Source organism: Ornithorhynchus anatinus, chromosome 4 (genome assembly GCF_004115215.2).
Source record: "Ornithorhynchus anatinus isolate Pmale09 chromosome 4, mOrnAna1.pri.v4, whole genome shotgun sequence".
In the NCBI taxonomy this organism is placed as follows: Eukaryota; Metazoa; Chordata; class Mammalia; order Monotremata; family Ornithorhynchidae; genus Ornithorhynchus; species Ornithorhynchus anatinus.
This window is the reverse complement of record NC_041731.1, coordinates 99,035,551-99,323,908: the sequence shown is the minus strand read 5'-3', so window position 1 is coordinate 99,323,908 and position 288,358 is coordinate 99,035,551. Positions and strand designations below refer to the sequence as shown.

The 288,358-nt window shown below is 45.1% G+C and overlaps 1 protein-coding gene, 1 long non-coding RNA gene and 1 other non-coding gene across 5 annotated transcripts in view; 2 read left to right on the top strand and 1 right to left on the bottom strand.

Annotated features, from left to right (window-relative positions):
* LOC114811031 overlaps positions 1–390 on the bottom strand; it is a 3,267-nt gene extending 2,877 nt beyond the window's left edge. The window contains exon 1 of the long non-coding RNA XR_003758708.2: positions 251–390. This is a non-coding gene — a long non-coding RNA (uncharacterized LOC114811031). The remainder of the gene's footprint in view (positions 1–250) is intronic.
* Positions 391–900: 510 nt separating this feature from the next.
* Positions 901–1,038, top strand: LOC114811376. The gene has a single exon (XR_003759080.1). It is a non-coding gene; the product is annotated as a small nucleolar RNA SNORA7 (small nucleolar RNA).
* Positions 1,039–142,013: 140,975 nt separating this feature from the next.
* Positions 142,014–276,167, top strand: PKN2 (protein kinase N2). 3 transcript variants are annotated; one of them, XM_029062700.1, is made up of 22 exons: positions 142,014–142,098; positions 208,384–208,684; positions 225,770–225,924; positions 232,883–233,000; positions 234,275–234,420; positions 234,507–234,720; positions 239,955–240,092; positions 241,296–241,405; positions 246,497–246,640; positions 246,780–246,855; positions 247,159–247,333; positions 247,838–247,967; positions 248,925–249,058; positions 249,159–249,234; positions 249,315–249,406; positions 260,976–261,152; positions 263,397–263,459; positions 264,418–264,494; positions 268,066–268,208; positions 271,021–271,128; positions 271,840–271,920; positions 273,510–276,167. In XM_029062700.1, exons 1-22 carry the CDS (start codon positions 142,051–142,053, stop codon positions 273,711–273,713), a joined length of 2,910 nt encoding a protein of 969 aa, XP_028918533.1. In that variant the 5' UTR covers positions 142,014–142,050; the 3' UTR covers positions 273,714–276,167. The 3 variants fall into 3 exon arrangements, with proteins under 3 accessions (XP_028918533.1, XP_028918534.1, XP_028918532.1); XM_029062701.1 differs by having other exon boundaries at positions 239,955–240,140; positions 249,015–249,058; XM_029062699.1 differs by having other exon boundaries at positions 239,955–240,140.
* Positions 276,168–288,358: the final 12,191 nt, after the last annotated feature.

Below are 288,358 nucleotides of genomic sequence, written 5' to 3'. Positions count from 1 at the left end.
CAATGTCTAAGGTCCCTAATTAAATGATATTTAGGAGGTTTTTTCCAGTCTCTTACCCCAACACCAGCAAGTCAGATGAATATAGAACCAGTTTTCAAAGTCACCTCAGGTTCTATAAAACGATGTTCTTCCCCCACCGACATTTTCCTGTGTGCGGCTTCTAAGTTATCATCTCCTGGAAACCATCACAAAGTGGTTTCCCATTACATCTATACCATCCACAGGATCAAGATAGATTCCACTTACTTACAGATTTTTCAGTGGCACTTTAGTCCCCAGTTCTCTATGTAGTTCTGTTGTCTGCAGATTTCTGTGGGACACAAGTTTGCAGATGTCACTGTGAGCTGAACTAGATGAGGAAATTACTGTGCACCAATTTGCAGCAGCTGGAGCAAATTAGGGTTGGTTACTGACAACAAAAGAAGAAGGAAGTAATGAGCTAACCTGCTCCAGGCAAATCATATGTGCCACCCCAATGTTTTTATTAACGGAAGACAGCTACAAGGTGAAACTGAATTTACTCACGTTGGCTGGTTCTGGACACTGATATACACCTTAGGCTGAATCCCCTTAAAACATGTTTCAACCCTTACTGCATGTATTACTGATTTGATAAAGAGTCCATGACACCACATCCACCTATCTAAGAAATGCTACATCCTCTACTTTTGCTTCTGAATTAAAAGGGCAAAATACTCAAAGTTTACTTTACAGCACCAAAGTTTGGGGCTGAGATTACCACCCACTGAGAAAGAGCACCAAACCATCTGGAAAGTTTCAATCAAGCTGCTTGTGGGATGAGAGCCCAATGAGGTCAAAGCTGTTGAGGATATGAGGCCAGAGAAAGCAGGCTTTTCATTTGCCAGTGGCAGGGAAAATGGTATCTGTAGGAGATGCTTCCCATTCTAAGAATCGCACCTAGAGAGTTTCCAGTACTCTACGAGTCTCGACTCTGGGAGGGGGAGTCAAGCAGAGGCCTATCCATTCCATTCCTAGCTTGGCCAGTGGCTAGCGAGTGGAAGGTGATCTGCTACAAGTCAAAATTCACCCATGCTGGGCAACTGAGGTGTGGGGGAGAGTCAAGGGCAGAGACTCAAGTTTACTGTGTGGAAGAAGGCAATGGCAAACCACTTCCACATTTTTACCAAGAAAACTCTACTGATCCACCTCCAGAACGATTGCAGATAGATACAAGATCATCAGTATGGACACCGTCCCTGTCCCACATAGGGCTCACAATCTTAATTCCCATTTTACAGGTGAGGTAAATGAGACACAGAGAAGTTAAGTGCTACACAGGTCACCCGGCAGACATATGGAGGAGTCAGGATTAGAACCCAGATCCTTTGACTCCCAGGCCCGTGCTCCTTCTGCTAGGCCTCACTGCTGGGGTTCGCGGATTACTTCATGACAGCATGGCTGGGGGGGTCAAAGCCGAGAGTCTGTCCGCTCTAATCTCCACTGCCAGTGGAGGAAAGCGGGCACATGTCAGTAACGTTGCCCCTTCCTACCTTATCTTGCTACTTTCCTACTACAACCGAGTTCTCACACTTTGTTCTTCTAATGTCAACCTACTCTCAGTACCTCATCTCATCTCTCCCACCCCTAACTTCTAGCACACATCGTCCTCTGTCCTCAAACGTGGTCCCTCTCCATATCCGACCGATGGTCACTCTCTACACCTTCTAAACCTTACTAAAAGCACACCTTCTTCATGAGGCCTTCCCTGACTAAGTCCCTCTTTCTTCTTTTTTCACTCCCTTCTGTGTCACCCTTGCATTTAGATTTGCACCCTTTATTCACCCCTCCCTCAGCCCCACCGTACTTCTGCACATATCCATTATTTATTTATATTAATGTCTGTCTCCTCCAAACTTTAAGCTTGTCGTGGGCAGGAAATGTGTCTTCCAACTGCTATATTATATTCTCCCAAGTGCTTAGTAACATCTCGGTGCCTCAGTTACCTCATCTGTAAAATGGGGATTAAGACTGTGAGCCTCCCATGGGACAACCTGATTACCTTGTATCTACCCCAGTGCTTAGAACAGTGCTCGGCGCATAGTAAAGGCTTAACAAATACCAATGTTATTATTATTTTTATTACACAGTACTTAGTACACAGTAAGCACTAAAGAAGTGCAACTGATTGCTTGATTGATTGATGGGTATTTGTCCTGATCATGTTCAATTTCTTCTTTGCAGCCATGCTGTGAGATATAACAGGAGTTACAGTCACTAGAATACACTTCTGCCCTTCTGGGCAATTTTGGAGCATCAGCATTCAAGAGACATCCTTGAGACTGTTTCAAGAACTGCTCCTTGTGGGCAGGAATGTGTCTACCAACTCCTATTACATTGTTTTATTGCACTCCCCTAAGTGCTTAGTACAGTGCTCTGCACACAGTAAGCGCTCAATAAATACCTTGAACTGCTGTATGTAAACTGATTATATGTACCACCTGGGTGATAATAATACCAATAATAATGATAATTGTATTTGTCAAGCATTTACTATGTGTGAGGTACTGTACTAAATGCTGGGGTAGTTACAATTTGATTGGGTTGGACCACACCAACAGAGGAGTTGGACACAGAGGAATGCAGAGGTGTCGGTTGAATGGTTTTTTTAGAAAAATGATCTGGGCAGCAGGGTGAAGAGGAGAGATACAAGAGGGAGGAAGATCAGCAGGGAGGCTGATGCAGAAATCAAGATGTGATATGATAAGCACTTGGATCAGCATAGTAGCAGTTTGAATGGAGGGGAAAGGAGTTAGAATTAAGCAGTGATGTGAAGGTAGAACTGGTTGGATTGGTGACAGATTGATTACTTGGGTTGAACGAGAGAGATGCTGGAATGCCCTCCCTCCTCACATCCACCAAACTAACTCTCTCTCCCCTCTTCAAAGTCCTACTGAGAGCTCACCTCCTCCAGGAGACCTTCCCAGACTGAGCTTTCCCTTTCCCTCTGCTCCTACTCCCCTCCCCATTCCCCCGCTCCCTCCCTCTGCTCTACCCCCTTCCCCTCCCCACGGCACTTGTGCATATTTGTATATATTATTACTCTATTTTATTAGTGATCTGCATTTATCTATGATTCTATTTATCTTGATGGTATTGATGCCAGACTACTTGTTTTGTTTTGTTATCTGTCTCCCCCTTTCAGACCGTGAGCCTGTTGTTGGGCAGGTATTGTCTCTGTTACCGAATTGTACCTTCCAAGCGCTTAATACAGTGCTCTGCTCATAGTAAGTGCTCAATAAATACGATTGAATAAATGAATCAGGAGAGGAGAGAGATGAATCGAGATTCCCCAAAAATATGCCTGCACAATACTACTACTAATAATAATGGTACATGTTGAGTGCATGTTGAGTGCATACTGTGTGCCAAGCACTGTTCTAAGTGCTGACAAATCAGTCAGGTTGGACACCGTCCCTGCCTCACAGGGGGCTGACACTCTGTGCCTCAGTTCCCTCATCTGTAAAATGGGGATTAAGACTGTGAGCCCCACGAGTGACAACCTGATTACCTTGTATCCCCCGCCCCCCAGTGTTTAGAACATAGTAAGCGCTTAACTAATACCATCATCATTTTCCAGAAGAGGTAACTGAGCCCCAAAGAAGTGAAGTGGCTTGTCCAAGGTCACCCAGCAGACAGGTGATGGAGCCGGGAATAGAACCCAGGTCAGAAGGACTCCCAGGCCCATGCTCTTTATCGACTAAGCCATACTGCTTCTCAACAGCCATTGTCTAGTTTTAACAAAACCGTATTCTTGATAGAAGACATAATGATCATTTAAGAGTGGCAAAATCCATTGTAAAAAGCTGTTTTCCCAACAGTGAGAAGCTAATTCTTGTCAAAGAATAAGACTCTGACATTCGGAAAGGTGGAGGTCCCTTTGAGAATCACCCCTTCGGCTCCCCACCCTGGGAGTGTCTTTTCTGGTATCTCTGATCATTACCTGGGAATTGCTTTCAAAGTTTTTTCAGGGGTGAACGTTTGATTGGTTCTCTAAAGAGGAGCCAACTGCTCTTATCTCATCCTTCTAATTCCAAGCCCGAAGCCCTTGTGGTTGCTCTTGAACACCCGAGGATACGGGCAGGAAATGCACAAATCACTAATCATCCAGATACATGTCTCTCTGGAACACTCCATTAGGAAGGCAATAAAAAATGATGGTGTTTTTGAGTACAGCATCAGTATATATATATTGAAGATAGTTTTACAGTTGAACATGTTATTATGTTTATGTCTAGCAGTTATAGTAATGTTTTTCTGTTTAGCTCTGACAAACTACAAAAGGATACAGTGGTGGCAAAGCGATTAGAAGTATTTCATACACTACTTATTTCACGAGATGGAGAGTCTACCATAGACACAACCGGGGGAGTCCACATACAAACCACACAAAATATACTCCTAGAGAAGAATTCATTCATTCAATCGTATTTATTGAGCTCTTGCTGTATGCAAAGGTTTATACTAAGCACTTGGGAGAGTACAGCATGATGTAGTGGGTAGAGCATGGGGTGGGAGTCAGAAAGTCATGGATTCTAATCCCTGCTCTGCTGCTTGTCTGCTATGTGACCTTGGGCAAGTCACATTACTTCTCTGTCTGTGCCTCAGTTACCTCAACTGTAAAATGGGGATTGAGACGAGGAGCCCTCAGTGGGCAAGGGACTGTGTCCAATCTGATTACCTTATATCTTCTCCAGTGCTGAAAACAGTGATTGGCACATAGCATTTAAATACCGTAATTATTATTATTATTGCTTTATTGCCCTGATATGGAAGTAAATTTAAGCACCCAAACTTCATCCCATTTTAAAAAACCTTTTCCATGTAATTGTGAAACTGTCTCTTTGTGCGTGTTTCCACCATGGCACCTCACCACTCTTCACTGCCGGCAAAAATCGTAGCCAAAGTTATTCTGGACCAACTACAAAGAATAGAATTAGTGATGGACTACCAGAATCCTAGTGTGGTTTTAGGCTAACATGTGATACAACATATCAAATACAGAAGGAGCAAAAGGACCCATAACATTTCTCTATGGTATCTGTGGGTCTTACAAAAGTATAGGAGGCCTGGCCCTGGCAGCTACTCACCAACGGGGTCCAGTGGGCAGCTCTAATCAGCTTTAATTAACGGATGGCACTCCCTCACCCCAAACGCACCGCCTGGGATCTGCTAAATGAAGCCACATCTGAGCCCAGTGATCAGGTGATCACCCCTTACCCAGCCTGGCTCGGTTCATCGAGCCGGATTATTCCATCAAGATGGGGGTGATGAGGGAGGAAGCAGGAAACTGTGGAGGGGCAGGAGGGGGGTAAAAGAGGGGCTCCTTATCAGCACAGTTATCCTGTCTGCCCTAATCCAGGCATGACTGTTGGGGCTTGCAATCCAGTCCCTTGGCTACACCTACCTGCAAAACATACACGCATATTCTCTCTCTCTCTCCCTCTTTCTTCCCCTTCCCCCCCGGCCATATGTTCCTTATAAAATTCTACTATGGCCAAATTATGATTCCTGTGGAAAGTCGGAACTGAAAAAATAACTGTAGAGACCATGCATTTGCTCATTCAAATTATCCAGAGAAATAATATATGTACAAATAATATACAGAGAAATAGCATGGCTTAGTGGATAGAGCATAGGCCTAGAAGTCAGAAGGATTTGGGTTCTAATTCTGCTCCACCACACGTCTGCTGTGTGATCTTGGGCAAATCACTTCACTTCTGTGGGCCTCAGTTACCTCATCAGGAAAATGAGGAAGAAAAGTGTGAGCCCCATGTTGCGACAGGAACTGAGTTCAGTCTGATTAACTCAAATCTACTCCAGTGCTTAGGCAGTGCTTGGCACATAATAAGCACCCAACAAGTATTATCTCTCTAGACTGTAAGCTCATTGTGGGCAGGGAATGTGTCTGCTTACTGTTGTATTGTACTCTTCCAGGCATTTACTACCATGCTCTGCACACAGTAAGCACTCAATAAATATGATTAAATGAATGAATGAATGAATACACTATGTAGGTTTCTTGCAGCATTCCCTCCAAAACATATTTGCCTCTCTGTGAGGAGCAGGGCTCTCTCCACACATAATAATATTCACCTAGCTGTGGCTCCCCCATTCCATTCCATGTGTGTTTTTAAAGCAAGGAGAGCACAATTTTCAATCCTTTATTATTTCCAGATTTCCTAATTAAATTCCTTCAATCGTGTCAAAGGCATTTTTTATCGCTTAGAATATTAAAGCAGTCTTTTGTGAGAACAAAGTAAATTAGAAAAATTCCCGAAGAATTTAAAGAAGTGTTTTCTATGTTCAGATGACTTAAAATTAATCAAATGGAATTTATCAAACTTTAAATAAAAATTAGTTCTATCAAAGGAAACCAGCCTAAGCAACATCATGCAGAAAGACGTACCCCTGAACAGATGTGGTTCCTTTTGTTTTCTTTGAACGTATCACCTTCAAGTTCAAGACAGCATGATCTTACTGCTTGTTCAGAAGCAGAGTCAGGCAAGCAACAACACAACCAGAAAGCCAGCTGAAGGTCGTCGCAACCTGGATGAAACATAAACTAAAGCGGTCTAACAAAGAGCCATTCACACTTAGACTGAAAATGTGAGGCCTCCATACCTTTCACTGGCCTTGACAATAATAATAATTCTTATGGTATTTGTTAAATGTTTACTATGTGCCAAACACTGTTTAAAGTTCTGGGGTAGATACAAGTTTATCAGGTCAGACACAGTCTCTGTCTCCCACCTAGGGCTCACAGTCTAGGCAGGAAGGAATCGGATTTAATTCTCATTTTACAGACGAGAAAACAGAGGCCCAGAGAAGTCAAGGGACCTGTCCAAGGTCGCACATCAGAACAAACAAACAAAAGTAGTGCACTAGCCCAACACCACTGCCAATTTGCTCCTCCTCCCCGCACCATTTTCACTTCCCCACAATCCTGACCACTCAGTGTGTAGACCTGTCCCTTACTCCTCCTTAAGGAGTTTGGGGGATTAGGGTCATGAAACACCACTATAGTCAGTGCACATTTGTGGGAGTTTGGATAAACTTACTTCCAGAGGCCCACAAAGAAAGTCACCAATCCATTTTGGGGGCAGGGGCCGGGTCGGGGTGGAAGTTAAATTTCATCAGATTTCTCCATATTTCCCAGATCAGCCCCTTCCTCTCGATCCATGTAGTCACCATCCTCATTCAGATGCTTTTCATGGCCCAGCTTGACTACTAAATCAGCCTTTTCACTGTCTCCCGATCTCTGGCCTCTCCCCTCTACAGTTCATGCTACATTCTGCTGACCTGTTCATCTTTCTACGAGGGCATACGCCCATAACTTCCCACTCTGCAAAAATCTTGAATAGTTATCGCTGTGTCTCCTCATCCAGCAGAAACCCCTGACAATTTAGCTGTTCACCCCTTAAGCACTCTGATACTCACCGCATCCCCACAATACTTTCACATAAATAATAATGTTGGTATTTGTTAAGCACTTACTACGTGCAGAGCACTGTTCTAAGTGCTGGGGTAGATACAGGGTAATCAGGGTGTCCCACGTGAGGCTCACAGTTAATCCCCATTTTACAGATGAGGTAACTGAGGCACAGAGAAGTTAAGTGACTTGCCCACAGTCACACAGCTGACGAGTGGCAGAGTCGGAATTCGAACACGTGATCTCTGACTCCCAACCCTGAGCTCTTTCCATTGAGCCACACTTCTCTATTTCTCCTATCCCTAATCTATTTTAATGTCTGCCTCCCCCTGTAAACTCCTTGTCCCACATGAGGCTCACAGTTAATCCCCATTTTACAGATGAGGTAACAGAGGCTCAGGGAAGTGAAGTGACTTGCCCATAGTCACACAGCTGACGAGTGGCAGACCTTTTTGTCCTCTTTGTGCCCTGCCAATGTACATCCCCATTTGGACACAATAACAAGAGGTAAAAATGTTCCATCCTGGCCCAAATTTTAAGCATCTGGCTAGTGGTCTCCCAGGTGTTTTAGCCTGAGGGGTTCAGGGCCCAGGGTCTCTAGGTCCTGACCCTACAGGGGGCTCCATGTGATTTTGGGGGACCTGCTCTGAGTAACGGAAGTCTCCAAGAGACTCACAGGATCCAACCTCCATTTCAGAGAAGTGGTGGAGCTAGGATTAGAGCCCAGCTCCATCTGACTCCCAGGGCCGGGCTCTTTCCCTAGACCACACTACTTTTCTAGGTTCTTGCTCCTGATTCCGTAAACATATATAATATGCCGTTTGCCTAAAAAATATAAATTCAGTATCTTTATCTTGCTGGCTTGTATGCATGTTCAAAAGTGTGTGACTGTGTCCATGTGCCTGCAAATACACATAAGGTGTATTGACAGGCTCCCCAGGAATTTTATCTCAGGTAAATGCAGTAGAAGCAGCAGTAGTGGATAGAACTTGGGCCTGGGAGTCAGAAGGTCATGGGTTCTAATCTCAGCTCTGCCACTTGTTGCTGTGTGATCTTGGGCAAGTCACTTCACTTCCCTGGGCCTCAGTGACCTCATCTGTAAAATGGGGATTGAGACTGTGAGCCCCATGTGGGACAGGAACTGTCCCACATAGCTTGTATCTACCCCAGCCTGGCACATAGTAAGCGCTTAACAAATTCCACAGTGATTATCATTATCATCTCAACCAAAATCTTCCAGGGTAGCCCTTCACTTTCCAATCATTCATTCATTCATTCAATCGTATCTACTGAGTGCTGACTGCATGCAAAGCACTGTACTAAGCGCATGGAAGAGTACAATATAACAAACAAAAAGACACATTCTTACCCACAGCAAATTTTGTTCCCACCCAGGCTATGCGAATTGATCCTCAGGTTGTTTTTTCAAATATCTTTTCTCCCTCCTCCTGCCTCTGCTTCACTTCCAGCCGGATGCTAAGATTATCACTTTGCAGATATGAAAACCCTCTTTGATTGCGAATGTGAACCCCTCCACGAAGGGAGCTGTAGTAGACCTGACTCAATCACGACTGAAAGGATGTCTTTGGAAGTGAGGTGTCCCTCCCATCTAATGGAACCACTTGCTCTGAAGAACGAGGGAAGGCTGAGTCAGTCGATCAGTCAGTCACTGCTATTCATTGAACACTTACTGTGTGCAGAGCACTGCACGAGATAGCAGGCAATAGCGCTGTGCTTACCAGTCATTGGCCATGCACTTAGCCAACTGATATGTGGGTGTTGTGTCACCACACATTTGAGCTGCTCCCCTGGGCCACTGACCCCTACATAGTATATTAATTGCATATATGAGTGCATAAATAAATGTTGGTATTCGTTAAGCGCTTACTATGTGCAGAGCACCGTTCTAAGCGCCGGGGGAGATACAGGGTAATCGGGTTGTCTCACGTGAGGCTCACAGTCTTAATCCCCATTTTACAGATGAGGTCACTGAGGCCCAGAGAAGTGAAGTGACTTGCCCACAGTCACACAGCAGACAGGTGGCAGAGCCGGGATTTGAACCCATGACCTTTGACTCCTAAGCCCGTGCTCTTTCCACTGAGCCACGCTGCTTCTCTACAGTGTGCATAGAGAGAGAAGGAGCATGATGTAGTAGAAAGCCTGGCCCTGGGTGTCAGAAGGCCATGGATTCTAATCCTAACCCCACCACTTGTCTGCTGTGTGACCTTGGGCAAGTCACTTCATTTCTCTGTGCCTCAGTTACCTCATCTGTACAATGGAGATTAAATCTGTGGACCCCATGAGGGACAGGGACTGTGTCCAACTCGATTTGCTTGTATCTACCCCAGTGCTTAGTATGGTGCCTGGCACATAGTAAGCACTTAACATTTGTGTGTGTGTGTGTGTGCGCGCGTGTGTGTATAGAGAGAGATCTATAGACACATACATGTACGTATACATGTGTGTGTGTGTGTGTATGTATGAGAAGCAGCGTGGCTCAGTGGAAAGAGCACGGGCTTGGGAGCCAGTGGTCATGGGCTCGAATCCCAGCTCTGCCACTTGTCAGCTGTGTTACTGTTGGCAAGTCACTTCAGTTCCCTGGGCCTCAGTTCCCTCATCTGTAAAATGGGGATTAAGAGTGTTGTGATTACCCTGTATCTACCCCAGCGCTTAGAACAGTGCTCAGCACACAGTAAGCGCTTAACAAATACCAACATTATTATTATTATGTATCTATGTGTGTGTGTGTGTATATATATATATATATATATATATATATAATATGGGGGGATATGTATGTATATATGTGGGGGGGTATGTATGTATATATGTGTGTGTGAGTGTATGTGTATATATTAATGATGGTATTTATTAAACACTTACTGTGTGCCAGGAACTGTACTAAACCCTAGGATAGATACAAGTAAATGGAGTTAGACACATTCCCTGTCCCTTGTGGGGCTCACAGCCTCAATCTTCATCTTACAGAGAAGGTCACTGAGACCCAGAGAAGTGAAGTGACTCGCCCAAAGTCACACAACAGACAAGTGGCAGAGCCGGGATTAGAACCCATGATCTTCTGACTCCCAGGCCTGTTCTCTCTCCACTACTCCGTGCTGCTTCTAACGCATACATATAGAGCTCATTCGCCTTCCGATTCAAAACTGGCACCGGCAGGAGCAATCTACCACGTTGGATAGGGCGATGCGTATGCCTACCGTCTATCTTTCCGACGGGCAACCGCAGCTTCAGCCGGCAGACGCTGCCATTGTTTGCCTCCCTGCCCATTAGTCTTGCGATCGACATGACATTTATGCCCAGGCTGAGCCATCCCTCTCTGATTGCTCTGCACCTTGCTTATTCCTTAGCTTTGGACTGGGGCCATCTCACACAATTTCAAGTATAATTAAAATGGGAGGATGTGAATCAAAGCATCCTCTGAAAGACAGCTGACCTCTAGTCTGCTCTGAGGAGAACCGGCACACAGACGGGACAATGTGAAAGGGAGGTTTCTCGAGGCCACCCGATGGGGCCTTCAGTCCGCCGGTGCTTAAATTTCCCTTTCGGAAAGGCATCTTTAAATTGCAAAGCTTGAGAGGGAAATCGAAAGGCTCACGGAGGGGGAAATCACTATAATGCAGGTTTACTCTGTACATATTTAATGGATTCCTATTACTCAAACAGACCCCGTGACTTGGAAAGCTTCGGCATAAAATTGCAGAGTGGTTTGAATGGAGCACAGATGCCACGGAAAGCAAAGATGGACGGTTTTTAAAATTGAAAACATGTAATGGCTGCCGCGTACAGAGATTAAAAACTTGGACGATGAACTAGCCCAAATTGACTTGTAAAACTCCAGAAAACAAATAACTCTTCATCATGCGTCTCATTTCTCGTCTCCAGGTTCTGGCAGGGTAGCTCTCGCCCCTCCGGAGAATTAGACGAACAGAGGAAGTTTCCGTGCCGGGTTCACGGACGCCGTCGCACTTGCCTCCCGAGTCCGGCCGGTAGCCGGGTCGGAAGAGGAATGGGAAGAGTTAATGCGTGAGGGGCTATGGAAGCGACTCTGGAGGTTATTAACAAATCAGATGAGAGTATGGCTTGTTCTCTGTGGAATCCTCTGCTTGTCAGTGAAGCAAAGATGGTATTGCCAGCAGATGTCAATGCCATGCAGAGAGGAGATAAATTTAGAGTGAATGATTTCCCAGTTAAATAGGGACCAACCGAGAGTTTATAATAAAACAATTTGCACACAGTTTGGAATATTACAATGGTAATTGTTCTTGTGCTGAAAACAAACCATTACGGATGTACCCCTATGGCCCCAGCAGGATGCTTTCCCAGAAAGCCCCTATCCGCTTTCTTGGAGTATCGGAGTTTCGGTCCACTATCTGCTGCATCGGCCCACTTGATTAGACTACGTGGGACATTTGTAGGCATTATTGTGGCTTACGGTTTGCACAAGCGGGTGGTGGGATGGGCGGGAAGCAAGCACCGTGGGGCCTGGTGGAGAGAACAGGGGACTGTGAGTCAGGAGGCCTGGGTTCTGGTTCTGGCTCAGTCACTTAATAACAATCATTATGCAACTTGTTAATGATAATGTTGGTATCTGTTAAGCGCTTACTATTCTAAGCGCTGGGGGAGATACAGCTTTATCAGGTTGTCCCAGATGGGGCTCACAGACTTAATCCCCATTTTACAGATGAGGTAACTGAGGCACAGAGAAGTTAAGTGACTTGCCCAAAGTCTCACATCTGATAAGTGGCAGAGCAGGGATAAGAACCCACCACCTCTGACTCCCAAGCCCGCACTCTTGTCACTAGGCCGTGGTGCTTACTATGGGCCAAGCACTGTTCTAAGCTCAGGGGTAGATGCAAGTCAATCAGGTTGGACACAGTCCCTGTCCCACATGCGGCTCATGGTCTTAATACCCATTTTTAGATGAGGTAACTGAGGCCCAGAGAAGTGAAGTGACTTGCCCAAGGTCACACGGCAGACATGTGGCAGAACCAGAATCCAGGTCCTTCTGACTCCCAGGCCCATGCTCTATCCACTAAGCCAAGCTATTTGTCTGCTGTGGGACCTTGGGCCAGTCACTTAACTCCTCTGTGCCTCATTGGCCTCATCTGTAAGATTGGGATGTTTCCTGATTCCTGATTCCTGATTCCCCCTCTTACTGTGAGCCCCGTGTGACTAGGGACGGGTCTGATCTGATCATTTTGGGCCTACCCCAGATCTTGGCACATAGTAAAGACTAAGCAGCGGGGCCTAATGGATAGAGCAAGTGTCTGGGAGCCAGAAGGACCTGGATTCTAATCCCAGTTCTGCCATTCGTCTACTGCGTGACCTTGGGCAGCTCACTCTCCGAGCCTCATTTAGCTCATTTGTAAAATGGGGATTAAGACTGTGAGCTCCATGTGGGACATGGACTGTGTCCAACCTGATTACCTTATATCTACCGAAGTGCTTAGGACAGTGCCTGGCACACAGTAAGCGCTTAACAAATACCATAAAAAAACCAACATTAGCACTTAGTACAGTGCCTGGAACATAGTGATAATAAAAATAATAATAATAATACTAGCATTTGTTAAGCATATGCCCACAAATCCCCACTCTGCAAAAATCTTGAAGCTACCGTTGCTTCTCCTCATCCCGCAAAAATCCTCAACCATTTGGCCGTTCACCCCTTAAGCACTCTGATACTCACCCATCCCCACAATACTTTACATAAATACTCTTATTCACTATTTCTCCTATCCCTAATCTATTTTATTAATAATAATTATAGTAATTATGGTATTTGTTAAGCGCTTACAGTGTGCCAAGCACTTTTCTAAGCGCTGGGGAGATACAAGGTAATAAAGTCTTAATCCCCATTTTAATAAGAATAATAATAATGGTGGCATTTGTTAAGCGCTTACTGTGTATCAAGCACTGTTCTAAGCGCTGGGGTAGATACAAGGTAATCACGGTGCCCCACAGATGAGGTAACTGAAGCCCAGAGAAGTTAAGTGACTTGCCCAAAGTCACACAGCCGTTAAGTGGCAGAGCCGGAATTAGAACCCACGACCTCTGACTCCCAAACCCGTGCTCTTTCCACTAAGTCACGCTGCTTCTCCATTGTTTATTGTTGTATTGTACTCACCTAAGTGCTTAGTACAGAGCTCTGCACTTAGTACGTGCTCAATAAATGTAATTGAATGAATAATAACAATAATAATGGTACTTGCTAAGCGCTTACAATATGCCAACACTATTCTAAGCACTGGGATAGGTACAAGTTAATCAGGTTGAACACAGTCCCTGTCCCACATGGGGCACACACTCTTAATCACCATTTTCCAGGTGAGATAACTGAGCCCCAGAGACATTAAGTGACTTGACCAAGGTCACACAGCAGACATGCGGTGGAGTCGGGATTAGAACCCAGGTCCTTCCAATTTCCGGGCCTCTGCTCTATCCACTAAGCCACGCTGCTTCATCAGAAGAAGAGGGTGACTGCTCCAGACCAAGCGACCAAAATGGAACGGCCTACTTGGCTCCGTGCCTGCAAGGCCTTCGCCGGACCGCTTTGGCCTGGGAGGGCTTTGCCCATTCTGATCCCTGACCTCTGGACCCAGACCATCCCTTGGACGGCCCGTGCCCCAGAGCCAGGCTCTAAGAAAACATCCTCCTCCGGCCTCGCGTCTGCCATCCGCTGACCCTGACTGCACTCGAGACTCTTCAGAAGTTTGCCACAGACTAGGAGAGAAATCCTGACGCAGCACAGATTTAGGCTTTACTCTCTGTGCTTCCCACATGCAATCATTTTTCAATGACTTGGAAAATCATTCAGAATTTCAAGTGAAATTCAAAACAACAAAGATGCACAAGAGAGACCCATGTTTCAGTTTGGTGATTGCAGGCTTTATGTATAAGGAGATATAGTGCTTCATACCCAATAGTTATAGGCACTTGTAAGGAAATTAGAGTGTATTCATGGCAACTTGTAAGTTATCCATAAAAAAGAAATGGCAGACTTGAAATTCCCCGCAAACACCCACAAGCGTTTATCTGATTTTGCATTGCTCAGCTTCTGCCAGAGGAAATTGACTATTGACCAAGTCGCCCATCTTTCTCCTGAGTGTAATTCCCATAGTTTCCCGGTGCGCGTCTAGCTAATTTAGATTGTGGACTCATCAGATGGCGACTGTGCTCCTTACGGTGCCTCGAACACTAAGGGGGCGAAATTAATAAAATGGCTGGCCCCGGAAACTTCGTACTCACGGAGAAAACTGACTGGGAGGAATCATTCTCTCTTGCCTCCTACCCCGGTTTTGGCTGCCAAGGGAAACTATCAGGAACTAGTTTCCCTTGGCAGCCATGGGTAAACAGCTTGATGCTGAAGGAAACGAACTAATCCTAGCTAGTAAGATCAGGGGTTATGTCTTTGCTTCGCCAGAGCCAGCTTACCCACTCTGATCTGACTGGGAAAGAAAAGACTTATTAGAACAATACCTGCTTTCTCTCTGCAGGCTTTTAACTCAAGAATGGGGAAAAGCAGGGAAAGCCTAAGAAAGAAATGTAAATGGCGCAAGACTAAGGGAAAAAATGGATAAGCGGGAGTGAAGCAGAAAAGAGGGGTGGGACTAGGGAAGAAGGGGAGTTTACAAGCCAAGAAAATTATGTGCTAAAAAGAGAGTCTGAAGAGATTGGTCTCTCCCTTTAAACTGTAAACTTCTTATGAGCAGGGACATGTCTGCTAATTTAGTTGTATTATATTCTCCCAAGCACTCGGTACAGTGCACTGCATATAGTAGTAAGGCGCTCAATAAATATGATTGAATGTTTGATTCATTCATTCAATAGTATTTATTGAGCGCTTACTATGTGCAGAGCAATGTACTAAGCGCTTGGAATGTACAAATCGGTAACAGAGACAGTCCCTGCCCTTTGACGGGCTTACAGTCTAATCGGGGGAGACAGACAGACAAGAACAATAGCAATAACAGGTAATAATGCTTCCTGCAGTCTTAAGAACCACTTTTTTTCTCCCACTTAAACCGCCTCTTGCACTCTTCAACAAAAGTTGCTATCTCTTCCCAAAGTTGTGTACAATTCATTTTATGGGGATCTTGCGGGTTAATGCATCTTTACAATATACCCTCTGCAAAGTGTAAAGAACTTCACACTTGCCTCCGAATAAATCAAATGAGGATTTTTAGGGGTTGCTAAAGGTACCCGACTGACAGTTCTTGGAACTGATGTTAATAATCATATTAATTGTGATATTTGTTAATCACTTACTGTGTGCCAGGCACTGTTGTAAGCAATGGGGTAGATACGAAGCAAATCGGTATCGTCACGGTCCCTGTCCCTCCTGGGGCTCACAGTCTCAAGCTCCATTTTACAATAGAGAACTGAGACACAGAGGAGTGAATTGACTTGCTCAAGGTCATACAGCAGACAAGTGGCGGAGTCGGGATTAGAACCTACGACCTCCTGACTCCCAGGTCTGTGATGTCTTGCATTTATCCCGAGAATAGCTTATCCTGAGGAACAAAAGCCGAAGCTTCCCTCAGATGTTTCCACTAACATGCCTTAACCCTGACCTGGTAGAACTCTGCTTGAGGTGACAAGAAAAGGGGAGTTTTCCATTTTCATTTGGTCCTGGACTGGCTCAAGAGTAGCAATTAGCACCAGTATAGGTGAGGTCCCAGTAACTGAAGGGTAGAGGCTATCTGCAATTTATTTATTTACATGTACATATTATTATTAGTATCATGGTATCTGTTGTTTGCTTACTATGTGTCAAACACTGTTCTAAGCACCGGAGTAGAAACAAGATCATCAAGTTGGACATCGTCCCTGTCCCGCATGGGGCTCACAGTCCAAGTAAAAATAATAATTGGGGTATTTGCTAAATGCTTACTATGTGCCAGGCACTGTGCTAATCACTGGGAGAGACAGAAGATAATCAGGTTGGACGTAGTCCCTGTCCCACATAGGGTTCACAGTCTTAATCTCCATTTTACAAATGAGGTAACTGAAGTACAGAGAAGTGAAGTGATTTGCCCAATGTCATGCAATAGATGGGATTAGAACCCAGGCCCTTCTGACTCCCAGGACCATGCTTTAAAGTCCAAGGTCCCCCCGTAAATGGCAGATTAGGGATCAAAGCTCAGGTCCTCTGAACAAATGCTCTTTCCACTAGGCCATGCTGCTCCTCATAACCATAATTTATTCATTCATTCATTCAATCATATTTATTGAGCGCTTACTGCGTGCAGAGCACTGTACTAAGCACTTGGAAAGTACAATTCAGCAACAGAGGGACAATCCCTGCCTACAACAGGCTCATAGTCTATTATATAAATGTCTGTCTCCCCCTCTAGACACTAAGCTTATTGTGGGTAGGGAACATGTCTACCAACTCTGTTATATAGTGTTCTTCCAAGCGCTTAGTACTGTACCCAGCACCTAGTAAGCACTCAATAAATACCACTGCTGGATTGATTGATAGAGCTCTTCATCTCCCTTGGACGAGCCAACCATCCTATCGAGTTGTTTTTGTCCATTTCCAACCCAGCTGGAGTCACAGTGCCGAATGCAAATTCAAGGTCTAATTACCATTTCCCATGGCCACCTAGTCCCTTAACAATTCCCAGCATCAAATCAGGTGAGACGGTATTGTCTACCTATTCGATCTGGTTCCCCTTAAGTTATTTCAGGTACACACTCCACCAGCCATGAAATCAAATGAATCTCAGGGACATTTCTATTTACGCAGTGTGAGGGGAATCGTTGAAGGAAAAAAAAGAAAGAAAGGAGCAAGCTAGGAAAGAATGGAATCTGCCCAAAGGAACACATAACATGTGTTTTCTTTTCCCAAAAAAGCAAGGAAATTTGAAAAATTGAGGTGCATAAGTTAAAGTGGGGCCTTAGCCCCATTTATTTATGTACTGAGCCCAAAAACCACTAAAATCATCCTCTTCCCATAACCCTAAAGGGAACAGAGACCCAATACAAAGCAGCTCTCAGATTACAGTCAGTAGATGTTAGAAAACATATGCTTTGTTTATCTTGTACTTGCCTAGAAAATCATGCACAGCTTTCTTTTGTTCCAGAAGTCACTCAAGCATATAATAAGAAGAATTCCAGCAAGTTGGAACCTCTGGTTTCTGGTTATTTTCAGTAAGTTGTAAACCTGCTGCAGCTAAGTCAGTAGTTTTCTTATGTTGTCAGCGAGGATACAAAATGCTGCCATTAGAATTCTCTTCAGTACAATACTTTCATCTCTGTCCTTGGCTCTGAATTCACCCATTGGTTTTCATTAAAACTTCACATTTTTCTACCTTCTCAGTACAAGGATTGTTACCCAAAACCTCCGAGAAGCAGCATGGCATAGTGGATAGAGCACGGGCCTGGGAGTCAAAAGGTCATAGGTTCTAATCCTGGCTCCACCATTTGTCTGCTATGTAGCCATGGGCAAGTCATTTCACTTCCCTCTACCTCAGTTACCTCATCTATGAAATGGGGATTAAGACTGGGAGCCCCATGCGGGACAGGGACTGTGTCCAACCCGATTTGCTTGTATCTACCCCAATGCTTAGTACAGTGCCTGGCACACAGTTAGCATTTAACAAATATCACAATTATTATTATTAATCATTATTACGTGTGAGGGAGAAATTCCCCATCAACTGACTCCATCTTGACTCAGGCCAGAGAAGAGAGTCATCGCAGAGCATCAATTAATCGATGGTATTTATTGAGAGTTTACTTCTGTGCAGAGCATTGTACTAAGCACTTGGAAGGATATAATTGAACAGTGTTGGAAGACACGTTCCCTATCCATGTTGAGTTTACAGTCTAGTGGAGCTGGGGGGAGGAGGGAAGCAGGGCTTCAGGGAAAGTCCATCATGCGGTGAGGAAAGGAAAGGTAGAGTTGGGCTTTCTGTCTGGAGAACTTGCCAACCTCTTCGTCCTCTCTTCCCCCCAAGCTCCTCTGGACTGGCTCTCTTTGGCCACCTCCTCTTTCACTAATGCTGCCAGTGCCAGAGCAGTTTTTCCCAACACTCCTGTCCTCCATTTCATCTGATGGAGTAAGTTTTCTACTTCTAAGATGATTGCAAAATGTTCATGATCATTGGCGCCCATTTCACAGAGGCGATGGGAACGAGTGCCCCCGGCCATTTTTCTGAGCTTTAATGTCTATGTCCTCCTCTAGACCGTAAGCTCTTCGGGGGCAGGGATACTGGGAGCCAAAAGATCATGGGTTCTAATTCCGGCTCTGCCACTTGTCAGCAGTGTGACCAAAGGCAAGTTATTTCACTTCCCTGTGTTTCAGTTACCTCATCTATAAAATAGGGGTTGAGTCGGTGAGCCCACATGGGACAGGGATTGTGTCCAAGCCGATTTGCTCGTATCCACCCCAGTGCTTAGTACGGTGCCTGGCACATAGAAAGTGCTTAATACTATAATTATTATTGTCATTATTATCATATTGCATTGTGCTCTCCCAAGCCCTTCTTACAGTGCTCTCTACATGTAGTAAGTGCTCTATAAATGCTATTGCTTGATTAAATGAGATCTTAAACAAGATCTGAAAATTTCCAATCAGGGCTGAAAAGGCCCAATATGAAACCTTTCTGACATTTGCTCTTGAACCATTCTTCTCCAATCCTCACCCCTGCCTAAAATCCATGTGCTCTTTTCACCCTCTTGCCCCAGATGAAAAGCCGTTGCCTAGGTTCATGATGTTTTCAAAGATTTTCCTGGACTCTTTCTCCAGCTACTTTTCTACCCAATGCTTTATTCTTCCCAGGCTAGTTTTCTAGGTGTCCACTCCTCCAAAGGTTGCCCAAGCTTTCACCATGCCAGATCTCGGTGGAGGGCTTTGAAGGGGATGGGTTGAAGAAAATCTGTTTTGCTGGACAAATAGACCTAATAGACTAGTGACTTTTAACAATTATTTGCAAAACTATATATAGATGCATTTGAATAAGCTTACAAGGCTCTAGTTGTCAATATTTAAGTGTATTTCTAATTGAGAATTTATTGTGGCTTTACAGATACATCAATCAGTGGCATTACTGAATGTTTACTGGGTGAAGAGCACTGTACTGAGCTCTTGGGAGAGTACAATAGAGTAGAAAAACCCAACTTTTGCCCTCAAGGAGTTTATAATCAAATTTTATGCTGCTAACCTACTATGAAGGTCACCAATTCTGTGACTCAAAAATGGGTCCATCCACCGATCACTGATCACCACAAAAGGGCCTTGGGTCTGGCCCAAATAGACTAGACTAGCTCACAAAAAAAAAAAGCCCAATGTTTATTATAATAATTGCACTTTCCTAGGATTCCAGGGACATTCAATTAGACTATTAGAACTTTAAATTAACCGTTAGAATTGCTGACCAAACTAACGGCTGTTAAAGCTGCGCTGAGAAGATTAAATTAACAAATCAACCAATTTATAATGAAGCATTTTTATCATTTCCTTTTTAAGGCCCTACCTTTTACACACAGAATAAAAGAGCAAAGCAGAGGGCCAGAAAATATATCCTCTACAGAACCAAACCAAACGTGCAAAGTCTGGTTGGTGCTCTCACTGTCTTATCTTTCCTTGGTGCCCTTGACTCTTCTCTCAGGCCCGAAGTAACTTACTATTTACGACATCCTAAATATAACCAGGGAATGATGGGAGATAGGAAAAGAGCTTTCCAATCGGTGAATCCACTGCCCATTGAAATCTGGAATGCCAAGTTTTGTCTGGATCGTTCGGTTACAATGGAAAAGTTATATGTTTAATATTTCTTGTAACTGGTTTTAATTTGTTTAAACTCTTAAGTGCCCAGAACCTTTCCGCTGGTTGCTCTATAAATGCATTTTGTTGTTATTGATAAAGTGTTCACAGAGTTCTTCAATAGACTCTAACATATTGTTCATGTTACACTTATTCAGGATGTTATGAAAACAAGTTTAAACAGCATAAAACAGTCTTTATGAGTCTTAGGGACGATACCGCTCCGCAAAGTCGAGAGGCACTGCACCTTATCATACTCAAATATCAGTTTGGGGAGTAAGTTTTACATTGCTTTCAAGCACGAATTCGTCCTACAGAGCAGATTTGCGATTCCATGCCACACCACTGAGCTGGGGTATGTTTTTAGCCCCAATTTGAGCAATTGAATTATTTCCCTCTGAACGGCTTGAGGAGCCATGCCTTGTGTCCCTGTAAATTGTCCTTTCCGAGAGCTAATGAAAAGAGAAAACTACGCTCTGTTCTTTTGGCATGTGTTTCCGGGCTTCATCGCTCAAGTCCAGAGTGGGAGGAACACATGTTGCTTTGAAGCACTACTTGTTTCCAAGGCTGAGCAGAAACTTGAGAGGAGTGTCTGGTTGAGGAGGTCAGGGCCAAAAGAAGGAAAGCAGTGGTGTTGGGCAATAGACAGTGATGGTTTTCTTTGGACAACGTCCTCTGAAAATGGAAATGTCAGAGTTTGGCCACGGTATTAGAGCCAGTGCTGGTAGGTATCAATTAACATCCAAGAGTTTGATTTCATATTGGGCCCCACCCCTAACCCCACAGCACTTAGATGCATGTCTTTAAATTCTACATTAAAAATTACTTATTCATATTAATGTTTGTCTCCCTCTCCAGACTGGAAGCTTGTTATGGGCATGGAAGGTGACTGCTAATTCTGTTGTATTCTACTCTCCCAAGTACTTAGTACAGTGTTCTGCACATAGTAAGCGCTCAATAAATATGATTTTCATTTGTTTGCTTTTATGGTATTTGTTAAGCGCTTACTATGTGCCAGGCACTGTTCTAAGTGCTGAGGTAGAATCAAGGTAATCAGGTTGAAAATAGTCCACATGGGGATCACAGTCTTAATCCCATTTTACAGAGGAGGTAACTGAGGCACAGAAAAATAACGTGACCTGACCAAGGTTACACAGGAGACAAGCGGCAGAGCTGGGACTAGAACCCAGATCCTTCTGAGTCCCAGGGCCCTGTTCTATCCACTAGGCCACACTGCTCCTCCGCCATAGCCTATAATTTCACTCTCTCCTGGGAGGGCTCCAATCTTGGCCCCCAACTGCCAATATTTTAATTTCCCGCATCAGTAATTTTCCCCTACATGCAATTTCTTTTAGCAACATTCCCCCTCTCTCCCCTACTGCCTAAACTGCAATCTCCGTAAGAGCAGGGATCTAGTTTATTGTATTGTATTCTCCCGAGCATTCAGTACGGTGCTCAGTAAATATGAATCAAGCAGTGGTATTTACTGAGCACTTACTGCGTGCAGAACACTGTACTGAGCACTTGGGAGAATACAATACAACAGAGTTGGTAGACACATTCTTTGTCCTTTAGAAGCTCTCAATCTAGAAGAGGAGAGAGACATGAAAATAAATTATGTATATGTACATAAGTGCTGCGGGATTGAGGGTGGGGTGAATATAAGGTTTGAGCTGTCGGCAGGACTTCCAAGAAGACGTGTCTTGAAGGAAAGAGGAAATATGAGATTGCAGAGCAGAGAGATCAGGGCTGGAGATGTAGAGTAGGGGATCATCCTCATAGAGATGCTAGTTGAAGCCAATGATTGTTCCCAAGTTTCGATCCCCCTTATATATTTTTGCTCCCTTGGGGCTGACAAAACAACCTCACCCCCGCCCCCCTCCCGGCCACCACCACCTCTCCTCTTTCTTGACCTTTCCCCTTTCTGCTCCTTTTCCTACACACTCCTTATCTGCCCCCTCCCCATTATCCCTTAAATATAATCAGAGACTTCCCGGCTTCCTGAAAGGACACGACCTCTTGCCTTGCTCCTCGTTCTTCTCTTTTCTAATCCAATTATCCACTCCGAAGTCGTTCACTGAAGAAGTAGCTTTGCCTAATGGATAGAACAGAGCAGGGGCTGAGAGAAGGACCTGGGTTCTAATTCTGCCTCTGCTTCTAGTCTGCCTCTGCTCTAGTCTGCAAATCACTTCAACTGGCCTCAGTTACTTCCCCTGTAAAGTAGGGATTAAGATGTGAGCCCAGTGTGGGACAGGGACTGTGTCCAAGTGTCCAACCTGATTAGCTTCATATCTACTCCAGCTCTTAGTAAAGTACGTGGCACATAGTAAGCACTTAACAAATATCTTTTTAAAAAAAAGGATTTCTGTCCTAATGCCAATCTCTTGGCTCTCATCCTGCTCATCTCATCTCAGGCTCTCATCTCATCCTGAGACCCTGTGGTGCTCAATAAATAACATGACTAAGGCCTTTTCAGATAAAATCCTGATGCAGCAGTCAGAACACACAAGGAAGAGAAAGAAATATAAATTAATATTCCCTTTTTCCATGCTTTGAAGAAAGAACCCATCAGCATCCACTACCTTCCTTAAGCACAAAACCTAGTATTCCCTGCACAGTGACGGAAAATGTCATCTTTTAATGGTATATGTTAAGTGCTTAGTATATGTCAGGCGCTCAACAGAGTGCTGGGATAGATACAAGATAATAGGGTTAGACACACTCCCTTTTCTGCACAGCGCTCAAAGTCTTCATCCTCATTTTAAAAATGAGTAACTGAGGTACACAGAAGTGTTTCAAGATCCCACAGCAGAATTAGAACGCAGGTCCTCTGACTCCCTGGCCAGTGCTCTTTTCCACTAGTTGATTTTTCATTTCTTCAACTGCATGTATTGAGCACTTATTGTGTGCAGAGCACTGTAATAAGCGCTTGGAAAGTACAATTCGGCAACAGATAGAGACAATCCCTGCCCAGCAACGGGCTCACAGTTTAAAAGGGGGAAACAGACAGCAAAACAAAACAAGTGGTCAGGCTTTTTGACTCGGATGTTTCCTTTTACCTCTAAATCCTTCAGTACAATAGAAACAGAGTGAGGAGTAACGAACGGGAACACTCTCTATTGATGCTTTATGGGTAATAATATCTTCTCCAAGTTTGTTGTCTCTGGGGAGAGAGTGGCGAAATCTCTGGGACACCGATTAACAGTTGCAGCCATTACAGTTTTTCATTTTATTTTTTGATTAACTTTTTTCACGCATAGTTGATAAACACGAACAGAGCAAAGGCATGATATCCTAATTAGACCAGATTGCCCAAGGCAAAAAAGACAGAGTCAAATATGGCAGTTCAGCTGCTAAGTGACATCTCCCCATAATGCAGAGTTCCTTGAAACATATTTTTAATTGGTCTTCTGAAAGTTTGGGTAGGATTTAAGCAGACACTACTACTACTACTACTAATACTAATAATAATAATAATAATTGTGGTAATTGTTAAGCGTTTACTCTGTGCCAGGCACTGTACTAAGCGCTGGGGTGGATACAAGCAAACGGGGTTGGTCACAGTCCCTGGCCCACATGGGGTTCACAGTCTCCATCCCCATTTTACAGATGGGGGAACTGAGGCCCAGAGAAGTGAAGTGACTTATCCAAGGTCCCACAGCAGACAAGTGGCAGAGCCAGATTTAGAACTCATGACCTCCTGCCTCCCAGGCCCATACTCTATCCACTACACCATGCTATTTCTGATGACATTAAAGCTACCAAGTGGTATCAATCTTAGTTTCAAAGCAAGGTTTCAAATGTTAAATGACAATATATCTTTATTCCCTATAACACGGTGTGATGCAGGTAAAGCCGCTGTTGCATGAAGATAATTCTTACCGCAGAAAAAATTAAAATGGGGATTAAGACTGTGAGCTCCATCTGGGACATGGACCGTGTGCAAATTGATTAGCTTGTATCTACTCCAGAGCCGAGTACAGTGCCTGGCACATATTAAGTGTTTAACAAATACCAACAAAATAAAAAAAAGCCTGAGTTTCACAGACTCTTTAGGAAAGCTACTTTGGGGCAGTGTTGGAGAAATCAAACAGTGGTATTTACTGAGCCCTTAATTCTGTGCAGAGCGCAGTACTAAGTAAATGAGGAGTAGTGTGCTTAGTGGAAAGAGCAAGGCCCTGGGAGTCAGAAGACCTGGGTTCGAACCCCAGCTCTGCCACTTACCTGTTGTGTGACCCTGGTCTAGTCACTTTTTCTGCTATGTGACCTTGAACAAGTCACTTAACTTCTCTGGGCCTCTGTTACCTCATCTGTAAAATGGGGATTGAGGCTGTGAGCCCCATGTAGAATAGGGACTGTGTCTAACACGACTTACTTGTGTCCACCCCAGAGCTTAGTACAGTGCCTGGCACATAGTAAGTGCTTAACAAATACCACAGTCATTATTATTATTATTATTATTATTATTATTCCCATGCATCAATTCCCTCATCTGCAAAATGGTGATTCAATACCTGTTCTCCCTCCTACTTAGACTGTGAGTTCCATGTGGGACTGGATTATCTTGTGTCTACCTCAGCATTTAGTACAGTGTTCAGCACATAATAAGTACTTAATGGATACCACTATTATTTGGAAAGTACATTACAGTTGGTAGACATGATAGCTTCCTTCAGTGAGTTAGCAATCTAAAGGGGAAGAGAGACATTAAAATAAAGTATAGGTAAAGGAAGCAACCCAGTATAATAATAATGATAATAACTCTGGTACTTCTTAAGCACTTTCTTTGTGCCAAGCATTGTTCTAAGCACTATGGTAGAAGCAAGTTAATCAGGTTGGATGCAGTCCCTGTCCTCCATGGAGCCCACAGGTTTAATCCCCATTTAACAGATGAGGCAACTAGGAGAGGTACATAGATGTTGAGGTCAGTGGGGATGGTGGGAAGTACAAAACCCCATTGTTGGGTAGGAATTGTCTCTATCTGTTGCTGAATTGTACTTTCCAAGCACTTAGTCCATTGTTCTGTACACAGTAAGCACTCAATAAATATGAATGAATGAATAAGTGTTTGGGAGGTGGTGAATGGATGAAGGAAAATAAGGTAAGGGGAATAAGATCTTCCTGGAGAAGATATGATTTTAGTATGGCTTCAAAGATGGAGAGAGTAGTGGAGATTTTTTATGGTATTTGTTAAACTGGGATTAGAATCCAGGTCCTCAGATATTTTCCTCAAACCTATAAAGGTGGAGGAGAATTGGTTGGTGTGTGAAAGGTATTTGGAGCTATGGTTGGGAAAAAAGGGAAAAAGGCTGAAGCTCTGAGCGTCCATTCCCTTCAGAAAAGGAATTCCACACCACCCAGTGGCTGGAAAGGACGGTCAAGGGGAGATGAGTGATCCCTGCTTCATCGTAGCTTCTACTAATAGAAGAGGTGTGTGAGGCTTGTGTGTGTGTCTCTGTCTGTGTGTGTGAGATGCAGCGAGAGAGTGAGATTGACCGAGCAAGAGAGAGACTTCAGAAACTAGGACAATTTTCCCAGAGACTGAGAACTGAAGAGCTAAGGCATGTCTCTTCGAAAGGAGAACAAGCTGAAAGGAGCTCTGAGGGTGGTCGCAGACGCGTATTGTGTCTCCTGATTCGTACTAATCCTCATGCTAATTCAGAACCTGATTCTAATCCAGAACTTGAACTGTGTTTACCCGAAATAAACTGCATCCTTTGTCTCTCCCTTTATCCTGCTGGATATAATTGTCTGTCCAGAGCCATGCCCGGGGTCTAGATTTGTTTTGTTGCTTAAGAAAGTATTTACATTTGCTGACCAGGAAAGACAGTCCTCAAAGCCAAGAATTACCCACTGGACTATAGGTGCCATGCCAAAGAGAACCTCAAAAATAAACTAGGGTCTCTTAACACCCTCTACCCTTTAAGAAGCTTCCTGGGGAGCGGGGAAAGGAGGCAATACACAGTGAAAATGTCCCAAAAATGAGAGAGGGGGAAATAAATTGTTACTGGAAGATTAAAGAAGCCAATAGAATTAGTTTTTAAATTGAGCTTGTAAAAGTGAAAAATTCAAGATGTAATAAGAGATGCATGACTTTGAAAAACCTGTCACGAGGAGTGCCTATTAAATATTTGGAATAGTTTGTTTATTTGTGAATTTGTGCAAAGTACTTCCAGATTACCTACAGATGCGACATTTAATCTATCCAATCCTGCCATTTAAATTAGTTGAATGCATGACTTCTTACACCCGGAAAGTTTAAAAAATGATATAGCGGTTTTGTGGAAGGAGGCTATAGAATGAGGTGCTGTGAGGCACTATAAGGTAAGATCATTGACCAGAAAAAAAGGAGTAACTCTTCCTCATTAGAATTGGTTGAGAGATTCTGGAGGAGACTGGAATCCCAGCCAGTAGTGGAGACCTCCCAAATCTCTCTTGCCCACTAGAAGCAGGGCTCGTTGTGGAGAGGGAATGTGTCAGTCTGTTGTTGTATCGTACTCTCCCAAACGCTTAGTACAGTGCTCCGCACAGAGTAAGCGCTCAGTAAGTATGACTGAGTGAATGGAAGTCCTCCTGAGGTCAGAGTGGAGGGAACTCAGGGAATCAGAAGTTTCTTAATGGCTTTGAGGTGTGTTGTTTTCCTCTTCCATTGACACTCAGCCAGAAGAGAACTTCATGCAGTAAATAAGCTAAACTTGAGGTAAAAAGGAAACTAGAGCAGGTTAACTTGTTTAAAGATTGTAATTTGGAAGTTATTTTTTATTCAATCCTAATTTTCAGTCTTTTCCCCCAGCAAAACTCACAGACTAGTGGTAATAATAAGCGAATTGTTATGTTAGTTCAATGCTTACGACTGTGAGCACCGGGGTAGATATGAGATAATCAAGTCAGACACATCCATTATCCAAATGGGGTTCAGACTAAACAGGAGGGAGAATAGGTATTTAATCCCTATTTTACAGATGAGGAAACTGAGGCACCAGGAAGTTAAATGGGACACACAACAGGCAAGTGGCAGAGCCGGGATTTGAATGCAAGTCATCTTGACTTCCAGCCATGGACTGCTACATACGACTTTGGGCCTGTGAGTCAGAACTAACATTACCCTACACCAGCCTCAGCCTTGCCCCCGCACAAGGATTAACCGTCCCTCCATCCCACAGACACATAATAATAATAATAATAATGATGGCACTTGTTAAGCTCTTCCTATGTGCCAAGCACTGTTCTAAGCACTGGAACCCAGGTTGGACCCAGTCCCCGGCCCACGTGGGGCTCACACTCTTAATCCCCATTTTACAGGTGAGGTAACTGAGGGCCCAGAGAAGTTCAGTGACTTGCTCAAGGTCAAATGAGAGCAGTATTGGTAAATATTTCCCAGGCTGCTGTTTGAGAAATGTCCAAAAGGAAAAAAACCATTTCTCTATGGAACCAAGGGTTTATCCAATCTGGGATTCAGTCTCCAGTGGTAGCAAGATCCATCTTAAGGTTCGAGAATGTGCCATCTTACATCTCCAACCTTTTTCCTCTACAACCCTAATTTTCCACTAATGGTTCTTCACTTAGGCCTGAAAGTCAGAGAACTGCCCAGTTTGGGCCTTCAACCTAATCTCTGATTAGCCAGGATATTTTTTTTTTTTACTCTTGCCAGATAGTGTAAAAAGTCATTTAATTTGGCTGATTGGAAGCACAAGTAGGTTAAAAACATTTCCTGCTGGGTTTGTAGTACCTATGCCTTTGCCTGAAGTGAACATTTAAAGACCACATGACACGGACCATCACTGTTGCGGGTTTTGTTTTACATGGATTTGGCCTCTTTGTCTATGATGAAATATCTGGAACCTAGCTGAAATAAGTGGATAACAGAGATAACTTAATCCTTCAGGAGGGTTGTATATTTGTCATTGTCTATAAGTTGCTTTTGCTTACTTTAAAAACAGAAATTTAGGATAAAAGGCAAATTAGCAGCCAAATAAAGGCCTGGAAACTGAGGTCCATTTCATTTCAAGCATTTTACTGTTATCCAGTGATTCGTGATTGTCTGACAGTTTGCAAGATTCTCAGGCCAGGGACGTTACTCTTTTATGTTTTGTGTGGTGCAAGGGACAGTAAGTGCCCTATAAACCGAATGCATGTATTTATAAAGTTTAACGAGTGTATTCAGTGTTCATTAAAATGCCTCTGGGCATACTTACCAGGCATCATAATAAAAAGAGCAATTGTGTTTTCTATTCAGAGTTGCATGTGGAAGTAAGACAGTAACCAATTCAAAAAGGAAACAAAATTGTGAAAATGTCCCCATTACCAAATGGAGAAGCTACAGTTATGACATGACAAAGAGCTACCATGCTGTACGTCAATGCTTCGAGCAAAATCCACTTTCCAACCTTTACTTGTGAAATCGCACCACAGTACCCCTCAACAGTACAGAATTTTAATTCTACAATTAAGCGGCAGTTTGGAATATTTCTCACATCAAACTGATACACCCCAAAATGCAAATGTCCTCATTTAAGATCGCTTTCACATGGACTCTAGTTGAACCGGTTGAACCACCCCAGTTGGAAGCATATGTTCAGAAGTGTCCTTAGTGATCCCTTGGGCAATTGATGTTAATTACTCAGTGACATTAAGGAACCTATCTGAGAAAGTTGGCCCATTCTTCTACCCTGCATTTCACTGTTCAAAAGCAAAACAAAACAAAACTGACTCAAAGCAATGCAGTTCAGTGTCTAGGAAATAGGGAGCCAGCAACAGAGAGCATTCCAAATGCTGAAGTTATTCTTCAAGGTCAGAAGCTTGAAAGGTGGTAGATCAGAACAGCAAGTGAACCAGTACCCTTTTGGGACAGAGATTTGAGCTGCCTAAAGCCACAAGGATCACCCCATCTGTGACAAGTTTAATTTTTCCAAGTATACTTTTTAAAAGATCATTGAAACTGCACAGAAGGTATTCCGGAACATAGAGACTGCTTTGTGAGGGGGTTGTATCTGTGTCGCATTTCCTTTTGCACCTGATCTAACGAATCGCTTAATAAAACCCGGTGAGAACCTTGCTTAAGCAGTAATCCATCTTTCACTTAACTTCTGAATACTAAGAGAAATTCAAGGCTCAGCAGTAAACATTATGACAGTTACCCTTTTTCAATGCATTTCTATCATGATCACTTAACTCAACTCGTACATAATCCTTTCTACATCACAGTAGATGGCATCAGTTGGTCAGCTGTGAACATATTTAGCAGAATTCTCTCATTTTCTTGTCTGCTTATTCATTTGTGAATTCATCTGCATAGACCGGAGAAACTATCTGTTGAGTTATTCATAAATCGAGGCATTAATACCAGCCAATTCCAAGGCTGGCAATATTCGCAGGGTCAATATTGGGACAAACCACACGAAAGTAATGACTGAGGTATCATTTTAATCAGTCTTTGGGTACCGAAATGTCATGAAGGTTCACGTGAAATGAAATTATCCCTTTCTCTTAGCTTGTTTTTGTTCCAACTAATCCTCTAACTCTTTATTAAACATTATCTTTACCATCTGCTCTAGTGAATGTTCAACACCTTACAGAAGAACTCTGGGCTGATTGGTTTTTATGAGTAACATGATCTCAGTTTTATGCACATACTTAGGATTATCTCAAGGACAAAGAGGATGAACCATCCATTAACGATAATAAGCAAGTACACATCTCAATGTGGCTATAGCACGTGTTTGATTTCAAAAGCGAAAACTGAATCAAAATGCGGAGGTCCTAAAATATCTGAACCGCTGGCAATCTGAAACGGGGTTTTTAGATCAACATGCTCTGGAAAAGCGTGCTACCGGAAATCACATTTCAGTCTCAGTGAATCAGCCTTTCTCGACCTTAAATCTCATTTTAGGGTCTGCCACACAGTAAGGAAATGATCCTTCTGAAACCTTTGTGTTTGCTGGTATCTGAGCACAACACATGCAGACACACAGACACACAAGAACAAACACACCCACACCCACACACACATTCTCTCTATTTGGGAGGATTTTGCCACTACTGAACGCCATCTGGAGTATCCATTTCCTCTCTGAACCTAGGCCTAAAATATTTGTGAATAAGGTATAACAGAAAACACCTTTTTGGAAAATAATAAAAAGTAATTAGGGAAATGCAGTCGAATATATGGCATCCTCAATTGAAACCAACTATTAATAATAATAATAATAATAATAATGCTGGTATTCATTAAGCATTTACTATGTGCCAAGCACTGTTCTAAGCACTGGGGTAGATACAGGGTAATGAGGTTGTCCCACGTGGGGCTCACAGTCTTAATCCCCATTTTACAGATGAGGGAACTGAGGCACAGAGAAGTTAAGTGACTTGACCAAAATCACACAGCTGACAGTGGCGGAGCTGGATTAGAACCCGTGACCTCTGACTCCCAAGCCCGTGCTTCTTCCACTAAGCCATGCTGCTTCTCTATTTCGCTAGTTTATGATAAACAATAATAGCATTAATTTAATGTCTGTAATTATCTCAATATTGAACTTAGTGAGAAGTGGCCTAGTTGGGCTTCATTTGGGCAGCCTCTAGACCGTAAACTCATTGTGGGCAGGGAACACGTCTATCAAGTCTGTTGTACTATCCCAAGCGCTTAGTACAGTGCACACAGTAAGCACTCGATAAATACGATCGATCGATCGGTTGGCTGTTCATTCAGCCATTCATTCAATTGTATTTATTGAGCGCTTACTATGTGCACAGCACCATACTAAGCGCTTGGAATGTACAAATCGGTAACAGATAGAGACAGTCCCTGCCCTTTGACAGGCTTACAGTCTAATTGGGGGAGACGGACAGACAAAAACAATAACAATAAATAGAATCTGATCTGTCTGGGGTAGAGACAAAAATCAGGGTAGAAGCCTTGGTTTTCTCATCTGTCACAAAAATACTTATCCAATCTATTGTGATCATTTGGTTTTCTTTAACCAGCACATCAAACTGAAGTCATTTCCCCTTTCTTGTTTCTATAAAGCTATATGACCCACGATGATAACAAATATGATGGCATCTGATCTTGCCGTACATGTTAATGACAAGAAATATCGGGCCACATGTTTTCACACATGGCTGAGCCCACCGATGAAAACCGCCAGACTGCTTCCTTGTACTTGGTTCCACAGGGTAATTAAAATGAAGGTTTTTTTTAGCAGTTTAACTTTGTTTTGCAGTGAATTCAAAATATCTGCAAGCCCCAGAAAGAAAGACTGTCCGGTCACCTGCTCAGTTTTCTATGACTAGAGGTGTTGAAAATGGAGGTGGGAGTTAATCCTGTCCCGGAAGTGACTACTTTCAATCGGCCGCATATGTTTTTCTCTTCATTAGTTTTCAAATGGGATGAATGCTGAAATGCAATTCTGAGCAGTGACTTCAGATTTCAGGTCGGTCCTCGGCCCAGTTTAGCTTCGTTTAATATATCAAAGTCTGTGGAGAGGAAAAGGTGGAATGTCGGCCATTAATAGAAGCATCTTCTGGCTGATGAACTGGCCTGGATTTGTTCTGAATATATTACCACTACATACTTTACCACCTGTCTACCTCTAACTAAGCCATGTAAGTTACCGCATAACTATAGGCCTACGGGCTAAAAATCTAGGTCAGGCCCAAAATAAGTCAGGCTGTGGACAAGGTGGATTTTAACAAAATGATGAGGATAAATGCGGACTGTGGGAGTGATTTTGCATTGCTTCAGGCTACTGAATTATGATGATGGTATTTGTTAAGTGCTTACTATGTGGCAAACACTGTATTAAGTGCTGGGATTGTGTGGCACTTGGGAGCCCGTGGTCGTGGGTTCTAATCCCAGCTCCGCTACTTATCAGCTGTGTGACTTTGGGCAAGTCACTTAACTTCCCGGTGCCTCAGTAACCTTATCTGCAAAATGCGGATTAAGACTGTAAACCCTACGTGGGTCAACCTGAATACCTTGTAACTACCACAGTGCTTGACACATAGTAAGCGATTAACAAATACCATCATTATTATTATAATTACAAGATAACCAGGTGGGTTGTTTTGGTTTTTTTTTGAAGAGGGAGATTTATGGTACTTGATAAGCACTTACTATGTGCCAGGCACTGTACTAAACTAATCAGTTTGGACACAGTTCCTGTCCCACACAGGGCTCACCATCTTAATCCCCATTTTACAGATGGGGTAACCAAGGCTCAGAGAATGAAGTGATTGCCTGAGGTCACACAGGAGACAAGAGGCAGAGCTGGGATTAGAACCCAGGTCCTTTTGACTTCCAGGCTGTTTTTTGAATTAAGAGACGGAGCCACTGACTGTGAGATCAGTAAAGGATCTCAAAGGAATCTTATTTTCTGACTACAGAAATCTTAGTTTCATCTCAACACTTTGGCACTGACCTTAGAACTCACCTTGGCACTCACTACTTCTTGTATCCTTGTGTACATTTCTTTTACATACTATAGTACTTGAGAACTTCCTCTTCCTAATGGGAAATTTTTTTATGTCTCTCTCTCCAGCTAAATTGTAATGGGCTTGAGGGCAGGGATCGCATCTCCTTCTTACATTATTCTCTTCCAAGTATTTAGTATAGTGCTCTTGTATACAGAAAATGCTCCATAAATATTATTGCTTAATATTTTTTGGAATAAGTCAATTATTCAAAAGTATTTATCATATGCCTATGGAGTGCAGAGCATGATACTAAGCACTTGGGACAGTACAGGAGAATCAGTAGGCATTATCCCTGTTCTCCCCTCTCAAGGTCGCATCCAGAGAGCTTCAAGTACTCTACCAGTCTCGACTACGGGAGGGAGTCAGGCAGAAGCATACTCATTCCATTCCTAGCTTCGGTGGTGGTTAGCAGGTGGAAGGCCATCTGTTACAAGTCAAAAACTCACTTGTGCCGGGCAGCAGCGATATGGGAGAGAGTCGAGGATAGAGACTCGGGATTATGGCATCGGGGAAGCAGTAGTTTCAGAATAGCCTTCCCAGTACTCCCCTGTCTAACTCATGCATGCACACACACACACACACACACATCTCTCCTCCATGGTAGAGAAGCAGCGTGGCTCAGTGGAAAGAGCCTGGGCTTGGGAGTCAGAGGTCGTGGGTTCTAATCCCGGCTCCGCCGCTTGCCAGCTGTGTGACTTTGGGCAAGTCACTTAACTTCTCTGTGCCTCAGTTACCTCATCTGTAAAATGGGGATTAAAACTGTGAGCCCCACGTGGGACAACATGATCACCTTGTATCCCCCAGTGCTTAGAACAGTGCTTTGCAAATAGTAAGCGCTTAACAAATACCACCATTTTTTTTTTAATGGTAGCATTTTCCCCTCCTTGACTGGCAATCTCATCCCCAAACCTGTTCAATCAACCAATCAATCAATGGTATTTATTGAGCGCTAGCTGTGGGAAGACCACTATATCAGTTAGTCTTATTTTTTAAGCACTGGACTAAAAAATGCAATAGAAGGATACAATAGAATAGAGTTGGCAGCCATTATCCCTGCCCTCAAGTATCTTCCCAGGAGTTACTGTTCCATTTTTGACTGAGCTCCAATCTATAAGACCTGGGGACCCACCTTGTAGAAACAGGATCAGAGAAAGGAATGGCTTTTCGTGGTCAAGGCAGGAAGACTGCCTCCTCTCTCCCTTCTGCCCATGATCATCATCATACAACCCAACTTGTTTGTATCCACCCCAGAGCTAAGTACAGCGCCTGGCACATAGTGAATGCTTAACAAATTCTTGTCTGCTCTTATGCCGCCAAGTCTTTTCCAAACCATAGCGATGCCACGGACGCATCTCTCTCAGAATGCCTTGCTCTCCATCTGCAATCCTTCTGATAATGTATCTGTAGATACTGCAATTATTATTGTGATATTATAAGCAGCGTGGTTCAGTGGATAGAGTATGGGCCTGGAAGTCAGAAGGTACTGGATTCCAATCCCTACTCTGCCACATGTCTGCTGTGTGACCTTGGGCAAGTCATTTCACTTCTCTGGGCCTCAGTTACCTCATCTGTAAAATAAGGTTTAAGAGTGTGAGCCCTATGTGGGACAGGGACTGTGTCCAACCTGATTAATTTGTATCTACCCCAGTGCTTAGAAAAGTGCTTGGCATATAATAAGCGCTTAAGAAGTACCATAATCATTATTATTAATAATAATTATTACTATTATTATTAGGGTCATGGCATCAGTGGAGCAATAGCTTCAGAATAGCCTTCCCTGCCAATTCCTCTGTCGCCACCATGTTCTTCTCTGTGGTTGACCTCAACTTCTAACTTCATTTCCAGGGCTGTACCTTGGAGTTTTCCCTCTTAGGGTCTCACCTAGAGAGTTTCCAGTCCTCTTCCAGTCTCGACTGTGGGAGGGAGAGTCAAACAGAAGCCTGTCCATTCCACTTTTAGCTTGGCCAGAGGCTAGTGAGTGGAAAGCAATCTGCTACAAGTCAAAACTCACCTGTGCTGGGCCGCAGCAGCGGCAGAGAGTAGAGGATAGAGACTCAGGTTTACTGTGCAGAAGGAGGCAGTGGTAAACCACTTCCAGATTTTTACCAAGAAAACTCTATGGATCCACTACCCAGAACGATTGCAGATGGAGGTGAGGCGTTCTGGGAGAGATGTGTCTGTGGCGTCGCTATGGGTGGAACACGACCTGACTTCATAAGACAACAACTACAAACCCTGGAGTTTGTCACAGAAATGATTTCAGAACTCGAGGTCGAGTTACAAAGCACATGGCAGCAAGACAAGCAGGGTGAAACGCCGTTCCATTTTAATTCTACTAGAAATGAGAATGGCTGAAAGACCTAGATGCCTGAGAAGCAGTGCCTAGTGGATGGAGCAAGGGTCTGCGAGTCAGAAAGACCTGCATTCTAATTCCGGCTTTGCCACTTGTCTGCCATGTGACCTTGGACAAGTCATTTCACTTCTCTGTGCTTCAGTTGCCTCATCTGTAAAAAAGGGAATTAAGACTGTGAGTCCCATGTGAAACAGGGACTGTGTCCAACCTGATTTGCTTGTTTCCATCCCAGCACTTAGTACAATGCCTGCCACATAGTAATCACTTAACAAATACCATCGTTATTATTATTACACCCCTGGCTGCTGCAAACAGTTCAAGACATAGAACAGCAGCAAGAGCAGAAAAACATGGTGATCTTCAAAAGTGTCACCTAGTAGCTGCCCTGGCCCCAAATTAACCTCTTCTCTGGAGGATATGATTTCTGATTTCTGTCCCCACTTTCCCTTCCCTAATATTTTCAGTGCTTCTTTTCAGCCAGCGAGAAGCATGACAGAGTACTCTAGAAATGGGGAGGTGGTGATAACAAATCAACCCTGTTAGGCACCTTAAGAGGAAGGTACGTCACCCTAGCATGTGGAGGATTTCTGTAGGCAGTTATCCCAAAGGGCATTTCAATATCCTAGAGCATAATAAAAACTTAAGATGGTAGCAATAGAAAATGCATTTTTAATCTCCAGATGGTTTGTGGTCCATTCTACAAACCCACACTTTGAGAAGCAGCGAGGCCTAGTGGAAAAAGCAAGGGGTGGGGAGAAAGAGGACCTGGCCTCTAAGCCCAGCCCCACCACTTTCTGGCCGTGTGACCCTAAGCAAGTCACTTAACTTTTCGGGGCTCAGTTTCCTCATCTGCAAAATGGGAATTCAATACGCGTACTCCTTCCTACTTAGACTGTGAGTCTCACGTAGGACCTATTTATCTTGTATTCATTCATTCATTCATTCAATCGTATTTGTTAGTCCTTACTGTTTGCAGAGCACTGTACTAAGCACTTGGAAAGTACAATTCGGCAACAGATAGAGACAATCCTTACCCAACGATGGGCTCCCAATCTAGAAGAGGGAGTCAGACAACAAAACAAAACAAGTAGACAGGCATCAATAGCATCAAAATAGATAAATAGAATTATAGATATACTCACATAATTAATAAAATTAATAGAATAATAAATATGTACAAGTACCCTAGCGCTCACTATGGTGCTTGGCAAATAGCAAGCACTTAATAAATACTATTATCATTATTATCATTATTATTCCCCAAACCAGGCCGGTCATTCTCAGTCTCCTTCGCTGGCGCCTCCTCCCCCTCCCATCCTCTAACTGTTGGAGTTCCTCAAGGGTCAGTTCTCAGCCTTCTTCTGTTCTCCATTTACACTCACTCCCTCGGTGAACTCATTCGCTCTCACGGCTTTGCCTACCATCTCTACGCAGATGACACGCAGATCTACATCTCCGCCCCTGTCCTCTCCCCCTCCCTTCAGGCTCTCATCTCCTCCCGCCTCCGGGACGTCTCCACCTGGATGTCGGCCCACCACCTAAAACTCAACATGAGCGAGACTGAGCTCCTCATCTTCCCTCCCAAGCCCGGTCCTCTTCCAGACTTCCCTATCACCGTGGATGGCACGACCATCCTTCCCTTCTCTCGGGCCCGCGATCTCGGTGTCATCCTTGGCTCGTCTCTCTCGTTCACCCCACACATCCTATCCGTTACCGAGACCTGCCGGTTTCACCTTTACGATATCGCCAAGATCCGCCCTTTCCTCTCCACCCAAACGGCTACCTTACTGCTACGGGGTTTCGTTATATCCCGGCTAGACTACTGTGTCGGCCTTCTCTCTGATCTCCCTTCCTCCTCTCTCGGCCCGCTCCGGTCTATTCTTCACTCCGCTGCCTGGCTCATCTTCCCGCAGAAACGATCTGGGCCTGTCACTCCCCTTCTTAAACAACTCCAGTGGTTGCCTATCGACCTCCGCTCCAAACAAAAACTCCTCACTCTAGGCTTCGAGGCTCTCCATCACCTTGCCCCTTCCTACCTCTCCTCCCTTCTCTCTTTCTACCACCCACCCCACACGCTCCGCTCCTCCGCCGCCCACCTCCTCACTGTCCCTCGGTCTCGCCTATCCCGCCGTCGACCCCCGGGTCACGTCCTCCCACGGTCCCGGAACGTCCTCCCTCCTCACCTCCGCCAAACTGATTCTCTTCCCCTCTTCAAAACCCTACTTAAAACTCACCTCCTCCAAGAGGCCTTCCCAGACTGAGCTCCCCTTCACCTCTACCACCCCCCCTTCACCTCTCCGCAGCTTAACCCTCTTTTTCCCCCATTTCCCTCTGCTCCTCCCCCTCTCCCTTCCCATCCCCTCAGCACTGTACTCGTCCACTCAACTGTATATATTTTCATTACCCTATTTATTTTGTTAATGAAATGTACATCGCCTCGATTCTATTTAGTTGCCATTGTTTTTACGAGATGTTCTACCCCTCGACTCTATTTATTGCCATTGTTCTCGTCTGTCAGTCTCCCCCGATTAAACCGTAAGCCCATCAAATGGCAGGGACTGCATCTGTTGCCGACTTGTTCATTCCAAGTGCTTAGTACAGTGCTCTGCACATAGTAAGCACTCAATAAATACTATTGAATGAATGAATCTTCTTAATGTTATGATTAAGAAGACTTGTGTTTTCAGCACCTTAATTCCATATTACTAACCAGATATATTATTCTATCAGTTTGTTGAGGCCTACTATGTGCAGGATGCCCAGAGCATCATATTTAACTAGAAAATACTATCCCTGTGCTTGAGTAATTCATTTGAACTTTGGGTCCTCCTATTGCTTACTACACAATTACCTTGATCATGATAATGGACCTCTTGTCCACATCTTGCCTCTGACTCAGAACACCCTCCCTCCTCAAATCAGACAATTGCTCTTTCCCCCTTTAAAGCCTTATTGAAGGCAAATCTCCTCCAAGCAGCCTTCCCTGACTAAGCCCTCCTTTCCTCTTCTCACACTCCCTTCTGCATCACCCTGACTTGCTCCCTTCATTCATTCCCCCCTCCCAGCCCCACGACACTTATGCATATATTTATTTATGTATGTATTTATTTATGTATATCAATGTCTGGTTCCCACTCTAGACTGTGAGCTCGCTGTTGGCAGGGAACGTGTCTGCTTATTTTTATATTGTACTCTCCCAAGCGCTTAGTACACAATGTTTTGCACACCATAAAGGCTCAATAAATACGATTGAATAACGGACAAGTCTTGGTCCTGAGACTTGAGTAGTGACATGTTCTTTCCCATCAGTTGTCTTCCCAGTGGAAAGTGAGGTGGGATGAAGAAAAAGGCAAGAAGAGTCCCAGCACATGATTTTATTTTATTTTTTTACCTGCAGGACTCATTTTATAGCCAAAGTGAGTATAGCAGAATATGATGCAGCGTGGCTCAGTAGAAAGAGCCTGGGCTTCGGAGTCAGAGGTCATGGGTTCGACTCCCGGCTCTGCCACTTGTCAGCTGTGTGACTGTGGGCAAGTGACTTAACTTCTCTGTGCCTCAGTTACCTCATCTGTAAAATGGGGATTAACTGTGAGCCTCACGTGGGACAACCTGATTACCCTGTATCTCCCCCAGCGCTTAGAACAGTGCTCTACACATAGTAAGCACTTAACAAATACCAACATCATTATGATGCACCATGCAGCAGAACTATGACCCAGTGGGCGGTTGACTTGTTTACCATTGCAGTCTTCGAATGGTCATGTTACTAGTAATAATTGCTAAGTTCTTACTTTGTACAGGGCACTGTACTAAGCGATGGGGTGGTTACACGCAATTGGGGTTGGACACAGTCCCTGTCCCCCATGGGGTTCACAGTCCCAATCTCCATTTTACAGATGTTTTACCTGAGGCCCAGAGAAGCGAAGTGACTTCTCCAGGGTCACACAGCAGGCAAGGGACAGAGCCGAGATTACAACGCTCGACCTCCTGACTGAGAGGAATGTGCTCTATCCACTTCTCCGTGCTGCTTCCCTTAGAAAATTCTGCTTTTTTTGGTTCTCCTGCTGATCCTATCCACTTCCCAGAGTGTTCTAGGTGGTTCTTCGGTCAGAAAAACTTCATCCCTGATGGTATAGCCCAAGTAGGCAGAACTGGGTCCAGAACCCAGGTCCTGATTCTGAGCTAAATGTTATGTCCACTATTCTACCAGCAAGGCTATAATTACGTAGCTACCAAAGTGACATCAGTTTCCTTTCAGTTTACACTGATTCTCAACATCTGGTTAAATAGACCCCTTCCCCCACCCAACCCCCCAGTTCGATGTCCATCCATAAAAAAAGTCACATGAAGATTAAGCTTTGTGTGACATTTCTAATGACATAGGTAGATGACAAGTTGAATTAAGAATGATTGTGACTACTGTTACTACATATAATTTGTGACAGTATATCAATCTTCAGATCTTCCCAATGATAACTCACATTAAAGATCACATTACACTCATCTGATGCCTTCAAAATTTTATAGTCTTAGAAAAATTGAAATAGAGTGAAATTCCTATTTGCTATTTAATATACAACACCACTGTCAAAAAGTTTAGATGAAGATATATCCACCATGTGCAGTTATGGATTCTTCTTGATCATTAAAATCATTGCAGGAAGGATTATCTTTAAATGACCACTTTTAGAATGATGATAGTCTATGGAAATATTGAATAGTAATATAATATTTCACTTAAGCAGCTTGGCTTAGTGAAAAGAGCATGGGCTTGGGAGTCAGAGGACATGGGTTCTAATCCCGACTCTGCCACTTGACTGCTGTGTGATCTTGGGCAAGTCAATTCACTTCTCTGTGCCTCAGTTACCTCATCTGTAAAATGGGGATTAAAAGTGTGAGCCCCACGTGGGACAACCTGATTTTCCTCTATCTACCCCAGTGCTGAGAACCGTGCTTGGCGCATGCCTAGAATTCCTTAACTCCCATTCTCTCCTAGACCCCCTCCAATCTGGCTTCCGTCCCCTCCACTCTACCGAGACTGCTCTCTCTAAGGTCACCCATGACCTCCTTCTTGCCAAATCCAATGGCTCCTACTCCATTCTGATCCTCCTTGACCTCTCTGCTGCCTTTGACACTGTCGACCATCCCCTCCTCCTCCATACCTTATCTCACCTTGGCTTCACGGACTCTGTCCTCTCCTGGTTCTCCTCTTACCTCTCTGGCCGATCATTCTCGGTCTCCTACGCTGGAGCCTCCTCCCCCTCCCATCCTTTAACTGTTGGAGTTCCTCAAGGGTCAGTTCTTGGCCCTCTTCTGTTCTCCATTTACACTCACTCCCTCGGTGAACTCATCCGCTCTCACGGCTTCGACTACCATCTCTACGCAGATGACACGCAGATCTACATCTCCGCCCCTGTCCTCTCCCCCTCCCTTCGGGCTCGCATCTCCTCCTGCCTCCGGGACGTCTCCACCTGGATGTCGGCCCGCCACCTAAAACTCAACATGAGCAAGACTGAGCTCCTCATCTTCCCTCCCAAGCCCGGTCCGCTCCCAGACTTCTCCATCACCGTGGATGGCACGACCATCCTTCCCATCTCTCAGGCCCGCGATCTCGGTGTCATCCTTGACTCGTCTCTCTCGTTCACCCCACACATCCTATCCGTTACCAAGACCTGCCGGTTTCACCTCTACAATATCGCCAAGATCCGCCCTTTCCTCTCCACCCAAACGGCTACCTTACTATTACGGGCTCTCGTTATATCCCGGCTAGACTACTGTGTCAGCCTTCTCTCTGACCTCCCTTCCTCCTCTCTCGCCCCGCTCCGGTCTATTCTTCACTCCGCTGCCCGGCTCATCTTCCTGCAGAAACGATCTGGGCATGTCACTCCCCTTCTTAAACAACTCCAGTGGTTGCCTATCGACCTCCGCTCCAAACAAAAACTCCTCACTCTAGGCTTCAAGGCTCTCCATCACCTTGCCCCTTCCTACCTCTCCTCCCTTCTCTCTTTCTACCGCCCACCCCGCACGCTCCGCTCCTCTGCCGCCCACCTCCTCGCCGTCCCTCGGTCTCGCCTATCCCGCCGTCGACCCCTGGGTCACGTCCTCCCGCGGTCCTGGAACGCCCTCCCTCCTCACCTCCGCCAAACTGATTCTCTTTCCCTCTTCAAAACCTTACTTAAAAATCACCTCCTCCAAGAGGCCTTCCCGGACTGAGCTCCTCTTCCCCCTCTACTCCCTCTGCCATCCCCCCTTTACCTCTCCGCAGCTAAAGCCTCATTTTCCCCTTTTCCCTCTGCTCCTCCACCTCTCCCTTCCCATCCCCACAGCACTGTACCCATCCGCTCAACTGTATATATTTTCGTTACCCTATTTATTTTGTTAATGAATTGTACATCGCCTTGATTCTATTTAGTTGCCTTTGTTTTTACGAGATGTTCTTCCCCTTGACGCTGTTTAGTGCCATCGTTCTTGTCTGTCCGTCTCCCCCGATTAGACTGTAAGCCCGTCAAACGGCAGGGACTGTCTCTATCTGTTGCCGACTTGTTCATCCCAAGCGCTTAGTACAGTGCTCTGCACATAGTAAGCGCTCAATAAATACTATTGAATGAATGAATGAATGAACATAGTAAGTGCTTAACAAATGCCATCATTATTATTATTATTATTGTTATCTGATATATAGAATAGCCTGGGAATGTTAACTGAGAGGCCATGTTAGCTAAACTGAAGCTGTTTGGACCAGGAGTTTGATGGCAACAAGGAAAGCCCAACGCTTAGAACAGTGCTTGGCATGTAGTAAGTGCTTAACAAATGCCATCATTATTATTATTATTATTATTATTTCTTTAATACACTCTCCACTCCCCAGCATACCCATCTAATATTCCCTTCTAAAATCGCACCTCCCTGAATAACCTCACATTTCCCCATCTACTCACCCTCCCTTCAGCATCTCCTGTGCACTGGGTCTGTACCCCTTAAGTACTTTAATTCTTCCTCTGCCCTTTATTTATCTTAAGCACTTTGATTTTCACCTCATCCCAGCCCACACCACTGATGTACATATCCTCATCCTCTGCCATTTCCCCTATCTGAAACTTATTTTAGTATCAGACCCCACATCTAGACTGAAAGCTCCTCATGGGCAGGGGTCATGTCTACCACCTCTAATAATAATATTAATCGTGGTATTTGTTAAGCGCTTACTATGGGGCAGACACTGTACTAAGCTCTGGGGTAGTTATAAGGTAATTGGGTTGGACACAGTCCTTGTCCCACATAGGGCTCACAGCCCATTTTATAGATGAGGAAACTGAGGACCAGAGAAGTGAAATGACTTTCCCAAGGTCATACAGTAGACAAATGGGAGAGCTAGGATTAGAACTCAGGTCCTTCTGACTCCCACGCCCATGTCCATTAGGCCAGGTTATTTCTCACGTTATACTGGACTCTCCCAAGCTTTTAGTACATTGTTGTGCACACAGTGAGTGTTCAATAAATACTGTTGGTTGACTGAATGGTGGATTGACTCGTTTCCTTTGTGATTTTACACATCTCAGAATAAAGTAATCCTTACCACTTAGAGGGGTATCATTACTTCTTCTGTAAAATGCGATGAAGACTGTGAGCCCCACGTGGGACAACCTGATTACCTTGTATCTACACCAGCACTTAGAACAGTGCTTGGCACATAGTAGGCGCTGAACAAATACCATTATTATTATTATTATCTGGTATGTAGAATAGCCTGGGAATGTTAACTGAGAGGCCATGTTAGCTAAACTGAAGCTGTTTGGGCCAGGAGTTTGACGGCAACAAGGAAAACCGCACGCACATCATTCATCTTGAAACCTCATAAAAGTAGGGAAATTGTATTTGCAAGTCCAATTTCAGAATATTTGAAGATGTCTCCCATGGCCAGTGCAATAGAGACTAAGAACGAGGGCACTGAGACGTGGGTAATATAGGACATGGAGCCGTCTATGGAAATGCAAGTTAATATTTCATATTTCAGTGAATTAAATGATCAGACTATGTAGGAGGAGCAATTGGAGTGAATTTCCCAGTTAGGTTGTCCCACCATCTAACACATATTCAGTAGAGCTAAGTGAAGAGTGATATGCCGACCTTAACTATAGATCGCCCGAGTTTTATGGACCTAAGTCCGAGCCTTGATGTTTTATTAATGTCATTTTGGGGGCATTGGCATTCAAAATAGCTCAAGCAGAGATATGATGGGTACAAAAACAGCTCGTATCAGATCACACTGACGGCTAGTAAAAAACATCACCTTTTACGATGAACTATCCAACCATATTCTCCATTAGAAGAATGTTTTGGTATTAGTTTGATGTAATTGATCCTGTGTTACAAAAACTGAGGGAATTACCTGGAAAAAATAGATCATTTCTGGGTGATATATAGAATGATGAACTCGGAAAAGAACTTTTTGATATCAGGGATTTTCCCCGTGCTGTAAGAGAGGAACAATAAAAGAACTGCAACCTGGAAATCAGGCAAAAACATGAAAACATGAACACCTAAATCTCCTGGAGAAGAAAATGACTGAAAAGGCATGAAGGTCACATGAAAAGAAACCAAAGGACTTCAGTCTGATGAACTATTATTAGGAAAATCATTCCCATACTGGTTGAATCTAGAAGGACTCTACCACAAAACTTGGTAGTATGCTTCTGTCAAGGCAAGCGACAATTTTAATCTCTAGAAACATCTACATTTCTGCTTCATCATCAAACCAATATGGAAAAGAGGGACATAAATAAAATTATCTCCCTGATCCATTTGGAGTGCCCTGCACCTCCCTCTCTGATTTAGAAACCTTGGTCAATGATTGTGATAGCAGATAAAACAAAGAGGGAATAGACAACATATGAAACATGATTTTTTTACTTCTTTTACAAGCAAAACTTTAAGAGATGTTTGGTCTGCAAAATAGGTGCACAATTTGACTGTTTCCATTTAGGCTTGAGCAAAACCTTTTTTCAGAGCCAAGTAAATCAAAAGATCTACCTTTGAACCTCTTGTCTTGACTCACAAAGGTTATTCTATTTTCACACAAGTGAGCCCATCAGGATAAAGTTGTTGAATCTTCAGCAGAGAAGGGAGTTTGTTCGCAGTAATGAGCATTAACACCGTTCTTAGGTGTTGTTGCTGCTTTTGCCTGTGTAACTTGTGGATTGTCTTCTTTTCTCATTGTTTGCATTTTCATAGGGATTTTTTTCCATAAATCAGACCGATTCAGAGTCATAAAATTCTCTATCTGTAAAAGGTAGTTTCTGTGAAATTAAAGTGGAAGTAGATTTTTTAAATGGTCAGAAACACTGGTGATAAAAATAACCATTCTGAATCATCGTTTCAAACTCAATCAACTGTTTGTGTAAAGACACACGGGCCAAATTTTGCCCTTGGATGTGCATACACAGTTCCCATTAGCATCGGAACAGCTACACGAGTATAGCCAAGTATGGGGTTTAGTCCAATTTGGCCTAATTTATCCAGACTTCCATGGCCATGATAGATAAAGATAGATTATCACATACTTTTCACATCGGTGCAGTAGTCTCAGAATTTTTTCCCAGACCTTGAAGTTCCCATTATCAGATCAGAAGTCAGTGATCGGATTTCAGAAATGAAGAGAGTGTCTTTTTTCGCACGAGCTCGTGACCGTGGTTGGCACCCCTTTCCCAAAGATGCCATCCATTTAGAAGTTGGAGGCCAAATTCCAACAAATTAAATTTATAATCGAGGAGCAGCCTTAGTCATATGCAAATGAAATTAAATGCTAACGCAAGAATAAAAGAGCATTGATTTTAGGCAGACTTTTTTTTCAACCAATCAAGAGATGTTGAATTAATATGTTTTAGGCAGTTCCAATAGCATAGTTGTACGAGATATACCCTAAGGAGGGCCTTTTATTATAGATTGCTAAATTAAATTCTCTCCAGAAATGCTTACACCTATATACATGGGATTAAACAGAGGTTATTTATTCCATATTTAGGCCATAAACCGAAGGCTAACTGTCCTTAATTTAACTCAACAAGCCAAAGCTAAGAAATTAGAGGAAGCCAGCGATGGACTTTGTGCCAATCTCCGGCTTCGGTTATTACAATACGCGTCCCGAGTTTGTCTTCATTATTCAACATAGTGATCATCCCCCACCTTCTCTCTTCCACTGGCATTTCGTGCAGAAAGAACAAATCACTTGACTAGTACTTTGTAAATCGATGCGCAAAAACACACTGCCAATATATGCTCTGCTTATCGCAACTAATGGGTACCTGGGGATGCTCCCATTCAGACCGGGCATTAATTTGACAGCTCTTGATTTTGGGGCACCTTTAGCCATGTGTCGTATTCACGTCTCACTTATGGGGGCCTGATCGCAGGTTCTTTAAACAGGTAAAATTCTAAACTGTGTGAAAGGCATGTTTGACACCCAGGGGGTCTGTACCTGCTGCAGTTGTATACATAAAGACACGGAAGAATGTCAAGCTCCCAAATGAAAAGAAGCCAGGGTGGTTCTTCACAAAATGGTGCAAACTTTACCAAATGTGAGTTTATTTTTATGCTAATCACTGATAAGTCTCTGGAGAGAAAACCTAATCCAAAATCTGACACGTGAATGTGTTTCTGTGTGTTTACGAGGGTGCACGGGTCCATGAGTGAGTATAGTAATTATAATTATGATTGCAGTATTTAAGTGCTTACTATGTGCCAGGCACTGTACAATTAGACTGTAAGCCCGTCCTATTAGACTGTAAGCCCATCAAAGGGCAGGGACTGTCTCTATCTCTTACCAATTTGTACATTCCAAGCGCTTAGTACAGTGTTCTGCACATAGTAAGCACTCAATAAATACTATTGAATGAATACTAAGCGATGGGATGGGTACCAGATAATAGGGTTGGACACAGTCCCTGTTCCACAGGAGGCTCACAGCCTCACTCCCCATTTTATAGATGAGGTAACGAAGGCACAGAGAAGTAAAGTGACTTGCCCAAGATCACACAGCAGACAAGTGGCAGAGCCAGGATTAGAACCCATGACCTTCTGACTCCCAAGCTTATGCTCTCTCCATTACATCATGCTGCTTCTCATGAACTCCCTCAAACCCAATCCACTTTTGCCCCCTGCTCTGGTAAAAGAAGGGGTGGGTTAGGGAAAGAAAAAAGAGTGAGGGAGGAAAGGAGTCCCCTTATCCTTATTTGAGAGTTCAGCTCAAACCTGCTGGTGGAAAGTGCACAAATCCAGTGATCCAGAGGTCCAGCACTTCAGGTTCAGTACTGATCTGGCGATTCTGACCCACCCAACGGTTCCATTAACATCGTCACCATCAGCAACACCCACCTCCGCTTCAAACAAAAACTCCTCACCATTGGCGGGAAAGCAGTCAATCACCTCGCCCCCCCCAACCTCACCTCATTACCCTCCTACTACAACCCAGCCCTCACTCTTCGCTCCTCTTCGCTAACCTCCTCACTGCATCTCCATCTCTTCATTCTCACCACCGACCTCTCGCCCACATCCTACCTCTGGTCTGAAATGCTCTCCCTCCTCTTATCAGACAGATAATTGCTCTCCCCGACTTCAAAACCTTTTTGAAGGCACATCTCCAAGAAGCCTTCCCCGACTAAGCCTTCCTCTCCTCTTCTCCCACTCTCTTCTGTTCAGCTCTTACTTGCTCCTCCATTCATCTTCCCTCCCATCCCCACAGCACATACATATCTATATGTATATATCCATAATGGATTTATCTATCTTTTTATTTATATTAATGTCTGTTTCTGTCTAGACCTTGAGCTTGCTGTGAGCAGGAATGTGTCTGTTGTTCTACTGTACCCTTACAAGTGCTTAGTACAGTGCTTTGCACATATTAAGCGTTCAATAAATATGATTGAATGAATGAATCAGCACTACTCCTCCAGTCATGGTTTACAGCAATGTAGCAGGCTAGTTTGGGAAGAGATGGCATCACTCCAGCAGGAATCGTACTAAGTTTCCCTTTTATTTGCCTTCAGGGATTCAGAACCCCAAGGACACTGCCTTGTCCCAAGCCCTGGTTTCTCTCTGCAAGACTTCATTGTTGTCTGAAATTCTATGGACACAAATTTCTCTCCTTCCCCTAAGCTTAGATAAACATACAGACAGTTGTTTCTCCACAAGGAAGGGCTGAACTGTAAATGGTAATTTCAGACATAATTTGATGGTCACACCAGCTTCATTATTATTTAATATTGCTGTAACTGATGACAGACAATTTTCTAGTTTGTATTTATTCAGTAACAAGACCGGATATAGCAGATGTCCGCTGGATGTTGGGTTTTTTTGTTGGGCTTTTTTTTTCCAACGAATGAAGAAGTCAGACATTTACTTTATTCGATTGTTGTTCTGATTTTCCAAGATTGACAATTTGTATTCATGCCTTGATGTTCTTTGGGAACTCATCAGTGGATACATCCAAGACGCAGTTCAAAGATATGATTACCAAAATATTCCTACATTTTGTCAGCAGAGATAGTTGCCTCTGTGCAGTATACAAATACACTTGTGTATGGAGAAATTTTGGAAATTCCCTTTCCATTTTGTTTCTTGGATTTGTTTTTCTGATTTCTTTTTTCTGCCATCCCACCTGACCAGCTAACTTCTCCCATGGAGAATTTAGAAGTCACGATTAGAATGATCAAGTAAAGGTTTGCATGGAAAGTATTATTTTTACCCTAAATACTTCATTCATTCATTCCATAGTATTTATTGAGCACTTACTGTGTGTAGGGCACTGTACTAAGAGCTTGTAAATCATTGCGCAACAACACAATGCCAATATATGCTCTGCTTATCGCAACTAATAGCAACTCTTCGCAACTCTTCTCAACTACCTCAACTCTTGCTATGACTATTCCTGGTAAATGGGGCCTAAATAACCAAATATGGATCTGATTTCTGATGTGCTAGCACCCTCAGCACGCCAACGTTCTCCTCAACCTAAATCCAAATTAGAACATTCTCAACAGTGCTCACAATCTACCATTCTTCATGTGAGTACCTGACTCTTTCCTCTTAGGGAATAGTTCCTCTTCCTTCCTGGACCTAACTTCCCAAATATACTTTTAATTTTCATTTATTTGATATTATAATGGCCGCTATTAGTTGTAATCTGTCAATCCATCCTAGATGATAAGCATCCTTTTCAGGCCTGACAGTCAGTCAGGCCTATCATCAGTCAATTGTATTTATTGAGTGCTTACAATGTGCAGAGCACTTGGGAGAGTTCAATATAATGATGTAACAAACACATTCTCATCCTGAAGTCCACACTCTTAGTCCCCTCAACCAATTCAGAACATCCCAATTATGCAGTGGAGGACTAGGCAATCACAAAAAGCAGCTTGAACAGAAAGTCATGCTGAAATGACCCAGAAACAGTAGTCACAAGCTTCCCACCTGTTCTCAGAAATCAGGGGAGGATGATATACACTTTCTGACCTCCCTCTCTTGGAACTCATCAGTGGATACATCCAAGATGCAGTCCAAAGATACGATTACCAAAATATTCCTACATTTTGTCAGCAGAGATAGTTGCCTCTGTGCACTATACAAATACACTTATATATGGAGAAATTTTTCCATTCCAGTCCTTGCCCTAGGCCTCCGGGATAATATCCGACATCCAGACCACAAGGGAAGGAGTATTACTTTATCTCTGGAACATCAGTTCCTAAGAGTCTCCACGAACTGAGGCAGGAAGAGAAAGAAGTATATTTTAAAATAGAATTGCAGTTAGGGTGCAACTATTTCAGACTCACTACTGGACTCTGTTCTTCATTCATTCATTCATTCATTCATTCAATGGTATGTATTAAGCGCTTCACTGTATGCAGAGCACTGTACTAAACAGCGCTTGGAAGAGTACAATACAACAGTAAATAGACACATTTCCTGCCCACAATGAGTTTGCAATCTAGAGGAAGGGAATAATAATTATAGTGGTTGTTAAGTCCTTACTGAGTACTAGGCAGTGTACTAAGCACTGGGGAGGATGCAAGAAAGTCCCTGTCCCATGTGAGGCTCACAGTTTCAATCCCCATTTTTCAGATGAGGTAACTGAGGCACAGAGAAGTGAAGCGACTTGCCCAAGTTCACCCAGCAGACAAGCGGCAGACCCGGGATTAGAACCAGTGGCCTTCTGACTCCCAGGCTTATGCTCTATCCACTACCCCGTGCTGCTTCTCCCTGACGTAGGTTTTCACAGTGCATTTGGACAATGAAAGCTTGTTTAGATACCACAAGCCACAGAATCAATTAATTAATCAATCAGTGTCCACAGTACTGTACTAAAGGCTTGAGAGAGTACAGTAGAATAGAATCAGCAGACACGGTCCCTGCCCACAACAAGCTTACAGTCTTCATGGGGAGAAGGCATTAATATAAATAAATAATGTATAATATATCATTTAAAGATATGAATTATATCTGAGTTGTCACAGTAGATCAGTGAGGTGACGAAGGAGGGGCAAGTTGATTGAGTGCTTTAAAACCAACGGTAAGGAGTTTCTGTTTGATGCAGAAGTGGATGGGTAATCATTAGAGGGTTTGGAGAAGGTGGTAGACATGGACTGAAGTTATTTTTTAGAAACCTGAGCCGGGCAGAAGACTGAAGCAAGGGCTGGATTCGGGGGAGAGATAGAAGGCACAGAGGTAAGTGAGGAGGCAGATGCAGTAGTCAAGGTGGGATGGGATAATAAGGATAGGAGTCTGAATAAACAATCTGTGCCCTTGCACACGTGCCCATATGGTAAGTACCATAGCATGAGTTGTCCTCAACATTGGGTTTTGCAAGAACCCAATTCCCCCACTATATCCGGAGAAGTAGCTTGGCCTACTGGGCATCAGTAATCCTGGGTTCTAGTCCCTGCTCCACCCCTTACCTTTTGTGGGGCCCTGAGCAAGTCACTTAACTTCCCTATGCCTCAGTTTCGATCATTAAATCAATCGTATGTATTGAGTTCTTACTGTGTGCAGAGCATTGTACTAAGTTCCTGGGGGAGTACAGAATAACAATAAAAGAGACACATTCCCTTTCCACAGTGAGCTATACCTGCGAGGCCCCCATGGAGCTCACTGTTATATCGTACTCCCAAGCACTTAGTACAGTCCTTTGTACAGAGTAAGAGCTCAATAAATACGATTGAGTGGTTTGGGTTTTTATACCTACCACAACACTTGGCCCACAGCACTTAACGCATTCCATAATTATTATTTGTTAATGGAGAAGTAGGTGTATCTGGTTTCCTGTTTCTCTTTCCTCTTCTTCCCAGCCCACCATTAGCTAGAATGTGTGCAGGAAGAGAGAAGAGAAGCAGCATAGCATCGTGGATAGAGCATGGACCCGGGAGTCAGAGCATCCTGGGTTTTAATCCCAGCTCCCCCACTTATCTACTGTATGACCTCGGGCAAGTCATTTCACTTTTCTGTGCCTCTGTTACTTCATCTCTAAAATGGGGATTGAGACAGTGAGCACTATGTGGGACAGGGACAGTGTTCAACCTGATTAGCTTGTATCTAGCCCAGCAGTTAGTAATAATAATAATGTTGGTATTTGTTAAGCGCCTACTCTGAAGTGCTGAACTCTCCCAAGTGTTTAATGCAGGGCTTTGCCCACAGTAAGCACTCAGTAAATACGATTGATTGAATGAATACCAGAAACAGAATTACATTCACAAGACCCCATCTTAACTCTACATTACCTTTACTTATTTGTATCAATTTCTCCAGGCTTAGTTTCTCCAACCAGATACTAAGGACCATTGAAAACTGTACATTCAGCTAATGTATGGAAAGAGCATTAAGATTCTAAGATGGAAAAGAAAAGTAGTGTGTTTACTGAACGGTCACACCATTTGCAAATTTTTCTTCTCCCTCCATCCATGGAGCCCTTCTAAAAGTAAAATGAATAAGCCATGAGCAACACATACTCGGGAAGAAGTGAACACTAAAACATTCTAAATGGTTCTCGATAACCAGAAAAGACTGTACTGTTGGCATATGCTTCTGCCTCTGGAAGGAAATAATCCTAGTTTGGCCCCAAATTCGTAATCAACATTAACTTGTTTTGTTTCACTGCTGCAAATTCAGCAACTCCAGAATTATCAGTGGTTGTCCTCTAAATACAATAAAGCTAAGCAGACAAAAAATACTTTTGTATTTACTATATAATGCATACCTATATGTATTTTCTTAAATGATCTCAACATTGATTTCAAAAACACATTGCCTAGATACAAGCGGAAAAAAAAATCCTTCACCAGGGCTCTGTGGATCACACAGCTCCATGCAATTAAGGCACTATTGTTAATTTTCAAATTGTCATAAATCCATCTGAGAATTTAAGACAATTCAAAAAACAATTATGAGTGAATGAAAAGTGAATTGGGCAATCAACAGAGATGAAATTCTGCCCAGAGAAACAAAACGGTGGGAAAAAAAAGCCCTAGATTAAGCTCAAAGAATAAAAGGCACATGGAATTAACTGATGCAGGGAGGTGGGGAAAGAGGCTGAGGAAATCTTTTAGGACCAAATTTACTTAACAGGAGGGTAGTGGGTTTGCTTTCCTTTGAATGATATTTAACTATTTTGCTGTGTGCAACGGATCGTACTTTTGTGGGGGCGGGGGGGGAGTTTAAGTTGTATGTGGTAAAGATATTGAAACCTATCCAGATGCATATAGATATAGCTGTACGTTGTTTACCTAGGAGCATCATAGTAGCAAATAAACAAGTCTCCATTGAAATTATGAAGCAATTTGCACAGAAACAGAATTCCGATTGCTTATTCTGCCTCGACCTAGGCAGATTAATCTGCATGATTCATCTAAATGAAATATTTTACCTGAAATCAGTAGTTTCCAGTCATTAAAACCTGCATATGTTTTCTTGCATATCTGCACTCAATTTGAAATATATCTAGAGAGCAATATCTTTATCATCATCGTCAAATATCATTTCTTAAGAACACCCGTATGAGTGTTCTTAGTCTACCCTATTCAGGACACACCTCCTGCCCTCCAAAAGCTTGCTTTGCAAGTGAGCCAGAAAACCTTACTGCAGAGGGATCATCATCCAATTTTTTGTGGAGCATTTAATTATCATCCTCCATTTTCATTAATATTCTTGATAAATATGGATAACTAAACCATATATACCTAAAAGAAACCCTGCTGTTCTAGTATCATATCCAAGAAGTGTGAGATCGTATCCACATATGCAAGTGTGGCTGAAAAATAGCACCCCAAGATTCAAGTTCACCAGGTATGATCTTCTGAGGAGTCAGTTTAGATTCACAGGATGTTTAATGCACCTACTGATATCTCCATTTTTCAAAAGAGGAAACCGAGGTGCTGAGAAGTCACTCTCTTACCCAAATCTTACAAGTGACTTAAGCAAGGTCTCACAACGGGTCAGTAGCAGAAAAGAGACTAAAACAGAGAAGTAATGTTACCTAATGGATAGAGCATGCCTCCTGTTTCTCCCCACTCCAGTCTCTGCTGCCCGGATCATGTTTCCATGAAAACGTTCAGGACATGTTTCCCCACTCTTCAAAAAAATCCAGAGGTTGCCCATCCACATTCGCATCAAACCAAAACTCCTCACCATTGGCTTCAAATCACTCAATCAACTTGCCCTCTCCTACCTCACCTCACTACTCTCCTACTACAATCCAGCCCGCATACTCTGTTCCTCTAAGGCCAACCTTCTCACTGCACCTCAGTCTCATCTAGCTCACCACAACCTCTCGTCCACAACCTGCCTCTGTCCTGGAGCGCCCTTCCACCTCAAATCCAACAAAGGATGACTCTCCCCCCCCATTCAAAGCATTATCGAAGGTGCATCTCCTCCAGGAGGCCTTCCCTGACTAAGGCCCCAGTTTCCTCTTCTCCCACTCCCTTCTGTATCACCCTGACTTGTCCCCTTTGATGATGATGTTGGTATTTGTTGGTATTTGTTAAGCGCTTACTATGTGCAGAGCACTGTCCTAAGTGCTGGGGGATACAAAGTGATCAGGTTGTCCCATGTGTGGCTCAGTTTTAATCCCCATTTTACAGATGAGGTAACTGAGGCCCAGAGAAGTGAAGTGACTAACCCAAAGTCCCACAGATGAAAAGCGGCGGAGCCGGAATTAGAACCCGTGACCTCTGACTCTGACTCTCAAGCCCAGGCTCTTTCCACTGAGCCACACTTGGCTCAGTGGAAAGAGCACGGGCTTTGGAGTCAGGGCTCATGAGTTCGAATCCCAGCTCTTCCACTTGTCAGCTGTGTGACTGTGGGCAAGTCACTTAACTTCTCTGGGCCTCAGTTCCCTCATCTGTAAAATGGGGATTAAGACTGTGAGCCCCACGTGGGACAACCTGATTCCCCTGTGTCTACCCCAGCGCTCAGAACAGTGCTCTGCACATAGTAAGCGCTTAACAAATACCAACATTATTATTATTATTATTATTAAAAGGCATTCTGGTCCCGGCTCTGCCGCTTGTCTGCTGTATGACCTTGACCAAGTCACTTCACTTCTCTGTGCCTCAGTTACCTCATCTGTAAAATGGGGATTGAGAATAAGAACCCCATGTGGGACAGGGACTGCATCCAGTCTTATTAGCTCGTGTCTACCCTAGAACTTAGTACAGTGTCTGGCACCTAATAAGAGTTTAACAGATATCACAGCAAAACACCTTTTCCTTCCTGCTGCTGAAACCTGCCTGTTGTGTCCTCCTGGTTTGGTCACGAATGCATTTCCGGGTTCCCAGGGTACTCGTATCCATTTGAACCTCTAGGGTAGAAAGCGGGGCAGCTTCGAAACAGAGTCCCCTTCCTACAATCCCAATCTTGTAGTGTGGAATGTATATGAGAAGCACCGTGGCTTAGTGGAAAGAGCACGGCCTTGGGAGTCAGAGGACATGGGTTCTAATCCCGCCTCCGCCACTTGTCTGCTGTGTGACCTTGGGCAAGTCACTTAATTTCTCTATGCCTCCGTTACCTCATCTGTAAAATGGGGATTAAAAGTGTGAGCCCCACGTGGAACAACCTGATTACCCTGTATCTACCCCAGTGCTTAGATCAGTGCTTGGCACATAGTAAGCGCTTAACAAACACCATAATTACTATTATAATAATCCGAATGTGTGAAGGAGCTTGAAGACTTGAATTGTAAGGAGACTAGGTGGGTGAATTTCTATCATTTCCATTGTGCCAAACACATCACCAGTAAACTTGCCCAGTCCATCTTTAAACTTTACACCAGAAGATGGAACAAAACACTCATCCATTTCCATCCAGTTTCTGGTTATTAGAGGTAGCACTATGCAAAAATCTATATACTGTAGGCCCCCCAAATCAGTATGTACTCAAAACTGTGTGCAAAATATGAATAAAATATTGATTTCATTAAAAATGTTAAGGACCACTTAATTCAAAAATATTTTATATGTTTGCATATTTATGTCCAAATTTGCATATTTGTTTGCATATAAGTTGTAAAGATGAATGTTAATTATACTTTGAAATCATTTATAAATTGTAACTAAGAATGTTGTATGATTCTTTTTAAATGCCAAATTCTCAAGTACCGCTAATTATAAAGTGTCATTTAAAGTACACTAGAGCAGATCTCGTATTGAAAAAATATTGAGTCCTTGACAAATAAAAAACAACAGAATTATTAACTACGCTCTCTGATTAAAAGACACCTTAGGCAAGTGAAACTTAATGTTTGCCAGTACCTTTCCACGACCCTGGAAAAGCTTCAAATTTACCCTTTGCCAAGTGGAGAAGAGAAATTCACTTTGCCAAACAGAAATGCCTTTTCTCTTTTTTTCTGATGCCTCCCTATTATTCAGATTTACATTTCTGCCGGGAAGAATGAGACCATTATTTTAGACCCACTTATACTGAAGAGGGCAAAAAGTAAGTAAGTAGGAACCATGATAAACAAGTGTGAGACTGTAAGGCTACCTCAGCAGTCCCCTGTGTCAAATGAGGTGAGCTGAAAAGATTTGACTGCACACTAATTGGATTTGTAAAATGATTCTGAGTAATTTAAAAAGCATTTACACAAGGTCAGATCTGAACTGGTTTCCAAAAAGAACCATAGAGAAGAATGAAAAGTCTAAGTAATTATACCGGACATGTAGATCTTACATGGTATCTCTTAAATTGAGCATGAAATTGGACTTTTTTTTTTTAAGTACGGTAGGTCTGACGGTATAAATCTATAGGCTTGTTCCCTATATTTCTGATAAAACGTGCAATTATCCAAAGCACAGATCTGCTGCAGAAAGGATCTTTTATAGAATATTGCACAGGTATCATTTTTCTTAAATTAGCAACTATTGTAAGCAGTTTTCTATCTTTTTTTTTAAAAAAAGTATTCTTTTGTTGAAAAGCTCGCACGATGCTGATTCAATTTCAGCCTCTTCCAGGATCTACAGTCATGCCAATAGATGGAGTCGGTTCGACTGTTTTTTTGTCTTCTATTAGTGAAAGGCTGTATTGTAAAAATAACATCGCAGAAAATAATGAATGCTAAATTATTCCATGTTGTTATATTATCAGTGTCCTCTCTGAATCCATACTAATATAATTAGAGTATAAAGTCTACATTGAAATAACAAGCAGCTCTTGCAGTTTTCATGCATGTTAAGTAGCATTTACTGTGGTGACAAAACAGAGCTCAGGTCTTGAAAATAATTTGATATTAAAAGACAAAAGTAAACAAATTACATTCTAAGTTTGTTTTTCCCATGCATCAATCAATCCCATATAGCCATGTTGCATTCGTTCCCATCTTCTGGGTTAATTGGAATTTAGGATTCTAAAGCCAAAAGAAAAAAACTTGTCTCCCTCTGCTGGGGAATGAAACCACAATGTTTTGTTGATTTTTTTTTTTTAATCCTTAGTTTCTTGTAGAGCTTAATAGGGCTGTAAAAAAGTGATTTTTGCAATCCCAAGAATCATTAGGTTTAAAACGGGTGCAAATAATGATGGAGATGTGACAGAGTCTATCTGAACCTGTCCAATGATACCAATTGTGGTATTTAAGCACTTACTATGCATTTAACCACTGTGCTAAGCTCTGGATGCTATACTAAGTTCTGCATAGTTTCATTTTCTGAAGTCAGAGAATTTGAAAACGAGAAAGAACTGTGAATGATGGAGTTTTGCATGGACTTTTTAAATTTACCCTAGAAACTTCAAGGTAACGGAGAAGGAAAGCCCGAAGAGAATGCTGATGCCCAACTTGTAAAGATAGAATTCCCAGTGGAAATTCAAAATGGAAGCAGAATGGCCTGGGAGTCAGAAGGTTATGGGTTCTAATGCTCACTCCATCACTTATCTGCTGTGTGGCCTTGGGCAAGTCACTTCACTTCTCTGTGCTTCAGTTACCTCATCTGTGAAATGGGGATTGAGACTGTGAGACAGGGACGGAGTCCAAACCATTTTGCTTGCATCCACCCTAGTGCTTAGTACAGGGCCTGGCACATAGTAAGCACTTAACAATTGCCACAGTTATTATTATTAATAAGAGAAGATGAGGCAATCGGTGAATGATAAGGGCAATGAGGCCCTGGAGTTTTTTCTCTCTCTCAGGATTACATAAATGGTTTTTAAATCAGAATCTCCTCTGCAGTTCAATAGCATACGCTCTATGGGAAGGTTCTGGATTTCTGCTGTACTTTCCTCATCCTTTAGTATAGTGCTTTGCACTTAGTAGATGCTCTGTAAATATCATTACTACTAGCTTTGAAGTCAAAAAATGAGACTTTTAAGAACATAATTAATATTTTTTCTAGAATACTATCCTTGAATTGATAAAAGTGAATTTTTCCCCACTAATTTCTCTTTCAGCTTACTAGGTAGCTGTAGATGATCCACAGATTTAAGACAGTTGGCTTCTGAAAACTGTGTGTTGGGCCAAAATATGGTGAATTAGAATAAATTTTCCCACAGGAACAAAGTTATAAATGGGAGATTGGTTACTGAACAAAGGCCAGATACCTAATTTTTACTAAAGTTATCCAGAATGTGTGCAGTCAGTGAATTCTGCTGTGGATTTTTGTATAGTGCTTTTATTCCCAAAGTGTTTTCACATTACCTATCTCATTTTTGCACGCACAGCAACTCTGAGAGGTAGGTATAAAGGCAAAGGCAGAGTAATATCTCCACTTTGCAGATGAGGAAACTGAGTTACAGAAAGGTTAAGTGAGTTGACCAAGGTCATAGAGAAATAATAATGATGGTATTTGTAAAGCACTTACTATGTGCCAAGCACTGTTCCTAAAGCTGGGTAGATACAGGGTAATCAGGTTGTCCTATGTGAGACTCACACTTTTAATCCCCAAATTTCAGATGAGGTAACTGAGGCAGAGAGCAGTAAAGTGACTTGCCCATGGTCACACAGCAGACAAGTGACGGAGGCAGGATAAGAATCCACGTTCTCTGACTCCCAAGCCCCGGCTCTTTCCACTAAGCCACGATGCTTCTCTTAAGCAATGATTAAGCAATCTTAAGAAATCATTGCTCTTAAACAAATAATAGTATTTGTTAAATGCTTACTATGTATCAAGCACTGTTCTAAGGAACAACCTAGTCCCCGTCCCACATGAGGCTCACCGTCTCAATCCACAGTAGGCAAGTGGTGGATCCGAGATTAGAACCCATGACCTTCTGACTCCCAGGCTTGTACTCTATCCACTATGCCATGTGTGTGTTTGTTTCTATGTGTTTCTCTCTCTCTCTCTCTCAAGTTTTATGGAACTTTTTTCCCTTCTAACTGAATGTGTATGTGTCCCTTGGCCTCTGTGTCTATGAACATCTCTCTCTCTGGCTCTATGTGGCTTTATCTACTTTATTATTTATTATATAGTATTTGTAACTTTGGTTTCCTCATTAGTTTGAAATTTGTTTGAAATATCTGTTACGCCTCTATTTTAAACTTGTGAGCCCGATGTGTGGCCGAGACTCTGTCTTCTCTTATGGTATTTGTTAAGTGCTTACTGTGTGTCAGGCACTGTTCTAAGTGCTGGGGTAGATAACATTGTAATCAGATTGGATCCAGTCCATGTCCCACATGGGGCTCACGGCTCACATTCATTCATTTGTTCATATTTTTTAAGTGTTTGCTGTGTGCAGAGCACTGTATTAAGCACTTGAGAGAGTACAGTATGACAGAATTAACAGAAAGTTTCTTGCCCAAAACGAACGTAAAGTCTTTATCCCCATTTTACAGATGAGGTAACTGAAGCACAGAGAAGTAGATGATTTGCTACAGCAGACAAGTGATGGAGCCAAGTTCGGAACCCAGGCCCTTCTGTCTCCTAGGCCGGTGCTCTATCCACTAGGCCATGATTATCTTACCTCTTCCCCACTGTTTCATACTGTACTTAGCATATAGCACTTAATGAATATTGCTATTATTACTATTATCATTATGGTTGTAGAATCTCCAAGCTTCAGTGGGCAATCATATATGATCATTTCTATGACTCGTGTCGGGAAGTGTATTTCTCCTGTGGATAAACAGGCAAAGTGAGAACAGCTATAGTCATTTTTCTACAGAAACGTTCAGACCTTGTTTCCCTACTCTTTAAGGACATCCAGTGGTTGCCACATCAAAAATAATTCCTCACCATCATCTATAAAGCACTCAGTCTCCTTGCCCCCTCCTACCTCACTGCACCACTCTCCTTCTACAACCCAGCCCACACACTTTGCTCCTCTAATGTTGACTTCACTGTACCTCCATCTCATCTGTCTCTCCGCCAACCTCCCGCCCACATCCTGCCTCTGGCCTGGATCCCTCTTCATATCCAACAGACCATTATTCTCCCCAGTTTCAAAGCCTTATTGAAGGCACATCTCCTCCAAGTGGCACACGTCCTCCAAGTGACCTTCCCTGACAAAGCCCTCCTTTCCTCTTCCTCCATTCCCTTCCATGTGGCCCTTGCACTAGGATTTCTACCCTTTAGTCACCCCTCCCTCAGCCCCACTGCACTTGTGTACTTATCCTTAATGTATTTATTAATATTAATGTCTGTCTCCCCCTCTAAACTGTAAGCTCGTTGTGGGCAGGGACTGTGTCTGCTTTATTGTCTATTGTATTCTCTCTTCACACAATAATTGCTCAATAAGTATGATTGCTTACCTGCTAAATATGATTGATCGATGACTGACAAACTGGTGACAAGAATAGCAGCAGCAGCAGGCTTGATGGGAAGCCCTGTCTTCCTGGGGCATATAAAGATGAGGGAGATGACTAAAAGACAGCCACAGGAGTTAGGGATAATCAATCATAATAATAATAATGATTATGGTACTTGTTAAGCGCTTACTTGGTGCCAAGCACTGTTCTAAGCACGATACAAGGTAATCAGGTTGACCCATGTAGGGCTCAAAGTCTTCATCCCCATTTTACAGATGAGGTCACTGAGGCACAGAGAAGTTAGGTGGCTTGCCCAAGGTCACACAGCAGACAAGTGGCGGAGCCGGGATTAGAACCCACATCTTCTGACTTCCAAGCCCGTGCTCTTGCCCCTAAGCCACACTGAGGGCTTATTGGGCACGGAGCTCTGTACTGAAGTGCTGGGGAGAGTACAATTTAACAATATTAACAGACATATCCCCCTCCCACAATGAGCTTACAGTCCAGAGGGGGAGACTAGTGTTAATATAAATGAATAAATTATGGATATGTACATAAGGACTGTGAGGGTTGGGGGGATGAATAAAGGGAGAAAATCAGGGGGATGCAGAAGGGAGTGGGAGAAAATGAAATGAGGAAATGAGGATATCCAGAGGGGTAGTAGTGCCATCGGGAAAAAACACCGTTTCTCCATGCCAGGATGTTAGAAATCCCTGGAAGCCAAAGAACCTACCTACACTGATTTATCGTACTCTCCCAATCGATCCACCAATCACTGGTATCTATTGGGCATGCTGCACTGAAGGGCTTAGGAGAGTTCAATATAACTGATTTGGTAGACGTGTTCCCTGCCCACAAGGAGCTTACAGTCTAGAGGGGGAGACAGACATTAATATTAATCAATGAATTACACAGATGTGCATAAGTGCTGAGGGGCTGAGGGTGGGGTTAATGAAGGGCGACACAGAATCCAAGTGCAAGGGTGACACAGAAGGGAGAGGGAGTAGGGGAAATGAGGATGTAGTTGGGAAAGGCTTCCTGGAGGAGATGTGATTTTAATAAGAATTTGAAGGTGGGAAGAGTGATCATCTGTGAGGAGCAGCATGGTGCAGTGGATAGAACATGGACCTGGGAGTCAGAAGGCCATGGGTTCTAATCCCAGTTCCGCCACTTTCATTCATTCGTTCAGTCCCATTTATTGAGCGCTTACTGTGTGCAGAGCACTGTACTAAGCACTTGGGAGAGTACGACAATAAACAGACACATTCCCAGCCCACAATGAGCTGCTAGTCTAGAAGGGGGGAGGAAGACAGTCATATAAATAAATAAATTACAGGTATGCACATAAGTGATGTGGGGCGGGACGGGGGAAGAGCAAAAGGAGCAAGTCAGGGTAACCCAGAGGGAGTGGGAGAAGAGGAAAGAGGGGGATTAGTCAGGGAAGGCCTCCTGGAGGAGATGTGCCTTCAGTGAGGCTTTGAAGAGGAGAGAGTAATTGTCTGGTGGAGGAGGGAGAGCATCCCAGGCCAGAGGCAGGATTTGGGCGAGGGGACGGCGGCGAGACAGGCGAGAGAGAGGCCCAGTTAGAAGATTAGCAATAGAGGAGCGAAGTTTGCAGGCTGGGTGTCCGCTGTTTGACCGTGGGCAAGTCACTTTACTTCTCTGTGCCTCAGTTACCTCATCTGTAAATGGGGATGGATACCATGAGTCCCACGTGGGCCAGGGAATGAGTTCAACCCGATCGGCTTGTATCCACCCCAGCATTTAGTACAGTGCCTGGCGCATAGTAAGGGCTTAACAAATAGCGTAACTATTAATATTATTATATGAAGAGGGAGGTATTCCAGACCAGAGGCAGGATGTGGGTGGGGAGTTCTGCACTTGGATTCTCTCCCTTTTTTCAACCCTCCCTCAGCTCCAAAGTCCTTAAATACATACCCATAATTTATTTATTTCTATTAATGTCTGTCTCCACCTCTAGATGTATGTTCACTGTGGGCAGGGAAAGTGTCTACCAACTCTGCTATATTGTACTATCCCAAGTGGTTAGTAAAGTGCTCTGAATACAGGAAGCACTCAATAAATACCACTGATTGATCGAATCGGCCACAAGATCGACAAGACTGAGATACAGCAATGCTCACAGTGTGAGAATAGGATAGGAATAAAATTACTGTGTGTATTGAGCACACAGTAAACACTAAATAAATACCACTGATTGATTGATAAACTGCGACCTTGACCGCCTCCAAAGATGCAGTGTTGTTAATCTCCAGTATTCCCCTTACTTTAAAGAGTGAAATAGGAATGAAAAGCAAATGACTCTCCTGCCTTTCCAGAGGTGGCAAGATTATTCCATTAATCAATCAAATAATGGTATTTACTGAGTGCTTACAGTGTGCAGAGCACTGTACTAAGCTCTCGGGAGAGTATAAGTGAGTTGGAAGACACGTCCCCTGCCCTCAGTGAGTTTACAGTCTGGGGGTGGGTGGGTTGGGCATCAATATAAATAAAAATAAATTACAGATATGTACGTAAGTGCTGTGGGGCTGAGGAAGGGGTGAATAGAAAGAGGGCTATGTGTTAATGCAAATGATTTGCAAATCTTTACACATGTTTTAACAATTTGGGTTCATTCATTCATTCCATCGTATTTACTGAGCTTTTATTGTGTGCAAAGCACTGTACTAAGCACTTGGGAGAGTACAATAAGCGCAATTACAGTGCTCTGCATACAGTAAGCACTCAATAAATATGATTGAATGAATGAATAACAATAAAAACACACATTCCCTGCCCCCAACAAGCTTACAGTCTAGAGGGACAGACATTAATATTAATAAATAAATTATAGATCTGAACATAAGTGCTGTGGGGCTGGGAGTGGGGTGATGCAGAATGGAGTGGGAGAAGTAGAAAGCAGGGCTTAGTCAGGGAAGGCCTCTTGGAAGAGATGTGCCTTCAACAATGGTTCCCCAGTTAAGTCATTGGATTTCTACCACTGAGATGCAGACGAAGCAGAAATTGTCAGAGTCAAATTTCAGATCTTTGGAAATTACTTAGAATAGGTATAAGATACCTGGAATTTCATTCAATCACAAGTCTCACAAGCCCACAACCTTGGTGTCCTCCATGCCTCTGCTCTCTCATTAACCCCACACATCCAATCCATCACCAAAACCTGCCCATCTCACCTTCACAACATCACCAAGATCCGCCCTTTTCTCTCCATCCAAAATGCTACCTTGCTGATACAATCTCTCATCATATCCTGCCTGGATTATTGCATCAGCATACTCTCTGATCATCCATCCTCCTGACTCACCCTGCTTCAGTCTATACTTCACTGTTCTGCCCAGATTATCTTTCTACAGAAACACTCTGAGCATGTCACTCCCCTCCTCAAAAATCTCCAGTGGTTGCCTATCAACCTTCACATGAAGCAAAAATTCCTTACTATTGGCTTCAAATCTGTCCATCCTCTTGCCCTTCCTACCTCACCTCCCTTCTCTCTGTCTACATCCCAACCCACATGCTCCGCTCCTCTGCCGCCACTCATGTCCTCAATGGGCCTTGTTCTCACCTGTCCCACCATCCACTCCTGGCCTACGTCCTACCTCTGACCTGGAATCCCCTCCCTCCTCACATCTGCCAAACTAACTCTCTTCCCCCATTCAAAGCCCTACTGAGAGCTCACCTCCTCCAGGAGGCCTTCCCACACTGACCCCTCTTTTCCTCTCCTCCTCCTCCCCTCCCCCTCGCCCCTACTCCCTCCCTCTGCTCTACCCCCTTCCCTACTCCACAGCACTTGTATATATTTGTACATATTTATTCTATTTATTTTATTAATGACGTATCTACATCTATGATTCTATTTATCTATTTTGATATTATTGATGCCTGTCTACTTGTTTTGTTTTGTTGTCTGTCTCCCCCTTCTAGACTGTGAGTCCGTTGTTGGGTAGGGATTGTCTCTATCTGTTGCCAAATTGTACTTTCCAGGCGCTTATAGTACAGTGCTCTGCACACAGTAAGCTCTCAATAAATACGATTGAATGAATCAATGAATTCAATCGTACTTACCGAGGATTTACTGTATGCAAAGCACTGTACTAAGCACTTCATTTATATATTTATTTTGAGTAGAGGTATTTTCCAAAGCACCTTCTCAGCAATTATCTCATCTCTTGTCTATTCCTGAGAGATAGAGAAGGGTCGGTATTACTATCTCCATTTCATTGATGAGGGAACTGTGGTTTAAGGGCGTGGACCAGGATTATACAGCAGGTCTCTAGCAGAGATAGGATTTAAACCTGTTGTGTCTTGACTGTGAACTCATTGTGGGCAGGGAATGTGTTTGTTTATTTTTCCATCTTACTCTCCCAAGTTTTTAGTACAGAGTTCTGCATACAGTAAGTGCTGAATAAATAAGATTGAATGACTGAATATGTCCTCACAAGCATCCCAACTCTTTCCACTAAATCACACTGCTTCTTAAGGCAGCTGTGCAATCACGCACAAAATTTTAGAAATCAGTTCACTCCCCCATCCCCACCCTCCCCAAAAGGTGCACAGGAAGCAGTGTGGCCTACAGGACACAGCACGGGGATGGGAGTAGAAAGAACCTGGGTTCTAAACCCAACTCCACCATTTTTCTGCTGTATGACCCTGAGCAAGTCACTTCACTTCCCTCGACCTCAGTTACCTCATCTATGTGGGATATGGACTGTGTCCAACCTAAGTGTCTTGTATCAACTCCAGCAATTAGTACAGTATCTGACACAGAGTAAGTGCTTAACAAATACCAGATTTAAAAAAGCGAAAAACAAGAACAGGAAAGCCAACAAAGGAAATTATTATTATTATTATGGTATTTGTTAAGCACTTACTATGTGCAAAACACTGTTCTAAACGCTGGAGTAGATACAGAGAAATCAGGTTGTCCCATGTGAGGCTCACAATCTTAATCCCCATTTGTATAGATGTGGTAACTGAGACACAGAGAAGTGAAGTGGCTTGCCTAAAGTCACACAGCAAAGCAGTGGCAGAACTGGGATTAGAACCCACCACCTCTGACTCCTAAGCCCATGCTCTTTCCACTACACATCTTTACTTGCCATGGGACAGTGGGTCCCTACCTATTTGGAGGACTGTATAAAACAGGTATAGATGGGGGGAAAAAAAACAAGCAATCAGTGGCATTTATTGAGTACTTGCTGTGTGCAGAGCACTGCTCTTGAAAAAGTACAATATAAGAGAGTTGATGGACAATAATTCCTGCCGAAAAGGAGCTTACAGTCTCCAGGATAAAATAAACCTACAGAGAAATGGACTGTTGTCTTTTTAGTTCTGTGACACCCTCCACCTAAAGTGAAGCCCAGACTGAGCTTCCCCTTTTCCCTCTGCTCCCTCTGCTCCCTCTCTGCTCCCCCTTCACCTCCTGTCAACTAAGCCCCCTTTCCCCGCCTTTCCGTCTACTCCTTCCCTTCCCCCTTCCCCTCCCCTCAGCACTGTGCTCATTTGTATAGATTTTATTACCCTATTTGTTTTGTTAATGAGGTGTACATCCCCTTGATTCTATTAATCATGATTATGTTATCTTGTTTCTGTCCGTCTCCCCCAATTAGACTGTGAGCCCGTTATTGGGCAGGGAATGTCTCTATCTGTTGCCGAATTGTATATTCTAAGCGCTTAGTACAGTGCTCTGCACATAGTAAGCGCTCAATAAATATGAATGAATGAATGAATGAAGTCAGGCATCAGAGGTGAAGGTATCCCAGTAAAAGGTGAGGACACAGAGAGCGGCGTGGAGAGGATGGAGTTCTCTCTCTCTGGAACTGACCTTGGGTCACCTAAGCTCCACACTCAGTCAATCAGACGGTCAATCGTATTTATCGAGCGCTTACTGTGTGCAGAGCACTATACTAAGCACCTGGGAGAGTACGATATAACAATAAACAGACACGTTCCCTGTCCTTAACGAACTTATGGTCTAGAGAGGCTCACTCTCATTCATTCAGTCGCATTTATTGAGCATTTACTGGGTCCAGAGTACCGTACTAAGCACTTGGGAGAGTACAATATAACTATAAACAGACTCTCCCTTCTAGGTTATCTATGTCCCTCAATCTGTGACTTTTGGACCCTTGATATTCTCCCACAACCCCAACCCCACAGCATTAATGTACTTATCTTTAAATAATATATACATTATAAATTATTCATTTATTCATATTAATGTCTGTCTCCCCCTCTAGATTGTAAGCTCGTTATGGGCAGGGAACTTTCTGTTAATTCTGTCATATTGTACTCTCCCAAGCGCTTAGTACAGTGCTCTGCACATAGTATGTGCTCAATAAATGTGATTAGTAGATTGATTGAGGGCTAACTGTGGTTTGGGTACCTAAGGCTGGAACAGGGTAACCCAAAGAATCTGGGCAATGCCAGACTCCCCAGATTGCCCAAGTGAGTCTGGGAGTCAGAGGACCTGGGTTTTAATCTCAGTTCTGCCAATTGCTTGCCGTGTGACCTTGGGCAAGTCACTTAACTTCTCCATGCTTCAGTTTCCTCAAATGTAAAATAGGGATTAAACCCCACTCCCTCCTACTTAGACTGGGAGCCCCATGTGGAACAGGACTGTGTCCCACCTGATTAACTTCTATCCACCCCAGCACTTAGATGAATGCTTGGCATGCAGTAAGCACTTACCAAATACCTTGAAAAAAAAACCAGGGCCCACCTGCTTTGGAGAAGCCCTAGAACCACAAGGGTCTTTTAGGAATCCTCCAAACTCCAGCCTGGGTTCAGACTCATCAACAATGGCCTCACCTGGCATCCTCAGATTTGCTGTACGTCTGAGCTGGTCTTTCCTACTTTCCCTGCGAGACTTGGTGTTAACTTTTGAAGGACAAGCAACCCGGCTTAGTGGATAGAGCCTGGGCCTGGGAGTCAGAAGGACCTAGGTTCTAATCCCAGCTCCAGCACTTGCCTGCTGTGTGACCTTGGACAAGTCACTTCCCTTCTCTGGGTCTGAATTACCTCACCTGACCAATGAGGATTAAGACTGTGAGCCCCATGTGGGACATGGACTGTGTCCAAACTAGCTTATATCTGCCCCAGCACTTAGTACAGTGCTTGGCAAATAGTATGCACTTAAACAAATACCCTCAAAAGGAAGGCACCTGATTTTTTTTTTCTTTAGGTTTTCTTTTGTTTTTTCTGTAAGCAGGAAAATGCTCTGCTACTTACCTATTCAGGGTTAGTTGTCTTTTTATTTCTCCCCACCCCAGAACTTCCTTTTCAAATGGCAGGAATCTCCTGAAGCCACAAGTCTGGCAGAACCACATTAAAGAGCGTCAGTAACTCCCTTGTTTGTGCGACGATGTTGAGCGGCAAAGGTTACAGTGTTGATACTGAAATGATCATAATTGTGCTTCGGATGATGTTAGCTACCCATCCAGATGAGGACAGGAGCGAGATCCCTCTACCTCTGAGACTCACACAGACTCCAGAAACAACAGGGCATTTATTCATTCATTCATTCAGTAGTATTTATTGAGCGCTTACTATGTGCAGAGCACTGTACTAAGCACTTGGAATGTACAATTCGGCCACAGATAGAGAAAATCCCTGCCCAACGACGGGCTCAGTCTAACTGGGGGAGACGGACAGTAAAGCAAAACAGAACAAAACAAAAACAAGACAACATTATCAAGATCAATAGAATCAAGGGGGATGTTCACCTCATTAACAAAATAGATAAATCATATTCATTCATTCATTCAATAGTATTTGAGAGCTTACTATGTGCAGAGCACTGTACTAAGCGCTTGGAATGCACAATTTGACCACAGATAGAGACCATCCCTGCCCAACGAGGGGCTCGCAGTCTAAATGGGGGAGACAGATGGCAGAGCCAAACAGAAAGAAACAAAAACAAGACAACATCATCAAGATAAATAATAATGTTGGTATTTGTTAAGCGCTTACTATGTGCAGAGCACTGTCCTAAGCGCTGGGGTAGATACAGGGTACTTACAGAGAAGCAGCGTTGCTCAGTGGAAAGAGCCTGGGCTTGGGAGTCAGAGATCATGGGTTCGAATTGCGGCTCAGCCGCTTGTCAGCTGTTGACTGTGGGCAAGTCACTTCACTTCTCTGTCCCTCAGTTACCTCATCGGTAAAATGGGGATTAAGACTGTGAGCCTCACGTGGGACAAGCTGATGACCCTGTATCTACCCCAATGCTTAGAACAGTGCTCTGCACATAGTAAGAGCTTAACAAATACCAAAATTATTACTTTATTTAGATCACGGTGATTATGTTGGTGTCACCCATCGCCCGGGGATGGGTTCGTTCCGGAATCGGCACGGAAAGAGAGAGAGAGGCTGGGGACAGAAAGGCTGAGTTTTATACAAAATTTATTCTGTGAGACAAACTGAATTAGTCGATTACTTTGGACTTGGCGAATTGAACTTCCCTTTCAGGAGGCCCCTTTCAGGAGGAATATAATTATTTAATGATACTAGAGCTTCCCTATCGGGAGGAATATACTTATGCTTTATTTGCATGAGGTGAAACACCTGATTCCCGCCCATGAAGGCTTCCTATCTGGGAGGAATTCACTTATAACAATAATAATAATAATTCTGGTATTTGCTATTAATAATAATAATGATGATGATATTCGTTAAGTGCTTACTATGTGTCAAGCACTGCTCTAATTAAGTGCTTACTATGTGCCAGGCAGTGTAGTAATAATAATAATCATTATGATATTTGATAAACGCTTAATGTGTGCCAAGCACTGTTCTAAGTGTGGGGGTAGATACAGGTTGTCCCAAGTGGGGCTCACACTTTTAATCCCCATTTTACAGATGAGGTAACTGAGGCACAGAGATGTTGTGACTTGCCCAAGGTCACACAGCAGACAAGTGGCAGAGCTGCGAATAGAATCGACCTTCTCTGACTCCCAAGCCCGTGCTCTTTCCACTGAGCCACGCTGCTTCTACTAAGTGCTGGAGTGGATACAAGCAAATCGGGTTGGACACAGTCCCTGTCCTGCATGGGGCTCACAGTCTCAATCCCCATTTTACAGATGAGATAAGTGAGGCCCAAGGAAGTGAAGTGACTTGTCCAAGGCCACACAGCAGGCAAGTGGTGGGGCCAGGATTAGAACCCATGGTCTTCTGACTCCCAGGCCCGTGCTCTATCCACTAGGCCATGATTGGCACAGGGGCGAGGGTCACAATTTGGGCTGTCAATCTAGAGGTTTTGGTTTTGGGGTGGGTATCCCACCTTGTTGGCTCGGGCAGTCACGAGATAGCATTTGACCTTGAGATGGTGGGTACCCTGGTTGAGTCATTCAGTCGCATTTACTGGGTGTTTACTGTGTGCAGAGCGCTGTACTAAGCACTTGGGAAAGTACAATGCAACAATAAACAGTGATATTCCCCACCCGCTACATGTTTATAGTCTAGAGGTTCACCTTGAGACATTTGGCAACGAGGAAGCCGCTGAACACTCAAGAAGCAGCGATGCCTAGTGGATAGAACAAGGGCCTGAGTCAGAAGGACTTGGGTTCTAATCCCAGCTCTGCCCGGTTGTCTGCTGGGTGACCTTGGGCAAGTCACTTCACGTCTCTGGGCCTCAGTTTCCTCATCTTTAAAATGGGAATTAAGACTGAGAGCCCCATGTGGGACAGGGAACATGTCCAATCTGATTAACTTGTATCTACCCCCGTGGCTCAGTGGAAAGAGCACGGGCTTTGGAGTCAGGGCTCATGAGTTCGAATCCCAGCTCTGCCACTTGTCGGCTGTGTGACTGTGGGCGAGTCACTTAACTTCTCTGTGCCTCAGTTCCCTCATCTGTAAAATGGGGATTAAGACTGTGAGCCCCACGTGGGACAACCTGATCCCCCTATGTCTACCCCAACGCTTAGAACAGTGCTCGGCACATAGTAAGCGCTTAACAAATACCAACATTATTATTATTATTACCCCAGCAACAGAGAAGCAGCGTGGCTCAGTGGAAAGAGCACAGGCTTTGGAGTCAGAGGTCATGAGTTCAAATCCCAACTCTGCCATTTGTCAGCTCTGTGACTGTGGGCAAGTCACTTAACTTCTCTGTGCCTCAGTTCCCTCATCTGTAAAATGGGGATGAAGACTGTGAGCCCCACGTGGGACAACCTGATTTCCCTGTGTCTACCCCAGCGCTTAGAACAGTGCTTTGCACATAGTAAGCGCTTAACAAATACCAACATTTAGTACAGTGACTGGCACATAGTAAGCCCTTAACAAATATGCTAAAAGTGTGTGTATCTTTTTAGTTAAATTTCAACTTCTGTGCAAGACCGTGTTATTAGATGAATTATGAAAGAGTTCACAAGCACCTCAGACCATCCTACCGTATGCAGTTCAAGCTCTGTCCAGTGACGATTCTTAGGAACATTCCAGCTCCCTGGATTTTGGTGATCCACAAAATAGACTGGAAGCCGGGCACAAGGTCATTCGATGGGAGGCCGGCACTGACCCAGCACGAACCTGGGGGCCGACCCCCTGAGACCCACCAAAGGGCTGGACTAGCATTTAGGAGGCAAATATAAGGTGGGGAGATGAGAGATTAAATAGAGAAGGCTTCCTGGAGGAGATGTGCTTTTCAGAAGACCATTGAAGATGCAGGGAAGGGAGTTTCAGGCGGAAGGGAAGGTGTGAGCAAGGAGTAGGTTTCTAGAGAGACGAGAATGAGGCATAATGAGTTGGCTGGTTCAAGAGTCCTCTAGACTGTAAGCTCATTTTAGGCAGAGAATGTGTCTACCATCTCTGATGTATCACACTCTCCCAAGCGCTTAGTAGAGTGCTCTGCACACAGTAAGCGCTCCATAAATATGATTGGTTGATTGAGAGAACAAATTGGAAGAGAGACTTCTTGAGGGGAGCTCTTACAGTAGAGGGAAGAGTTTCAGGCCATAAATGGTGCAGTTGAGCGTGCTTGGAGACAGAAACAGAGCTGAGGCCGTCAGTCCTCTAATACGATTAGAAGCAGCACGACCTAATGACCGACTGACACATAGTAATTATTCTCAACCACCATTTTACAGATGAGGTAACTGAGGCACAGAGAGGTGAAGTGACATGCCCACGATCACCCAGCAGACCGATTAGCCCGTCAAAGGGCAGGGACTGTCTCTATCTGTTACTGATTTGTACATTCCAAACGCTTAGTATAGTGCTCTGTACATAGTAAGCGCTCAATAAATACTATTGAATGAATGAATGAAAGTGACAGAGTAAAGGATTAGAACCCAAGTGCTCTGACTCCCAGGCCCACGCTCTATCTGCTATTTCATGCTGCTTCAAACTGTGAGCCCCATGTGGGACTTGAACTCTGTCCAATCTGATTAGCTCGTACCTACCCAGGGAACTTAGTGCAGTGCCTGGAATATAGTAGGTGCTTAACAAATACGATGAAAAAAACCACAGAGAATGAGTATTGGGGCCTGACAGAGGACGAAAGGCTGCCTTCAGGACTTCATCTGGGAAGAGCAATAAGGTGAGATGGGATCAACTCCTGACTAGCAGTGAAAATCAGGTTAAGTGGATGCCAGTTTTCCTTCCTCTTCTTTCCTAAACATTGCTAGAATAGGTATTGTTCAGGAGTATGAATTTTGGAGAGGTTATTGCCAGTTAAAAAAAAGTAATTGACCATATCCCTTTCACCATTTTAATGTTTAGCCATTATAATCTCACATTTCAGTGGCCTCCTAACTGCATGGTTATAGTCTCCTTACCCTTTCCCTGAAATTGTTTTCCCATTGTTATCTTACATTACAGTCACATCATAATGTCATGTTTAAAGGTTCCCCATACACTTGTAATGAAACCATTTTATGGTTCAGAATGGCAACATATTGGCACTTTAAACAGGGAATCCATCACCTGATATTGATAGTTTTCACCAAGAAAACACACTATTTTCAGGGACTGAGAAAGTAAATTGTTGCTGCGACTGATCTGTTCTTCAATTTCAAACTTAAATAGCCTCATCTGTTTTATTTTAACCCACAGTTTCACATGTACTGTACCAGGGGCCGAATCTGTACTTTCATATAAGGACAGAATTTCCTAAGGATCAGAGCAGGTGCATGACAAGTCACTTATTTATCTGTCTTTGTTCGGACTTAGCATTACGAGTAATTCCCTAAGGTGGCTAATCAATAGAGTTTGGTTGTTCCACTTGCAAGACTAATGTGGAGAAGTCTTTCCCTAATTGGAATCTTTTTTCCTGATTTCACGAGATAAATTGTTTGGTTAAGTGTTAAGTGCTGAGAAGCAGTGTGGCTTAGTGGAATGAGCACAGGCTTGGAAGTCAGAGGACAAGGGTTCTAATCCTGCCTCCACCACTTTTCTGTGTGACCTTGGGCAAGTCTCTTAACTTCTCTGTACCTCAGTTACCTCATCTGTCAAATGGGGATTGAAAGTGATTACCCTGTATCTACCCCAGCGCTTAGAACAGCGCTTGGCACAGAGTAAGTGCTTAACAAATTCCATAATTATTACTATTATTTTAAACAAAATAAACTGAGTATCCAAGAGCAATATGTCCCACTACTGACCTTTCATTTTTGCAGCTAGGCCAAAGGAATAAAGATGTTTCTCGATTCGGTCACATGGTGCTGCTTAAGTGGTGCTCCAAGGCAAGACTAGCAAAATAATAATAATGATGGCATTTGTTAAGCGCTTACTGTGTGCTAAACACTGTTCTAAGCCCTGGGGGGATACAAGGTGATCAGGTTGTCCCATGTGTGGCTCCGTTTTAATCCCCATTTTACAGATGAGGTAACTGAGGCCCAGAGAAGTGAAGTGACTTGCCCAAAGTCCCACAGCTGAAAAGCGGCGGAGCCGGAATTAGAACCCATGACCTCTGACTCTGACTCCCAAGCCCAGGCTCTTTCCACTGAGCCACACTGCTTCTCTTAACGCAAAAGGCATTCTGGTCCCGGCTCTGCCGCTTGTCTGCTGTATGACCTTGGCCAAGTCACTTCACTTCTCTGTGCCTCAGTTCCCTCATCTGTAAAAAGGGGGATTGAGACCATGATCCCCACTTGGGACAGGGACTGTTTCTAACCCGACTTGTTTATATAAACCCCAGCACTCAGTTCAGTCCTTGGAACATTGTAAGTGCTTAAAAAATACCGATTATTAATTATTTTTTTATTATTATTATTATTATTATAAAGAGGCATAGAACTCAAGAAAGAGTAATGAATTATATGAAGTTGCTTCTTTGTCTCATTCAATATTAGTTATTTTGAATTTGTATGAAAATGCAGAGCTTGCTTGTTAATATTTTTTATGTTTGCCTTCCACATTATAGTGTAAGCTCTATGGTACTAGGGAACATGTCATTTCCTAATTCTGTACTTCCTAAGCACCTAGAGTATAGTGCACTGCTCTGAGGGGGATCATCATCATCATCAATGATATTTATTGAGCACTTGCTCTGTGCAAAGCACTGTACTAAGCATTTGGGAGAGAACAATACAGTTAGGAGACACCTTCCTTGCCGGGATGCTCAGTAAATATTACTACCACTACTAAAAAGCGGCATTGCGAAGTGGTTAGAGCATGGGCCTTGGAGTCAGGAGGACCTGGATTCTAATCCCCTTTCCGCCACTTAACTGCTGTGTGACCTTGGGCAAGTCACTTAATTTCTCTGTGCTTCAGTTACCTCATCAAAAAATGGGGATTAAGATTGTGAACCCTATGTGGGACAGGGACTGTGTCCAACCCGATTACCTGTATCTCCCCCGATGCTAGTTCAGCCCCTGGCACTTAGAAAGCACTTAACAAATACCACCATTATTATAATTATTATTACAACCACAACTGAGGAGAAGCATGGCCTAGTGGAAAGAACATGGGCCTGGGAATCAGAGGACCTGGGTTCAAATCCTGACTCTGCCACACGCTTGCTCTGTGACCTTGACAAGTCACTTCACTTCTCTGGGCCTCAGTTACCTCATCTGTAAAATGGAGATTCAATAACCATTTTCCTTCCTACTTCTATTTTGAGCCCTGTGAAAGGCAGAGACTCTATCTGACCTGAGTATCTTGAATCTTCCCCAGCTCTTAGAACAGTACTTGACACATAGTAAGCGCTTAACAAACACCACGGTTATTTTTACTTTTCTTGCGGGAAGTCTCAGCAGGTTAATTTTTGCCTCAAACCACCACTCAAAAAAACTACCAGTTAGCAATCTTCTAACTAGAAGGGAGATTAGTTTCCAATGAACAAATTTTGAGTTTTTTCTACTTTCGGGTTTCAACAAAGCCAGGCCTTCTTCCATTCCAAACTGGCATACCAGACCTTCCTGGTATGGATAGGAAATGTGTCTGTTATATCGTTGTGTCGTCCTCTCCCAAGTACTTAGTACAGTGCTCTGCACACAGTTAGCATTCAATAAATAAGGCTGATTGACTGATTCTCTGGGCTGGCTCTCTACTAGCAGTAGGTAAGCCAAGAGGGGACCAAAATAAAAATAATGGAAGCAGGTAAAGCATCTGGTCGTTTTTTCTATGTCTCATCGAAATTTATGGCTCAATCTACATTTGGGGCAGCAATTCAGATCAGCTTTTGTTTTATCTAAATACATCTTTTCTATCTGTGGCAGTTGCTACTGGCATTAATGATGGCAGTAAAACAAGTTTAAAAGGACTGTCATATAGAACTTAGGTTTTATATACTTCTTGACTACCATTATCAGTCATTAAGTGGCATGGTAATGGGAGGCAGCATTGTCTACAGCAGTGTTTTTGCAGTGCCTTGTAGTGTGGAAAAAAGGCAGGGGTGGGGAGGAAGGGGTAGAGCGTGTTGTTATCATTTCTGTATTTAAGTGTTTGCTGTATCAAGGTCTGTTCTATGTGTTGAGGTTGATAGAAGTTAATCAGGTCAGACACAGGTCTATCAACCTCCACTCCAAACAAAAACTCCTCACTCTAGGCTTCAAGGCTCTCCATCACCTCGCCCCTTCCTACCTCTCCTCCCTTCTCTCTTTCTACCACCCACCCCGCACGCTCCGCTCCTCCGCCGCCCACCTCCTCACCGTCCCCCGGTCTCGCCCATCCCGCCGTCGACCCCGGGGCCACGTCCTCCCGCGGTCCCGGAACGCCCTCCCTCCTCACCTCCGCCAAACTGATTCTCTTCCCCTCTTCAAAACCCTACTTAAAACTCACCTCTTCCAAGAGGCCTTCCCAGACTGAGCTCCCTTCTCCCTCTACTCCCTCTACCACCCCCCCTTCACCTCTCCGCAGCTTAACCCTCTTTTCCCCCCATTTCCCTCTGCTCCTCCCCCTCTCCCTTCCCATGCCCTCAGCACTGTACTCGTCCGCTCAACTGTATATATTTATTACCCTATTTATTTTGTTAATGAAATGTACATCGCCTTGATTCTATTTAGTTGCCATTGTTTTTACGAGATGTTCTTCCCCTTGACTCTATTTATCGCCATCGTTCTCGTCTGTCCGTCTCCCCCGATTAGAGCGTGAGCCCGTCAAACGGCAGGGACTGTCTCTATCTGTTGCCGACTTGTTCATCCCAAGCGCTTAGTACAGTGCTCTGCACATAGTAAGCGCTCAATAAATTCTACTGAATGAATGAAAGGTCCTGTCCCACATGGGGCTCACGATCTAAGTAGAAGGGAAAAGAGGCATTGAATCCCCACTGTTAGAAAAGCAGAGTGGCCTCGTGGGAAAAGCATGGGCCTGGGAGTCAGAAGACATGGGTTGTAATCCTGCTCTGCCACCTGTCTCCTGCATGTGACAAGTCACCTGGGCAAGTCACTTCACTTCTCTATGCCTCAGTTACCTCATCTGTAAAACGGGGGTGAAGAGTGTGAACACCATACGGGACAGGGACTGTGGCCAACCTGATTGAAGTGCTTAAATACCATAATCATCATCATCATCTCCTCCTTTAGGCTGTAAACTGGTTTTGGCCAGGGAACATGTCTACCAGTTATTTTATATTGTACTCTCTCAAGCGCTTAGTACAGTGCTCTGCCCATAGTACGTGCTCAGTAAATATCACTGATTGATCGATTGACAGAACAAGATTTTAAGTATCTGTTCTTCCTCCTGTTTAGACTGTGAGCCCCATGCAGGACAGGGACTGTGTCCGACCTAATTAACTCGTACCTACCCCAGTTTTTAGAACAGAGATAGAGACGTACTAAGTGCTTAATCAATACCATTAAAAAAATATTTCTTCCCCCAAGGAGTTTACAATCTAATAGGAAGGACAAGCATACAAAGATAACAAATCTATTCTAGGAATGAGACCTTAATATGGAAAAAAATGACAGGTATAAGTTGGGAAATAAACAGATCAATGTATTAGGTGAAACGTGTGTCGCGGTGATGGAGCAGATGATATGATGGGGCTGGGAAGAGATTAATCAGGAAATGCCTCATGCAAGCAGAAGTGTTTTAGGAAATGTTGGAAGAAGGGATGGGGATAGTTGGGTGAAATTAAATGGAGATGGAAAATCCTGGAAGAAAAGGTGTATGTGTAATGGGTCAAAGGTGAGAGAGTCAAGTTCACAGGAGATTTACAGCTGGGTCTGTGGAAGTAAGCTGAGGAAGAGCCCCGAAATCAATGATCAGGATCCTTCGTTCAGAGGTTTTTGAAGAGGAAAGTGATAGGTACCAAATGGTGTCTTCTAAAGATATTTATATAATCCAAGGAGCGATTATTAATGTTTGCTATCTGGGGTTTCTCCTGGTGTCCAGGACCTATTTTCCTGTGAGTTCTGACCGACCCACATAGCCAAAACCTCAGAAAAACAGCAGAAAATTCTGCATTGTTCAGCTAAATGGCTGCACCCATGGTTCCTTTGGTCTATGGAGACCTTTAGCTTAGAGGTCTTTTGGCAGTGAAATTGGAGACAGGCCTGGTGCCAAATGAAGTTAAAGTTGTGCTAGTTATAACTTTGCTTACATGGTCACTTTTCCAACTGTGCTAAGCGGGAGTGGAAGTAAACTTGAACGGACAAGAACTGGGTTCCTATGAAAGAAAGAAATCCCAAAATGGCCACTCCAGGTTGGAACTCTTCGATCAGTCGATCGGTCTCTCTGGAAACCACCATAACAAAGTGGCTTGAGGAAGTACCTTAGAGAAAGTAGGCAGACTTGATTCCTGCCCTCAAGAAGCTTATAATATACTGGAGGAGCCAGACACTGAATGCAATTCCAGAGAGGTGAAACAGTGGAGTTTAAAGATATGTACAAAAGTGCTCTGGGGATGGGAGGTGGGGTGAGTATCTGGATTATTAATAATAATAGTCATTTGTTGGTATTTGTTAAGCGCTTACTATGTGCAGAGCACTGTTCTAAGCGCTGGGGTAGATACAGGGTAATCAGGTTGTCCCACATGAGGCTCACAGTCTTAATCCCCATTTTACAGATGAGGGAACTGAGGCACAGAGAAGTTAAGTGACTTGCTCACAGTCACACAGCTGACAAGTGGCAGAGCCGGGATTTGAACCCATAATAATAACAATAATAATAATAATAATAATAATAAATCGTGGTATTTGTTAAGTGCTTACTAAGTGCCAGATGCTGTACTAAGCACTGGGGTGGAGACAAGCAAATCGGGTTGAATACAGTCCCTGTCCCACATGGGGCTCACAGTCTTAATCCCCATTTTACAGATTAGAGAACTGAGCCATTGAGAAGTGAAGTCGCCAAGGCCACACAGCAGATGAGTGGCAGAGAGCTCTTAGGGGGTGAGGGTGAAAGGTGATGGGGAAGTGTCAAAGTGAGAGGAGGAAAGAGTGGAGAGATGAGAGATTGTTAGAGAAGCCTTCCTGGAGGAGATGTAACTTTAGAAGTTCCCTGAAAATAAGGTACATCTGCCTGAAGTGAAAGAAGAAGGAGCTCCAAGCAGGAGGGAGGGCATGTAGACTATAAGCTCCCTGTGGGCACGGAACACGTCTATTCTGCTATACTGTCATATTGCACTCTCCCAAGCGCTTAAGTAATAATAATAGTAATAATAATGATAGCATTTGTTAAGCGCTTACTATGTGCAAAGCACTGTTCTAAGTGCTGGTCAGGATATAAGGTGATCAGGTTGTCCCACTTGGGGCTTACAGTCTTAATGTCCATTTTAAAGTTGAGGTAACTGAGGCGCAGAGAAGTGAAGTGACTTTCCCAAAGTCACGCAGCTGACAAGCAGCAGACCTGGGATTTGAACCCATGATCTCTGACTCCCCAGCCTGAGATCTTTCCACTGAGCCACGCTGCAGTTCTCTGATAGAGCACGGGCCCGGGAGTCAGCAGGTAATGGGTTCTAATCCCATCTCTGCCATTTGTCTGCTGTGTGGCCTTAGGCAAATCACTTCACTGCTCTGGGCCTCAGTTACCTCATCTACAAATGGAGATTAAGACGGTGAGCCCTATGTAGGACAGGGAGTGGGCCCAACTCAATTTGTTTGTATCCACCCCAGCGCCTAGTACAGTGCCTGACACATAGTGAGCACTTAACAAACACCACAGTTTATTGTTGTTATTAATATTCATAATAAATATGATTGATTTGTTGATGGATTGATTGACTGAGCCAGGGATCAATGGTGAGATAGAAGAGATGGAGGCACAGTGAGTAGGTTTGCTGTTAGATAAACTAAGTGGTTATCTGGAGGGCTTGGTTGTAATAAGAGAGGAGCGAAAATAAGTGGGTATAGGGAGAGAGAATTTGATCGAGTGCCTTAAAGCCGATTTCACTGCTGCAGCAGTAACAGCAGGACTCATTCCCCTCTAGGCTGGCAGGGATGTTGCCCGGGTTGGGGAGAGGTTGGTGGCACCAGATTGTTGTCTCTGGGTCGGCAGCACTCATAACCTGCCCTCACCTGTTCTTACTCAGTCCCCGAGGCCCTGAACTGCGAGCCCAATGGATGGCAACTATTACTTCACATTCGGCCCATTCTCCCCCTTTAGACTGTAAGCTCGTTGTGGATGGGCGACGTGTCTCTTTATTGTTCTATTGTAATCTCCCAAGCATTTAGTACAGTGCTCCGCACACAGTAAGCGCTCAATTGACAAACTGACTGACTCCACACAGTAAGTGCTGAATAAATGTAGGGAAGCAGTATGGCACGAGCCTGGGAGTCAGAAGGTCGTGGTTCTAATCCCAGCTCTGCCACTTGCCTGCTGTGTGACCTCGGGCAAGTCACTTCACTTCTCCGAGCCTCCGTTACCTCATATGGAAAATGAGGATTGAGACTGGGAGCCCCATGTGAGGCAGGGACTGTGTCTTACCCGCTTTGCTTATATCCACCCCAGTGCTTAGTACAGATAACACAGTTATTATTATTACTATTATTATCGATCGATTGGCCACTTCAGTAGATGGGCCCCGGCTTCTCCTGGCCAGATATGGCTGTGGCCCAGCTTGGGGATCTTTGTGGTGATCTGGGACAGTCCACTAGTTGTGGACTAACTCTATTTCCACCTCTACCAAAACACACACACACAATAATAATGTTGGTATTTGTTAAGTGCTTACTAGGTGCCGAGCACTGTTCTAAGTGCTAGGGTAGACACAGGGGAATCAGGATGTCCCACGTGGGGCTCACAGTCTTAATCTCCATTTTACAGATGAAGGAACTGAGGCACAGAGAAGTTAAGTGATTTGCCCACAGTCACACAGCTGACAAGTGGCAGAGCTGGGATTCGAACTCATGACCTCTGACTCCAAAGCCTGTGCTCTTTCCACTGAGCCACGCTGCTTCTCTAATACCTTCTCACAATACCTTCTCTCACCTCCACCTCCCTTTCTGGTAAAAATCTTTATGCCTTCAGCCCTGGTGCTAACTCGAAGGCTAGCCTCAGCACTTAGATCTAGATCTTTATTTACACCGTCATTCGTATATTAAATAATTTATTCTTCTAGTTCATGCTGATGCACTTGAGCCTCTTCCTGGAATATCTTCCTACACAAATTATTTGTAGTTAGTTTTGGTCTTTCTGTCTCCCCCATTAGATTGTGATCTCTTAAAGGGTAACGATTGTGTGTTTTGTTTCTGCTGTACTCTCCCAGTGCTCTCTCTAAGGTCACCCATGACCTCCTTCTTGCCAAATCCAATGGCTCCTACTCCATTCTGATCCTCCTTCACCTCTCTGCTGCCTTTGACACTGTCGACCATCCCCTCCTCCTCCATACCTTATCTCACCTTGGCTTCACGGACTCTGTCCTCTCCTGGTTCTCCTCTTACCTCTCTGGCCGATCATTCTCGGTCTCCTTCGCTGGAGCCTCCTCCCCCTCCCATCCTTTAACTGTTGGAGTTCCTCAAGGGTCAGTTCTTGGCCCTCTTCTGTTCTCCATTTACACTCACTCCCTCGGCGAACTCATTCGCTCTCACGGCTTCGACTACCATCTCTACGCAGATGACACGCAGATCTACATCTCCGCCCCTGTCCTCTCCCCCTCCCTTCAGGCTCGCATCTCCTCCCGCCTCCGGGACGTCTCCACCTGGATGTCGGCCCGCCACCTAAAACTCAACATTAGCGAGACTGAGCTCCTCATCTTCCCTCCCAAACCCGGTCCTCTCCCAGACTTCTCTATCACCGTGGATGGCACGACCATCCTTCCCGTTTCTCAGGCCCGCAATCTCAGTGTCATCCTTGACTCGTCTCTCTCGTTCACCCCACGCATCCTATCCGTTACCAAGACCTGCCGGTTTCACCTCTACAATATCGCCAAGATCCGCCCTTTCCTCTCCACCCAAATGGCTACCTTACTGTTACAGGCTCTCGTTATATCCCGGCTAGACTACTGTGTCAGCCTTCTCTCTGACCTCCCTTCCTCCTTTCTCGCCCCGCTCCAGTCTATTCTTCACTCCGCTGCCCGGCTCATGTTCCCGCAGAAACGATCTGGGCATGTCACTCCCCTTCTTAAACAACTCCAGTGGTTGCCTATCGACCTCCGCTCCAAACAAAAACTCCTCACTCTAGGCTTCAAGGCTCTCCATCACCTTGCCCCTTCCTACCTCTCCTCCCTTCTCTCTTTCTACCGCCCACCCCGTACGCTCCGCTCCTCCGCCGCCCACCTCCTCACCGTCCCTCGGTCTCGCCTATCCCGCCGTCGACCCCTGGGTCACGTCCTCCCGCGGTCCTGGAACGCCCTCCCTCCTCACCTCCGCCAAACTGATTCTCTTTCCCTCTTCAAAACCTTACTTAAAAATCACCTCCTCCAAGAGGCCTTCCCAGACTGAGCTCCTCTTCCCCCTCTACTCCCTCTGCCATCCCCCCTTTACGTCTCCGCAGCTAAAGCCTCATCTTCCCCTTTTCCCTCTGCTCCTCCACCTCTCCCTTCCCATCCCCACAGCACTGTACTTGTCCGCTCAACTGTATATATTTTCGTTACCCTATTTATTTTGTTAATGAATTGTACATCGCCTTGATTCTATTTAGTTGCCATTGTTTTTACGAGATGTTCTTCCCCTTGACGCTGTTTAGTGCCATTGTTCTCGTCTGTCCGTCTCCCCCGATTAGACTGTAAGCCCGTCAAACGGCAGGGACTGTCTCTATCTGTTGCCGACTTGTTCATCCCAAGCGCTTAGTACAGTGCTCTGCACATAGTAAGCGCTCAATAAATACTATTGAATGAATGAAAGTGCTTAATGCAATTCTTGCACTCTGAAGATGCCACCAATTATATTTGAATAGGTCAGGTACAATCAATCAATCCGTGGTATTTATTAAGCACTTACTATGTGCAGATCACTGGGAAAGTATAGTACAGCAGACAAGGAGCTTACAGTCTACAGGAAAGTCTGTTAGAAAGGATGGAATGTGTAGCTCAATATTGTATCAATCAATGGTATTTACTGAGCACTTACTGTCTGTAGAGCACCGAACTAAACGCTTGGGAGGGTACAATGTAACAGAGTTAATAGATACATTTCCTGACCGAGGCTACTGCCCCCAAGTCACTGAGAGGGTAGCATAGCTGGGGTGGCTAACATTCATTCATTCAATTGTACTTATTGAGGGCTTACTGCGAGCAGAGGACCGTACTAAGCATTTGGGAGAGTACAATACAACAATAAACTGAAACATTCCCTACCCACAAGGAGCTTACAGTCTAGAGGGGGAGACAGACATTAATATAAATAAATAAATTACAAATGTGTACATAAGTGCTAAGGGGCTGGGAGGGGGAAGAACAAAGGGAGCAAGTCGGGGGTTGTGGAAGGGAGTGGGAGAAGAGGAAAGGGGGGCTTACTCCGGGAGGGCCTCTTGGAGGAGATGTGCCTTCAGTAAGGCTTTGAAGTGGGGGAGAGTGATTGTCCTTCAGATTTGAGGAGGGAGGGTAACATGTAAAGTTACCTGGAATTTTAGGGGCAGTACATTCTGTATTTGCCTCTATCACACACTGACTTGGTGACCTTTAGAAAACAATCACATTTATTGAGCACTTACTTTGTGCAGAATACTGCACCATGCACTTGGGAAAGTCCAATAAAACAGAGTTGGTAGACACATCCCCTGCCCATAATGAGCTTACAGTCTAGAGCAAGTCACTTACCCTTTCTATACTTTGGACATGACAATTACCATCTACTGCAGGGACATGAAGAATAAAGAATGAGAATCAATCAATCAGATGTATTGAGCGCTTACCCTGGGTAGAGTACCTTACTAAGCACTTGGGAGAGTGCAGTATAACAGAGTTGGTAGACATGCCCCCTGCCCACAGTGAGCCACAGTCTAGAGGGGAGACAGACATTAATATAAGTACAATAAATTATAGATATGTACCTAAGTGCTGTGGGGCTGAGGAAGGGGTGAAAAAGGGTGAAAATCTAAGTGCAAGGGTGAAGAAGAAGGGAGTGGGAGAAGAAGAAATGAGGGCCTACTCGGGGAAGGTCTCTTGGAGGGGATGTGCCTTCATTGAGACTTTAAAGGTGCAAAATGTGATCATCTAGCAGATATGAAAAGGGACGGTGTTCCAGGACAGAAGTGGGATGTGGGTGAGCTGTCGGTGGCTAGAGACAAAATTGAGGTACAGTGAGTAGTCTGTCATTAGAGAGAGAAGTGTTGTAGGCTGGGTTGTTGTAGAAAAGCAGCAAAGTAAGGTAGGAGAAGGCAAGGTGATTTAGTGCTTTAAAGAAACAACTACAAATAATTTTATCAATAACACCAATAATTTTCCAAACTTACCTCACTTTCCTCCTGCTCTGAAATAGGCTAGCATAGAAAATTATACAATGGTAGGCTAACTTCATTAGGATGATATGGATTGATGTCATAACAGATACAACACAAAATTTTGGAACTAAAAATGAATTAAAAGAAGAAATGGATGTGTTATTTTGACTAGTGCTAGACCTGTTAGGAAGGGCTGATATTAAGGTCTATGTTTAAGAGACTTTGCCACCCTATGGTGGAAAATGTGTTTCTACCTTTTCCTATGACATCTAGTAGGTCTTCTGCCCTATTCTATTCAAGATAGAGGAAATAATATGCCTAGTCTCTTAAATTGGCAGCAGTGTTATTCCTTTTTTAAATGGTATTTGCTAAATGTTATGTGCCACATACTGTACTAAGTGGTGGAGTGGATACAAGGTAATCTAGCTGGACATAGTACGAGTCCCACATGGGACTCACAATCTTAATTTCCCTTTTACAGATGAGGTAACTGAGGCCCGGAGAAGTGAATTGACTTGCCCAAGGTGAAGCAGCGGGTACGTGGCAAAGCCAGGATTAGAACCCAAGTCCTTCTGACACCTAGGCCTGTGATCTATCCACCAGATCACAATGCTTCTTATTTCAGAAGAAAAATAGCAGCATTCTCAACTGGAACAAATCATGGAGCAACTTCCTCTGTGGGATACTCCAATTTCACCACCCTGTTCTAAAAGACTTTGGGAAATAACAGTTTGCAAACCGTTGTATTAAAAGCATGTGAAACGATAGCCTTATGACAAAGAGTGATTATTTTTGACATTCTCTAATTTAAAAAGGGTAAATCAATTCAACTAATTTTCCTTAAATGGGCTCTCTAAGCTGGGTCCTCAAGCTGTTTGCCAGGTTTCAGCCCAAAGTGAATGTTAAGGTTCCTGCTATTAACCCTTGAAAAATGAGCTCCATCTTAGAAACAGTGACCCACCTAAACACCAGCGGATGCAGCTGGGAAAGCTGACAGTCAGTCATGAAAGAGTAATGCTTCACTTCTTCATATGCAAATCATGCAGTATGGATTTACCTTCAAAGGGCAATGGCAGATTATTGCCAAAGTGTGTTTAGCTATGCCATCAATTTCAACAAAATTCATTTTTACGGAACACTCTATGCCTGACATACCATGATAAATCATCTAATTACATAAAGAGCTACAACTGTGGCTTACTGTGGATGAGTATGGAGCTGAATGGGGCTGCTGAAATGCTACTGTGCCCACCATTGACCCCTCCTCCACGTCCTGCCTCTGGAACGCCCTTCCTCCTCAAGTCTGATGGACAATTATTCAATAGTATTTATTTTATTTATTGAGCGCTTACTATGTGCAGAGCACTGTACTAAGTGCTTGGGATGAACAAGTCGGCAACAGATAGAGACAGTCCCTGCCGTTTGACGGGCTTACAGTCTAATCGGGGGAGACGGACAGACAAGAACAATGGCAATAAACAGCGTCAAGGGGAAGAACATCTCGTAAAAACAATGGCAACTAAATAGAATCAAGGCGATGTACAATTCATTAACAAAATAAATAGGGTAACGAAAATATATACAGTTGAGCGGACGAGTACAGTGCTGTGGGGATGGGAAGGGAGAGGTGGAGGAGCAGAGGGAAAAGGGGAAAATGAGGCTTTAGCTGTGGAGAGGTAAAGGGGGGATGGCAGAGGGAGTAGAGGGGGAAGAGGAGCTCAGTCTGGGAACGCCTCTTGGAGGAGGTGATTTTTAAGTAGGGTTTTGAAGAGGGAAAGAGAATCAGTTTGGCGGAGGTGAGGAGGGAGGGCGTTCCGGGACCACGGGAGGACGTGACCCAGGGGTCGACGGCGGGATAGGCGAGACCGAGGGACGGTGAGGAGGTGGGCGGCGGAGCGGAGCGTGCGGGGTGGGCGGTAGAAAGAGAGAAGGGAGGAGAGGTAGGAAGGGGCAAGGTGGCGGAGAGCCTCGAAGCCTAGAGTGAGGAGTTTTTGTTTGGAGCGGAGGTCGATAGGCAACCACTGGAGTTGTTTAAGAAGGGGAGTGACATGCCCAGATCGTTTCTGCAGGAAGATGAGCCGGGCAGCGGAGTGAAGAATAGACCGGAGCGGGGCGAGAAAGGAGGAAGGGAGGTCAGAGAGAAGGCCGACACAGTAGTCTAGCCGGGATATAACGAGAGCCCGTAACAGTAAGGTAGCCATTTGGGTGGAGAGGAAAGGGCGGATCTCGGCGATATTGTAGAGGTGAAACCGGCAGGTCTTGGTAACGGATAGGATGTGTGGGGTGAACGAGAGGGACGAGTCAAGGATGACACCGAGATTGCAGGCCTGAGAGACGGGAAGGATGGTCGTGCCATCCACGGTGATGGAGAAGTCTGGGAGCGGACCGGGTTCGGGAGGGAAGATGAGGAGCTCAGTCTTGCTCATGTTGAGTTTTAGGTGGCGGGCCGACATCCAGGTGGAGACGTCCCGGAGGCAGGAGGAGATGCGAGCCTGAAAGGAGGGGGAGAAGACAGGGGCGGAGATGTAGATCTGCATGTCATCTGCGTAGAGATGGTAGTCAAAGCCGTGAGAGCGGATGAGTTCACCGAGGGAGTGAGTGTAAATGGAGAACAGAAGAGGGCCAAGAGTCCCTTGAGGAACTCCAACAGTTAAAGGATGGGAGGGGGAGGAGGCTCCAGCGAAGGAGACCGAGAATGATCAGCCAGAGAGGTAAGAGGAGAACCAGGAGAGGACAGAGTCCGTGAAGCCAAGGTGAGATAAGGTATGGAGGAGGAGGGGATGGTCGACAGTGTCAAAGGCAGTGTCAAATTACCTTCCCCTGCCTCCTTCAAAGCTTTCTTGAAGGCACATCTCCTCCAAGACACCTTCTCTGACTAAGCCCTCCTCTCTTCCACTCCCTTCTGCATCACCCTGACCTGCTCCCTTTATTCATCACTCCTCCCAGCCCCATGGCACTTATGTCCATAGTTGTAATTTATTTATTTATATTAATGTCTGTCTCTACCGCTAGCCTGTAAGCTCGTTGTGGGCAAGGAATATGTCTGTTTATTGTTACATCGTACTCTCCCAAGCATTTAGTATAGTGCTCTGCACACAGTAAGCACTCGGTAAATACAACTGAATGAACAAATGACTAAACGAATGACCTTCGTGAAGAAGATTCCTACATTTCAGGTCCATGATTTGAGCAGCTGTGACTTCACTAAGATCGGTGTTCTACCGATAAGTTAAAAAAAAATAAAGTTGTTAAGGTATGTTTTCTCAGCGGCATCTTTTTGTGCTCCATGTCTACAGACATTCTTCTCTGTAAGTTTGAAGAAATTGAGATGAACGCGTCGCTTGCCTGTAGGTACTCATTCGAGATCCTTCAATATTATAAGTCACATAATTTTTAAACTACCGGATATAAAAAATGAAGGAACTTGGACCCTTCGGAACACGAAGGCTTTCAATAGATATTACCGCAGGCTATAAAATGACACTTCTATTCCCATCTCCCTTCGTGTGCTGCAAAACCTAAAACAAAATGTTTCCTGTTGGGTTTCTGCTGTTGTTTTCCAATCCAGCGTGACTTAAGCCCAAGTCAGGCTTCAGAAGGGCTCCACATGGGACAGGGATTCTGTCGAACCTGATTAGCAGTGTTCTGCACACAGTAAGCGCTCAATAAATGTGATTGAATGAATGAATAAATTAGCTTGTATCCACCCCAGCACTTAGAACAGTGGCTGATATAACATAAGTGCTTAATAAATGCCATTATTAGAGAAGCGGCGGGGCCTAGTGGATAGAGTACAGTCTGGGGAGTCACAAAGACCTGGCTTCTGATCCCAGGTTCACCACCAGTCTGCTGTGTGATCTTGGGCAAGTCACTTCACTTCTCTGCACCTCATTTACTTCATCTGTAAAATGGGGACGAAGACTGTGCATTCCATGTGGGACAGGGACTGTGGTTGGGTCCAACTCAATTTGCTTGTAGCCACCCCAGTGCTTAGTACAGTGGCTGGCACAGAGAAAGCATTTAGCAAATACCACAATTATTGCTATTATTATTGGGAAGTCACCCTTCTGAGGAAGAGGGAGGCCCCTCCCTGGGTATTTAGCTCCAGGAGAAAGTTAATGTGTTCAAAAGGGGACCCCGAGTTTAGGACCAAATATCCACCCCAAATTGTTTCAGATTGAAGAGCTGTGATTTTTCAATTAATAATAATGTTAATAATGTTGGTATTTGTTAAGCGCTTACTATGTGCCGAGCACTGTTCTAAGCACTGGGGTAGACACAGGGGAATCAGGATGTCCCACGTGGGGCTCACACTCTTAATCCCCATTTTACAGATGAGGTAACTGAGGCCCAGAGAAGTTAAGTGACTTGCCCAGAGTCACACAGCTGACAAGTGGCCGATCCGGGATTCGAACCTATGACCTCTGACTCCAAAGCCCAGGCTCTTTCCACTGAGCCATGAATTACCCACTCACACATCACTTAGTGTGCTCAAGCAGTGCGTTTCCTCAGTTCACTCCCTGCTGGCTCAACCACCTTGCTGAAACAAGACTCGCAGGATGGAAAGAACCAGAATATCTGAAAAGATGAATAATGTCGTTACTGGATAAGGCCAATGTACCTTTAACTTAGTTCTCTCTGCCTGATAATAGTGCTGGGTGCTTGGAAGAACTGTGGGTTAATTGCCTTCCTTGACATCTTTCCAAATATATATCCAAAATTGAATTCATCTTCCCTCCCAAATCCTCTCATCTACCTAATTTTTCCATCACAGTTGGCATCCTCATCCTCCCTATTCCTCAATCCCACAACACTGGCATTACTCTTGATCGCTCTCTCTCTCTCTCAGTCAACCTTCACTTTCAGTAAATATTTTGCCAAATACTGTTGGGTTGTTTTTTTCATTCATTCATTCAATAGTATTTATTGAGCACTTACTATGTGCAGAGCACTGTACTAAGAGCTTGGAATGTACAATTTGGCAACAGATAGAGACAATCCCTGCCCAATGGTGGGCTCACAGTTTAATCGGGGGAGACAGAAGGCAGAGCAAAACAGAACAAAACAAAAACAAGACATTATCACCATAAATAGAATCAAGGGGATGTACACCTCATTAACAAAATAAATAGGGTAATAAATAATATATACAAATGAGCACAGTGCTGAGGGGAAGGGAAGTGGGGGGAGGAGCAAAGGTGGGGTGGAGAGGGGAGGGGAAGGGAGCAGAGGGAAAGGGGGCTCAGCTGAGGGGAGGGGAAGGGGGAAGGGAAAGGATCAGAGGGTGGAGGGGAAGCAGAGGGAAAAGGGAGAACAGTGTGGGAAGGCCTCTCAGAGGAGGTGAGCTCTCAGTCGGGCTTTGAAGAGGGGAAGAGCGTTAATTTGGCGGATGTGAGGATGGAGGGCATTCCAGGACAGTGGTAGGACGTGGGCCAGGAGTCAACGGCGGGATAGGCGTGAATGGGGGACAGTGAGGAGGTGGGCGGCAGAGGAGCGGAGTGTATGGGGTGGGCAGTAGAAAGAGAGAAGGGAGGAGAGGTAAGAGGGGCAAGGGGATGGAGAGCTTTGAAGTCAAGAGTGAGGAGCTTTTGTTTCATGCGAAGATTGACAGGCAAACACTGGAGGTTTTTGAGGAGGGGAGTGACAGGCCCAGAGCCTTTCTGTAGGAAGATGATCCGGGCAGCGGAATGAAGAATAGACTGGAGTGGGAGAGACAGGAGGAAGGGAGATGCGAGAGGAGGCTGATACAATCATCTAATTGGGATATGATGAAAGGTTGTACCAGCACAATAGCAGTTTGGATGGAGAGGAAAGGGCGGATCTTGGCGATATTGTGAAGGTGAGACCGGCAGGCGTTGGTGACGGATTGGATGTGTGGGGTGAATGAGAGAGCTGAGTCAAGGACATCAAGGTTGCGGGCTTGAAACACGGGAAGGAGAGTCGTGCCATCCACAGTGACGGGGAAATCAGGGAGAGGACAGGATTTGGGAGGGAAAATAAAGAGCTCAGTTTTAGACAGGTTGAGTTTTAGGTGGCGGGCAGACATCCACGTGGAGACGTAGGCAGGAGGAGATACGAGCCTGAAGGGAGGAGGAGAGAACAGGGGAGGAGATGTAGTATGTAGTCAGCTCTCTTTCAATTACTTATCCTTGCTGCTCTTCCGCTACACCCCAATTTTCATGTTTCATCCTACTCAAGCCAACCTACTCAATGTGCCTTGTTCTCCTCCTTGCTTAGAACTCCCTCTCTTCACAGTCCACAGTCTATCGCTCAGTCAGCAACACTACCATCTGTCTCCGATGAATCAGTCAATAAATGGTATTTATTGAGCGCTTACTATCTGCCGAGCACTGTACCGGGAACTTGGGAGAGTTCATGACAAAAGAGTTGGTAGACACGGTTTCTGAGTAGTTTACAGTCTGGAGGAGACAGACATGAAAATAAATTACAGATATATACGTAAGGGCTGTGAGGCTGGGGGTGGAGTGACTATCAAGTACTTAAAGGGGAAATAGAGAAAATAAGGGCTCAGTTGAGAAGCCTCTTGGAGGAGATGTGATTTTTATAAGGCTTTGAAGGTGGAGAGAGAGGTAGACTGTTGTATATTCACTCATTCAATCATATTTATTGAGTTCTTATTATGTGCAGAGCACTGTACTAAGCACTTGGGAAAGTACAATACAACAATAAGCAGTGACATTCTTTGCCCACAGAGAGCTCACAGTCTAGGGGTGAGGGGAGGGAGTTCCAAACCAGAAGGAGGACATGGACGAGGAAGCAGCGTGGGTCAGTGGAAAGAGCCCGGGCTTGGGAGTCAGAGGTCATGGGTTCTAATCCTGGCTCCGCCACTTGTCAGCTGTGTGACTTTGGACAAGTCACTTCACTTCTCTGTGCCTCAGTTGCCTCATCTGTAAAATGGGGATTAAGACTGTGAGCCCTATGTGGGACAACCTAATTATCTTGTAGATACCTCAGCACTTAGAACAGTGCTTTGCGCATAGTAAGCGCTTAACAAATACCATCATTACTATTATTATTATTATTATTGTTAAATAACTGAGACTGTGCAACAGGGAGTAGTTGGCACTGGAGGAGCTAACATGCGGGCTTGATTGCAGTAGAAAATCATCATGGTAATGAGAAGTGGGCTGATGATGGGCAGGGAACAGATCTGTTCATTCTGCTGTATTGTACTCTCCCAAGTGCTTAGAACAGTGCTCTCCACATAGTAAGCACTCAATAATTACCGTTCATTAATTGATTGTTGGGGAGAACTAATTGAGTGCTTTTATGAGGATAGTAAGGAATTTCTGCTTAATGTGGAGGTGGTTGTACAACCACTGGATATTCTTGAGGAGTGAGGAGACATGGACTAATCTTTCTTTACGAAAAATGATCTGGGCCGCAGAGTGAAGTAGGGAGGGGTCTGATGTTCACCCCACCCTCAAGCCCCACAGCACTTATGTACCTAGCCGTAATTTCTTTATTTACATTAATGTCTGTCTTCTCCTCTAGACTTTAAGCTCCTTATGTGCAGAGAATGTGTTTACCAATTTTGTTATACTGGACTCTCTCAAGTGCTTAGTACAGTTCTCTGCACACAGTAAGCACTCAGTATATACAAATGATTAACTGGTCGATTAGAATCGGTAGAGTCGGGAGGAGGGAAGTCAGCGAGGAGGCTGTGCAGTAATCAACGTGGGATATGATAAATGTGTGGATCAGTGTATTAGCAGTTTGACGGAGAGGAAAGGGCAGATTCTGGAGACGCTGTGAAGGTAGAACTGACAGGATTTGGTGACCTTGAATATGTGGGTTGAATTTCATTCATTCATTCAATCGTATTTATTGAGCGCTTACTGTGTGCAGAGCCCTGTACTAAGTGCTTGGGAAAGTACAGTACAACAATAAACAGTTACATTCCCTGCCCACAACTAGCTCACAGTCGAGAGTGGGGGAGACAGACATCAATACAAGTAAATAAAATTACAAATATATACAAGAGTGCTTTGGGGCTGGTCTGGAGAAAGAACAGAGGGATAAATAAAATGAGAGATATTTACATAAGTGCTTTTGGGCTGGGATGAGGGAAAAGCAAAGGGAGCAAGTCAGGGAGACACAGAAGGGAGTGGGAGATGAGGAAAAGTGAATGAGAGAGATGAGTCAAGGATAATGCCAAGGTTACAAAGAGGATAGTTGGGTCATCTACAGTGATGGGAAAGACAGGGGGAAGACAGGATTTGAATAGAAAGGTGAAGAGTTCTGTTTTGGACATATATATTGGGCTAATTACTATCATTCAAATATCACATCCTATTCACTGTCAAATCCTGCTGGCTTTTCCCGAGCAACATTTCCCACCCACACTGGCCCCTTCCTCTCCACCTAAATTGCTACCAACCTTGTTAAAAGCTCCGGTCTTAATAGTCAACCCTAAATCCCGTCGGTTCGACTTTCACAACATCGCTAAAATCCACCCTTTCCTCTCCATCCAAACTGCTACCACATTAATCCAAGCACTTATCCTATCCCGCCTGGATCACTGTACCAGCCTCCTTGCTGACCTCCCTGCCTCCTGTCTCTCCCCACTCCAGTCCATACTTCACTCTGCTGCCCGAATCATTTTCTACCAAAATGTTCAGGCCATGTTTCCCCACTCCTCAAGAACCCCCAATGGTTGCCCATCCACCTCCACATCAGAAAGAAACTCCTTAACAACATCTATAAAGCACTCAAGATGTACATGTCTCTCATTTTGTTTATCCCTCTGTTCTTTCTCCGGCCCAGCCCCAAGCACTTTTGTACATATTTGTAATTGTATTTACTTGTATTGACGTCTGTCTCCCTCACTCTCGACTGTGAGCTAGATGTGGGCAGGGAATGTAACTGTTTATTGTTGTACTGGTGTTGTGTTGTCACCTTGCCCCCTCCTACCTCACCTCATAGTCTCCTACTACAACCCAGCCCGCACATTTCACTCCTCTAATGCCAACTGTCTCACTGTACCTCGATCTCGTCTATCTTCCGGTCGACCTCTAACCCACGTCCTGCTTCTGGCCTGGAAAGCTCTCCTTCTTCGTATCCGAAAGACAATGACTCCCCACTCCCCTTCCAAACCTTATTGAAGGCACATCTCCTCCAAGAGGCCTTCCCTGATCAAACCCTCCTTTCCTCTTCTCCCATTCCCTTCTACGTCACCCTGACTTGCTCCCTTTATTCAAACCTGCTCCCAGCCCCACAAACTTTACTTATATAGCTGTAATTTGATTTATTTATATCAATGTCTTTCTCCCCTTCTTAACTCTAAGCTCACTGAGGGCAGGGAATATTACACTGTAATATTACACTGTACACTGTAGTCTCTCGAGTGCTTAGTACGGTGCTCTGCACACAGTAAGCACTCAATAAATAAGACTGACTGACTGACTGATCGACTTACTGATCTTATTTGGACTCTTGCATTAGCCTCCTTACTGGTCTCCCAGACTTCAGCCTCTCCACCCTCCGATCTATGCTACACACTATTAATAGACCTGTTCCTGAAGGAGAGTAGCCAAGTACTGGTACAGGCTCTCGTAATATCCCGGCTAGATTACTGTGTCAGCCTTCTCTCTGATCTCCCTTCCTCCTCTCTCTCCCCGCTCCAGTCTATTCTTCACTCTGCTGCCCGGCTCATCTTCCTGCAGAAACGCTCTGGGCCTGTCACTCCCCTTCTTAAACACCTCCAGTGGTTGCCTATCGACCTCCGCACGAAACAAAAACTTCTCACTCTTGGCTTCGAGGCTCTCCATCACCTCGCCCCCTCCTACCTCTCCTCCCTTCTCTCTTTCCACTGCCCACCCCACACGCTCCGCTCCTCTGCCGCCCACCTCCTCACTGTCCCACGTTCTCGCCTATCCCGCCGTCGACCCCCGGGCCACATCCTCCCGCGGTCCCGGAACGCCCTCCTTCCTCATCTCCGCCAAACTAATTCTCTTCTCCTCTTCAAAACCCTACTGAGTGCTCACCTCCTCCAAGAGGCCTTCCCACACTGAGCTCCCCTTTTCCCTCTGCTCCCTCTGCTCCCCCTCTACCTCCTCTTCACCTCTCCTCAGCTAAGCCCTCTTCACCCCCCTTTCCCTCTTTTCCTCTCCCTCTCCCTTCCCCTCCCCTCAGCACTGTACTCGTCCGCTCAACTGTATATATTTTCATTACCCTATTCATTTTGTTAATGAGATGTACATCACCTTGATTCTATTTATTTGCTATTGTTTTAATGAGATGTTCATCCCCTCGATTCCATTTATTGCTATTGTTCTTGTCTGTCCGTCTCCCCCGATTAGACTGTAAGCCCGTCAAAGGGCAGGGACTGTCTCTATCTGTTACCGATTTGTACATTCCAAGCACTTAGTACAGTGCTCTGCACATAGTAAGTGCTCAATAAATACTATTGAATGAATGAATGAATGAAGTAGAAAGAGCATGGACCTGAGAGTCAGAGAACCTGGGTTCTAATTCCAGCTCCGCCAATTAATAATAATAATGTTGGTATTTGTTAAGCACTTACTATGTGCAGAGCACTATCCTAAGCGCTGGGGTAGATACAGGGTATTCAGGTTGTCCCACGTGAGGCTCACAGTTAATCTCCATTTTACAGATGAGGTAACTGAGGCACAGAGAAGTTAAGTGACTTGCCCAAGGTCACACAGCTGACAAGTGGCAGAGCCGGCATTCGAACCCATGACCTCTGACTCCCAAGCCCGGGCTCTTTCCACTGAGCCACGCTTGTCTGCTAGGTGACCTTGGGCAAGTCATTTCACTGCTCTATGCCTCAGTTTCCTTATCTATAGAATGGGAATTAAATCCGATTCTCTGCTAACTAGACAGTGAGCCCAATGTTGGATAGGAACTGTGTCCAACCTGGTCACATGTGTCTACCCCAGTACTTAAAAGAGTGCTTGGCACAGGGTCAGTGCTTAACAAATACCATAAACAAATACCCTAAAAAGCATCACTTGGCCCACATCTCTCCTGTCATCAAAACCCTCCACTGACTCCCTGAGTCTCTTTTGCATCAAACAAAAGCTACTCAGGAAGCACTCAATAAATTGAATCATCTTCATGTCTCTCCACCATCTGACCCCTCCTTACCTATCCACTCTCTTCTCCTGCTGTTGCCCAAAACACTGTCTCTTCATTCCTGTCATTCATTCATTCAATCAATCGTGTTTAGTGAGCGTTTACTATGTGCAGAGCACTGTAATAAGAGCTTGGAATGGACAATTCAGCAAGAGATAGAGACAATCCCTGCTCAAGAATGGGCTCACAATCTAAATGGGGGAGACAGACAGCAATTAACCTCCCAAGAGGTTTGCTATCATTCAAATATCACATCCTATTCACTGTCAAATCCTGCTGGCTTTTCCGGAACAACATTTCCCACCCAGACTGGCCCCTTCCCCTCCCCCTAAATTGCTACCAACCTTGTTAAAAGCTCCGGTCTTAATAGTCAACCCTAAATCCCGTCGGTTCGACTTTCACAACATCGCTAAAATCCACCCTTTCCTCTCCATCCAAAGTGCTACCACATTAATCCAAGCATTTATCCTAGCCCACCTGGATTACTGTATCAGCCTCCTTGCTTACCTCCCTACCTCCTGTCTCTCCCCACTCCAGTCCATACTTCACTCTGTTGTCCGAATTATTTTTCTACCAAAATGTAGAAAACTTGACTTTTTCACTTCCTTCCCCTTGCTCACTCTGCTCACCCTTCATGGAACTCCCTCCCTCCCCACATCAGATAGATCATAGCTATCCCCATATTCAAAGTTCTTCTAAAATCCCAGCTCCTCCAAAAAGCTTTCTCCAGTTCATTTCCTGACACCTTGAGCTATATCATCCCTTCAGTCAAATTCTAACACTTATGAACTTATTTTCCCACTCGTTAGCATGCATATAAATGTGTTTGTTTCATTTCTTTATTTTTGGCTCCTCTGATTGTAAACATTTTCACTGTGTTTATTTTTTCCTCCATTATAGTATAAGCTCCTTGAAGGCGGAGAATGTGTGACTTCAGGATTTTGTACATCCAAGTACCTAGTATAATGTTGAGCTCCAAGTGGGAGCTCAATAAATGCCGCTATTACTGCCTCTCTCCCTATCTTCAAAATCCTTCTGAAATCACATCTCCTCCAGATGGCTTTTCCTAATTAATCTCCCTTCTCTACAACCTATACCCTCCACAGTCATCACCATCAGCATTTCCAATTTACTAATGACTATAATAATAATAATAATAATTGTGGTATTTATTAAGAGCTTACTATGTGCCAGGTACTGTTCTAAGCCCTGGGGTAGGTACGAGATCATTAGGGACACAATTCCTGTCCCATATAGGGTTCACAGTCTTAATTCCCATTTTATAGACGAGGGAACTGAGGCCCAGAGAAGTGAAGTGACTTGCCCAAGATCACACTAGTAGGCAAATGGTGGAGCTGAGATTAAAACCCCGGTCCTTCTGGTACTCAGCTGCTCACAACCCCCTGTAAACATAACATACATTGCTTTCACTCTATGAATTCCTCCTATTTGTTATTTATTTTAGATAAATTTTCTTCCTAGACTCAAGAGTCTTAATCTTTTTTAGTCTGTCCTCAAATCTTTCATATTTTTCAAAGATGTGGCATCTCAAACCTCATGCATATCAGATATATTTACAAACTATTGTTTCATTTAATGGCTAAACTATGACTTTTGTTTCTTCAGTGTTCCTCTTGATTATGCCCACTAATTTTTTGACTATTTCAGCAGTCAGTGTAAAGTGGACTAATGATTTGAAGGTACCCATTTGGGGTTGGCAGTCTAGGTAAACGGGAATAGGATTTAATCCCCATTTTACAGATAAGGAAACCGAGGTGCAGAGAAGCTAAGTGACTTGAGCAAGACCACACAGCAGACAAGTTGCAGAGTTGGAATTAGAACCCAGGTCCTCTGACTCCCAGGCCTATGCTCTTTCCACTAGGCCATACCGCTTCTCTAACTTTCTGTGGGGACTTATAAAAGAACAAGATAAGGCCCCTAAACCTTCAGATTGCTTATAATCTAATGGAAAGTGGAGTGTTCAGGTCATTTTTCCCAAACCTCTTGGTCCTTAAAAGTGAAGGTTTCCTTGAGGACAGATAACTTGAGAAGGATCAGCCTCAGTGATGCACCCATTATTTAGCACTTAAAATCCGTTCTTGCAATAGCTTTCTCCTCAAATTTAGAAAGTCATTTAGAATAAAATGGGCACAGGCACAAATTTATGCATGCGTGCATACACACACAAACATGCAACACACAAACACACACACGCAGACAAACACAGACACCTTTTCCTAGGTGCATTTGCCCTTCCTCATTTATGTAAAGGTGTTTAGTCACTTTCTCAAGCAACTTCATGCTTCGAGACTTTTGTAAACACATTTTTCCAGATCTATAATGAGCTCGATGACAATGTCATTAAATTTTCATAATATAAAATCCTCCTCTTTCATTTAATGATTAAATTCATTGAAAGATGCTTCAGTTGCTTGTACCCTCCATTGAGAACTAATTAATATTATAAACTCAGTAAACCACAGTTTTATAAATATTCCCAATCTACTGCCTTATGCATCAACTGTGTCATAAAGCTGATTAGTTAGTTCATGAGCCCTGTGAGTAATAATTGTATAATTCCCCAAAAAGAGAAAACGAGGTCCAGACAGCAGCAGCATCAACTGAGCTACCTCCATGCAGACATTTTATTACTTTTAATAAAAGCAATTTTAAAAGAAGACCAACTCTAAGCCCCATCTGTCACTGGGAGTTCTCACACTTGAAGCCAGGACTCCCTCAGGCAACTGGAAACCCAATGAATAAAACTTGAAATGTCTTTCTCTTTCTCATGTTGTCTGTCCCATGGAATGCCTGCAATTCTCCATGGTCATATCTTTAGGATAAAAATTGGAAAGCATACTAATAGAAATCACATGGCTAAACACTTGCTCAAAGTTTCTTTATTCACGTATTAAACGTATTTCTCCCGAATGAAGAAAAAAAAATAATCCACACCAAAAAATCCCCCCAAATCAGAAAACCCTCTTAGGGTCAGCTGAATGTGGACTCCGTCAGGCATTCTGTGTTCATGCATGACTGACAGATGGGATTTATTGAACGCTTACTGGATGCAGAGCAGTGTACTAAGCGCTTGGGAGAGTACAGAGAAGCAGCGTCATTCAGTGGAAAGAGCACGGGCTTGGGAGTCAGAGGTCGTGGGTTCAAATTCCAGCTCTGCCACTTGTCAGCTGTATGACTGTGGGCAAGTCACTTCACTTCTCTGTGCCTCAGTTATCTCATCTGTAAAATTGGGATTAAGACTGTGAGCCTCACAGGGGACAACCTGATTACCCTGTATCCACCCCAGCGCTTAGAATAGTGCTCTGCATTTAGTATGCACTTAACAAATACCATCATTATAATTATTATTATTATTACAGTATAACAGAAATGGCAGACATGTTCCCTGCCCACAGTGAGCTAACAGCTGTTTTAATAGATAAATGATTCCCAGGCTTTTGTCTCATCACCGTCAATTACATTTCTCTGCTACTCTCCGGGATTTAAAGTCCAGAAATCACAAGTATTTCAAAGCCTGGGGACATAGGGAAGTGGGAAGTACCACTTGCAAAGCAATGTAGCTTCATGGAAAGAGCACCATCCTGGGAGTCAGAGGACCTGGGTTCTAATCGCGGCTTTACCACTTGTCTGCTGTGTGACCTTGGGCAAGTCACTTCACTTCTCTGTGTCTCAGTTTCCTCATCTGTAAAATGGGGATTAAATCCTACTCTCTCCTACTTAGATTGTGAGCCTCATTTGGATGAGGACCATGTCCATCCTTTTATCTACCCCAGTACTTAGTATAATGCTCGACACATAGCCGGGTTTTACAAGGACTGTAAATATTACCGCTTTAGACTGCTGTTCCCACAAAACCCTTCACCTGATAAAATCATCTGATCAATCAATCGGTGGTATTTATTGAGTGCTTACTATGTACAGAGCACTGTGCCTGGGGTTCCAAAGACCAGAGAAATGCATGAGGATCTCTGTTGAGTCTCTCCTACCCGCTTATCGGCACCCTCCTCGTTGCAGGCAGGGAATGCATCTGTTTATTGGTGTAGCGTACTCTCCCAAGCACTTAGTACAGTGCTCTGCTTACAGTAAGCACTCAATAAATACCACTGATTATTCACTGACAGTACACTAAGCATAGTAAACCATAGCACTTAGGAAGTATATGACAAGCAAGTGACTCATTTCCTGTCCACAAGGAGCTTACGTTCTACTGAGGGATGGCCTAGTGGCAAGAGCCTGGGCTTGGGAGTCAGAGGTCATGGGTTCTAATTCTGGCTCCATCACTTATGTGCTGTGTGACCTTGGGCAAGTCACTTCACTTCTCTATGCCCCAGGTACTTCATCTGTAAAGTGGGGATTAAGACTGTGAGCCCCATATGAGACAACTTGATTACCTTGTATCTACCCCAGTGCTTAGAACAGTGCTTGGCACATAGTAAGTGCTTAACAAATACCATCACTATTATTATTATATAAAGGTTTTTTGAGAAGCAGAGTGGCCTAGAGGTTAAAGCACGCACCTGGGAGTCAGTCCTGCCACCTATCTGTTGGGTGACCTTGGGTGAGTCACTTCACTTCTCTGTGCCTCATTTACCTCTCTTATAAAATAGGGATTAAAAGTGGGAGCTCCATGTGGGACATGGACTGTGTCCAACCCGACCTGCTTGTATCTATCCCTGTGTTTAGTACAGTGCCTGGCACTTAACAAACCCCATCAGAAAGTACTTACAAATAATAGTCAAAATAAATAATTGAATGAAGGGTTGAATGAATGTATAAACATAAATGTGGAAAAATGAGTATAAGTAGGTAGGTGCATAAAGCACTAGAGGGAGAACTCAAATGGGTTTATACGCTACAGGAAACTGATCAGGGAAGGCACATAGGAGGATATGGGTTTCAGCAGGGCTTTGGGTTTGGGGAGGACCGTGGTCTGATGGATTTTGGGGGAGGAGGGAGTTCTGAGCCTGAGGAACAGCATGAACAAGGGGGTGAAATAAGCATAATAATAACTGTAGTATTTGTTCAGTGCTTACTGTGTGCTAGTCACTGTACTAAGTGCTGTGGTGCATACGAGCAAATCAGATTGGACACAAAGTCCCTATCTCACATGGGGCTCACGGTCTTAATCCCCATTTTACAGATGAGGTAACTGAGGCACAGAGAAATGAAGTGACTTGCCCAAGGCCACCCAGCAGACAAGTGGTGGAGTGGAGATTAGAACCCATGACCCTCTGACTCCCAAGCCCGGGCTGTATCCACTACACCATGCTGCTTCCCTTAAGGAGTGCGAGTCTAGAATGAGGTAAAGAAATACTCCTATTAAAAATGAATTGCTATGCATATTTATAGAGATCTGTCTAAAAGCTGATTTAATAACAAATATGAAAACAGAAAAATGTGACAGTCCAAGGAATAGGGTTAGGAAAATAGGCATAAAAAATTAGTGTGGCATACTTTTAAAAAGCGGTACATTATTGTCACATTGGGAACTGTTGCTGAAATGCACTCTATAACACCAGGGCATAGCAGAGAGTATCAATCCTGGAACTCAGCAATCCTTCATTTAATTGTTCCAAAGATGAAAAGAATAAACAAGAAAAAGGTGTCAACAATCTCAGATACTTCCGGCACAGTATTCAACTCAGAATTAACCGCTTTTTGCTTTAAGTGTAGTGGCTTAAACAGAATTAAATAAACAAAATGGAAGTAGTTCCTTTTCCACTTTACCTGATCAAATTTAATTGTTATAATAAATTAAAGCAAGTATCCACAAATAAAGTTATGAAAATGAAAGCAAGCATTCACGAATTAAGAACAAAAGGAAGTAGATTGCAAAATAAATCACAATTGGTATATTTCAAAAGCAAACGGTATCTGCAATTTACGACTGGTTAATTCAATGAACAAAGCAAAGATGATTTTTGAAAATCTGCCTGACTTGGAATTTGACAAAATTTGATAAACCAGTCAAGCCTATTAAAGGACTTCAAATATGAGGTTGTCTAAGGAGTGCTCAGAATGGATTCACAAGCTGAGATATGTTTTTATTTCAGGAACAATAACATTAACCTTGCTATTTGCACCACAGATGATTCCTTCTGAGTACTGAGTCTCTAAATGGTAAATCTTTATAAGATTAACAGTTCAATTCTTATTTGTCATAGTGGAGCAGGAAGCAGCAGCCAGGAAAACACTACGGAAGTGAATCGAACGTAAAAGGAAATGTATAGAAAGAAGATTTTAGGTTACACGCTGGGTAGTGCTGACATCCTGATCCCCGAAAACCAAAATCAATATCCCAGTCGTTACTAACTAAACCTACGTAAGAGGTCTGAGAGGGTAGAAGTATCAGTTAGTCAATCGATCATATTTGTTGAGCGCTTACTGTGTGCAGAGCACTGTACTAAGTGTTTGGGAGAGTACACTAGAACCAAATAGTAATATTCCCTGACCACAACAAGCTTACAGTCTAGAGGAGGAGACAGATATTAATCTAAATAAATAAAATTAGAGATACGTACATAAGTCCTGTGGTATTGGGAAGAGGGGTGAATAAATGGAGCAAGTCAGGGCGAGGCAGAAGGGAGTCGAAGAAAAGGATAGGAGAACTTAGTCAGGGGAGGCCTCATGGAGAAGATATGACTGCAGTAAGGCTTTGAAGTCGGGGGGACGGATGTAATTGCCTGTTAGAATTGAGGAGGGAGGGTGTTCCTGGCCAGAGGCAGGACGTGAGCGAGAGCTCAGCCCCGAGATAGACGAGATCGACATACAGCGACTAGGTTAGCGTTAGAGGAGCCCAGTGTGCGGGCTGGGTTGTAGTGGGAGAATAGCGAGGTAGGAGGGGGCAAGATGAATGAGGGCTTTAAAACCAAAGGTGAGCAGTTTCTGTTTGATGCGGAGGTGGACGGGCACCCACTGGAGGGTGCACTGAATGAACTGAACCAACTTTTCATCCTGGTCTTGTCAATTCAAAAGTGGGAAGCCAGTTGCAAGAGGAAGACTAAATTTTAGTGTAAATTTTATTGACCAATCAATCACTCGATTGTATTTATTGAGTACCTGCTGTGTGCAGAGCTTTGTACTAAGCGCTTGGGAGAGCACAATATAACAGAAGAAGCGGTAAACCCGGCTCCTTTGATGACCAGCAATGTTCTATAGCATTTCTCCAAGGGACCTTCTGCTCCCGCCCTCATAAAATAGCCATCAGTCTTTCCTTCTTCTCATCTGAAACCCTTTTGGTTCCCAGTTTCGTGTGAGAAACAGTGGCCTAGAATTCACCTTTATCTTTCTCCCTAGAGCTCAAGATCTGTCAAATATGTACCAGCTTTCAGCAGTCATATGATACTTTCCCATCTTCAAAGTGCTTTACAGATACTAACTAATTAATCTTTGCAACACCCCTAGGAGATGGGAAAACTAACACAGAGAGGTTAAGTGGCTTGCCCAAGATGGTGGAAGGAGCCCTGTCAAAGCCCTGATTAGAAGACATTCCATTCTAGGATTGAGATCACTCTGCCATCCACCTCTCTTAGTCAGAGACGCTGACAAACACAAGACTAAAATTATCAAGACACCTTTCTCCAGCAACAGCTTTCCACCCTGTTTCTGAAGCCTGAAACCTTAGCATTCTCCTTGGTTCCTCACTTTTATTCAGCTGCCTCATCCAATCCATCAATCAATGGTATTTAATTGAGCGCTTACTGCCTGCAGAGCACTGTACTGAGTGCTTGGGAGAGCAGGGTTGGTAGACTTGTTTCCTGTCCACATGGGGCTTTGTTCAATCCTGCCGGCTTTTCCTCCACAACATTTTCAAGATCCGTCCTTTCCTCTCCCCACAGATGTCGACCATGCTGGTTCAGATGTTTGTCATATCCCAGCTTGGCTTCATAATCAGCCTTCTCACTGGCCTCCCTGTTTTCAGCCTCTGCCCTGTCCATTCTGTACTTCACTCTGCAGCTTGGATCGTCTCTCTAAAGCATCAAGGGAACCTGACAACCAACTCTGTTGCACTGTACTCTCCCCCTAGTAGCAGGGTGGCTACAGCGTGGAAAGAGCAAGGGCTTCGGAGTCAGAGGTCATGAGTTCGAATCCCAGCTCTGCCACTTGTCAGCTGTGAGACTGTGGGCAAGTCACTTCACTTCTCTGTGCCTCAGTTACCTCATCTGGAAAATGGGGATTAAGACTGTGAGCCCCACGTGGGACATCCTGATTCCCCTGTGTCTACCCCAGCGCTTAGAACAGTGCTCGGCACATAGTAAGCGCTTAACAAATACCAACATTATTACTTATGCCACTGCTCTGAACACAATAAACACTCAACAAATATGATTGATTAAGACTATTTTTAGTCTGTACATACTACTATGCTTTGTTTCACTCTATGTAATGCATATATATAGATAGATTAATATATTAATCTATATATATAGTAGGTTATATAGATATAAATAAATTAATCCTTCTGCACATCTCCCTCCGCTCCTCAGAAACCAGCTCTTACCCATAGGTTTTTTTGGTTTTTTTCTTTTTCTCAAACTTCTTACTGGGCCTGTCCACTCATAAAATGCCCATGGTGATTCTTCAGTTGAAAAACGTGGGTGGCATAGCCCCCGTCTACATTTCCCTACTTAAGAGTGTTAGCCCGACATAGGACAGGGACTGTGTCTAAATTGATTAACTTGTATCTAACCCAGTGTTTAGAACAGAGCTTGGCACATAGTAAGTACTTAACAAGTACCATAAATATTATTATTATTATTATTTTATTGAGGTAGAACTAGATCCCATCTCTCCTGATTCCCAGGGGCCTGCTGGACAAATAACACAACAACAAGGAGTCTCAAGGCCTTACTAGGAGGTAAGTTAATGGAAATGGCCTAGAACCATGGTGCAAGAATTCCCCCACAGAGCTGAGAACCAGTGTGGCTTGGTGGAAAGAGCCAGGCCTAGGAGTCAGAGGACCTGGATTCTAATCACAGCTCCGCCACTTGTCTGTTGTGTGAATTTGGGCAAGTCACTTCCTTTCTCTGGGCCTCAGTTACCTCATCTGTAAACCATTCATTCAATCATATTTATTAAGCACTTCCTGTGTGCAGAGCAATGTACTAAATGCTTGGAAAAGTATAATACAACAATAAGCAGTGACATTGCCTGCCCACACAAGCATTGAACCTGTGAGCCCCATGTGGGACATGGACTGAGTCCAACCTGATTATCTTGGATCTACCCCAGCACTTAGAACAGGACCTGACAGATAATAAAACACCTCACAAATACCAAAACAACAATAAAAAAGAAAATTGACTTTCCCCAGAAGCATCTCCCACTTGGATTTTCAGCAAGATGTTTGGTGCATAGTAAGCGTTTATCAAATATCACCGTTTTAATATTATTATTATCCCCTCCTACCTTAGCTTTCCTACTACAAACCAGCCAGTACCCTTGTCAAGTCATTCAGTGGCGAGTCCAGCATTTGGCATCAGGCAGAGAAGCAGGGATAGGACCATCACTCTCTTCTGAACAAAGACATTTGTAAAGTGCTTTATTTTGTGCCAGGAACTGTACTAGATGCTGCAGTAGATACAAGATAATCAGGTTGGACGCAGTCCCTGTCCCACATGGGTCTCACAGTTTTAATGCTTGTTGCGGGCAGGGAATGTCACCGTTTATTGCTGTGATGTACTTTCCCAAGTGCTTAGTACAGTGCTCTGCACACAGTAAATGCTTAATAAATACTACTGAATGAATGAATAATTTACAGATTAGGTAACTGAGGCCCAAAGAAAGGAAGTGGTATGCCCAAATTCACACAACAGAGAAGTTGCAGAGCCAGGATTAGAATCCAGGTCCTTCTGAACAAAGGCAGGCTCCTCATCTTCCCTCCCAGACCGTCCTATCCCGAACTTCCCCGTCACTGTAGACGGCACAACCATCCTTCCCATCTCACAAGCCCCTAACATCGGTGTCATCCTTGACTCCGCTCTCTCACTCACCCCACACATCCAATCCGTCACCAAAACCTGCCGGTCTCATCTTCACAACATCACCAAGATCTGCCCTTTCCTCTCCATCCAAACAGCTACCGTGTCAGTATAATCACTCATCCGACCCCCACTGGATTACTGCATCAACCTCTTATCTGACCTCCCAACCTCCTGTCTCTCCTCACTTCAGTCTATACTTTACTCTTTTGCCTGGATTATCTTTCTACAGAAACTTTCAGGGTATGTCACGCCCTTCCTCAAAAATCTCCAGTGGTTGCCTATCCACCTCTGTATCAAACAAAAACTCCTTATTATTGGCTTCAAAGCTCTCCATCACTTTGCCCCCTCCTACCTCACCTCCCTTCTCTCCTTCTATAGCCCAGCCCACACACTCCACTCCTCTGGTGCTAACCTTCTCACTGGGCCTCCATCTCGCCTGTCTCACCGCCGGCCCCTGGCCCACGTCCTACCTCTGGCCTGGAATGCCTTCTCTCCTCAAATCCGCCAAACATTCACACTTCCACACTTCAAAGCCCTACTGAAGGCCCACCTCCTCCAAGAGGCCTTCCCGAACTAGGACCCCCGTCCCTCAGCTCCCCCTCCGCTCCGTGTCACCTCTTCCCCCCATCCCCCGCGCCACAGCACTTACGTCTCTATGTATGTATCTTTAATTCGATTTATTTATATTGATGCCTGTTACTTGTTTTGATGTCTGTCTCCCCCCTTCTGGACTGAAAGCCCGTTGTGGACAGAGATTGTCTCTGTTTATCGCTGTATTGTACTCTCCAAGCTCTTAGTACAGTGCTCTGCACACAGTAAGCACTCAATAAATACGACCGAATGAATGAATGAGTGCAGGCTTCCTAATTGTTTAATCTCTTGTCTTCCAACCCTCACACACACACATATCAAGAGCAAGGCCATCTTTGATTCCATCCCACATTTACACACTCTCCTACACAGTGAAATTTAAGAAGGCAGCACAGCAAAACATTCACGTACACATAGAAGCTTCCAGTTGTTTACTGACAGGTTAGGGCTGCTCTAGAGAATGTGACTCTACTAGTTTTTAGGATCTGAAAATAACAATAAAAATGATTTTATGTTTACTGTCTCCCAGGAGATTACTCTCCAAACTGGCTTTTCAAGGAAGCAGTTTGAAGGAGATTCGTTCCGAATGAATTCTTTACCTTTTGACTACTTGCAGGTTATGAATTGTTTCTTAGTAGTGGGGTTGGAAGTTCGATGGAGTGATTTTCACGAACCAGGAAGATTTAGAACGCCATTAACTAACTGACTATTTTAGTACTTGTGCCCGTCACACTCATTCAGAAACTAGCTTTGTTCTATATATTGAAGAGTAACAAATAGTGTACGCGCTTTATCCAATTAGTAGAATAACCAATGAATCGAGTTCTTATGCTCCACAATGAATCCCTCCTACCTCTCGACTCATAATTGATTAAACACCAGCAGCGTGAGGTTTCAAAAGGTCAGAATATGCTATAAAGCTGCTTGCTGTTACTTTAATTTACACTTAGTACAGTGCTCTGCTCACAGTAAGCGCTCAATAAATACAATTGAATGAATTGATATAGGTCTCTTCCTCTGTAAGCTCCTCGAGGGCAGAGGTAGAGTCTACTAATCCTGCTGTATCACTCTTTCCCAAGTATTTAATACAGTGCTCTGCACATAGCAAGTGCTTGATAAATACCATTGATTGATTAATTGATTGATTAGAGATCTAGTAAAGCATCATCTCAACTCTGTAATACTGAACTGCAGGAATAATAATGATGGTATTTGTTAAGCGCTTACTATGTGCCAAGCACTGTTCTAAGCACCACTGGACAACTGATGCAGAGACAACCAGCTTGGTCAGGGAGGCAGTCATGAGGAGAAAGATTGCTCTCCCTGAGCAAATGTACATGAATATATCATGTATATGCATATGTGATAGAGTCCTGATTTCGTATATATGCATCACTTAAAATGAAACAAAACATAATATTGTGTATAAATGAAGAATAATCTTAATTGATCATATTTGATAAGTGCTTAATGTTTGCAGAGCAGTCAGTCAATCGTATCGACTGAGTGCTTACTGCGTTTAGAGCACTGGACTAAGCACTTGGAAAGTACAATTCAGCAACAGAGAGACAATCTCTGCTCACAAAGGGCTCACAGTCTAGAATGGGGGGAGACAGACATCGAAACAAGTAAACAGGCATCATTAGCATCAATATAAATAAATAGAATTCCAGATATAAATACACATCAGGACAAGCAAACAGGCATTAGTGTAAATAAATATATAGAATTATAGATATGTACATCTATACGCAAGTGCTGTGGGGTAGGGGGTAGAGCAAAGGGAGCAAGTTGGGGCCATGAGGAGGGGAGAAGGCGCTGAGGAAAAGGGGGGCTTAGTCTGGGAAGGCCTCTAGGAGGAGGTGAGCCTTCAGTAGGGTTTTGAAGGGAGGGGGAGTGTGACTGTTTGGTGGACTTGAAGCGGGATGGCGTTCCAGGCCAGAGGTAGGACGTGGGCGAGGGGTTGACGGCGGGACAGGTGAGAACGAGGCCCATTGAGAAGGTTAGTCCCAGAGGCGTGGAGTGTGTGGGCTGGGATGTAGAAGGAGAGAAGAGAGGTGAGGTAGGAGGGGGCAAGGTGATGGAGAGCTTTGAAACCGAGAGTGAGGAGTTTTAACTTGATACGGAGGTTGATAGGCAACCACTGGAGGTTTGTGAGGGGAGTGGCGTGCCCTGATGGTCACTGTAGAAAGATAATCTGGGCAGCAGAGTGAAATATGGACAAAAGTGGGGAGAGACAGGAGGTCAGAAAGGATGCTGATGCAGTAATCCAGTCGGGATAGGATTTGTGATTGTTTGTATCAAATGTCCAATTAAACATTTTTGAAGTTTTATATTTTGCTGACCTCTGAGTATTTTTTGTGAAACTGAGATTCCTAGATTTCTATTTCTAATGAAAAGAAGTATCAGTAATTGGTTTATTCTGAAATTACATTTTCTTCTTGAGTGCTAACTGCAGATTTTACAACACTGTTCATTAGTGCTATGAGTGCTTAATATGTTGAGCACTATAAACTCCTGTTTTAAGAAACTCCTCTTTTGAAAAGCAGTGTGGTCTAGTGGATTGAGCACGGGCCTGAGAGTCAGAAGGACTTGGGTCACACTGCTGCTGTGTGACCATGGGCCAGTCACTTAACCTCTCTGTGCCACAGTTACCTCATCTGTAAACTGAGGATTAAGATTGTGAGCCCCACGTGAGACACGGACTATGTCCAACCTGATTATCTTGTATCTAACCCAGCACTTAGTACAATGTTTGGCACCTAGTAAGTGCAAACCTCTGCTCCTCCTCCCCTCCCCATCACTTCTACTCCTTCCCTCTGCTCTACTCCCTTCCCCTCCCCACAGCACTTGTGTATATTTGAACTTATTGATTGCTCTATTTATTTTATTAATGATGTGTACATATCTACGATTCTATTTATCTATTTTGATGGTATTGATGCCTGTCTACTTGTTTTGTTTTGTTTTATTGTCTGTCTCCCCCTTCTAGACTGTGAGCCCGTTGTTGGGTAGGGATTGTCTCTGTTGCCGAATTGTACTTTCCAAACGCTTATTACAGTGTTCTGAACACAGTAAATGCTCAATAAATACAATTGAATGAATGAAATACCATTAAAAAAGAGGCTTTTTTCACATCTTGGCATTCAAGGTGAGGCCGTCCCTGTAAATCAGAAAAATTATTTCAATAATAATAATTATTATGGTATTTGTTAAGCGTTTACTGTGTGCCAGACTCTGTACTAAGCGCTGGAGTGGATACAAGCAAATCAAATGACCATGTGGCTAAAACATAGCTGCATACAGGGTTGACTACCCAGTTAAAACAATCTGGACCAGGCTGAGCAGTTTCTGACTCCCTAGAACAGAAAATCCTTGAAAGCAGGGATCGTATGTACTAAATCCCAAGTGTGCCTGCTGTGAGAACTTGGGCAAGAAACCTGAGAAGCTAGGGAAGCAGCATGGGTTAGTGGAAAGAGCACGGGCTTGGGAGTCAGAGGTTGTGGGTTCTAATTCCGCCTCTGCCACTTAGCTGTCTGTCTTTGGGAAAGTCACTTAACTTCCCTGTGCCTCTGTGAGCCCCACGTGGGACAATCTGATTACCTTGTGTCGACTCCAGTGCTTAAAATAGTGCTTGGCACATAGTAAGCGCCTAGCAAATATCATCATCATTATTATTATTATTATTACTGCCTTCTCTGTGCCTCAATTTTCCCACTGTGAAATTGAGATTCAATACCAACTCTCTCTTCCCCTTAAACTATGAGCCCCTTATGAGATAGAGACTGTTTCACAAGAAGCAGCGTGGCCTAGGGGGAAAAACACAGGCCTGGGAGTCAGAAGAAATGAGGTTCTAATACCAGCTCTGTCGCTTGTCTGCTGTGTGGCCTTGGGCAAGTCACTTCACTTCTCTGGGCCTCAGTCATCTGTGTAATGGGATTAAGACTGTTAGTCCCAGGTGGGACATGGATTGAGTCCAAACTGATTAGCCCAGTCCTTAGTAAATACAGTACCTGGCACAAAGCAAATATTTTAAAATGCTATTAAAAAATATGTGATTATATTGTATTTCCTTCAGTACATAATACTGTGCTAAGCACCTAGCATTTAACACATACCAAAAAAATTGTAATTTTCATTACTACAGTGCACTTTGGGGAAAGAAAGAGCTAATGTTCTAATGTTCTAATCCCGGCTCTGCCACTTGTCTGCACTTTGACCTTGGGCAAGTAATTTCACTTCTCTGTGCCTCAGTTACCTCATCTGTAAAGTGGGGATCGAGACTGTGAGCCCCACATGGGACAGGGACTGTGTTCCACCCCGTGTGCTTGTATGCACCTCGGTGCTTAGTTCAGTGCCTAGCACAAAGTAAGTGCTTAACAGATGCAAATTATTTATTGTTTTTATAATGTTGAGATGCCCCGACAGGCACTATCTCTAAGGTATAGTGGGATAATCCGCCAGATAATTACCCTCCTCCCATTCAAATCCTTACTGAATGCCCTTCTCCTCCAAGAGGCCTTTCCAGATTAAATCCCACTTTTCCTCGGCTCCTACTCCCTTCCGCGTCACCCTGACTGGCTCCCTCTGCTCGTCCTCCGCTCCACAGCCCCGCCACAGCACTTTTGTATATATCTGTAATTTTGTTTATTTGCACTGATGCCTGTTTACTTGTACTGATGTCTGTCTCCCCAGCCCAGACTGTGAGCTCGTTGTAGGCAGCAATTGTCTCTATTGCTGTATTGTACTTTCCCAAGCACTTAGTACAGTGGTCTGCACTCTGTAAGCGCTCAATAAATACGGTTGAATGAATAGTACGGGAACGGCAGAGAATAGCTGAGAGATAACTGAGACAACAGACATCCTGGCACTAAATGGTAATCGACTAAGCACCTCACAGGGATGTAGATGGAGTTAACCACCGACCAGTTGACGTTAGCCCTTGACATGGCAACCAGGCATTAGCAGCGGCAATAATGACAATTTTAATGTATCAAGAGACTGATTTGATTGGTCACGTCAAGTGAGTGTAATGTGCCAGCACATACTAAACTGGAGCAGCGGATAGAGTTGGTGGAGAAGGAAATGCCCAGCATCTCTCAATCAATTGTACATTTTGAGTTCTTACTGTGTACAATCAATCAATTGTTCATTCATTCATTCAATAGTATTTATTGAGCGCTTACTATGTGCAGAGCACTGTACTAAGCATTTGGAATGTATAAATCAGCAACAGATAGAGACAGTCCCTGCCCTGTACATACTGAACGCTTACAGTATGCAATCGATCAGATTTATTGAGCGTTTACGGTGTGCAGAGCTCTGTATTACCCACTTGAGAGAGTACGATATAATAGTATAGCAGACACATTCTCAACCCACAACGAGCTTGCTTGGGAGAGTATAATATAAGAGCTGGTAGACTGAGAAGCAGCGTGGCTTAATGGAAAGAGCCCGGGCTTGGGAGTCAGAAGTTATGGTTTCTAATCCTGCCTCCATCACTTGTCTGCTGTGTGACTTTGGGCAAGTCACTTCACTTCTCTGGGCCTCAGTTTTCTCATCTGTAAAATGGAGAATGAGACTGTGAACCCCATGTGGGACAACCTGATTACCTTGTATCTACCCCAGTGCTTAGAACAGTGCTTGCCATATAGTAAGCACTTAACATTATCATTATTATTATTATTATTAGACACATTTTCTGCCCACAGTGAGTTTACAGTCCAGAGGATGAGCTTATATTGCACCCCTGGAGCCAACCACCTGTGACAAAATGGGAGAGAGGGACAGGAAGTTTGGGGTTTTAAGAGGCTTCTAGACCTCAAGGGCATCAGGGGCCTAAGGGCTTCCGGGACTCCCCTGGCTCTTTTGGTCTTTGGGTTTTCTACCATTCAGTCAATTAATCAATGTTATTTATTGAGCGCTTACTATGTGCAGAGCATGATACTAAACGCTTGGGAGAGAACAATACACGGGGCACCCGCTTGCTCTTTCGCTTACTTTTTCTCCCACGTGGGCTCTCGCTCTTCCATGCTGGGGTCTCAGGTCTTATGATCTTTGGGTCTTCAGCTGACAGGGGTGCCCAAGTGGGGTGATCGGGGTCTTTGGGGGGACTTCAGCTCTATTCATGTAACAACGGGAGTCACTGGATATCGACGTAGCTTGCAGGCCGGGAGGAGGAGGAGAAGCCACGTGGGGCTTTGGTAAATATGTTCTGCACAGAGTAGACATTCTACAAGTACTAATAATGATAATTAATAATCATGGTATTTGTTAAGTGCTTACTATGTGCCAAGAACTGTTCTAAACGCTGGGGTGGATACAAGCAAATCGGGTTGGACCCAGTCCCTGTCCCACTTGGGGCTCACAGTCTCAATCCCCATTTTACAGATGAGGGAACTGAGGCCCAGAGAAGTGAAGTGACTTGCCCAAGGTCATACAGAAGACAAGTGGCAGAATAGGGATTAGAACTGAGGTCCTTCTGACTCTCAGGCCTGTGCTCTATCTACCACACCACACTAATGATCAATTACTAATACGGAGCTCAGAGCAAGCAGGATGTGGTTCAGAGCTAGTAAGAAACAAGGCAGATGGAAGTTTCTGCTTCTTCCCAACCTGCCCTGATGCACCCTGTTCTCAAGAGGTTTTTTGTTCTTTTGAGGGGGGGATTTGTTAAGCCTTTACTGTGTGCCGGGTACTGTACTAAGTCTTGAGGTGGATACAAGTTAATTAGGTTGGGCGCAGTCCATGCTCCACGTGGGGCTCACAGTCTCAATCCCCATTTTACAGATGAGACAACGAAGGCCCAGAGAAGTAAGGTGACTTTCCCCAGGTCACCCAGCAAACAAAAGACAGAGCCAGGATTAGAATCCAGGTTCTTCTGACTCTCAGCCTCATGCTCTATCCACTAGGCAACACTGCTACTTGACAAGACTTAAAGACATGAAGACATAAAGAGGCAGATACTCACCAGAGCCGATATGAAGAGGAAGGCTAGTAGGGCTAGTGTGCCAGCAGGAGCAGGCTTTCTAGGCCATAAACTCGTTGCCGTCTACCAGGTCTGTTGTACTCTCCTAATTTATTTGTTAGTGCTTATTATGTATCAAACACTGTTCTAAGCACTGGGGTAGATACAAGTGAATTTAGGTTGGAAGCAATCCCTGTCTCACGTGGGGTTCATAGTTTAAGCAGGAGAGAGAACAAGAGAACTGAGGCATAGAGAAGCACGCAGTAAGCGCTCAATTAGTGCCATTAATTGAGCAAGTAAGGCAACAGATGGTGGCAGGTGCAGTCACTTCCATCTTGAGCCATAGAGAAGCAGCATGGCTCAGTGGAAAGAGCCCGGGCTTGGGAGTCATAGGTCATGCGTTCGAAACCTGGATCTGCCACTTGGCAGTTGTGTGACTGTGGGCAAGTCACTTCACTTCTCTGGGCCTCAGTGACCTCATCTGTAAAATGGGGATTAACTGTGAGCCTCATGTGGGACAACCTGATTACTCTGTATCTACCCCAGCATTTAGAACAGTGCTCTGCACATAGTAAGCGCTTAACAAATACCAACATTATTATTATCATTATTATTGAGCGGGATGCCTGGTAGAGCAACGGCTAGTCTGACTTGCTCCTCCTTCAGTTGCTCTGCTCTTTCCAGGCTCCTGGCAAAGACTCCCTTTCCAGGAAGGGAGTCAGGACAACAGTGGCTCCATTTTTTTCTGGGTTTTTTTTTTAATTCTTTCTGCTCTTTTCTCCTTCTCCAGCCCAGCCCCTGCACTCCACTCCTCTGCTGCTCACCTCCTCACTGGGCCTCGTTCTCCCCTGTCCCGCCATCGACCCCTGGCCCACGTCCTACCTCTGGCCTGGAATGCCCTCCCTCCTCACCTCCGCCAAACTAGCTCTCTTCCTCCCTTCAAAGCCCAACTGAGAGCTCACCTCTTCCACGAGGTCTTCCCAGACTGAGCCCCCCTTTTTCTCTTCTCCTCCTCCCCTCCCCATCACCTCGATTCCATCCCTCTGCTCTACTCCCTTCTCCACGCCACAGCACTTGGTATATTTGTACATATTTATTACTCTATGTATTTTATTAATGATGTATATATATCTATAATTCTATTTATCTATCGTGATAATAATAGTAATAATGATGGTATTTGTTAAGCGCTTACTATTTGCAGAGCACTGTTCTAAGCACTGGGGAAGATACAGGGTCATCAAGTTGTCCCACATGAGGCTCACAGTTAATCCCCATTTTACAGATGAGGGAACTGAGGCAGAGAGAAGTGAAGTGACTTGCCCATAGTCACAAGCTGACAAGTGGCAGAGCCGGCATTCAAACCCATGACCTCTGACTCCCAAGCCCAGGCTCTTTCAACTGAGTCACAGAGAAATAGGGTGACTTGCCCAAGGTCACACAGCAGATGAGTGGCCAAGCAGGGCGTAGAACCCAGGTCCTTCTGACCCCCAAACCCTTGTTCTCTCCACCAGACCACGCTGCTTCTCTAATTTTACTATTTGACTCTAGCCCTCTCTCCTCCAGATTTCTCAGATTTCCCTACCGAGGCATGATGTAATGTATCATTTTACCTTTATCAAAAGCAATGTACCCAATGAAATCTAGCCATTTCCTTTATCTACTAAATGATCTCATTAAGGAATTAAACTGTGTTTGTCGACAGGACCGATCTGTAGGTTTACATGATGAACTGGACAAGCGAGACGGCTATTGTTTCTCACTCTGTTAGGTTCCAAGGGCCTGTGGAGTCATTTGTTGCTAGTATTTTTCTTTTATGGTATTTGAAATGACTGGTGTGTAGTTCTTGGTCCCCCTTATCATCATATATAAATGCTAGCTAATACACTCGCTCTTTCCCACTCCTTTGGGTCTCTGGATAATTCATTCATTTCATTCAATCGCATTTACTGAGCGCTTACTGTGTGCCAAGCAGTGTACTAAGCACTTGGGAGAGTACAATAGAATAATAAATAGATTATTTTACAGCTTTTTTAGGAGACATCTCGGTTTAATAGACTGCAAATTCCTTGCGGTCAGGGACCATAATTACCAACTCTGTTACACTGTACACTCTCAGATGCTTAGTAAATGCTCTGCACACAGTAAGGGCTCAATAAATATGATCGATCAGTTACTGAAAGATCATGGGGCTAGGAGGCAGGTGACCTGGGTTCTAATCCTGGCTCCACCACTTCCCTGCTGGGTCTTTCATTCATTCAGTCAGTCAGTCAGTCAGTCAGTCAGTCAATCATATTTATTGAGCGCTTACTGAGTGCAGAGCACCCTACTAAGTGCTTGGAAAGCACAATTCAGCCACAGATAGAGATAATCCCTGCCCAACAAAGGGCTCACAGTCTAGAAGGGGGAAGATCTAGAGCAATCAATCAATCAGTGGTATTTATTGAGCGCTTACTGTGTGCAGAGCACTGTACTAAGCACCTGGGAGAGTACAATGCATCAGAAATAGCAGACACGTTCCCTTCCAGTCATTTAACTTCTCTGTACATAAGTTTCCTCTTCTGTAAAATGAGGGTAAGATTCCTGTTCTTCCTTTCTGTTAGACTGTGAGTCCTATATGGTATGGATAATGCATCCAATCTCATCATCTAATTACTGCCATTGTGCTTAGCACAAGGCTTAGCACTGAGTAGTCCTCTAGACTGTAAGCTCACTGTGGGCAGGAAATATGTCTATCATTACATCATACACTCCTAATCTCTTAGTACTGTGCTCTGCTCGCAGTAAGTGCTCAGTAAGTATGATTGACTGACTCGATAAATACGATTAAGTGCTTAATAAATACCGTCATCATCATCACCTTTGTTTTTCTCCCTAAAAGGAATGCTTAGTCTATAGATCATCATCAGCACAATGGGATAAAAATTGGAGTTCACTTCCCTTGCCGTATGAAACACCAAAAGCCCTATTAAAAAGTTTTTAGCTCCTCAGTTCATCTCATACATACATATTTCCCTTGTCAGTTTTAACAACGGCCTAAATCATCTAAGGGCCAATAAATTACCTAAAAAGTAACTTTTGAGAGAAAACGTTATATTTCCATACTAATATGATATTAACACTGATTTCAAAGTCTGCTGGGATTATTGCCACTCGTTTCAACTCTTTAAAAGTACATTTGGCAGGAAACTTCTAAAGCTAATGTCTCTGACTCTCTCTAAATCGTCAAAGGTTCACTTTTCTTCAAAAGGGAAGACTATTTCTTCATTGAAATGTAATAAAATAAAGTCTTAGAGTTGGTTGAGATTGAGATTGTGAGCCCCACGTGGGACAAGCGATGCGTCCAACCCGATTTGCCTGTATCCATCCAAGCGCTTAGTCCAGTGCCTGGCACATGGGAAGAGCTTAACGAATGCTGTAATTATTATTATTTAAATCAATGATGGTTTGGGGACACTTTCAAGAGGAAAAAAAACCCTCTAACCGTTCACCACTAGATGGAGCGCCTAAATTTCCATTTTTCACACGCACTTTATCACCAACAAGATATGTAAATATTCGTATCTTAAATGAAGGCTTATCACAGCATCCCAACTTCTAGAACCTTCTTTTTAGTATATGGGGGATGGGGGGGGGGGGCGGTTGGGGCATAAGACCTGGTTTCATAACAACATGTTATGAAAGAGCCCGGGCTTGGGAGTCAGAGGTAATGGGTTCGAATTCCGCCTCCGCCACTTGGCAGCTGTGTGACTGTGGGCAAGTCACTTAACTTCTCTGGGCCTCAGTTACCTCATCTGTAAAATGGGGATTAACTGTGAGCCTCACGTGGGACAACCTGATTACCCTGTACCTACCCCAGCGCTTAGAACAGTTCTGTGTGTGAGCGCTGTACTAAGCACTTGGGAGAAGACAATAAAATGGAGGGGGTTCAGCCAAAGCCTCCAATTCCTGGGGGAGGAGATTGGGCTCGGAGAAAAACTCTAATTCCTGAGAACCGAAAAGTCACGAGAACTCAATTCAGTAGGAAGTGCATTCCTTTACGCAGATACGCAGTATCGGCTGCACTGAGAAGCAGCGTGGCTTAGTGGATAGAGCACGGGCCTGAGAGTCAGAAGGATCCGGGTTCTAATACCATTCCGCCACGTCTGCTCTGTGACCTTGGGCAAGTTGCTTCACTTCTCTGGGCCTCAGTTACCTCATCTGTAAAATGGGGATTAAGAGTGTGAGCCCCATGTGGGACAAGATCGGGTCCAACCTGATTAACTTCTGTCTGCCCCAGTGCTTGTGCTTAACAAGTACCATATTATTATTATCATTAGATAACAATTCGAACTTGGTCCTCATCCTTTACCTCGGAGATTGTTCCTTCTCAGGTTTGCTCACTGGCTCCTCTTCTGCCTCTCGTCTTACCGTGGTTTTTCACCAGCGTCTCATTCTAGGTTCCCTAATCCTCTTCTTCTACACACTCTTGGGGTGCTCATCTGCTCACATAGTTTCAGCTACCACCTCTAGGTAAATGACTCCCAAATCTCCCTCTCTAAGGCTGACTCCTCATCAGATGCAATCCTGCATCTCTTCACGCGCCCAGGACATCTCACTTTGATGTCCCACAGGCTCCTCAGACTCAACTTGCTTAAAACAGAACTCCTTATCTTTCCCTCCAAACCGCAATGCTTTCCCTCTGAACCTTTCCTTCTCAGGGGCCGACACCACCGACTTCCCTGTCCCAGAAGCCTGGAACCTCATTGTCATCCTTAAAATAATAATGATACGTGTTAAGCACTTAGAATATGTTAGGCACAGTATTAAGAGCTGGGGTAGATACAAGTTAATCTGGTTGAACACAATCCCTGTCCCTCATGGGGCTCACAGTCTAAATAGGAGGGAGTAGGATTTAGTCCCAATTTTACAGATGGATAAATGAGGCACAGAGAAGTGTCCAAGGTCCCACAGCCGAAACGTAGCTGAGCCAGAATTAGAACCCAGATAATAATAATAAAAATAATATGGTATTTGTTAGGCGCTTACTAAATGCCAAACACTATACTAAGCGCTGGGGTGGATAGAAGCAAATCAGGTTGGACACTGTCCCTGTCCTGCATGGGGCTCATAGTCCTAATCCTCACTTTACAGATGAAGTAACTGATGAAGTAACTGAGGAACAGAGAATTGAAGTAACTTGCCCAAGACCACACAGCAGACAAGTAGCAGAGCCGGGATTAGAACCGGGATTAGTGGGGAGAGGGCAGGTGAGAGAGTAAAAGTAGGGAGTTGTGGAAAATGATTCAATATTTTGATTAAAAAATGGGAGTTGAAATGCTCCATGGGAACTGTATTTATTCATCATTTAATAGTAATAATTATGGTATTTGTTAAACGCTTACTAGGTGCAGAGCACTGTTCTAAGCTCTGGGGTAGATACAGGATAATCAGATTGTCCCATGTGGGGCTCACATTTTTTAGTCCCCATTTTTGCAGATGAGGTAACTGAGGCACAAAGAAGTTAAGCGACTTGCCTAAGCTCACACAGCAGACAAGTGGTGGAGCCGGGATTAGAACCCATGACCTCTGACTTCCAAGCCCAGGCTCTTTCCACTAAACCACACTGCTTCTCATGTAAAATTACCCTTTAAAATGAATCAGACCAAGTTTTTGGGTTTTGTTTTATAAAGAAGCGGCATGGCCTAGTGGATAGACCATGGGCCTGGGAGTCAGAAGGACCCGAATTTTAATCCCGGCTCCACTACTGGTCTGCTGTGTGGCCTTGAGCAATTCAGTTCACTTCTCTGTGCCTCAGTTACCTGAGCTATAAAAAGGGGATTAAGACAGTGAGGCCCATGTGGGACAAGGACTGCATCCAATCTGATTTGCTTGTATCCACCCCAGCGCTTAGTACAGTGCCTGGCACATAGTAAGCACTTAACAAAAGCCACAATTACTATCGTTATTATTATCTTCTTGAAGTTCAACAAACGTCTCTCTACTCCTCAACACTTTTCACCGGCGAGCTACATCCCTCCAGATTGAGCAAAAACTCACAATGTATCATCTGGTCTTGTGCCATCCAGAGACTGCAGTTCCTTCTGGAAAAACCACAAGCAAGAAAACTTCCCAAAACCCAGATCTGAGCAATTCAAATCATCTAATCAATTTTCCAAACGAAGACCTCAAAGTCATAAAGTCTGCAAATACATGATGATGATCAGAGTATGCTCACTAAATATTCCACTTGTTCTCTCAGGCCCCAACAAGAGGAATAAGCCTTAGAGCTAATCACAAGGGATTTGGGTTCAAATTTTCCAACACTGAAGATCATTAAACATTGGAATGGCTTCTGTAGAGAGGCTAAGGAATAGTTATCTTGGAAACCCTTTAAAAATAGAATAGCCACACACTGGATGATTAAGAATATTCCACTTCTAAAATGTCTTTGATTCAGAGAGCTTCCTTATTCTCCTATTCCAAAGCTAGCCTGTTCTACTGAAACCGAAGATCTACAAGTGTGTCCTGTCCTAACTCTTCAAAATTCCAAAAAAATTATTAGCAAGAAAAAGAACATTTGCTTAATCCGAGCATGTTGTTAGTTTTAATCAGAGTTTACAATTTGAGAAAATGATCTGCTACATGGTACACAGAAATTCTTCCTATTCATTTATTTTATTTTGAACACTTTACATATGATTACAAAGAATAAACTAATCATAAGTCACAATGTAGAAAAACTCAGATTTCCATATGTAAAGTCTGTTTAAGGTATAGATTTCATAAATGCATCATATGCTATGCAAATATTTTTTCTTACAGGGGCTGTGACATTTCAACAGCAAGGGGACATGACATACGGCTATTTCACTAATACTATAAATCTCAAAAGACTATCGATATTAGAATGTGATGTTAATACCTTTCTTTTTCTGCATATACTATACTCTCACCTCTGTCTCTCTAGCTCTATCAATATATAGGCCTATATCAATATCCACTTCTCTGGGCCTCAGTGACCTGATCTGTAAAATGGGGATTGAGACCGTCAGCCCCATGTCGGACAGGGACTTGCGAACAACCTGATTTGCTTGTATCCACCACAGCATTTAGTACAGTGTCTGGTACATAGTAAGCACTTAACAAATACCATCGTAATTATTAGTAGCATTATTATGATAGTGTGTGAAATGATGGGATTAGGTGTGTCTATATATATCCTTATCTATTAGGCATATATATTCTATTTGAAAGGCCTGAATGTGCTTTATTTTCAAAGATGATTCTGCTGAAGGTTAGATGATATCTACATTTGCAGATGAGTCTCAATAGCCCTATTCCAACTGAAAATCCATGTGAAGAGTGTTTTTTCTTGAAAATAATGTGTTTATCCCTTCCAGCATGTGTTGGTTGTCCAAATTGTGTCTTGGTATCCCCACCTTTCCAAATCTTCAACTTAAGGAGAGTCACTCTTTTCCTGATTATTGCATATTAGGCAGGGCTGTCTGGTTTGTAGTCGTCTAGACTGTAAATTCCATTTTTTTATGGTATTTGTTAAATGTCAGGCACTGTACTAAGTGTTGGGGTAGATACAAGTTAATCAGGTTGACACAGTCCCCGTCCCACATAGGGCTCACAGTCTTATTCCCCATTTTACAGGTGAGGTAACTGAGGCCCAGAGAAGTTAGGGGACTTACCTAAGGTCACACAGCAGACAAGTGATGGAGCCGGGACTAGAACCCAGGTCTTTCTACCTCCCCAGCCCCTGATCTTTCCACACTGCTTCTCAAGTTGTTATGGTTTTCTGATTGGCAGGAGTGTTTTCAGTGTGGCTTCAGCATATGACTTGTTCCTTGTGGAAGAATGGCAAAAATGAAGGTTTCTACTAAAATGATCACCGGAGAAACACGTGAGCCTATATATACCGATACTCCAAGTCATGCCCATCATGTTTTCAAAGAGGAAGCGGTACTTTTCCTAGATGTATTTTTCAGTAGAAAATTCTAACCACAATTCCAACGGGTAGAAGCGTGACATCTTTAACCAGTGGTCACAGAATTTGGCCTTGTACCAATTTTAGCAGAGGCTCTCTACCTGAGAGTTTGGTGTCAACAGAGCCTGGTGAATGGAGAGCATTTCCAACTTTCTGCAGCTCAACCTTGTTCTCTTAACCTCCTGGGTGCTGTTCCAGGGAGCTTCAGTGCGATCCGTGAGAGGCAATTTCAGACTGTTGGAAAAAGATTGGGAGACGAGAGGAAGGTTGGTAAATTAGGCAGAGAAGCAGCATGGCCTGGTTGGATAGAGCACGGGCCTAGGAGTCGGAAGGGTGAGAACTCAAGCACTTGGCGGCTGTGCGACCTTGGGCAAGACACTTCACTTCTTTGCGCCTCAGTTACCTCCACTGCAAAATGGGATAAAGATTGTGAGTCCATGTGGGGCAGAGACTGTGTCCAACCTGATTAACTTCTGCCTACTCCAGCACCTAGTTCAGGGACTGGCACATGATCAAGCAATCTATGGTATTTATTGAACACTTACTATGGCAGAACACTGTACTAAGCGCTTGGGACAGTACAACAGAATTAGCAAAGACATTCCCTGGCCATAACACGCTTACAGTATAGAGAAGTAGGCGTTTAACAAGTAAACACTTAGAACAATGCTGGCATATAGTAAGCTCTTAGCATTCATTCGTTCAATCGTATTTATTGAGCGCTTACTCTGTTAACAAATACCATAAAAAAACCTTACAAACAAAAAAGTGGAAGCATGGTGTCCTCAGCCACACTACTTCTTTAGGCTCTCTACCTATGTCCCCACTGCTCTTCTTCCCTGCCTTTCTGCAGCTGGGCGTTAGAAAATAAGGCTAGGGATCACGTAGCAGCATGGCTTAGAGAAGCAGCGTGGCTCAGTGGAAAGAGCCTGGACTTGGGAGTCAGAGGTCATGGGTTCGAATCCCTGCTCTGCCGCTTATCAGCTGTGTGACCCTGGGCAAGTCACTTCACTTCTCTGGGCCTCAGTGACCTCATCTGTAAAATGGGGATGAAGACTGTGAGCCTCACGTGGGACAACCTGATTACCCTGTATCTACCCCAGCGCTTAGAACAGTGCTCTGCACAGAGTAAGTGCTTAACAAATACCAACATTATTATTATTAGTGCATAGAGCACAGGCCTGGGAGTCCGAAGGACCTGGATTCTAATCCCGGCTCTACCACAAGTCTGTTGCGTGATATTGGACAAGTCACTTCACTTCTCTGTGCCTCAGTTACCTCATCTGTAAAATGAGGGATTAAGACTGGGAGTCCCTTGTGGGACATGGACTGTGTCCAATCTGATTATCCTGAATCTATCCCAGAACGTAGTACTGTGCCTGGCACATAGTAAGCGTTTAACAAATACCTTTTAATTTTTTTTTCCAAGAAAGTATCTTACATTCTAGAGGATGGGTAGAGTCAGTAGTACCCAAAAGTGGTTCATGACATAATAATAATAATACTTATGGTATTTGTTAGTGCCAGACCCTGTACTAAGAGCTGGGGTGGATTCAAGCAAATTGGGTTGGGCGCAGTCCCAGTCCCACGTGGGGCTCACGATCTTAATCCCCATTTTACAGATGAGGTAACGGAGGCACAGAGAAGTAAAGTGACTTGCCCAAGGCCACACCCCAGTGACAGAGCTGGTATTAGAACCCATGACCTTCTGACACCCAGGCTCGTGCTCTATCCATTTCGCCCTGCTGCTTGGCAGACATCCAGTCGTTCATCCCTTCTCTTGAATGATTTAAGTTTTTCAGTGTATATACCTGGGCCAGGAAAAGCAACCGGGACTAACTTTTCTCTATTAGTAATATTGTAGCGGTAAAATGCTCTTTGTGCATCTGTCTCCGGAAATTGTGCACTGGCTAGTTGCCATGAGTTCGTGACAGTTCTTGGGTTGCTTTTTATGTTTTCACTTTTGAGTGTATTTCAGAATGATCTGCTATAACATATAGAGAAGCAGCGTGGCTCAGTGGAAAGAGCCGGGCTTGGGAGTCAGAGGTCATGGGTTTGAATCCCGACTCTGCCACTTGGCAGCTTTGTGACTCTGGGCAAGTCAGTTAACTTCTTTGGGCCTCAGTTACCTCATCTGTAAAATGGGGATTAACTGTGATCCTCACGTGGGACAACCTGATTACCCTGTATCTACCCCAGAGCTTAGAACAGTGCTCTGCACATAATAAGCGCTTAACAAATACCAACATCATTATTATATAGATTGGTCTAAAAATAAAATGAGTAAATTAAGTGGCAGACTCAGAAGTCGACTTTCCTGGAGAGCTATCAAAATCACAAACTATCCTTAATTTGTTTATTCTTATTAACATCTGCCTTCGGACTGTAAGGTTTTTATGGGCAGGGAACATGTCTGCTAATTCTCTCGCAGCGTACTCTTCCAAGTGCTTAGTAGAGTGCTCTGCACATAGTAAAGGCTCAATAAACACCATTGATTGATTGATTACCTGTTGTTGATACTCCATTAAAAAAATTCTGGATTCCAACATCCTCTGTAATATTTGCTCTCATTTGCTCTTGGATTTATAAAAAGTACTTGATTTGATTTGCCAGTTTTTCCCCAGCACATCGAAAAAGATTTATTCAGTAGTTTAAAGTTTCAAATCTACAGAAAGATGTAGAGTTTGCTATGTTTGTGAATATACTTTCTGCTCCAGATTAATTCAAGTTTGAATCCTTAAATTTTACACAGTAATATTTGTGAAACAGGTTGTTGCCATTTGAATGTTATGCGAATTAAAAATGTTAATCAAGGAGAAAAGTAAAGTTCACTAGCTTGTACTTTTCTTCTTTGAACCATATTGGATGTTTTGGTTTTATAAGTAATGACTTTAAAAATGGTCGTTTGTGATATGGTTATATGCTGTGTTCAACTGTTTTTTCCGTGAACAAAAGAAACATTTATTTTGGTAAGAAAGTTCATGTGATTGGTAAAAACCTAGAGATTACTTTTCTGAGACTTTCAGAAAAGTAGGTTATTCCTTTTTTTCAGTTGTTGAACTTCGATTAAAAGCACACTTCTTGAACTAAACCCAATCAAATGAAAGTCTAAAACAAAACTGTCAACTAGTAATTACTGTTTGGTTAACTTGGAGAATAATTAGTTTGGAATTAACATTTTTGTTCCTTGTCTAAATTTAGAATACTGAGCATGCTAGTGTTACATTGGCTTTTACTAGTTCCTTTTAATAGTTAAATCATTGCACACGTTAGATATGGACATGGAAAATGAATGGTATTCAGAGACACAGAAAACTTACTGCCCCTCTGTTGCTTTGCCCAAGATCGTAAATAAGCTCGATACACCTTGATTTTTCTTGGACCATTCAAAATACATCAAATATATTAAAATTGAGAGTACGATACTAAAACCAGTTGTCTCTCTCAATGTTTGGGTGTTAATCACTGTTTAAACAATCAAAATGCTTAATGATTAACTGTAGAAATAACACTATGCAAATGTTAAACTGAATCAGGAAGAGATCAGTGATATGAAGTGCAAGTTTGTTGGGTTTTTAAAAAAAAAATAATGGATTGAGTTATAAAAATAAAACCTCCGTATCCCCCTCAAATCCCTAAATATGGTAATGTATGAATTAAGTAAGCAGTGTGGCTTAGAGGAAACAGCACAGGCTTGGGAGTCAGAAGACATGGCTTCCAATCTCAGTTCCGCCACTACTGTGCTGTGTGACCTCAAACAAGTCACTTAACTTCTCTGTGCTTCTGTTTCCTCATCTGTAAAACGGGGAGTAAATCCTACACCCTCCTACTTAGACTGTGAGGCCCATGTAGGACCAGGACTGTGTCACACCTGATTATCTTGTATCGATCCTGGTACTAGGCATAAAGTAAGCACTTTAGACCATTAAATTTTAACAAAAATATCATTTTAAGGACAAAACGGTCAGGGTGGTTTTGTAGCTCTTTGTGGAAGTCGATGGAATTCCCCATCACACAGAAAGATCACGATGTCTTTAAGACTCTAGTTCGGATTGTCTTATGCCGTCGAATCAGTGGAAAGAGCCTGGGCTTGGGAGCCAGAGGTCATGGGTTCGAATGCCCGCTCTGCCACTTGTCAGCTATGTGACTGTGGGCAAGTCACTTCACTTCTCTGGGCCTCAGTGACCTCATCTGTAGAAAGGGGATTAAGACTGTGAGCCTCACGTGGGACAACCTGATTACCCTGTATCTCCCCCAGCGCTTAGAACAGTGCTCTGCACGTAGTAAGCGCTTAACAAATACCAACATTATTATTATTATTATCTCCGCCCCTTAGCGACACCATGGACACATCTCTCCCAGAATGCCTCACCTCCACCTGCAATCCTTCTGGTGGTGGATCCATAGAGTGCGAAATCAACGTTTGTGTGAAAAAAATTCACAATGCACCTGTTTCTCAGCGTTTCCAATGTTTTCTGCCTAGTTTTCGACCCAAAGAAAGGAGTATTTAGAAAATGGGAGTATTTGTTAAGTGCTTACTATGTGCAAAGCACTGTTCTAAGCGCTGGGGGAAACAAGGTGATCAGGTTGTCCCATGTGGGGCTCACAGTTTTTAGTCCCCATTTTACAGATGAGGTAACTGAGGCACAGAGAAGTTAAGTGACTTGCCCAAAGTCACACAGCTGGCAAGCGGCGGAGTTAGAATTCGAACCCATGAACTCTGACTCCCAAGCCCGGGCTCTTTCCACTGTACCACGCTGCTTCTCCAAGTGAACATCGAGTGATTTTTGTTGTCATTTATGTTGCTTTAGTGAAAAGCATCAGGGGGCAGTCACACAGGTGGGTTTTATTTTCCTTGAAACTCTTTCTATTTGTACGCTCCTGACTGGCTGGTGTTGCCTGCTGGTGTGGTGTTCCATCTTCTCTAGTCGGGATTTATAAAGAATGGTTCTTTATATTTGTTATCTGACTGCTCAGCTCACCTTTGTGAGACCACAGAAGAAAAGGCCTCTTTGCTTTCTCTAGGGAAGTAGCTACTTTCTTTGCTTAGGGCAATAGACTCCCAACTGGAGAGGGATAGTAAGTTCACTGTGGGCGGGGGACACGCCTACCCAGCTTTTAGAACAGTGCTTGGCACATAGTAAGCCCTAAACAAATGCCATCATTATTATTACAACTCTGTTATATCGAGTCTCCCATCCACTTAGTACAGTGCGCTGCATGTGCTCTTAGCATAGCGAGAAGCAGCATGGCTTAGTGGCAAGAGCCCGGGCTTGGGAGTCAGAGGTCATGGGTTCTAATCCCTGTTCTGCCCCTTGTCAGCTGTGTGACTCTGGGCAAGTCACTTAACTTCTCTGTGCCTCAGTTACCTCATCTGTAAAAATAGGGATTAAGACTGTGAGCCCTACGTGGGACACCCTGATTAATTTGAATCTATCCTGGTACTTTGAGCAGTGCTTGGCATATAGTAAGTGTTTAACAAATACCATCATCATTATTATCATTATTATTATACCATAAGTGCCCATTAAAAATGGCTGATTGACTTGGGCAGGGTGTGAAACAATATCTGTCACTGTTCTTCTTTCCTTTCCCTCTCTCTGCAAATTTAGACAGCATTGCCTTTTTTTAATGGAACTTGTTAAGTGCTTACTATGTGCCAGACACTGTACAAAGTGATGAGGTAGATACAAGATAATCAGGCATGGCCTTCCAAAAACATTGGTTTTGCCTACAAAGGGTCTTTCTCCTTAATGTTAGAGTAGAATCTATCACTCCACTTGCCCCATACGGATTCCGGTTCTTTTTCCACTGTTAAAAATAATGTTTTAAAAGTCCTTGTACAGACTCAGCCCCTGAGTCGGCAAGTAGACAAGATTTCTGGCTTTTTCCACTTCCAAAATAAGAAAAAAATATTTTGAGGAAGACAGTGATTAGCTGCCTTCAAGTTCCCTCAAGCCAGAAAAAGAGGAAATGGGCTTAAAAATGCAATAAGAAGGTTTCAATTAATCAGTAAGAATAATAATAATAGTAATAAAGACATTTGTCATGCTCTTACTTTTTGCCAGGCACTGTACTAAGTGCTGAGGTAGATACCAGCAAATTGGGTCAGTCACCATCCCGGCCCCATGTGGAGCTCACAGTCCTAATCCCATTTAAAACATGAGGGAACTGAGGCTCAGAAAAGTGAAATGACTTGCCCAAGGTCACACAGCAAACAAGTGGCAGAGCCAGGATTAGAACCCAAGGCCTTCTGACTCCCAGGCCTGTACTCTATCCACTAGATCATGCAGCTTTTCTGTGCTTAGTACAGTGCCTGGGACATAGTGTTTAACAAATACCATAATTATTATTATTATTATATAGGAACTTTTGGACTTAAAGATTGTTAGTTACTGAGATAGGTAATTCCCAGTAAGTCTCTAATATTAGGAAAGATACAGTCATATGTGTGGAATGGAATAAGTGGAATGCTATCTGATAGTAGCCGAACAGACTAAATTAATAATAATAATAATGTTGGTATTTGTTAAGCGCTTACTACGTGCAGAGCACTGTTCTAAGCGCTGGGGTAGATACAGGGGAATGAGGTTGTCCCATGTGAGGCTCACAGTCTTCATCCCCATTTTACAGATGAGGGAACTGAGGCACAGATAAGTAAAGTGACTTGCCCACAGTCACACAGCTGACAAGGGGCAGAGTAAATTACTCCCTGAAGCTCCATAATAAACGTTAATTCTATGATTCTTGCTGTGGCCACATTAAACTAATTCTATCTGCAACTTCCTCAACCAAATTCAAATTGAGTCTGTCAAATGAACTTACAGACTTGGAGCACTAAAACGAGTAGAACTGGAGAAAAAAAGAGACCTGCAATGAACTGTGACTGGAGCTGTTGGATACCACCTTTATTCTCCATGCTTTACTTCACTTGCCCGCTTCAGGTAATTTCTAACATAAGGGCCATGTAAGAGAGGAGAAAATCAACGAGTGCTGAATATCACATTTTGCCACTTACGGAATCTCAAACGATGGCTCCATAAGCCATTTCCATCAACGAGAATACATCAACACAGCACGTGTAGGGAGGAGTGAATGCATGAAAAATCCTGACCGGTATATTTCAGATCCCCTCCAGAAATATCTTAAGACCTTTTTTATCAATACTTCCTTCTGACTAGGACTCTATACATCACATATGTACAGGAAACATGGCAAATATCATTTTTCTGCTTTGTTTTTTCCTAAAACTTTGATAGTTTCACTCTCCAAAAACTGAGCTAAATGAGTGAAATTCAAATTCCTTACAGTCAGAAAATTATGCTGCTTTACGTGCAAATCACATGGGACATATGAGAAACCAAAATTCAGATCACATATATCATTACTCCAACATCTAGGGCAAAAGGTCGGTAACAGTTGACAAATGTGTCACTCAAAAATGGCTGTATCTGAAGATCCTTGGCCACATCAAAAGCTGAGAACAGAAAAAAGGTTTTGAAAGTTAATAGTTATAGAGAGGTAGCTCAAAGGAGCAATTAGCACCTGAAATATTTCTATCCAACATTCTTGTCTAGGAAAGTTCAGTGAACATATCTCGCCTTAGATGTTGTTGATTATTCACCTAAGCAATCCCTTTAATTTTTTTTTAATGTGAGAAAGTGTTAAGATTTTTCTAAGTCTCACATCTTATGCCCTCTCAGGGTCTCAACTGGAGAGTTTCCTGTACTCCACCGGTCTCGACTACGGGAGGGGGAGTCAAGCAGTCTAGCTTGGGCAGTGGCTAGCAAGTGGAAGGCAATCTGCTTCAAGTCAAAACTCACCTGCGCCAGGCAGCAGCGGCGTGGGAGAGAGTCGAGGGCAGAGACTCGTTTACTGCGCGGAAGAAGATAATGGCAAACGGCTTTCGTATTTTTAGCAAGAAAACTCCACGGATCCACGACCAGAACGATGCAGACGGAGGTGGGGCGTTCTGGGAGAGATGCGACCACGGAGTCGCTATGGGTCGGAGACGCCTCGGCAGCATGAGACAAGGCCTTAGCGGTTCTGCTCCCACCACCCAAGCCGGGTTGTGGTCACGGCAAGCAGCAGGTGGCCGTGGCAGTGGCCAGAAGCAACTAGGACCAGCAATCAGCGCCAGAACTGGTCCTTCCGTCCAGCCCCGCAGTATATCCAATTTCCACCTATCCATCCACCAAGCGGTAAAAACTATCGAGCTTTGCCTCCAGAAGCTCCCATCCGTCGTCCAAAGGGATCAGGCTAGCCACGGTTGGGGGAGTGGAGGCAGAGAAGAAGTAGGAAAAGAAGAAAGAGGACCAAGAGGAGGCCCCGAGACTTCCTCGTCCTTTCGGTCTGTGGTTCCTTATAGTAATGATAATAATTATGGTACTTGTTAAGTGTTTACTATGTACCAAGCACCGTTCTAAGCGCTGAAGATACAAGTTAATCAAGTTGGACACAGTCCCTGTCCCACATTGGGTTCACGCTCTTAATCCCCATTTTTTACAGATGAGGTACCTGAGGCACAGAGAAGTGAAGTGACTTGTCTAACAGCAGACAAGTGTTGAAGTCGGGATTAGAACCATGGATCTTCTGACTCCCAGGCCTATGCTGTCTCCACTACAAGATGTCGCTTTCTGTTGCCACCCAGGAAAAATAGCGCAGAACCCGACCAAATAGCATGACCATAAGGAAGCGTAGGGAAGCAGCTTGGCTCAGGAAAGACCACGGGCTTGGGAGTCAGAGGACATGGGTTCTAATCCGCCTCTGCCATTTGTCTGCTGTATGACCTTGGGCAAGCCACTTAACTTCTCTGTGTCTCAGTTGCCTCATCTGTAAAATAGGCATTAAAAGCTGTGAGCCCCATGTGGGACCACCTGATTACCCTGTATCTACCCCAGCGCTCAGAACAGTGCTTGGCACATAGTAAGCCCTTAGCAAATACCCAGGCTGTGCGCTCATTGCAGGCTGGGAATGTGTCTATTTATTGTTAAAATGTACTCTCAAAGTGCTTAGTACATTGCTCTGCAGACAGTAAGCTCTCAATAAATGTGATCAAATGAATGAATTTACACAGCTATTCACCTAGAGCCGTTTCTTACCTCGCCTTTGATATTAGTTTGTAGCAAATCATGGCATAAAATTCTTGGTGGGATTCTGAGCTCTTTAAGAAATCTTGGGTCATAATCCCAAGTCAATGCACTGCAATTACTTACTCTCTCTGTGGTAATTAGTAAGAGCCGATAAGTCAGTTATCAGGAGAGGGGCCTGAGGAATATTCACCGCACCTCCAGACACTTTCCAAACACTCAGAACTGAGACAGAAGTTTAATTCAATTTACGGAGGAGGAAAAAAAGATGGAAAAACTAAACCGGTTCCAAATGAGTACACAGCTCTAGAAAACCCTATTTCCATAAACATACAACCTATCGTAAATGTACAAATAAAACTATTTGTATTCACAAAGTTCTGAGTGGCTGCAGTAGTGGTAATTATTGAGAGCTCTCTGGGTGCAAAGTGATTGTACAAAGTGCCTAGGAAAGTACAGTGGATTCCTGGAACATGTTCCTGGCCCACAAGGAGTTTATAATCTAATGAGGACAACACACATCACATATCTATAAATAGAACCATAAGAATAAATAATTGGTTGTACAATTGAACATAATAATGTTGGTATTTGTTAAGCGCTTACTATGTGCAGAGCACTGTTCTAAGCGCTGGGGTAGACATAGGGGAATCAGGTTGTCCCACGTGGGGCTCACAGTCTTAATCCTCATTTTACAGATGAGGGAACTGAGGCACAGAGAAGGTAAGTGACTTGCCCACAGTCACACAGCTGACAAGTGGCAGAGCTGGGATTCGAACTCATGAGTCCTGACTCCAAAGCCCGTGCACTTTCCACTGAGCCACGCTGCTTCTCTAACATACATCTTGATATAAGGAAAGCACAATTTGTCTGCTGTGTGACCTTGGTCAAAACACTTAACTTTTCTGAGCCTCAGTTATTCATCTGTAAAATGACTCTATGCCCCAAGTGGGGCATGGATTGTATCTAACCTGATTAGCTTGTATCTAGACACCTCATCACCCCACACCCCCAGTGCTTAGAACAGTGTCTGGCACAAATTAAGAGCTAAACAAATACCCTTAGCAAAAAAAGAGGCATACATAAATACATAAATGCTGGAAGGCACTGTTAGGTCAATTTGATTTGGCCTGATGGGTGTGAATTGGAAAAAGCTTGTTGGAGAGATGGAATTCTAGGAACGCTAGGAGAGGGGCAATCAGTCAGATTTGTAGGGGAATGAGCTCCAAACAATAGTAATAATAATAACTGAAGTATTTGTTAAGCACTTACTATGTGTCAAGCACTGTACTAAGCACTGGGGTGGATACAAGCAAATCAAATTGGACACAATCCTTGTCCCACGTGGGCTCATAATCTCAATCCCCATTTTACAGACCAGGTAACCAAGTGCTTGGTAATTCACCCCATTCTCCTGGGAGGGGAAGCAGCATGGCATAATAGGTAGTGCATTGGCCTGAGAGGCAGAAGGCCATGGGTTCTAATCCTGGCTCTGCCACAAGTTTGCTGTGTGACCTTGGGCAAGTCATTTAACTTCTCTGGGCCTCAATTCCCTCATACGTAAAATGGGGATTGAGACTGTGAGCCTCATGTGGGACAGGGCCTGTGTCCAACCCAATTTGCTTGTATCCACCCCAGCACTTAGTACAGTGCCTGGCACATAATAAGTGTTTAACAAACACCATGATTATTATTATTAGTCTCTGGGCCTCAATCCCCACACCTGTGAAATGGGGATTAAGAATGTGAGCCCCTTGTGGAACAGGAACTCTGTCCAACCTGATTAGCTTGTATCTACTCCAGCACTTAGAACAGTGCTTGGCAAATAGAAAGTGCTTAACAAGTGCAATAATAATAATTATTATTTTTCATATTGTTGGCCAACCACTGAGCTAAGCGCTGGAGAGGATACAAGGATAATAGCTTCCTACTGAAAGCTCACCTCCTCCAGGAGGCTTTTCCAGACTAAGCCTCCCTTCCCCCCGCTCCTCCTCCCTGCCCCATCTCCCCGACTCCCTCCCTCTGCTCTATCCCCCTCCCTGTCCCACAGTACTTGTGTATTTATGTACATATTTATTATTCTATTCATTTTATTAATGATGTGTACATATCTATAATTCTATTTATTTATATTGATGTTATTGACGCCTGTGTAATTGTTTTGTTTTGTTTCGTTGTCTGTCTCCCCCCCTTCTAGACTTTGAGCCTGTTGTTGGGTAGGGATTGTCTCTATTTGTGGCTGAATTGTACTTTCCAAGCGCTTAGTCCGGTGCTCTGCACACAGTAAGCGCTCAATAAAGACGATTGAATGAATGAATGAATGAATGAGATTAGACACAAAAGCTTCCCCACCAGAGCCAAGGAGGCAGGGGAAGTGGTGGATCTCATCTCCATTATTATTTCGCAAATGAGGAACAGAGGTACAAAGAGGTCAAATGACTTGCCGAGATTCCAGCCAGCCGGTTGTTCAGTTTCCAATTTCTTGCTCTTTCCACTAGGACACGCTTGTTTCAGTCCAATGAAATGATATCTGACTTCAAAGTCCCCAATTTTCAATCGATCAATCAGTTGTATTGACAGAGCACATCTAAGCACTTGGAAGAGCACAATACAACAGAATCAGCAGACCCATTCCCGCCTACAACGAGCTTACGGTCTCATGTACTTATTTTAATTTAACTGGATCTCACACAAAGTTGGGCACCTGAGTGGATCGCAGCAAAACCCTGTAGATATTTTTTGTTGATACCTGTGGATTTTGTAGTTCTAAAATGTCTATTGTTAATACTAGAAGAAAGGAAACGTCTTTCTCTGCAGCGAGTGAATCTGTTTGAAAATTTTCGAACACCTTCTCCCCTCTGTCTCAATTTCAAGTCAATAGATTAAGCGTTCACATTGTTTGCAACTAAATGACAGCTGAATAAATTGCTTCGAAAATGTTTAGCGGACCTCTTTATAACGGGAGAACACAGTTTGAATCATAGTTTTTTGAATACATCTTGCTGAGAGATTCTCTCATTCAAAGGCATATGAAAGATCATATATGAAACATTGGCCTTTTTTTCTAATAAAGGATTTTCAGAAACTCTGTCTGTGATAGACCAAACGGTAAAGCAATTGAAATGGGGATTTTTTTGTTTCTTTAGACAATTCAGTCCTCTTGTCTGGTGGAAAGATGCTCAAGGTAACATTGTATTTGGTGAACATTTTATTTTTTAACCTCAAGAAAAATATATGTGAAGCACTGAAAATGCCTCTTTCCAAAAAATAAATTTTAAAAACAGTTTTAAGAGACCCTTAAAAAAGTCAGAACTTGAAATTTCTGCCAATGAGATTTTTCAAAGACAAATTTTACAAGCCATTTTAGTGGATGTTTAATTTTATATTGTCAGACAACAAGGCAAATTTGAATTTGAAATATCAGAAGGATCAGAGCAAGGTGCTTTAAAATTCTTTCAAAATAGGTCTGTCAGGAGGAATGAGGGAAATGAAGCCAAAGTCAAAGCTACAAAGCCCATTTGGACTGGGTTTTGCATATACTTCCCGGTGCAGCTGGGTGAAAAAAACCCAGTCCTAAAAGTCAGAAGATCTGAGTTCCAATCCTAGCTCTGCCACTTTCCTGCTGTGTCACCTTGAGCAAGTCACTTAACTTCTAGTGTGTCCATTTCCTCAGCTATTGAATGGGGATTAAATTCTTGTTCTCCTTTCCCCTTAGATTAATAATAATAATAATAATAATGGTATTTGTTAAGCGCTTACTATGTGCAGAACACTGCACTGTTCTAAGCGCTGGGGTAGATACAGGGTAATCAGATTGTCCCACGTGGGCCTCACATTTTTAAATCCCCATTTTTACAGATGAGGTAACTGAGGCACAGAGAAGTGAAGTGACTTGCCCAAGGAGCTGGGATTAGAACCCACAACCTCTGACTCCCTAGCCTGGGTTCTTTCCACTAAGCCACGCTGATTATGAGCTCCATATGGGACAGGGATGGTGTCTGCCCTGATTATCTTGTATCTACCCCAGGGCTTACTACAGTGTCTCATCCAGAGTAAACACTTAACAAATACGATTATTATTATTATCATACGTTCTTGGAGGAGATTGTCTTCTCTTCCAGTAGTGGTAAACTCCTCCCATCCCGGGATGGGGCTGAGTCCCTCAAAGGAGAGCACAGAGAGGCATTCAGTCCGTTTCGAATTTCCCGTGGTGTCGGAGTCTAAGATATCTAAAAAGAGGTTGAGCAAATCATTTGGGCAGAATTCAAAATCCAAGTGTGGGCAAGTCAAATAGAATCTGAATGTCCAATGTAAGGAAGTGTGTCACATTCTGTCTTGCTTCCAAGTATCCGAGGGTGATGTTTTGGAATAATTGGAGAGATAGAGCATTTGCGATTGGTATCGCTGCAACTCAGCAGCCTCAAAATGAGAACCCATTTATTTTGTATAAAATCTAAGTGGCAGACATCTTGTTAAAAGCAGAGGATGGCCCAGTTTTCTGTCAAGAAGGATGGACGAGCTTCCTAAATCCTAAGATTTTAGGGAGGAGAAGTTGCCCAGAGGAATTGATTATAGTGCTGACGGCTTGCACGGGGCTACCAGTCACGTCCCCACCGGGTCACAGAGTGCGCACAGTGAGTAGGCGGGTAAGGCGCAGCACGCTGCGAAGTGCACGTGCCGTCTTTACCTACGTTAGCCAGCTATCAGCTGAAGCGGAACTCCATCAGCCCACTCCTCCTGATTTCCAGAGCAGTGGAAGAGCACTGGACCAACAGCAGGACTCATAAAGCACACCAGAGAAGCGGCGAGGCCTAGTGGAAAGAGCCCAAGCCTGGGAATCAGAGGACTTGGGTTCTAATCCTATCACCAACCCCCTTTTTTTTAATGGTATTTGTTAAGCCGTTATGTATTGTGTGCCCGGCACTGAGCGTGGTTTGGTGGATAGATCATCGGCCCAGGAGTCAGAAGGACCTGGGTTCTAGTCCTGGCTCTAACACATGTCTGCTGTGGGACCTTGGGCAAGTCACTTTACTTCTCTGGACCTCAGTTACCTCATCTGTAAAATGGGGATTGAGACTCTTGAGCTCCACGTGGGACAGACTGTGTCCAACTCAATTTGTTCTTATCCACTCTAGCACTTAGTACAGTGCCTGGCACATAGTAAGTGCTTAACAATTACCATAATTATCATTATTAATCTGTGTCTACCCCAGCGCTTAGAACAGTGCTTCCCACATAGTAAGCGCTTAACAAGTACCATGATTATTCCTATAATGATTACTAAGCATATATTTTTCTGTAATTTATTTATTTATTTTAATGTCTGTCTCCCGCTGTTGACTGTGAGCTTGCAGTGGGTAGGGAATGTGTCTGTTTGTTGCTGTATCATATTCTTCTAAGGGCTTAGTACAGGGCTTTGCACACAGTAAGAGCTCAGTAAATACGATTGAATGAATGAATGACATGAATGACCAAGCTAATAATAATAGTAATAATAATTATGGTATTTGTTAAGTGCTTACTATGTGCTGAGCACTGTTCTAAGCACTGGGGGAGATACAGGGTAATCAGGTTGTCCCACGTGGGGCTCACATTTTTTAATCCCCATTTTTACAGATGAGGTCACTGAGGCAGAGAGAAGTGACTTGCCCAGTGTCACACAGCAGACTAGTGGGGGAGCCACGATTAGAACCCACAACCTCTGACTCCCAAGCCCGGGCTCTTTCCACTGAGCCACGCTGCTTCTTGTGTGCTTCTGCTTAATCAGGTCAGACACAGCCCATATCCCACATGGGGCTCTCGGTATTAATCCCGTTTTACAGATGGGGTAACTGAGGCACAAAGAAGTTACGTGACTTGTCCAAGGTCTCACAGCAGACAATTGGCAAGCTGTAATTAGAACCTGGATCCTTCTAACTCCCAGCCCCGTTGTCTATCCAATAGGCCACGCTTTTTTCACCTGCCTGGTGTCAAACTTGCATAAGTCACTTTACTTCTCTGTACCTCAATTTTTTTATCTGTAAAATGGGGACACTACACCCCTTCTCCCCCACCTAAACTGTGAGCTCCATGAGGGACAGGGACTGTGTCTGACCTGATTATTTTGTATCCACCACAATTACTATTATTACCGTGCTAAATGCTTAGTACAGTGCTAAGCGCTTAGTACAGTGCTCTGCACACTAAGCACTCAATAAATACAATTGAATGAATGAATTACACATCATACACTAAATTTTGTAGTAAAAATATCACAGTGTTGGAAATGTTGTTAGTGCAATAAACTCAGAGGAATATTTTTTAATGGAATTTGTTAAGCGCTAACTATGTGTTAAGCCCTCTTTTAAGCACTCTTTTGTCAAGTACTTAACAAATACCAACATTATTATTATTATTTATTGAGCACTTACTGTGTGCAGAGCACTGGACTAAACGCTTGGAAACTACAATTCGGTAACAAATAAAGACAATCCCTGCCCAGCAGCATTGTTGTATTGTGCTTTCCCAAGCACTTAGTACAGTGCTCTGCACACAGTCAATGCTTAATAAATATGATTGAATGAATGAATGAAGGGGAAGGGAAAGAGGAAGACTGTGAGCTCATTGTAGGCAGGGAATATCACTGTTTCTTGTTGTATTGCACTTTCCCGAGCACTTAGTACAGTGCTCTGCACACAGTAAGTGCTCAATCAATACGATGGAATGAATAAATGAATTGGAAGGGAAAGAGGAAGATTCATTCATTCATTTCTCCCTTCCTCATTGTGAGCAGGGAATGTTACTGTTTATTATTTTATTGTACTTCCCCAGTGCCTACTACAGTGCTCTGCACATAGTAAGTGCTCAATAAATACGATTGAATAAATACGATTGAATGGGTCATACTTTACCAAGTGATTAGTACGGTGACCTGCACCCAGTAAGTGCTTAATCGATGTGACCTGCACCCAGTAAGTGCTTAATCGATATGATTGAATGAATGAATGAATGAATGAATGAATGAATGAATGGGAAGGGGAAGATCCTGAGCTCACTGTGAGTAGGGAATGCCACCGTTTATTGTTTTATTGAACTTTCCCAAGCGCCTACTACAGCGCTCTGCACACAGTAAGCACTCAATAAATACAATTGAATAAATATGATTGAATGGGTCATACCAAGTGATTAGTATCGTGACCTGCACCCAGTAAGTGCTTAATCAATATGACTGAATGAATGAAGAATGGGAAGGGGAAGATCGTGAGCTCATTGTGAGTAGGGAATGCCACTGTTTATTGTTGTACTGTACTTTCCCCAGCGCCTACTACGGTGCTCTGCACACAGTAAGTGCTCAATAAATATGATTGAATAAATATGATTGAATGGGTCATACTTTACCAAGCGATTAGTACGGTGACCTTCACCCGGTAAGTGCTTAATCACTACGATTGAATAAATGAAGAATGGGAAGGGGAAGATCGTGAGCTTGTAGGAAATGCCACTGTTCACTGTTGTAGAGTACTTTCCCAAGCGCTTAGTACAGTGCTCTGCGCCCAGTAAGCACTTAATCAATACAATTGAATTAATGAGTAAAGGAAAGAGGAAGGGGAAGAGGAAGGGAAAGCAAGGAGGAGCCAGCCGGAACAAAAGGCCGTCCATGAAGAAGTGGGTGTGTGTGGCGGGGCCCCGCTCTCCTCCCATTCCTCCTCCTCCTCCCATTCCTCTTCCTCCTCCTCCCACCCGAGTCCAACCCAGCCGGGCTCCTTCTCTTCTCCTCCTTCTCCTCCTCCTCCTCCTCCTCCTCCTCCTCCTCCTCTTCTCCTGGTCCCCCTCAGCCCCCTGGTCCTGCCCTTTGGCCAACCCCCCGAGGGGCAGGTCCAGAAAGCTTTCCCTGGGCTCCCACCCCTTCTAGACTGTGAGCCTGGTGTGGGCAGAGATTGTCTTTGTCGCTGAATTGTCCTCTCCCAAGCGCTTAGTACAGTCCTCTGCAGGAAATGTCACTATTTATTGTTGTATTGTACTTTCCCAAGCGCTTAGTACAGTGCTCTGCACCCAGTAAGCACTCAATCAATACAATTGAATGAACGAGGAAAGGGAAGAGGAAGGGGAAGAGAAAGGGAAGGCAAGGAGGAGCCAGCCAAAACAGGGTTCTAATCCCGGCTCCGCCGCTTGTCAGCTGTGTGACTTTGGGCAGGTCACTTCACTTCTCTGGGCCTCAGTGACCTCATCTGTAAAATGGGGATGAAGACTGTGAGCCCCACGTGGGACAACCTGATCACCTTGTATCCACCTCAGCGCTTCATTCATTCATTCCCATTCCCAGGAGGGCCCCGCTCTCCTCCCATTCCTCCTCTTCCTCCTCCTCTTCCTTCTGCCTGAGTCCAGCCCAGCCGGGCTCCTTCCCTTCTCCTCCTCCTCCTCATCTCCTGGTCCCCCTCATCCCCCGACCCTGCTTGATCACCGACCCCATGAGGGGCAGGCCCAAAAAGCCCTCCCTGGTCCCCCGCCCCTTCTAGACTGTGAGCCCGTTGTGGGCAGGGATTGTCTCTCTTTGTTGCTGAATTGTACTTTCCAAGTGCTTAGTCCAGTGCTCTGCACACAGTAAGCGCTCAATCGATACGACCGAAGGAATGAGGAAAGGGAAGAGGAAAGGAAGGCAAGGAGGAACCAGCCAAAACAAAAGATGATCCTTGAAGAAGTGGGCGTGTGGAGGTGGGCCCCGCTCTCCTCCCATTCCTCCTCCTCCTCTCTTCCTCCTCTTCCTCTTCCTCTCCCCCTCAGCCCCCTGCCCCTGCTCTTTGGCAGTCCCTGGTCCCCCACCCCTTCTAAAAATTGTGGTATTTGTTAAGCGCTTACTATGTGCAAAACACTGTTCTAAGCGCTGGGGGATACAAGGTGATCAGGTTGTCCCACGTGGGGCTCACAGTTTTAATCCCCATTTTACAGATGAGGTAACTGAGGCACAGAGAAGTTCCAGACTGTGAGCCCACTGTGGGCAGGGATTGTCTCTCTTTGTTGCCGAATTGTCCTCTCCCAAGCGCTCGGTCCAGCGCTCTGCAGGGACTGTCACTGTTTCTTGTTGTAGTGTATTCATTCATTCATTCCACCGCATTTATTGAGCGCTTACTATAATAATAATAATAATGCTGGTATTTGTTAAGCACTTACTATGTGCAAAGCACTGTTCTAAGCGCTGGGGGGCTACAAGGTGATCAGGTTGTCCCACGTGGGGCTCACAGTCTTCTCACACTGGAGAAGCAGCGTGGCTCAGTGGAAAGAGCATGGGCTTGGGAGTCAGAGGTCATGGGTTCACATCCCGGCTCTGCCACTTGGCAGCTGCGTGACGGTGGGCAAGTCATTTAACTTCTCTGTGCCTCAGTTCCCTCCTCTGTAAAATGGGGATTAACTGTGAGCTTCACATGGGACAACCTGATTACCCTGTATCTACCCCAGTGCTTAGAACAGTGCTCTGCACATAGTAAGCGCTTAACAAATACCAACATCATCATTATTATTATTATTATTAATCCCCATGAGGGAACTGAGGCCCAGAGAAGCGAAGTGACTTGCCCAAAGTCACACAGCTGACAAGTGGCAGAGTCGGGATTTGAACCTGTGACCTCTGATTCCCAAGCCCGGCTCTTTCCACTGACCCACGCTGCTTCTCTTATGCTTCTACTATGTGCAGAGCACTGGACTAAGCGCTTGGAATGGACAATTTGGAAACAGAGACCATCCCTGTCCCACAACGGGCTCACAGTCTAAACGGGGGAGACAGACAACAAAACAAGTAGTCTGGTGTACTTTCCCAAGCGCTTAGTACAGTGGCCCGCACCCAGTAAGTGCTCAGTCAGTACGACTGACCGCCTGAATGAATGATTGAATTTAATACATTTGATTGAATGAATGATTGGACTGAGGCTGACTGAGCCCCTCCCTTTCTCTCCACTCCTCCTCCCCTCCCCATTCCCCCTTCTCCCTCCCTCCGCTCTTCCCCCGTGCCCTCCCCACAGCACTTGTGTATATTTGTATATATTATTTACTACTCTATTTTATTAATGATGTGTATATAGCTATGATTCTATTCATCGTGATGGTATTGATGCCTGACTACTTGCTTTGTTTTGTTGTCTGTGTCCCTCGTTTAGACCGGAGCCCGTCGTTGGGCAGGGATTGTCTCTCTCTGTTGCCCAATTGTCCATTCCAAGCGCTTAGTCCAGTGCTCTGCACATAGTAAGCGCTCAGTAAATACGATGGAAGAAGCAATGTGGCTCAGTGGAAAGAGCCCGGGCTTAGCACTCAATAAATACTATTGAATGGATTCATTCATTCAATAGTATTTATTGAGCGCTTACTATGTGCAGAGCACTGGACTGAGAACTTGGGATGTACAATTCAGCCACAGATAGAGACAATCCCTGCCCGTTGACGGGCTCCCAGTCTAAATGGGGGAGACAGAAGGCAGAGCAAAACAGAACAAAATCAAAACAAGACAACATTACCAAGATAAATAGAATCAAGGGGATGTGCACCTCATTAGCAAAACAAATAGGGCAATAAATAATATATACAAATGAGCACAGTGCTGAGGGGAAGGGGGAAGAGCAGAGGGTGGGGGAAGGGGAGGAGGAGCAGAGGGAAAGGGAGGGCTCAGTGTGGGAAGGCCTCCTGGAGGAGGTGAGCTCTCAGTAGGGCTTCGAAGAGGGAAAGAGAGTTAGTTTGGCGGAGGTGAGGAGGGAGGACGTTCCAGGACAGTGGGACGACGTGGCCCAGGGGTCATGGGTTCTCATCCCGGCTCCACCACCTCTCAGCTGGGTGACTTTGGGCAAGTCACTTGACTTCTCTGTGCCTCAGTGACCTCATCTGTAAAATGGCGATGAAGTCTGTGAGCCTCACGTGGGACAGCCCGATCACCCTCTATCTACTCCAGCGCTTAGAACAGTGCTCGGCACATAGTAGGCGCTTAACAAATACCGACATTATTGTTATTATCATTATTGAACGAATGACTGAACGACCTCCTCCCACAGCACTTGTGCGTATGTGTCTATATTTTTTATTACTCTATTTCTTTTGTTAATGATGTGTCTATATCTATGATTCTATTTGTCTTGACGTTAGTAATGCCAGACTACTTTTCATTCATTCATTCAGTAGTATTTATTGAGCGTTTACTATGTGCAGAGCACCGTACTAAGCGCTTGGAATATACAATTCGGCCACAGATAGAGACAATCCCTGCCCAGTGAGGGGCTTACGGTCTAATCGGGGGAGACAGACGGACAAAAACAAGACAACATGATCCCACTGTAGAGAAGCAGCGTGGCTTAATGGAAAGAGCCCGGGCTTGGGAGTCAGAGGTCATGGGTTCTAATCCTGACTCTGCCAGTTGTCTGCTGTGTGACCTTGGGCAAGTCACTTAATTTCTCTGTGCCTCAGTTCCCTCCTCTGCCAAATGAGGATTAAAAGTGTGGGCTCCACGTAGGACAACCTGATTACCCTCTATAAGCCCTTAACAAAACACCATCATAAACCAATTATTATTTTGTTCTGTTTTGTTTTGTTGTCTGCCTCCCCCGTTTTTCCCTCCTCCTCTTCCCGGGATGGGAAGGGGGAAGTGCCGAGGGTTGGAGGGGGGGAATGGGAAGGGAAGGGAAGGAAGGGCAGAGGGAAAGGGAGGGCTCAGCCTCAGTTCAATCATTCATTCAATCGAATTTATTAAATTCAATCATTCATTCATTCGGTCAGTCCCATCGATGGAGCGCTTACTGGGTGCGGGCCACTGTGGTAAACGCTTGGGAAAATACACCAGACTACTTGTTTTGTTTTGCTGTGTGTCTCTCCCTTTTAGACCGTGAGCCCGATGTGGGGCAGGGATGGTCTCTAGCTGTTGCTGAATTGTCCATTCCAAGCGCTTACTACAGCGCTCTGCACAGCGAAGCAGCGTAGTTCAGTGGAATGAGCCCGGGCTTGGGAGTCAGAGGTTGTGAGTTCTAATCCCCGCTCTGTCGCTTGCCAGCTATGTGACTTTGGGCAAGTCACTTCACTTCTCTGGGCCTCAGTTCCCTCATCTGTAAAATGGGCGTGAAGACTGTGAGACCCTCGTGGGACAATCTAATCACTTTGTATGCCCCCCCCCCCCCAGCGCTTAGAACACTGCTTTGCACAGAGTACGCACTTAACAAACACCATTATGATTATTATTATTATTGTTTTGCTGCCTGTCTCCCCCTTCTAGACTGTGAGCCCGTTGTGGAGCAGGGATGGTCTCTATCTGTTGTCCAGTTGCCCATTCCAAGTGCTTAGTACAGTGCTGTGTGCAGAGCAGGCGGGATGAATGAATCAATTCATTCGCATTGATGGAGCACTAACTGGGTGCGGGCCACTGTGTTAAGCGCTTGGAAAGTACACCGGACTACTGATGGGATGGATGGATGGATGGATGGATGGATGGATGGATGGATGGATGGATGGATGGATGGATGGATGGATGGATGAATGAAAGGATGAATGAAAGGATGAATGAAAGGATGGATGAATGGATGGATGGATGGATGGATGGATGGATGGATGGATGGATGGATGGATGGATGGATGGATGGATGGATGGATGAATGAAAGGATGAATGAATGGATGGATGGATGGATGGATGAATGAAAGGATGAATGAAAGGATGAATGAATGGATGGATGAATGAATGAAAGGATGAATGAATGGATGGATGGATGGATGGATGGATGAATGAAAGGATGAATGAATGGATGGATGGGTGAATGAAAGGATGGATGGATGGATGGATGGATGGATGGATGGATGGATGGATGGATGGATGGATGGATGGATGAAAGGATGAAAGAAAGAATGAATGGATGAATGAAAGGATGGATGGATGGATGGATGGATGGATGGATGGATGGATGGATGGATGAATGAAAGGATGAAAGAAAGAATGAATGGATGAATGAAAGGATGGATGGATGGATGAATGAAAGGATGGATGGATGGATGAATGAATTGTCTGTCTGTCTCCCCCGATTAGACTGTAAGCCCGTCAAAGGGCAGGGACTGTCTCTCTCTGTTACCGATTTGTACATTCCAAGCGCTTAGCCCAGTGCTCTATAAATACTATTGAAAGAATGGATGGATGAATGAATGGGTGAAAGGATTAATGAATGGATGAATGGATGGCTGAAAAGATGGATGAATGAATGGATGAGTGGATGAAAGGATGGATGGATGACTGAATGGATGGATGGATGAAAGGATGCATGAATGAATGAACGGATGGCTGAATGGATGGATGAATAGCTGGATGGATGAACGAACGGAGGAAGGAAGGAAGGAAGGAGTGAGCGCCGCGCGGCAGGCGCCGTCTTTGTGCGTCGCGCGGCGGCGGCGCTGGCGGGGGGGGGGGGGGGGTCACGTGGAGGGGGCGGGTCACGTGGCGGGGGCGGGTCACGTGGCGGGGGCGGGGGGCCGTGGCGGTCACGTGGCGGGGGCGCCGTCGAGCGGGCCGCTTTTACGACGCGGCGGCGGGGGTGGGGGCGGGGGGGGCTGCGGCCCATGGTGCGACGGGCGGAGCGGGCGGCGCGGCCGCCTCAGTCTCCTGGGCCTCCCGGGCCTCCCGGGCCTCCCGGGCCTCCTCGGCCTCCTGGGCCTCCTCGGCCTCCCCCGCCTCCCCCGCGCAGCGTGGCCGCCCGGCCGGGAAGGGGGAGGCGGCCGCCGCCCTCCGCCCCCATGAGGCGCCGCCGCGGGGCCTCCCGCCTCTCCTAGCCGCGCCCCGCCCCCCGCCCCCCGCCCCGCCGAGGCGGCCAGTACACTCCCCCCTGCCCCCCGCGCCATGGCGTCCAACGCGGAGCTGGGAGACGGCCTCCTCACCGAGCTGCAGGTCAGAGCCGCGACCCCCGACACGCGCTGCCTTTTCTCTCCCGCCTCCTGGCCTCCCTCCGTTCACTCATTCGGTCGTCGCTCTGGAGCAGCCTACCCTGTGCAGAGCGCTGGGCTCAGCGCTTGGCTCCCCCCATTCATTCATTCATTCACTCACTCATTCATTCATTCAGTCGTCGTTCTGGAGCGCCTACCCTGTGCAGAGCGCTGGGCTCAGCTTAGTTCACCCCCCCCCCACCCCACCTTCTCTCTCTCCATCCACTCATTCATTCATTCATTCAGTTGTAGTTCTGGAGCGCCCACTCTGTGCAGAGCGCTGGGCTCAGCGCTTCCCCCCCATTCATTCATTCATTCATTCAGTCGTCGTTCTGGAGCGCCCACTCTATGCAGAGCACTGGGCTCAGCGCTTGGATCCCCCCCCCCCAATCTCTCCCTCCATCCACTCATTCATTCATTAATTCGTTCATTCAGTTGTAGTTCTGGAGCGCCCACTCTGTGCAGAGCGCTGGGCTCAGCGCTTGCCCCCCCCCATTCATTCATTCACTCATTCATTCATTCAGTCGTAGTTCTGGAGCGCCCACTCTGTGCAGAGCACTGGGCTCAGCGCTTGGATCACCCCCCCCCCCCCCCCCCAATCTCTCCCTCCCTCCCTCCATCCACTCATTCATTCATTCATTTATTCAGTTGTAGTTCTGGAGCGCCCACTCTGTGCAGAGCGCTGGGCTCAGCACTTGCCCCCCCCATTCATTCATTCACTCATTCAGTCGTAGTTCTGGAGCGCCTACCCTGTGCAGAGCGCTGAGCTCAGCTTGGATCACCCCCCCCTTCTCTCCCTCCATCCACTCATTCATTCATTCATTCAGTTGTAATTCTGGAGCACCCACTCTGTGCAGAGCAATGGGATCAGCGCTTAGATCCCCCCCCCCCCCATTCACTCATTCATTCATTCAGTTGTAGTTCTGGAGCGCCCACTCTGTGCAGAGCGCTGGGCTCAGCACTTGGAATCTCCCTCCATTCAGTCATTCTTTCATCCCATCGTATTTATGGAGCGCCTACTCTGTGCAGAGCATTGTACTAAGCGCTTGGCATCCCCCCCCCCCCCCCGCCCCTTCCCTCCCTCCATTCAGTCATTCTTTCCTTCGGTCGTATTTCTGGAGCGCCTACTCTGTGCAGAGCATTGTAGTAAGCGCTTGGAATCCCCCACCCTCCTTCCCTCCATTCAGTCATTCATTCATTCATTCATTCAGTCGTATTTATTCAGTGCTTGCTCTGTGCAGAGCATTGTTCTAAGCACTTGGAATCCCCGCTCCCATCCCCTCCTCAGGACGGACTCCATGGCCCCCGCCCATTCAGTCACCACTCATCCCATCGTATTTATTGAGTGCTTACTCTGTGCAGAGCACTGGGCTCAGCGCTTGGAATCCCCCTAATCCCTCTTTAGGAAGGACTCCATCTGCTCCTGCCCTCCCTCCCTCCCTCCCTCCCTCCATTCAGTCATTTAGTCATTCATTCATTCATTCATTCCATCGTATTTATTGAGTGCTTACTCTGTGCAGAGCACTGGGCTCAGTGCTTGGAATCCCCCTAATCCCTCCTTAGGAAGGACTCCATCCGCTCCTGCCTTCCTTCCCTCCCTCCCTCCCTCCCTCCCTCCCTCCCTCCCGTCATTTAGTCATTCATTCATTCATTCATCCCATTGTATTGAGTGCTTACTCTGTGCAGAGCGCTGGGCTCTGCGCCTGAAATCCCCCTAATCCCTCCTTAGGAAAGACTCCATCCACTCCTGCCTTCCCTCCCTCCCTCCCTCCCTCCCTCCCTCCCTCCCTCCCTCCCTCCCTCCCGTCATTTAGTCATTCATTCATTCATTCATCCCATTGTATTGAGTGCTTACTCTGTGCAGAGCGCTGGGCTCTGCGCCTGGAATCCCCCTAATCTCTCCTTAGGAAAGACTCCATCCACTCCTGCCTTCCCTCCCTCCCTCCCTCCCTCCCTCCCTCCCTCCCTCCCTCCCTCCCGTCATTTAGTCATTCATTCATTCATTCCATCGTATTTATTGAGTGCTTACTATGTGCACAGCGCTGGACGAAACGCTTGGGATTCCCCCCCCCCCCCCCCCAACCCATCCTCAGGACGGATTCCATCAGCCTCGGCCCGCCCTCCCTCTCTCCATTGTCATTCATTCCATCGTACTGAGCGCTTACTCTGTGCAGAGCACTGTGCTAAGCGTTTGGAATGGACAATCAGGCAACAGATAGAGGCAGTCCCTGCCCCACAACGGGCTCACAGTCATTGAGCGCTTACTCTGTGCAGAGCACTGTACTAAGCGCTTGGAATGGCCAATCAGGCAACAGATACAGACAATCCTCGCCCCACAACGGGCTCACAGTCTAAACGGGGGAGGCAGACAACAAAACAATGCAGAACAAGTCAGTCATTTTTATTGCGCTCTTACTCAAATGCCATTGAGTGAATTTAGTCGTATTTATTGAGCGCTTACTGCGTGCAGGGTGCTGGACTGAGCGCTCGGAAAAGTACGCCGTAAACAGCTTCGAACAGTGCGTGGCACATAGTAAGCGCTCAACAAAGCCCGTCATTATCGTTCGGTGCCCGCAGCGGGCTCACGTTCTAGAGGCGGGGGAGGTAGGCATCGGTATCAATAAATAGAATTATAGGTTTATCCGGTCGCATTTATTGAGCGCCTACTGTGTGCAGAGCGCTGGACTGAGCGCTTGGAAAGTACATTTCAGCACTAAAGAGAGACGATGCCTGCCCACAACGGGCTCACGGTCTAGTAAACAGGCATCGATAGCGATACATAGTATTATAGATATATTCATTCATTCAGGCAGTCTTTTTTAATGAGCGCTTACTGTCTGCAGAGCACTGTACTGAGCGCTTGGAAAGTACAGTTCAGCAGTAGAGACGATCCCTGCCCACAACGGGCTCACAGTCTAGGGCGTTGGATGGGGGTGGGGGCAGAGATCAAGACAAGTAAATAGGCATCGGTATCAATAAATAGAATTACAGCTATAGTCGTGCATTCATTCAGTCGTTTTTATTGAGCGCTTACTCTGTGCAGAGCGCTGGACTGAGCGCCTGGAAAGTACAGTTCAGCGATAAAGAGGGACGATGCCTGCCCACGACGGGCTCAGGGGCTAGAGGGGGGAGACAGACATTAAAACAAGTAAACGGGCATCGAAATCCATAAATAGAATTATAGCTATAGTCATTCATTCACTCAGTCATGTGTACTGAGCGCTTAGTGGGTGCAGAGCGCTGGACTGAGCGCTTGGGAAAGAACAACACGGAAGTAAAGAGAGACCATCCCTGCCCACGCCGGGCTCACGGTCCAGAAGGGGGGAACAGACATCAAAACAAGTAAACAGGTCTCGATATCAATAAATAGAATTATAGATGTATTCCTTCGTTCGGTCATTTATTGAGCACTTACTGTGTGCAGAGCCCTGTACTGAACGCTTGGAAAGTACAATACAGCAATAAAGAGTGATATTCCCTGCCCACAGCGGGCTTACAGTCTAACGGGCGGGGGGGGGGGAGGCAGACATCAAAACAAGAAAACAGGCAACAGTGTCAATAAATAGAATTATATTCGTTCAGCCGTATTTAGTGCCTACTGCGTGCAGAGCGCTGGACTGAACACTTGGAAAGTGCAATTCATCAGTGAAGAGAGACCATCCTTGGCCAAAATGGACTCACATTCTAGAAGGGGGGAGTCAAACATCAAAACAAGTAAACAGGCATCAATATTAATAAATAGAATTGAATAGATAATAATTGATAATAATAAAAATTAATAATAGAATTGTAGATATATAGGGAGGCCGGCTCCCTTGCCGACCAGCTTCCCGTCCAGTCCTGTCCATTATTCATTCAGGAGTGTTTATTGACCGCCTGCTGGGTGCGGAGCACTGCGGGAAAGTACAGTAGTGGCTCAGCGGAAGGAGCCCGGACTTGGGAGTCAGAGGTCGTGGGTTCTAATCCCGCCTCCGCCGCTTGTCAGCTGTGTGGCTTTGGGCAAGTCGCTTCACTTCGCTGGGCCTCAGTTCCCTCGTCTGTAAAGCGGGGCTGAAGACTGTGAGCCCCACGTGGGACAACCACATTACCTTGTATCTACCCAGCGCTTAAAACAGTGCTTGGCACAGAGTAAGCGCTTAACGAATACCAAAGTTATTAAATTATTAAGATTACAGTACAGCAATAAAAAGTTATTTTTTTGATGTCACTTGGGAAAGTACAATGCGGCAGTAAAGAGGTACTTGTATTGATGTCTGTCTCTTCCCTCTCAAACTGAGCTCGTTGTGGGCAGGGGTTGTTTCTCTCTATTGTACTCTCCCAAGCACTTAGTACAGTGCTCTGCCCATAGTAAGCGCGTGGCTCAATGGAAAGAGCATGGGCTTTGGAGTCAGAGATCATGGGTTCGAATCCCGGCTCTGCCACTTGTCAGCTGTGTGACTTTGGGCAAGTCACTTAACTTCTCGGTGCCTCAGTTACCTCATCTGTAAGACTGTGAGCCCCACGGGGGCAACCCGATGACCCTGTATCTCCCCCAGCGCTTAGAACGGTGCTCTGCACATAGGAAGCGCTTAACAAATACCAACATTATTATTATTAAATACAGTCGAATGAGTGAGTGACAGTCCCTGCCCTCAAAGGAGCTCACAATCTGGGCGGGGAGACAGCTGTGCAAAGAAGCATTCATTGATTCAGCCGTTTTTATTGAGCACTTACTGTGTGCAGAGCACTGGACTGAGCGCTTGGGGAAGTACCGTATGGCAATCCCTGCCCTCACCTTGCTCACAGTCTAGTGGGGACATCAGTACAAATCAGTAAAATGACAGATCTGCACATTAAATGCTGTGGGGCTGCGGCGGGTGGGGGGGAAGAGCAAAGGGAGCAAGTCGGGACGGTGCAGAAGGGAGCGGGAGAGGAGGAAAAGCGGGGCTTAGTCTGGGAAGGCCTCTTGGAGGAGGCGGGCCTTCAGGAAGGCTTGGAAGGTGGGGACAGTCGCATCTGAGGAGGGAGGGCGTGCAGGACGGAGGCAGGACGTGAGCCGGGGGGTGAGACCGGCGAGATGGAGGCACCCGGAGAAGAAGATTAGCACCAGAAGAGCGAAGCGTGCGGGCCTCCTCCTCCCCACCCCACCCCGCAGTCGTCTCTGCTGAGAGAAGTCACCTTTAATCGGTCAATCATATTCACCTCATTCGGTCACATTTATTGAGCACCTACCTGTGCAGAGCGCTGTACTAACGTGGCTGGGTGGAAGGAGCACAGGCTCGGGAGTCAGAGGGCATGGGTTCGAATCCCGGCTCTGCCGCTTGTCGGCTGAGTGATTTGGGCAAGTCACTTGACTTCTCTGTGCCTCAGTTAACTCATCTGGAAAATGGGGATGAAGACTGAGAGCCCCACGTGGGACAACCTGGTCCCCTTGTATCCCCCCCCCAGCACTTAGTGCTTTGCAAATAGTAAGCGCTTAACAAATGCCATCATTATTATTATTATTATTATTACTAAGCGCCTGGGAGAGTACAGTAACCCCAGCACTTAGTGCTTTGCAAATAGTAAGTGCTTAACAAATGCCATCATTATTATTATTATTATTATTACTAAGCGCCCGGGAGAGTACAATACAACCATAAAAGGACCCGGGCTGAGCGCTTACCACATGCCGAGCACTGTACTGAGCCCCTGGGGGAGTGCAGGCTAACAGAGAGTGGAGACTTTCCCTGTGCACTACCAGTTTACGGCCTTGGGGACGGGCGGACCTGAATGTAAAGAAATAAATTTCGTAGTCTTTCACTGAATCGTATTTATTGAGCACTTACTGTGTGCAGAGCACTGGGAGAGTACAATATAACAATAAGCAGACGCATTCTCTGCCCACAAGGAGCTTAGAGTCTAAAGAGGGAGACAGAAAATAGATGTGGACATAAAGCGCTGTGGGGCTGAGGGAAGGGTGGATAAAGAGGGAGGCAGGCGGAGAAGCAGAAGCAGCGTGGCTCAGTGGGAAGAGCCCGGGCTTAGGAGTCAGAGGTCATGGGTTCGAATCCCCCCTCCGCCGCTTGTCAGCCGTGTGACTTGGGGCAAGTCACTTCACTTCTCTGGGCCTCAGTAACCCCGTCTGTGAAATGGGGATGAAGACTGTGAGCCCCACTTGGGACAACCTGATCACCTTTTATCCTCCCCACCGCTTAGAACAGTGCTTGCACATAGTAAGCGCTTAATAAATGCCATCGTTGTTATTAAAGGGCGGCAACTGCAAGGGCGACCCAGATCTTTGGTGCTCAAGATGCCCCCCTTCCTTCCCTTGCCCTAAATCCTGCAGTACACAAAGAACGCCCCCCAAACTTGCCAGCTGTCCCCCTCCCCGATGGGTTTTTGGAAAAGCTCCAAATATTTACTTCTCCCCCGACCCCCTCCTTATCCCTCAGGTGACTGGAAGTTCCTTTTTCTCATGCTAAAGAAGAAACTCTTTTTGCAAGTCGCGGGCCTTGGCTCTTTCTCCCCCATCCCCTGCTCTGAGGGCGCTCAGACTTTTCCTCCCGCACTCAGCCCAGGAGGAAGAGAAGCATACGAGGCATCACAACCCTGCAAGAGTGGAGAATAAAATAGGTCCTTCAAGTTAAGGTCCTGCTTAATGACAATTTTCATCTTTTTCAGTCACTTTTACGTGGTCTGTAGGGTTACGGGTGCTTCATTTTTAAACTTTTCTAAAACTGCCTTTTTTAAAAAAAAAAAAAACAAAAAAAAAAACCCCAAACATGTGCCGGAATGACTCAAGCCAAGTGGCAAGACTGAGTTTTCGTTCTTCCCTGAAAAAAGTTGCATCAGAACTGAAATTTTCCTTGATCGGTTTGACCTCGGGTGAAATTTTAAAGACAGTTTTAGTCTACCTGTGAGTGATACAGATTGTGAGGTTTTCAGATATTTTCATTTTTAGAAAACCTGTTGCAAAGAGGGGGAAAAACCATCTGAATGTTTTGGAGTCGTAAAGGTCTTGAAATTTTTTTCAAGGTGTGCTTCATTTCTCCCCATCCTCACACTAGCACATGCATGCTTTGTGCACGTGTGAAGGTGGAAACAGCGTGGCTCAGTGGAAGGAGCCTGGGCTTGGGAGTCAGAGGTCATGGGTTTGAATCCTGACTCAGCCACTTAGCTGTGTGACTTTGGGCAAGTCACTTCACTGGGCCTCAGTTACCCCATCTGTAAAATGGGGATAAAGACTGTGAGCCCCACATGGGACAACCTGATCACCTTGTATCCTCCCCAGTGCTTAGATCAGTGCTTTGCCCATAGTAAGTGCTTAACAAATGCCATTATTATTGTTATTACAAGTTCTTTTTCTGTAAACTTTCCCACTCTCACCATCCCCAATCCTCTCTGTCCTTGGCCAGCTCCTTTCATCTCGTAGCTCATCGGTGCTTTCCCCAACACTGAAAATTGACAGCCCTGGGCAGCCACACAGTTGACCTGCCCAGTAAACTCACTCGGTCTATATCTGGGGCTGGTGGAAGTGTAATTATAAACTCAGTAGAGGCATCGGTTTGATAACATGGATTTAAAAAATAAAAAACTAAGAGACTCAGTGCAATAAGATTATGCAATATGATGGTATTTGTTAAACGCTTACTAGGTGTCAAGCACTGTTCTGAGCGCTAGGGTAAGAACAAGTTAATCAGGTTGGACGTAGGCCCAGTCCCACGTGGGGCTCCGCGTCTTAATCCCCATTTTACGGATGAGGGAATTGAGGCACAGAGAAGCAAAGCGACTCGCCCAGAGTCACACAGCAGACAAATGGCAAAGCTGGGACTTGAACCCAGATCCTTCCAACTCCCAGGACCGTGCTCCATCCACTAGGCCAAGCTGCTGATACTAGAAACGTAAAATACAGTAAATTTAAGAGATTGGATTTCATACCATTGTGCAGTGATTTATAAGCTCCTTGAGGACTGGAATTGATTCTACCAACTCTTGTGTGGCTTCAGGCATTAGTTCAGTGCTCCGCACATTGTAAGTGCCCCTTAGATAACATTGATGGTACTTGGGTTGGAAAGTTTGTAGTTCTTTCCCAAGGAGTATTTGCTGTCTAGTATATATTAAGGCCTGATTTTAATATGGGACTTGCTTGGGAAACCACGGTACTTTAAATATTAAGCAGCATTGCAATAGATTTTGAAGTGTGGGCGTCAATCAGTAAATTTAAGCTTACGGATCCGAATGTTTCAAAATCTTCAAACAAGCATATTCGGTGTTTGAGTGTAGCTGAAAATGTAATTCACAAGAAGTTCTTGCTCAAAAAGTGGTTAAGATTTCTTTTGCATAAGTTAGTTACGGAATTGATGTGAAGAAAACCCAAAGATCTGTGCGTCCTCATTATTCGTGCGCATCTTCTTGGCTAAGAACAAAACTGCTTTCAAAATAGTGTTGTCTGAAATGGAGCCAGCCATAATTGGGGTGGGGTTGTGAAGCAGCCCACAATGGGGCACAGACCTCCAGGTGTGTGATACGCTACTGGGTGAACCTAATCCTCTAAGGATAGAAAAACTGCATTTTAAATTGAGCGTACAGGTATTTCTATACAGGCTCCTACCCCTGCCAAAAACCCTTCCAGAAACTCTGGGTTTGGGGCGGGTTTTAAAATTCACGTCGGTTTAGATGAGGGCATCTCTTCTACCTGGAAAGAACGTGTTGGGGAGGAAGGCTGTAAAACAGCATTCAGAAAAATCCCTCTCGTTGTCCCCTTCCCCTCCTTGCCAAGAATTTTCACTGGGGGGAAAGGGAGGGTCCCTCAAGTTCTAATGTGCAAAACCTGCCCCGTCTGCAGAAGTACTGGGTTCCATCAGTTAGATGATGTTGCCTCTTGATTTAAGAAGCACCAGCTGTGTGTGTAAAATAGTGGATTTTTTTTAAAGTATTCTTAACTGTTAAAGCAAGAAAGATGAAGTATAAAATTGTGAATGGAAAAACTTTAAAAGCTTAAATGGAACTTAAGAGATGGGGAAAAAAACCCATCCTAAATCATGTTAAAGGTCTCCTTTTTTTATTAATGACAAACTTCTTGTGGATACACTTGAATGGCTCTCATTAATCTTACCTTCCAAGTTGTTTCCGTATGTTTCAGGTTCATGTTTTCATTAATATTTGACTCTAGGCATCTCATCAGAGTGGCTATTTATCAGCTTCCCAAACTTACTGAAATACTGGGAATATTGTTGGGGATTTCAAGGCTACTCATTAATGTGGTAAACAGTTGCCTTCACTTAAATTTTTGTTGTAGGAGGTTCATATTTTCAACGTTAATCTCTAACAGAAGTTTTACATTATTTCATATTGTAATTGCTGTTGCTTAGGAGTCAGAGGTCATGGGTTCTAATCCCGACTCTGCCGTTTGTCAGCTGTGTGACTGTGGACAAGTCACTTAACTTTTCTGTGCCTCAGTGACCTCATCTGTAAAATGGGGATTAACTGTGAGCCTCACGTGGGACAACCTGATTACTCTGTATCTACCCCAGCGCTCAGAACAGTGTTCGGCACATAGTAAGCGCTTAACAAATACCAACATTGTTTGGGATTTTGGCATTTTTTAAATCATCTAATTACAGAAGGGGTTTTTGGCCATTGTCTTGCTATCAACAGATAGCATCTGTTAAACACTCATCTGAGTGTTTAAATCAGTAGATGTTATAAAAACCTGGGTTTATGTACTTTGTGAAATTCCTATTGATATGAAGTGTAACTTTATTTAAATTAACTCTGACCCTTAAATCATAACTAAAGGGATTTTCTGATACTCATTCCTTTCACAATTAAATTTTAGTCGTGTTTAAATTCAGGAACAAAGGTCCTTCCTTATTATTCGAGGTAGACAGTTTAATGTTTGAAAATACGTGGTGGTTTGGTTGAGGAAAGAGAGAATTGAGAAAACCCACTGACTGCTGTATTTCCTGCATTACCCATTTCAATAATATACCATGTGGAGCAATGATTCTAATTTTTACCATTTAACACAGGAAGCCTCCAAAACAACAAGAAAGCTATAATAAAGTAAATAACAACTTTAGTGTTTCCGAGAGCAAGGGCGATTCTTTTTTTTTTTTCCAGAAAGAAATGTTATATTGGAATATTGGTGTTTTTTTAATGCTGTCAATTTTTACTTCTTCTCTAATTCGCCACATTCTCTAATGTTCATTTAAAGTGTAGGTAATGAGACTTAGTTAAGGAACTCTGTGAGGGGCTAAAACATCGTTTTTGCCAAAGCAATCAAGTTACCTTTTTTTTTTTTTGAAATCTGAACTTGTGAAAACATGAAATAAATCACTTAAAATTGTAAACAGTGGCTTAAACAGCACCTTTCTATGAAGGGAATGAAAATGTAAAACGGCATGACAATGAGGTTTTTCTCAAAGATTCTTGATTAACTATAGCAGTAAATACATAGGTGGCAAAATAGGGAAATTTGCCATGTTTCACTCTAACCTCATCAGATTCCCGGCTCGGTCTGGACAAGTGATAGTTCCAGGACCAGTGAGGCTATTTTTAAATGTCTTGATTCCAGGTGGCTCCCAGGATTAGTTCCATTAACTTCCCTCTTGACTTAGGTTAGGTGGAGAATCTTTGATTTTAGTGGAACCCTTCATTCGCTGACAAGAATAGTGGGCCTTAAATTACAATTCGGGAAATGACCGTGAAGTAGCCTGGCCTAGTGGATAAGAGCACAGGCTTGAGAAGTCAAAAGGGCCTGCATTCTAATTCCGCCTCTCTCACTTGTCTGCTGCGTAACCTCGGGCAAATCATTTGACTTTTCTGTACCTCAGTTACCTCACCTGTAAAATGGGGATTAAGACTGAGCCTCAAGCGGGATACGGACTGTGTCCGTCCAGATTAGTTTGCATCTACCCCAGTGCCTGGTACAGTGCCTGGGACATAGGGAGTACTTAAGAAAGACCGTAAAACAAAAGAAAGAAATTATGTGATGCCTACAGCATCCTCCAGAGTGTAAGCTCCTTGTGGACAGGCAACATGTTCCTCACTGTGTTGTGTTGTACTCTCCCAAATGCTTAGCACGGTCCTGTAGAGTCATTTTGGTCAGGGAGCGTATCTACCAACTTTGTTCTCTTACACTCTCCCTAGCACTTCCTACTCTCCCTGCTGTCCTCTGCACTCAGTAAGCTCTCAGAGTCACTTAACTTCTCAGTGCCTCAGTTTCCTCATCTGTCAAATGGGGATTAAGACTGTGAGCCCCACGTGGGACGACCTGATTCCCCTGTGTCTACCCCAGCGCTTAGAACAGTGCTCGGCACATAGTAAGCGCTTAACAAATACCAACATTATTATTAAATACCATGGATGATGGTCTGCATACAGTAAGAGTTCAATAAATACCATTGATTGATCTGACTCTTGTCCTTTTGATGGAATAGAGTCAACGAATGGAGTTAGTAGGGATCAGGCTTTTAGAAGCTAACAGAAAAGGAGCCGTGTAAGTGGTCAGATGGGTCAGCTCTACCCTTCCTACAGAGTAAAATTTATGTAGCGACATGGAAGATTTGACCAGGGGCTGAAGGTTCAACGTTCTGAATAAACCTTTGACCTGTCAGATCCTTTGAGGGAATATAGATCATATTTTTCCTCTTCTGGTATACTTTCCCAAGGACTAGGTACAATCCTCTGTACCAAGTAGGTACTCAATAGGTACCATTGATTGAAGTGTGACTGTTGTTTTGTTGTGTTTTGGAGGGGTTTTAGAAAGCTACTTTTAACTGAGACAGAAGCCAAAATGAGAATGCGGTATTTAAAATTGTAGGTCGTCATGATGAAATTATGATGATAAGAAACAAGTCTTTCTGACAAACTTACTGCTTCGATTTGCAGGCTTGTCAGTAACGTCAGTAGAAGGCCGAGTCAGGGAGGGATTTGGGGATAATTGTCGCCGTCATTTAGAGGCTTGTTTCGAAACCAGTTAGGTAGGCCATTGTCACGAGGTACAGGAATAGAAAGATCTGGTAACTTGCCCATGTGGTCACAATACTGACCAGGCAATGATGACTCTTAAGTTCCTGCACCTAGCCCGGCCTTGGGCCACCCCGAGCAGCATAACTTGGCAATTGTTCCACTTCTCCAGCTTGCCGTTCAAAGTGGGTACCTATTTGCGCTGCTGGATTCAGTCTGGAATTTGGTGTGGTAGAAGAAGAGAAACTACCACTTATTGGCAGCATTTTTCTGCTATGTTTCTACAACTCCCTCGTGCTACTCCAAAACCCAGTGTTGAGAAATACAGCTTTAGCATTTCTAGACCCAAACTCACTCACCTTTCCACAAACCATGTCAAAGGGAAGGCATTTCAATTATTGTTGCAACTGAACTAGCTCTCTTAAATTGGACCACTCTAGAAACACCCACATCCATGGAAATGCAAGATTTCTGTTATGTAACCCAGTACAGATCATCAACTCTGCGGACCTTTTTTTTAAAAAAATTAAAATGTCAATAATGAAAAATAATTTAAGTAGATGCCGTGTATTCAAATGAAGCGTTTCACTTTCCAGAAATATTCTGCTTTATGTGATTCATCTTCAAACACCTATGAAAGATTTAAGATTAAATTGAAGAATAACTTGAAGGATCTGTAGCATATTATGACTGCCCTGCTGGCTTTTGGATTTCAGCCCGTGGTAGTCTTCAGAACCATTTATTTTTGTCATTTTTAAAGTTGAGCAAGTTAAATATACCAATTGAATAATTTTACAATCAAAAGCTATAACGTTCTAATGACTTAAATATGCCCGCACTTGAGTTTTCAATCCACACTCTCTATTGCCCCTGCATGGGATACTTGGTCTGAATAAATGTAAAGACAGACTGAGATTAATGTCAAAGTCAGCATCGTCTATTAAGGGCCGCATATCTTGCTTCAGGAGCCGGCACAGAGCTCTAACTGTGGGCTCTACCCTCCTCAGTGAGTGTGAAGAGGGGAGGTTTTAAGTTCACACACGGTGGACCACTGAACAAGAGTGGGAACGTGTCTACCGTTGTGCTCTCTTAACCCCTTAGGACAGTGCTCAGCACACAGTAAGCACTCATTCAATACAACTGATTGATTGGGTGAGCCGGCAGTAAGTGTATCTCGACCCCTTCGCCTACACTGTAGTACTGTGATAGGTGTATATGGCATTTATACAGATAGCTAATACTGCCTTGCCTCCTAGTAAGCAGTTATCAAATGTCATGTCTTTTATTTGCTAAAGCATCACTTCTCCAGTTACTGAACAACAGAACCAAAAGGCATTTAATAGGATTAACTTGGGTTTCAACCGTTCGCTCTCCAGTTGACTTCCACTTCTTTCAGATGTGCTCGTGTCTCCCCTCCCGTAGACCCACGACTCCCTCCAGTTATCGCCCCATCTCCTTCCTACCGTTCTTCTCCAAACTCCTTGAGCCATTTGTCTACATCCACCGTCTCCGCTTCCACTTTTCCGATTCTCTCCTTGATCCCCTCCAGTCTGGCTTCTGGCCCCTTCACTCCACAGGAACTGCCCCCTCAAAAGTCACCAGTGAACTCCTTGCAAAATCCAGCAGCGTCTACTCCGTCCTAATCCTCCTCCACCCCTCAGCTGTCTTCAACCCTGTCCACTACCCCTTCTCCTGGAAACGTTTTTCAACCTCGTACAGTGCTCTGCTCATAGTAAGCGCTCAATAAATACTATTGAATGAATGAATCTCGGCTTCACTGACATTATCCTCTCTTGATTCTCCTCCTATCTCTCTGGCTTCTCATTCTCAGTCTCTTTTGCAGGCTCCTCCTCTGCCTCCCATTCCCTAACTGTGGGTGTCCTCCAAGGTTCGGTTTTGGATCCCTTTCTATTCTCCATCTACACCGTCTCCCTTGGAAAACTCATTCGCTCTCCTGGATTTTTCCACCGTCTGTCTCTATGTGAATGATTCCCAAATCTACGTCTCCAGCCCTGACCGCTCTTCGTCTCTGCCAAATCGTATTTCCTCCTGCCTTCAGGACATCTCTACTTTGATGTCCCACCAGCCTCTCAAACTTAACGTGTTCAAAGCAGAACACCACATCGTTTCACCCAAATGCTGACTTTCCCATTACTGTAGACAGCACCACCATCCTCCTTGTCTCATAAGCCCGTAACCTTGCCATTATCCCTGGCACATCTCTTTCGTTCCACCCACATATTCCATCTGTCACCAGATCGTGTCGGTTCTACCTTCACAACCTTAACCCTCTTCTCTCCATCTAAACTGCTCTTTTGCTGATCTGAGCCCTTTTGTCCCATCCTGCCTTGACTGTAGCATCACCCTGCCTCCTATATCTTCCCACTCCACTCCTTGCTTCACTCTACTGCCCAGATCGTTTTTCTAAAAAAAAAGCTTTCAGTCCATGTTTCCCCACTCCTCAGGAACCTCCTATGGTCGTCCGTCCACCTCCGCATCAAAGAGAAACATCTTTGAAGCACTTAATCACTTTTTCCCCCTCCTAAGTTACCTCCCTGATTTCCTGCTACAACCCAGCTTGCTCACTTTGTTCCTATAATGCCAACCCACTCACTCTACCTCGAGTCCAGCCTACTCACTGTACCTTTATTTGGTCTCTCTTTTTTATGGAATTTTTTGAGCTCTAACTATGTGCTAGGCACTGTTCAAAGCACTGGGGTAGATAACAGTGCTTTGTACATAGTAAGCGCTTAACAAGTACCTTGATTATTATTATTATTATGCAAGGTATTCAGGTTGGACACAGTCCTTGTCACATGGGGCTCATAGTCTTAAATCCCATTTTAAAGATGAGGTAACTGAGGCACAGAGATGTTAAGTGACTTGCCCAAGGCCCTACAGCAGACAGGTGGCAGACAAGTCTCTCACTGCTAACCCCTCCCCCATGTCCTGCTTTTGGCCTGGAACTCTTTCTCCCATCATGTCTGACAATCGCTATTCTTCCCATCTTCAAAATCCTATTAAAATCACATCTCAGAAAGGCTTTTCTCGACTAAGCCCTCATTTCCCCTGTTCCCTCTCCCTTCTGCATCACCCTGGCACTTGGATCTGTACCCTTCATTCACCCCACCCTCAGCCCTACAGCACTCATGTAGGTATCTGTAATTTATATTAATGTTTGGGTCACCGTCTAGACTGTAAGCTCCTTGTGGGTAGGGAACATGTTTGCCAACTCTGTTATATTGTGCTCTCCCACACACTTACTACAGTGCTGTGCACACAGCGCTCAATAAAAACGATTGATTTCACAAGGATCAAAATCTCAATAAATATTTTTAAGTACTGTTGCATTAGAAACCTCATATTTAGTATTGAAAACTTTTCTTCTTTTGTCAGTTCCTTCCTCCCCCTTGCTTAAAAGTCTCTCCAAATAGAAGGTACGTTGTTTGACGGGAGCCAAAAATGTAAAAAGACAAAAATCCAAAGTGCAAATGGAAGTAGGCTTATTCTCATTCAAATGCAAAAGGAATTTGCAGCTTGGCTTTGTTATCACAGCTTTTATGGATGCCTGAAAACCATTTGCAGATGAGCGTTTTTCTTGTGTGATTGCATCCTCAGTTGTGGTTCCTGATTGGTCAAGTGTCTGTCAACACTTCACACCAGCCTTCCAACACCACCCTACAACTTTCTGTAAAAAAGGAAATACACATTGCAAAATTCAAATCAATTGGTTGTCCCACATTCAGAGTGTCACTGTTGTGTTGCACTGACCCGCTATCCACAAATCAACAGGAATAGGACAGTTAAAAGTAACAGGCCTCAGCACAATGGGTGAACTGGGTGCAGGATTCCTTAGGATTTGAGAAGTGGTCTAGTCTCAGAGCGTCTTTTCAAACACTCCTAGTGATCCTTGGAAGGGTCCGTCTGAGCCAAGCAGCAGATAGGCTGCCATTCATCCCTGCAGTTGGAGCTGTGACTAAGATTGCATTACTGCCCTGATATTGGCCTCACTTGCATAAGAAAATACAGATGCTAATTTGGAGAGGGAAAAGAAGAAATCCCAGACTCATGCCTGGAATGGCGACGATGGAAATAGCCTGATTTTTTTCAGTCTAACACTTAGGGGAGGACACCACTTGGACAGTAGGTCCACTCAGTCAAAGACAGTGCCCTAGTAAGTCGAGGTCTCTTATCGATTAGGGGACGGCTGGAAACGTTTGCGAGGTAGCATGTCCGTTAGGTGGTGACTATAGCATTTCTAGGGTGGACTGTAATATGGAAGTAGTCGGATTATTACTACCAAATGACTCCCCAGGTGGTTCCAGGACCAGCACAACATTTTCCTTGCAAATATTAAAAATGTCAAGGGAAAAAAACAGCACTGGAGTTTTTCTTCCACCCAACTGCATAGATCATCGTGAAACATGGCTTGGCGCTCATCGATTAACCCATCAGTCACATCTGTTGAGCACTTACTTGGGAGAGTACAATATAAAAGAGTGGGTAGATATGTTCCCTGTTCTTTGTGAGAGCAACTTGTCTCAACTCTCCCGCCTCTGACCCCTTGCTCATTCTTTCACCCTAGCCCAGAATTTCCTCCCCGCCCCCTCTCGCCAACAGATCGGTGGTATGATCGAGCCCTTACTGTGGTATTTTTTTAAGTGCATAGGATGTGCACAGAAACAGAGAGTACAATGCAGGAATTAGACACGATCCGTGCCCACAAGAAAATTACAATATAATATGGGAGACAATACAAGGATATGTACGTAAGTACTGTGGGGCTAGGGATGGGTGTAACAGTGTTTAGTGGGTACAGACCCGAGGGCATGGGTGATACAAGGAAGGGAGGTGAGAGGTTAGGGAAGGCTTCCTGGAGGAGTTGGGCTTTGAAGATGAACTTGGTGGTATGTCACGAATGAAAAAGGAATTAATTCCAGGCAGGAGGGAGGGTGTGTGCAAAGGGCTCATTGGAGAGAGAGATGAGATCGTAAGCTCCTGGAGGGCAAGGATTTTGTCTGCCAATTCTATGGTATTGTGCACTCTCAAATGCTCAGCACACTCTTGAGCGTTCAGTAAATACCATTGATTGAGGAAGGCGCAGCAAGTAGGTTGACGTTAGAGGAGTGAAGTGTGGGAACTGGGTTGCAGTGGGAGAGGAGCAAGGATGGCAGTGAGTGGCAGAGGGAGCTGATTGAATACTTCAAAGCCAACGTTGAGTTTCTGCCTGATGTGGAGATAGATGGGCAACTATTGGGGATTTATGAGTGGGAAGATGTGTGCATAAATACATATATATATTTACTTTTGAAAAACGATTCAGGGATCAGAGAGAAACATGGCCTGGAGAAGGGAAAGACCAGAGTCAGGTGAGGAAACTGAGTCAGCAGGTGAGGTGGGATATAACAAGAGCTTGGATCAACGTCATGGCAGTTTGGGTGGAGAGGAAGGGAGCTTCTAGTTTTTTAGAGAATTTTTAAAGGTAGAAGCAACGGGATTGGTGACCGACTGACTGCTGGTTGAAAGACAGATGAGTTGAGGAAAATGCAATGGTTGTGGACTAATGAGAAAGAGGATGGTGGTGATGTCAACGGTAATAGGAAAGTGGAGAGAGGAGAGGGTTTGAGTAGGAAGATGAGTTCTGTTTTGGACCTGGTGAGTTTGAGGTGTTGGCGGGACATCCAAGTAGAGACAGGAGGAAATGTGAAACTGCAGAAAAGGAGAGAGATCGGGGCTGGAATACAGCTCTGCCCTCCTTCAAAATCTTCCCCCAAATTTCACCTCATCTGGGATGCCGTTCCTGACTTCTAAGTAGTAATAGTAATATTTATTAAGCATTTCCTATATGCAAGAATACAGGGGTAGGAATTAGATGTAGAACCTGTCCCTGTTGGGGCTCACAGTCTACTAGTATAGGTGGGAGAAGGGACTAGAGACAGTTACATCAGGAATGATGAAACAGTAAAACACAATAAAATTAGTAAAATAGAAACGAGCATCAGGGTGCTGTGGCTAGGGGAGCAGAATTTCAGGCTCCTCGGGGCTGAGAGTTCACGGCACACCCATAGCCACAGCAACCACTACAAAGGTCACTAGTCATGCCGGGATTTTGTCGAGACCTTTGTGGGCGATGGGGTGGAATCTCCTCATGGGCACGAAGGAGAGCCAGTGCGGGTTCCTTGGGAGGAGGCGTTGCTGAATGTCCGCGATGTTAATAGATTTCATTTGTTATATTTGTAGTAGGTCCTACTATATCATTATTCTTCCTTCTGCTCTTATTGTTCATTTGTATCTAACCCCAGTAGATGATAGTGTATAGTTTTTTCTAAAGAACCATTCCGTGTGTGTCTCTCTACCCCTCAAAACCCTTCTGTGGTTGTCCATTCATCTCCCCATCAAACAGGACTCCTCACTCTCGGCTTTAGCTCTCGTACTTATCCTCGCCCCTCTCCTACTATAACCAAGCCTGCACACTTGACTCCGACAACACCAACCTACTTATTGTTCCACGATCCCCTTTCCCTCGCCGTCATTAATATCCGTGTCCCCCACTAGATCGTTCACTCCTAGAAGTCCATAATTGTGTCTGCTAACTCTACTGCATTGTAGTCTCCTATGTATTCAGTACATCGTTCAGTACACAGTAAACACTCATGATCATCATCGGTGGTATTAAGCGCTTACTAGCGCTGTACTAAACACTTGAGGGAATTCAGTACAACAGAGCTGACAGACACATTCCATACCCCAAATGAGCAAACACTCAGTAAATAACACCATTCTCAGTATAGTGTTTGGCACATAGTAAAGCGCTTAACAAATACCTCAGCGTGGCTCAGTGGAAAGAGCCCGGGCTTGGGAGTCAGAGGTCATGGGTTCGAATTGCAGCTCTTCCACTTGTCAGACATGTGCCTGTGGGCAATTCACTTCACTTCTCGGTGCTTCAGTTACCTCATCTGTAAAGTGGGGGTTAACTCTGAGCCTCACATGGGACAACCTGATTACCCCTTATCTGCCTTAGCGCTTAGAACAGTGCTCTGCACATAGTAAGCACTTAACAAATACCAACATTATTATTACCTCACTATTATTGCCATTGACGGTAAGCTCCTTAAGGGCAGAAGTCACATCTTGTTTCTGTTTCCTCCCAAGAGCTTATTAAAGTGCCTGGAACTCAGTCGGTCCTCAATAAATACTGCTTATTAATTTGAAATATGTTTTACTTACAGCTGCCGTACTTACGTTTTTGACACTGACTTTTGAAGCCTCTTTTTAGAAAAATGATCTGTGCAGCAGAGTGAAGTAAGGGCTGGAGAAAGTGGGGAGAGACAGGAGGCAGGGAGATCAGCAAGGAGGCTAACCCAGTAGTCGAGGCAGAAGACGATAAGTGCTTGGATCAGAACTGTAGCAGTTCGGATGGAGAAGGAAGGCGGTGAAGTTTGCCAGTGAACTAGTTTTTGCCACCAAATCGCTAGTATCCCCTCCCATACAGAAATTGTAGAGGGAAAAGAGGAGAAAGAAGATCCCCATGAACCGGTAGATAGATTTTTTTTTTTCTTTTTCAGTAGATTGGTGGGCTAGAGGGAAACATTCCTCCTTTATCTCTGCAGACTATGCTGCGGGCTCATGTGGGGGAAGGGGAAGAGTGCCTCAACTCTCCAGCGTGAGTTCCCGTGTAACCCACAGCTTTCTGTCCCATCCTTGACCTGTCCACTGGAGCTCCGGTTCACTCGGCCATAGGGGGTCGTTTTTCCATGAGTAATTTAATTAGCTAAGATTGATAAGATGTTGAGAGTCCCTACCTAACATGGATGAAAATTTGCATCTCTGTCCATTTATACTTATTATTACCAAATGCTTTCGAGTCGTTTCAGATTCATAGTGACTCTATAGATATATTTTCTCGAGAACGTCCTGTCTTCTGCCGTAATCCGTAACCTTGCTAATGGTTCTTCGGTTATCGTTGTTACAGGTTCTATCCATGTAGCTACCGGTCTGCCTCTTCCATGTTTTCCCCGGGACTTTTCCTAGCATTAATGTCTTCCCCATAGAATTAGTCCTCCTGACCGTGTGTCCAAAATATGCTAATCTGGTCGAGTCATTTGGCCTTTCAAAGACCACATTGGCTTAATTTGCTCCAAAACACTTTTGTTTGTTTTTCGGGCAGTCTGTGGTATTCGCAAAAGACTTCTTCAGCGCCATATGTCAAAACAATCTGTGTTACCACCAGGTAAAAATAGTAGGTACTCAAAAATTGCTCAGAAATATGCATTATAACTCTACCTTTCACTTAAGATGACATGCATAATAGCATTCATATTCATCTTGTTTTAGTCTTCAACTCAGAAGTTCACAGAGCACAATAATAACGGTACAGGTTGTTAACATTTTTCATATAACATTCCTGCCCAGAGGCTTTTGGGTAGAACTAAAACCATGATTGGAGAGCACAAAAGGATTCGATAAATTGTAGTACTGGGGAAATGAATTAGTGGTGACCCACTTCCAAGGATTAATCAATAAGATTTGCCCATAACTGAATCAGTCTTGACTTAATGATGTTCCAGTTACATTTTAAATGTCAAATAGTATGGTGTTCAGTAGTGTAGAATTCCTTGTTTTGTTGGTCTAGGAATCATTTACTGCTTTGTGCCACCAGTGAGTGTGTGTGTGTGTGTGTGTGTGTGTGTGTGTGTGTGTGTGAAGATTTTTTGAAAGCCTCACTCCCGGCTGATTCGTTCATTCATTCAGCGTATTTATTGAGTGCTTAATGTATGCAGACCACTCTACTAAGTGCTTGGGAAAGTACAACAAGAAACAGTCACCTTCCCTTCCCACAATGAGCTTACAGTCCAGAGGGGGAGAAGCAGCCAACAATACAAATAAATAGAATTACAGATATGAACTTAAGTGCTGTGGGGCTGGAAGAGGAGAAGAGCAAAAAGAGAGCAAGTCAGGGCAAAGCAAAAGGGAGCGGGAGATGAGGAAAAGGGATGAGAGATTTGTCTGGGAAGGCCTCTTGGAGGAGATGTGCCTTTAAGGGTTCTGGCTGCCCAATATATTGATCTGTAATTTGCTGCTCCGACAGCATACTCTGAAATATACTGACAGAGTACTAGAAAACTTTGGCAGCAGAACCAGTCTAACATTTGGGGAATAATAGATAAGCACAATTCCTATTTATTGAAATGTTACTGTCTGGGGAGCACTGTATATTCAAGTTCAACCCTTAATGTGTCTCTTCACTCTGCATTTTTGGCTAGAACCCTGTGAGGGAAATCAGAGAATGTTTTTTGTTGAATCTTGAATAGAGAATTGGAGAAGGAAGGGAATGTGATTTCTAAAACAATGAAGAAACTCTAGACGTAATAAATAGCATATGCAGTCATTTGAGTGACGAGTTGTCAATCAGTGGTATTTATTGAGCGCTTACTGTGTGCAGAGCACTAGGGAGAATACAGTACGACAGAGTTGACAGACACGTTCCCGGCCCACAACGGGCTTAGGTAGTGAAACCCGTGTCAGGATTGCTAAGTGAGATTTTATTTGGCCAGATCAGCGAATGAGGAGGAATATAATGTTAGTTAAGGGCACTTGGAGGCTCCTGCAACCTATGACCAGGAGTCATAGAAATTCCTTGAGAAGAAATTGGGAAGCATTGCAGTATTCAGAGCGGTGGTTGAAGATCGTCCTGTCTGCTGTTGGATCAGTTAGATTAGTAGGGAAGACAACCTGAAGTCGGGAGACGAACAAGGAGGTGCTTGTGTAAACTAGACTTGGGACTAGGGTTTCTCTGAGGAATTAAAGACAGATCCCTTTCTATTCTCCATTTACACTCACACCCTTGGTGAACTCGTCTGCCCCCTCAGCTTTAACTACCACCACTTTGAGGATAACTGTCCAAACTACCTCATCTTCTCTGCAGTCTTGCGTTTTTTTAGGGGTATTTATTAAATGCCGACTGTGTGTCATGCACTCCACTAAGCGCTGATGTCGAGTACTCTGAAACCATCGAACGTCCAAAAGGCACCATCTAGCTTTGAGCTACAGCAGATGCAAGATAATCAGATTGGACACGGTCCCTTGTCCCATATGGGACTCACCGACTAAGTCGTAGGGAGGAGGATTTAATCCCCATTTTACAGATGAGGTAACCCAAGCACAAAGGAGTGAAGCGAGTTGCCTAAGGTCACACAGCAGACAGGTGGTGGAGCTGGGTCCAGCTCCTCTGACTCCCGGGCCTATGCTCTTTCCACTGGGTCACGTTGCTTCCCCCGACTTCAGGACAGCTCTGCTAGGAAGTGTCACTGGACTTAACATGTTCGAATCAGAACTCTTGGTCCTTCCACTCAGACCTTTTCCTCCCTCTGACTGTCCCATCACTATTGACAACACCACCATCACCTCTGTCTCACAAGCATGCAACCTGGGGGTTATCTTTGACTCTGTCTCATTCAACGCACCAAATCCTGCCGGTCTTGCCTTCCCAGCATTACTAGAATCCGCCCCTTCCTACCCTGATGGTTAAAGCATTTGTCCTATCCTGCCTAGACTATTGCAACAGCCTCCTCTCGAGCCTACCTGCCTCCTGTCTCTTCCCTCTTTGATCCATACTACACCCTGTTGCCCTTATTTTTCTAAAGAAAAAAAATAGTCCTAGGCACATCTCGTTGCTCCTCAAACCTCCAGTGGTTGCCCATCAATACCGACTTTGAGCAGAAACTCCTCACCATCGGTTTTAAGGCATTTAATCAGCTCTCTCTGTCCTGTCTGTCCTTCCTCATCACCCAGGCTGCAAATTAGATCTTCTCAAACCAACCTGTTTACTGTGCCTTGATCCTATCCCTCACCGTCCACCCCTTGCTCGCACCCACGCTCCATTTCTGATGGACCTTCAGCCTCCCCACCTTCAACGCTCCTACTAAAATCGTATTTTCTCCAGGAAGCCTTCCCTGACTAACCTCTTCACCTTCCCACCTAATCCTCCTTCCCCCCTGCATCACCTTGGGTCCTTAATAATAATGATAATTGTGAAATTTGTCAAGCGTTTACCACGTGCCAAGGTCTGTACTAAGATCGCCAGTTCAGACACAAGTGCCTGTTGCACATAGGTGTCACAGTCCGAAGGGGAGAGAGAACAGGCATTTAATCTTCATTTTGCAGATGAGAGAAGTTCAGTGATTCGCCCAAGGTCGCACAGCAGGCAAGTGGCAGAGCGGCATTAGAACTCAGGTCCTCTGACTCCTAGGCCCGAGATCTTGTCACTACTTCTTGTTCTCCCTATGTACTTTAATATTCACTTCACCTTCACTCTCACAGCACTTAAATACGTATCCTTGCACTATGTTGCTTCCCCTATCTATCTCCCCCACTAAGCTGTAGTTAGCTTTTTGAGGGCAGGGATCATGTCTCACTTGGCTCTCAAGTGCATAGTTCAGAGCTCTGCATACTGTAAGTACTCAGTAAATACCATTGATTGTTAAATAGTAGGAATAATTAGCAAGCTTTGGTTGTAGAATGGATGTTAGGATAAATGGAATATTATGATTGGAGAGAAATAGAAGGATAGCGAGTATTTATTGGCTTCAAAGCAATGTCCACTCTCCTCCCTCCACTTATCCTCTTTCCCTTCCAACTACAACCCAGCCTGCACATTTTACTCCTTGAGTCAGTCTACTCATTGTGTCCCATTTTCTTTCTCTCTCTCTCTCCCTTCCTTCCGCCCACACCTCCCAACACTTCTCATGGTTTCCCTTCTGCCTGGACCTCCCTTTCACATCTGGTATACCACTGCTCTGTGCATCTTCAAAAAACCTTCTGAAGTCACATCTCTTTCAGGAAGTTTTCCCTATTATCTCTCATCACCTCACCCTTCCCGCTCCCCCCCGACCCCCTCTGCCATTTCAGCACTTAGATGTCACTGTTCCCATCCTGTTCCCGGTAGCACTTATCAATATATCATAAGTGGTTTTGGGGGCCCCCCTAAACTCTGCTTCCCCCACTTGTATTTTAATGGCTCCTTCCCCACCCCCAGACCAGATTGTAAATTTCTTGAGAGCAGGGCTTGTGTCTATCACACTGTCCTTTTTATTTTCCCCCTGATATTTGCATTGGGATACATGCAAGCTAATCAGATTGGACATAATCCATGTCCATTATAGGGCTCACAGTCTTAACCCCCATTTTGCAGATGAGGTAACTGAAGTACAGAGAAGTTTAAGTGACTTGCCCAAGGTCACACAGCAGACAAGTGGTGAAGCTCGGATATTAGAACCCAGGTCCTTCTGACTCCCAGGCCCATGTTCTGTCCATTAGGCCATACTGCTTCTCGTTTTCTATTGTACTCTATTGAACCAGATATTTATTTCAGTGCTCCGAACAGGGTGAGCACTCAGTAAATATTGTTGATTGAGTAATGTGCTTTAAATTGGCCATATTCATATCCATTCCCTCCACTCTTGTATGTATAATCAATTCTATATTCAATTATTTATTTTGACTTCTCAAGTTGTAAATAATTTCATGTCTGTTACGCCCATTAGTGTAAGCTCCTTGTGGATGCATCACTTGTTTTTCAATCATTGTACTTATACTGAATGCGTACTATGAATCGTGCACTGTACTAAGCGCTTAGGAGCATGGTTCAGTGGATAGAGCTCAGTGGATAGAGCTCAGTGGGAGTCAGAAAGAACTGGGTTCTGATCCTGGCTCTGCCACCGTCTGCTGTGTGACCTTGGGCAAATCACTTAACTTCTCTGGGCTTCAGTTACCTCATCTGTAAAAAATGGGGATTAAAAGTGTGAACCCAATGTGGGACGGACTGTGTCCGATTGGATTAATTTATATCTACCCTAGCGCTTAGAACAGTGCCTGGCACATAGTAAGCCCCTTGACAAGTTACCATAATCGTAATTATTATTATTATTACTCCCATTAGAGTTGGTAGGTGTGTTTCATGCCCACAAGGAGCTTACAGTTCAGAGGAGGAGCTTACAGTCTAGAGGGGTTGTCTAGTTTTGATTTTGTACTTTCCAAGTGCCTCTAAATGCTTAGTGCAGTTCTCTGCCCATAGTACACGTTCAAAAAATGCTCTTGGTGGCTACTACTGCTGAAGAGCTTGTGTCTTTTATTACGTTCTCCCAAGCGCTAAGAAATATGAGCGGATTTTGGAATTTTGTGGCTCTCAGTTATTTGAATTGTGGATTGAAGTTATGTTTTGTTGCAGACCACAGAGTTTTGTATGTATAATGCAGGTTCTAAATGTTACGTATGTAATATGCAAATGGGGGGGGCGTTTATATACACATAAGCTAAATTTCAGAAGGATATAGAATCAAAACTATGTAGTAATCTCCTTCTAGAAGCTGCTTGTTAATACAAAAAAATTCTGAATGTTTGTGTCAGGCAGGAACAGCTGGGGGCTTTGTATAATCCTATCATTGCTGGAGATCCTTTAAGAAACCAAATGCTCCCTTGCCTTCAAATTGAAGCATCCCCTCCGTCCACTGTCTAATCTGCCTGGCTGTTCCTCATGAGGCTATCTCCCATCTAATTTTGAAATTTCCTCCTTACACTTGCATTTCAGACCCAATCCCTCTTCACCTTATAAAAATTCGCTTATGCCTCTCTTCCCCCTTTTCCAGCTGCTGATTGTTCAGTGGTTCCATCACCTGCTTTCAAACACGCTCACTTATTGCCTAGCTGAAAAATAACCCTTTCTCCACCCATGGCACCGTCCAGCTATCGCCCGCATGCCCCCTTCCCTCCTCCTTCCCCCATCTCCCTTTTACCATTCCTGTCCACATTCCCTGAACGGGTTGTTTACACCCACTGCCTGGCTTTCCCCTTCATCTTCCCACCCCTGAAGCTGCTATCTCCAAGGTCACCGGCGATGTCCTCTTCACCAGATCTGATGGTCTCCACCCTGTTCTTTTCCTCCTCCGGCCTTTATGCGACCTCTGACAATATGGACCACCCCCTTCTCTTGGAAATGCCGTCACAATTCAGAGAGATCCCATCCTCTCCTGCTCCTTCTCCTGACTGCTTTTTCACTCTCCGTCGCCAGCCTTTCCTCTGCCTCCCACTCCCTAATGGTGGGAGGGGCCCAAGGCCCAGTTCTGAGTCTCCTCCTCTTCTCGGTCTACACCTGTTCCCTTGGGGAGCTCGTCTGTGTTTATGGCTTTAGTTACCACCTCTATGGAGATGGCTCCTGAATCTACCTCATTGACAGCAGCCTTTCTCCTTCTCTGCAGTCACACCTCTTCTGGCCCCAGGATATCTCTGTGTGCTCTGCGTCTAAACCTCAATATGCCTAAAACTGAACTCCCCATCTTTCCTCTCAGGTCTCCTCCTCCTCCTAACTTCCCCATCACAGTCGACAACACCACTGTCTTCTCCATCTCTCGAGCCCACATCCTTGGTATGATCCTTGACTCCTCCCTCCCTCTCTTTCAGTTCAATCATCAAATTCTCTTGCTTATTTCTGTGCAACATCTCCAGAATCTGCTTCTTATCACCTTATAAAATGCCATTAGGCTGGCCCAAACACTCATATCGGACTCAACTACAGCAGCCTCTGCCCTCTCCTAATCAATCGGTGGTATTAACCACCTACTGTGTGCAGAGAGCAGTGTACTAACTGCTTGGGAAAGTCCGATATGATAAAGTTGGTAGATGTGATTCCCTGTCCACAAGAAGCTTGCAGTCTACAGTCCGAGCGTCACTGTCTGCTGACCTGATCGTTTGTCTAAACCGTCTTTTACACATAATAAGAGTTATGATTGTGGTATTTGTCAAACGCTTACTATGTGCCAGGCACTGTACTAGGCACTGGGGTGGATACAGGCTAATCAGGTTGGACACAGTCCCTGTCCCACATGGGGCTCCCAGTCTCAACCCCCATTTTGCAGATGAGGTAACTGAAGCCCAGAGAAGCGAACTCACTTGCCCAAGGTCCCACAGCAGACGAGTGGCGGAGCTGGGATTAGAACCCATGACCTTCTGGTTCCCAGGCCCGTGCTCTGTCCACTGCATCATGCATAGCCTCTAGATTATAAGCACCTTGTGGGCAGGGAACATGTCTGCCAACTCTGTTATATTGTACTCTCCCTGGTGTTTAGTACAGTGCTCTTCACACAGTAAGCGCTCAGTTAATACAATTCATTTAAACCCGGTTGCTTTCCAATACTTCTGATGTATTTTAGTGTCTGTCTCCTCAGCTAAATTATAAGCTCCTTGAACAGGGATTGTGTCTATTAACTCTCTTGTACTTTCCCAAGGGCTTAGCACAGAGTATGTGCTCAGATAGTTATGATGAAGACTTACAATTTTGTCTGATGTATGGCTGTTTGAACTTAAGGCTAAAAACTCTTGCAGTATATGGTAGTCTTTAAAAGTATTGCACTGTGATCTGTAAAATAAGCTTCATAAGAAATCTTTTTATTTGGGCCGCTAATGTTTCTATTTTTTCCAAACCCTTTTTTGGGTATTGACAATGTTATGGATTATTTGAGAAAGATATACTTAGTTTCACATTTATGAAGGAAAAGGCATTTTCTAGTCCTTGTATCTACAAGAGTTCTATCCTCCCCCTTTTTATGTGCGCAAATTAGTTGTTTGTTTTGTGGTAGTGTCCTTGGATCCATCCTCCCGTTGTTTTGTTTTTTTCCATTGCCAGAATCTAACAGCCCAAGTGCTACACTTTAATTCATTCCTTTCAGTAGATTGAACAGTTGACCTTGTTGTTTTCCTTTCTCTAACTAAATTGAAGAAACTGAAGTCATTAGCTTTTTTTTTGAATTGCCTAATATGTAACTTTGACAAAGCCAACTTTTTTATGAGCTAGCTACTGTCCCATTCAGTTTTGGCCACTCTTGCTTAGTCTTGGGGCTGTTAGAACACTGCAATAAAGTAGGTGCTGTTTATTCCAATTGGTTAGGAATGAGTTTTCAGTATTAGGACTTGTAGCCCTAAATATGTAATTCACACTTGGTTCCTTATCAAGATTATGTGAAACAGCAGTGGCCTAGTGGAAAGAGCTGGTCCTAGGAGTTGGAAGGACCTGAGTTCTAATCCTGGCTCTGCCACTTACTGCTTTGTGACCTTGGGCAAGTCACTTAACCTTTCTGGGACTCAGTTATCTCATCTGTAAAATGGGGATTTTATACAATCCGCAGTGTAAAATGGAGATTGTGAGTGCTCTGTGGTTATGGATTGTGTCCAACCTGATTAGCCCATATCTATCCCAGTGCTTAGTACAGGGCCTGGCCCATGGTAAATGCCTAACAAATACCATAAAAAGCACAACCTATTATCCTCTCAGATTTACTCCGTCATTTTCTGGTTGCAGAGTTTTATATGAAATATAGACTTTTTTGGATAGCTATTTACATTTATTTTTTCTACTGAATGACTAAATCATCATTATGATCTCTTTAATGGTATTTGTTCAGTGCTTACTATGTGCCAGGCACTGTACTAAGTGCCAGGATAGATACAGGATAATCAGGTTGGACACAGTCCATGTCCCACATGAGGCTCATAGTCCTAAATCTCCATTTTACAGATGAAGTAAGTGAGGCACTGAGAAGTGATTTTTTTCCCAAGGTCACAAAACAAACAAATGGCAGACCCGGAATTAGAACCAAAGGCCTGATTCCTATGCCCCCGTGCTATCTAGTAGGCCACGCAGCTTCTTCTTTCTTGTGATTTCTAATTAGCATTCTTTAGGAAGAGTAAGAGCACAGTGATAGATCATGTGAACTCTAGTACAAGTCTCTCTGTAACTTGAGGGAAGCTGTTGGCTGAAGTACAAGAATCTTTCTGTTAGATATGTAGAAAGAATTGTAATTGTGTTAGGTTGGGCAAAGTCCTCTTCAACTCTGATTGTAAATCAATTACACAGTAGTAATAGGTAGGTGATTTAAAGGAGGTGTCTGGCACCGAGCCCAGAGAATTAGTTTCCAACTCTCACAAGAAAGTACCGAGACACCTGTTGTTTAGAAAATTTTCCAGAGGTTGCCATTCAGGGGAACGACGACAGTCAAGCGCTTCATGTTGATTTATCACAAGAAAAGTCTACAGCATATTAGCTCTGGTTCAGATCTGTGAATCCTCCCGGGTCCTAGAAAATGAAATAAATACTTTAGTCTTAGTGATTTCTTTTGTTCCAAGTTGTAATGTTTAAATAGCTTAATTCTGGGCAGTAAATCTTAAATGATCCAAGATGTAGGTGGGAAGTAGCGTGGCTCAGTGGAAAGAGCACGGGCTTTGGAGTCAGAGGTCATGAGTTTGAATCCCAGCTCTGCCACTTGTCAGCTGTGTGACTGTGGGCAAGTCACTTAACTTCTCTGTGCCTCAGTTACCTCATCTGTAAAATGGGGATTAAGACTGTGAGCCCCACGTGGGACATCCTGATTCCCCTGTGTCTACCCCAGCGCTTAGAACAGTGCTCGGCACATAGTAAGCGCTTAACAAATACCAACATTATTATTATTATTATTATTATTAAGTAGAGAACTCCAGGCTGCCCTATGACCTTCAAGTAGGTAGGTGAGACACTTATAGGTGATAATTGAAAAGAAAGTTATTTGAGAAATCTCATTCCTGGTCAGTATTTTGTGTCTGACAGTGGTTGCAGAATGTTCATCTCATTGCTGTCAAGCTGAAAGGGAAAGCCATTTTTAGAAAAGTAAACACCATTTGTTGAAAGTCAAAGCATCCTAAGTAGGAAGAATTGTTTCCTTATGTTTATTTTGAACCTGCCCCCTTCAAGTTTTAATTGCTGTTCCCTTGTCTGATGGTGTAGGATTGGAAGCTCCTTGAGGGCAGGGGTTGGGTCTACCAACTCAATTTTACTTTCCCAACCACTTCAGTGCCCTGTACCCAGTAAGTGCTCAGTAAATACCACTGAGTGATGACTTATGATTTTGTATCCGCGGTTAATGATTTACGAACTCTTAATCATGTCTCCGTCTGTCTTTCGAGACTGAAGACTCTTAACTTCTTTTCTGACCAGAAAACTTACACTGATTATCTTAATAATAGTAATTATGGTGTATTTGTATTAAACACTTTCCATATGATAAGCATTATTTGGGAGATACAAGATAAGCTGCTCATAGGCCCTTTCCGATACCCCTCTCTGACAAATCAGCCAGCTGTGATTTATTGAGATTAACTGGACCGTGTTGTTATATTGTACTCTCCCAAGTGCTTAGTACAGTGCTTTGCACACATTAAGCACTCAGTAAACACAATTGAATGAATGAATAATGCACTTAGAAGAGTATGCTACAAACAAAAGGCACAGTACCTGCCCGCAGGGGTTTACAATCTAGTCGGGGAGACAAGACAAATAGAGAGGGTGGCAGAATGAGGATTTAACCCATACTAGCACAAGTGAGAAGCAGCATGACCTACTGGAAAGAGCACAGTCCAGGAGTCAGGGGACCTAGGTTCTAATCCTGGCTCCACCACTTGTCTTCCGGGTGATGCTGGAGAAGTCAGATAGACAGTCTGACAGACAATGACTCTCCCCACCTTGAAAGCCTAATTGAAGATACATCTCCAAGAGACCTTCCCTGACTAAGCCCTCCTTTCCTCTTCTCCCACTCCCTTCTGCACCTCCTTGACTTGCTCCCTTTATTCATCCCCCCTTCCAGCCCCACAGCACGTATTTACATAGTTGACTTTCCATCACTGTAGACGGCGCCACCATCCTTCCTATCTCGTGAACCTTTAACCTTGGCGTTATTCTCGACTCCTCTCTCTCATTCAACCCACGTAATCCATCACTAAATCCCGTCGGTCCCACCCTCACCACATCGCTAAAATCCGCCCTTTCCTCTCCATCCAAACAGCTACCACGTTAATACAGTCACTCATCCTGTCCCGCCTGGATTACTGCAACAGCCTCCTTGCTGACCTTCCAACTTCCTGTTTCTCCCCACTCCAGTCCATATTTCCGTACTTCTCTCTGCTGCCCTGATGGTTCTTCTACAGAAATGTTCAGGACATGTTGCTCCACTCCTCAAAAAACTCCAGTGGTTGCCCATCCACCTCTGCATCAAACAAAAACTCCTCACCAATCGCCTTATCTCCTCCTACCTCACCTCGTTACTCTCCTACTACAACCCAGCCCGCACACTTCACTCCTCTAATGCCAACCTTCTCACTGTGCCTCAATCTCTATCTCGCTGCCAACCCCACGCCCTGACCTGGAACGCCCTCCCTCCTCAAATCCGACAGACAATGACTCTTCCTGCCTTCAAAGCCTTATTGAAGGCCCTTCTCCTCCAAGAGGTCTTCCCTGAGTAACCCCCCCCCCTTCCTTTTCTCCCATTCCCTTCTGTTGCCACCCCTGACTTGCTCCTTTTGTACTTCGCCCCTCCCAGACCCTCAGCACTTATGTACATATCCATCATTTATTCATTTATATTAATGTGTGTCTACCCCCTCTAGGCTGTAAGCATGTTGTGGGCAGTCAAGGTCTGTTTATTGTTGTATCGTACTCTCCCAAAGGTGCTCTGCACACATTGCTCAATAAATATGATTGGATGAATCTGTAATTTCATTTATCTCAATGTCAGTCTCCTCCTTTAACCTGTAAGCTCATCGTGGGCAGGGAATATGTCTGCTATATTGTGTTATTGTACTCTCCCAAGCACTTAGTACCGGACTCGGCACTCAGTAAGCGCTCGGTAGATACGATGGACCGGCTGACAAATCACTTCTTTGTGCCTCTGCTCCCTTATCTTTCCTTCCCACTTAGACTGTGAGCCTCATGTGGGACAGGGACTATGTCCAACCTAATTTTCATCTGTCTACCCCAGCGCTTAGTAATAATGTTGGTATTTGTTAAGCGCTTACTATGTGCCGAGCACTGTTCTAAGCGCTGGGGTAGACACAGGGCATTCAGGTTGTCCCACGTGGGGCTCACAGTCTTAATCCCCATTTTACAGATGAGGCAACTGAGGCACCGAGAAGTGAAGTGACTTGCCCAAAGTCACAAAGCTGACAAGTGGCCGAGCCGGGCTTCGAACCCATGACCTCTGACTCCAAAGCCCGGGCTCTTTCCACTGAGCCACGCTGCTTCTCTTACAGTGCCTGGCACAAGATGAGTGTTTAACGAGTACCCCTTAAGAAAAATATATCAGGATGAAATTACTGAGTATGTACAGTTAGATTTTCCGTAACGTATGATTGGATTTTGTGTTTTGGATAACTTGCAACAGAAGAATTAGGAAACCTCATAAACACGCATTTGTCTGGGTAGACCATTGTGTAGTGTTCGAAGATATGGCCGTTTGCATGCTTTCATGAGTAAAGTTTAAGCCCTGAAGTCGTAGTTTTCCTTAATGCGGGATTCATCGGGAATGTAACCCCTGCATTTTAGAGCAGATTGCAATTCACTCATTCATTCAGTAGTATTTATTGAGCGCTTACTATGTTCAGAGCACTGTACTAAGTGCTTGGAATGTACAATTGGGCAACAGGTAGAGACAATCCCTGCCCAATGACGGGCTTATAGTCTAATCGGAGGAGAGAGACAGAAAAAAATGAGACAACATAATCACGATAAATGGAATCAAGGGGATGTACACCTCATTAACAAAATAGGGTAATAAATATATACAAATGAGCCTAGTGCGGAGGGGAAGGGAGAGGGGGAGGAGCAGAGGGAAAGGGGGAAAGGGGGCTTAGCTGAGGGGAGGTGAAGGTGGGGGAGGGAGCAGAGGGCAGAGGGGGAGCAGAGAGGGAGCAGAGGGAAAAGGGGAAGCCCAGTCTGGGAAGGCCTCTTGGAGGAGGTGAGCTCTCAGTAGGGCTTTGAAGAGGGGAAGAGAGTTAGTAGTGGAATATTCATAAGTTTTGAGGGCAACAGTAATATACAAGTCTTAAAGTTAGGCAGCTGTAGTTGCATAACTTAGGTTGGGAATCAATCAGGTAAGCTTCTTGGAGAAGGTAAGGTTTAAGAAGGGTTTTGATGATAGGGTGAACAGCGATTTAGTGGATTTCAAGGATCACTCATGATCTCATCCTCGCCAAATCCAACGGCCTCTCCTCCATCCTAATCCCCCTTGACCTCGCAGCTGTCTTTGACACTAACAACCACCCCCTTCTCCTGGAAACATCATACAACCTCGGCTTCCCTCGACACTGTCCTCTCCTGATTCTCCTACTATCTCTCTGGCTGCTCATTCTCAGTTCTCTTTCGCAGGGTTCTCCTCTGCCTCCCATCCCCTAACTGTGGGGGTCCCTCAAGGTTCAGTTTGGGGTCCCCTTCTATTCTCCATCTACACCCACTCCCTTGGAGAACTCATTTTCTCCCCAGGCTTCAACTGCCATCTCTGTGAGGATGATTCCCAAACCTACATCTCCAGCCCTGATTTCTGCCCCTCCCTGCAGTATCGCATATCTTCCTCCCTTCGAGACATCACTACTTAGATGTCCTGCTGACACCTGAAATTTAACATGTCCAGAGCAGAACTCCTTTACTTTCCACCCAAACCCTGTCCGCCCCTGATTTTCCCATCACAGTAGACAGCCCCACCATCCTTCCTGGTGTTATCCTTGACTCATCTCTCATTCAGTCCATCACTAAATCATGTCAGTTCAGGCTTCACAACCACTGAAATCCACCCTTTCCTCTCCATCCAAACTGCTACCTCATTAATCCAAGTCTTATCCTATCTTTCCTTGATTAATGTATCAATCTCTTTGCTGGCCTTCCTGCCTTCTGTCTCTCCCCACTCTGCTGCCCAGATCATTTTTCTACAGAAACGTCAGTTCACGTTTCCCCACTTCTCAAGAACCTCCAGGGTTGCCCATCCACCTCCTCATCAAATGGAAACTCCTTACTATCAGCTTTAAAGCACTCAATCATCTTCCCCACTCCTACCTCACCTCACTATTCTCTTACTACAACCCAGCTCACACACTTTGCTTCTCTAATGCCAACCAACTCAACGTACCATGATCTCATCTTGTCTCGCCACCCATCTCTTGCCCACATTCTGCCTCTGGCCTGGAATTATTTGTTCCAGTTATTATTATTATTATCATTATTATTATGGTATTTGTTAAGTGCTTACTATGTGCAGAGCACATAGTGCTGGGGTAGATACGGGGTAATCAGGTTGTCCCATGTGGGGCTCACTTTTTTTTTTAATCCCCATTTTTACAGATGAGGTAACTGAAGCACAGAGAAGTGAAGTGACTTGCTCAAGGTCACACAGCAGACAAGTGGCGGAGCGGGGATTAGAACCCATGACCTCTGACTCCCAAACCTGTGCTCTTCCCACTAAGCCACGTTGCTTCTCTAATGCCAGTATTTAAGCACTTACTATGTGCCGAGCACTGTTCTAAGTGCCGGGGTAGATACAGGGTCATCAGGTTGTCCCACGTGAGGCTCACAGTCTTAATCCCCATTTTATAGATGAGGGAACTGAGACCCAGAGAAGTTGTGACTTGCCCAAAGTCACACAGCTGACAAGTGGCAGAGCCAGGATTAGAACCCATGAGTTCTGAATCCTAAGCCCATGCTCTTTCCACTGAGCCACGCCGACTGTTTTTCTTCTGAAATGAGAAGCATTCATTCATTTAATAGTATTTATTGAGCACTTACTATGTGCAGAGCACTGTACTAAGCGCTTGGAATGTACAATTCAGTGTGGTCTAGTGTAAAGAACACAGGCCTGGGCGTCACAAGGACTTGGGTTCTAATCCTGGCTCTGCCAGTTGTCTGCTGTGTGATCCTGGGTAAGTCGCTTAATTTCTCCGTGCATGTTACCCCATCTGAAAATGGGAATTAAGACTGTGGGTCCCATGTGAGAACTGGTAGTGTTCAACTCGATTAACTTATGTTTATCCCAGGGCTTAATGCAATGCCCAGCACAAAGTAAGCACCTAACAAATACCATTAAAAAAAGAGAAAGAGAGAGAAAGCCTTGAAACCAGCCATAAAGCTCTCGCAAAGGGAAACAAATGGGTATTAGAGGTTTTGCAAGAGGGGAGAGATGTATGCCGAGTTCATGTTTCAGGAAGATGATCTGGTCAGCAATGGGCAGTACAGACCCAAGATAGGAGATGCTGGAGGCTGAGATTCCAGTGAGGAGGGTGATATGACATTCAAATTGGGATTTGACCAGAGCTTCATCAGATGGTGATGGTTTGGTTGGAGATGAAGGGATGGATCTAGGCTACGTGGAGGAAGAAACACTAGCAGGAGTTGACTGATTGAACGCGTGATCTGAAAGGTGATAAAGAGCTGAGGATGATGTGCCAGTTTCTTGGATTGGGAGAGTGGTGGGATTATTGGCTGAGATGGAAAAGGAAGGATTAGGCCCGGGCTTTTATGTGAAATGAAAAGTTCATTCTTAGGCATGTTCCATTGGAGGTGCCAGCAGGCTGTCCTCAGTATAGACTTGCTCAGGTATTCAGTATAGTGTTCGTGGCACCTGTGTGCGTTGCCTTTCTATGAGGACAGTTTCATCGCTACTCTTCAGGGGTGCAGTAGGTGGGCTGAATTGATCAGTCAGTCACTGGTATTTTTGAGTGCTTTCTGTGTGCAGAGCACTGTAGTAGAAGCTTGGTAGAGTATACTACAAGAGAGTTGGTCACACACGTTTCTTAGCCCATTCTTTGTCCCCTCAGTCTTTTTAAGGCCTCTGTTCTGTAGTGCTCCTAAGGAATTATAAAATGGTAGTAATGCATTTCTTGCTTTGGTGCAGGTACTTTTTAAATCCGTCTTAATGTTGTCTCTGACAGTTGCCTCCTAGACAGCATCTCCGAGAAAAGCTCATTTGTTGTTGACGTGACTGATTGCAGCTCCAGGTCTTGGTTTCGGTAGGGCGGCTTCGTTGTGCTCCCTCTGTTCACCCGGCTCAGAACTCCACCCTCGCTCTCCCTTCTCCAAATCTGCCAGGCCCCAAGTCTCCCTATCTTCAAAGCGCTCCGAAAATCCCAACCCTTGAGTGATGCCCTCCTCAAGACAGGCCTCGAGCAGAAGGGAATGTACTTGGCACCTGTCCTTTATCAGCTTTTCTGGTTGCACTCAGTGGCAGGATGTGGGCCTCCTCTCTACTCAGCCCTTCAGCGAGAAGTTCCATTCTTGGGGGATGACTCGTGGAGAATAGCTGGGGACTGAGAAGGAATGGAATTTAGGGCTCATTTGAAAGGAAGTGTGCATGGATTCTTCATCATCATCATAATAATAATGGTATTTGTTAAGCCCTTACTATATGTCAAGCATTGTTTTGAGCACTGGGGTTGATACAAGATAATCAGGTTGGACAGAGTCTCTGCCCACATGGGGCTCGCAATTTTAATCCCTACAGATGAGGTCACTGAGGCCCAGAGAAGTGAAGCGACCTGCCCAAGGTCACACAGCAGACAAGTGGCGGAGCCGGGATTGATACCCTGGTCCTTCTGACTTCCAGACCCATACCCTGTCTACTAGGCCAGCCTGCTTCCTACATTCCAAGCGCTTAGTACAGTGCTCTGCACATATTAAATGCTCAATAAATACTATTGAATGAATGAATATGCTACTCCGTGTGCACCGACCTCAGAATTTTCAGGTCTTTACAACTGTTCTGTTGCCCTTTCCCTTTCCGCGTCTCCTGTTGCCAACTAAAACTTCTGTAGCCCCGTATTGTCCTTTGATGACCACATCCCTCTGAAAGGCTACAAGCAGCTCCTCATTCAGACCCCAATGATTTGAATGGCAGATTTCTCTGACATACAAAGGCAGGGAAAATGGCATTCACAGCAGTAGCATGGTCTTGCAACAACCTCCAAGCAAAGAGGGCACCTAATCCTAAAATGCCTCTGAGAGCTTTTCTTCAACATATGGAACCCAGAGGAAATGCCGCAAGACTCGATAGATGCCGCCATAATGACCATCTACCGGGAAGAAGACCAGGAAGTTTCCCCACTTCCATTTGCTGGCGAGAGTCGAGCCAGAGCTCTTCCAGACGGACTACTAAAGATGTTGGTCCACTGTGCTCCACCCGACTCTCAGTTTGGGTTCAAATCAAAATGCCACACAGCAGATGGAATTTTTTGCAGCAGCAGAACAGATGCAGAAAAACCTTGAGAATCAGAATAGGCTGCTATAATGTGTCCTTTGCCCTTACAAAAATAATGCACCGTCATCTGCCCAGGGCTCTAGAAAGTTCTCAGCACTGTTAGCTGACCTCAGAAATTCAGCAAGATTATTAGGCTACTGTTTTTACTCTGAATGTCAGCCATTCCGGGTTTCAGTTTGTTGGCCTATTTTACTTTATTCTTCTGTGGTACATATTTTACCTGGGCCTCTAGTGCTATCTTAAATTGCACCCAGACTTGTAATAAATTGTAGAAAGAGCACTCTCCCCGGAGTCGGGGAACTTGGGTTTTAATCCTGGCCCCTTCACTTGCCAGTTGGGTGACCTTGTGTAAGTCACTTAAGTTCTCTATGCCTTAGTTACCTCATCAGTAAAATACAATTAAATGGCTCTTCTCCCTCCCGACGTGAGCCCCGTGGGGGACAGGGATGGTGTCCTACCTATCTCATAATAATAATAATAATGTTGGTATTTGTTAAGCGCTTCTTATGTGCAGAGCACTGTTCTAAGCGCTGGGGTAGATATAGGGTAATCAGGTTGTCCCACGTGAGGCTCACAGTTAATCCCCATTTTACAGATGAGGTAACTGAGGCACAGAGAAGTTAAGTGACTTGCCCACAGTCACACAGCTGACAAGTGGCAGAGCCGGGATTCGAACCCATGACCTCTGACTCCCAAGCCCGGGCTCCTTCCACTGAACCACGCAACCACACTGCTTCTCATATCTACCCTAGCTTTTGGTATAGTGCTTGGCACACAATAGGCACTTAAATACCATTATTAGTATTATCATCATCATCATTATGTTAAACCGCCTACCCCTTTCAACTTGCTTTTAGATATTGCCTCATGCCTACGTATCATCACTGTAATTATGTTCAGCCGAGGCATTCCTGTGAACAACTCCCAAATATCCACTAGGCCAGAAGCGGTTGCTTCTGGTAGAGAATTCTCACTTGGGGAGCTCCTCGTCTAGCCAGTCTTACAAAGTCTCGATTTGCCGATTCTGTGGACGAAGTGAAAGGCACATCTTTTTAAATTGATTTACCCGAGGAGATGTTAAAATCTCTGAAAAATGAGAACTCTTGGGAAAAATGACTTTGTAGCGATAGTAGAACTTCTGTAAGTGTATGTAGCTTTTCGGAGGTTCTTGGTTTTTGCATTTGTGATCTGATGCTGTTACCGGGTGGGTGATTTTTATAAATCAACGTAAGGGAGTTCTGAGTATTCTTTGAGCTATTGTCTGTGTAGAAGAAGGTAAGAGGTAATGTGATACAAATATTTAGGTGCTACTTTGACCAACAAGCTAGATGCTAGAACCGAAGCTTGCAGACCTCAGTTGTAACTCATTTGCTTTTCTACTTGGTCCACAGTTGTTACTATGTTAAGCACAAAACAATTTAAAATGTATTCCTGGCCTTTAAGAAATTCTTAGAGGAAACTGGAGAAACTGGCATTCACTCTATATCTCAAGGGCTGATATGGCTCAGAACCTATTAGATAAATCGATATGGGTCCTATTCTTACTAACATGGGTTAAGTTCATACTGGGGCTCACCCTTCATGCCTTGGGCATGTGTTCCCTTGTAAGAGGTCCTAGAAGGATCATTCATGCAGTAATATTGAGCACTTACTGTGTGCAGAGCACTGTACTAAGCGCTTGGGAGAGTACAACAATAAACAGGCCCACAACGAGCTTAGATTGGATCCACATCATCCGCATTCTCAAGTCTCCCTCCCTGCCTCCCCCCACCCCACTCTCTCATCCTTCTAGGGAATGATGAGTTATGTCAGTTCCCTCATCTGTAAAATGGGGATTAAGACTTGGAGCCCTATGTGGGACTTGGACTGTGTCCAACTCGATTAGCTTGCATCCAATCCCAGGGCTTCGCACAGTGCCGGAACACAGTAAACACTTAAATACCAAAAAAGTACAAATGCAGCAATAAAATCACTTTTCTCCAACTTGATTACCTGCTAATTGCTTGGCTTTTTGGAGATATTTGGTCTTGTAAATTTCAGTTTTTTCAAAAAATGGTATTTAAGTGCTTAATATGTGCCAGGCTCTAAGCACTGGGGTAGATACAAGCTAATCAGGTTAGAAACCATTTATGTCCCACGTGGGGCTCTCAGTCTTAAGCCCCGTTTTATAGATGAGGTAACAGAGGCACAGATAAGTTAAGTGACTTTCCCATCACAGAGCAGACGAGTGGCAGAGCCGGAATTAGAACCCACATCCTCTGACTCCCAGTCTCTGTTCACTAGCCCACAATAGTCTGCTAGTTATTACAAAAGAATACTTCAGATCCAAAACTTTTCATAAAAATGGAGAAGAGAAGCACTTAACAAATACCATTTTTTAATAAAAGGAGAGAACAATCGAAGAGTTTTTACTTAGGCATTTATGTTAAAGGCCATGGCATAGTTGGTAACTGTAGAACCCTTGAGACCTCGATAATACTGTTACTTATACTTTTTGGTAGAGACCTGTTAAATAAAAAGCACTAATTATATCCAGTAGTGAAATCCTGTTCTTTAAAACGAAACCCATACCTTTCATTTTCCATAATTTGCAGTGCTCCTTCAGAGAGATGTCAAGTTTCAATTACCTTGTCATCTTTTTGGCAGAAATGATTTGCTCTCTGTGTGTGTGGCTGTGTTTTTACTTCGTAAATCAACTTGTTTTGACATTTTCTAGTTGTAAACATAAGTGATATTAGCAGTTTAGGAAATAAGGTTTAACTTTAGCTACCCCTTTGTCTGTTTATAGTAAAGCTAAATAACAGAAAGTTAGTAATAATGATCACTTTTCCTTTTTTTTTTTTTACTAACAGGTTTTGCAGAAAATTAGAATCTCCATTAAAAGTTTCAGCAACTTTAACAGTCACTTTTTTTCTGATTTCATTCTTCACTCTTTTTTAAAAAGTACAATTTATAAGCTTAGTATGCATTAAGCCCTGTTTTAAAAACTGGGGCAGATAGAGGTTAATCCGGGCAGCACGTTTTTCTGATTTCATTCTTCACTCTTTTTTAAAAAGTAGAATTTATAAGCTTAGTATGCGTTTAGCCCTGTTTTAAAAGCTAGGGTAGATAGAGGTTAATCCGAGCAGATACAGTCCCTGTCCCAAATGGGGTTCACAGTCCAAGTTAGGCAGGAGAACAGGTATTGAATCCCCATATTGCAGTTGAAGAAACTGAGGCACAGAGAAGTTAAATGAGTTGCCCAAGGCCGTGCAGCTGGCAAGTGGAGGAGCCGGGATTAGAACCCAAGTCCTCTGACTCCCAGGCTTGGTGCTTTATCCCTAGACCATGCTGCTTCTCACTCTGCTTCACTCTTTCTCATTCTAGGTTAATGGAGACATGATGATTGTTCCTCTTTTTGTGAATTGTTTTTGTTCGAACAGCTTGAAAGCTAATCCAATTAGCCGAGGAATTGTACAGGAAAAGAGAAATCATAAGTGCAACTTGAGTCTTTTCAGGAGAGATCCTTTTCTAAACGCATGCTAAACTCAGTTAAAAACATTTGACTTTGCTCCACAAGCTTACGGATCCAAGGCTAATTTGAAGTCCATTTTATTGCTTTGTTTTTTTACCAACTTGTTTCAATTAAAGAGTTCTTTGTCCAATGACCTTAAAGGTCTGTACAGAGCCACCATCAGAAACGTTCAGGCTCAGTAATGAATTTTCGGTTCTGTGTCCCCAGTGCAGACATGCTCAGCCAAAGGGAAAAGGAGAAGCAGTGTGGCTCTGTGATAGAGCACGGGCCTGGGAGTCAGAAGGACCTGGATTCAAGGCCCGGCTCCATCACGTGTCTGCCGAGTGACCTTGAGCGAGTCACTTCACTTCTCTGTCCTCATCTGTAAAATGGGGATTATTGCCTTTTGTCCTAGCTCAGCATGCTAGATCGCCCTTGAGAAGCAGCATGGTCTAGTGGAAAGAGCACAGGTTTGGGAGTCAGAGGTCGTGGGTGCTAATCCCGGCTCCGCCGCTTGTCAGCTGTGTGACCTTGGGCAAGTCACTTTACTTCTCTGTGCCTCAGTTACCTCATCTGTGAAATGGGGATGAAGACTGTGAGCCCTACATGGGACAATCTGATTACCTTGTATCTCCCCCAGTGCTTAGATCAGTGCTTGGCACATAGTAAGCGCCTAACAAATACCAACATTATTATTATTACTGTGGCAGAAGCCTCCCCACTGAGCCCCCTGAGTTCAAATCTCCTTTATGTTGATGCCTCAGTATGGTGTGATAAATCTGTTATCCTCCACCCCTCTAGACTGAAAAGTTGTTGCGAGCAGCAATCATACCTAACAACTCTCTTATATATTACCTAGCCCTTAGTAGAGTGCTCTGCACACAGTAAGTGCTCGATAAATACCATCGATTAGGCCTGTTGATCATGGACTGTGTCCAACCCAGTGCTTAGGGGGGTGCCTGGCCCATAGCGAGCCCTTGAAAAATACCATTACAAAAAAAGAGGAGGAAGCTGATGTGATTTCGCCTCCCTCCCCTCCCAACTGTTTCTTTTTAAGCACACGACTTCCCAGCTGGAAGGCGGGGTTCGGTGCGGAGGGGTAGGAGTGTTGATGCCAGGAATTATTACCCCCAATCCCTGAGTCCGAGGGACCTTGGTTAGCAGTCGCTCGCCGTCCTCCCACTCGGCGTCGGGCTCGGTCATTTATTCGGGCTGAACTCTCTTGTGGGTGGCCTTGGCTTATGACGAGATTATGCTTTTTCCTTCGCTGAGAATCCGTTTCAAACAGGACTGGTTTTGAGAGTTTTATAGATGCTGAGTCTTAAATGAAAATCAGGGCACTCTAAGCAAATTGAGTATGTGAAGAAAATAATTTTATTCTCTCTGACATTTTTCCCCCCTCTGCATTCAGCGTTTGTGTGCGTGTGTGTGTGTTTTTCCTTTTGGTTTGTTTTTAATTGAAGGCACGGTAATTGGTAAAGTGATTCAGATATTTATCCTGGGGCATGCTTGGTGGGGGAGTCAGCCTTATTAAGTTACTTAAGGCTATTAAATGTCTAGATAAAGAGCAGATAAAAGTTATGGAAATGTTCTCTAACGGGTGAGGAAACCTGGTTTTAAAAAAACACAACAGACCCCCTCCCCCCCCCCAAAAAGAAAACTACCAGGTTTGGTTTTGTCTTGAGGTATAACATTTTCTCATTTTCAACAACTAAAATTCATCAAGGTTTTACATGTTCTTAAGTTGGGGTCCATGCTAAAAAAGTACAGCAACTGCAAATCATAAATGCCTGACTATTGCGGGAACATTCTTGAACATTTGCCCACTTAGTACTCTGTTTGTAATCTCCTTTAATGGAGATAGAAACAATTTTCAAGTTGCTGTTTGCTTATAAATAAGCTAATGTGGTAAATCTGGTGTTTCTTGTTCGTACCGTTTTGTTAACCGATAACGTGAAGGCTTTTCTACCGTGAATTTAGCTCAACAACAACAACAGAAACCCTCTGCATTCTCTTTCTTTCCGAAATAATTTTGAAGCTTCGGGATATCCACCGGCAAAAATGAGAAGAGTAGGTGCTTTCATGTCTCTAAGTGTGTATTTGGCAATTAGTTTAGAATCCTTATTTAAAATTCAAGAAAATGCAAGACGCTTTGCCCTCTTGAATACAGCCGAAGTTCCCTCCTGACCTGACAGTTGTAGAAAATGGTATCGAACCAAGAAACGGATGTGAAGGATCAGAATTCTGGACTGGTAAATTGTGTGCTCAGCCTCTTCCAGTCCAATGATAGGAATACCACTGATAGGAATAGTATTCATTGGAAGACAGCCTTGGTTGTTTAGAGAAATGTTTGCTGTAATGGGGTGTTGGGTAACATTGCCCAGGGGGAATCTAGTGGGAAGAGATCACGGTCTCACACTTGGCGGGGAAAACGCACTCAGTCAAAACATCTGGACCTCTTTCAGGTCCTCCTAAATTCAGTAAAGAAAACCACAGGTAACGTTCTCTCTACACGGGGTAGCGCAGCCAGAATTGTGTTCCAGATATCGGCTATATCGATTTTCTTTTGAGTTTTTTGTTTGTCGGTTCTATTCCATTAATGATATTCATCCGGTGCCTGCTCTAGGCAGAGCGCGGCCCTAGGAAAGTGCGATAAAATTAGAAGGTCTGTTTCCTGCCCTCGGAGTAGTTATGAAGAAATGACTACGATTTCTGTGTCGAAGGAATCTGTCGGTTATCAGAGAGGTACTTACTTATAAGCAACTAGATGCTTCTTTGTTACACCGTCGTATTTAGGAAATCAGCTGTGATCATCTCTGATAGAGATGGTTTTTCTTAACCGCCAAACACTTCTTGGAGGATGTGAGAGTCCAGTAAAACCATTCATGCATTCACAGATCTCTCAAGGCAGATTGAAGTTGGTAGGGTTTGAAATCAGCTTTTCTGGCCATACCAGCAGCAATCCTGGAAAGGGTTCTAGTCAGCCTCTTTGCTCATCTCCCTGCCTCCAGCCTCTCCCTTCTCTAGTCCGTACTCTGCTTGCTCTGTTGTCTGGATCATTCTTCTGAACATTTGGGCAACTCCCCACGTCTCAGAAATGCTCAGCTGTTGCCTGTCCTCTTCTTCATCCAACGGAAACAGCCTCCGTCATGGCAGAGGTCGTGGGTTCGAATCCCGGCTCTGCCACTTGGTAGCTGTGTGACTATGGGCAAGTCACTTAGCTTCTCTGGGCCCCAGTTGCCTCATCTGTAAAATGGGGATTAACTGTGAGCCTTATGTGGGACAACCTGATTACCCTGTATCTACCTCAGCGCTTAGAACAGTGCTCTGCACGTAGTAAGCGCTTAACAAATACCAACATTATTATTATTATTATCATTACTATTAAGGCACTCAATCAGCTCTCCCCACCCCATTCCTGCCTATCCTCACTCCTTGCCCTATGCCACCAGACAGCTCATTTCACTCTTCTGACATCAACCTGCTTACTGTATCCCGATCAATAGGTGTAAGCACTCAACAGGGTGCAGAGCACTTTCCTAAGTGCTAGGAAGACTAAACCGCAGTAGAGTTGATAGACCTGATCCTTGCCCTCTAAGAGTTTAATAATAATAATAATAATTATGATATCTGTTAAGCGCTTACTATGTTTCTAGTACTGTTCTAAGCACTGGGTGGTCTCCTCTGTCTTAATTGACAGAGCCCATGCCCTCCCTCCTGCTTGGAATACCCTCCCCTTTCATGGCTCAGTGGAAAAAGCCTGGACTTCGGAGTCAGAGGTCATGGGTTCTAATGCCGGCTCTGCCACTTGTCAGCTGGGTGACTTTGGGCAAGTCACTTCACATCTCTGGGCCTCAGTTACCTCATCTGAACAATGTGGATGAAGACTGTGAGCCTCACGTGGGACAACCTGATCACCTTGTATCCTCCCCAGCGCTTAGCACAGTGCTTTGCACAGAGTAAGCGCTCACCAAGCACCATCATTATTATATCTGACAGACCACCACTCTCCTCATCTACAAAGCAGTGGAAAGAGCTGGGCTTGGGAGTCAGAGGTCATAGGTTCTAATCCCGGCTCCACCACTTGTCAGCTGGGTGAGTTGGGGCAAGTCACTTAACTTCTCTGTACCTGTAACCTCATCTATAAAATGGGGATTAAGACTGAGCCCTACATGGGACAACCTGATCACCTTGTATTCCCCCCCAGTGCTTAGAACAGTGCTTGGCACATAGTGAGCGCTTAACAAATGCCATTATTATTATTACAAACCGCTCTTCCCTACCATATTCTCCCTCCTTTCTGCTTTGCCTGTCCATTTGGGTCCCTTCTCCCTAAGCATTCTGATATTCTCCCCAGAGTCTACTGCTCTCATGTCTTCCAGTGCTTTTCTCATATCTTGTATCTTACAGTGTGCTGCACACGGTGAGCGCCTGATAAACACGATTGAATGAATGAAGCCTATTCATTTGCGGCCGTCCTATCTGTAATGCCTTTTAATGTGTCTCCCCACCTCCCCAACTAGATTGTAAGTTCCTAGAAGACAGATAGGGATCGGATTATGCCTTCATTCTTTATTGTACTCTCCCAGGAGCTTTGTACAGTGTTCTGTACACAGTAAGCACTTGTTAATTTCATGTATTGATTTTAATTATTTGTATGGTGTTTGTTAAGCTCTTACTATGTGCCAGGCACTGTATTAAACACTGGGGTCGATTCAACCTAATTTGGTGGGACACATTTCAGGGCCCACATGGGGCTCATAGTTTTAATTCCCATTTTTACCAGCGTGGCTCAGTGGAAAGAGCCTGGGCTTCGGAGTCAGAGGTCATGGGTTCGACTCCCGGCTCTGCCACTTGTCAGCTGTGTGACTGTGGGCAAATCACTTAACTTCTCTGTGCCTCAGTTCCCTCATCTGTAAAATGGGGATTAACTGTGAGCCTCACGTGGGACAACCTGATTACCCTGTATCTGCCCCAGCGCTTAGAACAGTGCTCTGCATATAGTAAGCGCTCAACGAATACCAACATTATTTTTTCAGATGAGGAAGCTGAGGCATAGAGAAGTTTAACGACTTGCCCGAGGTCTCAGACAGTGGGGAGAGTCAGAATTAGAACCCAGGTCTTTCTGACTCTCAGGCTTGTGCTCTATCCACTAGGCCATGCTACTTGTATCGTTTGGGTTGGTCATCTTTACCCACTGCCTTCATTTCCTGTCTGGCAACGCTCTTCTCGACTCACTGCCCCATTCACTGCACATTTTGTCCTAATTTGGACAAGTCACTTGTCTGTGCCTCAGTTACCTCATCTGTAAAATGGGGATCAGTACTTTGAGCTCCATTTGGGACATGGATTGTGTCCAACCTGATTATCTTGTATTTACTCCAGCACTTAATTTAGTCCATGGCACTTAGTAAGCATTTAACCAATACCATAAAAAAAACTTTCAGCAGTCTTTCATATTACTGACCTCTTCTCCTCAGCCTCCCTCCCCGGCACCCACACCTTCTTCTTCTTGGAACACTCTCAGATTTTGTTTTGGCCCACATGGCCCTCTCCTGGTTCTCCTCCTCTGCCTCCGATTGCTCTTTCTCTGTTGTTTTTTCTGACTCCTTTTCAAACAGTGTGGCATAGTAGACAGAGCTCGGGCCTGGGAGTCATTCATTCATTCAGTAGTATTTATTGAGCACTTACTATGTGCAGAGCACTGTACAATTGGGCAACAGATAGAGACAATCTCTGCCCGGTGACGGGCTCACAGTCTGATCGGGGGGAGACAGACAGCAGAGCAAAACAGAATAAAACAAAAATAAGACAACGTTATCAGGATAAATAGAATCAAGGGGATGTACACCCCATTAACAAAATAAATATTTATTAACAAAATAAATAATATATACAAATAAGCACAGTGCTGAGAGGAGGGGGAGGGGAAGGAACAGAGGGTGGAGGGGGAGCAGAGGGAAAAGGGCTGAGCTCCTTCTGGGAAGGCCTCTTGGAGGAGGTGATAGAAGGTCATGGGTTCCAGTCCCGACTCTGCCACTTGTCTGCTGTGCGATCTTGGGTAAGTCGCTTCTCTCTGCCTCAGTTATCACATCTGTCATTTGGGGATTGAGACTGTGAGCTCCACATGGAGCAGAGACTGTGCCCAACTCGATTTGCTTGTATGCTCCCCAGCGCTTAGTACAATGCCTGGCACATAAGGAAAGGAGAGAGCGCTTAAGAGTAAGGCTTAGCAATCACCATCATTATTACTATTATTATTATCGTCCCTAGCAAAAATGTGGGCTCCCGTTGAAAGGTTTGTTCCCCCGGCTCATCTCATTCATTCATTGTCAATCATATTTAATGAGCATTCACTGTGTGCAGAGCTGTGTACTGTGCACTTGGGAAAGTACAATACAACAATAAAGAGGGATAAACAACAAGCTCACAGTGTAGAGCGGGGGAGACAGACATTCTTCCCTCACCACTTGGAGGACCATATCTGCTCTCATGGCTTCAGCGGCCATCTCTCTGACTCGAATCCTACCTCTCTGACCCAGTCCTCGTCCCCACTGCCCAGTCCCACGTCACGTCCTAGCTCTCCTACAGGCACATCAAATGGAACAGATCCCAAACTCCTTCTTCTCAACTCTCCCATCGCCGTTGACGATATCACCATCCTCTCTCGAGCCTTAGGTTCGAGCACAGCTCCTCACTCATTCAGCTTTCATGTCAGATCCCCATTTAGACTGCGAGCCCGTTATCGGGCAGCGATTGTCTCTATCTGTTGCCGAATTGTACATTCCAAGCGCTTAGTACAGTGCTCTGCACTAGTAAGCGCTCAATAAATACTGTTGAGTGAATGAATAGGCTCTTAAATCCAGCCAGTTTCTTCAAAACGTTTCTTGGATGTGATCCTTCCTCTCTCTCCAAACAGCACGGTCCTGGAACGAGCTCCGTCAGCCTCTTCACTTGTCTCCCCATCTCTCACCTCTTTCCCCTTGTGTCTTATAACCCCTAGATCATCTTCCCGAAACGTCATTCGGCACACATCTCTCCATTCCTCCAAAAGGGATGTTCCATCGTCATCAAGGCCTTCGCCGTTGTATTCTTCCCCGGGCCTGGAACTCTCTCCTTTCCTTATTCACCTGCCCCCCAATTCTTCCAAACCCCAACCCCCTCCGACTTCAGAGTCCTCCTAAAAATCTACACCTCCTCGCCCCCCGCAAGCCTTCCCCCTTAGTTCCCACCATCCGAGTGATATCGACCGAGTGGCACCTAGACGTTTGTGTATACCCGGCCTCGGTACTTGAGTTTACTCATTTGTCCATCGATTCTGATTCTGCTGCTGTAAATATTTTTATGCCCATCCTCCCCCATTAGAGTATAAGCCCCTTTTGGGCAGTGAATGTGTGTCGTGCTTCATTGGTGCTTTCTCAAGCCATTAGTATAGAAAATCCCATTCGTGTTATGACTTGGCCTTCTCCTGTGCCATGCGGTTCTTCTTTATAATTCCCCTCAACCTTTTCCTCATCTTTCTCCCCCGTTCCTCCGCAACTCCCAACCTTCCTACCCCTCCACCTGCAAACCCCATCATTCTTCCCGTCTCAGCGTTCCCCTCACATGTCACCTTCTCTTTTTCCATTCCCCTCATCCTGGGTTGTTCAGCCACATGCTTATTCAGCTCGGCTTCCTGCGCAGGAATTAAAATGCTTATGCAGACAAACAGTCCGTGCTGTTGGCTCAGCTGAGATCCCGGCAGGGGTTCTTAGGAATCGGCGTAGCCAGCTGCAAGGGGTTGCCCATCACTGACTCCGTAGCAGCTGTTCCACCAAAATGACAGGCTGCAGTTCCCGTGACTGCTTCTACATTATACAGAGGGGAGGCTCCCCAGTGCAGCGCCTTCAAAATCCATTGGGGATCGTCAACTCAGCCGGTCATCAGCCCGGAATGACCAGCGGCCCGGAAGAGAAGCAGCGTGTCCCGGTGGCTAGAGCGCGGGCCTGGGAGTCGGACAACCTGGGGTCTAATCCCGGCTCCGCCACTTGTCTGCCGGTGGCCTTGGGTCAATTCACTTCGCTCTGCCTCAGTTCCCTCTGATGTCAAACGGGGATTGAGATTGTGAGCCTGTATCCCCGATTTGCCTGTATCCAGCCCCATGTTTAGTACAGTGCCTGGCACATAGAAAGCACTTAAATACTATTATTATTATTATCATCATCATGGTTACCTTACTCTCCTGGTGCCCAGCTACCCCGCCTACCCTGTCCCGGGCGGAAAGCAGAATTTCTACTGAGAGGAGGGAAATGTCAAAGTGGCTCTGAGAGCTGTTGGGAGCAGAAAGGCTGGGTTTCTCTGGCTCTAACCCCTGTAACCTTCTGCTTTCTGTCATTCCTCCATGCTTTGTAATTGGTTGGAATGGAGGGAATCCTCTGAGGCCACGTTTTGCTCTTTTAATCCATTCATCCTATTTCCCCATTGCTCTTACCTTTTTGTCAGATGTCTGTGAGGAAGAATTCATGTATGGCAGTAGACAGCTACTTTGTTCTGGTCTAGCAGTGAAAAAAGGTGGGTGTAATGTGGGATGGGTATCAGGAAAGGGAAGCGTGTGTGTGACTGCATGGGTGGCATTGATAAGCATTGGCAGGGAAAATTTATTCGGGCTTTGGCCCAGTTTCTCCCCCCACCTCTCCCTCTGGCTTTTATCTGCAAGGCTCTTACAGAAGAACTGTCAAATAATTGGGAAGTGTCACCCTTGCCCCCTTTGTGTCTGTGTTAAATTGCATTTGCAGTGTTTTCTCCCCGCACTGTGTGGATTAACCATTATCCTAATGTGTGACCAAAATGGCAGTTTATTATTATGAATAATTGTCCTAATATTATCGGCATTCTTACTAATACTTTTTCCCTGGCATCCACTGAGGCAGCGATGGGCTATTTATAGCCTCAGGAGTCAGTTTACACATCACCAACAAGGTGGCACGGCTATCTACGGCTCAATGGCAGAGTGATGGGACTTCCCATTAGCTTCTGCAGTAAATAAAAGTGGGCTTCACCACAATTGGAAAGATAGTATCTCTGACTCTGGAAAGCAAGCAAGCACCATGAGCATATTTGGATCACAAGTCGAACATATATTTTAACAGCTCCTTCCAACAGCCTAGCCTAGGAAAAAGAGCCTGGGTCTGGGAAGAGGAGGAGGAAGAGGAGTAATAAGAGCACACTGCGAAGCACTGGAAGAGAATACGCAGGACGGAATTAGACATGAAGTCAGAGGACCTGGGTTCTAATCCCAGCTCTGTCACTCACCTGCTGTATGGCCTTGAATAAGTCACTTCTTGGTGCATCGGCTTCTTCGTCTGTAAAATGGGAATTAAGTCCATGTTCACCCTTCCTCTTATATTCGTGTAGAGTGGCAACTGTGTCCATCCTGATAATCTTGCATCTTCCCCGGGGCTCAGTACCATATTGGGCATATAGTGTTTTAAAAAGCCATTATTATGATTATTATTATTCCAACTACTTGATGCTATAGGCGTATTCCAGGTTACCGGCACCCCATTATAAATACACGACCTAGAGTTTAGGAACAGATGCCAAACGTGTAAGGCTGTTGGAAAAATGTACCCCATGATGCCACCACGATGTCTCAAGGAATACAGTCTCCTGTATTGTGAGGGATTTCTCTTGACCTTCTCTTGGAAGCAATTTAAATGGCATTTTATTGGCCAAAAGTTGATCATGTAGGGGGATCTTCAAATTTTGTCCTCACAATTTTCTTTTTGGAAATGGAATAATTTTCTGCATGAAACTCTCTGTAATTTTTCTGAAATATCAGTAAAGAACGTCGCATTTGAGGTGTGGCCATTTTCCTGAATACGTTACACTGGTTAGTAATTACGAGATTGAGTCGCCTCAGAGTTGCTGATTTTTCCGGAGCCTTCCAAAATAGGGGAGATCACCGTATGTTTTCTAAGGAAGCCACGTTGTAAAAGAGAAAATCAAATGTAGAAAATGGAGAGACCTTTTGACCTTTTTTTCTGGTATGTTAAGTGCTTACTCTGTGCCAGTAGCTGTACTAAGTGCCTGAGCAATGGAGTGGGGACAAACTAATCAGGTTGGACCCAGTCATTAGAGTTCAAAAGCTTTAGCGATGGGTTTTATGGGTTTATTTACATTATTGCTTGTACATTATTAGAGAAACAGCATGGCATAGTGGATAGAACATGGGCCTGGGAGTCAAAAGGTCATGAGTTCTAATCCCTGGGTCTGCCACTTGTCTGCTGGGTAACCTTAGGTGAGCCACTTAACTTCTCTGTACCTCAGTTACCTCATCAGTAAAACAGGGATTGAGATTGAGCCCCATGTGGGACAGGGGACTATGTCCAACTCGATTTGCTTGTATCCACCCCACCGCTTAGTACAATGCCTGGTACATAGTAAGCACTTAATAAATACCATAATTGTTATTATTATCATGACTATTGTAAGTGCTCTAAATGTCTTCGACATGTGCCGGATAGGGACTGTATCTGTTACCGATTTGTCCATTCCAAGCGCTTAGTACAGTGCTCTGCGTATAGTAAGCGCTCAATAAATACTTTTGAATGAATTAATGAATGTGCCTGTTTTCATTATCAGAGGTGAACTTTGGGGCCTGCCTTGAAGTTGTGTTCAGTATTGTGAACTACAGCCGGAAAAGATTCAAGTTTAAAATTGGGTAAAATGAGAAATAATATATTTTAACATCTTCCCTCTCTCCCTTTTCCTTAACTGTTATGAGTATCATCTGCCTTTCTTTAGTTGTAGTAGAGAAGCAGCGTGACCTAGTGGAAAGAGTCCGGGCCTCGGTGCCGGAGGGCTTGGGTTCTAATCCCCGTTCCGTCACTTACCTACCGTGTGACCGTGGGCAAGTCGCTTTACATCTCTGTGCCTCAGGTCTCTCATCTGCCAAGTGGGAATTCAAGTACCCGTTCTCCCTCCTACTTAGACTGTGAGTCCCATGTGGGACCTGATTGTCTTGTATCTGCCTCGGCTCCTAGTACTATTTACTTGGCATATAGTAAGTGCTTAACAAATTCAGTCATATTTATTGAGTGCTTACTATAAGTGCCATAGTTACTATCATTATTGCAGTAGGGAAAGAGACATGTGGGTTTTAAAGAATTCTGGAATTATTCCGAATGAGTGATGTCAAAGTTGTAATGCTTGGGAAAATACTAAAATATAATTACTAAATTCCAATCCCCGATTCCCAGCCTATTGTTCCCATTAGGCTGATTTGTTTCTTTGGCAAAGTTATATTGTGTATCTTTCTTATATGTTCCCGAATTCCCAGTTTAGGAATGAGCAGAGCTCTTAGTGGGAATTGTTGTGATGTCCAGGGAAGCATTTATGGTAAGGATGGTTAAATTGGAGCAAAGCTGTTTTAGGTTAAGCAAAACCCATTTATCTTTAGAAGATTTTGTGGTGTATTCATTCATTCAGTCGTATTTTTTAAGCGCTTACTGTGTGCAGAGCACTATACTAAGCGCTTGGAAAGGTGACTATAATTGGTAAAAAAAAAAAAAATGCACTCTGCCAGAAAAACCCAGGCTGTACAATGACCCTCTTGCTCGAGGCAGGGGGCCAATTCTGGTGGGGCCATAATTCTGTCACAGCACAGTGTAGTGGATAGAGAACGGGCCTAGGAGTCAGCAGGTCTAATGCCAGCCCTGCCACCTGTCTGCTGTGTGACCTTGGACAAGTCACTTCACTTCTTCTCTGGGCCTCAGTTCCCCACCTGTAAAACGGGGATTGAGACCGCGAGCCCCACGTGGGACAGGGACTGTGTCCAACCTGATTTGCTTGTATCCACCCCAGCCCTCAGTACAGTTCCTGACACCTAGTAAGCGCATAACAAGTACCATAATCATTATTCAGTTATTATTTAGCGAGCTTTCCAAGGCTTTTGAGAGCGGGACCCGCCGACCAGCTGTCCGTAGCTGTCACGGCGAAGGGATGGGGGAGGCGGAATGTAAGATGCGGTGCGGCCACTTCCATCCACGGGGGTTTCGAGCCAACCCGACTCTGCTGCCATGGGTGGGTGGAAGAAGTCAGGGACAAGGCTCAGAGTCAGATCAGGTCCTGCAGCGGGTGGAAATTCAGCCGTTTTCACAATCATCTCCCTTCCACTCCCAGCAGCTTATGGCAGAACTGCACCAACTTCCCTTCATCCACCCCCTCCCCTAAAATCTTCCCCGTCCCCACCGCCCGGATAGCTCAGTCGGAAGAGCATCAGACTTTTAATCTGCGAGTCCCGGGTTCGTGTCCCAGTTGGGGTGGAAATTTGCTTTAGAGAAGCAGCGTGGCTAGTGGATAGAGCACAGGCGTGGGAGTCAGAAGGACCTGGGTTCTAATCCCAGGTCTGCCATTTGTCTGCTGAGTGACCTCGGGCAAGTCACTTCCTTCTCTCGGCCTTAGTCACCTCATCTGTAAAATGGGGTTTGAGACTGTGAGCCCCACGTGGGCCAGGGACTGTGTCCAACCCGATGTGCCTGCGTACACCCCAGCTGCTCAGTACAGCTCCTGGCATTTAGCAAAGGCTTTAAAAAATACCACTATTATTCTGATTAGTGGTATTATTACTAGAGAAGTCCAGAGCAACGGGAGGAGAAGGCTTTCCCTTCTTCTGGCCAGCGCCGTTGATGAAACTGAAATCTCAGCAGTAATCTTGTAGGAGCCAGTGCAGAAATTCCTCCAGCCAGCTGGGCAGGGTCAAGAGGGGCACCTGCAGTTGCAGGTATTTGGGGTTCTCCTCCTCCTCCTCCCAGGCGTGCCCTGCAGCTGACAGGTTGACTTCCCACACCGGTTCCTTAGAAGCTCCCGCCCGGGATCCCCGCCAAACTTCCAGCCTCGGCAGCGGCGTCGACCCGTGGAGCTGGAAACAGTCTTATCCGGCTTGGACTGCCACGCTGCCCTTGTGACTGGGATGGGGAAGCTGGTGGTGAGGATCCTCCCGTTTTATGAACGAGCAGCCTCGATGCCAACTTCTCCTCTTACTCCCCTGCTCAAAGACCTTTCTGTCGTGGGATGGGGTGGTGGTAATGGCAAGCTCCTTGTGGGCAGGGAACGTGTCTGCTTGGACTCTCCCAAGCGCTTCGTGCGGTGCTCTGCACACGGAGCACTAGATCAGTGCCGTTGCTTGCTTGATTGTTGGTCTGTGCGAGGGAAGGGGGAGAGAGAGAGGGAGGGGAAGGGAGGAGGAGAGAGAGAGAAGGAAGAAAGATAGTTTCAGGGTATTCAGACTAAGGGTGGGAAGAGGGGAGAGGATTCAGGAGGAGTGTAAAAGGTAGGAAATAAGATAAGGGACCCTTATGCTGCCGAGTCGTCTTCGACCCGTAGCGACGCCACGGACATGTCTCTCTGAGAACACCCCACTTCCATCTGCAGTCGTTGGTAGAGTTTTCTTCGTAAAAATATGGAAGCGGTTTACCATTGCCTCCTTCCGCACAGTCAACTTGAGTCTTCACCCTTGATTCTCTCCCCGGCCGCTGCTGTCCCGCACCGGTGAGTTTTGACTTGTAGCCGATGGCCTGCCACTCGCTAGCCACTGGCCAAGCCAGGAATGGAATGGACAGGCCTCTGCTTGACTCTCCCTCCCATCTTTGAGTCTGGTAGAGGACTGGAAACTCTCCAGGTGCCACCCTGAGAGGGGTAGGGGACCCTAGGAGGGGAGATATTTGTGGCAGGGGAAAAGCAGGAGGAAAGAAAAGAAATGGGAGATGACGCAAATAGGGGGAGAAGAGGAGAAGAAAGTATGGTGATGAGATTTATATCACACGGGGGGACAGGCTACGTCTTTTTTCTGGCGTAGGTATAAATAGCCAATTACAGAAATTGGATTCAAATCTGTCGTTACAGTAATACCTCCCTAATCTTAGTCTGACCTCCACTGCGACAGGTAGCAATCTGTCAAGGTGAATAAATGTACCGCACCTGTCTCTGAACTATTGTCTCAGTCCAAACACAAACCGAAGCGTAAATCTAAAACTTGAGAAAATTTCGATTTGCAGGTGAAATTTCTGAACACATTAATAATAATAATAATGGTATTTGTTAAGTGCTTAGTATGTGCCAAGCATTGTTAATAAAATAATAGTGGTATTTGTTAAGCGCTTACTATATGCAAAGCACTGTTCTAAGTGCTGGGAGGGATACAAGGTGATCAGGTTGTCCCACGAGGGGCTCACAGTCTTAATCCCCGTTTTACAGATGAAGTCACTGAGGCACAGAGAAGTGAAGTGGCTTGCCCAAGGTCACACAGCAGACGAGTGACGGAGCCGGGATTAGAAGCCGTGTCCTCTGACTCCCAAGCCCTTGCTCTTTCCATGAAGCCACGCTGCTTCTGACCGCCAGTGTTAATATTACACTGTCCTTTAAGAGAAGCAGTGGATAGAGCACGGGCCTTGGGAGTTAGAGGGCCTAGGTTCTAACGCCAGCTTTGCCACTTGTCCGTTGGGTGATCTTGGTTAAGTCACTTCACCCCTCTGTGCCCCTGTTACCTCATCTATAAAATGAGGATTAAGGCTTCGAGCCTTACGTAGGACAGGGACTATGTCCAAGCTGATTAGCTTGAATCTACCCCAGCGGTTAGTACAGTGTCTGCAATTAATGCCGAACAGATACCGTGGCAAAAAAAATCTGCAAGCGTGACTTGGACGGTCAGACTGGTTCATTCTGTTTGTCAGTATGGCTTGTCATGGCAGGCAGCAGTTCTTAGTAAATTTAAATGTCCACCTTTTGCAACATTTTTGGGTAGTTGTGCATCTGTGTGACTGTAAAAATAGCTCAGGTCATTGAGACTACTAGAGCAATTCCACGTCGCCCACATTTAGACGATAAAGTTCCCTCCTAAAAGTTTTCCATCGTTCAATCGCTTAATCAGTGGTATTTGAGCACTCACCGTGTGCAGAGCACTTGGGAGTGTACAGTATAGCAGAGTTGGGTATATTTGTACTCAGCCCCTAACAAGCTTACAGTCTAGAGCGGATACCGACGTCGATATAATTTAATTATGGTTATGTAGATAATGTGGGGATGAGGGGAGGGGTGAATGACGGGTGCAGAGCCAAATGGGGTTCAGATTTGCCACGCAATCCCAATTCACTTAATGGCTTGGTTAGCATAGAGGACGAAGAGATAGGCTGCCATTGGCTAATATTCAGCAGCCCAGCTGATTTTTTTAAATTATTTTTTTAATACATTGTCCACCAGTGATGATATTTCACTAATGTGTTCCCACAATCCACATGACCTGAGTGACACTGGAGAAATCAGCAGCCATGCCCAACTGTCGTCGTGCAACTCTGGTAGTCAGACCAGAAGAACCTGTAGTTCCCGTGCCGTGCGTGTAGAACCGAGGAAACTGGTTATGGCCATTTGTGGTTTTTCTGTACCCTAGCCCCACCCTTGTAGGAGCTGTGTGACACCGTATACATCTCAGTAGCTCTGGAAGATTCTCATACATTCTTTATCACATAGTTTTTCTCCTCTTAGGTTGGTTTCATTAGGGTATGTCGCTGGACTGTTTTCTTAGCGGGGACACTGGCCTTTTGTTCTTTTAAATTGGTTAGTTATGCTTCTTAAATGCCAAACCTGAAGCTGTTAAAATTCTTTCAGCCACTGAGTACACTCTTTTAGGAGTTTGATTTTTCTATTCGACCGGTAATATCGCCTCTGAAGTATTTAATCGGTGATGGTATTTTTGGAGCGCTGATTGTGTGCAGGGCACTGTACTAAGCACGCGTGGTTCAGTGGAAAGAGCACGGGCTTTGGAGTCAGAGGTCATGGGTTCGAGTCCCGGCTCTGCCCCTTGTCAGCTGTGTGATTGTGGGCAAGTCATTTAACTTCTCTGTGCCTCAGTTTCCTCATCTGTAAATTGGGGATGAAGACTGTGAGCCCCACGTGGGACAACCTGATTCCCCTGTGTCTACCCCAGAGCTTAGAACAGTGCTCTGCACATAGAAAGCCCTTAACAAATACCATCATCATTATTATTATTATTATCATCACTTTGGAGAGTACAGTTCGACAGAGTTGAAAGGCACACTGTGCCCCCACATGAGCAAGGGTTTAGTTTTAATAATTTGAATAAAATGCACGATTTGGTTTATATTATCCCATCGTCGTATGTAGCATTTTTAATAATAATAATGATGATGATGGTATTTAAGCGCTTACTATGTACCAAACACTATTCTAAGAGTTATCAGGTTGTCCCACTTGGGGCTCACAGTCTTAATACTAATTTTACAGTTGAGACACTGAGGCCCAGAGAGGTTAAGTGACTCGCCCAGAGTCACACATCTGACAAGTGCCTGGAGCTGGGACCCCTGACTCCCAAACCCGTGCTCTTTCTACTAAGCCTGAGCACTTACTATATGCAGAACACTGTCCTGGGTGCAAGTCAAGGCCCAGGACCCTGCCCTTGGGCTGATATTTCTTCACAGTCAGCATCTGGGTAAATTTTGAGCTTGGGGAGTCGCTTAGGATTTTTTTCCCAGACCGGAGGCACTAGCGCAAGCCCTAGGCCAGTTGATAAAGGCGCTGTGTAAGCTCGCTTTCCTTTCAGAACCCATTGCACGGGATTTCCGTCAGCCAGTGGAACTGGAGGGACACTTGGGTGCAGAGCACCGAACTAGAGTCCTTAGCGGGCTTCAGCAGAAGCAAGCCACATGTTCGCTGTCCTCGGAAGCCTGACGTCACACTGTATTACGTCGTACTCTCCCGAGCGTTTAGTACAGTGCCGTGCTCGCAGTAATCGCTCAAGTAAAAACCGCGGACTGACGGTCCGTCAACCGCTCAACCCTGGGGGTTCCTCTTCCAGGACATTTCCCGGAGCCACCCCCTTCCTCTCCTCCCAGACAGCTGTCACCCTGGATCGAGCTTTTCAGCAGCTCCCGGGAGAGGACTCTGTCAGCCTCCTCGGGGGTCTCCCGGCCTCCAGGCTCGCTCTCCGTTTCGGACCGCCCCGATCAACCGATCGGTCAATCGGCGGTATTTATGGAGAGCTTTGGCTTGGGGATGGGATGCGGGCTACAATCTCGTCGGTAGGCGTGATCCCTGCCCTCGTGAAACTTACATTGTAGTAGGAAGGACAGATATTAAAATCAACTAGAGATTGCTAAATTAGAGGTATTTATTTATATGAATGTCAGACTCCCCCTCTAGACTGAAAGTTCCTTGCGTGCAGGTAAGGTGTCTACCAACTCAGTTGTATCGCACTCTGCCAAGTGCTTAGTTCAGGGCTCTGCACAACGTAGGGATTCCAAAAATAGCATTGATGGATAGGGGAAGCAGAGGAGTGTAAGGATACATATATAAGGGCTGTCGGGTTGGGCCTTCAGAAGTGTTTGCAGGATGCGGTTGCATATGTGACACAAGAGGGAGGGGAGGTCAGTCCGGGAAGGCTTCCTGCAGGAGATGTGATTTTAGTCGGATTTTAAAGATGAATCACCTTCCTCAAACGTCACTCAGCGCCCACATTTTCTTCCATCAATCATCAGTGGTGTTTATTGAGCACTTACTACGCGGAGCGCTGTACTGAGCACTTGGGAGAGTACGATCCGACGGAGCCGGTGAGCCACGTTCCGTGCCCACAGCGAACCCTACGTAGCCTAGAGGGAGCTTACTGCTCATTTCCCACTACACCAAAACGAAGCAAAAACGCCTCTCGGTCGCATCGGAGGTTCTCCGTCAGCTTTCTCCACCTTAACCTCTCCCTCTCTCGAACTTGCTGGCGACGGAGTCTCCCGCCGGGAACGACGGACAGGCCGAGAGGTTTTGGGACTGAGCCTCTGGGGGGAGGAATTGGTTCCAGTGATTAGACTGCGAGCCCGTCAGTGGACAGGGATTGTCTCTCTCTGTTGCCGAATTGTTCATTCCAAGCACTCAGTACAGTGCTCCGCACATAGTAAGCGCTCGATGAATACTATTGAATGAATGGCGGCTGCACGGTGCCGTCCGTGCTCTTGGTTCCCTGCTGGTCTTTTTCCCTCTGGGGCGCAGAAGCAACAGGCACGGGATGGTTCTTTACACGCAGGACCCGTTTCCTGGCCAAAGTGACCACAGCATCGGGCCAGTGCCGGGCCGGGGTTGGGGGGCCAGCAGACTCCATAAGCCTTTCCACACGAGAGAACTACAGTGAATTAATCTGTTCGGGCTTATGTCACCCCTTGCAAAGAAGCTCTAATTTTGAACCAATCAGCGGTATTTATTGAGCACTTTTTGCCTAGCAGTGTACTAAGCGCCTGGGAGAGTACGATACCACAGGATTAGCAGGCACGTTCCCTGCCCTTAACGAGAAGGAAAGAAACCCCTCCCCCACCAAACCCGGGTACTAAAATGATGATATTTGTTGAGCACTATGGGCCGGGCACTCTAGTAAGCACTGCAGGTGGGTACAGGCAGATCGGGTTGGACGCACTCCGGGTTCCACGTGAGGCTCAAATTCTTAATCCCCATTTTACAGATCAGGGAACTGAGGCCCAGAGAAGTGACGTGACTCGTCCCGGGTCACACAGCAGACAAGTGGTGGAGGCGGAATTAGAACCCATGACCGTCTGACTTCCAGTCCCGTGCTAGTGTGTAGTAGAATAGTGAATAATCGATTCAACATATGCCTGGTGCTTTGAAGTACACATGGTTTTCGGTAGTTTCACTGATAGAAGACCCGTGCAGACCTTCCCCAGTTTAAGTCCTCTTCCTCCCCACTGAGTCTCTCTCCCACGGGCTGGGGAGTCAGCGGTCATGAGTTCGACTCCCGGTTCGGCCACTTGTCAGCTGTGTGACTGTGGGCAAATCACTTAACTTCTCTGTGCCTCAGTTATCTCATCTGTAAAATGGGGATTAACTGTGAGCCCCACGGGGGACAACCTGATTACCCTGTATCTACTCCAGCGCTTAGAGCAGTGCTCTGCACATAGTAAGCGCTTAACAAATACCAGCATTATTATTATTATTATTATCATCTGTAGACTTGGATCTGTACCCTTTGGGCATTTGTTGTTTGTTCGCCCCACAGTGCATATGTACACAACTGTAAATTATTGATGTTAATGTCTGCCTCCCCTTCTAGACTGTAAGCCTTTTTTTTTTCCTGGTGTTTGTTAAGGATTTGTACGTGCCAGACATTGTACTAAATACTGGGGTAGATCAGATTGGACACAGTCAATGTCCCACATAGGGCTCACAGTGTTAATCCCCATTTTACAGATGAAATAGCTGAGGCACAGAGAAGTGAAGTGACATGCCCAAGGTCACCCAGCAGCCAAGTGGCAGAGCTGGGATTAGAGTCCAGGTCCTTCTGACTCCCAGGCCCCGAGCTGTAGCCATTAGACCACCCTGCTTTCCTCTTGGTGAGGGTGAGTAATAATAATAATAATGTTGGTGTTTGTTAAGCGCTTACTATGTGCAGAGCACTGTTCTAAGCGCTGGGGTAGATATAGGGAAAACAGGTCGTCCCACGTGAGGCTCACAGTCTTAATCCCCATTTTACAGATGAGGGAACTGAGGCACAGAGAAGTTAAGTGACTTGCTCACAGTCACACAGCTGACAAGTGGGGTACATCAGCGGGTCTCTGTGTCCGAATGAGCGTCTGGGATGAGCCATCCTGAGTCAGAGCACTGCGCGTGGATACGTCGACATGGCAGCACGTGTGTTTGTGAGCATATAGGAATAATCCCGGGGCCAGAAGGAGGGCCTCTGGGGAAAAAAACAAAACAAAACAAAACAAAGAACAAGGAAGGAAAAAAGCAGACCTAGTGACATGGCTCAGACAAAGATTTTTGTTCAGTGTTTCATAAAATGGAAGTGATTTTAGCGCGTACGTGTCCACACACTTTTATTTTTAAAATAATTGGCTGCCACGCACCGTCGTCCAATTAAAGTAGGATATGTATTCTCATCCCTTCCTGTAGAATTGTTTGAGTCGAAAAAGTTTTGCTAAGCGGCAGAAATACTATGGAACATTCATGCCCATGTGGAGTTTTTACATTTACCAGGATTGAAATGAAATCAAGTTCTAATGTACTTTTAATAATCACATGCATCATTCTCATCTCATTTTTAGTGTTTTACAAAAGCTAATCTTAATTTTAATTTCATTGCGTATGAAAACCCTGGCAGGCTCTGCCAATTTTTATCAGATTTGCAGTAGCTATTTAGATGTTTGCTTGGATTTGGCGTGACATTTGGGTAAGCTAATCTGAAATCTAGCTTTTATTATACTCCGAACTTCAGTTTTTTAATTAGCCCAATGAAGCATTATGGCACAAATAAGATTATCGTAAATCTATGCATAAAAACTTTGAGTCTTGCTAACCTTGCTGCTGGAACATTAAATACCGGCTACCCGCATCTCTGATGGTTAGTTCTTAAAACGAAACAAAGCTGCATGGCTAGTAATACTCAGTCAATCGTATTTGTTGAGCGCTTACCGTGTGCAGAGAACTGTACTAAGCGCTTGAGAGAGTAATAGTAACTGTCGGATTTGTTAAGCGCTTACTGTGTGCGGTCACTTATATCTGTAATTTTATTTATTGGTATTGTTGTCTGTCTCCCCCTCCTAGACCGTGAGCTCGTTGTGGGCAGGGAATGTAACTATTTCTTGTTGTATTGTACTTTCCCAAGTGCTTAGTAGAGTGCTCTGCACTCAGTAAGTACTTAATAAATACAATTGAATGAAAGTTGAGAGGGTAATATAATAATAATAACTGTGGTGTTTAGTAAGCGCTTATTGCGTGCCAGGCACTGTACTACGCGCTGGGGTGGATATAAGCAAAATTGGGTTGGACACAGTCCCTGTACCACATGGAGCTTCCGGTCTCGATCCCCATTTTACAGATGACTTAACTGAGCTCGGGGAAGTGAAGTGACTTGTCCAAGGTCACCCAGCAGACAAGTGGCAGGTGCAGTAGTAGAACCATGACCTACCGATCCTACTAGATCCACTACGATCTAGTAGTAATGGGATTTATTAGTGCTCGCTGTTCAGGACGCTGTACTAAGCACTGGGAGACAATGCATCAGGGGAAATTCCACATCGGCCTCGCTCCTCTGAGGGCTCACGGTCTCTCCGCCTCCCTCCTTGCCCTCTCTCCCTTCCCCAACTTTTCTTTAGTGCTCCTCCTGTTAGATGGCTCCACCTTTCTGGCCATTCCAGTATCTTAAAAAATGAGGAAAGGATTGAAAATCAAATCAGCCACCTCTGTAACTAAGTCGCTCCTTGGCAAAATCGATCCATCGGTGGTATTTGAGTGCTTACCCTTTGCAGAGCACTATACTGAGCGCTTTGGAGAGCACAGAATAAGAGAGTTGGTAGACATGGGGTAGATATAAGCTAATCGGGTTGGACACAGTCTCTGTCCCACATAGGTATTCATTCAGTTCTATTTATTGAGCGCTTACTGTGTGAAGAGCACTGTACTAAGCACTTGGAAAGTACAATTCAACAACGGATAGAGACAATCCCTACCCAACGACGGGTTCCTAGTCTAGAAGGGGAAGACAGACAAGAAAACAAAACAAGTAGACAGGGATCACAGTCTGTTCTGTTTTGCTTTGCTGTCTTCCCCTCTTAGACTGCGAGCTCTTCATTGGGTAGGGATTGCCTTAATTGTTGCCGAATTGTACATTCCAAGCGCTTAGTACAGTGCTCTGCGCATAGTAAGTGCTCAGTAAATACCATCGAATGTTTGAATGAAATCCCCATTTTTTTGTCTGTCCGTCTCCCCCGATTAGACTGTAAGCCCGTCAAACGGCAGGGACTGTCTCTATCTGTTGCCGACTTGTTCGTTCCAAGCGCTTAGTACAGTGCTCTGCACATAGCGCTCAATAAATACTTTTGAATGAATGAATGAAAGGTAATACAGAGAATGTAGGTGACTTTCCTGCGGTCATGCAGCAGCCAAGAGGCCGAGCCAGGATTAGAACCCAGGTCCACGCTCTATCCGCTAGGACACAGTGCTTCTCGAGTTGCTCTTCGGCAGCATGCTTCCTCTTTCCTTGTTATAAAGGCCTTTCCCAACGAAGAAGACACTCGAATATTTTAAAGCTCTTCCCTCCCCCAGAAAGCCAGTTAACTCAAAACAAGGCTCAGAGGTAGATGTGGAAAAACTTAGTGAATCAGCTACATCCTTTCCCTTTTCAGAAATAAAGGCTGGCAAGTACTGACTTCTTTGGACTGATGATATGGCGGATTGAGATCTAGGAATATTTCCAGGGCCAGGGTGCTTTTCCCATTTTACACTGGTAATGGCCCCTCTTCCTCCTAATCGGGAGTTGCGATCATTTTGAGGTTAGCTGCCGAGGAAGAGTCGAATACTGGCGAACAGCGTGGCCTAGTGGGAAAGAGACGGCGCGTAGGAGTCAAAGGACCTGGGTTTGAATCCAGGCCCGACCACTTAAACCCGCCGGGTGACGCTGGGCAAGTCGGTCAGTCGTATTGGTTGAACGCTTAGCATCTGCAGAGCACTGTACTACGTGCTTGAGAGAGTACAGTGTAACGGTGTAACAGGCACATTCCCCGCCCACATCGAGCTTCACTTCAGTGCTCCACCTCAGTTTCCTCACCTGTTAAAGGGGGATTCAGTATTTGTTCTCCCTCTTATTTAGACCCACCTCCTCACCATCCCTCGGTCTCACCTATCCCTCCATCGACCCCTGGGCCACGTCCTCCCGCGGTCCTGGAACGCTCTCCCTCCTCACCTCCGCCAAACTAATTCTCTTCCCCTCTTCACATCCCTACTAAAAACTCACCTCCTCCAAGAGGCCTTCCCAGACTGAGCTTCCCCCTTTTTCCCTCTGCTCCCTCTACCCCCCATTCACCTCTCCGCAGCTAAACCCTCTTCTCCCCTCTTTCCCTCTCCTCCTCCCCCTCTCCCGTCCCACCCCTTCAGCACTGTACTCGTCCGCTCGACTGTATATATCTTTATCACCCTATTTATTTTGTTTATTTTGTTTAATGAGATGTACATCACCCTGATTCTACTTATTTGCCATTGTTTTTATGAGATGTTCTTCCCCTTGACTCTATTTATTGCAATCGTTCTTGTCTGCCCGTCTCCCCCGATTAGACTGTAAGCCCGTCAAAGGGCAGGGACTGTCTCTATCTGTTGCCGACTTGTACACTCCAAGCGCTTAGTACAGTGCTCTGCACATAGTAAGCGCTCAATAAATACTATTGAATGAATGAATGAATGAATGACTGTGTGCCCTATATGGGACTGATGTGATTAACGTGTATCTCGTGCTTGGCTTGAGGTCCGTGCCTAGCAAGTACCATAATTATTAGTAGAGCAGGGCAATAGTGTTGCCGAATTGTACTTTCCAAGCGCTTAGTACAGTGCTCTGCACATAGTAAGCGCTCAGTAAATACTAGTGAATGAGTGAATGAAGTAGGGAAGACACTGGATCAGGGCCATGATTAGGTTTGCTGAGGTTAGAAAACAAGCGGTTGCCCCGTTGAGTGCGTCCTCAATGCAGCGCTATACACTGTGAGCTTACGGAGTACGACAGGAGCGGGACACGTTCCCTGCCCACAGGAAACCTACACTCACGTGATTCAAGCACAGGGCTTTGCGTGCAGTGAGCCCACAGTAAAGACGATTGCATGAATGAATGAATGATTAGGATGAGTTTATGAGGCCAGCGTAAGATGGCATCCTTCTCCAGGCCCATGTAGAACTGTTGTCTCTTATTATTTATTTTGGCCATTTGTACGATAAATCTTTTTATGATTGTATCCCCTGTTAGAGCGTAAGCGCCTTGGGGCAGGGAATGTGTCACTTGATTCTGTAAAATCCCAAGCACCTGTTACAGAGTGCCGTCCATAAACCCTAATATTCTTGTTCTCTAGTCAGCTGCGGCTAGTAATATTATTGCTTTTTATTTTACTGATGTCATGCTGAAATTAAAGAAGCTAATAGAGAATGCAGAGATTTAAAAAATACTTGAAGTGAAAATCATGATTTCCTTAAATTGATGAACTTATATCGTCTCCATTAGTAGTTACTTTTTTATGGTATTTAAGCACTTACTATGTTCCAGGCACTGTACTAAGTCCTGGAGTGGATACAAGCAAATCAGGTTGGACGCAGTCCCTGTCTCATGTGGCGCTCACAGCCCCAGTCCCCATTTTACAGATGAGGCACTTCTGAGGCCCAGAGAAGTGAAGAGAGTTGCCCACGGTCACACAGCCCAAGGCAAGCGGGGAGCCGGGATTAGAACCCATGACCTTCCGACTCCCAGGCCCGCGCTCTATCCGCTACGCCATGACGCTTTAACCCGTGAAAGACTGGGGTTTAGGAAGAGAGGGGAGTCGAAGGCACTTACAGGCACCCGGCATCTAAGCCCTCAGCGGAGGGACGCGACACTCAAAGAAAGAATTTTTTTTCAGCAGCCTTGGCAGAGTTGGGATTAGAACCCCAGTCCCCTGACTCCCGGGCCATTGCTCTTTCCACTGTGCCGTGATTTCTCTCATCGATCACAAGTTTCTCATCGATCGAGAAGCAGCGTGGCGCAGTGGAAAGAGCACGGGCTTTGGAGTCAGGGCTCATGAGTTCGAATCCCAGCTCTGCCACTTGTCAGCTGTGTGACTGTGGGCAAGTCACTTAACTTCTCTGTGCCTCAGTTCTCTCATCTGTAAAATGGGGATTAAGACTGTGAGCCCCACGTGGGACAACCTGATTCCCCTGTGTCTACCCCAGCGCTTAGAACAGTGCTCTGCACATAGTAAGCGCTTAACAAATACCAACATTATTATTAAGTTCAAGTCCAGTGGGGTATCTTATGTTTTCCAATTGAAACCCCAACAGAATATCTGTTATTAATGTATGTTATTAATTTGTGTCCTTGGGGAGTTTCTTCAGGGACTTATCTTCGGGTATCATAAATTCTCAATAGTTAAACAAGATTGTTTTATGTCTTTTTTAAATTTGATAAATACAGAAGCAGCACCATGGCATAATGGATAGAGCACAGTCCTGGGAGTCAGAAGGACATGGGTTCTAATCCCGGCTTTGCCACTTGTCTGCCGTGTGACCTTTGGCGAGTCGTTTCACTTCTCAGTTACCTCATCTGTCAAATGGGGGGGGGGGGGGGTAAGACTGTGGACTCCATATGAAACATGGACTGTGTCCAACCTGGTTACCTTGTATCTACCCCAGTGTTTAGTACAGTACTTGGTATATAGGTTACTTAATAAATACCATAAAAACAAATACAGCATCATGGTCATGTGATCCTGTTTGGTTTCCAAAATCCAACTAGCACCGTTTTCTTCCAAACCGTTCAGTGTGTGTTAATGGATTAAAATACAAACGGCTAAAAATGATCAATGAAGTATCGCTCGGTCTTCGTTAAATATCAGTGGAGTTTTGTGTGGATCCGATGTCAGGAAGTTATGTCTTGCTTGCCAAGAGACTTACAGATGCGAGGTGGGTGAGCAAAGTAAAGCATAAGATATTTAAAATAGTAATGGCGTTATTTCAGCATTAAAACAGTTCTGTTGAAAATCCAGTCCTTTGGTCAATATTTAATGTTTTGTGAGCCTATGAGCCAACTGAGGTAAATAAATGATTGTTAAATGCAAGCTATAGGCAAATTTGGATTTATTACACAATCAGATGGGACAAAAATCCCAGATTTACAATCAGACCATTTTTTTCCCTGACACATTTTTCTAAACTTCTGTTTTCTATATTTTGTCTACCGCAGGGGGACACCCGAAGCCTCCTACTGCCCGATAATGTCAGCGCTGGCCAAAAACTGGACTTTTCGGACACAATGGTCCAACAGAAATTGGATGATATAAAGGATCGGATCAAACGGGAAATAAGAAAGGAACTGAAAATCAAAGAGGGAGCAGAAAACCTCAGGAAGGTCACAACGGATAAAAAAAATTTGGCTTACGTGGACAACATTTTGAAAAAATCCAATAAAAAATTGGAAGAATTGCATCATAGACTACAGGAATTAAATGCTCATATAGTTGTAACAGATCCAGAAGATCTTACAGGTAAAGTATATTTGGCATATTCTTGAAAAGCTCTGGGGGTGGGAGAGTGTTCTAGAGAGAGATTCTGGAAAGGCAGTATTTTTTTTTCAAACACAAATTTGATTAAAAAAATATCTGGCAGGAAAATTGTTGGGGGTTTTCTTTTTTTTTTTTTTAATAAATTGGAGACATCCCATTCTAAAGGGCAGGGAGATGAATGATACGAAATATTCCAATTTAAATAACTCCGATGCAGAATTCCATTTTAAAATCCTGTGAAGCTAAACTTGATATCTCAAGTATTTCTAGCTGCAGAGTGATTTCGTGGGAATGAGTGTCGTGTGCGCTCGAAGCCCACAGAATATCGCCTTGGCCAGACATTGTATATAAACATGGTAGTGCACGGCGAATGTTTCTTAAATGAGGTTGGCTTTGGAAGAGCCGAGGCAAGAAAATGACAGATGACCAGCGTCTTGGACTTAGCGATGAGAGTTGAGTTAATCCCTTAGGGTATGTGGAGTCTGAAAGTATTGAAATTCCTGTAATATTTAATGTCCTTTGTTTAAGCCTCTTCTCCCTCCCTCACGTTCAATTTCTGTGAGTAACGTTAATTTTCCAGCTGTTTAGTATCTGCTATACATTCAGTCACTAACTGTGGTATAAATAGAAATTATGTAATAAGAATGTTTATTTTTAGGACTGTCATAAATAGTACGTCTCCCATCTAATGGAAGGCAACTGAGCTCTGCATTTTTTTCCTATGACAACTATTCAGAAGACACTCCAGTAAGGTTACTTGAATATTGTAATCTGTTCTTTTAGGATAATCCTCTTGTCCCTCTAGGATGCGGAGTAAAGTGCGGTGGGTTTCACTGATTTGCAAAACATTATTAAAACTGTTATTAAAATCAAAGGATTACGTACGTTTGGACAGTCTGCGCTCGATTACGCAATTGTATATTCCCCGGTCCCCTTCTCTCCCGTGTAGCCGTGTGTCGGCCGATTGACTGCCCATTAACGCTTGCACCGGCGAGGGAAGTGTTGGAATTGATATTCAAGATTAATCTGCCATCTGTTAATACCGGTTGTATTTTGAATGCCGCATCAGTTGGAGAGTCACAGAGGCGGGTGGGACCTCAAGAAAGAGAAGCCGCATGGCTTAGCGGAAAGAGCGCGGGCCTCCGAATCCGAGGACCCGGGTTCTAATTCCGCCTCTGCCGCTGGCTTGCTGTGTGATCTCGGGCAAGTCACTTAACTCCTCTGTGCCAGAGTTCTCCCGGTATCCCTCCTTCTGAGACTGTGAGCCCCAGGCCAGACAGGGATAGTATCCAGCCTAATTAATTTGAATCTGCCCGGGGGCATGGTGTTTGACCCATAGTAAGTGCATAGCATATAATTTTTAAAAAAATCTGATGTAGCCTCCTGGATCCAAAACAGATGAATTTTTACCTTTAAAGATTTACCGAGGTTGGAGGCTGTGAAGTCTTCCAAATTTTGACCAGAATTTTTCATTTCATCTCATTATTTCATTTCTTTTTTTTAAGGCAGTTTCTTTCTTGTTCAGCTGCGATGCAACTAATTACTATCCTACCTAGAAAAGCCCGTCCGTGCATAAAGGTGGTTGTGAGTGGGAATTGTGTCCGTTCATTGTTGCATTGTACTCTCCCAAGCGCTTAGTACAGTGCTCTGCCACAGTAAGCTCTCAATAAATACCATCGAATGAATGAATGGATCATAAGTCAGCTCGTAACTTCCTGTCCTGGCAGCTAAACAACAAAAATTCCATTCATTTCTTAAGGCGCTTTTCGTCCCTTTAATAACTGTGGCCCCCTGATAAGTGTGTCCCCTCCGCCCCAGTTTCTCATGGTCTTTTTTTTGTAGTCTGGTGACTTAAGCGAAACGATATATTCCGATAAATCCGAGCAGCGCAGAGTAGAGCGAGAGAGACACTTTCTGACTCCGGCTTGTCAGATTCCTGCTTATGTACCCCAGATTCCTGCTTACGCACCCCAGAATCACGTTAATCTCTTGCGAAAATAGCGTCGTGTTCTTGATGAGCCTCTGGAGGGTAGGGACCTTGACTTTCTTTTCTCTTGTGTTTTCTCAAGTCCTTAGTACTGTGCTCTCTGCACACACGCACGTGGTTCCGATTAAGCACTGTCTGGGTAGTCAGGCAGTCGTATTTATTGAGCACTTACCTTGTGCGGGTAACTGGGCTAAGCGCTTGGGAGAGTACAATAGAACGGACACATTCCCTGCCCGCGACGAGCGTTCGGTACCTCTAGACTGCACCAAGTACTGTGCTAAGCACTGGGGCTGGGATAAAATCGTCCGGTCAAACGTGTCGCTTGACCTTCTGGGGTTCTTAACCTAGGTGATGCTGATTATTCCTATTCTGATTTCAGCCACCTATGTGTCCTTTTGTGGTGGGGTTGTTTTTGTTTTGTTTCGTTTTCTCAGTTCCTAAGGTGTACTACCTTGAATTTGTTCATTCAATAGTATTTATTGAGCGCTTACTCTGTGCAGAGCACTGTACTAAGTGCTTGGAATGTAGGTCTGTATTTTACTAATGTCTCTAACTTGCTTTGAATTTGCTTCTTGCCTTCCAAAGTAGTAACCTTCCCCAGTTGGGTATCATTTAAATAGTTTAGTCCATTCTCAAAGCCAAAGCCTAATCAGGCTATCGATAAAGATACTAAAGAGTTAGCTCCAAGCCCACCACCACTTTGGATACATCGTCACCGATCAATGCTAACTAGCATTTGGGGGCATCCCCAAGCTTGCTCTGGGCACCTAGTAGAATGGATAAAATGAGACTGAGCTGTCAGGAAGGAGTGGTATCAAAAATGTTGCTAAATAATTTTTTTTCATTTTTAATGGTATCTATCAAGCCTTTACGTGCCAGGCACTGTACTATGCACTAAATACTAAAATTCATCAGGTTGGACACTGTATCTACCCCACCTGGGGCTCACAACTTTAATCCCCTTTTTATAGATGAGGTAAGTGAGGCCCAGAGAAGTGAAGTGACTAGGGGGATCCGGGATTAGAACCCAGATCCTCCAATCCCAGGCCCGTGCTTTTTCCACGAGGCCGCGCGGCTTTTCTAAAGACTTGGCAAATTGCAGCGGTAGCCTGTTCCTCTCTTTAGGGTTAGTTTCGGAAGCCTATTAAATTTATTTGGCACGGTTTGCTCTTCACATAAAGTCATGTTGGAAGAACCCTGGGCCAACACAGCAGAAAGGAGTGGGTGGGGAGAAGAAGGCAGTAGGAGGGCTCGGGTAGAATAAGGCAACAGGGAAAGGAGGCCTGGGGCTCAGACTCCTCTGACGGAGCTGATGGCGGACCGCATTGGATAGAGGAAGAAATTGTCAGCCTACACTTCAGATCATACCTCCCCGCTTTGAAATTCAGAGTTTAATTGGAGACAGCTTGAATCCAACATATAGATATATAGATATATATAGAAGATATAGATAGTGAAGCAGCATGGCTCAGTGGAAAGAGCACGGGCTTGGGAGTCAGAGGTTATGGGTTTTCAGAGGTCATGGGTTTGAATCCCGGCTCTGCCACTTGTCAGCTGTGTGACTGTGGGCAAGTCACTTTACTTCTCTGTGCCTCAGTTACCTCATCTGTAAAATGGGGATGAAGACTGTGAGCCTCACGTGGGACAACCTGATGACCCTGTATCTCCCCCAGCGCTTAGAACAGTGCTCTGCACACAGTAAGTGCTTAACAAATACCAACCTTATTATATAGATATAGACAATAGACAACATATATGCTGGGTTGAATATATATATTCTCCATTTCATCCACCCAACCCAGCATATGCCTTTACTTGTCCAATTTATCACTGAACCCGAATTAAAACTGCAGATGTGATTTGGTGATGAGCACGAATGAGAGAGTTGGACAGCCTTAGACCCAGACTCCTGCCACTGTCTCTTGGGATATGACCGGCAATTAAGGTGGCTAACGTTCCCCTTACGAATCTGGCGAGCAGAATGTGGAGCCAAAAGGCTGACGAGCTCCAGAACCGACTCCAGTTCTACCAAGCTTTCTCAGGAGGTGTGACCTCTAATTCAAGTCGTCACACTTAGCCCTTCGAACGGCATCGCCCGTGTCGCGCTTAATCCTAAATAGCAAAACAGGCTTCTCCAGAGGGGCCGCAAATGACAGTCAACCCGCCGGTAAGAGACGTGTACGCTGCCGCTTGGCTCGCTGGACCGAGCCATCGTCAGAACGTGGATGCCGAGATCTCTGTAGTGAACTTTAGTAGAAGAACTTAAAGGCCGAATGGGCAGAAGAAATGCTTTTAAAAACGTAAATCCACAGCATTAAGTCTTTCTGGAAATCGGCTGCCAATACGCCAGTTGACGCGAAGGATCAGAAAAGGGAGATTTAGGCCCCACTCCAAGCAGGGTACCTTAAAATGGAGGATTATAAAGAAGGGAGCCAGGATCACAAACTCTAGAGCGCATAAGGGGTGGTACTGTGACCTGGAGGGAGGAGATTGGCTCCTCGGCCAATCGTGGGTGCAAACCCCATCCCTCCCGGGGAGAACTGGAACAGGAGAGTCAGTTTGGAGCTTCTCGTAGTGACTGAGCCTGCCTGGAAATTCCATGTGGCAGAATAATCTCAGGCCACCCAGCAATCGCGGGTAGATAAGGTGGAAGAGACTAATAGGTGAATACAACTCAAACAAGCAACGGGATTAGCAAACCAAAAAGGGGGCCACGGTGACCCAGGGCAGAGGCAGACAATAGGCAACAGTTAACCCAGTGGTCAATAGCAAAACAAATCCTCCCAGCTCAAGTACACCCAATGGAAAGTAAGAAAAACAAACCAGAATTAAAGGGGGATACAAATACAGGGTGCAGATGACCTAGAATACAGTGAGGGAAGGGAAACTAGTGAGTAGAGGGGTTCAAGAGGACTAGTAAAAAGAAGCAGAAAGATTTGATTCTCCCGTTGTCTAGTTTGTGCCCTTATTCATTTCTTCCTTATCTACAAGGCACCGATGGGGCGGAGAGAAATAAAACTGAACCTTCTCTGCGATTGTCTGGTCCAGAACATATTTCTCCACACTTGTGCTGTTCCCGGGACAAAAATGAAGCTAGGGAGAGTTAATCATGGGTTGTGGGGGAGGTGTTTTAAGCAGCCTCCTTGGTCGACAAGATGTCTGGTCACCTGGGAGAGAGCAACAGAGTCATCCCCTCTCTGGCTTCCTGTATCTTCACAGCTCAGCAGGGGATAAGGAAAAGCTTGACTGAGCCAGGCTCCCTATTCCAATTAATCAATTGATGGTATTTATCGAGCACTTAATAATAATTTTGGTATTTGTTAAGTGCTTACTATGTGCAGAGCACTGTTCTAAGTGCTGGGGTAGATACAGGGTAATCCGGTTGTCCCAAGTGAGGCTCACAATCTTAATCCCCATTTTACAGATCAGGTAACTGAGAGCCAGAGAAGTGAAGTGACTTGCCCACAGTCACACAGCTGCCAAGTGGCAGAGTTGGGATTCGAACCCACGACCTCTGACTCCCAAGCCTGTGTTCTTTCCACTGAGCCACAGAGCAACGGGAACGTTTCTGCCAACTCTAGTATTTTCCCAGTGTTCGTACAGTACTCGGCACAGAGAAAACGCTCCACAAATATGATTGTACTAAGTACCTGGAAGATTACAGTGTAACAGAGTTAGCAGGCAAGTTCCCTGCCCACAAGGAGCTGACAGTCTAGCGATTTCTGTCTCGATTCCTGCCTCTCACTGTAGCCCAAGCCCTTCTGTAATAATAACGTTGGTATTTGTTAAGCGCTTACTGTGTGCCGAGCACTGTTCTAAGCGCTGGGGTATACAGGTTGTCCTTATGTTGGTATTTGTTAAGCGCTTACTATGTGCCGAGCACTGTTCTAAGCGCTGGGGTAGATACAGGGTAATCGGGTTGTCCCACGTGAGGCTCACAGTTAATCCCCATTTTACAGATGAGGTAACTGAGGCACAGAGAAGTTAAGTGACTTGCCCACAGTCACACAGCTGTCAAGTGGCAGAGCTGGGATTCAAACTCATGACCTCTGACTCCCAAGCCCGTGCTCTTTCCACTGAGCCACGCTGCTTCTCTGCCCCACATGAGGCTCTCAGTCTTAATCCCCATTTTACAGATGAGGTAATCGAGGCAACGAGAAGTGAAGTGACTTGCCCACAGTTGCACAGCTGACAAGTGGCAGAGCCGGGATTCGAACCCATGACCTCTGACTCCCAAGCCCGGGCTCTTTCCACTGAGCCACGCTGCTTCTCTGTAGACCGTGAGCCCCATGTGGGGCAGGGAGTGAGTCTAACCTGATTATCACGGTTCTACTGCAGTGTTTAATATAGTGTTGGGCACGTGGTAAGCCCTAAAGTGCCATAATTCCACGAAAATCTCAGCTCTCTTTCCGTTCCTACCATAGCCGCCAGTGCTCTGTCGTAACACCTCCAAACCCACACAGCTGCCATTTCTTCTCTGTGACAGGCCCTCTAGACTACTTTTTTTATGCTATTTGTAGGAGAATGACTATGTTCCGGACACTGTAATAATAATAATAATGTTGGTATTTGTTAAGCGCTTACTATGTGCAGAGCACTGTTCTAAGTGCTGGGGTAGATACAGGGTAATCAGGTTTGTCCCACGTGAGGCTCAGTCTTCATCCCCATTTTACAGATGAGGGAACTGAGGCCCAGAGAAGTGAAGTGACTTGCCCACAGTCACACAGCTGACAAGTGGCAGAGCCGGAATTCGAACCCATGACCTCAGACTCCCAAGCCCCAGCTCTCTAAGCCCTGGGGTAGGAACAAGTTTTATCAGGTTGGATACAGTTCCACAAGGGGCTCACAGTCTTTAGTCCCCGTTTTACAGATGAGGTGACTAATAATGATGTTGGTATTTGTTAAGCGCTTACTATGTGCAGAGCACTGTTCTAAGCGCTGGGGGGGATACAAGGACTATGGCCCGGAGAAGTTAAATGACTCGCTCAAGGTACACAGCAGTCGTGTGGCGGAGTCGGGATTAGAACCCAGATCCTCCGGCTCCCAGGACTACGCTGTGTACACTAATCCGTGCTGCTTGGGCCTAAAATGGAAAAGATTTACTGGAGTATTAGGCGAGGAGACAGAGGTTCTCCTTTACCGTCTCTGGAAGTCCCGATTAAGAGATTAGCCCAGATCGACTGGCGGGAATCTGCATGTAGCCCGTACGTGAGCCGCGATGTCCAGATCGACCCTCCGGGGCTGGATGCCGCCCCGGCCCGAAGGAAACTCTGTGGAGAAAGTCACGTGGGCAGTGCTTGGCACTGTCTGCCGTGTGACCTCGAGCAAATCACTTAATGTCTGTGGGCCTCAGTTACTTCACCTTGTAAAATGGGAGCTAAGACTGAGTCCCGTTTGGGAAAGGGCCTGTGTCCAACCCAGTTACCTTATATCTACCGCGGCGCTTAGTATAGAGCCTGGTGCGTCGTGAGCACTTGACAAATACTGAAAAAAAATGTCTTTTTAAACCCTCGAGAGTTTACGAGTCGGGTAGGGGGGCTGCATCCGGAAGGGAGCCCTTAAGGGGTCACCTTACCCTCGGATTAATGGGTAGCTTTTATGGAGATTAGACTGTAAACCCGTCGATTAGACTGTAAGCCCATCAGAGGGCAGGGACTGTCTCTATCTGTGGCCGATTTGTACATTCCAAGCGCTTAGTACAGTGCTCTGCACATAGTAAGCGGTCAATAAATACTATCGAATGAACGAATGGAGGATCATCAAGGCAAGGCCGCGAAAACTCGGACCTTTGAAGAATAATCTGAGCCTCTGGAACCAGCTTTTGTCAGTGTGTTCCAATGGGGGGGGGGGGGGACTCTACAAAGATGGAGTCAGGGTAGGACGATGCTTTGACTCCTGAACTCAAAGAACACTATTTAGAAAAGCATGCCTTGGGGTCAGGGACGTGACCCTCACGGACTCCCCACTCTGCACGGGGCTGTTCCCAAGGAAATGACCCGAGGAGCTTGGCTTACTAGTAGGCGGATTCAAGCTCTTAGTACAGTGCTCTGCACATAGTAAACGCTCAATAAATGCTATTGAATAAATATACTGTCTGTTAGCCACAGGACTCCCCTAACAGTAAATGTTATGGGGTAATGGAGGCAGGAGAGAGAGCCAGGAGAGACAAGTGGGCTCTTGACAGACCCAACTGTGCTCATCTGAATTTGCTACGGCAATCGTTGAGAAGCAGCGTGGCTCAGTGGCAAGAGCACGGACTTGAGAGTCAGAGGACGTGGGTTCTAATCCCGGCTCCGCCACTTGACTGCCGTGTGACTTAACTTCTCTGTGCCTCAGCTACCTTATCTGTAAAATGGGGATTAAGACCGTGAGCCCCATGAGGGGCAACCTGATTACTTTGTTTCTACTCCAGCGCATATAGAACGGTGCTTGGCACCTAATAAGTGCTTAACAAATACCATCATAGTTATTATTAAATGCTTACTGTGCACTGGGGTAGTAATAATAGCTTGGCATAATGAGAAGCAGCCTGGCATAGTGGATAGAGCACGGGCCTGGGAGTCAGAAGGTTAGGGCTTCGGCTCGGGTTCATCTGCCATGTGACCTTGGGCAAGTCACTTAGCATCTCTGTGCCCTAGTTACCTCATCTATGAAACAGGGATTGAGACTGTGAGCCGCACGTGGGACGGGGACTGTGTCCAACCCGATTTGTTTGTATCCACCCCAGCTCTTAGTACTGTGCCTGGTACTTAAAGTGTTACATTAAGTGCTTAATAAATACCATTATTATTAATAATGATTGTGGTATTTAGGCACCTACCTGTACCAAGTGCTGGGCTAGATACGAGATAATCAGGTTCCAGGAGAGGCTCACAGTCTAATTAGAAGGAAAAATAGGTATTGAATCCCCATTTTTGCAGATAAGGGAACTCGAGGCCCAGAGAAATTAAGTGACCGGCCCAAGGTCACACGAAGCAGGTGGGTGCTGGAGCCGGCACGAGAACCCAGGTCCTCTGACTCCCAGATCCGTGCTCTTTTCACTGGACCGTGCTGCTTGTGAAATGAAGTTGGGAAACACGACCCCTGCCTGCAAGGAGCGTACAATTTGCAGGAAGAGACAGACTTTGAAATAAATTACTGATAGGGGAAATAAGTATAAGGATATAGACGTAAGTGCAGTGAGCCTGGGGCGAGTACCAAAGTGCTTGAGGGGTACTCGGTCGAGGGTGTAGGCGAGACAGATGGGAGGGCAGGGAAGTGAAATGAGGGCTTAGTGAGGGAAAACCTTTTGGAGGAGATGAGATTGTAACAGGGTTTGAATGCGGGGAGAGCAGTGGACGGTCCACTGTGAAGTGGAAGGGAGTTCCAGGCCTAAGAGAGGACTGGGGAAAAGGAGTCGGTGGTGGGGTAGACCAGATCCAGGTACAGGGAGTAGGTCGGCGCTAGAAGAGTGAAATCTGCTCCATCAGCCAGGTAAGGTAGGAGGGAAGTAGCTGATCGAATGCCTTAAAGCCGATGGTACGGAGTTTTTCTTTGATTTAAGGGTGGATGGGCAAACGTTGGAGAGTTTTAATAGTCATAAGTTCTATGGGCTGAACACTGTATTAAGCACTGAGGTAAAAATGCGATGATCAACTGGGACACAGACCCTGTCCCCTATGGGGGTCTCAGTCTTAAAGAGGAGACACCAGGTATTGAGTCTCCATCCTACAGTTCACATAGCAGGCAGGTGGCAGAGCTGGGATTAGAACCCAGGTCCTCTGTCTCCCAGGCACAGAAGTCATCGAAACATTGACTGAACAGTTTTTTCCAAAAAAAAAAAAAAAGATCCAGGAAGCCGAGTGAGGTACGGATTGGTGTGGGGAGAGATGGGAGGCAGGGAGGTCAGGAGGAGGCTGATGCAGTAATCAGCGTGTTAGCAGCGTCTCTGCGGAGGAAAGGGTGGATTCTAGAGGTTTTTGGGGAAGGTAGAACCGGCAGGATTTGGTGAGCGATAAAATGCCATGATTACGGGCCGTGAGATGGAGGTTGGTGGCGTTGTCTACGGGGGGAGATCCCAAAGAAGACAGTGTCGGTGAAGCCGAGATTAGATCATGTTTTCAGGAGAAGGGGGTGGGCGGTTCGTGGTGTCAAAGGCAGGAAGGTCAAGAAGAAGGATGGTGGATTTGACAAGAAGGTGATCTTAGAGAGGTGGGGCTCGTGATAAGGGGACACCAATAAATTTTAAAGACCAGATGGAGCATTTCCGGGATTGGGTAGAGGACAGAGCTGGGCCTGTCAGGACAAAGGAGCTAAGGAATTTTTATAGTATTAATAGAAAGTAGGTACCAAAGTCTTCCCGATGATAACTGCACAGCTGAGCTGCACCTCTCATTCCACCTGGGGCCCCAAATTGAAAGCAGACCCGGGTTCCTAGATTGCATCAGTCGATCGATGGGATTTATTGAGCGCTTACTGTTTGGAGACCACCGTACTAAATGTTCAAGAGAGTACAGTGCAACAGTCATTAGACATGTTCCCTGCCCGCAGGAAGTTTAACATGCTGAGTTTCTTGAAAATAGTAGCACGCTGCATCCCTAGAAGCTTTTCAGAAGAAACAAGTTTCTCCTGAGCTAACTTCTCTCTGAATTGGTGTTCAAAGCCACAATAATTAGACATGCAAGTGAACAGTGAATGGTAGTCAGGTTAAACACATTGAAGAGGATGCCAAATAAGAAAGTTCACAGCAAAATGGCCAAAAAAGTCAGTGTTTTAATCCCAGTTCTCTCTTTCATAGAAATGAATTACTGGTTGTTTGTGTGGGGTTAAATTTCTGGGGGGTTTTTTCATTTTTGTCATTTTTCTTCATTGAACATATTGGGGGCTATTTCACAGAGTGTCTTCAAAATGGAATATTAGCGGTTTAGACAGTGACTGCACGTTTCTTTTACCTAATTCTTTTGCTTGCACATTTCAGTCCCCAAAATAACTCTGGCTTTTTAGTTCTGAGGTTTCATTGAGTAGACTGTACACCAAATTCTGCCATAATGTGTGTTTTCGGCTCACAACTTGGCCAGAAGGTTGTTAAGGAAAGAGAACATTTGCGCAACAACATGGGCCTGTTTCGATCCAGGCCACCCTGGCGACAGAAGAAGCTGCCTGCCGGACACGGGCACGGCGTCAGACTCTGAGAGAAACTACAGCACGGATTTTCCGACCCGGGGTTCGTAAACCCTCTGTTTGAGGAGGAGCCGGTTGCCTTCCGATTGATGAAATACGTAAATCTGTTCTCTTTCGACTTTAGTATTTCATCACACACTTTAGTATCGTCAGTAAAAGGCTTTGAAAAAAATAGCGGATGAGTTGAAGGCATCATTAGGCTCAGCTGTGGAGGGAAAAGAAGCCTCTGGGCCATCAGAATACGCATCTCTTTCTGTGTGCACCTGCCTTTCTTTGAAGTGCCTATTTTATTTTTAAAAGATGTGGAGCTAGGAAGGGCAGAAAAAAGGGCACGTATATTGGTATCTGTTAAGCGTTTACTATGTGCCAGGCACTGTCCTATGTGCTGGGGTAGATACAAGGTAATCAGTTCGATCAGTCCCCTTCCTACAAGGAGCTCACAGTCTTAATCCCCATTTTACAAATGAGGGAACTGAGTCACAGAGAAGTTAAATGACTTCATTCATTCATTCAGTAGTATTTATTGAGCGCTTACTATGTGCAGAGCACTGTACTAAGCGCTCGGAATGTACAATTTGGCAACAGATAGAGACAATCCCTGCCCAATGATGGGCTCACAGTCTAATTGCCCAAGGTTACACAGCAGACAACAGGCGGAGCCGGGATTAGAACTCACGACCTGACTCCCAGGCCGATGCTGTATCCACAAGGCCACTCTGCTTCTCTAATTACGGTATTTGTCATGCGATTACTATGTGCCAGGCACTGTACTAAGCGTTGGGGTGGACAATTTGGTTGTCCAAATTGGATTGGGCACAGTCCCTGGCCCACTTGGGGTTCAGAGTTTCAATCCCCATTTTACAGATGAGGGAACTGAGGCCCAGAGAAGTAAAGCCACTTGCCCGGGACACTCAGCAGACAAGCGGCAGAGCTGGGATTAGAACTCATGACCTGCCTCCCAGGCCTGTGCTCTATCCACTACGCCATGCTGCTTCTCTTTTGGCACCAGTGGCTCCTTGTTGGGCAAGAAGGGACCCCTAAAGGTATTTGCAGTGAGCTTTGGGCAGCTCTCCATTTTGCCCAGTGTTTGAAGGGGGTTCTGTGAATAATCAGTCAGTACCACTGTGGAAAAGTGTGAGCAAGTGGTGAGCAGGAAATATTTCTGTTTATTGTTGTATCGTACTCTCCCAAGCACTTATTTCAGTGCTCTCCACACCATAAGCGCTCAATAAATACGATTGAATGAATGAATTGATTGAATAAGGTATGTGAAAAATCCGGCAATCATTGGTGTTTGAGTGTATACTGTGGTCACCATACTAAGCTCTGGGAAAAGTACAGTATAAAAGAATTGGACTACACAATCTCTGCTCACAAAGAGGACTTGGGTTCTAATTCCGACTCTGCCACTTGTCTGCTGTGTGACCTTGGGCAAGTCACTTCACTTCTCTGTGGCACAGTTACCTCATCTATAGAACGGGGGTGAAAACTCTGAGCCCCATGTGGGATGTGAACTGTGACCAACCTATCCTGTATTTACCCCGGCACTTAGTACATGGCCTGGCATGTAGTAAGCGCTTAACAAATATCTTTTAAAAAACTTAGTTTACAGCATGTACGTTTGATGTAATACCTGAATTTCAGGAGATAGATCACAGGCCCGGGAGTCAGAAGGTTGTGGGTTCTAATTCCGGCTCTGCCGGTTGTCTGCTGTGTGAACCTGGGCAAGTCAGTTCACTTCTCTGTGCCTCGGGTACCTCATCTATAAAATGGGCATTGAGACTTTAAGCCCCACGTGGGACAGGAACTGTGTCCAACCCAATTTGCTGCTATCCACCCTAGCACTTAGTACAGTGCCTGATACATAGTAAGTGCTTAACAAATGCCGTTATTATTATTATTCAAAAAAAAGCCCAATTCCATACTTACATTCTCCCCCTGCCCCTCCCTATTTTGGCAAAAAACAGAGTGGAATAGAAAGTTCTCTTTAGCCCGACCTGCACATATGTGTAGAAACACTATGTATCGACTGATAGGAAATATTCCTAAAATATCATCCTCTGAAGTGAATTTTTTTCTTCCAATGACTCCCCCAGATTTTTCAAAATAAACAAAGGGTTTTTTAGCCAAAGTAGGATAACTATTCAAAAAACCATTAAGCATTGCACAGTAGTTAAGGGGGAGGAATCAATTAATCATATTTACTGAGCATTTAAGTGAAGACAGAGCTCTATGCTAAGTGCTTGGGAGAGAGTACTTTGTAACAGAGTCGGTAGATCTGTTTCCTCCTCAAAACAGAGAGGCCTGGAGAGAAGCAGATGTTTCATTTTTTATATGTTTCTTGTAGTTTTGGAGAAAGGATGCGACTTTGTAAACTTCCTAAACCCAATTTTCCTATACAGTGTATCTTGAGCTCTTCCCAGAATACATTTATATCTCAGAGGGATCCCATAGTGAGAGAATTCCAGATACTGAAGCATCGGTAATGAGATTAGCTGTAAATTCCAATGAAAGAACCTTCAGATTGAGTCAGCAAGAAAGACAGGTTCCCCTACAGTGATGCGGCTGGAGATATTTTTTGAGAAAACGTTGGGCTCAGCAGATGAGAGCCTCAGAGGAAGTAAAAAATTAACTACAAACTTTGAGAATCCAAGAAAAGTGTTGATCTGGTTTAAGAAAATCATTAAAGGTGACTTCAGTGTATTAACTTTGTGTCTTTTAAGAATGCCTATCCATTTTAGTGAATGAATAGTCATCCAGGGATTTAACCTAGAAAACGTCTCTTCATTTCTAAGGGACATGGCTGTTCATTAATGTCTATAGAAGCAATTTTTAAATTCATCCAATGATGTTTGAGCACTCACTGTGTGCAGAGCACCGTACTAAGCGCTTGGAAGAGTACCGTATGATAAACAGAAGTGAATTTTCAGGGTTATGAATTAAAATAGTAGATATGTTTTGGTAATTTTCATGAAAGCATGGCTAGTAGTACTTTGATCAGTTTATAATAGTGAAGGAAGATTGGATATTTCAGCTAGGTTCAGAGCATTAATTAGATTATCATATGAGGCTAAATAGATCCAGTAACTACCCTGGGTGATAGGTATGTCGATGTATTGTGGGATTTTGTGAAGGGGGAAAATCGGAATTTGTTGAAGAATTATGAAACCTAGTCATTCATAATTGACAGAAACACCACCCTAATTATACTGTAATTACTGTGATTGATGGGGAATTTGAGTACGCATGTGGCTGAAAAAGCTAGCGAGAGACTTCGAGTCCTAGGCACACTGTGAACACAAAAGTCTGTCTCTTGTGATGGTATGTTGAATGTTTGCTCTGCCTCTTCGTTTCTCATCCCTTATTAAGCTTTTGTTTGAAAAGAGCCACTCCTTTCTTAATAGCACCATGCCTTAGTTCTGCCCTCTGCAAGCGACTCCCAGTTTTCAGCTGGGATGTGGCGTTGTCTGAGGTTTTGTTTTACCGTGACCTTAAAATGTGTAAAAGAACCACCTGGTCAAATTTTTCAACTTAGACTCTCGATGATGACCAGTCTGACTACCAATAACATACCACGCTCCTGTGATGAATCGTCTGCGTGGACACTGAACTGTAGAAGAATTTTTGTAATCAGACCTATTAGTTTCAAATATATAATGCTTAATCGTTTTAGGTATTTTTATATATTTGTCATTTTATAGCTTTATATTTAGAGTTTTATGTGTTTATATCTAAACAGACTTTGGGCTGGCTTTACGATTCACAAATTTAAATGAACAGTTACGAAGGCAGTGATGAAAAGACAATAGTCGTCACTGATGAACCCCAAAATGAATAAAAGACAAATAATTGCTCAATAGTAAAATGTAGCCATTTAGAACTAATAAAAATGAATGTTTCTAGGCTTATTAGGGCCAGGCAAATAATTGGGTGGTCCCAGGGGCTTTCTCCTCTTACCCTCCCTCCATCATTACTTAATCTAGAAAAATAAGAAATAAACTGAAAACAGGAGTGGGGGAAAAGGCAGAAACAATGAGATCAAAGCGAAAGAGATAATGAAGTTTCACAACAGAAAAAGAGCCAAAGTCCGCACTGCCAGTCGAGTGCTTCCATGTGTCGACCACACTCCAGAATCGTGGTGGGGAGTTAAGATACTTCCCCTCAGAGAGTTTGCAATTTAACAGGAGAGAAAACAGAAAGCTTGAAATCCACTCAAAACCCACCTACAGAAGGGGGTATCCAACCCAGTGCTTGGCACAGTGCCCAGCACAGATTAACAGTTCAGTATGTATATAATATATATGACACGTATGTGTGTGCGTGTATATACATACATGTCCATTATATATAATGTCTTCGAGATTTGATCTTGATACAGTTGTATGTATATGTGATTGGTAAGACTAAAATGTAACCAACAATCTCTTTTGAGTCATGTACATGATTGCCCTTTGTTGTATTATTCAGTCAATCGTGTTTATTGAGCGCTTACTGTTTGCAAAGCACTGTACTAAGCACTTGGAAAGTACAGTTAAGCAGAAGAGACAATCCGTGCCCACATTGGGCTTGCAGTCTGGGGCGGGGAGGAGGTGGGGAGACAGACATCAAAACAAGTAAATAGGCATCAATATAAATAGAATTCTAGATATGTACATAAGTGCTGTGGGGTGGGAAGAGAGGGAGGAGCAAAGGGAGTGAGTTGAGGTGACGTGGAAGGGAGGGGGAGCTAAGGAAAAGGGGGGCTTAGTGTGGAAGGCCTCTTGGAGGAGGTGCGCCTTCAGTAGGGCTTTGAAGGGGGGAGAGTGATTGGTGGATTTGAGGAGGGAGGGCATTCCAGGCCAAAGGTAGGACGTGGGTCAGGGTCGGCGGTGGGAAAGGCAAGATCGAGGCCCAGTGAGAAGGTTAACACAAGAGGATTGGAGTGAGTGGGCTGAGATGTAGAAGGAGAGAAGGGAGATGAGGTGGGAAGAAGGGGCAAGGTGATGGACTGCTTTGAAGCCAAAAGTGAGGAGTTTTTGTTTGATACAGAGTTGGATAGGCAACCACTGGAGATTTTTGGGGAGGGGGGTGACATGCCCACAGTGTTTCTGTAGAACGATAATCCTGACAGCAGAGCGAAGTATGGACTGAAGTGGGGAAAGGCAGGAGGTTGAGAGATCAGAAAGGAGGCTCTTGCAGGAATCCACTCGGGATCGGATGAGTGATTGTACTAACGTGGTAGCGGTTTGGATGGAGAGGAAAGGGTGGATCTTGGCGATGTTGTGATGGTGAGATTGGCAAGATTTGGTGACAGATTGGATGTGTGGGGTGAATGAGACAGCGGAGGCAAGGACGACAGCAAGGTCGTGGGCTTGTGAGACGGGAAGGATGCCTGTGCCGTCCACTGTGACGGGAGAGTTCGGGAGAGGACCGTGTTTGGGAGGGAAGATAAAGCATGTTGAGTTTTAGGTAGCGGGAGGACATCCAAGTCGAGATGTCCTGAAGGCAGGAGGAGATGCGAGCCTGGAGGGAGGGAGAACAAGGGAGGAGATAGAGATTTACAGCACCATTCCTCCAGTTTGGGTAAACGCATCTTCTATTTTGTCTGTTATAGTCTCATTTAACAATCATTATTTTAGGTAGTAATATAGTCCCTGAGGAAAGAATGGGCGGAAGTGGGGTTTAAACTGTAAATGATTGGATTTTAGAAGAGTTGCAAGAAGAAAATAAGGAAGAGTGATAACCAGAAGAACTGGGAATCATCCGAGGAGTTCTTTAAAATAAGGAGAGTGTCTCGTGGAAGATGATTTACTTAATCTGTCCCTAGGTTATTTCCAGCCCATAATTCCAGGTTTGAACTTTGAAAGTATTTTCCAATTGCCATGCTGAAGAAAATACTTTTAGACTGTTGTGTAACCACTGATGTGTTATTGCACTTCCAGATTGTCCCAGGACCCCAGATACTCCAAATAGTGACCCCCGTTGTTCTACTAATAATAATAGATTGATGGCGTTAAAAAAACAATTGGATATAGAACTAAAAGTGAAACAAGGAGCAGAGAACATGATTCAGATGTACTCAAATGGATCTTCAAAAGTAAGTATATTAATCAGTGCTTGGAATGGAATTAATAGAAAATTGTGTCATTTTAAAGTTTGGTGATTTAATGAGGAAGCATTCTGTTTATTCCCCCTAGCCCCAAAATTTGAAGAAACAGTAGAGTTTAGATGATTGATTGAAAGTCAGTGTGTACACTGAATGGTTTTCTCCAGTATTACCAATTCAGAAATTCAAACTTCCAGCCCAAGAAGACCGAACCAGCATGAAAAATTCATCATACTAAACCTCAAACATAAAATGGGGAAAGTGATCTATCATCAGTTGTCATGCTTGCTATTCAGTCTCTCATTTCCACTTGCCTCCCATATACCTCCACTCGGATGCCCCACCAACACTTCAAACACCACCTAAAACACAACTTCTCATCCTTCCTCCTGAAACATTCCCTCCTCTTAATACCTTGCCCGTCTCTGTTGGGTAACTCCACCAGAAGCCCTCCACCTTGGGGTTAGTCTCGATTCCTCTATCTTTCAACTCTCCCATTCAGTCAGCTGCTAAATTCCTTCATTCATTCGATCGTATTGGCGTATTCTTCATCCACAGCATTTCCCACATCTTCCCCTTGCTCACCACCTAATCAGCCAAGACCCCAGCTGTTTCTTGGCTAGATCACTTAACCAGCCTCCTCACTGGTCTCCCAGCTTCCACGTACTCCCTTCTTTCATACTCTGCAGTTCTGCGTGGATCATCTTCCTTAAACATCGTTTAGCGCACATCTCTCCCCTCCTCAACAACCTCAAATGACTACACATCTCCCTCAGCAGCAAATAAAAGATCCTTAGCATGGTTTCAAGGTTCTCCTCCCTCTTTTTCTAGGCTACCTTGCCTAGTGGATAGAGTAAAGGCTTGTGCGACAAAAGGACCTGGGTTCTAATCCCAAATCTGCCATTTGTCTGCTGTGTGACCTTGGGGAAGTCACTTAACTTTTCTGGGCCTCAGTTACCTCATCTGTAAATGGGAATTGAGAGTGGTAGCCCCGTGTGGGACTTGGACCGTTCCCAACCCAATTATCTTGTATCTAACCCAGCTAGTGTGGTACCTAGCACATAGGAAGCGCTTAACAAATGCCACATTTATTCTTATTATTATTCCTTTCACCCACTGCTCTCTAGATCGTACTTTAAGCTCTTCCCAAGTTCACATTTTGCCTCAACGTCAACTTTGATGTCATTCTTAGACTTCCTTCCATCTTTCAACTCTCGTATCCAGTCTGTTGCCAAATTCTGCTCTTTCTTTCTCCACAATATCTCTCCTGTCCACTCCATCAAAATGGGACAGCACTCTCATTTAAGTGTTAACAGTACCGGGTCCTTGACTCTACTGCTTCTGACCCCTCATTTATGCTGCTCCCCCAGCCTCGGCCCCCTCCTCTAGCCCCCCATGATGGGCAACAGTAGTGTTTGCTATCTTCAGTGGTCTCCTAAAATCCCACCTCCTCCAGTAATCCTTCCCCGATCAGTTCAGAACACAACAGATTTGTCAGCTCATCCCCCACTTTTAGCCCTTGGGTAGCTAATTCTCATTTTCAGCTCCTTGTGTGTTACTGACATACCTTTTCTTCCTATATTTATCTGTATATTTATCCATTTCATCCTGATGTGTGTAGTGCTTCCTGGTCTATCTGTGTTCTTCCTCTTGGCTGCTCTGTCAAAAATAATTTTGGTCTGGCTCCCCCATTAAATTAGGAGTTCCCCCTTGAGGGCGGGAATCAGGCGTCATGTTGCTATTGCACTCTCCCAAATGCTTAGTAAAGGGTTTAGCACTCGATAAGTACCATTAACTGATTAGAGGTGAAGCTATTTTAGGATTGGACTGATGATAGGGAGAATTGTGGCCTGGCAGATAGGAGAGGGAATTCCAGGCAGGTAGAAGGACAGGTAGCGAAGGACTGGAGGTGGAAGAAATGATAGGGAGAGTAAGGAGCTCGTCGTGGGCAGAGAATGTGTCTGTTTATTTTTGTACTCTCCCAAGCGCTTAATACAGTGCTTTGCACACAGTAAGCGCTCAAATACGAATAAATAAGAATTCATGGTTTTAGAGTTCAGGCTCGAGTGATGGATGAAGAGAGCAGAAAAGCAAGGAGAGTGGCCAGGAGCGTATGCTCGATGCCAGAAGATAGCGGGTAGCCGTCAGACTTTCCCGTCACTGTAGACGGCACCACCATCCTTCCCGTCTCACAGACCCGTAACCTTGGTGCTATCTTTGACTTCCCTCTCCCGTTCAATCCACGTAATCAATCCATCACTAAATCCCCTTGGTCCTATCTTCACAACATCGCTAAAATCCGCCCTTTCCTCTCCATCCAATCCGCTACCACGTTAATACAGTCACACATAGTATCCCGCCTGGATTACTGCCATCAGCCTCCTTGCTGACCTCCCAGCCTCCTGTCTCTTCCACTCCAGTCCGTACTTCACTCTGCTGCCCGGATCGTTTTTCTACAGAAAGGTTGGGAACACGTCACCCGGCTCCTCAGAGAACTCCAATGGTTGCCCATCCACCTCTGTGTCAAACAAAAAACTCTTCACCATTGGCTTTAAAGCCCTGCACCACCTTGCCCCCTCCTACCTCACCTTGGTCTTCCTAGAGCTTTAGAAATATGGACTGCCTCTCTCTGTAAAGTGCTTGCCTTCATTACTCAGTTCCTTTGCTTGGCCAAGAGGTGCAGTCACCAACAATAATCAGTTCTCTCGGATCCATGGTTTCATAAGCGTTTCTAAATAAGAGATAACTTACTAGCAGAAAACCTGTCTTTTACACCCCGATTAGATTTTTCGTTAAAAGTTCTTCTTTCAATTATTTTATTCTAAATCGACATCTCCGGCCCCGCTTCTCTTGCCTTCTCTGCAGTTTCGCATTTCCTCCTGCCTTCAGGGCGTCCCGATTAGATGTCCCGCGACACCTCAAACCTAACATGTCCAAAACAGACCTCCTCATCTTCCCATCCGAACCCTGACTTCCCCCTGACTTTCCCTTCAGGGTGGACAGCACCACCATCCTCCCCGTCTCACAAGTCTGTAGACCTGGCATTAGCCTTGACTCACCTCTCCCATTCAACCCACATATTCAATCTGTCACCGGATCCTGTCGGGTCCAAGTGTCCTGCACTTGGATTTGCCCCCTTGATTCAACCCTCTCTCAGCCCCACAGCACTTATGTACATACCTTGAATTTCTTTATCTCTATTAACATCTGTCTCCCCCCAAAACTGTAAGCTCGATGTGGGCAGGGAAAGCGTCTACCAAGTCTGTTATCGTACTCTCCCAAGTGCTTAATACAGTGCTCTGGACACAGTAAGTGCTCAATAAATATGATTGATTGATTACCTGATTGGTTCTGTCTTGCCAACATTGTTAAAATCCGCCCTTTCCTCTCCTTGCAAACTGCTCTTTTGCTGATCCAGCACTTACCTTATCCCACCTTGACTCTTGCATCAGCCTCCTCGCTGACCTCGCTGACACTTCACTCTACTGCCCTGATCGTTTTTCTAAAAGAAAACATTTGGTCACCGTCCTCCCCACTCCTCCATCACCTCCAGTGTTTGCCCATCCACATCAGCGTCAAACAGAAACTCCTTACCATCGACTCTACGGAATTCAATCAACTTATCCCCTCCTATTTCACCAAGATAATTGCCTACTAAAACCCAGCCCACACACTTCCCTCCCCTACCGCCAATCTATTCATTACACCTCAATCTCATCCATTTTACCACTGACTCCCTGTCGTCTCTGGGGCCTGGAACTCCTCCCCTTCATATCTGGCAGATCATCACTCTCCTCACCTTCAAAGCCTTATTAAAATCACAGCCTTCCCGATTAAACCCTCATTTCCCATGCTTCTTCTCCCTCTCCTGGAGAAGCAGCGTGGCTCAGTGGAAAGAGCACGGGTTTGGGAGTCAGAGGTCATGGGTTTGAATCCCTGCTCGGCCACTTGTCAGCTGTGTGACTGTGGGCAAGTCACTTCACTTGTCTGTGCCTCAGTGACCTCATCTGTAAAATGGGGATTAAGACTGTGAGCCCCACGTGGGACAACCTGATTCCCCTGTGTCTACCCCAGCGCTTAGAACAGTTCTCTGCACATAGTAAGCACTTACCAAGTACCAATATTATTATTATTATATTTGGAGCTGTACCTTTTAAGCACTTGATAGTCAGCAGCCCACCTTCAGTCCCACGGCACTTACGCACATAACGGTAATTTATTTTAATGTCTGTCTCCTCTTGTAAACGCTATGGCTCCTTGTGGTAGAAAACGATTCTACCAACTCTACTGTGTCATATTCCCCCAAGCACTTAGCACTGTACTCGACTCACAGGAATCGCTCAATAAATACCACTGACTTTTTCACAATTTATATTCATCATTTTCTATTCCTTAAAAAGGTAGAGGTGCATCAGGCCTTAATTCCCTTCTGGCATCCTTAGAAGAAAGTTTGAGTTGAAAATACATTTAAACGAAGATACCTAGCTCTCAATTGAGTAGTTAGAAAACAAGAGAAAGAACAGATTGTAAATGTTGGGGAAGTAGAGGAGGTTGATGAGGAAAACATGTGTTTTGGGTAAAGTCAGGAAGGTTACTAATATGCATGTTCTGCCAGATTTCAAAAAGATGTTTTTCTGTATTTTGATTTTAAGAAGAAGGGTGGAGTAATACCTCCAGATCTTCACTTACAAGAGACTTATGTAGTGAAAATGTTAAACACACTTCTTGCGGTATTTGTTCAGCACTTATTATTTGCTAAGAACTTTTCTAAGTGCTGGGTTAGATACAAGATAATCAGGTTGGACACAGCCTTACGAAAGACTTCTTAAAATAGTGATAATATTAAGCACACTTACACAGTGTCCAACCGTGTAACAAAAAGTTGCATTCAGTGTTTTCACCTTGTGCTTAATAGTACTTAAATTATCCACTCCTTTGGGAGAAACTACCCGATGAGAGGAAAGGTAGTCGGTAAGGGTCCCCGTGTGCATGGCACTGTGGAATCTTGTCCAAAAAAAGCTAAACTAATCCAGACCTTGCTCATTAATGACTCACGCTCTTCAAGTAAATAAAAGTAATACAGGAAGGCGTTTTTGAGAAATGCAGACTAAAGGAAACAAATATGAAAAATAGAATCTCACTGTAAAAAAATGGAGGCCTGCTGCTAATTCACTGTTATCTCTGATGGAAGCACGGAAGGGTGGGTGTCTGAAAACGTCTTCCCAAACAGTTTATTTCTTCTTTCGTAAAAATCAGGCAATTGCTTTAATCAGTTGAAGAATCAAAGTAAGGCGTTGTGCCAATAATTTTGATTTAGATGCACCCACCGTCTGTGGTTTCCGTTGAATGTACCAAGGCAGTTAAGCCTGGTAGCAAGGGTTTGAAGTCCCACCCATCAGGCTCTACCGCTCATTTTATTTAACTTTTGGAAATAACGGTTGTTTGGTTGCCATTAACATTGCACTTATGTATAGATCTATAATTTATTTGTACTGATGTCTGTCTACCCCCCGCCTCTAGACTGTAAGCTCATTATGGGAAGGGAATGTGCCCATTTATTGTTATATTGTAATCTCCCAAGCACTTAGTACGGTGCTCTGCACACAGTAATCGCTCAATAAATATAACTGAATGAATGCATGAATGAATGAATGAACTACCGCAAGAGAGAACATCATGCTGTAATCATGTCCTCTTATGGAAGACACCAAGTCCCCAAGTTTATTGCTGGTTTTCTCCTACAAGTTCTTCTTTTTGTTCGTTCAAGAATCAACTGCGGATGGACTAAGAAGTCTAGAAGTTCTACCATAGAGGAACCTCTAACTCTTGGAGGCTCCAGGCCAAAAGCAATGCCCCGTATTATTGTTACTATTATTATTATTATATTAAGTGCGATTATGTGCGAAGCACTGTTCTAAGCTCCGGGGTAGATACAAGGTAATCGGGTTGGACACAGTCCCTGTCCCACTTGGAGCTCTCCGTCTCAATCCCCATTTTATAGATGAAGTAATTGAGGCCCAGAGAATAATAATAATAACGGTGGTATTTGTTAAGCGCTTACTATGTGCAAAGAACTGTTCTAAGCGCTGGGGGATACAAGGTGATCAGGTTGTCCCATGTGGGGCTCACAGTCTTCATCCCCATTTTACAGATGAGGGAACTGAGGCACAGAGAAGTGAAGTGAGTTGCCCAAGGTCACCCAGCAGACAAGTGGCAGAGCCAGGATTAGAGCCCGTGACTTCTGACTCCCAGGCCTGTGCTCTTGCCACTGGGCCATGCTGCCTCTCATGGAAACTTATGGGTTCCACTTTTCCTTTGGGATGGCATGGCATTCGTGGGGGCCATGACTGCTGCAGCAAGCACACTTGAACAACCCCGGGGGCTACTTCTGACCTCTTCTCACTTCACCCCCTCTCCACTCAGTCAGATTACTCGGCGGGGGGAGAGCAGGGGGCCACGTGGAACAGTGAAATAGGACAGTGACAGCCTCGTCCCAGCAAAGTTAAGGCCAAATAGCCAAAGACTCCCAGCCCTACAGCACTTATGTCCATATCTGTAAATGATTTATATAAATGTCTGTCTTCCCCTCTAGACTGTAAACTAGCTGTGGGCAGGGATTGTGTCTGTTTATTGTTGCATTGTACTCTCCCAAGCGCTCAGTACTGTGCTCTGCACACAGTGAGTGCTCAATAAATACAATTGAAAGATAGTGGTAGACGTAGGCACTTAGTACAGTGCTCTATACTGCGTGCGTAACGGCCACATGGGATCAGTCCAGGTGGTGAGGTAGCCCACTGTCCCTCTGGCATTCTTATCTCCCAGTTATAATTCAGATATTTATGACTTGTTTTTTTTTAACTCTAAGTTTCAGCTGCTCTCATTCGAACTGGTTCTGAAAGCTTTGGGTGTCTGTTTTTGTTTACTGACATTCTGAAATTCTTTTGAACAGGATCGAAAACTCCTTGCCACAGCTCAACAGCTGCTCCAGGACAGTAAGACAAAAATAGAAGTCATAAGGATGCAGATTCTTCAGGCCATCCAGACCAATGAACTGGCTTTTGATAACGGTGATGAAGCAAAGAGCTATCAGTTTGTTTACTAACATCAGAACCTAAAGAGGGATACGTTCAAGTGGGCATATAATGAGAATAATTATCGTGGGTTCTGTTCAGCACTTGCCCTGTGCCAAGCTCCGTTCTGAGCGCCGGGGAAGATGCAGGATAATCTGGCCAGACAGAGTCGCTGTCCATCACAGGGCTCACAGATCAAAGTAGGAGGCAGAACAGGTGACAAGTTCCCATTTTACAGATGAGGAAACAGAGGCGCAGAGAAGTTAAGTGACTCGCCTAAAGTTACGCAGCGGGCGTGTGGCGGAGCAGGATTAGAAACCAGACCCTCTGACTCCCGGGCCCATGCTCTTTCCACTAGGCCACACCACTCCTTGTGCTAAAATATTGTGATAAAATAATCTTGTGGTGGAGAGGAAAGTTTACTTTAAGAAAGGAAATTTATTTTCCATGAAATTTCGCTATACCAAAAATATATGTGAACTACTAACATCAAAATGATAATTATAATAAAGAGGAGAAGAATAAGGGTATTTGTTAAGTCTTTACCGTGGGCCAAGCATTGTAGTAAGCACTGGGGTAGATACAAGACAGTCGGGTCCGACTTGGGGCTCGGGCTCCTAGTAGGAGGGAGGACGAGTTTCGGAATCCACATTTTGCAGGTGAGGGAACTGACGCACAGAGAGGTTAAGTGACTTGCCCAGGGTCACACAGCCGGTAAGTGGCGGAACCAGGATTAAAACCCAGGTCTTTTGACTCCCAGGCCCGTACTTGTTCCGCTGGGCCACACTTCTCATGCTGCTGTATTTCGTTAAGAGTTTGCTATGCAGAGTTTGAGTTTTAGCATCTTTCTTTCTAGTTTTACGTTTGGGGTATGATCTTATTTATACCTGCTGTTGTACTTATATTTATTCTCCCCCAAAATATATCTTTTTGCAAAGATTCCCCAAAGGGAGTTTGAGGTTAAGAGCTAAAAAGTGGCCTGGAGCTATCGCAACAAATTGTGTAATGGCATATAAGAATATTGCCACTTCTGTAATTATAAAATTTCTATTCAGTTGTGTAGCCTGAACCGAATGCATGAAACAGCTCATTGTAAATGCCTTGATTTATCTCCGTATTTTTAAATGTGACCCTGATTTTTATTGTCTTGGGGTGATTCACTTCTCATTTAATCTCAGATTTGAAGTGTTATCAGTAAAAATCCGTGCTTAATCTGTATGTACCACAGTATCTGAACAGTTCAGTAAAACGTATTTTCTCCCATCTTTCAGCAAAACCTGTGATAAGCCCCCTTGAGCTTCGAATGGAAGAATTACGGCATCATTTTAGGATAGAGTTTGCCGTGGCAGAAGGTGCCAAAAATGTGATGAAATTACTCGGATCTGGAAAAGTTACAGACAGAAAAGCACTTTCAGAAGTAATTTTAAAATTATCTTTTCCACTTATTTAAACTTGATGATGCCCGTTCCTTGAATTAATTACTTCTTCCCCTTTCTCTTTAAGGCTCAAGCAAGATTTAATGAATCAAGCCAGAAGCTGGACCTCTTAAAGTATTCACTGGAACAAAGATTGAATGAACTTCCTAAAAATCATCCCAAAAGCAGTATTATTATAGAGGAACTTTCGCTAGTCTCCTCACCAACACTAAGTCCTCGTCAGAGTATGATCTCTACGCAAAACCAATATAGTACGCTCTCCAAACCAGCCGCATTAACAGGTATTATGTGTGTTCTGTGGGCTTTTTTTAAAAATCCATTCGATCCAGTTTAATAAGTCAAAAAGGCAAGAAAAGAATGCTTCCACAATCAATGTGATATTGACGCCCCGGTTTTCTGGGTTGTTGGGTCTTTTTCGGGATCTTCGATCTGGAGAGTGAAAGCATTTGCTAGTTACCTGAAGAATGAATTTTCGTAGTAAAGATAATTAGGACTCGGTAGGACTGTCTGTAACTATTATTGATGCTTATTACATTGGTGTGGCTGGCCTCTGTAATTTGAAGAGCAGAGAAAAACCACATCACTCAGTAATCTACTTTAAACAGAAATCCAGGGGAGGAATTTATAGCAATTGCATTTATAGTTCACCTGCCCTACCAGCTAGCAAGCGGACCTGGTCTGACCGTTAATGCTAGGGCCAGTTTAGTTTGCCGAGATTCAGTACAACCGAGAAATGGAGGGAGGGAGATAAACTCATTAATTAGTTCGACGTCGATCTTGAATCGGAAAGCATCAGGAGGAGCTAAGGGGAACGTGGGAAAGATAATGGATGAAGTATTACCAAAATTAACCAGATTGTACCTATGGGTCTGAAGCGGCCTACTTCCCGTTTGGAGATTACCATACCCATTGGGAACCAGACAATATATATGAAATGCTCTACCTTGGGGAAGTTTCATTTCTCAGATATGGGGAAGCCACTATTTCCACAGGTGCCTCTCCTCAGTCTCCTGACACGTGACAGGATATCAGTGACATCCAATAGTAATGAGGGAATTGGGAAAATCTTGATACTCCTTCCCACTGTTTCTTTGTTCCTTTCTCGTACTGCTTTCACTGCTTGGCCAACACGTTTTGCCGGTACCTCCCCCATACTCTTCCTTCCTGAAATATTAGTGACTCCAGCAGTGAAACTGAACCTGTTCTTTAGACAGGGCAGGTTTCAATTGCAAGTGATCAATTTTGTGCTCATTTGCGGTTTCACTTAATGAGTTCCAGGACTCCTTTTCCATTAACACAGATCATCCAAAAGTTGGCTGTTTGGGCATTTTATTGAAGTGAGTGGTTGGTGCAAATGATCCTGACTTTGAAACGTAATGGAATATCTGCACATTTTCAGATACTTATTAAAGTAGATGTCTCTAAAAAGTGAAAATTGTTACACAGTATCAGGCAAAGTATTAAAGAGAAGGACCTTAAATAAAAGTGCACAATATGCTCTCAATAACAACAATACAGCCATAAACTCAGGGTAGCTGCCTTTCCAATTTATTCAGTTGCCTTTCTAGTTTATTCCTGTGAATGATAGCATTTACTCCGTGGGTTCCATTATTTTAAACATTAATATTGTGGATTTTTTAAAGTTGAGAATTGTAGATTAAGGTCATTTCTGGTGGGCAGGGACTGTGTCTAACTCTGTTGTATTATACTCTCCCAAGCGCTTAGTACAGAGCTCTACACCCTGTAAGCGCTCGATAAATATTGACTCAGGAAAGAAGGCTTGCTTAATGTTGTATGCTTAATGAAAGTCTTTGATTCCACCAGGTTTTTTAGTCTCCAAATGAAAGCAGGTGTAGAATATTATCATGTTCTGATACATTGAAATGACTAAAATATTCAATAAGCAACCAGAGTTTGAGGTAGTAGCCAGATGTTTCTTGTTTCCCCAGGATGATTTTTTCATAATCAGCTGAGCATTTGCAGGGAAATGAGTTAAGTTTGCCAGTTGCAAAAAGAAAACAACACAAGATGTTCATTTTCTTTTAATCTAAAGCAATTTAAGATTTCAGCCAACATGCTTAGATGAATTTTACTGAGTATCTCTAGTAAATTGAAAAATCAAATGAATGGAAAAAATGTGTTTTCCGTTGCCTGTTTAAATCATGAAAACATTTTAACAGGGCCGTGAGTTAAATATGACCTAAATGTAAAGACGCAATTAATTTTTTAATTACTCTATTCAGCCGTATTTTAAGAACGCATAAATTCTGGTGCATGAGTGTTGTGTAAACTCATGCAAGTTACCACCATATTCTCTTCTACCCAAGCTGCCACACCACAAAACCAAAAAAAAAATTGAGTCTGAATTTTCATGCCCTTGAAATTTTGAAGATTGAATTTTATTTAAATGCTTTAAATTTTTGCTGCAATCATGACATTAGGATTTTTGGATATTTAGCAAGGAATATTACTAAATCAATTAGTAGAAGAAACGGTGCCGTCTTGTAATTCCCTTTTCATCCTATTAGACTGTGAGCCCGTCATTGGGCAGGGATTGTCTCTATCTGTTGCCGAATTGTACATTCCAAGTGCTTAGTACAGTGCTCTGCACATAGTAAGTGCTCAATGAATGCTATTGAATGAATCAGTGAATATCAAGGTACTCTCAAATAAAGTGTGACTTTATTTCTCTTTTATATTTTTATGGTATTTGTTAAGCGCTTACTGTATATCAGGCACTGTAGTGGGCACTGGGGTAGATACAAAGTAATCAAGCCGGACACGGTCTGTGTCTCACTTAGGGCTCAGAGTCTTAGAGCTCACAGTCTTAAACCCCATTTTATAAATAAGGTAACTGAAGCCCAGAGAAGTTAAATGGCTTGCCCAAGGCCTCACAGTAGATGAGTGGCAGAGTCAGGATTAGAACCCCAGTCCTTCTGACTCCCAGGCCAGTGCTCTATCCACTAAGGCCATGCTGCTGCTCATTTCTCTGTATAAGCAGTCCTTGACTTAAAATGAATGAATCAATCACTGGTAATTTTTTAGCACTTACTGAGAGCAGACCTCCCTACTGAAATGGCTAAATTCCATCCATTCCTCTCCGGCTACGATGCCGATCCAAGCACTTGTCACCTCCCATTTTGACTACAGCGTCAGCCTCCCCGCTGACCTCCCAGCCTCCTGTTTCTCCCCACTCCAGTCCACACTTCACTCTGCTGCCCAGGCCATTTTTCTAAAAAGCCTTGCAGTTCGTGTTTCCCCACTCTTCAGAAACCTCCAGTGATTGTGCATCCACCTCCACATCAAACAGAAACGCCTTACCATCGGCTTTAAAGCACTCAATCACCTTGCCCCCTCGGGTCTTGCTTCACCGATTTCTTACTGTAACTCACTCGGCTCCTCTAAATGCCAACCTACTCACTGTACCTCGATTTTTGTCAGTCTCGCCACTCATCCCTCGCCTACATCCTCTCTCGGACCTGGAACTCCCTCCCACTTCATACCCAGCGGCCTTCCGTTCTCCCCAATTTCAGAGCCTTAATAAAATCACATCTCCTCTGAGACATCTTCCCCGACTAAGCCCTTATTTTCCCTATTCCCTTCCCCTCTACGCCGCCTTGGCGCTTGAATTTATACTCTTTAAGCACCTGGTAGTCATCCCATCCTCAACCCCACAACACTTATTTACGTATTTGTAATTCATTATAGTGTCTCTGTCCCCTCCAAACTCTAAACTCCTTGTGGGCAGGGAACAGGTCCATCATCTTTGTTATATTCATTGATTTTTGTTTCTTTATCGTTGTATTTGTTGTGTAACTCTCCCAAGTGCTTAGTTCATGCACTCAGTACAAATCATTGATTGTTTGATCTATTGTACTGATCACTTGGGAGAGTATAATTCAACACAGTTGGTAGACATGATCCCAGCCCACAAGGAGCGCACTGTCTGGAGGGGAAAACAGACATCGAAATAACAATCTGTCACCAACACCTGTCGGTCTCACCGTTACAATATCGCTAAGATCCGTCCTTTCCTCTCCATCCAAACGGCGATCGTGCTGATACAAGCTCTCTATTAATATCCCGACTGGATTATTGTGTCAGCCTTCTCTCTGATCTCCCTTCCTCCTCTCTCGCCCCGCTCCAGTCTATTCTTCATTCCTCTGCCCGGCTCATCTTCCTGCAGAAACGCTCTGGGCATGTCACTCCCCTTCTTAAAAACCTCCAGTGGTTGCCGATCAACCTCCGCACGAAACAAAAACTTCTTACTCTGGGCTTCGAGGCTCTCCATCACCTTGCCCCCTCCTACATCTCCTCCCTTCTCTCTTTCTACTGCCCACCCCGCACGCTCCACTCCTGTGCCACCCACCTCCTCACCGTCCCCCGTTCTCACTTATCCCGCCGTCGACCCCTGGCCCACGTCCTTCCGCTGTCCTAGAATGCCCTCCCTCCTCACCTCTGCCAAACTAACTCTCTTCCCCTCTTCAAAGCCCTTCTGAGAGCTCACCTCCTCCAGGAGGCCTTCCTAGACTGAGCCCCCTCTTTTCCTCTGCACCTCCCTTCTCCCCTCCCCCAATCTCCTTCCCCCTTCCCCTCAGCACTGTGCTCATTTGTATATATTATTACTCTATTTTGTTAATGAGGTGTCTACCCCCTTGATTCTATTTATCTTGATGATCTTGTTTTTGTTTTGTTCTGTTTTGCTTTGCTGTCTGTCTCCCCCATTTAGACTGTAAGCCCGTCATTGGGGAGGGATGGTCTCTATGTGTTGCCAAATTGTACATTCCAAGCGCTTAGTCCAGTGCTCTGCAAATAGGAAGCGCTCAATAAATACTGTTGAATGAATGAAATTACATATAGGGAGATTGGCAGGTATGTGTATCTAAGTGCTGAGGAGTTGAGAGTGGTATGAATTGACCTGCTTATAAGGTTCAGATCCAAGGGCCCTGGTGACACTTTGGGGAGAGGGAGTTAGAGGAAATGAGGTCTTAGCCAGGGAAGGCCTCCTGGAGGAGGTGTGATTTTAAGAGGGCTTTGAAGATGGGGAGAACAGTGGTCTCTCATGTATGAAAGGAAAAGGATTTCCAGGCCAGAGGGAGGACGTGGGTAGGAGTCATTGGCGAGAAAGGTGAGATCAAGGTACATTGAATTAGACGGGCATTAAGGAAGCCATGTGAGTGGGCTGGGCTGTAGTGGGAAATCATAATTTAATATGGGATTTTATTTTATTTTTAATTCAAGGACTTGTGGCGCACACGTTGGAAACAGTAAAATTTCTTTTTTGTGATATGTTGTACACTGTAAGGTCTTTAATTTTCCCATTTTAGAGTTCAGTGGGTTTCCAACCCTGGTTCCTATGGTGGAAAAAAAGAAGCTTTTAAGAAATGATGTAGAACCAAACGGGATGGTGTGGGAATAGTCCATCATTGTATTTTTTGAATCTACGAATGCGCTTATAACATGTCACCGATTTTAATATGTTACGAATTGAGATTATTTTCATTCACCTCAACAGGTACTTTGGAAGTTCGGCTTATGGGATGCCAAGACATCCTGGAAAATGTCCCTGGGCGGTCAAAGGCCACATCTGTCACCCTACCCGGTTGGAGCCCAAGCGAAGCTAGATCATCCTTCATGAGCAGAACGAGCAAAAGTAAAAGCGGAAGCAGTCGAAACCTTCTAAAAACAGATGACTTATCCAGTTTAGTAACCCGTTTGTTTTGCTTTGTTTTATTTAATAAAGACTAAAACTGCTTGCGTACTAATAATGCGGTTTCAAAAACGTCAAGAATTTGTAAAGCGTAGTCATCGTGTAACAGTTGGAGTCCCAAATATTCATGTCTCTCCTGGCCTGGTTAGCATTTTGAGAAGCAGCGTGGCTCAGTGGAAAGAGCCTGGGCTTAGGAGTCAGAGGTCGTGGGTTCTAATCCTGACTCTGCCACTTCTCAGCTGTGAGACTTTGGGCAAGTCATTTAACTTCTCTGGGCCTCAGTTGCCTCATCTGGAAAGTGGGGATTGCAACTGTGAGCCCCATGTGGGACAAGGACTGTGTCCAACCCGATCTGCTTGTATCCACCCCAGCGCTTAGTACAGTGCCTGGCAACTAGTTAAGTGCTTAACAAATACCATTATTATTATTTTATATTTGGAAAAGCAGTTCACAGCAAAGTTTACATCTTGAGATTTGTAGGTCGGGGTTGGGGGAGCCGGGGGCTTGTTGGAGATAGAGAGCAGCGGTTGGCCTAGTGGAAAGAGCACAGGCATGGTAGTCAGAGGACCTGGGTTCTAATTCTGGCTCTGCCACTTGCCTGCTCTGTGTCTTTGGGCAAGTCACTTATCTTCCCTATGTTTCAATGTCCTCATGTGTAAAATAGGGATTAAATCCTACTCCCTCTTACTTAGTCTGTTTTCAACCTGATTATCTTATGTCTACCTCAGGGGTTAGTACAGTGCTTGGCACATAGTAAGTGCTTGATAAATACCCTAATTAATTAGGTATATGAAATAATTGCTGCGGGAGAGGAGAGAGGGAAAGGGATTGAAGAAGAAATTGATGCTGTTGCCGAACTCCTGGCTTGATCGCACCCACGTGCCAGGATCTTCTGGAGAAAGTGTAGGAATTTTAAATGTTATTTTATTTCACATAAGTATCATGTCGTGGGCAGTTTAAGGAAAAGAGGTAGATTTTCAACTCAGATTTTCAAAACTGATCAAACTCTTATGAAAACCTCTCCTTTTTCGTTCTTAGTCGGTTCTCACGGCTTATTTGGTATTAAAGCTAACACTAGAAGTGTTTCTTTTGTTTTTTGAAAATCCTCTTAGGCTTTGGACCTGAATTTGTGTAATTTCCTTACAGATGAAGTGTGTGCTGTTTTGAAGCTGGACAATACTGTGGTTGGTCAAACTAGCTGGAAGCCCATTTCTAATCAGTCCTGGGACCAAAAGTTTACACTGGAACTCGATAGGGTAAGGCGGTACACTTTTCATTTGACAGTCTGTCATTTCCACAAGTAAAAATTTTGTTTTTGAATACAGTTGTTTCCTAGTTTTCCTATTTGGTTTGTTCGAGAGTTTTCAGTATTTTCACTAGCAGAAAATTGGGGGGCAAAGCTGTTTCTTATGTAGATGCCCTAAAAATTGAATGTGAACAAATTAAATTACAAAATGATGCAATTTGGTACATATGGGATGATGCCTAGTCTTTGCTTAAATAAAACCCACTAGTGGAAATGAAAGACACATTGTCCTAAAGCACTTCATATTTTTCAAGCCCTGATGGATCGTCATCTCAAATCTGAGACTGTTTATACCAGAATTACCCTTTTGGTAATCTTAAATAGCTAGAATAATAAGAGAATCAGGAAAATTTAATAGAAGAAAAACGATATTAAAAAAGCCTTTCTAATGAGAATAGGGCAATGTTCTGATGATCGGTTTATTGAGCGCTTACCGTATGCAGAGCCCCATACTAAGCGCCTGGGAGACTACAATACAACCGAGCTAGTAGACGCGTTCCCGGCCCACAGCGAGCTTAAAATACAACCCCTTATTGTCACTGACATTTAATAAGACCTTACTCATGCTGGGCAGCAGTGGCATGGGAGAGAGTTGAGGACAGAGACTCGTTTACAGCGTGGAAGGAGACAGTGGTAAGCCACTTGTGGATTTTTACCAAGAAAACTCTGTGGATCCACCACCAGAACGATTGCAGATGAAAATGGAGCGTTCTGGGAGAGATGTGTCTATAGCGTGGCTATGGGTCGGACACGACTCGACAGCATGAGACAACCACATCGTGTGCAGTGCAGTATACTGAGTGCTGGTGTAATTAACCAGCTGCAAGAATAGTGCCTGGCCTAGAGTCAGCTCACAGTCTCAATAGAGGAGACTCAGTGCGTAGAACAATAAGGAGGTAATTCAGGTCAGTGAAAACAGAATGCAGTTTGACGATTAATACCATCAGTAGTAAAATACGGACAGTAAGCAGTACTTGAGGAGTACACATACACGTTTAAATTCTACAGTCCACCTCAGTAGGAACCTGCTGGGAGATTGCCATGCTGGATTGGGTAAACTTTGGGCTAGATGAAGAGGTTGGGACTAGAGACTGTCTCTACTACAACATCTCTTCCCTTTCCTGGACCTCCCATACCAGGAAATTTTACCTCGAAAGATAGGCCTACTCTGACCTTCTCTTATTCCTTAAGGAGGCTTTCTGTAGAGGTTTGGCTATTTTACGTAAAAAGTCAATGATTGCTCTCCTCGCTGTCCAACCATGTAGTATTGGTGTAATTTTCCTAAGTTTTTCTTCTGATAACCGTTTTTGGACCTATCGTCTGCGAATTTATTCATCCCATTACGTGTTTTTCACCTTTATAATTTCTGATGGTAACAAATCCCATGGACTTTTCATACAAGAAAGTTCTTTGGTTTTAATAAAAATAATAATGTTGGTATTTGTTAAGTGCTTACTATGTGCCCTGCACTATTCTAAGCGCTGGAGTAGATACAGGGTAATCAGGTTGTCCCAAGTGAGGCTCACATTCTTAATCCCCGTTTGACAGATGAGGTAACTGAGGCATAGAGAAGTCAAGTGTCTTGCCCAAAGTCACCCAGCTGACAGGTGGTGGAGCCAGGATTAGAACTCATGACCTCTGACTCCCAAGCCTGGACTCTTTCCACTGAGCCATGCTGGTTTTGAGCCTACCACTTTCAAGCTTCAACAGATGCATCTAATCTGAACCTGGGTCCTTTGTGAATAGCAGTTCAGGAATATAAATTTGGAAGACTCGACTCCCATCTTTTCAACCTCTCCTCTTTTGGAAGTTACTCCACTCCCTCGATCAGTCTGGTTACTCTTCTTTATCCTTGGTCCAGATCTTTCGTGCTTTTGTCTCCTGCTTTCATCCCTTCATTCACAGTGATCGACAGACTTGGAAACTCCCTCCCTCCCCCATAATGACAGGGGAAGGCCCTCCCCCCCGTATTAAAGCCTTCCCTGGTTAAAAGTCGGCAGCCCAAGTCTTAGAGATTCAACAGCATTGTCTTGCACTGGTGTATCTATTTATTCCAATCCTCGAGCCTTTTGTGCATATTCATTAACTGTACTTTCATTTATTCATATTGACTACTTGATTTGTAGTTATTTTCAGCTCTGTCTCCCTTAGAGCGTAGGCTTCTTGGGAGCAGGAAACATGACACTTTTTTAGTTTGTCCTTAACACGGCGTAGAACAGTGTATTATTGTTCTTCCCAAGACCTAGTATCCAGGGCGTGCTCAGTAAAGACTGTTAGGCCCACGTTCCCAATCCCTGGTGTGGATGTGCCATGGTTTGATAAAGCAGCAGAAGTGTTTTGATGTCACCACCCCTGGCTGAGGTTGCTTAGAATTTTCTTGACTTTTCAAGTTCCGCTGCACATTAGGCCAATTATTAGAAATAATATTGGATAGTGGCTCCAGAATTATTTGCCCAGATCATAGCTGGTAATGCTGATTCCATCATCGTGTACTCATGATTTGGATTATTTTTCCCTTAATGTGGGAAATCTCTTTTCATTGGTGCTCATTTTCTCTTTTCTCCCCACTCAACTTTCTGAGATGCAGTAGTCTCAGACAATCTTAGTCTGAAAACTGAAAAATGCAGTGGGTACTTCCAGTTCATTTGTGACATTAAATGGATCCAATTCTGACGCTGAGGAAACACACTTTCTCCCAGAAAAATGGCAGTCTGTACCTTACTCTTCCTATCCTTGAGTCAGTTTCCAACATTCCCACCCATCCAGGATTATCCCGTTTGTTTTAAATGCCTTTGATATTGAATATTGTCAACTGTTTGAAAATCTGAACATTTTATACCTATAAATTTCCTTCAGTCCGCGTGTGTATAACCCCTTCCAAGAACACCGGCAGGGTTGTGAGACATGACTTCCCCTTTCATTGTTTTTTCCCCCATGGCTTTTTTGTTAAGTTCTCATCCTTAAATTTGATGATTTGGATTTTTATTACATTGACTACCATAAAAGGGACACTCTCTTCATCTCAGGATTCTTTTTTGTCTGCCAAGTCACCCTTCGGTGGAGTTGATGGGTATTGCTGATGAAAAGGTTAATTTTCTATATATCCTTATTCAGCTCCGTCAAGCCTCCGGTATACTAACCGTCAGGCGCTCAGGGACATTCCCAACAGCCACGCAGATTTCCGTTGTACGCTTCCCTTTCATAAGAAAAGTCAACTGTTACCTTTCAGTTGTTGCATTATCCCCCGGACAAGAAACTTTTGTTCTTTAATTCAATTCACTTCTGCCTTCTAGTAGGGGTTCGATGAGTCAGACTCCCCTCCTCCCCACAGCGGCGTTTGGTTTGTAGGGGTGTTGGAAGAAGAGAGCTTCTTCAGCTGACCCCTTCTTTCTACCCTTTGCCATTATTGGGTGTCGGGGTGGGGAGCGGGGGTTGGAGGGGCGTTAGAGGGTATGGGGGGCACTGAGGTTGAAGAGTGTTTACTATGAACGCTTGGGAGAGTACAAGTACTTCAGTGCTCACTGAAAGAACCCATTCACTATAACATGCTCGTGGATTGGGCCCCTGCTCGAATACAAACAAATCTCCCGACCCAGCCCTCTCCTTCCTTGTACTACGCCTTCAACTGAAGAAATCCCTCAGTAAAGCAAGCGATTGCTTTTTAAAAACAACTCGGAGTCAATCTGCATGCGAAAATTAGCTGCCGTGATGATCTTTTAGACCAGCATCCTCCACTGTCATGGACCAGTTCAGGGAAACGGTACTGTGGAGTTGCTACTTTTGAGAGAGAAACATGAAGTGAATAATTTCTGTGGTAGAAGAGAGTTACATAATTAAAGCCAAACCAATAATTGCAATGGAAATTGCTTCTTTTTTGGTTAGGTGCAATTTTCAATATAATGCTTGGCACTAAAGAGTTATATTAAGTGAAAAACTGTTAATCATTCTGAAGAATGTAAAGAGGTTTTCATTGGAAGTTTTTTTTCCATTTTGGAAGTATTTTGGAACCAAGAGCAGAAAGGTAAAAATAGTTCTTCAGTCTGTTCCACTAAAGTGGTACCTGGAAGTATCTCTGAAAAATAGGAAATGTCCCATAATAGGGTTTAAAAAAAATCTCACATTGCCCGCTATTTTACAGACTTCCCAGTAGTCTTCTGAAATAGATTGCCAGTTGTCCACTTTTGTTTACCACGTTCTCCCTTAGTTTGCTCCAGGACTTATAGCTTCTCCCAAACGCCTAGTACAGTGTTCTTCACACTGTAAGCATTAAATAAATACCATTTGTGGATTGACTTCAGCCTCTCCTCTGAGTGCTCTCTGCATAGTTTCTCTCCCTTCCATCCATTTTGCACAGACAGCCCCACTCTTACACCAACACACTCTCAATGAGCACTGTACTGAGAGTGTGGAAGAGTACAGCTACATCAGTGCTCACTGAAAGAACCGATTCACTACGGCGTGCTCGTGGATTGGGTCCCGAAGGCTTGCCGTTGGGAAGATGCCAGTACCACCAGGACACTCCCGGAGTTATTCTTTTCCTAAAAATCGGTGCACTTTTCTCACAGTGTTTGCTCTTTATCCCATTCTGCTATGAAGACTGAGAGATTTTTATGTAGCATTCATTGTGTGATGCATTGATTTTAAATGGGGTGGGGAGAAAAATCAAATTAAAGCTGGGGGCTTATATAGCAAGATTCATTGGTTCATAAACTGAAAATTGTTATATAAAGAAGTAATTTATTACTTGGAAGAGCCTAAAGGGCAAATCGTTTATCTATTTTTGTAGATGCTTTGCAAAGCCTTGTAAACCAACCAATAAAACATTCCAGTACTTTAATTGAGATGTGCATATGGTATAGTGGATGTAGTGGGTGGGAAATATTTCTTCTGAATAAAAATAAGTAGTAAAGTGACTCGGTTTCCACTTTTCAAATCATGGGCCTTGTATTATGAACTTTGGCTTTTTATTTTTGATGATATTTTGGAAATTCGAAGTGTTCAATGTGAGTTTTATTGTTTTTTTATTCTTTCATTGTCTTAGTCACGCGAATTAGAAATTTCAGTGTATTGGCGTGATTGGAGATCTCTCTGTGCGGTGAAGTTTCTACGGTTGGAAGATTTTTTAGACAACCAGCGACATGGCATGTGTCTCTATTTGGAGCCCCAGGGTACTTTATTTGCAGAGGTAAGGAAGTGTTTTGTGTGTTGTTTTTTTTAAAAAAACACATAACCACAGTTGAATGAGAATGTGTTTGTTAGAACTAACTTTATAGGATGAACCCTGTGCCAGCACTTTAAAAAGTTGTTGTATTTTTGCACTGCAGGTTACTTTTTTTAATCCAGTTATTGAAAGAAGACCCAAACTCCAGAGACAAAAGAAAATTTTTTCAAAACAACAAGGTAAAAAGTTTCAGTGAGGCAAATGTTGGTCCATCTGTAGATACCCTGCAACGCAGAAAAATGTGAATCCTTTTTAAAAAGCGGTAGTCATGTTTTTAGTATTAGTTTTTAAACTGTTTAAAATTGGTATTTTCCATAGGACCGTTTAGTAATGAATAGTTAAGAACCGCCAGAGAACGTGACAAATTTAGTTGGTTTTTCATGAATTATAAACTGATGAATATGAATTTTTTTAATTATGGCTTTTGGTAATATGTAAAGAAATTACTTGCGCTCTACTTTCTTTATTCACAATATCCACAGGCAAAACATTTCTCAGAGCTCCTCAAATGAATATTAATATTGCCACTTGGGGAAGGCTGGTGAGAAGAGCTATTCCTACAGTAAATCATTCTGGCACCTTCAGCCCTCAAGCCCCCGTGTCTGCTCCAGTGCCAGTGGTTGATGTACGCATTCCCGAACTAGCAGCGCCAGCTAGGTATGTGTCTGGAGGGTCTACGTGGGCTTGACGGAAAGCAGAAATGGTGAAATTCTGAACCAGCGGGCAGACCGACTTTGTCGAAAGACGTAGTCCGGCTGTTGTAAACTAATCGGATCTGTCGATCAATGGTATTTATCGGGCGCTTACCGTGTGCAGAGCACGGTACTGAGCGCTTGGGAGAGAACAGTCTGATGGAGTTCTTAGGCACATTCCCTGCCCGCAACAAGCATTAGCAGTCTAGAGGAGACAGATATTAAATTACAGAATCTTGAAATCAGTGCGACTGCCGTCTAGACTGTAAGGTCGTTATGAGCAGGGAATTGGTCTGCCAATTCTGTTGTAGTGCCCTCTCCCGAATGCTTATTACAGTGCTCTGCACGTAGTAAGCGCTCGATAAATACCACTGAGTGATTGACTGCCAGCCACATTCTTTTAAATCAAAAGAAAAATCTAATCCCTTCAGATGCTGCTTTTAGTGAGTGATCTTTATTTTGTTTCAAGTGATTCTACGGTAACTAAATTGGACTTTGAACTCGAACCCGACCCTCCAACTGCTCCGCCACGTGCATCTTCTCTCGGGGAAATTCATGACTCTTCCTCTGAATCAAAAGTTTTGGATCCACCAGTTAAGGTAAGACATCTTAGGCATTGCCCTGGCAATTCCTCGCTCACCGAAGGAGTAATGTTTTACCGGTCGAAGCCTTTCCAGTTTAACAACTTCTAAAGAGTTAATAGGCATCACAGTTGCCTCCAATGGATTGGACGGAGTAATGCAGGGATAGTCAGTGTCTGAAGAGTAGGCTCCTAAGTGTTGGAATGGGCAACTAATTCAGCTGAAATTTTTCGACTCAGAATGACATGCGCCCGCATTGGGTAAAGCCTGGCAACGTTAGCAGAAATCAAATAATCCAGCTAGGATCATGGGCTACTAGCTAACCATCCCAAAAGCTGAATTATCAACAGGCCCAGTTAGCGGTAGGTGGGGTGCCGGCGGAGAGGAAGGGGGTGATGGAGTGGGGTGGTGGAAAAGTCATTCGATTCCAGGTTGAGGAAAACTGGTCTCTCATTCATTCATTCATTCAATAGTATTTATTGAGCGCTCACTATGTGCAGAGCACTGTACTAAGCTCTTGGAATGTACAAATCGGTAAGAGATAGAGACAGTCCCTGCCCTCTGATGGGCTTACAGTCTAATCAGGGGAGACAGACAAAAACAACAGCAATAAATAGAATCAAGGGGATGAACATCTCATTAAAACAATAGGAAATAAATAGAATCAAGGTGATGTACATCTCATGAACAAAATAAATAGGGTAATGAAGATATATACAGTTGAGCGGACGAGCACAGTGCTGAGGGGAGGGGGAGGAGCAGAGGGAAAGGGGGGAAAAGAGGGCTTAGCTATCCCCACGCTGCAGCATCCGGCCAGTAGAGATATTTCCACTCGATTTCCTAGAGGGTGCAGTGGATTAATGACATTTCTGACACCGTATTGTAAATATTGAACTATTGCTCTGATCTCATTCTTCCCTATATAAAGTGTGAAAAAACTTCATGAAACTTCATGTATCTCAATGTATTTCACAGGATTCAGAAACTGTTTTTGATATTGATAATGGCAGAAATATTGTTCCAAAATCCCAACCTGAAATAATATATGAACCTGATATTCCTCAGTCAGGTCTGGAGTTTAGTCCCGTCCGAGAGCCTGAGGATAGAAGGTAACATAAGTTAATAATACATACAGAACTACCTGATTGGGTGTTCATTCAAATTTGAGGCTTGCTCAGATATTTTACAATGCTACTGACTGTCTTTCAGATCTCAGCAGAGATTTCAGTTTAGCCTCCAAGACTTCCGGTGTTGCGCGGTGTTGGGGAGAGGACATTTTGGAAAGGTATGTTTTTGAAAATCCCGCGAGTCACCTCAAAATTAACAAATGTGGGTGTGGAATAAAACACATTCCTCTTATTTCAGGTGCTCTTGGCTGAATACAAAAACACAAATGAGATGTTCGCTATCAAAGCCTTAAAGAAAGGAGACATTGTTGCTCGAGATGAAGCGGACAGGTTAGTGTTAAAGAAAATCGTTATTATCGTTATTATTATCGTGTTTGTTAAGCGCTTGCTGTGTGTCGAGCAGCGTTCTAAACGCTGGGGTAGATTTTTTGAGATAATCAGATCATAATTTATGCTTTTAAATGTTCATTGATCCAGGTCGTTGTGTGTTGTTCTCTCCCAAGTGCTTAGTAGAGTGCTCTGAATATAATAAGCACTCAGACAGTACCATTGGTTCATTGGTAATTTGGGGCAAGATGGAAATGTAATGAAATTTTCTGGAGGAATGCAGGAGAAGAGCAGGCATCAGCAGAGGGATGCCGCGGGGAAGGGGACTAAATGGCTCCTGGGTTCTTCAGTGTCTGTGTAGCTGCCTGCCCTGTTCTGTTTCCTGGGCCCCTCTTTCCGTGGCTCACATGTCCCCCACCTCCTTCAGCATAGGCCCATGGAGGCAGGGCAAAATAATCCCAGCCTCTAGAGTTGAAAATCTTCTTCCCTCTTGCACTTCCTCTTTGCACTCCTTTTTATTCAATAATCATCACAGAATACAAATCTTTCTATGTGTGAAGTGTAAGGTGGGTAAAAGGGACATCGCCTGGATCCCAAATGGAAAGACAGTCCAAGAGGTTACTTCCATTGTACAGATGAGCACACTGAGGCCGAAAGAGGTAAAGTGACGGGTCTGAGATGATAGGGCAGGCCACTGGCTTAGCTGGGTCTGGATCCTAGGCCTCCTGACTCGGCCCCGGGCTCTTTCCGCTACATCTCACTGCATCTGCATTTGCTTCTCTTCTCTGTCCTTTATTCTCTCTTCTTCACGTTTGGTCATCATAGTCAACAAAGTAAATGGCTTCCTGGGTTCTGAACATATATGGTGAGTGAAAGCTCTTTCAGTCAGTCATATTTATTAAGCGCTTACTGTGTGCAGAACACTGTACTAAGCACTCGGGAGAGTACTATGCAACAATAAACAGACACATTCCCTGCCCACAGTGAGCTTAGAGTCTAGAGAAGCCTTTCATGCCAGCTTGCCACACCAGGTGCCTAAAAATGGTGCTCTAAATAAAATGAACAATCCAGTTTTTTTGTTTGTTTATGCTATTTGTTAAGTGCTATGTGCCAGGCACTGTTCTAAGCACTGGAATAATCAGGTTGGACAAAGTCCCTGTCCCACATGGAGCTCACAGTCTTAATCCCCATTTTACAGAGGAGGTAACTGAGGCATAGAGAAGTTAAGTGACTTCCCCTAGGTCACGCAGCAGACATGCGGCAGAGCCGGGCCTAGAACCCATGTCCTTGTGACTCCCAGGCCTGGACTGCTCCAACTTTAAGCTCTTTTTCACAGAACAGTGACCTGTTGGGGAACTAATGTTAGAATCAAATCGTTTCCACACCTGGAAGGAGTTTCCCTTTAATTCAGAAGAAGAGAGTGGCAGGCTTATTATGCATGACGTCCTGGAAAACCGGCTAAAACCTTTATGTTCATCTCCATTGTGTTCTGCACCTTTTAGCTACAGCCTGCTTTGGTCAATATCCAATCCGAATGGCAACACTTTTTCCTAAATGAGGACTAGTCTTAGCACTTTTAGGGTAGTGGCGTCGACTCAACTGCCGCGAGCGCCTGTCAAGTGCACGGTGAGGTTGATGGAACCATTTACCTTGACTGACTCCCCCTCAAGTGTCATCCACCGTGGGTTTCACTTTGCATTTAAGACTCATTCTGATGCTCTTCCAACTTTTTCACATTTAGAAAACGTGGAGTATTCATCTGATATTCATAAAATGATCCTTCCCGGGATCATTATTAAAGTTCACGGGGGTGTTTGGGCATGGGGGCCAGATGAGACCCATTGCGTGAGCAGGAAGAATATCCATGATCTAGAAATCTGCAAGGAGCTACGAGTGAAGCTACTGTTCCCCCTACTGGAGACACATTTTGACACACAGTATCTCTACTTGAACTTTCGCAAGGAGCTGCTTAAGAATGTAAAAGCAGATTCAGCTGCTTTGGTTCACTACGGTTTCCGTATAGAACTAGTGAATGTACTTTTTTTGCACATTAACAGCTGGCAACACAAAAGCTGTAAGCTAAGGTCTGTGACCTAGGCTTAGTTCTAACTGGGAGCGGCATAACAAGGATAACCGACCACCCTGTCATAGCTTGCAGATCTTCCAACTCGACTCATTCTGCTGTGTTACAACAGCACAGTGGCTAAAGCAGGCCACCGAACCTAGATGCGTTTTTATTATTAAATGCCGTCGAGTCATTTCCCATTCACGGCGACTCCACGGATGTACTTTCTCCAGAACGTCCTGTCCTCTGCCATAATCCGCAACCTTTCTAAGAGTTCTTCCATTATCGTCGTTATAGCCTCTATCCATCTAGCTGCTGGTCTGCCGGACTTTTCCTCGCATCAGTGTCTTACTAGAATCGTAACCAAGAAGGCCTGGGACTAGAAAATGGAGTTAGAATCCCATGAGGAAGGACCAGTGCAATGGAGGCAGGGATGGGGGCACCCGGTTGGAAGAGGCTCTGGCTTCAGACAGCAGATACGTTCTCCTCAGGCAAGAGTGGCTGAACCGAAGGAGCTGAAAATTAGAGCGCAGAGTTTATTGAAACTTTCAGGAGCACTTTAGAGCAGGCCCTTGGCTATAATGGCAGCACTTGGGAGCAGCCAAAGGAGAAGGAGTGTTCCTGGAAGGAAGAAGAGATAAACGAACCCTCCAGTCAAAGTTGCAATATTACCTTGCCCTGAGGCCACAGCAGTTCAAGGAAGGGAAGTATATCAGTCTGGTCATCAGGCATTTCTGTCATCGGGCAGCCAGGAAGGTGTGTAGAATATAAGGTGCATGGCGTAGTGAATAGAGGGTGGGCTCGAAAGGCAGAGGACCGGAATTCTAATCCCACTATGCCACTTGTCTGCTCGGTGACCCTGTTCAAGTTACTTAATTGCTGTGGGCCTCGATTACCCCATCTGTAAAATGTTAGGGGAAGCAGCATGGCGTAGTGGACGGAGCACGCACCTGGGAGTCAAAAGGACCTGGTTTCTAATCCCGGCCCTGCCACTGCCATCTACGGCGTGGCCTTAAGCAAGTCACTTCACTTCTCGGGGCCTCAGTTATCTCATCTGTAAAATGAGGATTAAGGCTATGAGCCCCGTACAAGATAGGGACTGCATCCAACCCAATTTGCTTGTGTCCACCCCAGCGCTTAGAGCCGTGCCTGGCACATAGTAAGTGCTTGTCAAATGCCACAATTGTCATCATTATTGTTATAACTAAAAAGGGATTAAGACTGTGAGTCCCATTCGCGACATGGACTGTGTCCAACCTGTTTAGCTTGTGTCTACCCCAGCACTTAGTACAATGCCTGGCACATAAGCACTTAACAAATGCCATTAAAAAAACCAACAACCTAACAAACAATGCTGGTAGAAATCCAGACATCAGACCGACCTTGCCCATCTCACATGCTTTAATTCTGCCCCCCCTCTTCCCAGTAACAGTATTTCTACACATCACTGTTGACTCCCAGACCCATTGATCGTGACAGCTGATTCAGATGTTTAGCTCCCTTCTCAAACCCCGTTCCTCCCCATCTCTTCTTCCCTAATGTCCTGGCCATGTGGTTTATTGATAAAATTGAACTCATCAGGCGTGATACCCCTCAAATCTTCCCTGCCCCTCTCCAGCCCCTCATCCTGCCCCCTGGTCAATTCCCCCATCTTCCCTAGAAGTACCTCTAAATCTACCCCTACACCTGCTCTCTCCTTCACACTTTATCAAAGCACTTTCCCCCTCCCGTTTTCCCTTTATGACCACATCTTCAGCAGTTCGCTATCCACTGGCTTCCTCCCCACCACTTTCAAACATGCTCGTGTACCTCTTGACCCCGAGGCTCCTTCCAGTTAATCGCCCATCTCCCTCCTACCATTCCTCTACAAACTCCCGGTTCAACTCGGGAAAGAGATTTGGGAGTCGTCGTCCACGTTACTTCGAACGATCGGTCCATTGTGCAGCAACAGCTAGACCGAACAGTCCCGGGGGTCCTCAGGAAAATAATGTGAAAGCAAAAGATGACTCAGTCAAGTTACCAAACTAGAGTTTATAGCCAGCGCATCTCAGGAAGGTCGTAATGGAAGGGACCGTGATGGGCGCTAAAACCATCAAGGAGATGGAAGTAACCTCTAGATTGGAAATATTAGACTTTTGGGGGTCGGAGAGACAAAGTACGAAAAGGGGACGTAATTGAAACTTCTAAAATCATGAGGGAGTGGAACTGCAAAAAACGAAACGGTGGTTCCCCACAGCCACAATATCAAGCCACGATAGCAAGGCGAGGACACCCACTGAAGCTTGAAGGTAATTTGTTCAAACCAAACTATGGGAGTCAATCGTTAGTGTTTATTGAGCACCTACCACAAACAGAGCACTGTACCCAGCAACTGGGAGAGTACCATAAAATGAATAGACTTGATCCCTGTCCTCTAGGGGCTTACAGTCAAGTGGAGGAGATAGACATTGAAACAAGTTACAAATATGGAGGGAGAAGGAAAAAGGGAAGCCCGGGCCTGGGAGCCAGAGGGCCTGGATTCTAATGCCAGCTCTGCCATTTGCCTGCTGGGTGGCCTGCTAGGTCACTTCACTTCGCCTCATCTGTAAAACGGGGATTCAATACTGGTTCTCTCTCCAATTTGGCGTGGCTCAGTAGAAAGAGCCCAGGCTTGGGAGTCAAAGGTCATGGGTTCAAATCCCTCTCCGCCACTTGTCAGCTGTGTGACTGTGGGCAAGTCACTTAACTTCTCTGTGCCTCAGTTACCTCATCTGTAAAATGGGGGTTAAGACAGCCTCACATGGGACAACCTGATTACCCTGTATCTACCCCAGCGCTTAGAACAGTGCTCTGCACATAGTAAGCACTTAACAAATACAAACATTATTATTATTATTTGGACTGTAAGCCCCATGTGGGACCTGGTAAGTTTCTATCTGCCCCAGCGCTTAGACCAGTGATGGACAAGTAGTAAGCCTTTAACAATTACCAGTTGTTATTATTAGGTAATACTGTATGTAAGATACACACGTAAATTCCGTGGGAGATTGTGACTACTTCATGATGTTTATTGACCACTTCCCGTACTAAATGCTCTGGAGAGTTCAGAAGCGTAAAGTTGGTAGACGTGATCCCCGCCCGCTAGAAGCTGACAGTTTAGAGACGGGGATAGAGTGGTAAAGTGGTAGTTGAGGGAGATATGAGCAAGGCAATTAAAAATTAATGAAGGAAGGTCTCCTGGAACGGTGTGTGATTTTAGAAGGGCTTTGAAAATGGGGAGAGCTGGGGCCGGCAGGATACGAAGCGAGGAGGAAGCAATTGGAGCAGAGAGCATGAACTAGATGAGCAAGTGAGAAGGAGGCACAGTAAGAAGGTTAGCTTGAGAAGAACAGTGTGAGCCGGTGTGTAGTGGGAGAACAAAATGGATGTTTAGGAGAGCATTAACATTTTTAAAAAAGAGAGGTGATGGAGTGCCTTGAGGCCAGTGATTAGGAGTTTCTGCTTGATGCAGAGAGGAGGGTTTTAAGGAGAGGGGAGACGTTTAGGAGGACGTTGTAGAAAAACGATCCAGGCAGCAGAGCGAAATATGGAAGCACTTCTTCACACCCTAGGTGGTAGACATATGGACCTTGTTACCATAGTAATTGTGAAGGCAGATGATCTCAATAGGTTCAAGAGGGTTTGGAAAAGTTCACTGATGAAAGAACCCAAATAGCTCAATAGAGGGGAGGGGTCTAGGGCATCTGTACGTTTATTCGAAACGAAGAAGCGGTGTGCCTAGTGGATAGAGCACAGACCTGGAAATCAGGAGGGCCCTGGGTTCTAATTCTGGCTCTGCCACTTGTCTCCCGTGTGACCCCGGTCGGGTCGCTTCACTTCTCTGGGCCTCGGTTACCTGACCTGTATAGTGGGGATTAAGACTGCGGGTCCCCAACCGGGTCCAACCCGATAAACTTGTTTCTACCCCAGCGCTCAGTACGGTGTCGGGCACGTAGTAAGCACTTAGATACCATTTAAAAAAAAAATTATAATTATGAGGAAAGGTGCTTTCTCTGAGCCCCTTCGGGGACCCAGTGGGACAGAATGTCCAGGACGCGGTACGGAACAGATTATACCATTAATCTGGCCGTGAATGGCGTTGCTTTCATTCCGACTGTGACACGTGATTTCCCTGGTTGAAAAAGGCAATTTTTGGCCAATTCAGACTCCCTCTTATAACTGCGTGATGTTCAAGTCCGGAAAAGGCTAGTGTATGTGTTAAGTCACCACCCGGGTGGCCCAAGTACTAGACTTTGGATTGATAGGCACAGCTCCCCTGGCCGCTTTATTGGCTGGGCAGCCCACCTACCATGCTCCGAAGGGGGGGGACCCCAGCTTTATGGATGCGTTGCCCCAGGATAAATGGGAACGTGGCCTCCCCGTGCCCGTCAGCCACAGCGATCCTGTAATTTTCGCCTCTACCACCCAGTGTTCAGCATTCCTAATCATTTGGGGGTCCCAGAGTTAATTTGGAAGACTGCCAAAGCCTCGGGGCAAATGGCCAGGGGAGGCTCAGAAGCGGCGTGGCCTAGCGGAAGGAGCACGGGCCTGAGGGTCAGAGGACCTGGTTCCTAATCCCAGGTCCGCCACTTGTCTGCTGGGTGACCTTGGGCAAGTCCCTTCACTTCTCTGTGCCTCAGTTATCTCATCTGTAAAATGGAGATTAACTCTGTGAGCCCTATATGGGACAGAGACTGTTTCCAATCTAATTAGCTTGTCGCCACCCCAGTGCTTAGTACAGTGCCTGGCACCATAGTAAGCGTTTAGCAGATCCCACAGTCATCATGATCGCCATCATTATTGAGCACTTACTGTGTGCACAGCACGGTACTGAGCGCTTGGGAGAGTATAACACAATTCACTCGATCGTATTTATTAAGTACTTACTGTGTGCAAAGCACTGTACTAAGCGCTTGGGAAAGTACAACACAATTCACTCGATTATTTATTAAGCACTTACTGTGTGCAGAGCACTGTACTAAGCGCTTGGGAAAATACAACACAATTCACTCGATCGTATGAAGCACTTACTGTGTACAGAGCACTGTACTAAGCGCTTGGGGAAGTACCATACAACAATAGCCTGTTACTGGGCAGGGATTGTCTCTATCTGTTACCGAATTATACATTCCAAGCGCCTAGTACAGTGCTCTGCACATAGTAAGTGCTCAATAAATGCTATTGAATGAATGAACAATAAACAGACACATTCCCTGCCCACAATGGAGCTGACACCGTTTTTCCCAGCTGGGATGAGGAGATTTGGAACCAGGGCTGTCCAGTTTCAACTCCAGTTGAACAGCGGAGTTGAAACCCCGTGATCCTGGTGGGGAATCGGCCGAGTAGTCTGAGCGAGAGAAGGTTGGAGACGGGCTGGAGCGGTCAACGGCGGAGACTGGGCGAGGCCTTCAGGGAGAGACCATTGCAGGGAAGGGGCTCCCTCGCTACTAACTACTCCAGGGGTAGGAGCGGGGATGAGGAAGCAGTGTGGCTCAGTGGAAGAAGCCTGGGCTTGGGAGTCAGAGGTCATGACTTCTAATCCCGGCTTTGCTGCTTGTCAGCTGTGTGATTTTGGGCAAGTCACTTCACTTCTCTGTGCCCCAGTTGCCTCATCTGTGAAATGGGGATTAAGACTGTGAGCCCCACGTGGAACAACCTGATCACCTTATGTCTCCCCGCCCCCCAGTGCTTAGAACAGTGCTTTGCACATAGTAAGCACTTAACAAATGCCATCATTATTATGAGGAGGAGGCCAGTAGAAGAAACTGCTGCTCAGGGACAGTATGAGAGAGGAGAGGGAATGGGTAAAACCCAGACTGCTCAATGGATAGAGCATAGGGCTGGGAGTCAGATGGACCAGAGTTCTAATCCCGGCTCTGCCACTTGTCTGCTCTGTGATCTTGGGCAAGTCACTTCACTTCTCTGGGCCTCAGTTACCCTGTCTGGAAAATGCTGCTTAAGAGCGTGAGCCCCGCGTGAGACAGGGACGGCATCCAACCTCATTAACCCTTGTCTAACCCTCTGCTTAGATCGTGCTTGGCACATAGTAAGTGCTTAAGTAATAATAGTTCTTATGATATTTGTTAAGCTGTTACTATGTGCCAGGCACTGTACTAAGCGCTGGGGGGGATACAAGGAAATGGTGTTGGACCCGGTCCCTGTCCCACATGGGGCTCACAGTCTCAATCCCCATTTTATAGATGAGGGAACTGAGGCCCAGAGAAGTGAAGTGACTTGCCCAAGGTCACACAGCAGACAAGTGGTGGAGCCGGGATTAGAACCTATGACCCTCTGACTCCCAGGCCCGTGCTCTTCTCTCACCATAACTACCATTATTACGTACCATAATTAACCGACCCACCAGTTTGAGATTCTGTGTGTATTGCCCAAGTCTCGGCTAACAGAATGTAAAAGTGAAAAATTCACACTTAAAAGACTAAATTTACCCCATTTTACTTTGGCAGTGTTCACATTCATGTGGGAGTCTTAACTATTATTTTTCCTGTCACTTTGATCTGGGGCTGAATCTCATTTTAATATATTTCACCCTTAATTTTTTAGTTTTGCAGCATTTTTCTGCCAAAATTAAAAAATGAACTCCCACACAAGCCTAAAGCTCCAAAAACAATTAAAATGTGACTTTCTGCTTTTGAGCGTGTATATAATTAAAAACAGATTGTAAAATCTGAAGAGAGAGGAGAGAAGTTCATCTAAAATGTGAGGATATTAACCGGAATTTAGACACTATATCATAATAGCTGCATTTACTGACAGTATTTAAAACCGAACAGGTGTCTTAGTACATAATCCAGATGACAACTGTATTAATATCCTATAAAAATAGCATGCTGCTTCTGCACAGCAGGTAGATCTTAAAATGTTGATATAACATTTAATTTTTTTTAAAGGCACCAGCCCTTGACATCTAAGTGCCTGAATAAGTGCCTTAATCTTTGAAATTGAACTGTGCTTAAAATTAAAGATGATTTGTGCAGAAGCAAAAAAGAACTCTGGGCTTCTAGGTTTCGGGCTTATTTTAAATCTCACCCCAAATCCATTTATAGTACAGTAAGTTAACGCACACTTAATTCTACTTTTAGTAGCAAATCTTTTGCCTCCTCTCTGCTACTGCAGCTAAGTACACAACATCCACCCTCCCCGTCGTCCCATATTTTTCACCTACCAGTAGCAATTAAATCGTTAGAGGGAAAGATAAAACCAAATGAGTGTCTTAAATCAGTCTGTAATATTATTTTTAAAAACCCATCATCTTTATCCAAGAGCTTCCTTCTGGAACTCTATATTTTCCCACTAAATAGGTGAAATTTTCAGGAACTGCAACGTTGTCCCTCTTTCCCTGAGCCAGTTGGAGCCACGGGATCAGAGTGAAGGTGTCTAGTTGTCCAGGAAACAAAATTCAATCATCAGATTTTTTTTTAATGGTAATTAAGTGATTATTACTACGTGCCAGACACCTTATTGAATGCTGGGGTGGATACAAGCAAATTGGGTTGGACGCAGTCCCTGTCCCACATGGGGCTCACAGTCTTACTCCCGTTTTACAGATGAGGTAAGTGAGGCACAGAGAAGTAAAGTGACTTGGTCACGGTCTCACAGCAGACAAGTGGCAGAGCTGGGAGTAGAACCCAGGTCCTCTGTTTCCCAGGCCCGTGCTCTATCCACTTGCCCCCACTGCCTCTCTGTTGGATGAGCAGGCCCAACCCCAGGGTCCCCTTTGGAATGCTGCAGGGATCGGCAAAATGGACTCTGGCCTACACAGTTTTCAGGGGGACCCATACCTCTTGGAGTTCCGACATTGACTGGACTGGACCAGGGTAATCTTCTATCAACCAGGAATATTTATTGAACACTTAGTTTCTCTGTGCACATCGCTGTGCTAACAGCTAAAGGGAGTATAAGGAGTTTACAGAGTAGCGGGGGAGACGGACGCTAAAACGCGTCGCAGGTCGGGGGAAGTGGAAAGGTTTAAAGGCTTGTACGCAAGTGCTGTTGCGGGGAGGGGGTGTGGGTGGTAATAACGTGGTATTTGTTTAGCGCCTACTATGTGCCAGGCACTGAGCGCTGGGGTAGATACAAGGTAATTGGGTAGGATACAGTCCCCGGGGTGTGGGTGCTCAAGTGCATGAGTGGCCCAGTGAGGAGGGAAGAATAAGGAGGGGAGATGGATGAGGCACATAAGGCCTCCCAAGGGGGAAAATGATTTTAGTACACCTTTGGAGATGGGGAGAGTAGCCGTGTGCTGGATGTGAAAAGGGGGGGAGAGCCAGGTTGGAGAGACGGCGTGAAGAAGAGGTCGAAATAGATGAGAGTTAAGGCCACTGAGCAGGTGAGCAGTAGCGGAGTAAAGTGTGGGGCCTGGGTGGTGGTGAGAGAGGAATTAGGGGATTGTATTCTCCCAAGTGCTTAGTACAGTGCCCTGCACACAATAAGCACTCAGTAAATATGAATGAATGAGGAAGAGAGCCGTCTGCCTACCTTAGAAGTGACGGTCAGGACTTTCTGCTCGATGCGGAGCAGGATGGGCAGCCACCGGAGGTATTTTAGGAGTGGAGAGGGACGCGCAGAATGGTTTTTAAAGAAAAATGATCACGATATCCGAATGAGGCGTGGACCCGAAAGGGGAGAGGCTGGAGGCGAGGAGGTCAGCGAGGGATCGGGTGCAGTAGTAGAGATGGGATACAAGTGCCTCGACCGGCCTGGTACCAGTCGGGTGGAGAAGGAGGGGAGGGTTTTGAAGATAGAACCGTAACTGACCGAAGGTGCAGTTGAGGAGGATACCTGAGCCCAGGAACCGGGAAAGATCCAGAGTCACCTCAAGGGTGGATCAGTGGAACTTTCGGAAAAGCACAGGGCCAGCCGACCCTTCCCGTGGCACCCCATGGGATCTTCGGGGACGGCAGCTAGCATCTCGTAGGCCCCCTCCCCAATCTGCCCAATTTCAGTCACAAGCCTGAACACGCATTCAGTTCTTCCGTGAGGCCCGCTTCCATTACGTGCTTTGGAGATGACACCTTAGAAGAATAATGCACACCTGTGTGGGTCCAGGACTGTGTCAAAAGAGAAAGAGAGAAATTCTCTGGCTGCCTGGCTTAGATGGAGGATACCTTTTTGCGAACCCCAGGTTCTGGAACACAACCCCCACATGGTAGAAAACCTGATTTATGCTTTAGAGTGCAAGATTCTGTAGCAGAGTAATTCAGCTCCTGACTTTCTAAATCATCGATCTGATTTTTATGTTCGATATTCTAATACCTACCATACTGGTTAAAGAAGAAATTTGAAATCAAACAAAGGTTCGAAGCTGTTAATCAAATTTTAACCCTGCCGCTCCCTCTCAACTCAGTGTGGGACGTGAAACGGCACTTTACAGGAACAAAATACAGTCTTTCCATAAATTATTTCTTTTTAACTCCTTGAATTTAAATGCATTCAGTATTAAGTTGTCATTAATATGTTTTCTATTTACAGCCTTATGTGTGAAAAGCGAATATTTGAAACTGTGAATAGTGTAAGGCATCCCTTTTTGGTGAACCTTTTTGCTTGTTTCCAAACCAAAGATCATGTTTGCTTTGTAATGGAATACGCTGCCGGTGGGGACCTAATGATGCACATTCATACCGATGTCTTTTCTGAACCAAGAGCTGTGTAAGTGTGTTTTTTGGTTTTGTTTCATATTTTACAGTTGAAAATGTCATCCGTGACTGTCGCCTTCTTGCAAAAGGAGAGAGTGGGAACAGTGTACTGAATGTTACAGGTCATCATTTGCCCCTGGGCTTTATCTGCAGTATTAACGCATTAACTCCTCAGAGCAGATGTGACTCACTGCAAATTGTTTGTGATAATTAGCCTTTCCCATCACAAGTGATCTGCAAAAATGGATTATAATAATGACAGTGATGAATAATCATAGGGATAAAAAGTGCTTACTTAGTGCCAGACACTGTACAGAGCACTGGGGCAGATCCCCAAATAATCAGATCAGACGTAGTCCCTGGCCCTCATGGGACCCGCAGTCACAGTCACAAGTAGGCGGGGGAACAGGTTTTGAACCCCCATTTTACAGATGAGGAAAATGAGGCCCAGAGAAATGAAGTGACTTGCCCAGGATCCCCCAGCAGACAGGTGGCAGAACCATGATTAGTTCCCAGACCCTCTGATTCTCGGGGTCATACAGTTTCTACTAGTCTGTGTCGCTCCTGGTACGTTTTAACTGCTTGCTGTGTGCCAAGTTCTGTACTAAGCAGCGGGGCAGATACAAGACTCGTTGGACAGTCCCTGTCCCAATTTATGGCCTGGTTTAACATATCTATTTTAAGCTACTAGTTGGCTTGGACTCACCTTAATAACTGATTTTTCAAAGCTGCCTGGTACCATGAAGAACACTGAGGGAAGATTGTCACGTACTTTGAACAAAATGTCCAGTCAGTTCAGCATGGTGGTGTGACTAGAGATGTCTCTGGAATCCACTAAAATCTGTGAAAAGGAGTATGTCTTCTCATTTCCCCAGGGGCAGATTTAAGAATTGTTATTCCTGGGCCAAAATAAAATGAATGAGCTTTGCTTTGTGGCGGGGGATGGAGAAATTACCCCCAGATCCCTGGAAGTGAGTTAGGCATTTGGGGAGAGGTTCTCTAGACCCCGAAGGGAGTGCACCATACATAATTGTATTCACAACTGCAGTGCAGCTGCAGTACACTGAAAGACATTTTACTGGTCTGAAGAGTTAATGCTCCTTCCCAAGTGCCCTACTTACTTGCAGGGAGTAACTGCAAGCAGTGGAAGGCTAAGGTTGAATACAGAGTGGAGAAATGCACATACATGTATTTTTTCCCCTATAAATCAAATAACATGGCAACAAAATGCAAATTGGTTTTTCCTCTTTACCCTTAATAAAGACGGTACAAATGTACTTTTTAAATTATAAATAAAGCACTCCCATTATGCATGAGTCAGTTGCATTTGTTTCAGCTTCCCCTTAAAAGGCAAAATGATCCTTTTTCGGTTGTACCACATTACCTCCGTAATCTTTTCGTGTGCTTGTAATTGCACCTCCCTCCGTTTGGGGTTAATCTATGTTCAAATCGACATCATTCAGAGAGAAACAAAAGACAGCATCTTGCACCTGGCCATCCTGCCGTAATCCTTACAACCCCCATATCTTGTCGGTTTCCCATTTTGTCTTTTTATTTTACAATCTGTGCAGAAGGGAGCAATGGACGAGTATTAGAATTTTTCACTTTTTATTTTTTAATCCTTGCTCCCTTATAGCCCGTCATCCTAAGCAATAGCTTCTTTTTGTTGATTTTTGTAAATCTGCTCTTCGCCACAGGTGGAAGTGTAGCTCCTCGGGAAAAGCCAAGCTAGTGGGATAAACCGGGGAACTGCGTAATCCACGGGCTGAATTATTGGATTGCACCATTCCTCAGAAACACACTGCTTATGTGTTCATTGCTATAGAAATTGATACTCTGGAAATGGCTCATTTTAATTTGTCACAGTAAGAAAATATCGCATAGCCGCTAGTGACGTATTCACATAGGAATGGGACTAAAAGTTGATATGAAAACATTTTTAAAAATGCAGACTGTAAGCATGTGAACGATGAAAATGGTAGGTTAATGAAAGGATGAAGTAAAGCTACAAGTCATATAAAACAATAATAACTGACATCTGGGACTCCTTTGTTGTCTCTGACTTGTGCCAAACATATTGAAACTTTTCCAAATACTTACATAAAACCTAGCTAGAGTGAAAAGGACATTTGTGGAAATTCCTCTGAAATGTGTCCGGTGTGTAGTGTCTCATGTTTCATAACAGAACTGTGCGACTTTGTAAAATCAGACTAAAGCAGGTCGAGTTCATTAATCTTTTACTTCATTTTATAAACAGATTTTACGCGGCATGCGTTGTTCTTGGATTACAATATTTACACGAACACAAGATAGTTTATAGGTAAGTCGTTTTGCACTTGCTAAGGGTTGATTGAGAAGGGGGTGATATAGAAGCTGACCACCTTATGCAGCGTGATTTTATGATCCCCACATAAATTCAGTCCCTCAGTTGAGAAAAATACATGGCCAGTTCATTATTTCAGAAATGACAAGAGTAAGTTACCCTGGCAGGCACTTATTGATCCCTTTTCCTCAAACCTCCGCCTCATTAAAGTAGACCCATGCTGTAAAATGCACCCCGCTACTGCAAGCTGACATATCTATCATCTTAAATTTTTTTTTTTTTGCACAGATAGCATATTATTAGAAAGTATAAAAAAAGTCTTCCTGAAATCAGGAAGCAGCTGTTCATTTTGAGCATGAAGGTAGAGGTCTGAGCAGTGAGTGGTTTCTGAGGCAGCCATTTAAGGGTTCCAAGAAGCCCCCCCTCCGGTCCCGGGGCCCAGGCGGGAAGAAAAAAGCCAGAGGGTTAATGCAGGGGCAGACCCGGTAGCCCAGGGGAGCGCAGAGTCCCATGGCTGGCAAGAGGAGCCCAGTTACTCCCACTCTTTGCTTCTGTCCCCCCACTTTTCCCAACCCCCCACTCGCAGCTGAGGAAGAGAGGAGCCCCACAATACCAAATCCAAAATGGCCTGGGGCCCCCTTATTTTCCATGATGTTGGCACCCCTGCCTTAAATGCACTCCTCTCCTCCTGTAGCAGGAAATGGTGCATTTTGATTTTCCATATGTGTAAGCAGGGCCATTAACGTTGCCATAGGAGGAATCTGAGTGAAATCTAGGGTTAAAACTGAAAAGGGAAAAGGTACAACTTGGAGAGAGTGTTGGAAGGCTAGTTGTGCCAAGGAATTTCATGTTAAAACCAGTTAGAAATTTGTTTCGTTACCACAATGTTGACCGTTTATTTTTCCGATTCTTCTTTCTTTTTTTTCCTTTTTTTTTTTTTTTACACCCCAAATAGAGATTTGAAATTGGATAATTTGTTGCTGGATACAGAAGGCTTTGTGAAAATTGCTGATTTTGGTCTTTGCAAAGAAGGTAATTGGTTTTATCTTTCAAATTGCTGTTTATGGGAGATCAGTTGTTCCTTTGTATTTTGTGGCTAGCCGTTTTGCTCCTGGAAAATAAGATGCCTTTTAATGGTCTTTCACTTTTCCCACTAAGAATCCCATGGATGTGGTTTGGCGATAGTAGAGCCTGCCAACTGAAAGAATTTGTGGTTTGGATAGTTTCATCTCTCCTGTTGCCTTACTGCCATCTTCCACCTTTTCCTCTCAGACGACTCCTTCCCCTTGCCCCCAAGACTCAAGTGTCTCCCCATTATTACAGAATTCCCCTCTCTGGATCCCACAGCCCCTTCCAGTTATGGCCCTGTCTCCCTGCTCCAGTCCCATCCCAACTCCTTGAACGTGTTATGTAATCCACCCACTGCATTACTTCCTCTCCACCAACTCCCCTCTTGACTCACCACAATCAGGTTTTGACAGTAAGAATAAAAGTGATGGTATTTGTTAAGCGCTTACTATACATCAGGCACTGTGGCTAGACTACTGTGTCAGCCTTCTCTCTGACCTCCCTTCCTCCTCTCTCACCCCGCTCTGGTCTATTCTTCACTCCGCTGCCCGGCTCATCTTCCTGCAGAAACGATCTGGGCATGTCACTCCCCTTCTTAAACAACTCCAGTGGTTACCTATCGACCTCCGCTCCAAACAAAAACTCCTCACTCTAGGCTTCGAGGCTCTCCGTCACCTTACCCCTTCCTACCTCTCCTCCCTTCTCTCTTTCTACCACCCACCCCGCACGCTCCGCTCCTCCGCCGCCCACCTCCTCACCGTCCCTCGGTCTCGCCTATCCCGCCGTCAACCCCTGGGTCACGTCCTCCCACGGTCCCAGAACGCCCTCCCTCCTCACCTCCGCCAAACTGATTCTCTTTCCCTCTTCAAAACCCTACTTAAAAATCACCTCCTCCAAGAGGCGTTCCCAGACTGAGCTCCTCTTCTCCCTCTACTCCCTCTGCCATCCCCCCTTTACCTCTCCGCAGCTAAACCCTCTTTTTCCCCTTTTCCCTCTGCTCCTCCACCTCTCCCCATCCCCACAGCACTGTACTCGTCCGCTCAACTGTATATATTTTCGTTACCCTATTTATTTTGTTAATGAATTGTACATCGCCTCGATTCTATTTAGTTGCCATTGTTTTTACGAGATGTTCTTCCCCTTGACTCTATTTATCGCCATTGTTCTTGTCTGTCCGTCTCCCCCGATTAGACCGTAAGCCCGTCAAACGGCAGGGACTGTCTCTGTCTGTTGCCCACTTGTTCATCCCAAGCGCTTAGTACAGTGCTCTGCACATAGTAAGCGCTCAATAAATACTATTGAATGAATGAACACTGTATTAGGCACTAGAGTAGATACAAGCAAATGGGGTTGGACACAGTCCCTGTCCCACGTGGGGCTCACGTCTCAATCCCCATGTTACAGATGAGGTACGTGAAGCATGGAGGAAGTGAAGTGACTTGCTCAAGGTCACCCAGCACAATGGCAGGCAGGATTAGAACCCGTGACCATCTGATTCCCAGGCCCAGGCTCTCTCCACTGACCATGCTGCTTCTCAAACTCCTTCCTGTATTGGGACAGCACTCGCCATGCACGGGTGTCTCCATAGCCAGATCCAGTGGGTTCTGCTCTGTCCTCATCGTCCTTCTTTGACTTCTCTGCCATCTTCAAAACTAGAGATCAGTTCCCCTTCCTTGAAACACTTTCTGACCTTGGTTCTGCCATGACAAACTCTTCCTACCCGACTGCTCCTCTCAGTCTGCTTCACTTGGCTCCACCTCTCGTCGCCTGACTGTCGATCTCCTGCAAGGCTCTGTTTCGGTCCTGTTGTACTCTCCCAAGCGCTTAGTACAGAGCTCTGCACCCAATAGGAGCTCAGTAAATATCATCGACTGATGGACTGCACTTCTTGCTCTACAGTCACTCTCTCGGGAAACTCACGGCTCACAAGGCTTTAGCTACTTTGTGGATGACTCCACGTCTACTGACTTTTCTGACTTTTCACTTAATCTTCTGTCCCTAATTTCTTCTTGCCGCCAGGACATCTCTGCTTGGAAGTTCCGCCGACATTTCAAACTCAGCCCGGCCGCAACCGAACTCCTCATCGTCCCTCCCAGCCCCACTGCCGACTCTAGCACTTCTGTCAATAATATCACCACCCTCCCTGTCTCTGAAGCCTGCAGTCTTGATTCCGTTCTTATTTCCTCGCTGTCTCTCATCTTCCACATCATCATTTACTGCATTTTGCCAGTTCTCTCGCAACAGATCCCGGATCTGCCCCTTCCTTTGCACCCAAACAGCTACCACTCTGGTCCAAGCAGTCATAGCACGGTTAGAGCTCTGCAGCAGTCACCTTGCCGCCCTCGCTGTCTCCAGCCTTTCCCTCTTTCCATCCAGTATCAAAGCTGGTGCCCAGATCGTCGTCTCACACGGTGTTGCTCTTTCTCCAACGTGGCCTGGAGGAAAAGGCAGGGGCCTGGGAGTCAAGAGACCAGGGTTCTTGTCCCAGCCCTGCCACTTGCCTTCTGGGTGATCTTGAGCAAGTTGCTTAACTTTTTTGTGCCTCGGTTTCCTCAACTGTAAAATGACCTAGTATATCTGTTCTCCTCCCTATCGGACTGTGAGGCCCTTGTGGGAACTCTGTCTGACCTGATTGCCTTTTATCTACCCCAGTGCTTAGCCCATACCAATCGCTTAATAAATATCACTGTTACATTATCTCCCTTCCCATCAAGTAGGAGCTTCTGACCCTTGAAAGTCTCCCCATCTTACCTGTTGGCTGTCTTCTCCCGCTACCCCCCAGCTCCTCATATCCTTAACTTCTCCCAAACGTACCCCAACCGTACCAAGTATCGACAGTATATATTTCTCTCTATCATAAATATGAGGTAGAAGCTTTATAGAATAGTGGATATGCCCTCAAGTTGCTCGCTCTTAAACTGCTCTGCAACAGAACGGTGTGGGACAGGAACTGTCCAACGGGGTTGTCATATCTACCCCAGTGCTTGGCATAGAGTAAATGCTTAACCAGTACCATTAAAAAAAAACAAAAACCAAGCTTCTGAAGGAGCATCGCCATCTCTGAGACTAACCCTGAAAATCTCAATGGCAGCATCTGCCCTGTATATGACTGAGGGGGCTGGCGGGGGGACTGCAGTGTTAGGCTCCCCTTTGGTGAGCCAACCAGATGTCATCCCCGAAGGGGGCATGGTGGAATGAGGACCACCATTTCCTGAGGGGTATGTTGTTTGAAGAGGGGGAGTTGCAGAGCTCTAGAACCTCCAGGGAAAGTCACCATCTCCCCCTTAATCCAAACAGATCCCGCAAAGCTGCAGTTTCCATCCTGCCGTCTCCCGCTATTCCACATTTCTGTGGGTCTGCTGTGGGAGAGCGGTGACTTGTTGTGGGAATACCTGAATGTGCGGTCACCCCTTGCTAAGCTGCTTCATTCATCACGTGACAACTCAGCAGGGCTTTTTCTTACTAGTTTCCGATCGTAAGAAATCAGCTTTGAGAACTTCGATTGTGATGGCTTAAAGATTCCCATCTGTTTCAGGAATGGGGTTTGGAGACAGAACGAGCACATTCTGTGGCACTCCGGAATTTCTTGCCCCAGAAGTGCTGACTGAAACATCCTACACAAGAGCTGTGGATTGGTGGGGCCTTGGCGTGCTTATCTATGAGATGCTGGTCGGGGAGGTAAGGGGGCGTACCTAGTTTGAACTTCCTAAGAGAACGGTGGATTGAGAGGAAACTTAAAGTGCCCTGCTCAGAACCATCCAGCAAGTCATGAGCAGAACTGGAAATAGAGCTTAAGTTGTTGGCTTTTCAATTCATTTCAAGTAAATCAATTCCATAGGTAGTCAGGCCTCTGAGGGCCTTTTATTGTGCGACGTTGAGAAGAGATTGTTGTCAGAGTGTAGGTGTGAAGGACACACTGAAAGTGTCGGTTACGTCCCGATATCAGTTATATGTTAAAGCAGTCTTAGAACGTGGATTTAATGCGGCATCAAATCAAGCTCGTTTACTGAAGGGCAGGCCTCAAAATGACTAGAAAGGTATCCATTCTGTAATATAAAATCTATCAATTCACATACGTATATATGAAGGAAAGCTGATCAGTCAGAAAGTGAACATTGGCTATGCCAAAATGATAGCAGGGAGTTTAAAACTGAGTAAAAGATGAGGTTCTTAATTTTTCCTTAACAATTGATGAAAAACTAGGGAGTTCTCACGTGCTAGCTGATTTAAGATCACGAAAACTAAATATTGTCACACAAAACAGAACCAAGTGACACGTTCGGGCAATATCATGAAGTGACTGACAGTATAGAGAAAGTCACCGGGGGCATGGGGGCGGTGGTTGTGGGTAAGGGCAGGAGAGTCTGAGCTGGATGTCGGGCCGCAAATAGGTCAGGGACATCGGGACCTGTCGGTCAGGGCACGTGCCTACAAACCTGGCACTGGTAAGAATCCTGGCAAATGGGCACCCAGCTTCTTTGCAGCACCTACCAAGAGCTAGAAAATCAGTCAAACCAGCAATCAGTCATATTTATCGAGCGCTTATTTTGTTCAGAGCACTAAGCTGACAATTTCCTGCGGGCCTCAGTAAAATTAATCTAAATTCTGCTCATCTTAGTATGTTTTCCTCCTGAAAGTCAGTCGTTCAGTTGTATTTATTAAGTGCTTCCTGCTTGCAGAGCACTGTATTGAGCGCTTGGGAGAGCACAATGCCAGAGTGCAACAATAAAAAGACATTTCCTGCCTACAACAAACTTAAGGTTTAAAGGGGCATTTACAGAAACCAGTGGGATGTTCTCGACCACTGTCTCGGGTACCTCGTCGCCAGATATTGAGCTTTTGGGCGCTGAAGCCAGAAGAAGAGCAGTCCTGTTCCTCCCGGGTCTTCCTGGCAGGCATTGCTTTGGTGAAGGAGAAGCCGATTGGAGTCCGGGCTTCATTTCTCTGTGACTACTTCACTCCACCAACCTCAAAAATGGTGGAACTTATTGAGGGATGGCATCTACACTGTAGGAGAGCATCAAAAAATCATTGCCGGCCTTGGGGGTCAATCCTTAATGGAACCATTTACTTTGAGTGTTTCCTCTTCCTCCCACTGCCTACCTTTTCAGCAGTTTCATTGCTCATTTGTAGTGTATGGATTTTTTGAAGTTAAAAATCTATTATCATAAGGTAATTTTTGTGGCTTTTTTTCATTTAAAAAATTTTCCTAAAAGATTTCAAAAATTTCACCTTTATGCCAGCTTTCCATTTTTAAGTCAGGTACGTCTGCCTGGCCAAGATTTCTACAACACTAGTTTTCATTTTCAGCATCTGCAAAAGATAGCAATGTCTAAAATTGGCACCCAGCACAGCTACCTGGTGGTGATTGTAGCCATCTTAATAATAATGATAATAATAATAATAATAATAATAATAATGTTGGTATTTGTTAAGCACTTACTATGTGCAGAGCACTGTTCTAAGTGCTGGGGTAGATGCATTGTCATCAGGTTATTCCACGTGAGGCTTCAAGGCACTTGCTTCACTCTATTCAGTATTGGGTTTCAGCAGCAGTCCAAGACTTAAAAATACCAAAATCTTGGTTTTGTGGGGTGAGCACTGTATTGGAGCAAGAAGAGTAATGGCACTCATGCAAGAGGTGAGGGAATCTCCTGTATAAATGACAGATGAGTCTGTCATCCTGAGAATTCAGAACGGAGAATCTACCTGAAGAAATGTATTTTAGTGCCGGTGATTTGTTCAGTGAATGACCGAGTGGGTAGGGGTGGAGCGTATTGCAAACTATACATGGAGGGCTTGTAAGAGCCAAACCTTTGTTATAACATGTTCCCAAATGTGGATTGGTAATTAAAGTGTTAGAAAAAAAGTTTATTTTTACTTGAATGTTTCCCAGGATTTCTCAGGTTAGTACCAGGTTTTTGTGTGTGTGTTTTTTATTGTTCACAGGATAGAGATCAGGTTAAATTGGATCAAACCCTAAACATTTAGTATCATTGGACACTGGCATTTCCCAGGTTGGGTTGGGGAAAGAAAGTGAAGTTGAAACTCAATTGATTTTGTTACTTGGCAGCATTAGGAAGAGTTTGCTGAGGGAAGAAGTTGGACCAATTGCCTAAAGTGGTATGGGAATAATTTGTAGGTTTTTTAAAGAGAGCACTGATGTCTTCACCCAAAAAAACCATAAAGTGGCTGAACCTAGCAGTATACCTGTTTTGCTATTTCTAGGTAAGACTTATATAGTCTGTCACTGAGATCAGCAGAATTTTGATGGTAAAGAAAAGAAATCCATCTCTCTCCATGCCAACCAAGGGTAAAGATTACTGACCTAATGTTTTGCCCTGGCAATTGAGCCTAGGTGCCCTGGATGAGGGGTTTTTTATTTACATTTGAACAGTCGTCTTACTTTCTGGTTTGGGTTGAAAGTTGTGGAGACGGTTGAACTTCATGTATTTTGAAGATTATACGTTCAAAATTGTCTGTCTTGCAGTCTCCGTTTCCTGGTGATGATGAAGAGGAGGTTTTTGACAGTATTGTAAATGATGAAGTAAGGTATCCACGGTTCTTGTCCACAGAAGCTATCTCCATAATGAGAAGGGTAAGAGGGAAAATTTCATAAGACATCTTTCGGTTTTCTTTTAGGGTGAACTTAACAAAGGGCCCTTGGCCCTCAATTGGCTTTGTCTGGTATGGCTGGCATGGTATGGTGTACAGCGAGAGTGATCCACCCACCCATATATCAATCACTGGTATTTATCGAGTGCTTATTGTGTGCTGAGCACTCTATTAAGCACTTGGAAGAGTACAATATAGTAGAGTGGGTAGGCATGTTCTGAGTTTATAATCTAGAGTTCTTTGTATGCATATATCCTCCTCATTATCAGTGGTATTTATGAGCGCTTACTGTGTGCCAAGCACTGAACTAAGCGCTTGAAGAGTACAATACAACAAAAGTGGCAGACACATTCGCTGCCCACAGCGAGCTTTCAATCTAAAGGTAAAGGATTCTAGGAGTTGAAAGGGGGATTGTCACAGTTGTCTTGGTCAGTTGCCAGTTCAGGAAAAAAATAAGGAATTTAACCCATAGATAGGCAAATTCTGAAACTTTTTTACCTTGGAGATATGCCTAGCCATAAATCGAAGAAGGAGTTTTAACAGGCTTGTTTTCTGGTAGATTTGGCTGTGGAAAAAAGGGCCTTTGGCATTAGAGGCCTTTAAAAAGGAAGAGGAGAGGAAAAAGTCGCTCTGAGAATATTCCCCGCGAGGAGGAATTGCTTGCATGTAATTATTACGACTCTGTTGTCTTTAGTTATTGCGGAGAAACCCAGAGCGGCGCCTGGGAGCTGCTGAAAAGGATGCCGAGGATGTGAAAAAGCATCCGTTTTTCCGAGTGAGTATGAAGCAGAATAATAACATTTGTTAAGCGGGTACCTTGTGCCAAGCATCATATTAGGTGCTGGGGTAGATAGAGGGTAACCAGATTGATTACGTCCCCCGTCCCACATGCTCACGTTCTAAAGTGGGGGCGGGGCAGAACAGAAATTTAATCCCCATTTTACAGAGGAGGAAACTGAGGTAAGCAGCTTGCCTAGGGTCCTGCAGCAGGCGAGTGGGGGAGCCGGGATCAAAACCCAGGTCCCTGACTCCCAGTCAAATTAATCAGTGGTTTTTGTGCACTTATTGTGGGCAGAACACTGAACTAAGCACTTGGGAGAGTGCAGCAGACTTACTAAACACATTCCCTGCCCAAAATAAGCTTACATCAAGAGGGGGAGACCAACGTAAAAATAAATACAGATAAATACCATAAGTGCTGTGGGATTGAAGGTGAGATGACTAGGTGCTTAAAAGGGGTACAGATCCAGGTGCTTGGGTGAAACAGAAGAGAGTGGAGCAGGGGAAATGGGTCAAGGAAGACTTCATTAGGGAGATGTGATTTTAATAAGATTTTGAAGAGAGAGTATGTTCTGGCCTGTCAGATGTGAAGAGGGAGAAAGTTCCAGGCCAGAGGGAGGTTGCGGGCAAGAGGTCAGCAGCGAGAGACAAGATCAGGGTGCGGGGAGTAGGTTGGCGTTAAGAGGAGCAAACTGAGTGAGCTGAGTGGTTGTAGGAAGTCAGTGAGGAAATGCAGGAGGGAGGCAGCTGATTGAAGTACTTAAAAGCCACAGGTGAGGAGTTTCTGTCTGATGCGAGGTGGATGGGCCACCACTGGAGGTTCTTGAGTGGGGAGACTTGGACCGAATGTTTTTGGTTTTTTTAGAAAAACGATCCAGGCGGCAGAGTAAAATACGGAGACACGAGGCAGGGAGGTCAGGGAGGAGGCTGATGCAGTAGTCGAGATAGGAAAGGATGATTGCGTGGAGCGGTGTAGTTGTCGTAGTTTGGCTGGAGAGGAAAGGGCAGATTTTAGTGATGTTGGGAGGGTAGAACTGGAGGATTTGGTGACAGGTCAAATATGTGGGCTGAGAGAGAGGAGTCGGGATAACACCAAGGTCAGGACCTGTGCTTTTTGCGCTAGGTCACGCTGCACTTCTCAGAGTGCAGTACAAAGCCTTTACCAAGTAGCCATAGGAAACATTCATTCAGTAGTACTTATTGAGCGCTTACTATGTGCAGAGCACTATACTAAAAGCTTGGAATGTACAGTTTGGCAACAGATAGAGATAATCCCTGCCCAATGATGGGCTCACAGTCTAATCGGGGGAGACAGACGGACAAAAACAAGACAACTTAATCATGATAAATAGAATCAAGGGGATGGACACCTCATTAACAAATAGGGTAATAATATATACAAATGAGCACAGCACAGGGGGAGGGGAAAGGAGAGGAGCAGAGGGAAGGGGGGGCTGAGTCTGAGAAGCCCTTCTGGAGGAGGTGAGCTCTCAGTAGGGCTTTGAAGAGGGGAAGAGAGTCAGTGGGTTTTATGAAGCGCTAACTGGGTGTCGAGCACTGATCACTTTTCATCGTGTCACGCAGTTAATCGATTGGAACGCTTTGATGGCCAAGAAACTGAAGCCCCCATTTGTACCCACCATTAGAGGACGAGAAGATGTCAGTAATTTTGATGATGAATTTACCTCAGAAGCACCTATTCTGACTCCACCTCGGGAACCAAGGATACTTTCAGAAGAGGAGCAAGAAATGTTCACAGATTTTGACTACATTGCTGACTGGTGTTAAAGAAGACACTGTGAAAACACAGCAGCTTGACTGAAAGCAAAAAACAAACACCTCCTTAAAAAGAATAGCAACCCTTCGATTGCTCTCTGTGCCACCAGTAGCTTCTGATTTCATTATTAATCACGTGAAGATTTGTTTAAGAGAACTGTCGCAACACTCTCTTCGAAGAGTGGCGTCTTTGGATTATCTGTCCACTGTTAATCTGAGCACTGGAAACAGTTTTATGGAGTTTGACCTGAGTTTTTAAACAGAGGCCGTTCGAAGCTCTTTCACACGTGGACACGTCCGGATCGATACTGTCTCGCTTTTCATTCTTCTGCAGCGGATAAACTCTGTCAGATTCCTTTCGGAAGCAGAAGAAAGGCCGGGTTTGAGCTAAAAAAAAAAAAAAAAAAAAATTCAGTTAACTTCACACAGCCGTGGCTTGGGATGCTATTGAAATTCAGCACATGATTTTATCTGAATAAGGCAAATGCTGTCGTTTTGAAACAAAATTATTGTAATGTCCCAAAAAGGGTAGTTTTGCTGTTTATGCACATCTAGGTCTTGAGTTCTAAAGTAACTGAATGAATCAATGCCTTCTTTTGTAAAATTTTCTATGATATTTATTAGGAGGAAATATTTTTCAATGCCTTAACTTTAGTAACCATGTAAGTGCTTCCACAAGAATGCAGACAGGTTCTCAAAGCATACCGAGCTACTTGCCAAACGGTGTTTGCGGAGCCTCCCCGAAGCAAACGAAATGGAAAAAAAACAAAAACCAGCATTTATTTAAAAAGGAGAGGATGACTGCATCGAGTTGGCCTGAACCAAGATACTGCGTTGATTGTCGTATGCATTCCCAAAGCCTATTCTATTCTTGTATGTTTTTCAGACTCATGCTTTTTCCCAAAAATCAAGAGACCGGGTCACCATTTTGCAAAAAAGAAAAAAAAAGGGGCGGGGGGAGAAAGGAAAAAAAACACCAAAAAAAAGTACTAATAACCTGTTTCATCCTGTATCTGCTGTAAAAGATAACCGTATCACTCTTAAATCGTCAGGATCGTTGGGGTATACATGCTGTGAACATGTATATGTGCAAGCTGTAATGTATTCTAAGCTCCAGACTCGTTATTTAAGTTTACCACTTCATCACCCTTGCGCAGTGGCCGAGGAGACGCCTCAGCATCAAAGCGAAGAGCACGTGTGTACGTCTTAGGCCGCTGGATCCAGAATTTATATTGGCAGATACCGAGGGTAAAAAAGCAATATGTCGGGATAGAATGTAAAAATATTTTTGATAAAACATTGTATATTTTATAAGCTTCTATTGTAACACTAAAAACTGTACCTCAAAAGCCTCCAGAAATGGTTTGATCATATAGTTTTACAACTTTTTAAGGAGTCATTCCTCAGTGCTACTACAGGAAAGTCACTCGCTGCCAACCGCCACTTTCCTCTGGCCTACAGATTTTTTTTTTCCCCCCTCTCAGTCCATGACTTCACTGTTTTTCCTTAGTTCAGTAAAAACATCTGTGATCCTGCGCTTAGCCTGGTAAGGTCATCATACCTCATGAATAGGAAGTTGTTGGCTTAAGCATCTTAAATTAATTATAGAATCCAAGCTCACTGACTGTCAAAGGGTTGGATCGGGAAGGCCTACAGGTGGGAGAAGCAGCGCTCCACTTTCTAAACTCCTCCCTTTCCCCCCTCGACGACTGGCGTGGTTGTGAAACAGCGGGCGGAGGAAATCCACCTTAACCTCCAAACCGTTCTCGGGGTCGTGACGGCAACCCGAATCCTTGGGAAAGCAGGGTGCTGGGTAGTTTATTGCACAATTTAAAACCACGTCTGGTCAGATGGGCTTTTTGAAAAATGAATTCGAAGGTGCAGATTGGCTTCCTCGGCAAGAGACGCAATGGGAACTTAGCTTCATACCGTGGCTTTACGTATGAACCTTAGAACGCTTGGAATCGAAACGGCGTTACGCATTATAAAACACTAAATACTTTTGTGGTACAGTCTGCTCCCTGTTGAGTTTCTCCAAAATCACGTAGAAAACAGTGTCTAAAGAGGAGCTTTTTAGCATTAAAAACTGACTTAGCCTTTTTGTAACTACATTTGTACAGAGATTTTTTTTTTTTTGAAATTGAAGTAAATCACTAAAAAAAAAAAATTAGAGGGCAGGGTATGTTCACACAATTAAGCTGAAGAAAGCACTAATTTTCTCTGTAGTTTTTCAAACTATATTTTTAGTCAGATTTGAAACTCTAGATTGTACATATATTTTGCTATACTGTATCTGTAAGTGGCTGCTCAAGCACTTTGTAAGGAAATTTAGAATATTTTAGAATGGTACACTATGCATTAAAACGAAATGTGCCTTTAACCATGTCATTCTAAAAAAAAAAAACCCGAGTGTGTTGCAGTCATTAATATCACAAATGCACAAATTAAAGTTGAAATAGATTGTAATTTTTAACTCTCGTTCTAATTTCGATTTCCTTTTAGAGAGGTCCTGGGGTGATCTGAAATGTCAACACCGGGATATAGCGCATTCCACCCATTCCCTCGGGTGGTATTTTAAGAGCGGTGTTTTGTCTTCGGTAAATGGAAGAAGGGCCCGGAGGCCCTGGGCTTAGATACGATTTTTCCTTAAGCTGATTCAAGGTGAGAGGCGACTTCTCCCCACCCCTCCGGTGACCCCGTCCGCCCCAGCGGCTCCAGTTTGACGACCTTTTGGGGGCCCGAGAGCTATGAAGAGGCGACACTGTCCCGTTAGAATATCCCGAGCCTCAGGGCTAGAGCCCGGGCCCCGGAGGCACAAGGACTGGGTTCTAATCCCGGCTCTGCCACTTGTCTGCAGCGTGTGACCGTGGGCGGGTCACAACTTCTCTGTGTTTCGGTTACCTCATCTGTAAAATGGGGATGAAGACCGTGAGACCGGGGTGCGACATGGATGGTGTCTCACCCGACGAGTTTGGGTCTCCCTCAGCACTTTAGTACAACGCCTGGCTCAGTGGAAAGAGCCCGGGCTTGGGAGTCAGAGGTCGTGGGTTCTAAATCCCGGCTCCGCCGCTTGCCAGCTGTGTGACTTTGGGCGAGTCACTTCACTTCTCTGGACCTCAGCTACCTCATCTGTAAAATGGGGATTAAAACCGTGACCCCCACGTGGGACAACCTGATCACCTTCTATCCCCCCGCAGCGCTTAGAACAGTGCTCTGCCCATAGTAAGCGCTTAACAAATACCACCATTATTACTAACAAATGCCATTACCAAAAATTACCATTTGGACTCTCCAAAAGCTTCAGAGCTTCGTTCGGATGTGAGCTCGTCTTCAGGTTTCAGCAGACTCAGCGGCCCCTTCTTTCACCCATGTCAGTGAGCTCTAGGAATCCAAACAGCGAGTAGCCCCGCTCTCGCTTTTTATAAGAGGGATAGGACCGAGGATGTTTCTTTGACTTCGCTGGGAAAACTACTCAGGGAGGTCCTGGAAGAAGTGGCACAGCCTTCTCTTGGAGGTGAGGGGGGAAATCAGTCTTCTCTGCAGAAGCGGTCTCGCCCCCGGTTGTCTGCAGCGTGGCTCAGTGGAAAGAGCCCGGGCTTGGGAATCGAGCTCATGGGTTCGAATTCCGGCTCTGCCACTCGGCAGCTGTGTGACTGTGGGCAAGTCACTTCTCTGTGCCTCAGTTCCCTCATCTGTAAAATGGGGATCAACTGTGAGTCTCACATGGGACAACCTGATGACCCTGGATCTCCCCCAGCGCTTAGAACAGTGCTCTGCACATAGTAAGCGCTTAACAAATACCAACATTATTATTACCTCCTAACGGGAGAGGGCCAGCAGAAGGACTCTGCGATGCCAGAGCTGACTACGCCGCCGCCAGTTCTGCCCAGCCTCCTCCTGCGTTCCTCTCCTTCCTTGCTAGTTCCTCTCCCTCGTACTAGTTGCAGTGGTGTGGCATTTGTTAAGCGACTATGTGCTGAGCACTCCCAGTGCTGGAGTAGATGCAAGCAAAGTAGATCTGACACAGCATCTGTCTCACATGGGGCTCCAAGTCCACGTGGGAGGGAGAACAGGAATTGGACGTGGCTCAGTGGAAAGAGCTTGGGAGTCAGAGGTCATGGGTTCTAAACTGCTTGTCAGCTGTGTGACCTTGGGCAAGTCCCTTAACTTCTCTGGGCCTCAGTGACCTCATCTGGAAAATGGGGATGAAGACTGCGAGCCGTACGTGGGACAACCTGATGACCTTACATCTCTCCCAGTGCTTAGAACAGTGCTTGGCACACATAGCGCTTAGCAAATACCAACGCTATTATTATTACATACTTAGAAAAAGACCCAGAGAAGGTTAAAATCAAGCTCAATCCCAAGGTTGGGGGATGGAAATTAGGGGGTAAAAGCAGCAGGCAATCGAGCAGCGGTTTGGGACCAGTTTCATAGCCCTGTTAAACTTCAGACAAGTCCTACTTCAACCCCAGAAGCGAAGCCAGAGTGCAAGAAACTCTTAACAGAAGGGGTACGGGAAAGATCTCGCCGGGGAATCCGAGGCCTACCTTGCGGTACAAGATTCGACGACTCCTCTGCGGAGAGGCTGGCGGTTGGAGGTGTCCCTCCGGACAGTCGGTAGCCTTCAGGAGATCCGACGCCAAGGCCTGCCGTTTGTTGTCTGTGGTCAAAAGGAGCCTCCACTTTGCTTCCAGATCTATACCAGTCATCGGAAGCACTGCAGAAGCAGCGCGGCTCAGTGGAAAGACCCTGGGCTTGGGAGTCAGAGGTCATGGGTTCGAATCCCTGCTCTGCCACTTGTCGGCCGTGTGACTGTAGGCAAGTCACTTCACATCTCTGGGCCTCATCTGTAAAATGGGGATTAATTGTGAGCCTCACGTGGGGCAACCTGATTACCCTTTGTCTCCCCCAGCGCTTACAACAGTGCTCGGCACATAGTAAGCGCTTAACAAATACCAACATTATTATTATCATCAGATAGGCTAACCGCAGACAGGGGCGGGAGGACTGCACTCTGCCGCCCTTGAGGTCTCTGAGTAATACCTGTGAAACTCGACCGAGGTTGCCTGTGCGTAGCCACCTGCTGACATAGAAATGGACTTTCAGAGCAGCCGGAGGCGCCGTGAGATTGCCAGAGAAGCAGCGTGGCTCAGTGGAAAGAGCACGGGCTTTGGAGTCAGGGCTTATGAGTTCGAATCCCAGCTCTGCCACTTGTCGGCTGTGTGACTGTGGGCAAGTCACTTCGCTTCTCTGTGCCTCAGTTCCCTCATCTGTAAAACGGGGATTAAGACTGTGAGCCCCACGTGGGACAACCTGATTCCCCTATGTCTACCCCAGCGCTTAGAACAGTGCTCGGCACATAGTAAGCGCTTAACAAATACCAACATTATTATTATTATTAACGCACAGGATTTGAAAGGCAAACAACGTTAATTGGGTGTAGACGGCTGATCTTTTAGAAAGATGGGAAACCCAGATTCCGTCAGTGGCAGCGGTGAAGTGGTTCGGCCGTAGACAATCTATGGCAGGCTCTAACCTCCTCTAGGATTAGGGAGATTAAAAGGGGGAGGGTGGGGAGGGCCGGAGGGTGGCCACCGCTCGAGCGCCGGGCCCTGGATCCAGATCCCGGAGCAGGGAGAGGCTGCGGCCCCGGGAACCTGGGTGGCGCTTACCGGGGCATCCTCTTGGTCAGTCCATCGTATTTTTTGAGCGCCCGTGTGCAGAGCGGCGTACCGAACGCTTGGGAGAATAAAACGCAACAATAAACAGACACATTCCCCTCCCACCCAGAAGGAACTCACGGTCCAGAGGCAGGGGGAGACATATAAATATGGATTAATTAGAGAATAATACAGCAGGAGTGTGGCTCAGTGGAAAGAGCTTGGGAGTCGGAGGTCATGGGCTCGAATCCCGGCTCTGCCACTTGTCAGCTGTGTGACTGTGGGCAAGTCACTTCACTGGGCCTCGGTTACCCCATCTGTAAAATGGAGATTAACACCGTGAGCCTCACGTGGGACAACCCGATTACCCTGTATCTCCCCCAGCGTTTAGAACAGTGCTCTGCACATTGCAAGCGCTTAACACATACCAACATTATTATTATTATTATTAGAGATGTGCGCATTAGTGCTGAGGGGCCGGGAAGGGGGATGAATAAAGGGAGCCGATCAGGGTGACGCAGAAGGGAGCGGGAGAAAAGGAAAGGAGGGTTTAATCAGGGAAGGTCTCTCGGAGGAGATGGGCCTTGGATAAGGATTTGAACGGGGGAGGGTAGTCGTCAGACACATTGGAGGGACCTCCAGAGGCAGGACGTGGGCGAGAGGTCGGCTGCCAGATAGACGAGCCAGAGGGACCGGGAGGACGTTGGCATTAGAGGAGCAGAGCGCGCGAGCCGGGTTGTAATAGGAGAATAGCAAAGGGCGACGCAGAGCTTCGGACTGTCCGAGAGCCTGCCACGGGCTCGTGTCTTCCTTTGCTGCCGCCCTCCCTGGTTCCACTGACCACATCGGATCCCACAAAGGGGAAGGAGCCGCTGGGGCAGGGGGCAGAACCCCGAAAATCCGTCTAGCCGCACACCGACCACGATGTCGGCAGTGGCGTCAAGGCTCCTCCCCAGCCACAAGCAATCAATCGATGAGCAGCGTGGCCTAGGGGCTAGGGCACGGGCCTGGCAGGCAGAAGGACTTGGGTTCTAATGCCGGCTCGGCCCCTCCTCTGTTCTGTGACCTTGGGTAAGTCACTGAATTCACTTCTCTGGGCCTCAGTTACCTCATCTGAAAAATGGGGATCCAAAGAGTGAGCCCCCATGTGCGACGGGGACTGTCCCCAACCTCTTTAACTTGTATCTCCCCCAGCGCTTAGAACAGTACTCGGCACATCGTGCTCAACCAGCACTGTAATTATTTTAATATTAACAAATGCCATAAAAAAGGGAACGTGTCTACCAACTCTTAGATTATTACATTGTACTCTCCAGCAATTGATCTATCTGTTGCCATACTGTACATTCCAAGCGCTTAGTACAGTGCTCTGCACATAGTAAGTGTGCAATAAATACTATTGAATGAATTGAGCCCCGTGTGAGGCAGAGACTGTGTCCAACCTGATTGCATCTACCCCAGCGCTTAGTACAATGCCTGGTACGTAGTGAGTGCTTAACACATACCATAAAAGAAAAATAAAATCAGTGGTATTTAGTGCTTGCTATGTGCAGAGCACTGTACTAAGCGTTTGGGAGAGTCCAGTACAGCAGAGCAGCTGTCCTACCTGCCAACTGGGTCCTTCCATCAGCCCCCAGCGGGCTGCTCCGTTCCCGGCCGGGATGAACGGTCAGACGAGACAGAAGTCTCTGGGCCGGGCTGGATCAGCCTTCCGGGGCAGCAAAGGTGGCCCGGCCTCGTACATTCATTCATTCGCATTTATTGAGCACTAACTGTGTGCAGGGCACTGTACTAAGCGCTTGGGAGAGAACAACAACAACCAGACACATTCCCCGCCCACGACGAGCTCACCGTCTATAGCCTCCTGGCCGGGGCCTCCCCGGGACGGAGGAGGCCGGGCTCTAATCCCGGCTCCGCCACTCGTCTTCGGCGTGGCCTTGGGCAAGTCGCTTTGCTTCTCTGGGCCTCGGTTATCTCATCTGTAAAGTGGGGATTGAGACTGTGAGCCCCACGTGGGACGGGGACGGCGTCCAACCCCATTTGCTTGTATCTGCCCCGGTGCGTAAGTACAGTGCCTGGCACGAAGTAAGCGTGGCTCGGTGGAAAGAACCCGGGTTTACGAGCCCGAGGTCATGGGTTCTAATCCTGACTCCACCACTTGTCAACTGTGTGGCTTTGAGCAAGTCACTTCACTTCTCTGGGCCTCAGTGACCTCCTCTGGAAAATAGGAAGACTGTGAGCCCCACGTGAGACAACCTGTCCACTTTGTATCCCCCTCAGCGCTTAGAACAGTGCTTTCCACAAAGTAAGCGCTTAACAAATATCGACATTATTATTAAGAGCCTAAAAATACCATAATCATTATTATCACTATTATTACAGTACTTCGCACCCAGTAGGCGCCCAGTAAATACGACTGATTGATCGAAAGGGCTGGGGTGCCAGTGCCGGCCCTGCAAGCCCCCACCTCCCGGCCCCCAACCCTCACCCCGACCCCGGGGAGCGGACGAGGCCAGCTGCCGTTGGGAGCCGGAGACAGACGCCCGCCCACCTCCTCCCAAGCGGGCACCGTGAGGCGGCACCGCCGCCCGCCGTCGGCTGGGACGGTCCGTTTCGGGCGGGCTCCCGGCTACTCTGGTTGCTGCCGTGGCTACCTCGTCTGTAAAACGGGGACGAAGACCGGGAGCCCCACTGGGACAACCTGATCACCTTCTATCCCGCTTAGAACGGTGCTCGGCCTACAGCAAGCGCTTAACAAATGCCATTATTATCATTATTATCATTACCGCGGCTGCCGCTGCCAAACTCTCCCGGGGTGCCTGCTGCCCAACCCGCAGCTCGTTAAAACGGGGAGGTAGTAGGCGGTGGTAGGAAGAGACTGGTTTGTGGGCGGTCTACTAAGCGGCTATTACAGCGCTCCGCACATAGGAAGCGCTCAATAAATGCCACTGGTCGACAGGTCGATTGGGCAGGGCGCCCACGGAGGCCAGAATATGCCCTTCAGCGAGGTGCCTCTCCCTCACTTCCCATTTCTCTGATCGGCACCTTGGCTCCGCAGTCCTAAGAGGCTGAACGGATAGATTTGGCCAAAAAGGTGAGAGAGGTAGAGGTACGTAATGCCGTAGAGAAACAGTGTGGTCTAGGGGTTAGAGCACGGGCCCGGGCATCAGAAGGGCCTGGACTCTACTCCCGGCTCTGCCACGTGACCTCGGGCAGATCACCCCACTTCTCCGGGCCTCGGTTGGCTGTAAAATGGGGATTGAGACGGCGAGTCGCATGTGGGACGGGGACCGTGTAATAATGTTGGGATTTGTTAAGCGCTTACTATGTGCCGAGCACTGTTCTAAGACATAGACATAGGGGAATCAGGTTGTCCCACGTGGGGCTCACAGTCTTAATCCCCATTTTACAGATGAGGGAACTGAGGCACAGAGAAGTTAAGTGACTTGCCCACAGTCACACAGCCGACAAGTGGCAGAGCTGGGATTCGAACTCATGAGCCCTGACTCCAAAGCCCGTGCTCTTTCCACTGAGCCACGCTGCTTGTGTCCAACCCGATCAGCCTGGATCCACTCCCCGGCTCGGCATAGCGCCTGGCGCGTAGTAAGCGCTTACCAAATACCATTTAAAAATAAAAAATAAAAAAAAGGATGTGGCCTGTTGGACAGAGAGGGGAAGAGGAGGAGGGAGAGGGGACGAGGGAAGGGGAAGAGGGGAAGAGGGAGAGCTTCCCTCACACTGCTACCTTTTAAGATTCAGCATCCATTTTGAGGAGCTGAAACGGCCTTAGTGAGTCTTTTCTTCTTAGGCTTCCCATGAGGTGTGTGGAGAGGCTGGTTCTGTCACCGTGGTGAGACCGAGACCGACGCGGAAGGGCCAAGTGACTCGCCTGAGGGCCGGGCCCGGCCCGGCCGAGGGAAGACATGGGTGGGATTGGCTCGATTCTCCCCACACCCTCCGCCACGGGCGGCTCCTCCGGTCTCTCCGTCTGCCAGGTGGAACGGGCTTCTGCGGAACAGCTCCTTAGGGAGGGAATGAAAGTTTCAAGAGTCGTGGGTCTTGCCAGACTGGCATGACTAAAGCCCCGCTCCCCTCAAACTGGAGGTTTTACATCTGATTTCATCAGCCCTTCTAAGGCGGAACCACCCCGTCCGCAGGGCCGTGCCCAGATACAAGAAAAGACGCCCCACCAGGGAGACCACACCTCTGGCCTCGTTGGCTGAAGTCGTTGCTTTCACGCTGGGTTCTCCCAAAGACGAGGCTGGGGGCCGGGACTGTTATACGGGGCCAAGCCGGGGGCGGCCCGGTTCCCGGCAGACCCTTCCAGAAGAAGCTCGCGGTGCGGTCACCGCTCTCCGCCGGGGCCGAGCCGCCCCCGAGCTGCTGGGGCCCACAGGCCTGGGCGTAGGGAGGCGGGGTGGAGAGGAAACTGTCCCAGGAAGGGGCACGACCCAAGCCCTGCCCGGGGTTGGGGCTCGGGGACCAAGCGAGACATCTACAGTGATGGGAAAGTCAAGGGGAGGACAGGTTTAGGCGGGAAGGTAAGGAGTTGCGTTTTTGACATATTAAGTTTGAGGTGACGAGAGGTTGTCCAAGTAGAGGTGTCTTAAAGGCAGGAGGAGATGCGAGAATGCAGAGAGGGAGAGAGATCGGGGCTGGAAATGGAGATTTGGGAATCATCCACGAAGAGGTGGTAGTTGAAACCAGGGGAGCGAATGAGTTCTCCAAAGGAGATGGAGAATAGAAGGGGATCCAGAGCTGAACCTTGAGGGACACCCAGAATTAGGGGGTGGGAACAGAGGAGAAGCCCACGAAAGAGACTGAGAATGAGCAGCCAGAGAGATAAGAGGAGAACCGGGAGAGGACAGCCTCAGTGAAGCCAACATTGGATAATGTTTCCAGAAGAAGGGGGTGGTCCACAGTGTCGAAGGCAACAGAGGTCGAGGGGGATGACGATGGAGCGGAGGCCGCTGGATTTGGCAAGAAGGAGATCACGGGTGACCTGCGAGAGGACGGTTTGGGTTGGAGGGCGGCAGGGAAAAAATCAGAGAGCAACCGGAGACAGCGGGTTTAGCCGACTCTCAAGTTTGGAGAGGAATGGCAGGAGGGAGACGGGGCGATTGCTGGAGGAAGCTGTGGGGTCGAGGGAGGGTTTTTTTAGGGTGGGGAGACGTGGGCGTGTTTGAAAGCAGTGGGGAAAAAGCCATTGGAGAGCACAGTTGAAGACGGCTGGTAGGCTGTTTTAGGGAAGAAGGCAGGGAGCAAGTGTTCCCAAGACCGTAAGCCCGTCAAAGGGCAGGGACTGTCGCTTTCTGTTACCGATTTGTCCATCCCAAGTGCTTAGTACAGTGCTCTGCACATAGTAAGCGCTCAATAAATACTATCGAATGAATAAGGTGTGAAGGAATAGGGACCGATGCGCAGGTGGGGGGGGTGGATTTTGCAAGAAGGCAGGAGGTCTCTAGAGATACTGCTGGGAGAGAGAGAGTTGAAGAGGCAGGAGGGACTGAGGAGGGGCAGGGGAGATTATTAAGGAGATCATGCCTGAGAGTGTCGATTTTCTCAATGAAGTAGGTGGCCAGCTCACTGGGGGCAAGGGATGGAGGAGGCGGGGGATTTGAGGAAAGAGTTAAACCTCTGGCCATGGGCCTAAAGAACACCATTAAAAACCAGTAAAGCACCGCAAAAACCCGAGCCCCGTCTCGTTGACTAGAACAGTGCTCGGCCCATAGTAAGCGCTTAACAAATACCGTCATTGTCATTATTAAGGAGGCGGGTTGGGTTTCCCGGAGACCCTGCCCCCGTCCAACCCAGCACCCAAACCCCGGCCGGGCCGCTCCCCCTTGGCCAGGGCAGACGTCGTTCCAACACCAAGACCCTACCGGGCCTGGCTGCGCTGGATTTGACTTTTCTACTCATTCTTGCAACAACTACTGGGGCCTCACTTCTTTTAAGGCACCTGAGTCTCCTGGATAGAGCATGAGTCAGAGGACCTAATAATAGTTATAACAATAATGATAATAACTGTACTATTTGTTAAGCGCTTACTATGTGCCAGGCTCTGTACTCAGCACTGGGGCGGAGGCAAGCGGATTGGGACGGACACCGTCCCTGTCCCACCTGGGGCTCACAGTCTTAATCCCCGTTTTGCAGATGAGGTAACCGAGGCACAGAAAAGTCAAGTGACTTGCCCGAGGTCACACAGCAGACAAGCGGTGGAAGGTTTAGAACCCGGGACCTTCCGACTCCCGGGCCCGTGTTCTATCCACCATGCCGTGCTGCTTCCCGGGTTCTAATCCCAGCTCCGACTCTGGCCTGCTACGCGACCTCGGGCAAGTCACGTCATTCTCTCTGTCTCAGTTTCCTCCTCTATAAAATGGGGATGAAGACTGTGAGCTCCCTGTGGGACATGGACTCTGTCCAACCTGACACCCCAGCGCTTAGAACAGTGCTGGACACATAGTAAGCGCTGAACAGATACCGTAACCATTACAATGAACGTGCGACTGTGGGCAAGTCACTTCACTTCTCGGCGCCTCAGTTACCTCATCTGTAAAATGGGGATTAACTGTGAGTCTCACGTGTGACAACCTGATGACCCTGTATCTACCCCAGCGCTTAGAACAGTGCTCTGCACATAGTAAGCGCTTAACAAATACCAACATTATTATTATTATTATTATTAAGAACTCTCAAGGGGAAGAATGGCTGTGGGAATTTCTCTTTTTCCTCGGGCCAAAAGAGGTTCTTTTGGGGCCCCCTCCAAAAAAGTCGCCTCAGCCCGCTTGGCCCCCCCGGGGAGTGGGGGGGACGTCGTGGGTGGTGGTGCTGGACGCCTCCCCTTGCTCTGGATGGGAAAGAGCTGCCCGCGCGCTCAAACCTTACCGTCGGTGGGTCCGCCCGCCAGGGTCTGACTCCATCCTCTAGCCGATCTTCCGGTCGGCCGACGGCAAGGCCGCGGCAGCTGTGGGGCAGGAAAGGAAGAGTCCTTATTTGCTTCTTAGACACACTCGCCCCCCGCTGTGAAGAGCCGGATGGAAAATCTGTTCCTTTCTGTTCCCCTCTAACTTCCTCCATCAATTACCGACGATATCTATTGAGGCCTTACTGGGCGCGGAGCACTGTACTAAGTGCTTGGGAGAGTACAATAGAGTTGGTAGACACGATCCCCGCCCGCGAAAGGTTCAGTTTGGCAAAGGAAATCTCGCATCTCGCTCCCCCCCCGATGACCTTCGTGGCTCAGTGGAAAGAGCCCGGGCTCGGGAGTCAGAGGTCGTGGGATCGAATCCCGGCTCTGCCACCTGTCGGCTGTGTGACTGTGGGCAAGTCACTTCACTGGGCCTCAGTTCCCTTATCTGTAAAATGGGGATTAAGACTGAGCGCCTCATGTGGGACAACCTGATTACCCTGCATCTACCCCAGCGCTTAGAACAGTGCTCTGTAAACAGTAAGCGCTTAAACACCACCATTATCATCCTCCCTCTCCGTCTCCTTTCTCCCCTCGGCCTGGCCCTTCCCCTGCTGACCGCATAGGAGGGGGACACTGGTCCCAGGCTGCGCCCCTCAGGGAGGCCCGGCGGCCCCCGCCCGGCCCGCTTACTCCCTAGCGAAACCCACGAGGGGTCGGAGGGCGGACGGGGCCCGAGTTCCAGATGAGCTGGTCTCCGAGCGCTCGCCGTCCCCTCGGCCCGCTGCCGCTCCAGACCCTTCACCCTGGCCACGCCCTACCGAATCCCCAACGGAGACCGCCGTCATTACCGAGAGGCCGGGACGGGGCTTCACGCGACGGCCCGGGGCCCCGCGGCCCTCTCGCGGGCGTCATCCATCCCGGCCCGGTGAGGGATTTCGGGCGGGCGGACCCGTCGGAGATCCGGGTTCCCGCCTCCTCCCAGTCGGCCGGACTGGACGACGCTCCGGCGGACGGAGGAGCGGAGGCTGCCCCGGCGACGAGGAAGACGGCGCTGGGGACGGACGCCTCCCGGCTGGATTAGGACCAGATGGGTCGGAGGCAGGAGCGGACCCCCACCGGCCCAGGCCTCAGCTGTTCATGCTGATAATTAAAGTCAATCTTGTACCTATGATGCAAAATTAGCGCAGAAACCAGAGAAGCCCAGGCCGGGGTGCACTTGTTGTTTTGAAGACCGAGGGGCGCGGCCAAGAGGCCCCCGGTGGCTTTAACTCCTCGTCACCTGGAACCCGGCTCGAAACCACAAGTGGACTTCCGACAGAGCGGCCCGAGGGAAACGGCTCCAACAGTGGGAGCCCAGAGGAGACCCGACCGACCGTTATCCAGGTACCGACGCTAACTGTGCGGGAAGAAGCGGCGTAGCTTAGCGGCTAGAGCGCCGACCTGGAAGCCGGAAAGCCACGGGTCCTATTCCCCCTTCCGCCACTTGCCTGCCGCGGGACGCTGGGCAAGTCGCTCCACCTCTCTGGGCCTCAGTTCCCGCGTCTGTGAAATGGGGATCAAGGGGGTGAGCCCCGTGTGGGACACGGATTGGATCCGACCTGATTACTTTGTATCGACCCCAGAGCTTAGGACGGTGACCGGCACAGGGTCGGCACTTAAAAAATACTATTTAAAAAATAAAAATTAAATTAAAAAAAAAAAGGGAAGCCGCCCACACAGAAATTGACTCAGTGCGGCCTAGATGTGCGTGGATGTTCAAACTCGCTCCCGTGCCGAGACTGTGCCCCTGTCCCTGCTAGGGCCCCTGCCTGAGATGGAGTCTCGGCCCCCGTCTGAGTCCGTGCCCATGCTCACCTGTGGCCGCATGGTTTTGCTCAGCGCTCTGTTGCTCCGGGGCAGGGAGAGCGGGTCCCGGGCAGCTGTAGAAAGCAACAGTGATGGGAACTTCTCGCCGACCCTAAACCCTCCCCGTAGCTGCCTTCCTCCCCTTGTGCCCGCCCCCTGCAATGCCCTCCTGCCTGCCGCTGGCCACCCAGCACCACCCACTCTCACCACCATCATCATCACCACCGCCATCCTCTTTG

Excerpts from the sequence above, each read along its gene's own strand:
- PKN2 (XM_029062699.1), top strand. The coding sequence starts at position 142,051 with ATGGCGTCCAACGCGGAGCTGGGAGACGGCCTCCTCACCGAGCTGCAG. Across the intron at positions 241,406-246,496 it reads TTACACTGGAACTCGATAGG|TCACGCGAATTAGAAATTTC; the intron begins GTAAGGCGGTAC and ends TCATTGTCTTAG. Across the intron at positions 249,407-260,975 it reads GCTCGAGATGAAGCGGACAG|CCTTATGTGTGAAAAGCGAA; the intron begins GTTAGTGTTAAA and ends TTCTATTTACAG.